This window comes from Dermacentor albipictus, chromosome 5, assembly GCF_038994185.2.
Source record: "Dermacentor albipictus isolate Rhodes 1998 colony chromosome 5, USDA_Dalb.pri_finalv2, whole genome shotgun sequence".
NCBI classification, from domain to species: domain Eukaryota; kingdom Metazoa; phylum Arthropoda; class Arachnida; order Ixodida; family Ixodidae; genus Dermacentor; species Dermacentor albipictus.
Genome location: NC_091825.1, coordinates 76,996,076 through 77,284,433, shown reverse-complemented (window position 1 = coordinate 77,284,433; position 288,358 = coordinate 76,996,076). Strand labels below are relative to the sequence as shown.

At 46.7% G+C, this 288,358-nt stretch overlaps 7 protein-coding genes and 1 long non-coding RNA gene across 13 annotated transcripts; 5 read left to right on the top strand and 3 right to left on the bottom strand.

Annotated features, from left to right (window-relative positions):
* The first annotated feature begins 57,840 nt into the window (after positions 1-57,840).
* LOC139059907 (uncharacterized) lies at positions 57,841-85,833 on the top strand. 2 transcript variants are annotated; one of them, XM_070538464.1, is made up of 7 exons: positions 57,841-58,022; positions 76,943-77,017; positions 78,087-78,509; positions 80,807-81,103; positions 81,638-81,948; positions 83,022-83,249; positions 85,579-85,833. In XM_070538464.1, exons 1-7 carry the CDS (start codon positions 58,008-58,010, stop codon positions 85,697-85,699), a joined length of 1,470 nt encoding a protein of 489 aa, XP_070394565.1. In that variant the 5' UTR covers positions 57,841-58,007; the 3' UTR covers positions 85,700-85,833. The 2 variants fall into 2 exon arrangements, with proteins under 2 accessions (XP_070394565.1, XP_070394564.1); XM_070538463.1 differs by having other exon boundaries at positions 57,842-58,022; positions 78,045-78,509.
* Positions 85,834-102,221: 16,388 nt separating this feature from the next.
* Positions 102,222-121,059, bottom strand: LOC139059906 (dnaJ homolog subfamily B member 9-like). Of its 3 annotated transcripts, none has more exons than XM_070538459.1 (4): positions 120,901-121,059; positions 114,648-114,876; positions 109,955-110,398; positions 102,222-105,680 (listed from the first exon to the last, which is right to left on the bottom strand). In XM_070538459.1, exons 1-4 carry the CDS (start codon positions 120,946-120,948, stop codon positions 105,610-105,612), a joined length of 792 nt encoding a protein of 263 aa, XP_070394560.1. In that variant the 5' UTR covers positions 120,949-121,059; the 3' UTR covers positions 102,222-105,609. The 3 variants fall into 3 exon arrangements, with proteins under 3 accessions (XP_070394560.1, XP_070394563.1, XP_070394562.1); XM_070538462.1 differs by lacking the exon at positions 120,901-121,059 and adding an exon at positions 120,561-120,894; XM_070538461.1 differs by lacking the exon at positions 120,901-121,059 and adding an exon at positions 120,426-120,559.
* A 12,802-nt stretch (positions 121,060-133,861) lies between these two features.
* Ufl1 (UFM1 specific ligase 1) lies at positions 133,862-183,440 on the bottom strand. 2 transcript variants are annotated; one of them, XM_070538457.1, is made up of 19 exons: positions 183,394-183,440; positions 177,074-177,193; positions 176,505-176,650; positions 175,044-175,170; positions 173,181-173,295; positions 171,600-171,730; positions 167,762-167,820; positions 166,064-166,210; positions 163,701-163,876; positions 161,229-161,414; positions 153,771-153,824; positions 152,472-152,610; positions 146,962-147,229; positions 143,755-143,921; positions 142,831-142,964; positions 141,862-141,942; positions 139,105-139,197; positions 134,801-135,008; positions 133,862-134,236 (listed from the first exon to the last, which is right to left on the bottom strand). In XM_070538457.1, exons 1-19 carry the CDS (start codon positions 183,423-183,425, stop codon positions 134,100-134,102), a joined length of 2,520 nt encoding a protein of 839 aa, XP_070394558.1. In that variant the 5' UTR covers positions 183,426-183,440; the 3' UTR covers positions 133,862-134,099. The 2 variants fall into 2 exon arrangements, with proteins under 2 accessions (XP_070394558.1, XP_070394559.1); XM_070538458.1 differs by lacking the exon at positions 153,771-153,824.
* Positions 183,441-208,381: 24,941 nt separating this feature from the next.
* Positions 208,382-210,338, top strand: LOC139060498 (uncharacterized). The gene is made up of 2 exons (XR_011514873.1): positions 208,382-209,199; positions 210,101-210,338. It is a non-coding gene; the product is annotated as an uncharacterized lncRNA (long non-coding RNA).
* A 989-nt stretch (positions 210,339-211,327) lies between these two features.
* Positions 211,328-233,200, top strand: LOC139060497 (protein hsr-9-like). The gene is made up of 8 exons (XM_070539655.1): positions 211,328-211,500; positions 215,699-215,843; positions 216,820-217,259; positions 219,529-219,987; positions 225,303-225,692; positions 230,173-230,484; positions 231,901-232,106; positions 232,680-233,200. Exons 2-8 carry the CDS (start codon positions 215,747-215,749, stop codon positions 232,840-232,842), a joined length of 2,067 nt encoding a protein of 688 aa, XP_070395756.1. The 5' UTR covers positions 211,328-211,500; positions 215,699-215,746; the 3' UTR covers positions 232,843-233,200.
* An 840-nt stretch (positions 233,201-234,040) lies between these two features.
* Positions 234,041-274,354, bottom strand: LOC139059903 (endothelin-converting enzyme-like 1). Its single transcript, XM_070538455.1, has 5 exons — positions 274,281-274,354; positions 247,353-247,642; positions 243,461-243,617; positions 239,277-239,559; positions 234,041-235,983 (listed from the first exon to the last, which is right to left on the bottom strand). The coding sequence occupies exons 2-5, from the start codon at positions 247,542-247,544 to the stop codon at positions 234,258-234,260; spliced, it is 2,358 nt and encodes a 785-aa protein (XP_070394556.1). The 5' UTR covers positions 247,545-247,642; positions 274,281-274,354; the 3' UTR covers positions 234,041-234,257.
* LOC139060496 (galactosylgalactosylxylosylprotein 3-beta-glucuronosyltransferase S-like) lies at positions 254,086-272,877 on the top strand. Of its 2 annotated transcripts, XM_070539653.1 has the most exons (6): positions 254,086-254,200; positions 254,527-254,616; positions 258,586-258,809; positions 264,817-265,020; positions 269,383-269,673; positions 272,725-272,877. In XM_070539653.1, the coding sequence occupies exons 1-6, from the start codon at positions 254,185-254,187 to the stop codon at positions 272,848-272,850; spliced, it is 951 nt and encodes a 316-aa protein (XP_070395754.1). In that variant the 5' UTR covers positions 254,086-254,184; the 3' UTR covers positions 272,851-272,877. The 2 variants fall into 2 exon arrangements, with proteins under 2 accessions (XP_070395754.1, XP_070395755.1); XM_070539654.1 differs by lacking the exon at positions 264,817-265,020.
* A 744-nt stretch (positions 274,355-275,098) lies between the features above and the next one.
* LOC139059904 (galactosylgalactosylxylosylprotein 3-beta-glucuronosyltransferase S-like) lies at positions 275,099-286,452 on the top strand. The gene is made up of 6 exons (XM_070538456.1): positions 275,099-275,185; positions 275,570-275,656; positions 276,846-277,066; positions 279,809-280,012; positions 284,967-285,257; positions 286,203-286,452. Exons 1-6 carry the CDS (start codon positions 275,170-275,172, stop codon positions 286,344-286,346), a joined length of 963 nt encoding a protein of 320 aa, XP_070394557.1. The 5' UTR covers positions 275,099-275,169; the 3' UTR covers positions 286,347-286,452.
* The last annotated feature ends 1,906 nt before the right edge of the window (positions 286,453-288,358 follow it).

The window sequence follows — 288,358 nt, the reverse complement described above, 5'->3', positions numbered from 1 at the left end:
GCCCTAGATTAAAGTGAGGAGGAGGCAGGTGGGGCCAAGGGCGAGGGAGCCCAGCAGCTGCCGCTGGCCCCGACGACCTTGAGACGAGCGTGACGTGTACACTACACGAGCACCAACGCAACGCATTGCGTCTTGGCGCAGTATATAGTGCGGGGGCGTCGCTCTCACGCCTGCGCACCGTGGAAAGTCACGGCTAAAGGCACGCGGCATACATTGGTCGTTACCGGAACCGTGACAGTGCGGTTGTGTAGTGGACAGCAGCAGTGAATGCTTTCGAGAAAGGTGGTGTTCGCGGTGAACAGAGAACTCCACCCCCAGCTGTGGGCCTGGCATGCCACCCTATTCGCAGTGGACTCCCGTTACTCTAACCCTTGCGCAACAGCAGGAGTTGTTTGAATTATCCGAAATGCCGAATTAACAAAAGATATCAAAATGAATGAATTCAAATATTTTTGTTTGATTGTTTGCAGTAGTGTGTAACATCTCTTCTTTCTTAATATTGAAGCGCAACTCAACGACCATCAGACGAAGAACGCCGCCATACTTAAACACCGCAGCTCAACGTGTCAAGACGCAATACAAGCGACAAACAATTGGTTCATGGGCAGAAAGATTGCCGGCCACTTGAAGATAAAAATAAATTTATGTAAAACAGCCGCACGACGAATTTCTTGTGTTTTCAAGCTTGCAGTAAGCGCTGCACGTCTGAAAGGGCGCCGATGCTGGTCTGTGGGGGTCAAATTAACGGAATCGGCATGCTTCCAAGTTGGTAACAAACGTACTTGCCTTTCATAATAATGTATAGCTTCTCGGAGGGAGTTTTCAATGCATTCGAATGAAATAAAAAGTCGAATAAACGGGAAGCAATTCTATTACGCCTCAAGACTTTCCTTCCTTAGGCCTTTCTCTCACTCTCTCTCATATATATATATACATATATATATATATATATATATATATATATATATATATATATATATATATATATATATATATATATATATATATATATATATATATATATATTATAACTTCGAACATTATTAAGATGAGGCGTGCGTTGGCTTAGGCCTCGTCATAAAGAAAAGAAAACTCAAGAGGATGCTGAGAACGAGCTTCTCACTCTAAGAACAGCAGCCCATCGTTCTAACAATTAGGACCATGTTTCTTGCTCTTATTTTGTTGCAAAAGCATCAAATGGCTTATCGAGCGCGACAGCCGGCGTCCGGCGTCCGTAGCATAGAAACGGCACCTAAATTCCCATTGGCTGCAGCGCCACTGGACGAGCGCGTCTCGACGGAGCAGAGTGGGGGAAAACAAACACCTGCAACTGCGCTAGCGCGCCAGGTGTTGTGTGACGGGAGAGGGCGTCACCCTCGCTCTCACTCTCGCTCTGGGAAGCCTGTGTTATCCGCGCATTCCTTATGCACGCAAGCTCTCGCCTGCATTCTAACCCCACCTTGATAGGCCAAATCAAAACGTGCCAAGAGGCTCAAAACGTTCGCTTTCCCACGAAGAGTTAGTAACTAGAATGAATGCTCAGTGGCGTTCTTTTGGACATTAAATATCAAACACATATAAAACGCAGAAACGCTTTTCTGAGATAACCCCGGGGCGGATTTCAATGAAATTTGGTGCGTTTCAGAGGGAAAGGTAAATGCTAGCGACTCCTTCAAGCGGAATTTCAATTTCCGGCCTGAATTTCTTGAATGAAACTTTCAGAAATCGGTAACATTGAAAAAAAGAAAGAATAGAAGCACGAAGCTTACAAACTTGTAGTTCTGCACCTAAAACAGATCTCAGTTCTGTAAACTGAATTCTTTAGAGCATATAAATTGGACAAATTTCATTTATAAAATTATATCTTACGTGAACTTGTTAGATTCTTTACAAAGGTTTTGCAAAAGTTCTACTCACAAATTAATGGTCCGGTTGAGGGCCATGTATAATATACGATTTTGTGCGCTTTAGATGTACTAATAGGTGCAAATTACAAAATTGTGATATTCTATTTAATTGCTGTGTGGCAGAGCTATAAGCTTGATAGTTTAGTTTTAGGAAAATTTGCAATCTTTATGAATTCTTATTTATCAAATTTACGCTCTAAATCAAGAATTCGCTACAACAGTCCGTACTTTTTAAACTTTTCTTTTAAGTCCAACAAACCTAATCAAATTTCGTGTAGTGGTTGCCGAGAAAAACGATTTCTCCTTTCCCGTGTACTCCTTTCCCATGTAGATACGAGGCCCCGAGCTAAAGCTTCCACTTAATGCTTTTGCGTTCACAACTCATAAGTGTTTAGGCACCCTCGGATTTTTCATTGCTTTCACAAGTACAAAAGCAAGAGGGAAATACTTAAGCCTCCAACCATTGGTTCTGCTCACACACTGGTACATGTTGAGCGCGACTTAATCGGCAATAATGCGCATGGTCAGGTAGCTGAGAAAGAGCTTGGCGAGCCTCTTGTGCGTATATTGACACGTGTACTTATATTTATCGGGCGACCACGTTTCGCCGCCTAACAAATCTTATCGCACAGCACGGGACGCGCTTGCATGTATCCGAAGTTTCTGGAAAGTTATCGATGCTTCTATCCGCAGTCTGTTGTCCCCGAACCTTGTGTTATCTGATTTATTCGCCTGACGCGCATGGTGTAGAACTTTGTGGAAGGCATGCGGGTCCCAACGATTAGTCTGGAAAATTCGATGACTACTGTATAAAAGCCGACTCGCTTGACCCGCTGATCAGATTTTCGACGATCGCCGACTGTGTTCGCCGCTATCGTTGTGCTTTAAGTGTAGCCTGTTTTGTGGGCACAGGTTCGCCCAATAAAAGCTAGTTTTGTCTTTCGCAGTACTGCTACTGTGTTCTTTCTTCACCGTCACTACCACGTGATATCTGGTGGAGGTGCTGGGTACGTTCATGTACCGAACGCCCCCGCAAAGCCGCGATCCAAGCCCGAAGCCCGAGGACAAAACCGACACCGGCCAAGACCAGCGTGCTAGCCGCAGACTGCAAGGACTGCCCCCAGAGCACGGACTTCTACCTGAAGCGACAAAGAAGATCGTGGTCAAGACAACCTCAATGGCTGCCCCAGCGTCCCCCGTTATCTTACAACAACCCCGGGAACCACCGACCTTCCATGGAGCAGCGACTGAAGACCCGGAATCCTGGCTGGAGACCTACGAGCGAATCGCGACATTCAACAACTGGGACTCCGACGACAAGCTGCGGCATGTCTACTTCGCCTTAGAAGACGCAGCCAGAACGTGGTTTGAGAACAGGGAGTCGACCTTGACTACGTGGGACCTGTTCCGTAGCGGCTTCCTGGGCACCTTTACGAGCGTCGTGCGCAAGGAAAGGGCCGAAGCCATGCTGGACGCCCGAGTGCAGCTACCGAACGAGAACGTTGCCATCTTCACGGAAGAAATGAACCGTCTCTTCCGCCACGCCGACCCGGATATGCCCGAGGAGAAGAAAGTCCGCCTTCTCATGCGTGGTGTGAAGGAGGAACTTTTCGGCGCAATGGTACGAAGCCCACCGAAGACTGTAGAAGAGTTCCTTCGCGAGGCAACCAGCATCGAGAAGACACTCGAAATGCGGAACCGGCAATTCAACCGCCGTACAAGCTCTACCCACTACGCAGGAATTCAATCACTGGCCACGGACGATCTGCGCGAGACCATCAGGGCCATTGTGCGCGAAGAACTGCGAAAGATCTTGCCTTCGTCGCAGCCTCAAGTGGCCTCGATCGCCGACATCGTGAAAGAAGAGGTGCACCGATCCCTTGGAGTTCCTGAGGTGGAACCAGAATCACCGCAGCCGGAAGCAATGACCTACGCCGCCGCCGTCGCCCGCCGTCAAGGCCCCCCTGCGCGACCGCGCCAGGGTCCTGCAACGCCGCAATTCCGTCGTCTGCCGCCGCCGCCAGCGCGCCAATACGTCGCCCAGCGCACCTACGCGAGGAAGACGGACATTTGGCGAGCCCCCGACCACCGCCCGCTCTGCTATCACTGCGGAGAAGCCGGCCATGTGTACCGCCGATGCCCATACCGCGACCTGGGACTGAGAGGGTTCGCCGTCAACGCGCCGCGTCCACAGCTTGGGGAGCGCCCACGTGAAATAGCCTATTACCTAACCGCCACTCAGTGGAACTCTCGACGACCGTCCCGTTCGCCGTCACCAGGCCGCTACCTGTCACCGCAGCGCCAACCGTACACTGGTCCAGCTCGGGGCCGCTCTGCGAGCCCATATCCGGAAAACTAAAAGCAGCAACCGATGGAGGTGCGGTTGCTGTTCGTCGAACTGACGAAGATCCTCCGCCGCCGACGAAGACGACGAAGAGACCATCTCGACGACATAATAACGGCACGCCGCCGTCCCGACGAAGTCAGGAAGCCAAGACTACACCGACGAAAGACGACTTGACGACGCGACGTTCCAGCTTCACTTCAACACGACGCAGCCGTGATCCGACGCCAATACCTAACTGCAACGCCAGACAAAGAACCACCGACCTCGATGTGCTTCTCGACGGCCACGCAGTTACCGCCTTAGTGGACACAGGGGCTGATTACTCCGTCATGAGTGGACACATCGCCGCCCAGTTGAAGAAGGTTAAGACTGAATGGGAAGTCCCTCAAATTCGCACCGCTGGAGGACACCTGATTACGCCGACTGGAATCTGCACGGCAAGAATAACCATTCATGACCGGACTTACCCTGCCACCTTCGTTATCCTCCAACAGTGTTCACGAGACGTCATTCTCGGTATGGACTTCCTGAACCAACACGGCGCAGTCATCGACCTGAAGTCGAAGTCAATAACGCTGTCGGAAGATAAAGCGATACCGCCGGAGAGCCCTCGTAGCCACCACGCCTTGAGTGTGCTCGAAGACCAAGTGAGCATCTCGCCCCGCTCCAGCATTGTTATTTCGGTCGGCACCGAAATACCCGCTGACGTAGAAGGTGTCATCGAAGGCGACCAACGTCTCCTGCTAGACCGTGAAATTTGCGTCGCAAGAGGGATCGCTCGACTGCATGGAGGGAAAACTGAAGTGTTGCTGACAAACTTCAGCCAGGAGTTCAAGCACATCAACAAGGGCACGACGATCGCGTACATCGAGGAAATTGTGGAAACCAGTAATGCGTTTGTCCTCTCGGATTCCGCCGCATCTACCCAGACGACCATGGTTCCCGAACCAGACTACGACATTAATCCAAGTCTCCCAGTGATTAAGCAACAGCAGCTCAGAAGCCTGCTCCAACGATACAAAGGCTGCTTTTCGACGACATCGAGGATTCGACAAACACCAGTCGCCAAGCATCGCATAATCACCGAGCAGTACGCTCGACCACTCCGCCAAAGCCCTTACCGAATTTCACCGCGAGAACGCGAAGCTATAAGAGAACAAGTCGACGAAATGCTGCGCGACGACATCATCCAGCCGTCGAAAAGCCCGTGGGCATCCCCTGTTGTCCTGGTGAAGAAAAAGGACGGAACCCTACGTTTCTGCGTCGATTGTCGTCGTCTGAACAAGATCACGAAGAAGGACGTATACCCCCTCCCACGGATAGACGACGCATTAGATCGGCTCTGCAACGCTAAATACTTCTCGTCGATGGACCTCAAGTCTGGCTATTGGCAAATAGAAGTCGACGAAAGAGACCGCGAAAAGACCGCCTTCATCACCCCAGACGGCCTCTACGAGTTCAAGGCTATGCCATTTAGACTGTGCTCGGCGCCTGCAACGTTCCAACGCGTGATGGACACGGTTTTAGCGGGATTGAAATGGCAGACCTGTCTCGTTTACTTGGATGACGTCGTTGTATTCGCCGGAAATTTCGACGATCACCTTAGGCGGCTTGCCACAGTACTAGAGGCCATCAAGTCATCAGGGCTCACTCTGAAGCCAGAAAAATGCCGCTTCGCTTACGACGAGCTTCTGTTCCTAGGCCACGCCCCAGAAAACAGCTGCCATCGCAAAGTTCCCGCAGCCCACCGACAAGAAGGCAGTGCGTAGATTCCTTGGCATGTGTGCCTACTACAGGCGCTTTGTCAAGGACTTTTCACGCATCGCCGAGCCGTTGACACGTCTAACTAAATGTGATGTTGAGTTCAAGTGGGAAACGCCGCAGGCCGACGTATTTGAAGAACTCAAACGACGCATGCAGTCGCCGCCGGTACTTGCGCACTTCGACGAGTACACCGATACAGAAATCCATACTGACGACAGTAGCCTAGGCCTCGGTGCCGTTCTAGTCCAGGGGAAAAACGGAGTCGAACAGGTGATATCTTGCGCTAGCCGGTCGCTGTCAAAAGCGGAAGGCAACTATTCTACGACCGAAAAGGAATGCCTCGCCATCGTTTGGGCTACAGCTAAATTTCGCCCTTATCTTTATGGCAGGCCATTCAAAGTCGTAAGTGACCATCACGCGTTGTGTTGGCTAGCGAGTATAAAGGATCCTTCAGGACGACTGGCGCGGTGGAGCCTCAGACTACCAGAATACGACATCACTGTAACCTACAAGTCCGGACGAAAACACTCCGATGCCAATTCCCTATCACGCGCCCCCATTGACCCGCCGCCGCAAGATGACGAAGATGCCGACGCCTTCCTTGGCATGATAAGCGCGGAAGACTTCGCTGAACAGCAACGGGCAGACCCGGAGCTAAAAGGCCTGGTGGAATATTTGGAAGGGCACACCGACGTTGTCCCCAGGGCATTTAAGCGCGGATTATCTTCCTTCACGCTTCATAACAATCTCCTCGTGAAGAACTTTTCACCAGTCCGCGCCAACTACCTTCTAGTTGTCCCGTCAAGACTTCGTCCAGAAGTATTGCACGCCCTAGATGACGATCCGACCGCTGGACACCTCGGATTTTCCCGGACACTATCGAGGATACAAGAAAAGTATTATTGGCCGCGCCTGACCGCCGATGTCGCCCGTTATGTCAGAACATGCCTAGACTGTCAGCGACGCAAGACACCGCCGACAAGGCCAGCCGGATTACTACAGCCAATCGAGCCTCCTTGCCGACCATTCCAGCAGATCGGGATGGACTTGCTGGGACCCTTTCCGACGTCAACAACCGGAAACAAGTGGATCGTCGTGGCGACAGACTACCTCACCCGCTTCGCTGAAACTAAAGCACTGCCGAAAGGTAGCGCAGCCGAAGTGGCGAAATTCTTTGTCGAAAACATCCTGCTTCGACATGGCGCCCCAGAAGTCCTCATCACAGGCAGAGGAACGGCCTTTACAGCGGAGCTCACCCAAGCCATTCTGAAATACAGTCAGACAAGGCACAGGAGGACCACGGCCTACCACCCGCAGACGAATGGTCTTACGGAGCGGCTGAATAAGACCCTCGCCGACATGCTAGCGATGTACGTCGACGTCGAACACAAGACCTGGGATGCCGTCCTGCCGTACGTAACATTCGCTTACAACACGGCGGTGCAAGAAACAACACAGATCACGCCGTTTAAGCTGGTTTACGGCAGGAATCCGACGACGACGCTCGACGCCATGCTGCCGCAGGTCACTGACGAGGAAAATGTTGACGTCGCTAGCTATCTCCAGCGCGCCGAAGAAGCTCGACAGCTCGCCCGCCTGCGGATCAAGAACCAGCAGAAGACCGACAGCCGATACTACAACCTCCGACGATGCTTTGTCGAGTACTAGCCCGGTGACCGTGTTTGGGTTTGGACCCCTATACGCCGACGAGGTCTGAGCGAGAAGCTTTTGCGTCGCTATTTCGGACCGTACAGGATCATCCGACGTATTGGCGCACTGGAGTATGAGGTCGTGCCAGACGGCATTTCGCTGTCACAGCAGCGCCGCTCACGACCTGAAATTGTCCACGTTGTGCGACTCAAGCCGTACCACCAGCGTTGACAAACTTTGGGACTTCGCGTAACTGACCTTCGGACTTTGTTTCTTTTCGTTGTTTTGTTACTTATGTTAATAAGTGTCCTTTCGTGTTTCGCTCTCTTTGTAGCATCGGGACGATGCTTTTTAAGAGGGGGATATTGACACGTGTACTTATATTTATCGGGCGACCACGTTTCGCCGCCTAACAAATCTTATCGCACAGCACGGGACGCGCTTGCATGTATCCGAAGTTTCTGGAAAGTTATCGATGCTTCTATCCGCAGTCTGTTGTCCCCGAACCTTGTGTTATCTGATTTATTCGCCTGACGCGCATGGTGTAGAACTTTGTGGAAGGCATGCGGGTCCCGACGATTAGTCTGGAAAATTCGATGACTACTGTATAAAAGCCGACGCGCTTGACCCGCTGATCAGATTTTCGACGATCGCCGACTGTGTTCGCCGCTATCGTTGTGCTTTAAGTGTAGCCTGTTTTGTGGGCACAGGTTCGCCCAATAAAAGCTAGTTTTGTCTTTCACAGTACTGCTACCGTGTTCTTTCTTCACCGTCACTACCACGTGACAATATGGTACTTCTGATAATGTTTCCTCAAGTTGAACGGGCTTTTACATCGGTGCTTCTTACGGCTGGTCTGGTCTTCCACGTGCTCAGGAGGCTTAGGAGCATTGTGAAATCATAAAGCACGTCTCCATAACATTCTTCTGGCTAGTACGTGATTCCAGTAGGCCACGATCGCGCGCATACCTCTGTCGCGCATGCCTGACCCAGCCTTTTGAGCGGGAGTACGAACGCATGGGGCAGTTTCTGTTCCGCGACAGGCTCGCGAATAGATCTTTTAGTCAATGTTACCGCTGTATATCGCGTGAGTCAGGTCATATACTGGCAACAAGCCGCTTATAAAAGCCGTAAGCATGCAATGTTTTTCATATTCCTAATTAGATGTCAGTTTTGGCGTTTTACTTGCCAAAATCACCATATTATAATGAGGCACGCCGTAATGTATTAATTGTGACCACCTGGAATATTTTGACAGGCACATCAGTCTATCTACGCGAGCTTTTCTGCACTTCTCGCCCACCGAAATGTGGTGGGTGGCAGCAATCCCGCGACGTCGAATCAAATCAAATGTTTACTCGAATTTGAATGTATAATGTCAAGAGCATGGACAACTAGCCAAAAAATACATGACTTGTCTGGGCCCGGGATCTATACAACAGATGCGCATTTTCGCATAAAAAGTCGCACCTAAAACAACTCAAACAATTTGGCAGCACTACTCACACACACGAAAGTAAAAACTTTCAATAGGTTCACAGAAAATGAATACAAGAGTAAAAATTCTTAACAGCTGTAGCATGGCAACACGAAGTATAATACACAGAATATGCTCCCTTGCTTCACATCAGATCGTAGTGGCACCGCAAACATACACAAGATAAAAGCAAGTTCAGCATAAGTTCAACCGTGCAAAGAATAGTTGAGCAATGTTCGTAGCACATAAGATTACCGCTGGTGTCCATAGATATTCGTGTAAGCGGCACATGCCATCTCTAAGAAAGTCTTGTATCATCTTTATGACAGTTCGTAAACAGAATAGGAAATAACACGAACGGCTTTCTTTTGTTGCAAATATGGCTTCTTGATATCGCTTTCTGTTGTACTTGCCTAGCTAGAGAGCAGTAGTTAAAATGTGACAGGAAAAGATAAGTGTAAATTAACAATGTAATTTTGTCGCTAAAAATAAACGTAGTGTATTAAGCACTTCCACAACGCGCTAAATTTTTAACAACCATATCTACAAGTTCTCTCCACCTCAAGTACTCTTTAAAAATGATCCCGAGGCTTTATACAAAGTTCACAATGTCAATGACAGAAGCACCAATTTTGAGATCCCCTTCTATGTTTAACACCTGACTTTCTGACGGGAAAAGTAGAGCCTTTGTTTTAGTGCTGCTTATACGATAAGAGAATTTACGGCACTCGTTTAGCACGGCTAGAAGATGATCGGCCTTATCTATCAGTTTTTTGGTATCATGAGATGTAAAGATCAAGGTCGTGCGTCATCTACACACATGGTAAAGTTAGTTGATTCATGTATGGTTACAATGTCATTAATGTAAATAGTAAATAACAGATGTTCAATAATGCTTCCTTGTGGCACGCCAACTGTTGCTGACTGGTTGTCGGACGTTTCGTTGCCTACGACAACTTTCTGGCATCGAGATTTGATGTAGGTGCCAATTAAGTTGAGTAAAACCAACACCACCTAATAGCGCAAGGTTTGTTCACTTCCATCAATGACGTCATGCTACCGGCCCGAAATTTTCATTGCTGAGGCTGGCGTGACGAAAGCGGTGACGTCAAAATCATCGCGGCTTACTCGGGAGCATACCCATTAGATTCTATGGCAGTTGGGCCAGTAGCATGACGTCATGAATGGGAGTGAACAGGCTTTGTGCCATCTAGGTGGTGTTGGTGAAACGCGCCTGAAACCGTAGTGATCTAGTTCGTTCAATATTGTAGCGGGTATGATGCGATCAAATGCCTCATAGAAGTCTACGAAGAGCCCGCGAGTGAGCAACCTGGCTTTTATCGCCTCTAGAATTATTTCCTGCTGTGTTGAAAACGCTGACTCAGTTGCTGAGCCCATCCTGAAAACAAATTGTTACTTGGATATTATGTTGCACTTTTCGCAAGATGATGTCACTCTCTCATTGATTAGTTTTTCTGCGCCCTTAGAAGATGCAGGAAGTAGGGATATTGACAGTTTTCATAAAAACGCGCTAAAGACGAAAGAAAACATACGACAGGACTGGCACTTCCTATGATACAGCTTCTCACAATATGCTTCCTGTCGTATGTGTTCCTTCGTCTTCGTCTTTAGCGCGTTTTTATGAAAACTGTCAAGATGAACCAACTCGCCCAAACCGAATTATTGTTGCAACAAATAGGGATATTGGCCTCAAATATACTTTTGAACTCAGCAGTGCAAGGACACAGCCAGTGCTCTGCCAAGGCTGGGTTCTCTTTCTTGTCTCGTAGCTGCTAGCGCTTGAACAGGCTGTAACCGCACCGCCTTTGGAAGACACCAAGTACAAAAAGTACGTCGTCATTTCATCGCAGTCATACTACTGGCATTGACGCCGTCTTCTTGCGGCTGTCGTCATGAACTCGCTAGCCTCACGTTGGCCCGTCTCGTAATATTTTGCAAAACCACCAACGATGATGCATACTATCTGCAAATTGTTTCGCATAACATCGATTCTCACAGCGCGTGGAATCTGAAAATTAGCTTCTTTTTTTTCTTTTCTTTTTGGGGAATTATGGAGCGCTTCGATGTTCAACATCTCTAACAACGATACACGGAATGGTTCTTCGGACAAAGGGTGGCATCGTCATTTGCGCGTGGTCAGACCGGTGTTGACGGTCACCGTTTCTTCATTATCGTTTCAGTGCATCGCCTCAGCACCGATGTAGAATTTTCCGCATTTTCAGCATTCCGAAAATCTCTGAATTTGCAGGCCGTGGTTGCGCGTATATAGTTTCGAGAGGACTGAAGTAAACTATTGCCGCGCGCGTGTTGTTTTACTGTTACAGCGAAGCTGTCTATGGCTAGGATCTCGAAAAAATGTGTCCGAGATGTTGACAAAAAAAAATGGCTGTGGCTTAGGTAAGGTTAAGCCCAGGATGCGAAGCATACTAGCCTTTATTTTAGTTGTTGAACCACTGTTTAGCCTGGTGAACTGCTGTTGCTTGGCTATATTTGGTTCGGCTAGACGAAGAAACAACTCATGCATTACTTCTTCGCCTTCAAGAGTGGAACGCGACAGCGTTCCCGTCGACCCGCCAAGGGGTGTAAGACAATGGGCTACAGGGCAGCGACTACGCGCCCCGCATTGGACGCGGTGAGCGTCGAGCAAAGCAGCGTTCGGCGCGGCAACGAAATGTGCGCCTGAGCAAGAGACGCACGCCTTAGAAACAGCGCGTTTCTAAGGCAACACCGCATTCACTAGAGGCGCTTTTGTACCGCTTTGAAGCGTTGTACTCGTGGCTCAGTCATTCTTCTTCCGGCTACCGTTCGGTGCGGACGCGGAATCATGTGCTCCAGCGGAGCGGCGATAGCGGCCTCTGCAAGCCGCGGAAACAGGATTGAAGACAATGATGGCCAGGACTACGAGATTATTTTGCCGACATTGCCCACCGGACGTGTTGTAGTTAATACTGTGTTTTTGCACGGCGACGTACGAGTTAGGCCCTACAGGGTTGAGGACTTCCGCGACGCCCTAGCCAACGCTGGTGCGCTTCCCGACGTGGTGGCGTTGGGGGCGTACCAAATCAACCATGTTTGGGCGGTGACTCTCAACAGCACTGAAGCAACTAAGAAGTTGGCCGCTCTCAAAGAACTGGAAGTAAAAGGACGCCGCTGCATTATCTTCGATCCAGATAACCAACAGGTGAAACTACGGCTGCACTGGATGTTGCACGGCGTGGCGGACGACGACATTCGGACGGCTCTCGCTGCTTACGGCAGCGTATCCGAAGTGACCCGGGAGCGATGGCGTGTCTCAGGCGTCAAGGAGAAAGGGTCCACAACGAGGACCGTGCTCCTGAAGCTGAAACCCGGTTTGAAGGTCGATGACCTGCCTCACCAGCTGCGCGTTGCAGGAGAGTTGGCCCTTGTGGTGGCGCCTGGGCGGCCTATGCAATGCCTACGCTGCCGAGGTACGGGCCACGTTCGACGTGAATGCAAGGTGCCACGGTGCTCAAAATGCAGACGCTATGGTCACGTCGACAGCGATTGCGTCCGCACGTATGCGGTTGCTACGGAGGCGGCATCGCAAGACAAGTCGACGGAGCTGCTGATGGACGTCGACGAGGCGGAGGAGGCAGCGAAAGGAGCCGAGGAAGTGGGCAAGCCAGCAGGAATGACCGACCCGTCGGGGCTTGCCAGTGGTGACACAAGCACGTCAAGCAATGGGGAGACGCGCCCCGATGAGAAGGAATTGCCTGCCAGCAGTGACACAACCAAGTCAAGCAACGGAGAGACGCACCCCGAGGAGCAGGAATTGCCTGCGTCTCGGGCGAAGGCGTCGGAAAATGGGAAGAGCGTTCCGGCACCCACAGTCATCGACCCAGCGAACAGCTCGCCGAACGCTGACCCGAGCGGCGGCCGCGCAGTCAGCGTCTCCGCGCCAGCCAAGCGCCCTTATGGCCACACCGGCAACGATGGGGATAAGGTGGCAGCCACCAGCGTCGAGGAGCCGCCTGCAAAAACAACTCAAGCCAGGCGGGCCAGTCTCCGGCAGCGACCTAACGTTTCGTCTGAGAGGCGAACCGGCGATACAGCACCTACGCTGCAAGGTTCGGAGCCTGCACAGGCTGGCTCCGGCTTCAACGATGGCGTCTAGCCACGCGCTAGACGCGGAGGGTAAGCACCATGCTCTCGGCCTTTTCACTTCCTTGCGAAAATGGCTCCTGCATCTCCGTTGAAGGTCGCTACACTTAATGTCAGGGGCTTGGCAGGAAAGAAAAAGCAAAGTCAGGTGTATCGGCTTTTAGCGGAGCATGACATTGATATATTGGCCGTGCAGGAAACAAAAGTTGACGGTGAGGAAGAGACCGGGAGCATGGTGCGACGTTTCACGTCTAGATTCTATGCTATTGTAAGCCATGCCATCGGCACATCTGCTGGTTGTGTCCTTTTTATTAAGAAGTTGCCGGCTCTGGTCGTGCATGCTGATTTCTCGTGCTTGTCAGGTCGGTGTGTTGCTGTCGATTTCACACTCAGCGATACAGAATGGCGTGTTTTATGTTTGTACGCACCAAATGTTGTGGATGAAAGGGTAGATTTCTTTAGAAGCGTTGAGCAGCGCCTCAGCTTCGATAAACAGCTGATTATCATGGGCGACTTCAACTGTGTCCTGAGTGCATGTGATAAGACTAGTGATCGGGGGTTCAGGGACGCAAGTACTGAGGTGCTGTCGCAAATCATAGACAAATGGAACCTTGAGGATGTGGCGGAGTGTATGCAAGGCGCGGGTGGTGTGAAGTACACACATTTCCAGCGTGCAAGTCATGCCCGTCTGGACCGCATTTATGTAACGTTGGACGCGATTCCAAAATGCAACAGTTATCAAGTAGTGCCGGTGTCTTTCTCAGACCACTGTTTAGTAGAGTGCGGGATTGGGGCAAAAAAACGTGGCAGTGCTTTTAGCTGGGAACTGTGGAAGATAAATAACAAGCTGATTAAAGACGATGCTTTCAACCATGCGGTAGTTGAAGAAATCGGCAAAATAGAGCCGAATAAAGAACTGAAAACATGGCAACAGTGGGAGCTTTGTAAGGAACAACTTAAAATAAAAGCAATAGAGCGGTCTTGTTCTATGGCGTACGAGGAGAAACTAAATGAACGTAATTTAAGGTCTATGCTTTCAAAACTTCTCGAGAAAGAATGCGAAGCGCCTGGTAAATGGATCGATGACATTAGGAAAACGAAACAAAAAGTCGAAGTGATAGAAGAGGAGCGTTATCGTGGTGCGCTGGTCCGGGCGAGAGCCGAACATGTAGCTGCTGGGGAGACACCGTCTAAACGAGCCCTCGGAATTGAAAAAGCCCACGCTCGTCGAAATCACATAGACAACATAGAATGGGGGGGCGTCTTATCGGATGATAACGAACATATTAAGCGTGCATTTTTTCAGTACTATCAGGCATTGTTCGCATTACAGGTTGCCGACATGAACACGTTTAAGGATAAGTTCCTTGGGGCACTGCCGCGACTCAACGATGAGCAGAAGGATAGGTTAGAGCTGCCAATAACCGAATCAGAGGTAGAAACGGCGATAGACAATTTAAATCCTGGTAAATCGCCAGGACCGGACGGGTTAAGCGCGGCGTTTTACAAAGCTTTTAAGCGTGGAATCGCGCCAATATTGACGGTAGTGTTTAATGAAGCTTACAAAATTAACGAATTGCCTCCGTCTTATGCAAGATCACACACTGTCTTAATCGCCAAAACTGACGAAGCGGTGAGGTTACGACACGTAACAGCGTACCGGCCAATCGCACTTACAAATGTGGATTACAAAATTTATATGAAAGTTTTAGCACGAAGATTACAGTCAGTAATCCAGGAAATCGTTGGGCCGCATCAAACGTGCGGGATTAAGGGACGATCTATTACGACTAATATTCACACAGCAAGATGCGTGCTGGAATGCTGCGATATTACAAATAGCCGCGTGGCCATCTTACAACTAGACCTTGAAAAAGCTTTCGACTGTGTCGCGCATGAAATTTTGCTTTGCATACTAGACCATGTTAACGTTGGTTCTGTTATTCGCGAGGGTGTCGCCCTGGCGTATCGGAACTGCACGACGAGATTGATCGTTAACCAGAGTCTGGGGGCCCCCATTAGCGTGCAGCGGTCGGTACGCCAGGGTTGTCCCCTTAGCCCTCTTTTGTTTTGCATCTACATAGAGGCGATGTGCTTAAACATCATGAAAAAACAGACAATTCCCGGTTTCCGGTTGCAGGCAGCGGAAGTCAAGCTGTTGGCATATGCGGATGATGTGGCGGTTTTTTCAACCAGTAGGGAAGGTGTAGCTGAGGCTATTAAATGTGTAGAGAACTTCTGCCAAGTCACAGGCAGCAGAGTGAATTTAGCAAAATCACTAGGGCTCTGGCACGGAGAATGGCAATCGACGCCCGACCGCTTCGCAAATGTGTCCTGGGTTACGACCCCAACGAGGTACTTGGGAGTACCTCTAGAATGCTACCGAGATAGCGCGACATATTGGACAGCGCAGACGCATGATACACGTGGAAAGGCGGAAAGGTGGAAAGAAACAAACTTATCGATTTTTGCTAGAGCCACCGTGTGCAATCTGTTCTTTATTAGTAGGCTGTGGTATGTAATGCAGGTGTTACATTGTGCAAGACTCAATGTACAGAAGCTGCATCGAATTTTTGCCATTTTCGTGTGGGATGCGCAATGGGAAAGGTGCAGCCGAACAAATTTGTTCAGAGGAGTCAAGAATGGTGGATTGGGCCTGGGACACCTTTTTTTGCGGCAGATTGTGAACAGGTTTCTTTTCCTTCGCGACGTCAGCGATCCCTTTTTGCGCACCGCATGCCAAGTAAGGCTCGGGCGCGCGTTGCCAGACTTTGTTGTTTCAACCGAAACACTCACGGGAGGCATTTTTGGATATTTTAGAGAAGTTGTCGCAAGTGTAAGATTCCTTGCGACGAGGTTTTCAAATGAATATTTATCAACTGTAAAAAAGAAAAAATTGTACAAGGATTTGTGTGACGTTGTTCTGCCGGAGCCAATGTTCAGAGCCCTGTACAGTGGAGGCCCTGGTAGGGACGTGTTAAAGAGAGTAAAAAAAATGCAAGTTGCGCCAGGGGTTAAAACCTTCTTTTTTAAGTTACACACTGGAACATTGCCAGTAAAAATGTTTTTACAGGAAAAGGGCTTATTTCTTCCATGGGGATCTCACTGCCTTATCTGCAAACAACCAGAAACGATAGATCACGTTTTTCTTCATTGTTGGGGAGGGGTATTTTTTTGGGACGTACTACAAAGAACGTTGAAGAAACAGTTTCCCCTCGACCCTCATGGAATACGGTATCTACCCATTGCTAACGAGGATGGTTTTCCGTTTGATTTAATAATGTTAATTGGCCTCCACAGTATTTGGCGCTCTCGAATGGCAGGATACTACTGCGATCCCGACGCACGACCAACGCGAATTTATTTCCGTGAAACTGTGCATCGGTTTGTTGAGATTTTGAAGGCCGGTGGGGATACTCCCGAGTGGCTGTCAAGGGTGGAGCCATTGATGGCTCTAAATGAATTTTAATGTGGCGAAGCCAGCCTCCCACCAGGCTGTTTATGTCAATACGACGTGTTCATTGTATCTTTTATGTTTTGTCTTATGTATTGCTATTGCTGCTCTTTCTTTGTCAAAGTCAGGCAATAAAGAAAAAAAAAAACTCGTGGCTCAGTGGTAGCGTCTCCGTCCCACACTCCGGAGACCCTGGTTCGATTCCCACCCAGCCCGTCTTGCAAGAGTTGAGCCAAAGCCACTTCTTCTCTGTCGTGACGTCACGGTGTCACGTGATTTCATGGTCACCGCCGCGCCTGAGGAGCTGGGTTGAGCCCTCGTAATATGCTTCGCATAAAACAAATCATGTGGGCCGACCCTGGTGATAGTGCAGAAAGGGTCCATGCAAGCTCATTGGCACAGGCACCTATAGGCTCGGGAACCAGTAACGTACCTTTGAACTACCCTTGTCACACGTGGGACCTGAAGAGGTCCCAGGCACACGGATAAGAACAGATGTTTTTTTAGAAAATGTTTTGTACAACTTTTTTTTAAAAAGGTCTGTCTACAAATTCTCAGCGCCGACCGCGCAAACGTGCTAGTCTACTGGCGCGTTCATCATCGTCGTCTTCTTCCACATCTGGCTCTCTTGTACAAAAAACTATCGTCAGCGGCAAGGGCTCGAGCGTCGTCTTCTTCCCACAGCTGGATCCATTGCCGCTCGTCACTCCAGCGTAGAATTTCACTTCTCATCTGCCGTCGTAGTGGGGAGGCCGCGTTTACAGGGGTATCAGCCGTTCATTGTCTTACGTGACAGACGCGTTCAATAACAGATGTTCGTATGTATATGTTCGAAATTCTGGATCACCTGTGTGTCGTGCGCTAAACAGCTTCGATGGTCATCCACTTTCAGAGTGAAATGGCACGGAATTTTTTACCTATGATTGTTTTTCACCACATTATAACTGTTTTCAAATTATCGTTCGGTGCAAGGCACACGTACTGTATCTGAATTTCTTGAATGCTGTCGCCTATTCTATAGCGAGAGGGTCTCGACTAATCAAACTGCGCGAGCGAAGCGAACGCTGTTTTGCATTCTGGAACGTAAGCGAGCACGAGCGATCGCTTTAAATTATACGGTGGTGCATGTTTAAATAGCAACCAGACATGACCCCTCAGCGGATAGCCTGCCGCTATCATTGTAATTTGAGAGTTGCGTGTTTTTCTGGGGACAAGCACGTTCAATAAAGGGTCTTTAAATGACACTTCTAAGGCGGTTTGGCTTTTATCCGTCAACACAGTGTGACCCTATTGAGAATCACCAAGTCCAGAAACAAAAGGTGACATACTAGTCTGCCCACAACCAGATAGATCTGTCCAACGAGGAGGGCTGTCGCATCACTCCCCATTGGACAATTGTGTGAGCCGAAGTCAGCATGTACCCAGGAATCAAACAGACAGCCAAAATAGCAGCCAACTTGGACATTATGAGTATAGTCCGATGTTACTTACAGCTAGGCATATGCATCTAAAGAAGTGCTTGCGCCTGCTTTTCATCGATATTGTTGCCCAGAAATCTCCGGAACTCATTCTGGGTGTCCTGGAAAATTATAGATTGCACCGGTTATGCAGGTCTTCCATAATGTTTCAAAAAAAGATGTGCCTGTGCCATTCAACTGCGGGTAATATTTTAGCCTCGTCAGAAAGCCCTAGCGGTTTCCTCTGCTCATGTGCCCATGGCATGAGGATCAGTTGTGCTGCAAACTGTCTCTAATACTTTAAAACTTTCAAGAACTGTGAAAGTACGGCATTTATTTCATGCGCATTACGAGTCATGCGCCGCTCACCACAGCAGTTCATGACAGGTGTGTGTCAGCTTTCAGAACGACAGTTAAAGAGAAAGGTCGACCTTATCGCAATTACACGGTGTTTCGTCCGACTGTTGCATCTATGCACGCAGTACTTTGTGTCTTGGGTGTACTGTAGAGTATGCCGCTCGGAATTACACTGTACTAGGTAGCGAAGTCGTTTAAGAGCTATTGATGGGATTGGCTGTGAAGTCCCGCAATGTTGCATACGCTTAGCCCGTGCAAGAAACAAAAGTAACACTTATTTGGGTCTCCTTCAGACTTCCTAGCTCCTTCACTCCCAGCATTATATAAGGATGACATGTGCAGACAAACTTATGCGACTTTGAGCACCATTGATGAGTACCAGATTACACCGGAGCGGAGCTCTTGCTCTCCAGGCAACTCTATTAATATCTCAAAGGAAAGAATGACAGGTTGATCAAGCATCCGCTTGATAATAAACAGCAATTTATTTCACCGGTAGAGAATAAAGCACTAGGTTCTCTTATGGACAGTATACGACAAACATTTTGAAGTCAATAAAAACAATCAACGTATTTGGGTGCGCCATGCACTGTGCCGGAACGTGCCCCAATTTCTTGGTCTTTCTTGTTCAGATTCTCTCTAGACCTTAATGTTCTTGTCCAGGTTTTCCCAACTTTAATCATTATCATGTAGAACATTCTTAAGGGAGGGGAGAGTGGGGGGAGAGTTCAACCTACAGGATCTTAAATCTGGTTCGATGACAAAATCAGTGCGAATCGGAATATAATTCGTTCTAGACGTACTTTCGTTATGAAGGCCACGTTCCTTAAAGCACAAGCGAAGCTATAATAACAATGCTATGCTATAACAGCGGCAGCCTGCAGGCCAACCGCCATTTTGCCTGCCACTTTGTCACTTTCGCAAACTGTCGACAGCAAAAAAGTATTCTTCAGCAGCAGTATCAGCCATGGCCACCCGCCTCGCTGACTGCCAGTGTGTAAAACGTTGTTTTCCTTTTGCAACGAGACTACAATGTCGTTTGGAGGCACCGCCAATCAGTTTTCTGTGCTCCAGAGCTTTCTAAGCTGATCCACTTCGGATTGTTCATATACCGTATAAAACAACGTAAGAGATGGTATACCATTGCCATTCTCGAGACCGTACACTTTTGGGCTGCCTATTTGTACGGAACCTTGAGCACTGAACTGAACAAACTGACAAGAGTACGAAACAGACAGCGTTGTGTGTGTGTCGTCTGCCCAAGTTTCAAAGTTGTATCTTTAATGTAAAGATTCATTCGACCGGAAAGGAAAGAGAGAAGTTATTTTGGAAAAGGCCGACAGGTCAGCCTGAGCTATTACGCTCTGGCCTGCTACTCTTCACAGTGGGGTAAGAAAAAGGGACAAAAAAAAAAGAGCGATGAGAGATGATGATGATGAGAGCAGGCGGAAAGAATGTGTACATGCAGTTATCAAATAATACATTGGTCTCGCTAAAGTCTATAGTCTAATGAAAAGACATAAGACGCACATAGGAAGACGCAATACGAGCGAAGCGACGGCCAAATTAGCCCCCGCGTCGCGCATTTCGATTTCTGCCAATGATTAGGAGCAGCTGCGCGTATAAAGAGGAGCATGATGCACCAATGCGCACCCACCCACTGGCGCACCTTTTACATGGAACACGCCAACGACAGCGCGGTCCGTGGTCCCACCTTCGCGCGCGCCGCTATCGGCCGCTTCCGCTGACCACATGGATGCGTCATGGGGCGTCTTTGCGAAGGCGCGCTGTCCTACACTCCCCCCACCTCCCTTCCTTCCTATTCTGTTTTTTGTCGTGTCTTTAAGACAGGACTCACGTGAGCCCTCCACCCCCCGATAAGCGCTTTCGCTGAAGCAAGGACGGTGAGAACAACACAACGCGACCGAAGCGCCACCCACGCAAGAATAACAAGGCGCGCGTCAGTTTTTCTCAGCGTGTCTAGCTGCGGCGACCTCGCAGGATAGGAATTCGTGTGTTACGCCGAACGCTTCGCGAGGTTGCTCGTCGCATTTGCAATTGGCGATGCCCGTGTCACCGGTGACAAAAACGACGATGTGTGCGAGGTGTAAAGACACGTACTACAGTGCCTGAGTTGTATGACCAGAGCGTAATAAAAAAAAATTAGACAGCTGAAAGTGGCGCATTGTGCCGTCTTTCCCGTGTTGAGAACGCCCTTCTTGTGTTCTACAAGCTGTCCTATCTCTGAAAAAACAAAGGACGCTCTGTTTTCATCTGATCACCGAAGGCATTGAAACTGAGCAAAATGTCCTTGTGAGCGTTTGACACGTGTCCGTGTGTGCGTGCGTGCGTGTGTGTGTGGGGGGGAGTGTTTGTGTGTGTATGCGTATGTGTTGTGTGTGTTTGTGTGCCTGTTTGTGCCTATGTGTTTGGCTGTGCGTATGTTTGTGCGTGTCTGTGCATGCGTGCGTGTGTGTTGTGTGTGCGCGTGCGTGCGCGTGTGCAAACACTCGATGGAAGCATTTGTGTGTTTTAGCGTGAGCGTGTGTTCGCAGCGTGTTGGCAACTATGTACCAGGATAGAACAAAAGCAAATTGACTTGTTAGATTTTTCTGTATGTAGACTCTGTAGTAACTCTCCATAGCCAAAATGACCTGTTTACAACTTAGAGGTTTGATAATATTCGACATTTCAAGTGCGAATTGAATAGTCTCAGTTCTCTTTATTCATATTCGATTCGAGAACTTACTGTTCGAACTTGTTGAATATTCGTTTCTGCTACAACACAAAGGAGAACAAAATTTGGAGGATGCTTAAGCTTCGCCTTTAAGAGTGGAATGCGACAGCATGCAAAGATCCCTGACTGCTTCTCACGCTTCCCGGCAATCGGAGCGTATGCAGGCGTAACGTTTACCGGGAAACGCTGGTGGCGAACGCTATGCAAGAAGGCGAGCGCCCTCTGGATGATGCTGCAAGGAACCGGGCGCGCCGCTGTATGAACGGTAGAAACGCTGGAAGGGGTTTGTGTTTGAGTTTCCACGTAACAGATTTATGTTTTCTCGTATATTCGAATTACAGTCGGACACTATCACGTCTGTAGGTTGTGTGTAAGTCGTACTTTGCAATTTTTATGATCCACTTTATTTTGAGAATTCACTTAGTTCAGTAAGGCCTTTGCGCTACACGGAGGGCCTGCGTGGTTGGGTAGGCGTGGTTTTGAATCGTGGTTTTGAATAATTTTGCGGTTAATTTTGGACGGCGCGGGACGTCGACGCCGGCTTTTCTGCCACACGGGGCCCTTAACGCTGTCGCGTTAACAGGTAGTTCCTGCAGTCTAGGGGACGAAAGCTGATGCAAGTCGAAAATCCCGAACGATTCTACTGCAGGCAAGTGGAGAGGCACCAGCTTCTGAGCGAACGCACGATGGTAAACCATTCCTGCTCAAGAGTTTCGACTCCTTCCTCCATTTAGGACAGCCTACAAATATCTTGCTCCAGTTTAGACACAGCCGTTGATTATTGGGGCAGTCTCACCCGAGACATATAAACCACTGGAGTGGCAGTCCCATCGGTCGCCTACGGCAGTGAGTGAAGCCGCTTGCAGCCGTATTACTAGAGGCAAGAGAGCGCGACTCCAGCACAGGCGGCCGCGGTATACGTGCGGCGCTCCCTGTGTTTATGCTTCCGCGATGCAAACTAAACAAGACAAACCCCTTTAGAAGTGTATCAGACCGCACTTGCGTGTCGCTGTTGTCAATGAAAAAATTATTCCTGCTTCTATTTATAGCCGCAGGCCTTCAGAAAAGCTATCGGTGGGACGCTTCGCCAATCGCACTTGCTTCCTTGGTTAAATTGCGAACGGTCTCTCCATACAAATGAGCTTGTGTGATGTGAGTGCCTAATGAGTATTCATCACTGTTTACCCACTAATTGACGTGAAAAGTAAGATAGGCGCTGTTGTGCCGCACGACAAGTGAATGGTCTTCGAAGTTCACCGCGCAATCTGAGCAAGGCTTTGCCGTGTTCCATTGTGTCGCGGGCATTGCTGAAGTGATATTTGTCCAACAGCCTTGTCGGATGTTATGAATTATGACGCCGTTGACGACGCCGTTCTCGCCGACTGGGATAAATACGTCAGCAATCGCCCTTTTACTTTATTTTGCGACGGCACTTTGAGGTAACGATCGCTGAATAAAGTCCTACGGGCATCCGCTTTTTCCGCATTGTTTCCTGTTTTTATAATAATAATTCATGTTGGTATACTAATTTCTATAGTAAGCATTTTTTTTCCGAGAGACCGAACGTTCTCATCGCGTTATATTCGTGGTCGCGTTATTTGCGTTCAAACGCGGTAATTACTCTCTATTTTAATAGACGACATTACCGAGTTGATTTGCACGATGCGCCTCAAGCTATAGTGCTTAGCACCCTGAACAACTTGACAGTCATAAGCTGAAGCCAGAGCTTGCATCATGAACTTCACTGTGGACGTTCTTCCATACTATTTCATATGTGCTCAGAAATATTGACTCCATTCCCCCATCCCGTCTACAACTTCTTATTGTAACACAGACAACAACTGACATATCAGTCACAAATGTTACGCAGACATAGGAAAAGCAAAAAAAAACGTTTCCTGTTTCCAATTGACACCTGAAATTTTGCAAAGCATAATGGTTAAGTTTGCAACTCAGGTTTGCTGGTCAATAATTTTTAAATATTACAGTCTTGAAAGCAGGTTTAGGCTTTGTCTTCTCAATTCACTCGCTTAGTATTCTTAGTGATGTGGTGTACGAATCCAAAACCCTAAATAGCACTCTGCAATATTCCGGTAAAAGGGCTCACGCTCTTGTGTTCAAGCCCAGCGTTTAAAACAGAATATCTTCCAGACCTACCTGGTGCAAATAATTGAACAGGAAACCTTCGAAACACAAGAACGCGTACGCAAGAGAACTGGTAGGAACGAGCCCTGAACTTACAACTATTCCCTTGTAAATCCAGCGCTCATCCTGGCCGCTTGTTTCTCCTGTGTGCGCGTTTGTCTCGCTGGTTTTCCCCATCAAAACACAGTCGCTGCGCGTAATGTACACGCGGTGCAAACCAAACCGAGTATGTCGTCGTACAAGTCCACCGCACACGTATTCGAGCACAATCCGAGACTGCTGCAAGCCAGCGGTGAAATCCCATCCTCTCCTTCTAACATGCAGTCCATGCATGGTATACATAAAGAAACCACACACAGCGACGTGCCAACGACTATTTATAGGACGTAAACGTAAATTTAATATTGTAATACGCGCACCTTACGAGCACCTCCCCAACCTTTTGCCAAGTGAAGCAAACTCACGAACGACATACGACAGTCCTGAGCAGACGACGCGAGCTTATGTTACAAGTGAAACGTTACACCTGGCGTCACGTTTGCGCGACTGGTGCAGCTGTGACCTATATACTGGGGTGTTGCACTGCACTCGGAAAGCGTGCCACAATCAGTTAAACACTGTTGCAGCAGCGCACAACCAATAAACACGACGAACACGATATGTGGCCTGGAATGGCCACTATAAGGTGGTTCGGGCTTTTTGTCTCTATAGCAAGATGGCGGCGACCGGCTTCATTTTTCGAGAGCCACCGCCACTCCAGAAGTTTAAGTGTATCACCTCCTTGGCAACACCATGTTTCCAGCCTATTAAGGCACCTCGACGAATACAGCACTCTGCGTGCAATTGGTGACATGATGTTCTCTTGCCTCGTTACTGTTGTTAACGCAGTGCAGCGGATATCTGAAGGCGGCTGTTTAACATTTGCAAGATGCTGAGTTGACCGAGTGCCCAGTTCTGAGTGGCTTTTACATGCATATGTAGTTTATTGCAAATGAAGCTTCTTTTTTTATGAAATGAAAAAAAAATTATACGGCTTTTATCACTTTGTGCAGCATTGAGACAATATACGGCATTCGATTCGATATTCGGAGTCAATTTCTCTCGGACATTCGTGTGCGAGTACGCTCGAGAACTTTACTATTGAGCTACAAACAAAAGAAAGTATCTAGACAATTTACCGTGTGTAAACGTTTTTGTAAAGCGTCGAAAGCACTTCAGCATTGTACAGTTCGTCCGCGACACTTTGGTGACAGTGAGATATTAATGCTACGTTGTAGAGTGTCGAGAACGCCCCGACACCTCATCAAAAGCTATCCCTCCCCTACTTTATGAGACAGAGTGTCATAAGACTAATAAAGATTCATTACATTAATTTTTGCTTAAATGTATTATCCAAATCGATTGGCTCATGCGATTTCTGCTACAAAGAAAGTTAAGGCACCCACCGTTTGCTCAGAGGCTATGGTGTTGGGCTGCTAAGAATTTCCGGAGTCCCCCATTAAAGGCTGTTTCACATGCTGCGACTGCAACGACGAAAATCGGTGCTGTCGCACGCGTCGCAATGCGATTTTTAGAGGGCTCATTTCACATGATTGCGATTTCAACAATGCGACTGGTGCGACGCCCAGGGTTGCTTAGTGCCAGGTTTCGTGGCACACGCTGCATAATTCTTTTATTGTAATGAATAAAACGTTTACAGTAGAATATTCTTGAATTTTCTTGATTAGAAGCAAGTAATATGTACGTTTACTAATTTAAAAACGTTAGTTAAGATTTGTCTTGGAGTGCGCGACGGCGGTTTCGGTAGTTCAGTGCGACATGGCGCACGTAAACAGCTGTTCGCAGGTGGTTCTGCGCCGTGTGTTGTCGCATCTGCCTTCTATGACCGTCTCGTTCTGCCTGCGCTACAACAATCTCCAAGATGACCTATCGACCAGTTCATATTGCTACCCTCACCGCATATGCAGTATTCGGAATTCGGCTGCTACGAAGTCGTCGTGTCAGCCCAACAAGATCCTCGCGCTACCCGTGCTCAGCGCCAGCTTCTGAAGAAATGATGCGTATATATTGCCCGTGATTGCGCATATGTGGTGCCTGCTATTAGCCATATTCTTACGCCAAACGCAACAAGAAGCACCAACCCGAAAGCACACGTGTGCCACTGAACGAAGCCTCAAATGATCTGTGTGATTACGACGTGGAATGAAAATTGTGTTGTGAAATTCAACCTTAGCGCTATCCTGGTTCGTCCATCGCCGTGCTTGCGCTGCGAATATATATATGGGAGCCCTCTCTAAATATTTCTAAAGGCGCAAAAGCCGACGCATCAAATGTTTCGAGCAGTTACCGTCACTTTTGTAGAAACCTGTACGTTGTAACATATCATTCTAAAGGACACGCTTCTCGTCCACTTTGTTGTTCTGTGTCTCGCGCTGGCAGTATACTCGGAACTTCTAACAAGAAGACCATATCAATACGCGCCATTCATAAAGCAGGATCGTAGGCCTGCGGCATTCGCACTTGCCGTAGAATTTTTCAGCTTTCTGCTCAGCCTCGCACTTCTCTCACGGTTAGCCTGTTTTGTGGAAATAAATATTATTCTTGTATTATTATTGTTATTAGATATTATAGTTTCTTCACTGTAATTTATAGCAATCATCCAGATTTCTTAAGCTAGGCATGCATTTAACCTGTATTAGATAAACATTGTTACGACATGCTTATGGGAGTAATTTCAAACTAGATTGCTCAGCCACAGAAAGTACAAATGCAAGTCTCAATGTTTATTCGAATTTGGTATTCCTAAACAGATTATATTGGCAGAATTTTATGCCTGCTTGCATTTCCTGCAATTCAATGTTCAGAGCTGTAAAAACTGATTCCTTTTCTTGCTGTCGAAAGGCTGCTTCAATGTCGATAGCAAGCTATAATTATTCATTTCGAAAGTTTTAAGCAATCACTATATGTCTAAGCTTATCAATGCGTTTTTGTTCCACGAACACAATTAAGTTTTCTCTCTCCCTCTTTTGACAGCCATGGAATGAAACCGTTCACTTTCATAAGTATCAGGATGCAAACATTCTGGAGCTTGTCCTGAGCATTTGCTTGAATCCTATAGTGTGCATGTTTGTATCAAGTTCTGGTGTTACAATCGCAGTGATCTACACATATTGTTATGTTGCAACAAACAAATTTATTTAACTTTCTTTTCAAATCTACAATGTGGCCATGCAGTAACAACTACATTAATAAGCAAAAGAAAAAAAAACTGCAGATTCAGTGTACGTGTTGGAATATATGCGAAGTGAAGTTTTTGTCAAGTGGTCAAATAAATGCGGTTAAAGTAACTGCGATATATACAATTTGTCTTACTTTCAACAATCCAACATGTCATCTTTTGCAACGTTTGCTTATGCACCGCATAAGTCACAACCTTAATGTCATGTAATCTTTATGCATTACACTGTTCACAAACCATACCGAAACGCAAATGACAGTTAATGTAGATGCATGCTGCGAGACATCAACACAGTGACATTTGTTGAGCAAGGAATGGTGCAAGGTGTATGCAGATGAATGAATGACGTGCTTATCTACTTGTTTATTTATATACCTCGCAGGCTGCAAGGTGGGAGTACTATGCAAGGAGGAATAAAAAAGTTCTTACAAAAGGAAGAAGGGCACAACATTAAGAAAAAAAGCAGTACCAATACGTTGCACCAACTAGCCCAACATGTTTTACTGGCACATATACAATACTTAACAAACAATAACAGAAAAAGTTACTGCCCATGCACCCTCTACAGACGGTAAACCTGCGAAGCTGAAATGTGCGGCCCTGGTGTTTACCACTGAGTTAATTCCAATGGTTTATTCAAGTCTTTCTATATTATTGGTTATGTCTCTGTTTCTTAATGAGGTTATGCACATGTTTGGCTTGGGTTTATCACATTGTTTGTTTGGAATGCCACAAATTGCACTTTGCAAGATCACCATCATGGAAAGTGCAATGAGTGGTTCATTGTGTTAATCCAGCGGGTCCATCAAAGTCTTTCTGGATTATGTTACGCACTTGTGTTTTGTAATGCGTTAATCATAATGTTTATGACTCAGTTATGCACTGTAGTTACGAAGTGACACACCGGGGCTGCACATTTCATTTAATTAAATACAGAGACACATTTTCGAACCTCTTGGAAAGTCGGAGAGACTGCTGCACGCGCACTCTGCTGCTAGAGAGAAACGACGTCACTATCGGTCTAGCCAATGGCCCACCACACCTTCGCTGCGAGATAATAATGACATCATGATCTTGTCTTAACCCCATCCCTCTCTGTGTCCCTTCCCTGCAATAATATGCAGATAAATGTTTGTTTGAAATGCATAAGCATTTCTATGTCTACCCAACACGAAATGTCTCCGTCCATCATGCAAGACGAATGCAATGGCTCACACCCCCTTAAACAATGGCTCATACCCCTACACTAGGGTTTTTGGGATCGGACCATGAGTGTTTCGCCTAGGCATACACAGCTTCACTGTAAAAAGAATGAACACCTTTCTGCTAGAGACCAAGACAATCATGAGGTGTATTAACAAATGAAAGTTTATTGAACGAGTAAATGCTGTTCGACAAGCAATAAATCAAATTTACACAAAAAGCAGAAGCAAGATCTGATGTGTGTCCAACAGAAAACGCATCCATCTCTGAAAGTGTAACAGCGACCATGCTGACACAAGATTCTCCCAGTGTATTTGCATCTCCAGCATCCATAATTTCTCTAGGCAGCCGATCTCCACAGAATGCTAGCTTCTTCCTCTACAATTGCATTCACTTGTTGCAATTGCAATTACTCGTTCGATCAAAATTAGAGTATGCCTCGGCCATATGGGATCCCCCTCAAATATCACTAACCCTCTCCCTCGAAGCCATTCAGAACCGCGCGTGCCGCTTTATTCTATCTAATTACTCTCGTCATGCTAGCGTAACACTCATGAAGCAAACCCTTAACATACTGGAACTTTCAGTACGTCGTGCATACAGTCGCCTCTGCCTTTTCCACAAGATTTACCACAACCCGGTATTAAAAGCAAAACTTCTTACTCGTCCTTCCTACTTTTCGTCCCGCAGCGATCACCTTCGTAAAGTTTTCGTGCCATCTTGTCGCACGAACGCGTACTATTACTCTTTTTTACCTCGCACCTGCAATGACTGGAACCACCTCCCCGCATCGGTCGGTACTATTATAGACTCATCGGGGTTCAAGACTGCTGTTCTCCATGCCATCTAACAAATGTTTTATTCATTCATCTGCATTTTTTTTCTATGTATATGTACCACTCCTTTCTGTAGCGCCTACGGGCCTTGAAAGTATTTAAAATAAATAAATAAATAAATAATGCACTCTCCACATCTGAGCGTGCATTGTAGAGGAAGAAGCTAGCATTCTGTGCAGATCGGCTGCCTAGAGAAATTACGGAAGCTGTAGATCTAAAAATGCTGCGTTAATCTTGTAATCACGGCCTCCGTTAGAATGGATGCATTTCCTGTCAGGAAACGCACATGAATTTTTGCTTCTCCTTTTTGTGTATGTTCAGTCTATTGCTTGTCAGCGAGCATTAACTCGGTGTGTACATTAAACTTTTGATTGTTAGATCATCTCGGTTTTCTTGTTTGTCCTATGTCTCGTGCCATTTGCAGCCAGGCTATTCGTTTTTTTTTAGACTGCAACAAGAGACCTTATAAAATCTTTTATTTGGCCAATGTAGCAAGAACGTACAGTGTGAAGCAGTAAGAACAGGTTATGCTAACTTCTAATTAAAAGGTTTATTGTGAAAATGCAATGATCTATAAAGGTTACCACAAAGTAGCACAACAATAAAACCTGATAAAGACTAGTCCTTGATGAAACCAAACATAAAAGCAGGAAAGGGAGAAAATACATATAGATATACAAGTCCAGGGAAAAAAAAAACATTGTGATCACCAAGTGTGCATGTGGCTACCTTCCAGGAAACTCATTTTTTTCCCAATGGCATGGAACTGAAAGAATGTGCTTGCATAAGCAAGCTGTCAGTCTGTCTATTGGAATAACAACAGTGTTTCTTGAAAGGTGCTGGCATGCAGGATTGGCAAATGTAATGATTTTTTCCTGCACTTGGAATTTTTCTCTGTTTTCTTTCTGTAGCATATTTATTTATGTTTGGCTGCATCAAGCACCAATTTTTATCTATCTTTCAAAGATGTCTTTCTTTTTCTGGGGAAAACTCGGGGAAGGATGGAAATTCAAGACGATGAGCAACATGAGAACAAGGTGAAAGTAGGAGCCAACGTTTCCAAATGTGGACATTGAAGAAGACAAGTCCACTAGTCGAGACGTTGGCTCCTGCTTTCACCTTGTTCTAGTTTTGCTCGTGGTCCTTTCTTTTTCTGGTAATTTGTATAACTCGCCACATTTTTACAAATGAACCTCAGTTGAAAGTTAGTCCTCATCCATATCTAGTGTCATCCTGTTGATACTGCTTCATGCTATGCACTCTTGCAACATTCGTGTGCGTGTGTGTGCACACATGTGGATTTGGATGTGAGATCGGGCCCTTGGGAAGAGGTATCGTTCTTCTACTGTGCAGCCTTATGAATTCATTAACTATAGTGCAACAGAAATGCAATGGACAGGAACGAAGTGAACACACAGAGTGCTTCGTTCTTGTCTGTTGTCTATCTGTTGCACTTTAGTTAATAATGAATACACACAAACTCTAGTTTTCAGTTATTATGTCAGGCTTATAAGCCCGCTTGTGTCCTGGAATATTTGCATGGCTATGTATCCTGTAATTTAATTTCTGGCCATGTGCTTGCAAGTCGCCTGTCAATCTCCTGATTTTCCTGACAATCTTGTGTGATGTGCAGGCCCAGACAGTTTCTGGTGAATCCATGCAGGGTGTTGTGCAGGGTGTAATCTGCACTACAAGTGCTGCTTTGATTGCTTTCAGTTCAGCTTTTCTAGGTGTAGGATGACCTGGAATGGTACTCACTTATATGGGGTTTAGTTTTATGTAGTGTCATACTACTGTTACACTGCTATTGCCAGATCAGTGTACTATATGTGCCTTATGTTTGCTTGCATCTTCACGATTAGCAACCTCCCCTGTGGTTTTGGCAGTTGCATATAGTCTCCTGGCCTAAATGTTTACCCCCACATTCCACGGTATGGGCCTGTTGTGTTTCAAGTTCAGGTACTCCCGAGGTTGTGTTTCTGAAGGGAGGGGTAGTCGTCTTTGCATCTCATATGCTAGCTGGAATAGTATCTTGGTACGAGGTTCTGAGCTCTTGAGACAAAGAACTTGTGCTGCAGGCAGCAATTCTACTCTGTCTAGGTGCTTGTTCGTTAGCTCTTTCTCATAGAGGTCTTCAAGCATGGTACAGTTGGAAAGACCTGTTATTACTACCCGATGCCTGTATTCGATGAGTTGTCTTATTTGTGTGCTGCAGGTAATTCATACCGTACCAGACCTTGGACACAAGCAAAGCATCTGCGATTTTCTATAGTATACACTCGTCCACCCCCATTATTTCGAGATTATTCCTTTCACCAGGTGTGGAAGTTGCGTCCAGGCATTGCATAATTGTTTCACCCATGTGCTGGCTCTGCCGTCATGGGCTTACACTTGCTGAGGATTTGTGGACGTTGACTTGCGGGCATACTTGTCCAGCTATGTGGATCACAATGTGCAATCTGGGGTAGTTCTTGATTCTAGTCTTTCTATTTTTCCGACATCGATATGAGCTCACTTATCAGAAAGCGAGAGGCCAGACTGGCCAAGAAAGTATGCAGTGTTGTCGAGGGCTTGTTGCATCATTCTTGATTTCTGTATAAGATAGCTTTCACATAGACTGTAATACGCCATAGGCTGTAGTGTTTCTTGTAGTATGCCCGTGTTGTTGGTGTGTGTGGGCCAAATGTACCTCCAACTCTGACCTGGAATTTTCCGTCTTGCAGAAAGTTACTGTTTAAGTGCTGTATGAGAAATGTTTTTGCTCATCGTTCCTCGCATAAGGTACTGCTGTTAAAGGCCTCTTCACTCTTTCATAAGCGGTATTACACAATGTCCTGCGATAAAGTTTCTGCTGCTTATGGCCCACTCATAACTGCCAGAAGGGACAACTCTTGAAAAAGGTTTTCTTTGTGCTATGTGTGCGACGTAGTATGTAGTATGAGCATTCATGCCTTGACATTTACACATCTGTAGAACCAGCTTCCTGACACAGTACTTGCTATACCTGATCATGCTTATTTGTGCAGTGCTGTTGAACAATACATATTGATGCAATGAATATTTACACACTCAAATTATCACGAAAGATGGTTGTTTTACAATTCTGCCCTCTGCTTTCTATTGTTTTTTTATTGGTGTTAGATTTTGCATAAGCATGCCCCCCTATGCAATAGTATTTTGAAGTCTAAGGGTTCAATAAAAGGTGATGAACTAAATCTAAGTGCAAGAGCTTTTTTTTTTCACCTATGACTCCCATAGAAATGAGACTTCCATGGCTGGCAAATCAACCCCTCACCTTGTGTTAGCAGCAGAATGCTATAGACACAGTGGCAGGTCAACAAATTGAAGAACAATATTTCTGTCTATAATTTTTTTTCTTGCCTGTATGCAAGTAAAGTTTGGAATAAATTTGTCATTGCAAAAAAGCCCAGTTTGTGGTCCTTTATTGAATAAACCACATATTGTGTATTGTTGAAATGCAGAAATTTGTTCTGAGATCCTCGGGTGATATATGTTCTTGCAAGTAGCATGGTATTTCATTACTTATAAAGATAGTAATCGCAGCGGATATCGTTATATGGGTTTACACACTAATATATGTGATCACAAACGTATTAGAAACTTACTAGAAACATGTAAGGCATGAACGTTTCTGCACACTTGATCAGCTGTGAACGTGCAAGAACTGCTTGTACTGGCTGACTTCACTGCAGAGTTTTGATTTACTTTTCTTCAGGGTGTCGTTTTATACTGTTTTATCCCCACAAGAACAGGCCATTTGCCTGCTTTTTGTATTGTTGCACAAGTTCTACATGATTGTGCAGGAGGGTACGTTGTCACTGTGCCACTATAGCAAGCAATTTACTTAATCTGCTAGCTGTACAGTTAATTACCTTGCAGAGCAAGTGTTCATACAGATGCAATAAGGATACAAAGTCCGCAACATAGTCGATGTTTATTGGTTTTTGTGCAAGAAAAAAAAATTCTCCAGAGAAGAGGTGCAACTTAACGTGCATGTAATATTTTATTCGAGCCACGGATTTAATGCTATCGTAGCAAATTCATTACGATAGCCTACACTTTTGCTCTGTCAAATTTAATAAGAGGCAAGATGAGCTTTCAAGATGCATCGGGAAATTCATGCTTGAAAACCGGCAAGAAAATGCAACTGAACGGTACCGCGTTCAGCGCAACGTTGAAACTTCGGGTACTTTGCTGTCTTGTCATTTGCCCTTGCCGAGGTTGAAATAATTCAAGCTGCTCCGTAAGCGCGATTTTTCCATGCTACTCGACAAAACATTGTAGCGACCTCGTCATCTGCTGGGGATCGAACATCTCTAGCTAGCACTGACAACTCGCAAAGGCGTACGAAGCAAACGTGAAAATGCACTTCATTTGCTGTGTAGCGTGCCAACAAACGCATAGAAATCGGAGAATGCAATCTGCGGTACAAATTTTTTATTCTCCCTTCGCGTACGTACCGAATTCGACGATCCACGTCTCCGCGCATTGCACTTGTCGGGCGAGACGCCACTTTCCAAAACAAACCGGCGAAATAGCTCCGTTGACAGCTCTCCGCGCAATTTCGACGGAAAATCGCAGCGATCGGTGCGACGGTGCGACTGTGCGACCAACCGGTTGGTCGCAGCCGAAAATCGGGGGGTCGGCACTGCGACTGCGATTTTCATCGCAAACGACGGAAATCGTACTTCCGGTGCGACGAAAATCGCATCATGTGAAACAGGCTTAAGGCGTGCCTCATAATCAGAAAGTGGTTTTGGCACGTAAAACCCCACAATTTCTTTTATGCGAAGCATATTACGAGGGCTCAACCCAGCTCCTCAGGCGCGGCGGTGACCATGAAATCACGTGACACCGTGACGTCACGACAGAGGAGAAGTGGCTTTGGCTCAACTCTTGCAAGACGGGCTGGGTGGGAATCGAACCAGGGTCTCCGGAGTGTGGGACGGAGACGCTACCACTGAGCCACGAGTACAACGCTTCAAAGCGGTACAAAAGCGCCTCTAGTGAATGCGGTGTTGCCTTAGAAACGCGCTGTTTCTAAGGCGTGCGTCTCTTGCTCAGGCGCACATTTCGTTGCCGCGCCGAACGCTGCTTTGCTCGACGCTCACCGCGTCCAATGCGGGGCGCGTAGTCGCTGCCCTGTAGCCCATTGTCTTACACCCCTTGGCGGGTCGACGGGAACGCTGTCGCGTTCCACTCTTGAAGGCGAAGAAGTAATGCATGAGTTGTTTCTTCGTCTAGCCGAACCAAATATAGCCAAGCAACAGCAGTTCACCAGGCTAAACAGTGGTTCAACAACTAAAATAAAGGCTAGTATGCTTCGCATCCTGGGCTTAACCTTACCTAAGCCACAGCCATTTTTTTTAGAAAGTTAAGGCGGGAAACTGGCAGCTGTCAAGCACAAAAATTCCGGAAAGATCTCTATCTATCTTGGGGTGGTTATACTCATAAAACGTACCATGATTGCGGGGTATTTTATAAGAGGAACGCGGTGGGCGGTTGACCCGAGAACGCTGATACAGACAAGAACGCCCCGCTGACGGGGAGAGAGATCGAACACTCGATCAGAATAAACAATGAAGGCGGAGCCCCCAGTCCAGGGTCTGAATGTGTTTTGACTCGGGAAACGTTAAGCCATCTGAGGAGAGTCGAAATACTGAGGATCGGCGCGCATACCGCGAGCGCGGGAGCGCTGTAGAATCAACTGATGCACGCGAAACATTCAATATATATCCAACTAAGGAAGAAAAAGAAAACAAGAAAGAACGACGGACTAATAGAATTTTGGAATACGCTCCTTTGGAACAACGATTTCGCATTCATTTAAAGAATCAAGCGTATTTAGTATGTTCTTTTACTCCGTTACGCTATATATAGATATATATATATATATATATATATATATATATATATATATATATATATACGGGGATCCCATTTGCAACAATCGCAGGATGCACGTATATACCTTATACCGTATATGATGCACGTATATACCAGGATGCATAAGGTATATACCTTATACCGTCTAAGTGGGTGAAGACATATGAGGTCTGCCTTGGCATCCTGCGATTGTTGCAAAATATAAAACCCAGGCAACGAGCCGCCGCAGCTCATTACGGAAGACCGCATCTACATAGGTGGTAAAACATCGTAACAACCCCGTATACGACAACATGCGCTATGCAAATCATAGACGGCCTTCGTGCCAGTTGCAAATGGGCTCCCTATTGCAAAACGCAGTGCATGCACTAGTATCCTCTTCCGAGCTGTTGAGAAAGAATGTTTCGCGACTTGGCTGTTCATCAACCAGTCACATTGCTATTTCTAGCTTTTTAGTAACGAGACTAACAGCGTTTGGATGCTAGCCAAGAAGGTGTCGAGGGCGCTTCTTTATTTTTCTTGTTCAACCTAGTACTAAGTGCAAGATGTCTGCTCAATTATTAGGCTTTATTGCTGTTCGGGTTCGATCCCACAATTGGAACATATGCCGTAAACTGAACGAATATACGGTTAACCATTGGAACTTTTTGCGATTAGCCACCATCGCGTTGCAATTTGTCCCGCAAGAAATGCCCCACCGAGTCCTCAAGTAATTCCCTATATAAGGTCACCCAGTATACGCGTATGTGCGTTACGGCAACGAATATTTCTTCCTTTCTTCCTTTTCTTTCTTTACTTCTTTCTTTCTGTCTTCCCTTGTTTCTCTCTTTTGCTGGTATAATATGCGTGAGAGTATAGCACGCAGTGCAATTCTTTCTGTTGCGCCATCGCGCTTGCATGCCTGAGGCCTGGGCGCTTTCCCGCGCAAGCTGCCATTTTCATTGGGAAAACATTATTACTCATGCGCCGCGTGCGATGACGGCTCGTGAGTAATCGGTAATCGGCCCGCACAGCAGGGGTGCCCGCCACAAGCGCGCCGCTCCTCCCAAGCGGATGACAACACAACGCCGCGGCTCATCCATATAACTCGCCCGCTTACGAAGGGCAGTCCCGCAATACCGCGCGCGCTGGGAGCAGCGGAATGCGTGTCCGTCGCCCACGACTTCGAGTAGCGGGCAGGCGACGCCGTCGAGGAGAAAGGTGACCCAGCTGTCAGCCCTCGTTTCGAGCGCGCCACGGACAAGCACGGCGCCCAAGGCGAGGTGCACGGGGAACGCGCCCGTGTAACGCGGAGACAAGAGCGAATAACAGGAACCGTCTCCGATTGAGAAGAGCGAAGCCGCTCCTTGGTTGTGTGGCAACCCTGCCGCTGACGACAAGGTCGCGGATGCGATTTCCGACCGCAGCAACACGGCGCTTTGTGCTTAATGAACAAACAAAAAACGCAGAGATGAAATTCGTTGGGACGAAGAATGACCCGAAAGAGAATGTTGAATACCGTCAAATCTATACTCAAAAGAAACCAGTCAGCAGACTGGTATGTTTCTCCTTTAGGTTCCTGGACAATACAGGGTGTTGCCTTAAACAAGTCCTCGTACGTACGCGTGCCACCAGCAGAAATGGAACGCGAACAAGAGGAAGTAAAGAAGAATGCCTCTTTCGCCTGAATATACTTGAAAGCGAGCCCTAAATGTGTGGTTTTGGCGTACGGTATAGGGCGCCGAAGGCGCTCTAGCCCCCAAAATTAGGCCTCGGTGAATGCGTCGCCCTCACAGCTGTGAAAGTATAAAAGGATATGCACCCCCTTGTTGCATGTAAAGGAAGCGCACCCACGCGTGGATGAAATCAAGGTCTTGTGAGTACTGAAACGCGTTGTGAAAGATCATAAAAAAAAAAGAAATCGGACTATAAGCACCGCGTTTGCAAGGAGTTGTACTAATCTATGGTTAGAGACATTCCCGCCACTCAAAACCATATTCAACGTCTTCTATCTCTTCAGGGCTGACTTCCTATTCACCGAGACAGGAGTTCGAAGCGGCTAAATAAACGGAAGCGCGGTGGCCTCAAGCAATTCTGCAGCGCTCTCCCGAAAAAAACGCTGTCAGTGCAGAAAGCTTCTCGCCCCTTCAAGGCTCGTATTGCACTGAAAATCATCTGCCATAGTAAACAGCACGGTATTGAGTGGGGACAAAACTGCGAAACATTTTTTCCCCACATTAAGTAAAAATTGCTGCGATCAGACTTTCTGAAAGAAATTCTTGGGTGTCCTTCTATGAAATACGCAAACTTCTTTTTTATATTTAGGTGGAACACCTCAGTGCGAATTATATCGCTGAAAGCTTTACGCACGTATAAACCTGAATAATTTTTCTCGCCCATTTTGTGGTAGCTGCGTGCTAGAATGAAGAAGAAGACGCCGAGTAGTACGGTCGTGCCCACACCGGCTTCTGCTTTCTTCGATATTTTCGTTGAGAAATTCATCTCAATCTCTATGATTTCTGCACCGACGGATGCATAAGGAAAAGAGGAACCCACAGATACCAACTTTTCTACGGTGGGTGGCCTTTTCGGTGGTTTTTCGAGCTGCTTCTCTTCCGTGACGCCGCGCTCCCCTCAGTCTGACGGCAAGGCCTAACCAGCGCTCGCCGGGCAGGGTTAGCCCCGCCTCGTCATGGCAGAGAGAATGGTTGTTGCAACGGATGGAGACGATCTTCCGCCGGAAGAATTTGGTGAAGAGCACGGCTGGCGCTCCGTCGCTGTCAAGAAAAACGCCCTGCGCGTCTCTCGTCGCGACAGCACCCGTGAAGCGGCAAGCAGCCAGGGGCACCGCGAGGGTCTCAATGGCAGCAGGAAGCCCATTAGCCTAAAGCACAAGATCATCAAGTCGTCGCGAATGCCTCAGCTCCCGAAGGAACACTGGAAGATTATCGCCCGCCCGAGGGGTGGTCTGGATGTTAAGAAAACGGGCTCCGCTCGGCTTGGTCGGGCCGTCGCCGCCGCGGCAGGACTCACGTCCGAGCAAGCTAGCCATGACATCGTCTGCCCCAACGCAACACAAAATATTATCGTCCTCAGCACCGCGTCTCGCGAAAACGCAGATGCTTATCTAAAAATGAATTGCATCACCCTGGGCATCAAGCAGTACGAACTCAGCACTTACGAAGCCACACCGCACGCCACGTGTAAGGGTGTCATACGTCAAATTGATGTGTCGGAGAGCCAGGCCGACCTGGACAGAAGCATTCTCAACGAGAGAAATCCGTTAGCCCTGGGAGCCAAGCGAATCAAGAATAGCGAAACGGTAGTCATCGTTTTCGACGGCTACAAGGTCCCCAACTTCGTATTCTACGGCTCGGCGCTAGTCAAGTGTTCCTTGTACCTCAGGCAGCACGACTGCTGCTATGCCTGTGGCAGACTAGGCCACAGAGCCGACGTCTGCCCAGCGCCGGAAGACAAGCTATGCAGGAAATGTGGGGCCAACAACCCCGACGACAATCACACCTGCTCGCCTACTTGCAGCCTCTGCGGGGGCCCGCACGCCACAGCGGACAAGATTTGCAAGCAAAGGTTCCAACTCCCGTACATCGTTCGGCGGAGGAGAAGGGAAAGAAATGCGGAATCCAGGAAGCGAGACCCGTCACCAGCGCAGACAAGCGCCGGCAGCGAACCAGCTAGAACATCGAGCAGGCGCTCCCGCTCGAGAAGCCGCTCGAGGTCCAGCTGTTCCCGGTCCAGGTCCAGGAGCCGTTCCAGGTCCAGGTCCCGCGGCCGCTCCAGATCGGGAAGCCACTCCCGGGGCCCACAGAACAGGGTCCGGTTCGAGGAGCCAGCCGGTGCTGGGAAACAAGGCGCCACTTGGGCAGACAGGGTGCGGAGTGGAGGAAGAACTGCCGTAAAGGTAACTGGGGGTGCGGCGCCAGAGCATGGTTCGTCGGAAATAGCTCAGCTTAGAAAAGAAAATGCCGAGATGCGCAGCATAATCGAGTTAATGCGAGCCGAAATAGCAGAGCTCAGAAAGGCTAATCAACCTCACCACGTCCCAGTCCCTAGTTCAACCCCCTCAGGAATCCCTTCGGCGACCCCCTCTCCCCAAACCCCTCGGGGACCTCACGCCGTTCCAGTCCCTAGTTCATCCCCTTCGGGGACCCCCTCTCCCCAAACCGCAGACGTTCCCATGGTTGTGGATGCGAGCCACTCGGGCAACCCAGCCAAAAGAAAGGCCGTTCCCAGCATGCCCGAAAATGTACCGGCTAAAGCCAAGTCCGAAGTCAGAGAAATGTTGAATTCAATCTGCTACGAGATCAAGAAGATTACCGAACGACTATCTGCAGTGGATCAGCGACTCTTGGTCGTGGATCAGAAGTTAGACGCACAAAATGTCAAAATTCAATGCTTAGAAAACAGAATGCCAGAGATAGAGTCCAAGGTGCAGCAAATGGACATCATGACGTCAACCCACGTACGTCCAGTTTACTTCGCGGATGGCGCGTTGGTACCTACGCCGCCACCACTGCACATTCCCGGACCGATTAATAGAACCACCTCCCTCGAGACCCTAGTAGCAACGCCGGAAGGCGCTCTATACAGCAAGGATGGCGCCACACACCCAATTTAGGATTTGGCAGTGGAACTGCAGGGGACTCCGCCATAAAAGATGCACCCTGCAGCAGTTTGTTCGCACTCACAAAGAAAAGCCACATGTTATATTATTGCAAGAAACGATGACTGATCAGGTTTCACTCCAGGGATACAAAGCTCTTACTCTCCGTGGGGATGGCAGAGGAATCTGCACATTAGTCAGCAACAAGTTCACTTTCGTCGCACACGATCTAGGGGTTCGGCCTAGCAAGACGGAGACCTCCCTAGTAGAAGTCATCCCAAGCCAATCCAATACCTCTAGCATTTTTATACTTAACGTATATAGCAGCCCGAGCGATCACAGACAACGTTTCAAAACCATCATCACTAGGGCAACGAAACTCGCCGGAAACTCTCCCCTGGTTGTGGCCGGCGGTTTCAACGCCCCCTTTCACGCGTGGAACTACACGCACGACACGGTCAAGGGCAGAAGCCTGTGGCAGGAAGCGGGAGATGCGGGACTCTCTCTATTGACGGACCCAGCCTTTCCCACCAGACGGGGCACCTCCTCGACCAGGGACTCGGTCCCGGATCTCGCCTTTGTTAAAAACGCTGGCTCAGCCATGTGGTCGAATCTACTCATAGACCTCGGTAGTGATCACTACATCACGGTCACCAGCTTACAAGTGGAGCAGAAAAGAAAGAAGGCGTTCTCGGTGCCTGACTGGGACAAATTCCGTGAGGTTCGCAAGGCCCGCGCCGCCCGTGGAGAAAAGCCGGAGAGTCTCGTCCAGTGGTGCGCACTAATTCTGCAAGATGTCTGCTCCACCACCAAAACCATAGAGACGGATCTACAGACAGACAAAATGGATAGCAGGCTAGCACACCTTCTCGAGGCTAAGCAATCACTTCTCGAGAGGTGGAAAAGCCAACGCTTGAATCGCAAGCTCAGAAAAAAGATAGCCGAGATCAACAAGCAGATCGACGAGCACTGCCAAGCCCTGTCTAGGCAGCAATGGGACGAAATTTGCAATTCAATCGACGGGCAGATGCGCACGGGAGGGAAGTGGAATCTTCTCAAACACTTGCTCGACGACTCCGGCACCAAGTCAAACCAGAGAAGTGTCCTCGCTAAAGCGCTCCACGAAGCCAAGAAGTCGTCTTCGGAAAAGGACATGCTGGAGATGTTGGCTAAGAAGTACCTGCCGCTCAAAACTGTGGCCGATGAGGCGGCATACCCGGTATACAAAGGGAAGCCGAACTCCGCGCTGGACGAGCCTTTCAAATTCAGTGAAATCCGACGCGCCCTACACGACCTCAATGGTAGGTCAGCACCCGGCCCTGATCACATTAACAACAAGGCTCTCAGAAACCTAGAGGACGCATCGATCGAGTTTCTTACAGATGAGATAAATCGGATTTGGGAGCAGGGAATTGTACCTGAAGAATGGAAGTTGGCGAAGGTCATACTAATCCCAAAGCCCGGTAAACCGCCGAGCCTGGACAACCTCCGCCCAATCTCACTGACGTCATGTGTAGGGAAGGTGGCCGAGCACGCCATCCACAACAGAATTGCCGAGTATATCGAGACCAACGACCTTTTCCCTCACAACATGATAGGTTTCAGGCCAGGCCTCTCCACTCAGGACGCCATGAAGCTTATCAAGATCCAAATCCTGGAACGCTGCACTCGGGACACGAGAGCCATCCTTGGTTTGGACCTGGAGAAGGCCTTTGATAACATCCGTCACGAGTTCATCCTTGACGCCATCTCCAAGCTCGACCTGGGCTCGTCCTTCCATGCCTTCGTCAGGTCTTTCTTGAGCAAACGATGCGCCATCCTCAAGGCTGGAGATTTGGAATCGGACACAATGGAGCTGAGTAGAAGAGGCACCCCCCAGGGATCAGTCATCTCACCACTCCTCTTCAACATCGCAATGGTTGACCTCTCAAGGTATCTAGGCAAGGTCCAGGGCATCGGTCACACGATCTACGCGGATGACATCACTGTCTGGTGCGCGGGTGGCAGTGACGGACAAGTCGAAGCCGCTCTCCAGGAAGCTGTCGACACTACAGAGCGCTTTTTAACCAACACGGGACTCCGGTGCTCCCCAAAGAAATCGGAGCTCCTTCTCTACAGCCCAAGTAGAAAGGGCCGCAAGCCACAGAACTGGAATCCCCCCCCTGAAATTGACATTAATCTCTACACCAGTTGCGGAGATCCCATTCCCAAAGTCGCGTCCATTCGAATCTTGGGAATGACACTCGAAGGGACAGGCACAAATAGCATCACCATTCACAAATTAGCAAAGAAGACGGATAGCGTCATCGGTCTAATCAGGCGGGTAGCTAACAGAAGGAGAGGCCTGAGCGAAGAGAATCTGTTAAGGCTAGTCCACGCTTTCTTGTTGTGCCATTTTACGTACGTAGCGGCCATGCACGTCTGGAAGAGGGCCGAGCGAGACAAACTAAATGCCATGATAAGGAGGGGGATCAAGAGCGCGCTCGGACTACCAAACTACACACGCACCGACCGACTCCTGCAGTTGGGTATTCATAATACCCTGGAAGAGATTGCAGAAGCACAAGAAAGGGCACAGATTCTCAGGCTCTCCGGCACCAGGGCGGGCAGACGACTCCTAACTGAGATGGGCGTCCCCCCGGCCACTGTCGAAGACGCTTACCAAGGCCTACCGAAAGAGCAGAAAGATAACATCATCATATCGCCCGCCCCGCGCAACATGCATCCCCAGCGCAACGTAGAAAGAAGGAAGGCCAGAGCGGTGGCGCTCCTACGCCGCGCAACAGAACTCCCTGGCGGCAGCTGCTTCGTTGACGCGGCCCAGTATGGCAACAGCGACAATTTCACCGTAGTGTCAATCAACCACAGGGGTTCGACCGTTAACGCGGCTTCGGTACGAAGCACGTCGTCGCGTGCGGCGGAGCAAGTGGCCATTGCCTTGGCCCTCCTGGATGACGGACATGCCAATATCTTCAGCGACTCCAGGGCAGCCATCCGCGCCTTCAGCGTTGGCGCCGTGTGTAAGGAAGCCTGTCGCATCCTCGACGGCAAAACCATCACCGCCCACACTCTCACGTGGTTCCCCGCTCACATGGGATCCATCACGGGAGGCCCCAGAAACCTGAACGAGCTGGCCCACTCCAAGGCGCGAGGTCTCACTTTCCGCGACCATGGAGAACTCCAACGCCAGCCCGCAGCGGTGGAGAATAGAGATCAACCGACTACATATAACGAAATTGCGCAGCACTTTTATCTCGGCAGGAGAGAGTTTCCCCTTCCACACAAGAAGTTAAATAGAGCGCAGGCATTGACCCTCAGATTACTGCAAACAGGCTCATATCCCAGCCCGGCTTTATTCCACAAAATTTATCCCGACACCTATGCCACTAGTTCTTGCAGGCATTGCAATGACATCGCTAGCCTAGATCATATGCTCTGGCGTTGCCCCTCGTTACGAGGCACAGAAGAAATCAATGAAGACAAGTGGCTCTCCGCTATCAAGAGCCCTGATGCCGGGGTGCAACTATGGGCTGTCCAGAGGGCCCACGATGCGGCGGTCGGGCAAGACCTGGCTGTCCCAACGTGGGAGCGGCCCGCAGCGCGCTGAGTCGCGTACCTCAGGACCTTATTAAAGTTTCGCATCCATCCATCCATGCGTGCTAGAATATCTCAGTCAATTATATATGGACAGAACGCCACGAAGAGCAGTTAAACAAAACAAGCGTGAATAAATGTAGAGTTTAAAGGAAATCTCAAAAGTGCCCCAAAGTAGTTTTTTTTTTGGCCAGCATTATAAATACATCAGAGATAAGGTTTGGTCCTACAACGGAAAGTGCCCAGTAAAGCAGAATTCTTCCAAGTTTATGAGAAGCGAAAATTGTTATTGAGACGAAATTCTTGCTTTCACTAATTAAGCTTTTTTTTCGATATTTTCTTCACAATGCATTGCTTTTTAAAGGTAGAATTCATGGCGCCCGGGCAGACAAAATATTTTTTTCGTTCTAAATATTTTGGAAATGTATTTTGCAGACTTACTAACTGCCCACAACTAGAAAGAAAAGGAATAGGATAATTTGGAGTTACGCTCTGGTGCATTTAATGTGGAATGACCCATAATAAAACCGAATTGCTGCGCAGAAGAATAGGCGTTAAATGCATATATACAATGCTACATCGTTACCTCCATGTGCTTTGTGGTAAGCGAATTATCAGTTTGTTGTTTTGTGAACGCTTTCAAATCTTTCTTGCAAAATCTTGAGCCCGAATCTCGTAAAAAATCAATAATCAATCACCTGTGGGACCCGTTAACTTCTTCACAATTGCATTATTATTTACATTCGAACATTATCTAATCGAAGTAATATAAAAAGCTACTTAGGCTCTAACAAATTAAGCGCCCGAACATTTCTGCGCAGCCTAGTTGCGCCAAAACAAATTGTGTATCTACCCTAGGCGAGCGACGCAACTACATACGTATTCTTGTGCACCTACGCATATACCAGGAATCGTCGTATGTATGTATATACCGCCCACTGCATTCGTGCCGTCTGCCGCCTTTGTAGTGCAGTGCCGCCTACAGCGCATGCGTGGAAGGTTAGAGAGCGGGTGCCACCAGAGACGCGGAGTGCCTGTTTGGCTGCCAAAAAACGAAGGAGCGAAATGAACGAACCGTCAACCCTGCGTTAAAAATCGCCTCGATTGGCGGAGCAGGGACACCGTTCTGCCTTCCGCTGCTGCCACGAGCGCTGTGCTTACGGACATATATCGGCACGCTATCGATCCAGTTGAGGTACTGTGTGTGGGCACCAATTTCAGCGGAACAGGCAGTAAGCGTCAAGCTTGCGCGGTCTAACATTTCACGAACTCACTAACTAACGGAGCTCACTAACGCAAACGGCTTCCCGTCGCTCTGATATCGTGCACAGTGGAGATGCAGGACGCCTGTAATGCTGGCGACGCACTTCCCGCCAGCATTACGCCCAGTAGCTGCCAGGGCAGGAGTTACCCTCCGTTGCTGCGTCGCGCCAACATGTATACTCCCGTGAACAGTTATAGAATATCATTGGAGGAACTCTAGCGCTACGCTAAACCTTGCTATCGCGGTCAATGATTCGCACCTGAGGTGAAACTGCCGAAACTTTACCGTGTTACCTGTTGCGAGGACCCTTTAAACTACAGGCCCTGGACGGCTTCCGGTTTTGTTTACTGACGTATTAGAAAAGGTTTATCGTTGCCATAGCAATTATATGGGCACTCCAGGCGCATTTCTGCCGTCGGCGTCATCGTGAGGTTCTCTACGAGTGAAAGCGCGTGAGGGTGACTCCGGCGAACGCGCTTTAATCTCGCGCGAGCGAACGGGGACTCCTCCCAGAGTCCCGCCAAGCTAGCCTTACTCGACAGAGTTCGGCTGTTAAAGGTTGACAAGGTCAGTTTCCGTTGGCATCCATCATTGGCATCCATTAGAATAGAGCCCATTTATAACGACCCGGTGCCCTGCTTAGTTCGTTTACAACGAACGGAATGAACCGCGGTGCGTCCGCGTCTCGGTGAACCGGGGAGGAAGTAGCATGCACGGCGCAAGCCGCACAACGCAGCCAGCCAGTACAGCGCATAATCTTTAACATTAGCATTTCTTTGTTTGTTTTTTTTCTGGTCAGCGTATTCGTTGCCACCATAGTTAGATCCCGCACGTAACCACGTCTGTGAAGGACGTAGCAAAGTCAAGGATCTCGACCTTTCAGGGACATAAAGGAAGGGCGCGACATTAAGCGAAAACCGCGACTGTTAATTTCGGAAGCGGTTAACGTTAGGCCGCGTAATGTTGAAGACGCCCTTTTCAAATGGCTTGCGAGCGCCAAGAATGTTCCCATCAATGGTAGCGTAATGCTTGCTAAAGCCAACGGCATCTGTCTCTCTTATGTAAGCAAGAAATAATATATAAGCGAATTTCGGATAGCTGGCGTTAGGCTTAATTCTGTTAGATGTCTACGAAGACCTAGCGCGGGATGTCAACTCAGCATTGTGGACAAAGGCGGTAGACGCAGGCCTTGCTGTCTGCTGCTGCCAATGACGTATGCGTCTCCCAGAAAACGTCCGATGAAGCAATTTTGTCGAGCTGCGACAACTTACGTATATGGAGTGCTTCAGTGACAGCGACCGGGTAAATACCGATTCCATAAATTTGCCGCCTAGTGGTCTCAATATCAACTGCTATTCTCGCAGAGGGATATTGCACAAGCCAGAGCCTGGATCCACGACGCCGTCAACGTTTCGACAAAATTGTAGCGTATGATTATCGGGTCGACACTATCTTAAACAGACGTAAATCACCAAGTTCCGCCTATAAGCGCGACATGCATCATTTTAAGGCTTAAAGCGTCCCTATTGCTCCTATAGTTGAGTTCTTTATCGTCAGTTCTTTTAGGGCAAGCCACATTATAACCAACTACTGATACAGCGAACACTGTTTACACAACGAATGCGTTCGCTGCATCAGTAGTTCGTTATAATTTGCGCAACAAAGGTGTTCGTTGTATCCGGGTTCCTTGAGAGGTCCGTGCTTTGGCACGACATAGCGTTGTGGCGTCTGGAGGTTTAGATGCTTTAGCGGAGTGCTCGGAATGAACAGTTCGCCTCTTCTTTCACTTCCCACTCCACCTGCGAAGGCTGCGGGAAAGAAAAATGGCAGTCGCCTTCCACGCTGAAGCTCGTACCACTGGAGACAACACACGCATTACGAATCAGCTTATAGGTGCATAACCGCCTATACTATATCGCTGCTGAACTGCTGGTTAACGGCTCTGTTCTCTACGGAATTACGCAACAATAGAACAAACGCCACCTAAATACATTCGTTGCATCAGATATACTCATTCAAGCGTGACATGCCTTTAATAAAGCGACTAGCATTCTAGAAGTGCTCGCCTAGCTATATTCGCTTGCATTTACAATCATCGTCGGTGGTTTCTGTATAATTTTTGGAAGTGAAAGGAAGTCACATTGGGCAACCAGATCCTTCGGTTTACACGAAGCTCAATGCCTGTAATGTTTTTTTTTTGTTGTTGTTGTTGTTGTTGTTGACACCACTGGACAGAACTGGCCAACACAACTCGCGTACCCAAATGTGAGCACTCTTACTGAAAGCCACATTTCCGTTGGTCTCTTGTTCTTGCGTGCCAGCTGCTGTTATCAAGAGGCAAAGATATATTTGCTTTTGTTTACAGTGCGGTGCGCTCTTAAAGGGAACAGAATTAGCGTAGAGCCCGTGCGAAACTTCGTATTTGTACAATGACCTGCAGTTCGGGCAGCTTTCTACGCACCTGTGCAGTGTATATATAGACAATGTTGGCCTGGCACTTGCAGCTGTAGAGTGCCAGCTCACTGAGAGCCCACATTGTAGCGGAGTCCTTCAAAGGGCTCCTAAACCACTCTTGACATTTTTTTAGAGATGTTATAAATAAACACGCGCATCGCTTTCATGGCGTGCACAGTTGTACACACAGCGCCTGAAGGGGCCGCCCCGCTTAGACCTACCTAGAATCTGGACTACGTTAAATAAAAAAAATATTATTAATAACTCGTCCCAAGGAGCAGGTTGAAAGAGCCATTATTCATCCATCCTCCCTTGTCAGCAACTCAGGGTCCAGCTACGACCAAGCGGAATTCCCAAAGGAAAACGTCCATTTCTGCAGCTGCTCGCATCTGTCGTTCGCTTACGTTCTTTTTTTTTCGTTCTTTCTTTTTTTTCGGGAGAGCGCGAGCGGCGAGAAACCCAGAGATGCAAATGAGCGGGGCGGGGTCATTCCACCACGTCACACCGCAAGGCCTCTCGCGCGCGGCGAACAAGTACGAACGAAAAAACGGTCGCGCCGTGGCGGCTCTGTCCCACGCGGAAAACGCGCGCGCACGGCTGCTGTCGTAAACGCCTCGACAAAAGGACGCGAGGCGGAAACGGAACGGCAAGAACACGAACGACGAGACAAAACAACAAGAAAGGGACGGCGAGACGTTAGTGCACACCGGAGGCGAAAGGCAGAGGCGAGGCGGTGGGCGTTACGATCGTGCGGTGACGTCACGCGCGCCATTCTTCTCCCCCTTCCCTGCAGTCCGCGCCGCAACGGCATTCCGGTGCGGCTGCGACGCCGGCGACGAGGAAACCGATTTCACGTTGAAGTAGTAGTTGTAAGTGGCTCTTTGCTTTTACGTAACGCGAAGAAAAGGAGAGTAAGGAAATCAGCGCTGACCGCACTGTAACGGTCTAGCTACATATCTGCTCACACCCGAACGGCGGTCAATCAGTACGTGCGAGGCTACGGAGAGGGAAGGAAACTATTTACGTATTGCGTAACGAGGTACACACTTGGGGGACTCCAAAGTTTTGATGCGGTCGTATTGAGTGGCAGGCATGCGGGAGCGTTTGAGCTGTGAAAGTCTTGGGTATCGACGAAAGCGTACTCCGAGCGAGTTTGAACAAAAAATAGAGGCGGAGGGAGAGAAACGGGGCTTTTACGTGCCAATTAAACCACGATCTGATTAGGAAACACGCCGTAGTGGGGGAAACCGGACTAATTTTGTCCACCTGTGCGCGTTTTTTTTTCTTTTTTAACGCGCACTTTTAACGAGCGTTTCTGCATTTCGCCCCAATCAATACGTGGCCTCCACGGCCGGGATCGAACTCGTGATTGAGTCATTCGCGCGTATTGGTGCTTTTATTTGTGCGTGCGATCTCTCCACATCAAACACCAACAAATGAATGAATGAATGAATGAATGAAACAACGCTTATCGCTATACTTCATTTCTGAAACAAACTGGGTCGCCGGAGACGCCAAGGCTGGAGTATACCAGAGGAACAGTGAAAGTATACACACAAAGTGGAAATATAGTGCCACTCTGCGCTACCAGTGCGGTTTCTCTAACCCCCACGTGACCATGACCTGTCGCCAAGGGTCTGTTCAGGATTTTAGAAATATTTACAGTAGCTTTCCGGCACGTTTATCAGTTTCTTGATGTCAGTGAGCACCTAAATGCTTTTAAGGTGCCAGCACCGGCGAGCAATCGAGAGCCAAAAGTGTCGGAATTCTTCATGCGTTCCGCGCCTGCATCTATAAACATTTTACAATAGTAGTGAGGATTTGGATAGTTTGTACATGTATAGCTACTATACCATATATGCAACGGTGCAACATAAATGAGTACATAAAAAATAAAATGGAAAATAAAATGTTGGGTTCTACGTGCTAAAACCACGACATGATTATGCGGAACGCCATAGTTGGAGATTCCGGATTAATTTTGACCCCCTGGGGTTCTTTACCGTGCACCAAATACACGGTACACGAGCGTTTTTGTATTTCGCCACCCACCGAAATGTGACCACCACGGCTGAGATTCGATGCCGCGACTTCGGGCTTAGCAACGCAACGGTAAATTAAGCCGCTATGCCACCACGGCGGGTAAACGAGTACCTAAAGACGTACAACGTAACATCACAAGCGCCTGTGGTGGGGGTAGTCTGCGCTTTCCTCCAATACGAAAGCACCAATTATTGCGAGCGTGCAAGTCAAAACGTCACCCACGTCTGTTCATTGTATACTTCCCTTTTGAAGAATTTCGTTCGTGGAACTTTTCCTCATTACAAGCACGCGAAAGGAAGATTACCGGCTTCGGACACGAATCTAGTGTTACCTATCATATGCCAGAGAGTGTATACACTCTACCCATGTTGAAGAGAACGCGTAGAACGACGGACATGTGTCTAAGTGTGCTGTCGTCTTTTTCGCACGATCGCATATATTCATATTAGGCGTCTGAAAGGACTCGTGCCTTTGCGCGCGTCAGTCAGCGCTTCGATTGCTTCAAGAGATACCAAGAACGCGGAAGAGCGTACGCTGAAGGCACGCCAATACAAGCCAGTGACATGACAATCAGCCTGTGTGTTACCACAGCCAAGGCCTTCGTCCCTGGATATCAAGATCCATTCTCAAGAATACCGCCGAGACAACACCTGAACTTTCCTGCTGTTGCGCGATTAAGGATAGCGAAAGCCTTAAACATCCTACACTTCCTGCGAATGGGGCAAACGGGTCAGAAATGTCTACCAGTTTGCACTGAACCCAACGTGCTGGTTCTAGTAACGTTGGACTGAACCGGGAAGAATGGGCGCCGCTTCAAGTTTCGTTCTGATACCAGAAGTATGTGTGAGACATAGCCATAATCACGTTGCCGTAAAAATATCGGTAGATGTCTTACGGTGCTTTAATACGATTAGCATCCTTGCCCACTTCATGTGTTTTCTATCTATCTATCTATCTATCTATCTATCTATCTATCTATCTATCTATCTATCTATCTATCTATCTATCTATCTATCTATCTATCTATCTATCTATCTATCTATCTATCTATCTATCTATCTATCTATCTATCCTGTTACGCCGACCTAGTGGCACAAGTTGCCCTCCAGCTTAGGCGTCACAGCCGTTCCATCGTCGTCATTCCAGCTATGTCGTCTGACCCTCGTGACGCCGTCGCCCTCACCCCATCATCGTCCGGTAATCATCGTCATACAGGCTTCGTGGTATATAGTCGTCGTTACATCATCGTCGTCATACACTCGTTCTCATCCCGTTGTCATTGTGTCGCCGCCAGACAGTCGTTGTCTTACAGTCGTGGTCACGCATTCGCCGTCATAGCGCGGTCGTGCTAGCGTTGCGGTCATTGTCATTCTAACTTCGTCATCCAACTCTCTTGAGGCCGTCGTCGCCATACCACTGTCGTCGTGCCATCGTCCTCATATTGTCGTTTCACCCCCGTAACCACTTCAGTAACGTCCTGCCACCGCCGTCATACTGTCTACGTCGCTCCATCGACGTCGATCCTTCTTTATCATTCTATCACGACTATGCTGTCTTCATCCCATCGCGATTATGCCACCGTTGTCATGGCATCGTCGACAGACAGTCGCCGTCATGCATTCGTTGTCATACCATCGTCACCATGCCGTCTTCGTCACGTCATCGCCGTTATTCAAGCTTCGTCATCCGGTTTTGGCGATGCCGTCGTCGTCACGCCTTAATCGTCACACACTCGTCATCGTCCGCTTTTCCTCTCGTCAGAATGACGTCACGCGGTCGTAGTTTTACCGACGTCATCATTTAAGAATGGTCATCTCATTGACATCGTGCCGTTGTCGTCATGCCGCCTGTGTCATTCCACCGACGTCATTCCTTCTTTGTCATTCCGTAGTCGTTAGTGCGTCGGCGTCGTGCAGTCGTCGTCATGACGCCACGCTCAAGCGTTACTACATGGGAAGCGAGTGTCATAGCAACATGGGAGGAGACCGGATCATGCCAGATATATAGCCAAGGGAGCGGAAGTCTCAGAATGACAACTACAGGTAGTCAGGCTTCTAGTCTACAGCTAGTCAGACTAAGCAGACTTGATTTCAGAAATACGGTGTGTCGCCACATTGATCGAATGTTAACCGCATTAACAACGATGGCCCTCGTGAAATGATATCGGTGTTTTTTTTCAGGTCCACGTCAGCCTGGACTATGGATGCTGACCGCCTCGGACGATTCCACCGTCGGCACCTTTTTACAAATAAAGCTTGTTCCTCCTCCTCACTTGCTAAAAAAAGATTCCTGTATGAGAAATCACTATGAATAGAACGAAACAAATAAAATAATTTTTTTCGTGAGTCACTGCGCACTGTGTGTGCGTGCAGTGGTCTGCACACTCATAATGACCACTATTTTGATTAGAATGGTACGATTATAATGGCGTGCGCGCTGCAAGGTTAGAGAAGTGCAGACACTAAATTCTCTTGCGTAATACACAGCACCTGGAGAGCCACAACACCGACGTACATATGCGCCATCGTGTCCTCGGTAATGAAACATCCAGCAACTTCTACTGCGCAGTTTCTCGTTTCAGCATCCCCGCCAGCCGACGCGAATCCGTTCCGTTCCAAAAACTTTTATTTCCATCAGAGAAGGAGACCCCCTACTCCCTGCCCCTGGCGCGCAGGCCTAGGGACAGGTGTGGGGGTCTCCGCGACTAGATGCAGGCAAAGAGTTGTTGACTCTTCGCGGCCTCTGCCGCCAGATGGATGGCTCTCCTCTGCATGGCGGGGTCCGCGCTTTGCAGAAGGGTGTCCCAGGCTTCTCTACTATTTATTCCTTCCTTGACACCTGGGGAGTCTACGCATTGCCAGATTATATGGTCGAGGGTCCCCCTCTCCCCGGATCTCTTACATTTATCGTCTATATCTTCGTCTTTCAGTACGTGTGACGCCCATACTGGATTTATGTAGTTGCCTGCTTGCAGTCTGCGCCAGGCTCTCGCCTCTCTATTTCCGAGCTCCTTGTCCGGAGGGGGGACAGTTCTACGCTGAAGCTTATAGTTTTCAATTATTTCTGTGTAGGTCTGTATTCTCTCGTCTAGTTCCTTGCAAGCGGGCGGCTCTGTTCCTGCCCGGAAGTAGAGATCTCGGGCTAGGAAGTGCGCCGCCTCGTTGCCTGGGACCGACGTGTGAGCTGGTGCCCATATGAGGCTGATTTTTCTGTCAATTTTCTTTCCTGTTAGTATTCGTATCGCTTCTGGTGCGATTCTGCCTTTTCCGTAATTGTGGATGGCTGTTTTGCTGTCGCTTATTATGTAGCTCGCCTTGGTCCCGACACAGGCAAGCGCGATTGCTACTTCTTCCGCTGCTTCCGGATTGCGGCTGCGTATTGTTGCTGCTGAGACTGCTTCGCCTTGGCCATCTACCACTGAGGCTACTGCCACACCCAGTTTGCCGCTGGCCGCATCCGTGTACGCCACTATCTCCCTATCTATTTCGCTGAAGCGTCTGACCAGTGCTTCGGCTCTCTTTTCTCTCCTTTCTTTGTTGAAGGTGGGGTGCATGTTTTTGGGAAGTGGGTCTATCCTTAGCTGTTCTCTGATTTCTCTTGGGATGTCACGTTTCTTTTGCATGCCTCTGTCTGTCTGCAGCCCCACCATGTTCAGGATAGCTCTGCCTGTATATGTTTGGCTGAGTCTTTCCTGTTGGGCGGTTTTAACTGCTTCGGCTGTTTCTTGCCAAGTATTGTGAATTCCCATTGTTAGGAGTCTCTCAGTAGAGGTGCTTATGGGTAGTCCGATTTCTCGTTTATAGCATCTTCTGATTATCGAGTCTAATTTGTCTCTTTCTGAAGCCCGGATGTTAAGGTATGGTGTGGCGTAGCTAAGTCTGCTGATGACGTACGCTTGTACTACCTTAACTAGGCTTCTTTCTCTTAGCCCTCTCCCCTTGAGAGCTATTCTTCTGAATATCCCGGTGACTTGTGCTGCATAACCTTCCAGTTTCCTTATGGTTTCGTCGTTGTATCCATTGCTTTGGATGAAAAGTCCTAATATTCTTATCTTATCTACTTTGGGTACTGGTTTGCCCCCAACCGTGATGTTGAGATCGCTGTCTCTTTTCAGCCTTAATAATTTGGGGTTGTACATTAAGAGTTCTGATTTTTCTGGTGAGCAAGTAAGTCCCCTAGTTGCTGTATACTCGATTACTTACGATTACGATTACTCGATTACGATTAGCCGACGCGAATAACCTTTGAATGACGTAAATGTTGAGTACATAACCTTACGAAGGTCACGTGAACCACCAAAGCGTTAACGAGAGCAAACTCATGCGTCGCCTGCGCAATTTCACATGTGCGCCCACGTTCGTCGACGCCGGATCCAGGTGGAAGAGGAGCACTTGAGTCTCCCGGCCGTGTATAACCGTGCAGCCGCTCTGAAAAGTGCGTCGCCACCAGCGTGTTTAACGTCACGCTAGTTTACTCTCAACAATGACGTTTTCGCAATGCCTGTCGCGAGGAGTCCGGAGAAGGGGGACATGTTTCATCTATAGACTTTAAAATTGAAAAAAAAAGAACATTACCTATTAGTCGTCTGCTGTCAGTCGTACTTCGTGGTAGCATTGTTAGCAAGCGTGCAAAGCTTATGCTGTGGTCAGCTTAGCCTCTAAATTTGGTGTCTACAGAAGACAGCGTCCCATCATAGAGATAGCTCGTCATATCCCGGAAGTATAAGCCCACGCTTGTTTGTCCTGCGTATATTTTACGTGGTACAGCGGGGTCATGGCGCATATGTTTGGCTTTTATCTGAGTAAAAACCTAGTAGTAATGTTTGAGCATGACTATCGCGGGGACATTGCTCGCAATGACAATGTCACTGCAGCTGCTCGGGCATGTAGTACAAAGAACGTTGCGAGTGCGTATGTTTCGTAAAAATAAATATCTCTCCAAAACCATGAAAAAATAATAATAATAAGCGTGCGGTAACGTATTATTGATAATTTCGGTACACCATACATCAGGAGAAACGTGCAGTCTAATTAAGATTTCAAGTAAATAGGACACTATGCACTCAACAAAATCGTCTTGAAGTTATATACGTTGACCTGTACGTTCGCATGGGCTTCGTTCAGCGAACTGTACATCTTGAAGTACGCATCAATGCGCGGATTTTTCTGTCAGAACAAAGCATTCGAAGGAGGACTTACATTGTGAGAGCCACGCGTATAGTCGGCCGTAGAAAGCTACAGAAGCGCAACCGAGGCTAAACGCGACCCCCAGATTCAATGTCTCCTGCAGGGCCCACAAGAGTGGCGTGAAGCGAATGTGTTGTAACTGAACTCAAGTGGGCGACGAAAACTTGTCTGTTGGGGGATACTCGTGATAGAGCACGCGCTTATATTCACCAATGTTAGCTAGGAATCGGAACATCCTGTCTTGGCAACTTTTTTTTTTTTAATTCCTTCAATTTGAACGATGCGTGCGTGCTTGCGTGCGTGTGATCATCTGCGCCACTGACGCTTTAACTGCAAGTTCGGGCCCGAAGAAGCTTTAAGCCGATAGCTGGTGCCGACACCATAGCCGCTCGCCAAAAGCTCATTGGCGCATATTTGCAAATGTATGTCCTAATGATCTAGCTCAACTCTCAGAAGCTGATGTGTTCTGCTGCGAAGCAAGAAGTCGCAGATTCGAGTTGTGGCTCCATGTCAATGTTTGTAACGAACGCTCTAATGTCCAGACTGTTTTATGCAGTGGGCCAAGTTCCTGCCTTAAACCACGCTAACATGTCACGATGATGAAGGCTTAACATCTGAATACGCGATAAGACTATAAGACTTTCCGCCTATATTTTTTTAGGGGGGGGGGGCGGAGTTCTCTCCTAACGCAATCGAAGGCGCTAACATTGTTTTGAAGTTGAAAATGTGATTTATAGTCCATTCTATAAACTACAGGACTAAAGAGGCGATTCCACGGCTGTATTTAGCATATGTAGGACGAATTAAGCTGTTTTCAAAGTGAACATGCAGTGTGTCACGTACGTACGAGACTACTATTGGGCAAAAGCGGCGACAATGCTATCTCTGACCCAGTGAACAGATCTGTCGAACTCGGAAAAGGACGTGGACCGCGTAAAGAGTTGCTCCATGCGCCGCGCCTTTGTTCCCGTAGAGTGTCGCCGACGGGCGTGAATGGCGAATGCGAGACCAACGCCACGAGTAGGCGGCGGCCTTCGCGATTCCGGCAAACCACATGGCGAAGCGCGCTCTCGCAAAACTATGAATAGAGTCACGTACGTATAGCGCGCTCTGCACGCTTGTAGGCGCGTTCTTCAGTTCGGATTTTGCGGCACGTAAGCGTGAATGGTGCCAGCGTACTCATCAAATAAAAAAAGGCGCCACATTAGATGAAACGGCACAGCGACGATCAGCTGATGAAGTAACAGAATGTATATACCAAGACACACCACTCGGACAGCTGTTGACGCTAAAGAGTTAAAAATTAAAAAGTAATAATAATAAAAGGCTGCAGGAGAGGGTGAGGGCGAGCATGCGCTGTTCTCAAGTTTTGGGGATTATACGCGCAGTTTACGCACCCGAGACGAGAACAAGAATGCATCCGCGCCATTTCATACAGATCGAGTGCGCGCCAAAAGATTCGCCGAAAATGTGTCGCTACTCGGCACCTGACGTTACCACCCTCACGAGGGAGCCCTGATCCTTATCTGCCCTCAGCCTCGCAGAGAGATGTCAGGGGGAGGACGGAGTTAGAAAGTCTGTGAGCGTTAGGGAGGGCCGTATTGAATGCCCTTTTCATCATCATCATCATCATCATCCTTTTTACGCCCACTGCAGGGCAAAGACCTCTGCCATACGTTTCCAACTACCCCGGTCATGCACTAATTGTGGCCATGTTGTCCCTGCAAACTTCTTAATCTCATCCGCCCACCTAACTTTCTGCCGCCCCCTGCTACGCTTCCCTTCCCTTGGAATCCAGTCCATAACCCTTAATGACCATCCGCTATCTTCCGTTTTGAGAATGCCCTTTTAAGAATGGCCAAAGGACTTTGTAGCCACAGTGTTGATCGCTACGGCAGCAACGACGATGCACTGCTGCAGTGATGCACTGCTTAGTAGTCCTGGGGCGTGCAACCTATACCACGTCATTAAGAGCCGCGGAACTCGCAGCCTACCGCGCTGTGATTGCACCATTTTTATCATGATTTTCCAAAAGCATGGAATCCCTCTTGTGACTCGAATCAGTGCTGCAGCGATATCGCGCTTTGCCTGTGTCGCAAGCCCGGCGATCAACTCGTTTATGATATCAGATACGTTCACGACCAGGAAGACTCAAATGCTCACAAGATATACTCTTCAAGAGGCTCTCAGGTAAGTGGAAACACTATAAATGTCCATGCCTAGAGGAAGCAGATACGGTAGGTGACAACCTAAGAATTACTAGGTCGTACTTACCCTGCACAACTCGAACACAATTTCCACAAATGCGCCAGCCAATTAGATTCGCCTGTTGACCTGATGTCAAGTGGTTTGGCGTGTTTAAAACAAATGTCAAGTGGTTTGGCGTGTTTAAAACAACTGTTCCCTTCTCCTTTCTTTTTTTTTTAATACAGATGGGTCTTTCTGTCACTGGTTTCAGGATGAAGCCTGAACGTCTAGGGCAAACATTATGGGTCATCTTGACATCACTGCTCAGCCATAGCTAGCACTTCAGCTTGGAACAATTAGCTCTTATTTTCCTAGTTAAATCTAGCATACAGATTAGCAGAAGCAAATTCATTAAGCTGTGAGCGAAATCCAGCAGGCACGGGTTTCTCTAAGAGGTAAAGGGCAGGTCCACTACGTTTTCCTGGGAGAAGTTGGTTTGCAATTCTTAGGTTGACACCGACTATATGTAGTTCTGCCTATGGGCGTTCCTCAGTCTCTATTTCAAGGACGGATGCTGCAGGTAGACATCACAAGCCCGCATCTCGACATACTACATATACTACTACACATACGACATACTACTACAGCCGACATACTCGACATGCATACGTTCAATGGAGCACTAGGAACTTGAATAGTACCCGGATGCATTCTTCTGGTCACCTAGTTACTACTTTTCCTCCCGTCAGGGTTGCCGTTGAGCGAATCAGCACTTTCACGCCGTCCACAGGATGCGTATACGTATACAAATTAATGCAAGCACATTTTGCATTGGCAGTGCTCACGGCTCCGCGTGCGATGTGTATGGCCTAGAGGAAACAATCGCGCAGCGGGCCATTGAGTGTCCTCGATTTGGCATGCAGATAGATGCGCACTGCTCTGCTCGTTATAACATCGGCAACCATGCACTGTATACGAATACGGAGGCTTTCGTTTGCAAACTACATCCTCACTGAAAAAGTTGGAAGCACTGCTCCTCTTCTTTAAAAAATGGTGTGTGTGAGTACGTGCGTGCGTGCACATGTATATGTGTGTGTGCGTGTGTATGTGTGTGTGCGTGTGTGCGTGTGTGTCTTGTGCGTGTGTCTGTGTGCGTGTATGTGTGCGTGTGCGTGTATGTGCGTGCGTGCATGCGCATGTGTGCGTGGGCGTGCGTATATAAATGTGTGTGAGTGCGTGTCTGTGTGCATGTGTGTGTGGGCGTATATGTGTGTGCGTGCATACGTGTATGTGCATGTGGGTGTATGTGTGTGTGCGTGTGTGTGTTGCGTTCTTTCCCAGTGGTGGGTAGCAAACCGGTAGTTTCGGTTAACCTCACAGCCTTGATCATCTAATTGCTGGCTCTTGGAATATAAAGTCCATATCAGTCAGCCAGTCGCTTAATATACCGCGTGCGGCTAGGTGAGGTAATCGCTCATCCTCTTGCTCTACCCGTGCTTGCGAGGCGGCAGAGCTGATAAGCCTTATTAAGTATAGTCAGGCGAAGGAAGGTTAACAAAAACGGCGAAGCTCATCATCGAGTCCAATTAACGAGCAGAGCTTCCGACTGCCATTAGCGCCGAGGAAACGCCCGAACTTGAGAAAGCGTATACGCGGGGGCGGGGGGAAGTTCGTCCCGACAGAAAAAATCGTCGTCACCGCGATGACACGACAGGAGTTGCGGCCGAGCGAGGGTGGTGGTGGTGCACTCGCACAGGCAGGCAGTATTCGGGTGGTTTCCGACCCCCCCCCCTTCCCCTCCTCTCTACCTTTCGCTACCGAAGGCCACTCTCGTATAAGGAGCGCGAGTGCGCGGCGGGGGGGACGCCCGCGCTCTCGACGCCGACTCAGGAGCGTGTTGGCGTGTCCAAAGGCGTCGGGGCGGCCGTGGGGACAAGAGACACTCCTCCGACGGCCTCACTCGAGTCCACGGCAGCGCGCACCACCGGCGCGCACAGGATTTCGGAAAGCGTGCGGGGCTCGATCGGCGAACGGCGACGAGCAGCGACGGCCACACCATGCGGGAGAACAGGGTGAGTCCCGATTCCACGACGCCGGCACCACCAACGTTGTCTAAAAACGCTGGGCACCACAGTGTGTGCGACGTTGGTCCTGTGTATACACTTCGAAGAATATTCTTGCGGGACGTCCCCTGCACGTTGCAATGCACATCGTCTTCAGTAATTTTCGATATGACCTCAGCAACGATTGCATAAAAAATTAATCCCGAGTATTGTGACGTTGTTGTGACGGTGAAGAATGAGGCGCTGCCAAGAAATAGGGGGTCAGGACTCTCTAGGAAACACAATTTTAATTTAGGACTTCGATATATTTTTTTCCTTGGCAAATATTCCCGAAAATCAGTAAGTTTCCAAAAGGACAGAAACACGAAAGTTTACAAATCCGTAACTCCGAACCAAAGAATAAATCGCAGTTCTGTAAACTGCATCTGTTAGACCATCCAAAGAGGTCAAATTTGACTGAATTTACAACTTACGCGACAGTGTTATAATGTTTAATGGCGTGTTGAAAAAGTCCTACTCACAAATTAGCGGTATATTTCAGAGCAGCATACATACATCAGTTTTGCCCACTTTGGGTGTAATAATAGGGGGCACCTATAAAATGCGGATACCAGCTTTTACTTCAAAGTTACGAAGCTTTAAACTTCATGCTTGAGCTTTTTCAAGTAGTGCAATTTCCAAGAGTTTCTTTCAAAAACTGATCGCACCAAATTGAATATTCAGTTAATACAGGTACTGGATTCTGATTTCTTTTTTTTTAACTGCAACAAATCTCATCAGAATAGTAGGTGCAGTGGTTTCTCCGATTCCTCCCTTCGCACGTGTTTCCACAGGAGCTCCCGAGCTAAAGTAGCTGATCTAGAACTCATTTTGTTCTTTCTTTCTTTCTTTCTTTCTTTCTTTCTTTCTTTCCTTCTTTCTTTCTTTCTTTCTTTCTTTCTTTCTTTCTTTCTTTCTTTTTCTCTTTTACTTTTCTTTTTCTTATTCTCCTTCTCTTACCTTTTCTTTCTTTCTTTTCTTTTTCTTTGCAATGGCAATCGCATGAACGCTCGAGCTGCGCACGCGCAATCAGCTTTGCTGTCGTCATGCTGTCGCGATATCGACGCGCGCGCGCGCGGTCATCACGCAGAGTGTTAGGAGCTCTCCAGAGACCCGAGAGTCGCACGGTACTTAATGTGTTAAAGCTGTAAAAACGAGGAAGTGCTCGTGCTCCGCCCAATCGACTCTGCCACACAGCCAAGACAGCGTTGTGCCGCCCACTGCTGTAATGACAGTTTGACGCCCAAACACCGATGACGTTACTCAACAGAACCCACAGAACACGCTCCAAGCTGCAAACGCTGACGATTTCTCTTCCTCATTCCTATACTGTCCTATCCTTCTCTTCCTTCTCATCTCGTGCACCGTCGAGGTGGGTTGATTGCAGCATTGTGAGACGCCTGATAGCTGCCAGGGCGCTGTCTCTGCTGCGCGGGAGAAGTTAACCCGCGCGTCGTGTCGCCATAAGCACGTCGCCCCCGCGTATTCTGAGGACACCGTCTGAGAAGCTACAGCACAACGCTAAATCTTGCTGTCGCTCTCAGGGATTCACCGTTCGGAAGAAACTGCATACTTTCTTTTTCCCGTTTAGCTGTGGTACAACGGTTCATCGCCTATGACTGTAGCAGATCACTGAGCTGGTAGGTGAAATTTGCAGTTGTGGCAAGAAGGACCCCCCATAGAGCACAAAAAAGGAGATTGCCTTTCATGCAATTACGTTTCTTTTCTTTTTTTAATCCTGATCTTCCGGTAGAACGCCAAATTTACATGGTTATTCGGGGACAAAAATAAGTTAGTGTATCCCTAGAGAGAATGGGTCGTACGATGTAAGAATACGTACCTAATCAAATGTGTCCCTTATGATTGTCTTCACCATAAAAGAAAAAACCTAAAGAAAAAGAAAAACGCCGTGAGTGTATGCGCGCGACCCTCATAGTGTGTCTTTTTTTTTTCAATAAACACTTACGCGGTAATGGTGCTGCTTCCATTCATCCGCACGGTCAGCCTCTTTTCACATCCACTGCAGGACGGCCTTTCCCATCGATCTGAGATAAAGCTTGCCTCGCCGCATCAGACTCCTATACCAGCCAACGCCTCACAATTTCCCAACTGCACCGGATTATCCTCTGCCATCCTCGAGTGCGTCCCTTGGCACCTCATGTGCTGTCACCAATAGACCGCAGATTATCTTTTCTACGAATCACATGACTTGACCGTTTCTACTATACGCATTCTTAAATCTCAACTAGAATATGCGCTCTGCCGGTGTTCTCTATAGTCCACACCATCGGCTTTTTGATCACTTAGTTTTACGCCTGTAATGTCATTTCGTGTTACTCTACCATTGCTTGGTACTCGGTTTCTTTTTGATGTTTTCTTTCTTCTTTTGGGGGGGGGGGGTGTGATCCTACAAATTTGTATCGACATCGACCAATTTATGGTGCTAGTTATCACTTCAGGGGTGCGACGCGGCCAATTGCTTTTAACTGTGCGGCGTAATAACTATAAATGCTGCACTTCCGCGCGCAGCGGAATCTGTTTCACGCATTCTAGCGGTACTCTTTATCCCTAACACGCGCTTCTTCAAAAACTTATCGATGCAATGCTCAGTCGCGCACAGTGAGCAACAGCTTCGATGCAGCGTAATCACTGGCAAGGATCACAGCACACATTACACAATCAACCGAGGGTATATACGGTGAAATACTATTAAATATAAATGCACAGTGCGTACAGTGACTGAAGCAATGAGAAAATACTTGTATTCAACACGAATCTCGACAAGTACAACGAAACACAATCGCGCACACAGTGTAAAAGCACAAAGGAAACGAAAACCAATAAAGCATAGAAACCTGGTTTTTAGGTCAGGTCGTCCTGCGAAAATATTTTCATCGCGTTGGAAGTACTTGTTCGCAGCTCTTGATTGATTGACTAATTGATTGTGTGACCCATAATGGTTGTCAATTTTATTGTGTTAACGACATAAAATATTATACAAATAATTATGGAAAAGTAGGTCCGAGAGCACAAGTCCGAGAGCATAAAGTACGCAGTAATTGCTATGAGTAACAGTTTGAATAGACAAATATTAAGGTTAATAATTGTATAAGAAGAAAAACAGTGGCTTTTTATATGTGTACGAAGTGCTTAGCTGTGTTTACTGGAAGTTGGTAGAGCATTTTAAGTAGATGTAATAAAGTGGAAGGTGTTTCAACCTCCAGTTGAACTCGACGAAACACAAAACTTTCCTAAGCGAGTTGGGGTTGAGATGGGGGCGGAGTCACTGCGCACCACACTTTATCGCGTCACTCCCCGCGATAATGGGTTAGGTATAGAGCGTTTGCCTCGAAAATTATTTGACTGCACTATCTTCAGGATCGGGCCACATTTTATCCACCGCCTTCGCTTATATATGTACATATGTCAGGAGAATGTAGGAGATCAATGGGTCCGTTGTTTGAGAAAATAAGGGCACAATTGAGGCGTTGATGCAAACGAAAACCTAAAGGCTTATCAAGAGTGGAACTCGCGTATCGGTTTGTCAGGGCAGTTTCAAACTATATATACTGTTTAGAATTTTTTTTATTTTAATTTTTTTTTTTTGCGAATCACTTAAGTGTGAGAGGCTTTTCTGAACATGGGCCCTGGTTTAGAGGGACCTTCACATCGGAAAGGAAAACTTGCTTCGTATGCCATCCAGCGAACCAATTTTTTATGTAGTTTGTTGCATGTACAGAAAAGATCTACCGACCGCTGCGAGCCGATTTTCAATTTCAGCATAAATATTTCTTAAAAAGTGAACAAGAAAAGGAGATATCGCAATTCTGTAAACTGCGTCTATCAGGGCAAATAAAGCGAACAAAAGTGGCTAATTATATTCCCCTTATAATTATACCAATATTTGTGAATACGACGTTTGCCAAACTAACACGAACTACTCACCACTTTCGGGAGAACTGTAAACTAATACCCCATAATTTCCCAAGGTACAGACCCAAAGGATAGAGTGTACAGAACTACTATTGTTGTGTTTGGTGCAGAGCTATGTACATTCTATGTACATGTACTATGGAAACATTCAATTTTTTTTAAAACTATGTATACCCACTTTCGGTAATTTATTCAAAGCAAACATTTAAAAACATAATTCTTCGACTAGTCGGTACGCTTAAGCCTTCTCTCTTAAACGGCAACAAATTTTACTAAAGTCGTTCAGCTGCTGTCTGATGAAGCACATGTGCGCTTCCCATATATTTGAGAGAGAGAGAGAGACATAAGGGAAAGACAGGGAGGGAGACCAGGCTGAGCCCGGTAGGCTACCTTGCACTGGGGAAAGGGAAAAGGAAACTGAAATGTGAGAAGGAAGATAGAAGTTCAGGCTTTTCAGTGTACACACGCTGTCAAACGTTCATCGCCAATCACAAGCAGTCGTGGAGACCGGTGCTTTTGAAGAACCGTAGCAGCGCTTTCGTGGCTTCATACATCGCAGACGCGCGCGGACATGGTCCCAATATCATCTCTTCTGTGAAAGGCCGGTCCTCTAAGTGCCCCAAAGCTGTCCGAAGGGCAATCCCCTCAATATTCGTGTGTTGGGTGGTCAGTCAGGAGACGCATTTTTTTATCGTTTCTTCTGTGCCACGTATGTTAGAGTCGGCACCGCCAGTCATTCCAAATTATGAATGTGTAAGCGTTCGTGAAAGAAACTCCTACCCTCAGGCGCCACAGTAACGTTTCTTCCCAACGGGTGAAACCAGGTAAACGTTGAAATTTCATATCTGGGGCCCTGGAATATGGGCGTCAGTTGTTGAAATCCGGTGTATTCCATTACCAATAAGGAGATTCGGGTTGGCCCTTAACGATCTAAAGCTTCCCCTTACCCTTATTGTATTTTTTGTCTATCTCTCTACCTCTATCTTATCTACAGGCTATTGCAATTCTGGGGCTATATGGCGTTCTGCTGCTAAGCACGAGGTCGCGGGTAAGATTTCCCAGACGCTGCAGCCGCAGTTGCGATATGGGCCGAATATTCTCACCAAGTGGTCGATATTACAACCGCCAATTCGTTCTTTTTTGTCTTATGGTGGCGGCTGCCAGTTCGACCCCGACGCTTGCACGCCATTTGCCGGTTTTCCCTTTTTCCTCTAAATTGACGCACGTATCGTGAGAGCGCTCAGTCGGGCGTTCATACGTAACAGTCAGCTGATATTGTCACAAGCAGGCTCGTAACCAGGGGTAGGGGGTTAGTGGGCCCCACTGACGGCGCTTCTTGCGTCATCTGGCACGGCCAGTTTGAGCCACGAACCAAATGCACGCGCACTGCCCGCTTTCCGCCCCCCCCCCCCCCCCCCTGAGTCCTTGGGCTACCAAAACGACGCCCAACAGTGGGCTGTTGGTATTACACGCTGGTCCTCTTTAAAAAAGAATGTCAATGGGTGCCGAATTTTGTAATGGCTTTCAATAAATTTCAGTCGCATATGCAAAGCTTGTACTCGAGGTATCGCCACGTTATTTCTGTTTTAATTTTGTGTTTTTGCGTGCAGTATACCTCTTCGCCAAACGGGCAACGTCCGTTGAAGCAGTGGCGTATACGTGTAAAAATCCCCCTTTGAGTTCTATGTATCAATTCTCGACTCATACCATGCTTCTGCGCTTCACACATTAGTGAATAGAATTTTTAATAGTCCTTTAACATCGTATGATGATAGCGACAATACAATTATTTAAATTAGATGGGCGCTTGTTGGATTGAGGGGAGAGCGAGGAGGTGTGGAAATTAAGCACGTAGCATTGCCTAGTGTGTCGCATGCGAAGAGAGAGAGAGAGAAAATAATGCAGAGAAAGGCAGGGTGGTTAACCAGAGGTAGTTCCGGTTGGCTACCCTGCGCAGGGGGAAGGGTTAAGAGGGATAAAAGAGAAACAGAGTAGAAGGGGGAGATAGAAAGAAAGGGAGACAAGCACGAACAAAGCGCGTACACTACAGAGCGGTAGGGGGCGGCATTCTTAGTCTGTCGTGAAGCCCCGTGGACCGCAAGAACCTTACTAGCGCGAGTAAGGCTTCAACGCGGATCTTCTTTCGGAGCATTGGCCTAAAGCTTTTAGTTCTGAAAGTGGACGATTGTCCAACTGGTCCAGCACTCTGCACATCACTTGTCTCTCAGCACTGTATCGCGGGCAGACACAGATAATGTGTGCGAGCGTCTCGTCGATGGTACATGTGTCGCACGTGGGGCTGTTGGCCATTCCTATGAGGAAAGCATAGGCGTTTGTAAAGGCAACGCCTAGCCACAGACGGTAGAGCATAGTCTGTTCACGTCGGGGGAATCCAGGCGGGAGGTGCATCCGTATGTCCGGAGACAACGATCGCAACCGACACATTGTGAAAACATTCGAGTCCCACAGGGGCAAAGTACACTCACGGGACATCAATCGCAGCTCAGCCGCAGCGTCTGTTCGCGAAAGCGGAATGACGACTCGTTGACCACTTTCATGTGCTGATCGGGCGGCTTCGTCGGCGTGGTCATTCCCGCTGATGTTACAATGTCCTGGAAGCCACTGAAAGATTATGTTGTGCCCCTTGTCATAGCTTTGGTGATATATGTGCCGAATTTCTGAGGCCAGTTGTTCATTGGGTCCGTGGCGCATTGGGCTTCGTATGCACTGAAGGGCTGCATTGGAGTCGCTAAAGACTGTCCATTGTTGCGGCGGCTTCTGCTTAATGAAATCAAGTGCAGCACGGAGCGCCGCGAGTTCTGCACCCGTCGATGTGGTCACACATGAAGTTCTTAATTTGATTTCCTCAGATTGTGCCGGGAATATGACTGCAGCAGCAGAGCTGTTGAGTTTTACCGAACCGTCTGTGTATACATGTTGGCGGAATCTGTGCACGTTGTGAATGTGCTCCAAAGTTGCTTGTTTCAAAGCTTGCAATGGCGCTCCAGCTTTCTTTCTGATTCCTGGAATTGTCAGTTCAACTTGCGGCCGGTGCAGACACCACAATGGATCTGAGAATCGTGTAGCGGGCGTAAATCCTGATGGCAAGTACGATTGATGTCTTGCAATAGTTTTAGCAAAGGTTGAAAGTGGCCTCTTTGCAGGCAAGCAAGCAAGATGGTGTGAGGGAATCCGAGTCAGGTGTCGGATGTGCGCTCTCAGGACATCTGTATCAATGTATACTGTCAAAGGAGCGTCTCTGGCTATGGCCACTGTCGCAATCGATGACGTAGTTTTGGGAAGACCGAGACAAGTCCTGAGTGCTTGGGCTTGCACGCTCTGTAGTTTGCGAATATTCGTGGTGCAAGTATTTCCTATTACAGGTAAGCTGTACCGCAGGAAGCCCAAAAACAGTGCTTTATAGAGTTGCAACATTGATGGTACTGTTGCGCCCCAGGACTTGCCGCCGAGAAACGCAAGAAGGTCCACAATGGTGGCCAAACGCTTTGCCCTGTACGAGATGTGAGGGCTCCAAGACAAGTCTCTATCATTGCTCCAGGCCTTGCCTTCGTAGGTATCTTGACACAACCGTTGAGGCTTTCTGAAGTCGTGCGCGAACTTGTACACGTGTCACGCCTGAAGCCCATATGCAAATGTCGTCTGCATATACGGAGAGTTGTACGATTCGCGGTAACGAATCAGCGAGACCAACGAGCACCAGGTTGAAAAGGCTAGGGCTGAGTACTCCGCCTTGCGGTACACCACGACTGGTATAGCTAGATGGCGTTGGTCTATCTTCAGTCAAAATAAAGAAAGATCTTCCATTCAAATAGTTGCATATCCAGCAAAAGGTGCGTCCACCAATCCCTACAGCTTCTAAAGCGTCCAGAATTGCATGATGATCTACATTGTCGTACGCACCTTTAACATCAAGGAATAGGGCCGCAGTGATGCGTTTCAGATGTTTCTGGTGTTGTACGTATGTTACCAGGTCGATAACGCTATCTATTGACGAGCGGCCACGTCGAAAACCAGCCATTACCTCTGGATAGACGTTCTAAAATTCCCGGTACCATTCTAACCGCGTAAGGATCATTCTCTCCATTACCTTGCCGACAGAGCTGGCCAGTGCTATTGGACGGTAAGATGACAATTCCAACGGGGATTTGCCAGCCTTGAGGAGAGGAACAAGCCGACTGGATTTCCACGTTGTAGGGACCAGGCCGTCACGCCATGATGCGTTGTATAGGCCAAGAAGGGCATCTCTGGCCTCCTGACCAAGGTTTGCAAGCGCAGAGTATGTGATGCCGTCGTGTCCTGGTGACGAAGATCACCTGCACCCAGCAAGTGCGGCCTCCAGTTCTTCGATGGAGAAAGCAGCGTCCATACGAGGATCTCGGGAGCAAGGGGGCACAATGGGAATAGGTGCGCAAGGTGAATGCGTGAGCGCCGGACCCGCGATCCTTGCGCAGTAATCTTCGGCTACCTCGACTTCTCGGCGTCATTGATGTAGGGCTAAATACTTAAATGGACGACGCTGTTGAGGAGGTGCTCGAAGTCCACGGATTGTTCTCCAGACAACCGACAGAGGTTTACGCGGGTCGAGAGACTCACAAAACGATTTCCAGCGTTGATTGTGAAGTGCAGCAAGGCGACGCTGAATTTTATTTTGAATGCGTCTGGCCTCTCTAAGGTCGTATAATGATTTAGTCCGTCTGTACCGTCGCTCCGCTCGCCGGCGGATTGCACGGAGGCTCTGTATTTCCGAATCAAAATATGTGTATTTCTCTAATGGCCGATATGAGCGCATAGCATCCTGCATAGCCTTGGCGATCTCAAATTCTAGTGTGGACGAAATGCCTTCGTGGCATGCGTCTTCCATAAGTGATTTAAACACGGGCCAATCTATTGTTTGTGTAAAATTTGATGGAACGGATTTGGTGAGGCCTTTTATCTTCAGGTAGGTAGGAATGTGGTCGCTTCCGTGGGTTTCTATATCTGCGAACCAATGGACGCAGCGAGTGAGGCACCGCGAAACAAATGCTAAGTCTAAACAACTACTGTATGTCCGTCCGCGCAGAAACGTGGGACTGCCATCATTTAGACAACAAAGTTCATGATCGCAAGCAAAGGACACGAGGTTTCTTCCTTTGGAATTGATCTTGTTGCTTCCCCAAAGTGAATGATGCGCGTTGAAGCCCCCAACAACAATCCATGGACCAGGTGTCGTACCTATAATGTCACTCAGTCTCTGCCTATCGAAACGACTTGATGGAGAAAGGTAAGTGCCCACTAAAGTAAACGCAAGTTTTTGTTTTTTCACGGTCAAACACACATACTGATTAGTGTCATGTGGCCGCACTGGATGGACAACATAAGTCAGTTCACACCGTATGTAGATGGTCACTTTGCTAATGGCAGTACAAGTCGATGACACATGAGGTTCGTAGCCTGAGATCCGGACGGGTTTCTGTAGCTTCGGTTCACAGATGACAACAATGGGGAATCGATTGGTGAAAACGTAATGGCGAAAATCACTGCGGGATTTCAGGCCGCGGGCATTCCATTGCATAATAGATGCTTCCTTAACCTGTCTGAAGAACGGCTGACGCGGTAGAGCCATTGTGTTTGCTACTCGAGGCTCGCTAGAACCGGATCCAGACCGTCCAGCACTTGTAGTGCACCTCGAGCAGATGGCGTCTGCATGTCGTTTATCAACACGCGAATGACTTTCATTAGAGATTTTATTAAGGCGATAACTTGTTTGTCTTGACCGCGCACGTGATCGGAGCCCTCATTGGTTCGTCGGTACTACACCGTCGACCTTTGTTGGGCTGGAGGACTTAATGTCGGAAGTGCAGGCCAGTCGTTTGCAGTAGAGGTATTCACTGCGTCATCAGACACCGTGTTGTTAGTGTGGGTGAGCGCCTTGGGAGCACCAGCCTCAGGAAGTATCGTCGGTCTTGCGACGGTATCAGTATTTCTAGAGGATCGTCTACGGTGACGGCGGACACTACGCCGTCGTACTTTGGCGGCGGCCTCTCTGTGAGTTGAGTTGTCTCTCACCATTTGTTTTAGGACTTTCCGCTCTGTCTTGTGTCTCGGGCAGTCTTTCGACGACGCTTCATGGGGACCGGAGCAATTGGCACATTCGAAGTGAGTCGCACGGCAAGCATCTGCGCTGTGCTGCTCAGAGCATCTTGCGCACACGGTCGCATTTTTGCATATGCCGCTGACATGCCCGATCTTCAAACAATTGCGACATTGAAGTGGTCTTGGAACGAACGGTCGCACTGGATGACGAAAAAATCCAACTTCCACGTGGGACGGCAAGCTACCTCCCTTGAAAGTTATCCTCACACAGCGTGAATCTCCTAGGCGACGGATTTCAATAATAGGTACATCTGCTGTGGCGGGCTTGACCAAAATAGGCAGATCGTTGTCGTCGATTGACTTATCGACATCATAAATCACACCTGATATAGTATTGCTGTCCTGTGGTATTATGGTGCGAACATTTATCTTGCCCAGCATTTTCACTGTACTCAAGATATCCAATGCTGCTCTGTTCTTTACGTCAACCGCGAGAATGTTCTTACGGGTGTTAATTCTCATATCCGTGATCTCATTTGGAACAAGAGCCTCTAGTGTTATAGATACGGCTTGCCTGTTTAGCCGATTCAGGTTGTCGGTCGGCGTCTCGGGTAAGAAGAGGATGGTATGAGCCGCGTCATGGGCCTTTGCTGCCGCCGTCGTCCTTGTTGAAGACGAGGAGGCAGTGACGATTCTCCTCTTTCCTTTTTTCCTCACAACGGTCAAGTAGTCGCCGTCATCCGACAGATCTTCTTCGGAAGCAGAGTAGTACATCAAGGTGTCCTTGCTGCCTGTGTCGCTCATCAGGTGATTGCGCTTCCTCGGAGCGATCGACGCTGTGACGTCGGTCTTCTCCGGACGTCTAGCTGACTCCGCTTCCATCGCCGAAGGTCTCGGAAGTGGCGCCTCCCGAAAACACGCAAAAATACTCGCAAAATGAGAGCAGTAGAAAACGGGGTTCCACACAAGAGCCACTTCTTCGTCTTCTTCGTCGCATGCGAAGTTGCACAGCGAAAATATGCTTTTTTTTAATGACCCCTTATGGAAAAACGTAACATCGATAGGCGAATGCTTCTAATTAATAGGGCTTCTTTGTCGCCTCTTCCAGTTCATTAGAATTGCTGAAGATTCTTCTGTAAGGTCGCAAGAGAGGAGGAGAGGCACTCGCCACGCGCCCTTTCGCCCTCGCCCGATGACAAACACACACACACACACATTTTTATATATATATATATATATATATATATATATATATATATATATATATATATATATATATATATATATATATATATAGCGACTTCCATGGTGCGGCTGTAATAGCCTTTACTTCCCGTTATCGGACGTGCAATAACCGAGAATCCCGAAATACACACGTCAATCAGGTTGGCGGTTCAAGCGGTGGTCTTTCCCTTTGCTAAAGCGGGGCCAAGTTCGCATTTTTTTTTTTTCGCTCGTAAATGATATCTGACACTGGCCGGCTGCATCGCTAATAGTATGCCCAGTGTCGGAACGAGCTGGAATTCGCTCTTACACGAACAGTTCCGGCGTAAGAGCGTTTTGTGAATGCGGGTGCAGCAAGGTGAGGCAGTTGGTGCTTCTAGTATACATGCATCGCCGACTCTGCCAAAATATTGACGCACGACTTAAAGCGCATCCCCTCCCCTTCTTCCCTTGCTCTGTTTGGTAAGCACCGCACCGGCCATTCGTCGATGCTCGAATTCACTCCAGCTATTCCGTTGCCTTGTCGAGCTCTCGCATTCGGCAGCACCAGCATCACGCTCATCGGGACAAGCATCACACAACCGTCGATTACGTGACGAGAACAGTGATGTAACACACATTGGGCAGTCACGAATAGCAGCATCTGAGTGTCCGGAGTTATTTAGAGGGAACCAATGCGGCGTGCGGAAGCGTCCATTTGGTCACCCACCACGGGCCCGCTGCCAAGGTCGTCCGGCGGTCGTGGCCCGATTAGATGGAAGGAAAGCGAGCGAAACGCGCCTTCCAGTGGGAGGCCGCCGCTATACGGACTTTTCGTTATTTCGTTCCCGCCTCTCGACTCTGAAGTCAGTCGCCTGGCCTCAGTGTGTGCTTTTACTTCAGTCCCGTTTCGCCAAGCTGCCTCAGAACGACGTCGGAAGCGTGACCTTGTTTGTGTTGCGGGAGATCATGTTTGCATGTGCAGAAGGAACGCGCGTTAACGAGTAATCGCCATCTTGGCAAGCGGGTGGGCATCGCCTCCCCTGTCGGGTAGGAAAAGAGAAAGGGAGAACTGATAGTGTCCATGAGTAGGTAGACGCGCAATAACGTTGTACGAAAAAAGAAACCTGCAAAGTAACCGCGCCTTCCTTTACAGGGCATGACACCCTCGGAGTTCCAAGTATTATTATTATGTGCGAAAGGAAACAAAAGATTGGAAGGTAGGCTGGCGAATTCCGCCCGGCGCCACACAACACCCCTCTCCCATAGGAAAGTTAAAAAAGGGGAATAGGAAGAGAAACACACTAGAGATGAAGTCGGACAGCGCGGACCATAACTGCAACTCAAAACGCACATGGAGATCACACTCGGATGTATCGTGAAATAAATATGGGGAGAGCAGCAGGACGAGGACATTATTGTTGCTATTATTATTATTATTATTATTATTATTATTATTATTATTATTATTATTATTATTATTATTATTATTATTATTATTATTATTATTATTATTATACACAGCCTAAATCCTTGCGTATAGACTTCCAGGCAAACTCAAAGATTATCCAAGGGAACCAATTGTCAGTTATCGGTCTTGCTTCAAGCAGAGATATCACGCGCTTTTATGCCTTTTGCGCGCTGTTGCTTACATCAATATCCAGACAGTTTCATGGTCTTGCTACACCTACGCAAGTATCCCCCAACTCTTTTGTCTCTTTTATTTTTTTGTGACGAAACATAACAAGTCCGAACAAAAATTGAAGTTCGCACCATGTTTGTTATCTGCTGTCCATCCTGTATTCCAAACAATGCCTTCCTATCATATCTGCCCTCGAAGAAAGGCTAGTGGAAAAGCGTCATTATCGCGTGATCTTACAGCGAGACTGTTCGGAGGAGCTTAGAAGCCGGGTTCATGCGGCGAATGCCGGAGTGGAGACAGCGTGCTCGGTATCGATCAGCAACGCCACCTGCGTCGAAGTACCAAATTTTCATTGCGATATCAATTGTACGAACACTCGAATCGCAAAAAACGCCGTCGGCGCCGACGTTGTCGTGCTGTTGACAAGGGAATGCTGTGCACCGCTCGACGGCGCATGCGCAGTTCACGCGTGGGATGTATACAGTGTAGAGGGCTTTCAGAGGTGCGGAGTGCGTTTATCTCCCAAAAATTAGAGACGAAGCGAAGTCGACGCACCGTCAACGCTATATGTACGCTCAGTCGCGTCGGTGTCGGAGCCAGTAGGGCAGCGTTGTGCCTACCGCTGGCGACACGAGCGTAGTGCGCATGCGTACTATAAACACTAGCGTTCCTCCTGAGATGCTGGGTGTACGCATTGCTAACTCATCATTGAACGCTTGTCTGTGTGAGTGTGCAAAGTGCGAACTTCTCTGTTCGCTCTCCTCTTTCGACGCCCTTTCCCCCTTCCCCAGTGCAGGGTAACCTCCCGGGCTGAGCCTGGTTAACCGCCCTGCCTTTCCCTTATGGCTTCTCTATATATATATCTCCAAGCGGAATATGCAATAAACGTCAAGCTAACCTTATCAAATATTTCACTGGTGGCTGGCGCTTACTGACACGGACGGTTTCCGGCATGGATAAAGGAAAAATTTGGCAGTGGCTTAGCTCGGCTATGCTCGGATGCCAGGAAGTTGTAGATATTCTGAAATTGCCGTCTGAAAGAATAAGAAAGCACTCCACAGTCATAAGATGTATTCGTTGTCTGTGTCTTTCAATAATAATAATAATAATAATAATAATAATAATAATAATAATAATAATAATAATAATAATAATAATAATAATAATAATATTAATAATAATAATAAAATATACATAGATGCGTCGATTGAGGTAAAACACACCACAGCTTTGCTGCTCGTCCTTCTTCAGAGTGAACGGGCTGATGATTGTTTTTTTTTTTTTGACCGAAATTGTGCGCAACTGTTCTTTCTTTTTTATGTAGGCTCAGTATTGAATGTAACAAGATTTAATCCTCATAAACAAACGCGCTGTGCTATACGGCTGCTAATGCGTTGTTGTGGATCAGTTTTATTTTTGCCGTTCGTTTCGGGTTCTTTTTATTTCCACCCCGTCGCGAGGAGCCTCACGTGCATGCTTGCGCGAGCGAACGCTGTTAGCGCCCAGCGAAGCGTGGACGGAACTCGTGGAGTGATGACTTTGCTTGACCGAACGTAGCTTCCACAGCGTTCACTACCATGTACGGAACGGAGTATAGTTCGAGACCAACGCTAAACTTTTCTTTTGCCGTCAATGCTTCACTGCTCTGGAGTAACTGCACGTTTGCTTCCTTCGAAATGCTATTATTGATGAATTTAAATTTAAAAGATATTTTCTAAACGCGTCACCCGAAGAGACAACTTCTTTGCGCGATTCATTAGCCATTAGTTTGCATTTCGTTTTGCTTCTCCCATCATGTATTACCGGATCCACATTGGAGGTAATTCAATATAACCTATTGTGGTAATTTATTCAGGGCGTTATCAGCCTTTCCTTTCCATTTTTTGCCCACGTAAAAAATATGGGGTCATCTTGAAGAACAGTTGTTCAAACTCGGTGAAGCCGAGTTTCTTCGCCGCTGGTCTACGCAGTACATAACCGTCTCCCGAGGCGAAGTCTTTCTACAGCCAAAATAATGCTCAATTCTATTACCTGAGTTCAGACTGTATCTGTATGTGCCCCGGGTACCTTTCATAAATTCGAGGCTGACAATAATGCTTTTGCGTGGATGCGGTAATGAGTTTTGTTGTTGTTGTTGCTGTTGTTGTTGTTGTGGGTGGCAGAGCCAGTGTCAGGCAGACACCATTTATTATTTCATTTGTTATTCTGTTTTGTTTACATCAGGTATGATATATTACATGTGATGTACTTTATATTGTACTTTTCGTTCATACCACAGCTGTAAGCGTGCCTACGGGTCAATAAATTTCCTTGTCAGTAAGAAAAAGTATGTTGCTATGTCGTGGCAATACTCCTTTGGGGATTGGTGAAAGAGAAATATTTGTTTAATCAGGGAAGACAATGAGAACTGGCAGTGTCGCCCGCAGGGCGAATTACTGAGAACGACAGCAAGGTTTAACAATGCACTGTAACTCTGCGGACGGTGTCCTCACTGCACGCGGGGGCGATTATACGCGGGTGCGCCGAAAGTTCTGGCACGCTTAAACCCCTTCTTTTAACACGTCGCGCAGGGCCTGTAATGATGTCGCACAAGTTCCACTGCACTGCCAATGAAGAATGGCGCCAGGGAAATTACAACACTTTGGGATAGTTCGCGAGCACTAACAGTTTCTTTTTTCCTTTTTGATAGTGTGAGACGGTTTACGGCAATAGGCATTGCGCTGTGAATGAAATGTCTCGTAAATTTTGCTTGCGCGATGCAATTCTCAAACGGTCTGAGGAATATTTCACCTTAGAAGACAACACCTTGTTTCAGAAATTTAAGTGGTTGAATAGTATGTATGTATATATATATATATATAAATGGCATGGATAAACGTATAGCATACATATACATAAATATATACGGGACATCACGGCAACAGAGGCAATTCAGCTGGAGTGTCCGTATAATTGCTATAAAACAAGAAGCAAATCCTGGCTTTATAATACATCGTAGTTGTCCGACATTAAGGTTGAGGCCCATGGTCAGTGACGTGTTGAGCGGGAAAATTGGACAAAGGGAGGGAAACGAAAAGCAGAGAGAGAGAGACATGTACCTGGCTTATGAATATCACTTCTGTAATATTTTTTAGCATTGGACTGATTACAAAGTTTCATCTTTAAAAAAAAATCGACCGCGTGCTTAGAAACATCTCACGCCATCGGTATCGGGAAGTTTTCTTCTAGGTTTCTTTCTTTGTTTTTTCGGACATTGAAGAAAGCCTCAGAAGACGGAAACAAAACGGGAAGAAAACAAAGAGAACCTAATTCTATGGAAGGCCGGCTTACCACGGGCGCTCAGCCATTTGTCAGAAATGTCTGATGGTTAATCATCCGCTTCTTAATCATTTGCAGGCCACATCTACCAGTCTTGCTGTACACGAGCTAGGACATGGGGATTCATAGCACGGTGATGCTTACAGACACAGCTGACTCATTACGAATTGTTTCAAAGATTATTATTATTATTATTATTATTATTATTATTATTATTATTATTATTATTATTATTATTATTATTATTATTAACGATATCAGTAGTAGTAGCAGTAGTAGAAGTAGTAGTATCGTTGTTGAAGTCATGCATGATCTCGTACACGAAAGAATACGGCCAGAAGTATCTCCGAACCAGGAGTATTGGAAGCGATTCGCGACAAGAGCCGCATTCGCGCGCGTCGCCGTTTGCGGCGTGTGCACCCCACGCTCTACAACCGTGGGCGAAAGGGTTGCACTCGAGAGAGAGAGGGAACAAGCGGCTGCCACCACCGCTGTCTCCAGTCGGAGATCCCGGCCGACTTCCAATCCGTCTCGTTTTTACCCGCGCGCGACTTTTTTCTCCGCCACTCTCGCCAACTCACGCGTCCCGCCGCCGCAGCGTCGCCAGCGACGACGTCACTCGCATCCGGCCCAGATTAACGATTCACGAAACCCCCGCACACGCACGCGCGTGTTTGCCCGCTAGCGCACGCACTGAGGACGCGAAGCGGCGCGGCACTACAGCACGAGTTCGCCCACGACGCCGAGCGTAGTCGGGGGTGGTCACACTTTGCCGCCGCGGCCGCCGTTCGCGTTGCCGCAAGCCGTGCCGCGTCGTTTTATCGCAGCCCCACGATCGCGACGCCTTTAGAGCCCGCTGGTGCGTCCTTGAAAAGCGTGACGAGGTTGTGCAGATAGAGGGTGCGGCCGAGGGAGAAAGGAGAGAGAGCTTTAAATAGCTCGCATCCTATAAAGAAGCACGAGGGCGGAATAGAGGGACCCCCGAAAAGGCCGTTGCGGGAGAGGACGCAACAGTGATGACGCTGAGACCCCACGCGACACGAGTACGCACACGATGTATCTGCTGCCCGTGGGCAACGGTGCTCAAGGTTTCGATTCATCCACGCCTTCTTTTATACGGCGTGAAGAGTGTTACTCGAGTTGGGTTCATAGAAAGAGACATGCATAGGCACGTGACCTACCTGTACATAGTAAGAAAGCTGCACCAGCGGCCGTTCTTTGTATGGTTGAGAATAAACGTAGGGACAGTGATTTGAAGATTACGCGACGGCGAACGAGAAATTAAAGTTCACGTTCACAGGCGGAAAGCATTGATCGTGGCGAGAAAGAATGAATGTCGTAGTTCATATCGGGTTGACACGTGAGTCGTTGAAGTGCGCGTAGGAGAGCATTTCAATACCCGTCAGCATGACGTAGTGCGCAGACACACTTCGTAGTGTCAATAGTAACCTCACGATAATGTAATATTCCAAGACCTAAAGGCCACCTAATTCTACTGCACTAGTGCACTTTACTGCACTACTGCATCGGAGTGTCAAAATGGAAAAAAAGTCGCAGTTTCGCACTCAAAGCCGACGCATCGATTGCGATAGCAAATTAGTAGACAGCCATAATAAGTAAGAACATTAGGTTTATCGGTCGTATGAACTTGCAAACACTCGCGTAATAACTAAATTAGCAGGCATGGTGTCAGCGAGCAAACATGAACACATCACACTCGATGACTGCGGACACTCGCTGTCAAAACGTTGGCGTGAGGAAATCTGTCAGCAGCAGCGAGCGAAACCTTCGTGCTGCCTATCGCTTGAACGCAAACTGACCAGCCAGAACAAAGCGCGCGCAAAGCCACGAGCCGTCGGCCCACCTAGACTCTGCCCCCCAAAGCAGAACGCTTTCAAGATCAATCCGCGTTGCGGCGCCACACGCAGTCGCTGCCGAAGTACAAAGCCCTCCCCACCTCCTTTGGCCCCGCCCTCCGGTTCCGTAAGCGCGACAGAAGACGACGGGCTTCCTCCTCACTTTCCTCCCTTGCCCGCGCGAGACTGAGCCGCGATCGTCGACTTATACCCCAGCACGCTTTCACTTTGCACAACATCATACGGCGCTCTGCGACGCTGTTATCGCCCTTGGGCTCGATACGGAACGTCACGGCAACGGCGACGGCAAAAATGCGCCCGGAGTGTCCGTATAGTTGCTATCGCAATAAACAGTGTACGTGTGTGAAGTGCAGGAAGCCGGTCGCCTCCTGCTAACGTAATGCTAACGTATTTGTCTCGCATTTACCGTTAAATCGTCACTGAATTTTTCTTTATTCATTCATCCTCATTTATTTCTCATCTCGTTGCTCTTCCAAACGGGATGGTCGAGACGAAACTCTACGACGACACGAGATGCAAAATAGGCGGCATACACACACTTACGACGCATGCGTCGCGCTCGTTCGGCTTACAGGGACAACCTTTTCCAGCAGCTATTGCCTACGAAAATAAAAGATATATGAGTATGATTATAACGCAATGTAGGCGCCTCCGCTTTCCACAACCAAATTATTACGTCCGAACTGACAAATTCGTCCGATAAATATAACTGCATACGTATACATCATGTGTATTCCAAAGCAAGCCAGCGCATTGCCAGCGAAGGACACCAAACATTGACGCGAGCATTTTGGGGCTGCAACGAACTTTCGTTTCTGTTGCAGCTGATCCTCGTGGCCGCTTTCCTGCTGCTGCAAAGCGGTCTGGAGCCGGCGACTGCCCAGAACCATGAGAGCACGGTGAGTGGATATAGAGTGACTCCAACGCTTCCAAGCCAATTCCTGCACGCCCATCACCCGCTGGCGCCCACTGCCGAACAGGCTGCACTTTGCGCGGACGTTCAATTGCCTTATCTTTCGTTAGGTCGTATTAGGCGAGAGACATTCGGAGTGTAACCGTGCACATTATAACGCAACTCTTTCTCGGTCACGAGTTTTTTTTTTTAATGTGAAATTTATATAGTATATACAGAGAGAGAGTGTGTGAAGAGAAAGAGTCGCTATTTTCTGCAACCCTTTATGGAGCATGGTTCAGAACCTCCTAATGCATTTGTGATTGGAAAACTACGCTTGCTGCGGCGCTGACCACAGTGTCGCAATCAACAGAGTATAGATACAAAGGGAGAGAGAGAGAGAGAAATGAGCACTATTAGCCGACAACTAAGCGCGTGAATTTTGTTCTCCCAGCTGTGGAATTCAACAGCGTTATCTAACCAAGCACAATGTGAAGGTTGCGATACCTAAGTAAATGGCAATACGAAGCTATCCGGTGATCAGCAAAAGGTCACACGCATTGGTCGCCACTGTACCCAGGTATCCTGTTCTAACCTTGCCACATAACGTAGGTGCGAGAAGGAACATTGTACCGGGCCGCTTTATCCCGTTCGATGTGAATGAGTTGTAAGCGGACGGGGGATGTGCTTCCGTAAAGAATTTGCCACTCACTTCTAGCGCAGGCCTTGTGACAACCTATACGCTGAAAGCTCACACGGCGGTGGGAATCGATTAGACGTATCGCTCAGACGTGCCGGGAAAATTCACCCCTGCACCAAGCAAGAAGTGCCACTAACTGCCCTCCTCCCTCTTGCCCCACGATACCCGCACTAGATCGCCCTGCCGCCTGTAACCAGCACCCAAACCCCTCCCCATTGTAATCCCTAACCGTCCACTACTGAAAGACGAATAGCAATGCGAAAGAGCAGACGACACCAGGCGCGTGGTCTCTTCCCTCTCTCTCCCCCCTGCGACGCTGCGTGCGCCGCACCAGCCCGGACAGTTCCTGACCGAGAAGGCGTCCATGCCCTACCAGTTCTCGTACTTCGCCGGCGGACACGACGGCAGCCACTCGCGCCACGAGACGCGCGACGCCAACGGCCGCGTCTCGGGACACTACACGCTGGCCACGGACGAAGGCTCGCAGCGGGTCGTCTGCTACGTGGCCGACGAGAACGGGTTCCGCGCCTGGGTCGACACCAACGAGCCGGGCACCGACAACCAGGACCCCGCCGACGTCAGCGTCCGCTCCACGGCGCCCGGCACGGCGGGAGAGCCGCGCGGACCAATCAGGGGCGTCTGCGGCAGCCCCCCGCCCCCGGCGGGACCTCCGGCCCAGACCCAGATCCTGGTGACGTCTCCGCCCGTCGTCATACCGCCTCCGGCGCGCAAGCCGGCCTACGTGCCACCGCCGGCCGTGCATCATGAGGAGGTCATCGTGCCTCCTCCGGTTGTCAAGGTGAGACATTCAGCCGACAGTCGATTTGTTCATCGATGCGTTAGCATTAGGAGGGTCAAAATGGGGAAGAAAGTGGGAGAAGCCACTCACGTGGTAGAGTTAGAGAGGGGATGGGAGAGCTTAGAAGAGCTTGTATGTGTGTATGAGTATGTCTGTATGCACACGTATGTCTGAACATATATATGCTTCGTGCCGCCGTCATTTGCACTTCGCCCCTCCATGCAAGAGGCAGGCCGTCTATCGTATGAGCTCCTGAATATCACTTTGCAATGTGGTGAACGCGGTTTAAATCATGGATCCGAGATCTCAAAGACGTACAACGTAATGATAACGCATTTCTCTCGCATTTACCGCCAAATTGTAAAATTTTATTTATTTATTTATTTATTTATTTATTTATTTATTTATTCATTTATATATTTATTTATTTATTTGAAGGATACTCTCATTGCATTTTCGGCGTTGCGGAGAGAAAAGTGATACATGAACGATACAGACAAGGAGAGGATGTTTCCATCTGGGTAGAAACCTTCGAGAAGAAGGAACGATAGTATGAGTTCGCGTGGTAGCGTGAAACTTGATTGAAAATGACTACTAATACTTAAAGAGATGTTCGAAGGTGCGACAAATACAGTGGATGTTGCTCGTGATTATTTCATATCCTGCGAAAGAGGCAATGGAGATAGGCGAGGGGTAGACATGTGGGATAGAGAACAGAAGAGATGGAAACGCTTCAGTGAGGAGATCCTAGCAGTGCAGGAGTAATTAGCAACGATGAAATGTACAAGTACGGCGGGAACGCAAAATGAACTCATTTTGCGTTCGGCCGTACGGTTACCATGATTTCAGTTTCAAAAACTTAAAGTTGTAGTTTTAGAGTTAAAGAGTGTTAAGTTCAGTTGAAATGTTCTGTATAAATGCTTAGGCAGGCCTTCTTGCGACGTTTTGCGTGGTTCTTCATCCGAATTTCAAATATCCACTGGTGATCGGGGTTCCTAGATCTCACCGCGCTCGTTGCACCAGTAATGTTTTCAATACAAATAACATCGTGCGGGCTGAGCCGAGCTACGTGGGGCGACCTGCGCGACACATTTTGCGCTTCCCTTGCGCCTAGACCTGCGGGGCCACCTTGTAACATCGAAGAGCCTTTGAGCAACCTTTAACAGCAGAAGCTGCCAGGGCGGCTAACTGCCGTGTGGTGGGGTGGGCGTCTCGCCAGAAATGTATTTTCATTTCAGCAAGTTCTCCGCGATTCTTATCAGCACGATGAAATTGGAGATCGGAATAAGCAACGGCATCGAGAGATGGCTCCGAATACTTTGCTTAGAGCTATTATTCTCTCTCCCAATAAGCAGCGAGAATAAGCAAGTAAGGACATTAAAAAATGAAAACTCCGGTAAAGCGAGCGTGTCAGCAAATCCTCCTTTTGCAGTAACTCAATGTTACTAGGAGATACAAGTGCGTGCATATAGCTTTGACATGTGGCAGATTTTCTGCGCGAGTTCCAATGCTTAGCATAACACGGCAACTGCACAAGCAATCCTGGCTGCTCCATAGCACTCAAATATATTGAAGGAGCGCTTTCCTTACGAGAGACATGCTTGTGCAAGACTTTGGCTCAATTCTGGCTGCCAACGCTTTCTTATTTTCCTTTACTGTGCGCCGAAACATACGAGTAGACACGCAAGAGATCTTGAAACCCATTCTAATCAAAATACGTCCGTTTCGACGGGAAATCTTACCCGCGACCTCGCACTAAACATCAGTGCACCAGAACCTCTGAACCTCCAATGCCGGGGAGTTCTTGACACAGAATACAACCGCAATCACTAGCAGCTTTCCCGGTAACTCATTGCAGTTTACAAAACGTCGCAATAAATGAGGCATGGACGGCGGCAGCAGCGTTTGTAAAGACATGTTGTATTGCTTTGTTCAACCACAAATCGCTAGAAACGTTTCTGCGTTTTATGCTGTTCTCATCTGCGGAAAGTGGAAGAATCACATTACAACCAGGAGTATGTCGCTGCAGACGCCTTTTCAGCATCAGCTCAGTTCGACGTATCCATTAAGAACAACAATAGCTTTATGCACTCTAGTTCCACTCAACGTCGCAAGATGGCGCCACTGGCAGCGCAGGTCACGCCTTCGTCTCGTCTCCAGTGTCACGGTGCTTCGTAAATTGGTAACACGTATACGGACAAGCTAAATATATCGATAGTCTGCATATACTAACGGACAGTGGAGAAGGAAGTTATTTCTAACGCCAGCCTCACAGAAACCTCTCCCCATCGTCGCAGGTGTACCCTCCTCCCGTGCAGCAGGTCGTGGTGACGCCGCCGCCGCGCAGGGTGGCCTACAATCCCCCCGAGCCCCCGACGTACGTCGAGCCGCCTCCCGCGCGACCCTACGTGCGCAAGGTGGTAGTCAAGAAGCCTCTCAACAGCTACCACGTGCCTCCACCCGAGCCGGTAAAGACCTACTACGTGCACCCTCCGCAGCCAGCCAAGACATACTACGTGCCTCCACCGCAACCTGCCAAGACCTACTACGTTCCACCGCCGTCTCCACCAAAGACCTACTACGTTCCGTCCCAGGTACGTGCTCTGTCTACTGTTTACTTAAAATATGCGACACAGAGTATAATTTATCTGCTTGGGGAACCGCGATATTCACCGTAAACCAAAAAATGCTGCTTACGTAGGTACATCGCACCCCCCTGAGGGGTAGGAGAAGAGACAAAAAAAAACCACTTCAAAATGGTGGTTACTAAGCGTGGGTGAGTGGAGGGAAACGCCTCCTGGAGTGGACATATATATAATGTGTTTGCCTCACTCAAATAGGACGCACGGACTGTTCCGCGTTAAAATGGTTCAACTGTCCGAAGTTCTTCGGCAAACAACGCAGAAGATAAGCCAAGGCGAAGCGAAAGCGCATTTTGTCGTCCACGTCGTCTTGTCTTGTCATGCGCGCTGCACGCGTAAAGCTCATTCGAATGTTCCTATGATGACCACGCTAAGTTCGCGATAATTTTGGTCTGTGTGCGATCCCAGTGGGGATCCTTGCGCATCGAATTCCCGCTTGCACGTACTCTCCCGCGTTTTCTCACGATGGCGCCGACGTGTTCGCAGCCCGTGGTGGTGGAGCCTCCGCGCCGGCGTCCCCCGCCGACTCGCCGCCTGTCGTACCAGCCGGCACGCGAGGAAGTGCTGCCCCCTTCGCGGCCGACGTACTACGACACGCCGCCGACGCCGCCCAGGCCTGCGTCCGTGCAGGAGGTCTACGTGCCTTCGAGACCCCCGTACCGTGGCTCCTCGTGCTCGGGCTACTGCGGACCCAAGGTGACGGCGCGCGTCGAGCAGCGGCCGGAGCCTCCTTCGTACGTCAACACACGGCAGGACGTCAGCTACTCGGTCAGGAGGGGACCCTACATCGCGCCAAGGTATCTGTCCAACCATCCTGCGACATACGCACCGTTGTCATGAAAGAGCCGACTTTTATCGGTTGCCGTTTTAGTCGTTTACCTAATTGCGATTGTAAGTTAGAGTTTGCACCGGATGTTGAAACATCTTGTCGGAATCCACTCGTGTGTGCCTTCGATATATGTAATTATGCAAAATTTTATTTACGATGGCTAATTATATACTTTCTGTTTGCATTTGTTTGTGTCATCTTATTTGATGCCTCTCATGTGTCATATGTATAATCAAGTGAGAAAACAAAAAAACAAAAGAAAGGCGGTAATAGACACAAATGTTTGCACTGAAGTCGCGGTGGCAAGAGTGGTCATTTTCAGAGTACATGCTAGATGGCGCCAGAATAGCACGCCGTAGGAAAACAAAGGATTCATGACGGTGGGTAGTATCTGCGTCTTGCTATATGGTGGGAGTTTTTCATAGTGCACATGAAGTGGCAGTGAATGAGTAAGCAGAAACGTCAGCAGCACGATGTACAAGGGGGAGCTGATTTTTCCATTGTAAGTACTTTCAATCGTGCTTTACGCGGAGAGCAGAACGTGTCTTTTGAACGGTTAAGTAGACAATATGAAACTGATTTCGCGCACATATACATTTTGAGGGCGATTACGCAACCAAATGGAAGCATTTATCGATCACACTGTTTTGCTCTGAAAAATAATTGCTTTAAATGTTCTCATTTTCCAAAAACAATCATTCAACAATTTTTCAGAAGAAACTCACACAGTATTCGTTGTCCTGTTCTGAATTCCAGTTTGCGTCGGGATGTCTTCCGACGAGTGTTTTTCTTTCCTTTTCTTTTTATCTCTATTTATACAACATAGATTACCGCCAACGGAGTTTGCTCAATGCTTGTTGTGTGGTGCTTGTACCCTCTGTGCAATCGGACAGTATAAAGCAAGATTATTTGGTTACACAAACCATGCCCTAGAATAACAGAGACGACGTCTTCAATGTTCTACGGCAGTGCTTCCTGAACCCTGTCACCTCAATATCCATGAAAAAAAAGAAATCAATTAAACGCGGTTGCCCTTCGCAGGTACGAGCCGTGGACTCAGTCGTCGTACAAGACGTACCGCACGTATAACGAGCCGCCGCAGCCGTGGCGTCCCAAGGGAGACGTCCCCATTGGCGTCTCGTACAAGATGAGCATCTCCCGGAGTCCCGGAGGCCCCTACCCGTGGCAGGACGAAGTGGTCAGCCGGCCCGGTCCTTATTACCGGCACGCGCAGCCATCGACGCCGCCCTCGGGACCGCACTATTACAGGTATACATGGGCGATTCGTCGCTCTCTGTAACAGCACTAATAGTTGATTTGGCCAAAACAACGGTCACGCCATGCCTCTGAACGCGTTTAGCAGCACTGGCTCTTGGGCCTTGCGAATTTATGAGTGGGTGAAAAGAAAGAGAGAAGGCGGGTACGTTAACCAGGAAATCTATTAGTTGGATATCCTACGCTGGGAGAAGGGGAACAGGGAAATATAGAGAAAAAGAAGGGGAAAAAGGCAGTTAATGTGTGCTGCAGACGCTTGCACATCAACCTGGCCACAAGCTCGCACAAACCACTCTTTTTTCATAAAGTACGAAAGTTTCGTCACTGCCTTCTGGGCCGATGACCGGCATGGCCGTTGTTCCGGTAGCGTCTGGAGCTACGTCGTAGCGTAGCGTCGGTAGCGTCAATTGGCGATCGTCCGGTCGCCACAATACAGTGGACGCTGATTTCCTTTGCATGTCAAACCGGGAATAGTGGCACAGCAGATTATCTGCGGTCTCTTCGTAGCCGCAGACATCACACGCAGCACTGTCAACCATTTCAGTTAGTGCTGAATAAGCCATCTCAAGAGATTTGTTTTCTGGAGAGAATTCCGTCCGCACTACTTCGAGAGCCACAGAGATTCTCAAAGCACAGCGCTGTTAATTGGGGGACCTCTGGTGAAGCTATCATTAGCTTTTATACCGCAAGTCTGCACATGCAGTGGCATCGGTGTTCTTGCATTCAAGTTGTGCGCAGAAAGACTGCCGCCCAGGCATGTTTTACAATCAAACAAGACAACAACAAAATTATAAAAGGTACTCGTGCATTGCCTCCGACGATTTTTTATTACCATAAGGGTGACGAGTCGGGCTATAATTGATTAAAGTTCATGTCAAACAGATCTTAAAGGGCTCCGGAGCACGGACAAAATTTTACAGAAAAGCAGACAGCACAGCGCTTCGCTCACAACTTAATTATTTTATTGAACACAAAGACTATATGGGTAGTCTATGTTCCGGTGCGCTTCAAGATCTGTTCACCATTAACCACTAGGGTCTTCTTAAAGCACAGTCGAATGCGAATATATCGAACCAAAGTAAAGCGAACTACCCTGTATATCGAATACGTGAAACGTACATATCAGCGGTGCTCATGAGAAATAATCCCGTCATTTAGCAAACTGCACATTGATTATATCGAACTCGAGGTCTCCGTTCGGGGCTTCGGGCTTCGCCAGACGCTTCAGGAGTCAGGACGTATCTTTCTGTGGAGGATGTGATGAGCCGCGGTTAAGCGATGCATAGTCACTTCGTAAAGTATGTTATGATTTTCTGTAGCGGGGTGATGTCACGATGCGTTTTGTTTAAATAGATATTGCGAGAACCAGCAAGATAACGAATGACGTCTGAAGGACGCGTGGTGAGTATCTATATCTTACGGGCTTGACGAGTACAAGTTAACAACGCAGAATTGAGGCCTCTGGCTGAAGTTTCGCCAGAAACACCAATGCGTGGTGCCTTGAGTCCACAAATAAAAGCGCTAAGATTAATATTTTTTGTTAATTAAACTAATAACTGAACATAATGCGCCCTCTTCTCTATTCTTTGTAAAGCACTGCAGAGGCTTAATGTAGGTCAAGACAGATGATTTGATTAGGCATAGAACACTAACTATATTTGCGTCTTACAAGGAGTGGCGGTTCTGAAAGCTAGAGAGAAAGCGAAAAAGCGGGAGGGGTAGCATCGCCACGATCACATTCCCGCTCTACTCTTCATAACGTCACAAGTGTTTGCAGCCTTGGTTCAGGGTTGGTCTACGAACAAAAATTATGATTACATTTATTTGAAATTCAACAACGACGAAACCTAGCAATTTTTGTGAACAGTGTACCTGCATAGAAACGGCCCAAATACGCGAAAATACCATAAAATTATATTTAAATAGCACTAAAAAGTTTTAGCTTTTCAGTAAATTTCTTACCGCTTACGCATTACCGGGTCGCGGTAGCGACATCTTAGAACGATTTGTTCAACTAGACTGGGTTCAAATAATTTTGTGTCACGTGAGCGTTTTCGTCGAAGGAAAATCAAGAAAGGACTGTCACGGCAACGCCTATATGTCGATCCGGTAACCTGGTATTCTAAAAACGCTACTACATTTGCGGGCTAGTCAAATATCCAATGGTGTGGGCGCACAAGCTCTCGGTTAAACTGGACCCTTATCTGCGCATCCAATGAATGCTCTACCATGCAGGCAACGTTCATTCGGCTCGTTTCTTTAACCCCGCTTCAAGTTAGCGCGACGTCGTATCCGCTAAACTGTAACTACCTGACACGTGCAGGCCCGCTGAGTCTGCGCCCGAGCCGGTCTACCCGTCACGATCCCAGGGAGGCTACGCCAAGAACGACCTGCAAGACGACGACGACGACACGTACGACTTCAAGAGGCCCAGCTACGGTTGAGCGCCCTCGAACTCCCGCAGTAGCCCCCGACTGGCGACTCGGCAAGGCAGGATCTCTCGCGAACCAGGCAGCTACACCTACTCTACCCTTCTTCCCTATTTCAACAGCTTTGTCAATAAAAGAAAACGCTTCTACGCCGCTGGGCCGTCGTCATGTACACTCACAACGCTACGCTAACAAGCTGTGTTCCATCGCACGTGTGTGTCGTCCGTGCTTGTGCTGTGCTTGGAACTTCTTGCACTTCCGCCCCCGGTGGTGCATTTTCACGCGAGTCGCGGCCTGTTACATGTGACCTTGTGTCGTCATATTGCCCTCGAGCGCTGTGCGCGTTGCTGCTTTCACGTAGCACACAAATCTTCGCAGTGGCACAGATTACTGTGGCCGACGTTGCTGTTAAAACGAGGTTATTTGTCAGCGATGTCAGTAAGCCTCACGACGGCTTTAGTTATGGCGAATTCGGCAAATCGCACCAGTGCGCGCTGACCGGGCAGCTCTGGGGCTACGATAATTGGCTAAAACTGCGCATCAGGGCGCCCTGGTATACGGCGGTGTAATTTGCCGAATTCGCAATTTTGTTTTAAAGTTCTTTTTTTTTTGTCAAATGCAACAAACTTCATCAAATTCGATGTGATGTCTGCCGAGAAAAACGATTCCTCCGTTCCCATGTATTTAGATAGGATCTCGCGAACGAAAGCTCCCTCTCAACGTCTTCACCGTAAAAGTTTTGATTATCAACTATTGCAGGATATTATTATCAGTCCATAAGAAGCAGTCCGATATTAGTAATGCTGTCGAGACACGCGAGGACAGTGTGAAAGGTGTTTGGGAAGGAGATAACAGATAATTAAACTATCGCACACACCGCAACATCCGTCGCGAAGGACTTTATGTACTAGTGGAAGCAGCATCACACACGGAGATGGATTACATGCATGATTTCATACAAATTCTGTGTTGTCAGCTACAAACGTTACCAGCGGTTAGCTTGATGGGCTTCGGCATCCACCTCTCGTTGAACTTTGCATTCATTCCATTCCAGGCGTTGCACCAGCGTTTCCTTTTATTTATGTTTTATTTCACTTTCGTATACTACTTTCGCTTACGCTAGAGCAAACGAGCGACTAGAGGAGTTAAGCAAATTAAGAGCGAACAAATTGGCTATTCCTTATGCGGAGGCTACAGTCCATGTAGATAAAAGAGAGAGAAACACAAGAGGTGAAAGGCAGGGAGGTTAACAAGACGGCACATCCTGTTTGCTTCCATGCACTTGGGAAAAGGGACATGTGTTGCAGAGAGAGAGCACAGTTTCGCGCACATTTGAAGGTCCGGATCTAGTCTACAAACAATCGCCAACACCTGTCGACTTGAGGTACTGCAATAATGGTTTCGCGGCTTTCTATGTCATCGAAGCGCACGGCCATGGTCCAAGGATCTTCCTGTCCGAAAATGGTCGATACTTCAGCCGGCTCAATGCTATTCGGAGAGCTTCACGCTCGACATCGTACCGGGTACAAATACATAAAATGTGTTCAATAGCTTCTGTTGTTCCACAAGAGCCTCACGTGGGCGCATAACCGACATGGAACGAGTACGCTTTTATGAGTACCACATCGAGCCAGAGGCGGTTCCAAAATGTCGCCTCAGAGCGGAAAACTATTTATGACACCTGTGGCTTTCGGGATAGATAAAGTGTTGGATGGATCAAGGGTATTGGAACTGGTCGGGCTCCCACATGGGCGGACCGGGCGGCCTCGTCGGCGAGGCCATCCCCGGCAATGCCAGTATTTCCAGTCGGCCACAGAAATATAACTTCATACCTTTTAGCGATAGCTCGATGGTGGTCCTCCCTTATCTCCTATGCCATCTGCCCATGAGGCATGTGATATAGGGCGAAATGTAGAATAGGGATGCTGCCTTAGAGCGGGAAATCTTGGGGGATGCACAGGCAAGCAACACATGTGGAACACAGTGAAGGAGAGTCACCTAGAGGTGATAATAGGTGGAGTGATTGACGTACTGCAAAGTCGAGGGACAGGGATCGAGAGGCCAAAGGGCGTCCTACGGAATATTTCAAAGGGAGTGGAAATCGCAGTGTGCACGATGCCAGAGGTTGAAAGGTAGGGGTATGCAATTGCAAGGGCAGTGCTTGTAGTAAACAGAGAAACCGGGACGCTAGCTATGGCAATGAATTTTACGATCTTTGACGTCAACCGAGAAGTACACCGAGCTGGCCGCGAACGCGTTTTTGTGCGTGACGGGATACATTTTAGCGATAGAGTAACAACACCGGTTGGGCGTCGATTCGCGGCACGGCCAGTAGATATTTTTTTAGGCGGCCCCCGGCAATACCGAAGGAAGATTAAGTATTGAATGAAGCGACATACCAGGAAGGAGCAGAATTAAACCAAGTTAGGACGCATAAAGGATACAGGGGTGGGACTGCCTAAAGTCTGCTCGGAGCAATTTTTGGAGCAAGTAAAGTTGCATTTTCGAGCAGTTTGTAGTAGACAATATTGCATTTTAGAGCTTGAAGCAGACTAACTTTCATTTTGGAGCAGCTTAGAGCAGGCCAGTCTGAATCATTGTGCATTAATGGAAAATTGCAGCGCACTTCGGAACCACGACAGAACACAGATTAAATCAACACGAGCGTGGTACTGATTGAAGGGACTGACAACTGGCCAGAATGTGTTGTGAGACGGTGACGGAAATTAAATTACCAATATTCATAGTGATCGAATCCAGCACGCTGTTCGCGATTTAAGTAGGATTTATCATTTGAAATAGGCAAATAAAATCTCAAAAACCAGTAAGTGACGAGACCTGGTGATGAAATCTTGGTACTTCGGATGTATTCTATGAGATTACTGTTCGTAGTCGACTGTTATTAAGTACAGCGTAATTATTGCTTAAAATTGAAGTTGGTATATTATTAGACACTGGCGCATTATTCTATACTTCGGAAGCCAAAACGCACGCGTGGCTACGGCAACACCTTGAAATCCGTATGACGTGTAAGGGCGTTGTTTTGTTTTCGATCCGATTGGTTCCGCTTTGACTGGTTAAATACCAAAGCAATTGGACAAGAAACCACGAAAACATGTCGCTATTATCGCTGAAATAATTTAACAATTCAGAAAACATAAATCGCAGGAACATCGACTTGATAAACAGAATCATACTTTGTTACAGCTAAGGCCACGCTTGTCATCTGCCTCCCACTAATGCGGGCGTATAATCGCTATGGCACTCACCTATCACTATTTTCAGCATGCTTCCAGTGAACGACTACATCCCCGCTGCAGAGTGAAAAATTCTGATAAAAAAATGTTCCACGGCGGTTTCCGCGTTAGCACTTCATAACGGAAAGCTTTCTATTGCACTAAAGAAAAAAAGTGGGTACCACGAAAATTGGTTGTCAGCCCCTCTTGAAGCAACGTCTTAAGCTGAATTTTGAAGCAACTTACACCCTGACACTGAAACCGTCTAGTGCATGCAAACATTGGAAATAGTGCCTGTAGATATTTAATTAGTGGTAGCAATCAGAAAAACATGTATTCTGAAATAGCGAGTTCATAATTTCCAAAAGCAACGTAAGACATTTCTTTACAAATACATTTTTCTTCAATGGCTCGACAGTGTTGGTGAAGTACCTGGGAATGCGCTTCACCAACAGACCGTGTGCAGAAGCCAGATTTATGAACTACTGTGGTTTACTGAAAGCCATTTCTATATAATAGAAACAGTTTCGCCTTGCCGCAAGCCAATCAGAAGGCGGGGCGGTGGAAGCGGGCTTTGTAGTTTTGGCGTACTATAGAATAGAGTGGGTCGAGCGGCTGCACGGCGCATGCTTTCCTGTAAAGCCGAATACATCGGTGGCACTACGATCGACTACATCGGGAAGAATATATAATTCCTACGCCGACGCTCATGACGATAGCTGAAAATGTTCTCGAATTATGCAGTCCACTCGACGCGGTAACATAATTTAATTCTGGGTCACCATATGTCACCGCACACCCAGAAAGCCGCAGTCGACCCTGGGCCGGCATAACGTAAAACTATTCCAATTTGTTTTCATTCCAAATGCACCGTTAGCCCTTCGTGATGGGTGAAAATGGCTCAGGCTTCTCCCATATGGGCCCAAAAACAGATTGCAATAGTTTTACGTTATGCCGGCCCTGAGGACAGACACGCCCGCCCCCTGAACCCGCTGCAGTGCGCACCTCCCTAATGCAGGCTTCTTTCCACGAAATCAAAGCACTGGCCAGCAATTCATTTCCATAATTTAACTACAGCTACACCTTTGTATGCAAGCGGACGTACCATCACGAACAAATGGCATGTGGATAAGAAACCACAAAGTAAAACACCTTTCTCAAGTAATAACTCACTAGCATGACCTCACGCCGCATATTATCTGGTTGACAAAGGTGGCATAGGGTCCCACGCTAAGCTTGAAGCCAAAGTTATGTGGACAATAGATATCGGCAAAAACAGATAGGAAAGAAAGCGTTCTAGTTAGCCCTAACTTGTTTAACTCAACTCCCATACAGCCACATACTTTATCCTTCTTTCTGTGTATGTGTTGATGAGGTGGTTTTCCTCTACACAGGAAGTAATCACATGAATGCAATATCAGCATAAACTCAATAACAAACCATTCAATACTACAATGCGTTATTTCATTTCCAGTTTAGGTGAAACTAGAACATTTACAACAGTGGCTTAATTCAGACATTGAAACATACACATGGCACTACTCCGTGCTTAGAAACTATATCCAGGTAGCACAAGTTGGCTACTAGCCAGCTTGATATAGCTTGAGCAGGCTAGAAGCAGCTATAAGAGCTATGTCAAGCTATAGTTTAGACATCTTCAATATGGCTAGCACTAATTGATATCTACAAGCCATACGCTTCTAGCCATTGTGAAGACAATTGCTTAGGAAAAGTGACAAAATTTCGAAGGCATTGCCAGGAAAGATCTAGGAAAGCTTCAACGAATTGTAGGGGGGGGGGGTCGCCAATGTTTAGAGTGAAGGGGGGGGGGCAGGCAACACGGTCAAAAGTCAAAATAAGCGAAATCACAAAAAATATCACATGACAGTCGCCTCAACACCGTTCGTTGACCTCCCAAATCAGGAAAGAAACTGCTGAAAGCCCCACATTTAGCTCATTGAAGTGTGTTCGCTCCACTATTAGGCATGAAGGCAATGCAAGCAACACCGACCGCAGGCCGCGAACAAGCGCCGTCGCCGAAGCTAACGGCCGCCTGCAGCTGAGGCATCTCTTGTACAGTGATGACAGTAAAGAACAAAAGCTTTTGATGATGTTTCATGGAAATTCAGCCACAAGGAAGTAAAAGAAAACCATCAGCAGCTCATAAGCATACATACGTAACTTTTCATGAAAACTTAACTTTTAAGGTGGATCAAAGAATTTGACCAGCGCTGCATGCTATTCTGAGTGCAAAGAAAAAAAAAAACACCTTTGCAGATTAGCTAGACGAAACTTCTAATATTTCAAGATTAAGAAATTTAGTACTGAGCGACTCTTTCAGTGTTCCTCTGTGAAATATAAAAGAGCCTGTCCGCAAATTGTGGTGAACTTTAAATTACTTTTGCGTTTATTGTTTTGGTTGAATGCATATAATTTATTCTTTGAAATTTTCTATATGTAAGGTACCTTAACTGTCAGTTGGCCTTTATTCGGTTCTTGCTAAAGGGTCTCTGCGCTGCACTATCCCATGTGACTGTCAAGACTGCTGTGTGGCAGTGTGCAGTCAATACAATCTGCATCTATTTTCATGTTTGTTGTTCCGAGCATATGAACCTTTTTTTTTCTCGGAGCGCCTGTCTTCACTTGATCTGAGGTTTCATTTAAATTTCTGTGTAAGCTATAACCGTTCATATAGCATTCTACATTGGCATTCTGCGCTGCAATATATGTGGACGAACACTTGACGCCATCAAACAAAAAACTGTTTGCTATGGCAGTGGAGCAAAAAACGCAGAAAGGATGGCTTTACCTGTGGACAGAAAACTGCGTAATTTAAGCTAGGAAAAATGCGGACGGCAGGGTCTTTCGAATTGTTTGCGAGGGTGACTTGCATATCTTTCATGACAATTGAACAATTGCTTCATGGATTATTTCTCTCCACAAGACTTAGCTCATCAAATAGATTCACGTGAACTCCGTTCTGCTAGTCATGTTAATGCCCGAAGCTTAAGAAAGCATTTTGATGATTTTAATCTATTACCATGTAGCACTGATCATTATTTTACACTCCCTTGCGTCACCGAAACTTGGCTTTCGGCTGGGGACAAAACAGCGTATTCTTTTCCACAATATGTGCCAGAATACTGTCACCGCGCTGATAGCCCACGTGGCGGTGTGGCTATGTTCATATCACCATCTTTACGTTACAAAAGACGTGCTGATCAAGGTATGAATGTTCCGAAATGTGAATCCGTATGGCTCAGAATAAACTTCTTTCTTCCCATTACAGGAGAAAAAACGGTGATTGGCACGGTTTACCGCTCACCGGCCATATTCATCAATTAAAGAATTTTGTGCTGGATTGTCAGCAACGTTAGAAAAATATTTCACGAGAAAACAAGAATGCGCTCATTTTAGGTGATTTTAACATTAGGTTATTAGACAATTATATTGGTTACGTTGATTTCACCGGCTGCTTGGTTGGTTTCGGCTTTGAAGCATTAATGCCCCGACTTATTATACGCCCACGTAGGGAAATTCGGCAAGTATATGTTACCGATCATTAACCAATATTTCTTTATTTTGATTTACCTAACAGTTCTCCAGAAAGAAGAAAAAAAAAGATTACACAGGACGAAATTCAATCTGTCCGATTACGTTGTGATAATAGAGCGCAGCGACTGTTGCAACATTCTGTCTTTTTCTGATCCGGAACTAGCGATACGCAAATTTTCCTTTACAATTACAAACGCGGTTTAAGCTTGCACGAAAGATGAATTTTCTATCAAGAAATATGATGCACCACGTTGCCCGTGGGTATCTACAAATCTCTTAGATTTGCTGCGCAAGAAAGATAATCAAAAAACGAAAAGGCAACCGTTTAACACACGACTTAAAGCGCGTTACGAGACCATTACCGCGCAGTTAGACAATGCTCTGAAGCAAGCAAAAACAAAAAAAAGATATTTTGAGCGTAAAATTGACGCATGCACAAACGTCATACAGAAATGGAATGTCACTAATAAGTTGCTAAATCGAGACAAGACAACTATCGTCAAGGCTATCATATCAAGAACATGGTCAGGGTCCGAAATGAGTAATGTGTTCTGCAAGCTTTTTTCCTCCTCGGAAATCAACTTGAGTCCTGCTCTGCCGAAGCTAGAAAGACAGCCACAATCTTGCTTTATAAGGCCTTGTACAGCTCAAGAAGTGTTAACTATCATTAGCCATTTAAAATAATATAGGCGCTGGTCTAGACAACATACACTCAATGTATATTAAGTTAGTCAAATATATCGCAGTTGAAGCTCTCTGCCATATAGCCAACCTCATTTTTACCACAGGAATATTTTCCAACAAATTCAAAATAGCTAATTCCTCGATTAAAAAAAAAGAAGAGACCTCACGTTGGTAGAGAATTATAGGCCGATTTTTGTACTTCCGTTTCTCAGCAAAATAGTTGAAAAATTATTTGCAATTCGCATTTCTGGCTATTACGCTAAATTTAATATACTGTCTTTGTCACAGTCCGGGTTTCGCGCGGGTCTTTCGACAAAAAATGCAGTTATTAGCTTCATTGACTGGATTATAACACAGTTAGACAAGGGATTAATAGCAGGTTCAATCTGCATTGCTTTTAAATATGCCTTTGACAATATTAACCATCAAATTTTGTTTTCTAAGTTAGAAAGTTATGTCATTACTTGGCCGCTTGTGGTACTTCTTAAGAATTATCTAATAGATATCAAAGCGTTTTCATTAATGGCGTCTTTTCCCCAACAAAGGCTCATCACCAAAGGAGTACCGCAGGGATCAATTCTCGGTCCGCTCTTATTCTTGAGATTTACTAATGATCTACCAAGCTATTTATATAATTCCAAGTGTTTTATTTACGCCGATGACGCGACAATTGTAACAGACCCCATTTAACTTTTAGATAACACAAACTACACTGTACGCCGCCTGGGAAAGTGGTGTTCTAAAAATTATATAAGCATAAACCCTGCGAAGTCTCAGTTCACAGTTTTCCATTCTCCTCAAAGATATGTGACAGCTAATTTACTCATACGGATAAGCAACTTTGAAATAACGCAAATAGGTTGTGCTAAGTTGAGTCACTGTAGATTCCAATTTAAAATTTGCCGCTCACGTTGGAAACGGAAATGAAGCAATAAAACGACAGACACCGACCAAAAGAAATGCTAAAATTGAATAATTCTTCAATACGTTTCGGCTTCGATACGGAAGCATTGCTCACAATGGGGTGAAGGAAACTTCGTGGAAGCTTTTGTATTCTTCAGCACGCGACGTAAGCAGTGCGTGTACGACGGGAGGAGGGTTCCCTCACTCCGATTGAGCGTGTGACGTGTTTTCTGTATCGCCAGCGATTCCAGATGCAGCCTCGATTTCAGGTTTATTTCTTGGACGATCATTCTTGAGCTTTCCGTTGCCGCCCGTTGGATCCGTGTGCTCGGCAAGGGCATTAGAAACTGCATGTTCGTTCCTTTTCGACATCGTTCTGATGCTACCTCAGTCTGTCTAAAGTTGCCCGATTCACCGATGTATGCGCAGTCGGAATCTGCGCAGTGTATCTTGTAGAGTACGCCAGGAAACGACTCGCTCGGAAGCCTGTCGTTACCGCCCACGAGTGCGTGCCTCAGCTTACACACAGGCACATGTGCCAACTTAACGTCATAACTGCGCAGAACGCGAGGCAAGGTTATTTTCGCTTACCCAGTGACGTAGGGTATGGCTGCACGCTTTCTTGGTCGGGGATTAGCCGGTCGGACAGAATTGGACAGGCGGCGCGTTCCACAACACTCAAAAACGAAGTGGCATAGCTGCTTGCCAAGACATCGCCTCCCACGCGGTCCAAGTCGGCGAAACGACCTTCTGCTGCGGTGCAAATGCGGCTCGCGTGGTAGAACACGGAGGCAGCACCCGACCTTTTTCCTGCGTAAGGGTGAACGGACTGAAAGTTTACGTAGCGGCCAGTGGGGGTGTCCTTTCGGCATGCGCTAAACGAAAGCGATCCGTCGCATCTGTTGACAAGCACGTCCAAAAGTGGGAGTCTGCTGTCGACCTCCGTCTCAACTGTGTAATGGATGGCCTTTTCTTGACTGTTCAGGTGCGCAGTGAACGAAGCCAGAGCAGTGCGCCGAATCACGCAAGAACAGTCGTCCTCATAGCGCCGAAAAAGTCTTGGCCTAGGACTGAAGGACGCGAGAGCACGACTTTCCGGCCATTCCATCGTAGGATTGGCAGCAGAAACAGAGACGGAGGCATCCTCTGCCGTGTCGTGAGCTTGCCTGTAGAAGACCTTGTGGAATCAGAAGTACGTGTTTCCAATTAAGGCAAAACCAGAGGAGCCTCTTGAGGTCGGGAACGTCAATGGGTGACCTGTCTGGCAATGTCCTGTCGAATTCTAGAGCAGAAGCACATGTTTCCACAGCCATGTCAGTCGCAATTGAGGTAAACAGCGACACCACATCGAAAGAAACCATCACGTCGTCGTCTAGAGTCACGCCACGAACGTTTTCAATAAAATCGCAGGAGTTGCTCACATGCGTAGAGCTCTTCCCGATGAGTGGAGATAGTGCCTGGTGCAAGTATCCGGACAATTTGTAGAGGGTGGAGCGGCTGTAGTCGACGATTGGAGGCAGTGGAAAATTCGGCTTGTGAACTTTCGGCAAGCCATAATGTGCAGGTGCAGCACCGTTATGACAGAGAAGCTTGTAATACAGAGACTTGTGCTCGGGAGCTACGAAGCGGAATACGTCTGCCAGGAGAGCCTGAAAGTCCCTCTGTACCTTCGCGGTCGGGTCCCCAGTGAGCCAGACGTAAGCGTCCCGGTTGTCAAGCAGGGCCAGTATCTTGCGTTTGTAGACAGCCGTGTCAATTAGTACCGTTACATTCCCTTTGTCAGTGGGAAGAATCACGATTCCAGTGTTCGCCTGAAGTCGGATGACAGCATTCTGTTCCACAGCAGAAAGAGGGGAAACCAACTTCCGCCGGTGCAGTCCAGTAAGGACATCATTAGCGTGGGTACGAGCCTCGTCACGGCGGGACGGGTGAACTTGGTTAACCGCGCACTCCACCACACACACAACCTTTATGACGTCGGGGCAGGTGCAACATAGACATTCAGACCTAGCTCCAGGACGGAGACCTCGGCAGGGTCGACAGTGTGCGATGAAAGATTGTACACCAGTTCTTCTGCTGCGCGGTCGGTATGGGCTGGCACCTTCTGAAAGTCTGTCAAGCTTGACACTATGCACCAATTCGGACTGGCAGGCGCATACATTGCCTTGGAAGTTCGCATGTAACTGGATGCTTGCAAACTGATCCGGGTAGAGGTCCTCCAGGCGGTGCCATGCAAAAAACGCCTCGTTTTTAAGTTTTCTAATAGCGTCACGGCAGTCCAGTAGTCTTGCCTCTAGCAACAGCCTCTCTGTCTTTGCGACGACGCTACAGCCGAACTCGGAAGGCACTGGCCTGTTAAGGTGCAATGAGAGCGGATCGAGGCCCCGTGATTATCGGGCAACGTTGAACTCCAGGTGTTCGTGAAACGCAGCAATGCGGGTTGTGAGGGAAACATAACGGCGAATTCCGGTGATTACAGATTGTCCATACGCCCAGTGAAGGTTGAAATCGACGGAAGCCCGTGTGGTTGGAATGAAACATGAAGCAATAAAACGACAGACACCGACCAAAAGAAATGGTAAATCTACAGTCTACGTAGTCTACAGGATACCCTGCGCAGATTGCGACTACGCATACATCGGTGAATGGGGTCACTTTAGACAGAGACGGAGGCAGCACCGGAACGATGTCGAAAAGAAACGAACAGTTTCGAACGCCCTGGCCGAGCACGCGGATGCAACGGGCCACAAGATTGACTGGGAAAACTCAAGAATTATCGGCCAAGAAAGAAACCTGAAATCGCGGCTGCATCTGGAATCGCTGGCGATACAGAAAACACTTCACACGCTCAATCGAATCGAGGGACCCTCCCGCCGTCGTACACGTGCTGTAGAATACATAAGCTTCCATGAACTTTCCTTCACCCCATTGTGAACAAGGCTTCCGTAGCGAAGAACGAAACTTCTTATAGAATGATTCATGTTTAGCATTTCTTGTCGTCAGTGTGTCGTTTTATTGTTTCGTGTTTCATCCCAACCAGACAGGCTTCCGTCGAATCATCGACTTCAAATGTAAATATAATGCATTTTATAACCTTAACTACACAGAATTCTGTGTTTTCTGGCATATATGAAAGTAAGCTATGCTTGCATTCATTGGTGGGGAACTGCTAGCTTTTAAATATAATTATAAATATAAGTGTGAACTTTAGCTTGCCACATTGCAATGTTTAAATGCTGTCAGCATCAGGAAAGGGAGATTTATGTTGTGCTATTTGTCAGTAAGGAAAATGATTTTTCCCTATTGAAGTTTACAATATCTAATGCGAACATTAGAACATTAGAACTACGATCATAAGTTTGTTTGTCATTGTTTGTGCTGACGAGAGAGGAATTCGTTTTTTTAGGAGTGTACCACAAAATTTTTCTCTCTTTTATACCAAGAATGGACAGCTGTCAACTCGGTAATTATGCTATTTCGGGAGAACTTCTTGCTGGGCAAGTTCGTGCACGGCTATGTTAGGAAGAGTTGGGCGTATAAAAGGATGAATACAGAAAAAAGACGAGGTAGACGGAAAGAGCGCAAACTATAAACTGGTTTTATTCGTTTCGAAGCGGAATACATAGGCAGTGTTCACACTTGACATAGAAGAAAGACATAGAACACAGCCAAGTTGAAAATTTTAATGTGGTCGTTGCCCTTCTTGTGCTTTTGTAGTGATATGTAAAATAAGAATTCAACCTTCCAGGATCGTAAGCACGGTAAGCAGAGCTAACTACAGCATCTGCGAAGCTAAAACAAGCCTGGGCATTGAATGTCTACACTGCAGCTACAGCAGTGTTTCCCAAGGTGGCTACTAGCCGTATGTGGAGGGAGCATTAGCTGAGCTACCAGCTGGCTCGTAGATGTCTAGGTCTAGAGCACAGCTTACAAAAGATGGCTACTAGCTGTGGCCTCAGCTAGATCAAGCTGAAAGGTAGACGTCTACTAGCTAGCTGCGTGCTTCCTCGTTAGCTGCCAGTCAACGTTCAATCTTTCGCTCTTTTAGTGGCCGCGAAAACATCTGAAAAAAATGAATGCACGCGCTTTACTGCCTCAAAAGATTAAATCATCACAGGCACGCGCAAAATAGCTCTGAACGCCTGTCAGTACACTTTTTAGGCGTATCGTAGCTCGTACTTCGACAGGAGATGGCGGGTGTGTGCGTCCCGTGACAGTTGCTCCTTTACACTTTTTGTATGCTTCACCGCAGCACGTTGCATATGCTCGACCGCGTAACACTTGTAATTACGGCGAAGCTGACTTTCGGGAATCGGCATTATGCATTATTGCATACTTTCTGCGCTTCCAAGCCACAAGCCGGGATTACAAAGGTGGGTTCAGTTACATTGCTGACAGCGGCGAATTCTTTCAATGAAAATAACGGCGCCGAACAGCGAGAAGCTTGGCACCGAATGTATGAAGACGCTTGGCCTAGTGTTCCCGCGGCGGTGCCTGCCAGCGTATCGTCGTGCGAGAGCGCCGGTTCGAGGCTATGATCGAAATGACAGTGGCTTCGATTGATGCTGTTTTGAACCTGCAGTCACGGCGAAAAAGTCAGGAAAATCAGACGGCAAGAAGTTTTGCGTACGAAATTCCGGACGTTCTTAAACATTGACTCTGTGGGGTACATAACGGTTCCGTGAAGGCGAATGAATTATCGGGCAGGTCCAAAAAAGCGGTCGTTGACTGTAACTACACATCAAAGGCGTTCGTTACGGCACGCGTTTATAAACATGCCAACGGTACTAGAGCAAGACCAGAAGCCACAGTGGCAAAAACATAATGAAGCCCTAGACGTGAGGGAAACACCGTTAAAGAAACTCAGTGCCCTTGCACTCTGTGAAGAAGGATGACCAGCGAAGTTGTGTATGTGGGCCCCTTAATGGCAAACTGCACCTCCGCCGGGGATCAGCCCGACATTGCACTATCTTTAGATCGGCCCACGTATGGGGAGTACTTAACGCCTGCTTCACCTCCGCCGCGGGTCGACCCGGGATTGCACTATCTTCGGCATTGGTCCACGCATGGGAAGTACTTAACGCGTACTTCCCCTGCGCCATGGGTCGGGCCGGCATTGCACTATCTTCGGGATCGGCCTATGTACGGGGAGTGCTTAACGCCTGCTTCACGTCCGCCGCGACCCGCCGCGGTTGCTCAGTGGCTATGGTGTTGGGCTGCTGAACACGAGGTCACGGGATCGAATCCCGGCCACGGCGACCGCATGTCGGTGGGGGCGAAATGCGAAAACAGCCGCGTACTTAGATTAAGGTGCACGTTAAAGAACCCCAGGTGGTCAAAATTTCCGCAGTCCAACACAGCGGCGTGCCTCATAATCAGAAAGTGGTTTTGGCACGTTAAACCCCATAATTTAATTTTCTTAAATTTAACCTCAGCCGCGGGTCGGCCCGGGATTGCAGTATCTTCGGCATTGGTTCACGTATGGGGAGTGCTTAACGCATGCTTCACCTCCGCCATGGATCGGGCCTGCATGGCACTATCTTCGGGATCGGCCTATGTATGGGGAGTTCTTAATGCCTGCTTCACCTTCACCGTGGGTCGGCCCGGCATTGCACTACCCTCGGGATGGACCCACGTATGGGGAGCGCTTAACGCCTGCTTCACCTCCACCGCGCGCGCGGGGCCCTTGTGTGGGAATTCGATCTCTTCTACTCCCTCCTCTCTACATCTACTTCCCCTCTGGACTCGCACGTTAGTAGAAATGAAAGCGCTGCAGTTTCTGCAATGCTTTTGAGGAGGACGAGAAGAAGGGGGGTTAACCGAGGGGCCCGATTTTTATTAATCATATAAGAAGCCAACAAACAGAGGCACCTTGTGTTGTCCTTGGTGTCTTTGTTTCTTGGCTTCTTAAGATATGTTTTTGAGGGGGGTCGCTGATAATTAAAGGTGTCAAGAGGCTAATGTGGCGACGCCCAGGGAGCTCCAGAGGGTGCTAATTCGACGCATTGGGGTCCAAACGAGTTTCTCGCGTCGCCTTTTATCTCTGACTCACTCCTGTCATGTATACACTCTGAACCGACCCCCGACGCGGTGTGCCAGACATCAGCAGCCACAGCAGCAGCAGCAGTTGAAAAGTAGAAAGAAGAGGCAAAGAAAGCTTTGCTTTAAAAGGTTCTAGTTCGCTCGCGGCACCATCAGTCTACTGTTCGTTGTTTGAGCTTCCGCTCGGCCCACTCAACTATATTCTGGTGCACTCTAAATCAGCTCTAAATACAGCCCTGGCCGTACCGACAGCAGCGACGACAGCCGGGAGTGGCAGCGCACGCCGGCCCCTTGCCAGAGGCACCGAAATGCCCACTGTCATAAGCGCGAAAATGACGAACTGTGCGGGGGCCGCCGTCGAGCCGTATGCGGAGTATCGACGGTTGCATCCTTTTTCGGAGAACAAGTCCACTCGCTGTTCGTGACCGCTGCCGGAGCACACGTACCGAAGCCCTTCTGGCGCAGTGTGGCGCAATTTCGCTCAATTTCACTTGTTTGGCGCAGAAATTGGCGTTTGAATCGTAATGGCGCATTTGGCGCAAGAATCGCACCTCTGACTGTATGCCGGGTGTTCGCAAGCAGAAAAAATGGCTCGATTCTAACACAGCTGAATGATTAAGCTATTAGTGTGTACGCCTTGGCCGAAACGTCATCTACGAGATTTGGACCAGCCGCCTGTTATTGACAATTTTGTATGGGAGGGGTGAAACAGAATGACTGGTTCAAGGAAAGGCATAGGCATGCTTATTAGGCGAGGTATAAAGTGCCAAAGGGTAAAAGAGACATGCAAGGAGCATTTTTTGATTAGCGGCACCATTCAGCAAGTCTTTAGCTATGTTAAAAGGCCAAATGCATCTGCGCAATATGTTGCATGTATAGTAATGTATACAGTGGCGTAGCAACAGGGGGGGGGGCCGGGGGGACGTGGGCCCCGGGTGCAAGGGCCCAGTGAAGGGGGGGGGGGGGGGTGTCATATACGTCTGAAGACACCCCTCTTTCCGCCGGCTACACCCGGGGAGTGGGGTGACAGAAGGCCTATGGGCCCCGGGTGCCAGACGACCTAGCTACGCCACTGAATGTATAACATTAAGAGACAGGAAGACAACGGTGTGGATCAGAGAGCAAACAGGAGTAGCCAATATTCCAGCTGACATTTTTTAAGAGAAAAAAAATGGAGCTGGACAGGTCATGTAAACATAGGGTAGGTAACCTGTGGTTTCTTAAGAGTCACAGAATGGGTGTGAAGGGAAGGAAGTGTCGAGGATGGCAGAGAATTAGTTGGTGTGCTTCAAATGAGAAAATTTCAAGCTTAACTTGGAATCAGCTAGCAGAAGAGAGGGGTAATTGGAGATCGCTGGGAGAGGCCTTCATCCTGCAGTGGATATAAAGATATGCCAGTGATGATGGATCGCCCACTTTTTTTTATTGCGATAAAGACTTGCCCTTAAGGCATAATTCTTGGTGCATATATGTGTATTATATGTGTGCTGTGAGGCCTGTGTTGTGTATGAATTGAAGCAGTGTGCGCATCTATCAGTGTGGTGTGCTAGGCTACAAAACAGCGCATCAAATCATGTTTCATCAACTAGACATTACTCATTACTAGTCACATTACTAGAACTTCCAACAGTGTGCGTTCCATGAAGAATACACAGCACATCTGCGTTTTTTTTTTAATTAGTAAGCAGACTGCATTTTCTCAAAGCTGCACCAGTACGTTAAAGCATGTGCAACAGGAATTCGCCACTGTGATATAGAGCACCACAAATTATGGACTGTTATAATGGCATGTTATAATGCTCCGGAGCATGTTGTAGGAGCATTATAGGAGCATGTTATAATGCTCCGATGCCGGAACATGTTATAATGCTCCGGCATTGTGTATTTCAAATGCAAATAAAGTTATTATTATTATTATTATTATTATTATTATTATTATTATTATTATTATTATTATTATTAATGCACACAGGTTTTAAGGAGCATGCTGTTTGAAACAGCAGAAAGGCGGTCAGAGTGCAGTAGAATCGAAGGAGACGAAATGCGAGGAGCGAGCCACACACCAGGTTCTCGCACTGTCGCACCGTTCATTGCACCAAGCCTCGACAGAAGCAGAATAACGAGCCATAAACATTTTATTGCTGCCATTTCGAGTTTAACAGCAGGTGCCAACAATTACAATACACTGCACAGTTGGTAGTATCACCTTTACAATCCAAGAAACTCGAGAAACATAGCAATGCACAAGCACAGTAAAGTACGGTATACATTACTGAAAGCACTGCTCTCAATGGCTCATTGCATTGGGTTGCGAATTCCGAATTAGTTATATTGTGTAAAACTATAATTCAAAGTTGCACACTGTGGCAGAATAAATGCACCGGTATTGAAAAATGCTACTGAAGTTGTCCTTTCGATTTTACGATCTTGCTTGGCGTACAGGAACCTCTCAGATGCAATAGACTAATCATGTTCACTAGCGCTTGCTGTACAAAGTACAAGATATTTGCTCTAAAATCTTTGCATACATTTAAAGGTGCTTGACTGAACACAGACCAATCTCACCACAATACTAGACCATGCAAGTGGCCTCAGTAAATATCATGGTGCCCCACCCATTTTGAATACCTTGCCACAATACTTAAAGTCATGACAGCCATCTTTAGTTCCAAGACTAGCTAAGCTGTTGACCTCCACATCAAATTTTATTGGCACTACCACCTACACTTTCATGAATGTAACTTGTCCCGTCTTGTTACTACAGGAGTGACAGGTCTTAGCATCCCAAAGAAACACTAATAATATGAGACATGCAACTGTGAAGGGCTCCAGATTATTTTGACTGCATGGAGTTCTTTGATGTGCACTGAAACCTCGGTCCACATTTAAAAAAAATTCTGCCACCATTTGGATGTGACAACTGATGAGGACATGTGCTCAGAGACTTGATAGTCTCTGAGCATTGCTTGTATTGAATGTGTTCAAAAGCCAATAAAGCTTGGCAAGATGTCACTGAAACACCAACGAGTGCACAGCAAATAATGAGTGGCCCTACGACTAACTGTGATCGTGTAGTGAAAAACCTTTCAACACGGAAATTCACTTACTAATGAACCTCTGAACTTTGTCAAGCAGATGATAACTGCAAAGGGCCTTCGTTCATTTGGCTAAACATTTTTTTTGGTCTAGTAGCAATGCAACCAGCATCAAAACATGGTTCAATATTTCAGGCCAACAGGGCTACTGTACAGTACAGCGAGTTTTACAGTGAAGCTGTTACCCTCTAGTTGGTCGGGATGTTTTGTATCCACGTGCGAGCTTTTACTAGCGCAAAAACAAGCGGCAGCTGGAAGCTTTGTGTTCAAGTTTCCGCATAACAGAACTATGTTCTTCGTACATTTGAATAATACAATCCGGTACTATCGTGTCTGCAGGTTGTGCGCAATCGTATTTAACTAATTTTCTGATGCAGTTTACTTTGAGAAATTCAATTAGTTCAATAATGCACTTTCACTAGGCAGAGGGCCTACAAGAATGAAGACGTAAGCTGTGCTAACGGCTCCACCATTTATTTGAACAACAATCCAAAGCTATCATGTCTGTAGCTTGTGTGTAAGTCCTACTTTTCCCGATGCATTTCACTTTGAAAAATTCATTTAGCTCAATAATGCACTTGCAGTTGGTGGAGCGCCTAGAAGAATGAGAATGCTCATTGCACTTCTGGACACATGCGTGCGGGCGTGCCGTACGTCGCTTGTGGTGGCAGCGTGCAACGCCGGCAACAGCTTCACTGTACCTACACTTTCACAGGGTGGAATGGAGGCCGATTTTTAAAAAAATCTAAGGCTATTTACAAATATCTACAATGAATGCTTACTATACAGAGCTGTTGTGAAGTGTACAACACTTTCTAAACACACACAAAAGAAAGCAGGGAAGTACCTCAACAAACATCCACTGCCACACCGAATCCCCAAGATGACCAAAAGCATTCAAGAGTCATCTAGTGTACATAAATAAATAATACTTAAGAATTTGCATTTGCAATGAAAGCAATAAATTTGGGCAAGATGGCAACAAACCAGTACTTTGATATATATCTCTTGGGTAAAATAGAAAGCAGTACTCCTACTATGTAACATTCCATTTCATTTTCCATTCTTCTCATCTTGTCGCATGTTGTGCCAAGTTGTCAACGGCAGCGACAACAGCAGTATCTGCGTCACATCCAAGCCCATGACAAAGAGTGAAAAGGAATGAGAAACGAAGTGGATCGTTAAAAAATACAGCCCTAGAGTAAAAAAATAAATATGACGACACAACTCATGCAACACCAAATGTGCGGGAGCTGGGAAAAAGAATAGAAGCTTCCACTGGCACGACTGTCTCTTGCATAGCGTGTGTTGTCACACCATGTGCCCTACCGGTCACCATCATGTCTCTGTCATGACAACATGAAGTGGCCTATATTTATGTTGAACATTGTGCAAATTAAATGCAGTGAACCACAACACTTGTCTTTAGGCTATGCACAGTTGCGAGTAACATGCAATGAAAAGCAATGGCCAATCCTTGCCAAACACACAGCCATATCCAACAATAAATTATGTTCTTGCGTGATTACCTAGCACCTCTCCACACACGATGCGAAGTCACAGAAATGAAACGGTAACAACCGCCGGAAACTATTTATCAGACTTGTGCTATCGCTATCAGTGCTCCCCACAATGGGTAAAGCATTTCACAAACCTTTCTCACAGGGGCACAACACTGTGAAAATATTTTCATCAGTGCTGCATCACCCCGCAGTTTGCCTGGAAAGTAGTACCTGCCTGTTCAAGTAATCCAGGTGATGTGACAGAACTGTTATATACTACAGGAAATCTTTAATATTAAAGTTTGCTTCTATTAAAATGGATGACGAGTATAAAATGTAAGTGACAGTTTTGCTGGCTCAATAAGCACATATATCCAGGCCCAGTGAAACACTATTACATTTGGCGGTAATTTTTCATTGGCTACTTCCAGCCCAGTGCTACATTATTTTTTATCCCTCCCAATGGCTGAAGTACTTCAGTATAGAAAGTCTGTGTAGTCTGCTCAGTACTACTGTCTGTTTATGTGGCACTGGTTGATTATTGCCTGTGCTTGCATTCACAAAACGTTTCAGTTCTTCCATTTCTCACACACCATACAAATTCCCTGATTACAAAGCTTCTGGGTCTACTTCGGCCAGTCACAACCTTCAATAGGCAGACAATTTACTAAAAGAAAAAAAAAAAAGTAAGGAGAGACTTGAGTATGTACACAACATAAAACAACAACAAATCCATAACCGGATTGCAGCATGCTGCAGAAAACTGTGGGCTCGCGCCCAAACATCACAGATCAGAGCACGGTGCTTCAGTTAGTCTGCTTTTTACAAGCACAACCTGTGCACCTTGAATTTACAGTTCCAGCTTTCGCTCAACGCAGGGAGACCCACACTCGAAGCTTCTTTGGTTCCTACGAGCACTGAGTATAAGTTGTCACCATGTTGCCGACTCTCTGTGTGACTGTCTTGCAGTGGCCTTGCCCTAAAAACAAGAAAAAGACAAGACAAAACATTTGAGTAAGGATAACGTCACTTTCGTGAAATAAATCCTCAAAATACATGGTGAAATGCCTTGATGTTCTTGTTAAGACTTATCAGCACTCCTAGGGATGGTCAATTAATTTAATAAACAGGCTCTTGGGCTACCCATAAGAACGGCCAATGCTAAATTGCTAGCCCTAGGTGTGCACAACACTCTCTATGAACTTGTAGAAGCGCACCTTATATCTCAATACGAAAGGCTAGCTCGGAGTGCCGCCGGGCGAAACATCCTCCAGAATCTCGGCATCAACTAAGAGTCGATACAAAGCATTAAAGTAGACATTTCTCACGATCAGAGGCGCCATCTCAAAATTAATCCACTCCCTCAAAACATGCACCCTGAATTCCACAAGGAAAGGAGGGCCGAGCGGTCCAAAGCCCTACATCAGAAATTCCACGCCTTCAAAGACGTAGTCTATGTCGACGCAGCAGAATACATTGAACGCAACTGTATGTCTCTTGCAGTGGTGGACTCCTCGGGTCAAATACGCGCTGGTGGTTCAATTCACACCAGAAGCTCCGAAACAGCGGAAGAGGCGGCTATCGCTCTGGCAATAGCCTCCACACATTGTCATTACATTATTAGCGATTCCAGAGCAGCAGTATGCAATTTTGCGAAAGGTCGGGTCTCGGCTCCCGTAAAACACATAATAGACACCAACCAACACCCACGACCAATCCAGATCATTTGGGCACCAGCACACTCCTCCCTACCCGGCAACGATGCCGCCCACACCGCCACTCGAGGACTCGCCAACCGAGCACCCGGATGGCTCACGCTAGGATCAGGGAGGGATCGCATGGTCAGTTACCAGGAAATAACTCAGCACTACAGGTTAGCCAGGGCAGTGTACCCGCCAGCACACAAATCGCTTAACAAGCGACAAGAAGTAGCTTGGAGACGACTTCAGACGAACACCTACCCCAACCCTGTAGCCTATCACTACTACTACCCGGACCAATACCCTAATACATGTAAGCATTGTAAGCAAAAAGCGGATCTATTCCATATTATGTGGTCGTGCCCAGCCAAAAACTACACAAATCACGAAATAAGTAGTACTGAGCAGTGGGAGGCTGTGTTGCTCAGCTCCGACCCTGACCTGCAGGCCAAGGTCATCGAGAGAGCTGAAGAAGCCGCCCGGGCCCAGGGGCTCGTGGCTGCCTAACAAGGTCATCCGTCAATACCTTGTTTCCAAATAAAGTCTTTACTCACTCACGCACTTTAATTCAATTAACAATTAATCATTCATCATTTAACCTTTAATCAATTAATTGCTTTCGATGCATGATTTATTATCAATTAATTAATTAACGGAAATTTTGGCCAGGCACTTCAAAAAGGTTGAAACACAGGTATCTACTTTTGTGGGACCTTATATTAATGTTTGAGACATGTAACCAAGTTAGAAATACGAGTGTATAATGTATGATAAAGAACAATCTTAAATTTGTTAAAAATAACTTAAAGTTTGCACTAGTGGCCTATGGAAAGATAAACACTATATGTTATAAAATGGCACTTAGAGCAGAATTAAACAAGATACATGGCACTAGTGAATCCCTGTAGGATGTACACTTAAACATGAAATAAGAAAAGTGGCAAAAATGAAGGGTGAAGTTCAACTAAAATATGCAAGAAATTGCAATGTGAAAATTACGAGAAACAAGAAAATTACTGGTTCAGGGTTTCAAGCGACATGCTCTTTTCTAGAGCGAAGGAATGTGAATTGGCTGGGCTGTGTGGGTGAAACCGACATCTTCGAATGGCCACACAATCAGCATGCAAGTATGGATGCTCGGAAGCTATAGATTCACTGGAATTGACAGGAACTCCATCGCAATATCAAACACATGCTCCAAACCGGTGCAAATGCTATGCTACGTCTTTCGTGGACTCTGAGTGACAAGACGATTAACGACTAGGCTGCCATAGTATGCCTTGAATTACGAGGGCATTTCAAGCTTCGGCGGTGTGGTGGTGAGCATAATGGGTGGCAGGGGAGAGGGAGGAGGGGAAGTGCTCGGCCTGCCATCAGTCGGGACTTGGAAGAACAAGTGACAGTCGCTCTAACACAGCTGCATTCTAGTGCAATTTCAAAATTTTCGCGCCCTCCTTGTCAAACTCCCCAAAACGGTTCATTAAACTTGTCTAATCGATTAAGTCGATTAAACGAAAGGTGGAGTTTGATAAAGATTAATAATTTTGTGGCATACCTTTAATCATTTAATCGATATTACCAAGCCTGAGCATTCCATAACTGCTTGGCTTCAATCTACAATCGGGCCATGTGCTTTACAGTGATTATTATGCATATAAATTAGTGAAATTCGATAAGTGTGCTTCTACTAAAACAGATAACCCGGAATACAATGTCAGCTTTACTTTTGCCAATTCAATGTGCACACTGTGGGGAAGTAACGGCACTAAAGACCGGGGCAGCCCACTAGACACTGAATTCCTACAACATATATGGCAGTATTAGAATTAAGTTAGTTTTATATTGTTGTTTTTGGGCATCAATAGAATGCTGGCTTGTTTCTCACATTGCACACAAGGACTTAAATTAGAGGGAAACTAAAGGCAAAGAAATTTCACTCTGTCTAAGATGGTTATGTATGAGTAGTATACACTAAAGAAGCAATCTAGACAACTCTGCAGGGTCGGTATTCATCCAATTTTCTTATCAACAGCCTTTCAATAGCAATTGAGCACACAATGTGTGCACCTGATGGTTAGCGGATGTATAACATAAATCAAAGGATGTCGCTTCCGAGATTGCCAGTGTACTGTGGGCCCTGCCTGATGTCACAGGCCATGCCGTCATGCAGAAGAGCTGTGCTGGTTCTCAATGTTCTGGGTAGTGCGTCGCTTCCGATAAGCAGTAATGGCTGCATTTCTTCAACTACAAGTATGAAGAACATCAGTTTTTACAAGCTTCTCACGACTTCTATTTCCAGCATTAAATTTTGCACGCAAGCCGCACTGTCATCTGCGCTATCTGAAACTAGGCTTTTTACATGGTCCAAAGGTAAGTTGTAGCTGGCCTTCTTTGGTCAAGCTAGAGATAAATTTATTGCTACAAAATTTATGAAGTGTCACTTCTGATGTGGACTGCTTTTCTGCGAGAAAGAAAGTGATGTCAACACACAAGAGTGTTAACGCCACCGTGAAAATACAAAGTCAGCCTCTAACATGCCTTACGCCTTATGCGAATCATATTTCTTTGTTGTTCACTGAAAGACTAGAAAGATTTCAAAGCTGGCCATTGCTGGCAATTGCGCAACCATCCCTGCAAGGCCCAAGAAACATTCTAGCCATGGTACTAAAGAAATAAGTACACATGCCATCAAATTAAAGTTCTCTGTCTGTCTGACATGCCACCCCCTGAGGCCATCACAACCAAAACTGCCGGACCATTCTTTTTAACAAAGCTTATTTTCTTATTCACATGCCAAGTGACCACAAGTATTGCTGTATTCCTATGTTATCTCTCAGCACCCAACATTTTTCATCGCTAGCTGTTGCGCAACAGTCCTTCAGTGGCATTCACAGTGGTGCCACAGAATATTGCTGTAGTGGCCCATGCTATGCCAAACTCGAAATAAACGGGTGACTTCCATTAAGCTGGCCTTGATGTGACCGATGGAATGGAATTGTCCAGTGGGTCGAATTAAAAGAATAAACTGAGTAAGCATTTAAACACACAAGCACTTTATTTTGCAATATTATTTACCCAATTATATTGTGCATAGAGTATTTTAAGGATTGGAATTGGAAAACAATGTCCATCTGATTTTCTAACAAGACAAATGCACCAATTAAGCATACTTCGCAATCTTGCAATCAGAAAAGATGAAACTTGCAGAATTTACCTTTACAGGGTAAATATTTATTTACAGTTAATGCCCATGTTTGACACCATTACTTAGCATATCATATTTCAAAGCTCCAATATTATATTCCGAAGCTCCAAGCAGCATTGTCTCACGAGAAAGTGCTCGTGGTGTGTACTACAGTGTACCAGTCAGTAATAAACTGGCACCAAACAGAAAGAAGTTAGCCATGCTAAAGTGACACGTTTGGTATTCTATAAGCACAGTCTGCCAATCTAATTTTCGTTGACAATTTCACAGTTCTCTAGTGCCTCTTTAGTGGATCACGACTATCATCCCACTAAGCTTTGACTGTATACCACTCGAGTGAGCACTTACCATCACTATGCTGGTGAAACATGTTGGCCCGGTGGTTCTGCGCATGACGTGAGAAGTGCGACCGTGCAAAGGATTCGCCCGAGCCGAAGACTTCTCCAAAGGGTCCACCACCGCCACCACCCATCCAGTCCTCACGCTCATCATCAAAGTCAGAAAACAGGTCCTCCATGTTGAATGCGTTGCCAAAGAATGAGCGTTGGCCTCCGTGGTGATGGTGTTGGTGTGGCTTTTGCTGACCAAAGTTGGGAGGGCCATTGTGGAAATGCGATCGGCCGTGCTGCTGCTGGTGGAAGTTGAAGGCATCGTCGAAGTGACGGAAGAAGTCGTGCATGTCGAAGTCATGGAACTGCGTCCTGCCGCCCTCGTCACCGCCTTGCTTGAAGGCGGAGCTGCCAAACTGGTCGTACTTCTGGCGCTTCTCGCTGTCCGACAGGACCTCGTAAGCTGTTCAGGTGAGGGAAATAAAAAAAAATAAAGAACGTTAACGCAGGCTTGAAAGGTACTTCCCATTTCAGGAAAACAATGAAGATGTTATATGGTCACAAAAACTACAGAAAAATTCTGATAATACGACATTCTCGAGGCCTCGTAATTTATTTGTATCGTCCAAAACTTGTACAGTCCATAACAAACATTAGTTGCAGCGTAAAATTGAAGGTGAGACGGGTTTCATGAATTGATGTTTATATCTTTAGTTGGAAAAGTCCCTGATGGCTTTCTGAATCTTTATTCCCTCAGTGTGGTCTGTGCACTGAACGCACTTGTAGATTGCAAAATTTTATGTTCATGCCTTTGTCTGTGTTGCCAGTACTTACTGCATGCCTGAGTCAGTGCGTTTCAAGTGAGCTGGTCTCTGCTAAGATCACAAAAGATAACGATTTCAAATGCCGGCTTCACAAACGTACTTCTCTGAATAAGAGAGACCCTGTGGTGGCTCGGAAATGTGTATAATCCACTGCAAACCGGGAGAGTGCTTAAGCTATCCCGAAACCGAATGTACTGCACCTAATGCATTCTTGCAAGGGCTTCTTTCAAAATCTTATCACTCTGAAATTTGCGCGAACAGTGAATTGTATCATCAAGATTTGGCTGCGATATAGACACCACATATAACGACTTACAAAAGGACCTCGTCAAGCAAAACCTCAAGAGACTAGAGAAATATTCTCCAATTAACACTTACTGAGAAATATGTAGAGATATGTACAGCAGTGCAAGCACTATATCTTGTACACCCGGTCAACATAGCTTTCAGAAATATCAAGGCTCAAGAAGTGAACCCGGCAGCTAGTTCTTTACAAAAAGGAAAGAAAATGACAAAGTGCCTTTAAAAGTGTAATCTGGAACCAATACAGTCACTGACCAATAATTGTGACTCAGTGGGAACTGCCTACAAGAATGAATAAATGGAAGTCTGAAGAAACGAATTCACCAGAACATAGGCAACTTTATTCTTGAAATGAGCCCCATCTCTAAAACAAAGAATAGTAGTAAAAGGAATTCCTGCATGCACATATGACTTGGTCAGTCTGTACTTTGACCATTGCCATGCTAGTGTTACAGATGGACGAAACTACGGTAAATGTATGCACCAGATCCCCATCTCCTGTCAACTTGAGGAGATGTCAGCCACATTCTAATTTTCTTTATTTCATTACCCACAGTAGCAATCGGCATGTACAGTACATGCTTGAATGAATAATGTATCAATTCTTGCTACCTCTTTTTAATGGTGGCTTTCTTCACAGACAACAGGTGTCACAAAAAAAAGAAAAATCAGGTCCTGGTTCTGTGAGAAAATCTTTTAGAGCTTGCATTTGGCTTTCCGGTTACAGAAAGTTAAAGATTTATGGTTCCGATTTACGATTTTTTTTTCTTTTTTTCTTGCATTGCCTCTTTACAAAACCAAGCAATTTAGAGGCTGCTGCTCTGTTTAAGCAGCAATTTCGCCTCATTTTTTTACCGAGGTTCCACAGTACTAGTTATGATAACCATATTTTAGCATTGCTGGAATTTCACAACCTTGCACACGGACATAATGTCCTGGTTAAATGACTGCTTATTCAATCTACGCACCTTAATCTTCCTTCTACACAGAATGCAGAAGGAAGGCATGCTGCCTTGCACTGGTACCAGATTGAGAAGTTCAGATCTTTCATCAATAGCACAATATCTTGGCATTAGTATTAATTTTTGCAATCAGGATGCACAGGAAAAGCCTGTTATGGCCTAATTTACAGTATAGGTATGCATAAGGCTATGTACCTGTGCCTACACACTATATTGCTGTTTTATTGAGATAGCAATTATACGGACATTCCAGGTGCATTTATGTCGTTGCTATGAGGTTCTGTATAAAGTCCAAAGGCGATAAAATTGTTGCCACGCACCGTGTGCTCTATATGCGAGTGAAAGTGTGCGAGCGTGTGCCGGCAATCATGGCTCAACCTCACAAACACAGGTGAGGAAAGCGGAGAGGAAGCGCGCCCTGTCTTCCGTCGCACGCAACGCTCCGGCGGTAAGGTAGGGAGCAGGCATACTACTCCAGGTGGCCCGGGCAGCCGCCTACACCCGCCCAGGCCGCTATATCTGGAAAGCCATCTGTGACAGGGACAGAGTTTGGTTCGCGCTGTGTTTTCGTAGCTTAGTTTGCGTTGATGCAACACGCAGCACAAAAGTCAACTTGCTCACTGCTGCTGTGACGTTTCCTCACTCCATCATTTTGATGTGTTTTCGCAGTCATAGAGTAAGATGTGTTCATGTTTGCTTGGGTGTGCATGACACCATGCTTGTTAATTTAGTTAGTATGTCTATGTTTACAAGTTTATACAGCCGATAGGACTACTATTCTTACTTTGTATAGCTACCTGTTCACTAATTTGCTATCGCAATCAATTATTCGCCTGTCGGACAAAACTGCTACTTTTCTTGTGTCACAAACGCACCAGACTGTCAATTTGCTTGAATATGGGCGGTCAGAAACAAAACAGCAGTTTGTACACATTCACCAAAGCAGGATGCCACTTCTTTGAGCACTTGCGCGATGCAAATAACGCAGTTAGGTACAGGGTGCGCCAATGTGAGAACACCTAATCTGTGCTCCAGCAAACGATGCAGAAGTAGGGCCCAACTTCATAGTAAAGATGTGCTTGATGCAATATGTTAACTAGACCTATGTAGGTAAAGTGTTACTGCAAAGGCTACGCCGTTTGCGGTAGGCAGGAGGGAAATCGTGAGACGGCGGGCAGAGAAGGATGGTGGCTTGATGGGTGCTGTCTTCCTGCTCACCTATCGTTGTGCACAAAAGGGAAAAGGAATGACTGTGAGTGCGCGCTAAGGGGGAGGGAGGGTGGCAGGTGAGCCCACTAGCCAGGCTGTCGCTGCGCATGGTGTGGCTGAGCACAACCATGCACGCCATATTTTGTAGGTAATCTGCGGCAGGTACAAAGGCAAGTTGGCTTGTGGCTTTGTGTGCCCGCCTAGTGTTGGAAGTTGTCTAATCTCAAGTTTCGAAGACATGTTGAGGCTAAAGGCAGAACGAAGCTGTCACCGCTTTTTCTCACGCTAGTGTTCTGACGGTGAACATCCATGGTCATTGAGTGTGATATGTTTATCTTTGCCTATGCATGCATGACACCATGGTCGTAAATTTAGTGAATAAATGAATGTTTACTACAATTTATACAGCCGATAAAACTACTAACCTTGCACGTCTCAAGTGAGCTGTAATTGGTCCCGAAATATTAATTTAGTGTTTGTTAAACAGTAGACCACACTGTAGACTGTGAAGTTAGTTGGGAACAGTTTTCAAACGTACCTACTGTATTATTCTTTTCTACCGCCCATTCCATCATGGCGGTTGAATTGACTGACTTAGGTTTAACACTGCAAATCAGCACCCGAGCTCTGAGAGACACCATGCTGGAAGGCTCCAGATTCTTTTTGACTAGCTGCATTCTTTAACTATGCACATAAATCTACTTCCATGAATGTTCTTGTATTTCGCCTCCAACAAAATGCAGCCGCAGCAGCTGTGAAATTAGCTTGTTCCCTCGTACACGGCAGAATATCATAAGCTACTACTTCGGAACAAAACTTACATCTACGGCTTCTATATGGAATTCATATTCTAGTAAACAGGTGCCATTTTTAGGTGCAAGTGATCTTGTTCAAAATATTGCCGACAGATTTGTTTCTAACATTTATGACCGCACAGCTGCTCTCACATGCATAAAAAGCACCCTCGAACTGACCCCTGTCACATCCTGCCACATACACTGCAGGCTTTCTTTATTTTCACAAAATCTATTATCAAATCTTACAGCTCTACCTAGATCTGATTTCCCCACCCTTTATTTCTTGCCGTATCAATTGCGGTATTAAACTCATTACTAACATGTCACACAAAAGTTTGCTTGTACTCAATCGTCTGACAAACTTTGGAGGATTTGAACCACATTCCGCGATGAATCACGTCTATGCAAGACGTTCGTTTTCATGTATTACTAGCTAATATTAGATAACCAGGAATTTTCTTTTACTACATTTCTAAATTCTACAACTCCCCTCTGTAACATCTTTGAGCCTTGATTACTGAGCCAACCATTACAAGTACTCCCATGCTTTATCTGCGCTATGAGAATCGTGAATGAAGTGAAACAAAACACCGAGATAAAGTGCGTAGTCTACTTGCCCTGTGCAATATTCTTGAACTTCTCCTCAGCGCCTGGCTCCTTGTTCTTGTCTGGGTGGTACTTGAGGGCCAGCTTGCGGAATGCCTTCTTGATCTCCCGTTCAGTGGCTGTGCGCTTGACACCTAACAGCTTGTAGTAGTCCTCCTCCTCAGCCGCGCTCACCGCTAAGACTGCCACCCACGCCAAAAGAAGCACTGGCCACCACTTCATGGTACGTGCAGAATGGATCTGCAAGAACGTCAGTGAAAAGGAAAGCGCCTTGTCACAAATGCATTTGTCAGTTTGCTGCCTACCTACTTAAAATTAAATTGAGCTGTTTAACATCCCGGAAACGCGCAATGGGCTATGAGAGACATTGTAGTGGAGGGCTCCAGATTAATTCTAACCAGCTGGCCCACTTCAGCAAGCACCCAAAGTATGGCACATGAGTGTTTTTGCATTTCAACCCCCTCGAAATGCAGCTGCCGTGGCTAGGATCAAACTCGCAGTCTCGTGCTTAGCAGCGCAACACTGAGCCACTGCCACAGCCATAGGCCATGCCAGAGCCATAGCCACTGAGCTACTGCGGCAGGTGTTTGTCTGCTTCGCTAAAGGTAAATACCGCCAGCCAGCATGGAGCAGAATACATTTGCACTGTGGCAGAGAATTAGTTCTATGCTGGTCGCGTCAGAGCAGATTCATATTTCTCACCGTTCCAGATTAAATTGCTCCAAGGTATATCACTCCCTCTTTGCTCCACTGTTGAGGTAGAAATTCAACTGAGAGAGAGAGAGAGAAAACATTTATTCGGACCATCGAGGTGGTTGCTCTTGAGGTCGAGTGGGTGGTGTCCTCATTCCAGGACTCCACTGGCCATGGCTGCTCGACGTACTGGCTGGACGAGAGCTTCTTGTCCCGCCAGGGTATCGCCGGTCAGCTGTACTTCGCACCGCTCAAATGACGTGCTAGGAGTCTTTAAGTGTTGAGGTTTGCCCTCGCACCCCCACGAGATGTGAAAGAGTGTAGGGCGTATGTCGCCGCACCAGGGACAGATGCCGCAATATGTATGTGGGAACATTTTACTGTATCTGTGTAGGTTTGGAAATGTGTTGGTCTGTATAAGTCGGAGAGCTACGGCATCTTCAGTGCTGAGCTTTTTGTGAGGCGGAGGATAAATCCTGCGGTTGAGTCGCTGGATCTCGAGTCGGTCGCAGTAATTGGATGGCAGGGGCATGAAGGTAAAGGGTGGGGATTGATGAGACGATTGGTCTTGCCCCGCTCGGTTGATTAGCGCTCGAGCTAGGGCGTTCGCCCTTTCGTTCCCCTCCAGACCCGCGTGACCCGGCGTCCACGCGATTTGATGGTATTCTTGCAGCCTCGGGCCTAGAATCTGAGCCGCCAGCAGCGGTGTTCGTCCGTTCGTAAAGTTACGGCAGGCCTGTTGCGAGTCGGTAACGACATGGACTTCCCTGCCTATCCTGTCTTCTTGTTTTATAACCAGCGCCGCGGCTATGGTCTCAGCCGCAGCTGGGGTCTCTGCCCTTACGGAGGCCGCGAGGGTCAAGGAGTTGTCTCTCCCGTTCACGGCGGCTACCACGAAGAGGCCCCCTACAGGGTACGCCGCCACGTCCATGTACGTTACAAACGGGTCACCCTTGAATTGTCGGCACTGTTTCTCGACGCGAGCTTTGCGTCGTCCTTCATGGAGTTCATGACTCATGTGCTTCGGTATCGGGTTCGCCTTGATCTTGCCTCTGACCTCAGGCGGGAGTGATCGTTGCCCATCGAGGGCACAGAGCTCCGTTGCCGTTCCGGTCCGGTGGAGGATGGCTCTGTCCGCCGACGTGTTCTGTAGTCTGGCCTTTTGCGAAGCCATAATCGCGTCCGACAGCTCAGCGAAGGTGTTGTGGATCCCGAGGGCCGCTAACTTCTCGTTTGAGGTGGTGACAGGGAGACCCGGGGCCGTTTTGTACGCGCCTCTGATGATGGCATCGACTTGTTCTTGGTCGCGTTTGTTTAGCGAGTGATAGTGATACGGCATGCTATATGTTATTCTGCTGATCACCAGAGCCTGGACGAGGCGAAGCGTGTCCTCTTCTCGCATGCCCTTGCGGCTTCTTGTAACTCGTTTTATAATCCGCGAGATCTGGTTGGTGGCAGACCTTAGGGTTTGGATGGTGTGGGAGGCTTTCAGGTTGCTCTGGATCCAAAAACCCAGAATCCTAGCCTTATTGCCTTCCGTTATCTTCTGGCCCTCAAGATAGAGGTCGATAGGGCCGGGGGACTTGTAGATTCCTCCTCCGTGCACCCGGATCACTTCGGACTTTTCAGGCGCACAACGCATCCCGCTCGCTGCCGCAAATCTCTCCACGGCCGTCGCGGCCTCTTGAAGGGTCGCCTCTTTTCGCGCTAGGGAGCCCTTGGTGGCCCAGAGCGTGATGTCGTCTGCGTACAGGGCGTAACCTAGCTCGGGGATCTTCCGCAGCTTTTTGGTTAGCGCTAGCATCGCGACATTGAATAGAATTGAGGAGATTATCACCCCTTGCGGTGTTCCTTTGTTCGGCACGTCGATCATATCCGATCGAGTCTTGCCTATTCCGATGGTTGCCGTCCGGCTCGTCAGGAACGATTTAACGTAATTCAACTGAAAGTTTCCACATGCATAAAGTCACCTGCACACTCACTCACTTGCCGTCTCAAGAGGCTCCTTTCGAATGACCAGTGGAAGTTCTCTTAAATCATTCTTCGTGACTCTCATGCACTAGAGCAGGCGGATGGTGCAACATGCTATGACAGATACCAATACTCAAGACACATTCAAGTCCAAGACAAAAACTTCGGCCGTGAACTTTTTACAATATGACACCAGTCAATTCAACCTACCCTTTTTATTTATTTCAACTGTGTTCAACATCACATCAAGCACCCATCCATTTTAAGCACTTCCTTCAATTCCAACACCAGATAACTTGCAACAATTATCTGCCTCCTGCCAAGGTCAGGTACTTCACCGTAGCATATGAAAGATGCAATTGAAACAGAAAAATATTTGCACAAGTGATTGGCGATCAAGAGGCAAACATTGCGATACTCAGCGCTGCAACTGACAAGCTGACAGTAAGAGTAAAAAATCATTGTGATTCCTCCCTCTCAAGGGTGGTTTTAGACACTTGAGAATTGGGAAGAATAAACTTTGGTCTTGCAGATAACCACCATATGAAAATTCGGTAGAAAGGTCATAAAAATACATGATGGCTCGTGTGCTGTTTTATATACTAACACTTCAAGTAAAGCATGCTGCAACTTGAATGTTGCACTGGATAATGACTTGCATGCATCAGTGATTATCCATCACGGTAAAGTATGAAATGGTAACTGATAGGGCAGGTGCAGCACACATTGGTCAGCGACAGAATCACATTCACAGATTAACAGTTATTAAAGTAAGAAAGTACAATTTTAGCTGTACAATGCAGACCAGCAGTTTACAATTGGGCTTTCGCTCTGAATCTTGAGTGCAGCATGCTTCAGGTCTGGGGATGAGAGTTCCTGATTGGAACAAAGTCACACAGGACTAACATTTAATTTTTCACATTATCCATTTCTTGTATTTAATGCGTTATGTCCTGCTTCCTTCTCTAGTCCCCTCTATGCACTGAAGATGTGCCAGTTAATAAGCATTACATATAAGCAACATATAACTATTGTGTAGTTTCAGATTCCTTATTCACACTCTGGTCACTGTTAACTAAGTTTGACATAAAGAATGTTTTATGTATGTTTACTAACACAAGCTGCAATTTCTTCAAGCCAGATTCACTGACAACTGAAATGAATAGTTATTGAAACAATTATGAGACGTAAGGAGGCATCTCTTTCTTGCGCAGAGTCAAAAAAAAAAAACTAAAATTAAAGGTGAATATAAAACTGACAATACAGACCGCACAATACACATCTCTAAATGATTGCAACATTAGTTACAAGTTATCAATTTTAACGTTACTTGTGGTGTGAGACAGCAGTTTAATTTAGAGCAAAATGAAAGTTTTTTTTTTCTTTTTGTGCACATAGCCAGCAAGCACCGAGTGTATAAATGATATAGAGCCGTCCACATGCGCCCAAAGCACTTTCCTGTCTCCGCATGCCCGGCCCACTTTTTACAAGACGACCTATTTATAGCCGCTTAAGAGGTTGCCCAGCTACAACCACCGCTGCTGATGCAAGATTTAATGGGTCAGTCCCGGAAGTGCATGAAAAGTGAAACTGTGTCCCAGCACAAATGAAGGATTGCCAAGCAGAATGTCGTCTAATTAGACTAACACATACCTGATCTGTCAGATTTCCGTGATCTGAAGTTACAGTTAAAAGAACAAGGTCTAGTGCTTTTCTTTATAATAAACTTCTTGTGCACCAAGGAATGAATGTTTGCCCAAAATTAATTAATTTGTATATTTATTATACCTCAAAGGCCCCAGCGATGAAAGATGTGATGAGGATTACATGAGGCGTCTTCATCAGAATATTCATCACATCACTGTAATATTTACTTATGAATGCCAATTCCCAATGCCCAATAGCTAAACTAACCTCACAGCCAAAATTCTGCTTAACTTATGGGCTACCATAATATTTAAATATAAAAAGGTGTTGAAAGCAAAATTACAGAAATGCGAAATGGACATTACAGAAGGCCACAAATGATGAGTGGCACAAACTGCATAACCTAACATAAAATTTATGCACACAAGTTATTACCTGTCATGCACAAAGAACGCAGTTTAAAATTTCCATTGCACCCAAAATGAAAATACAAATTGGAATGGCAAGCGAAAAACCCACAGTAATTAAAGTTCGATTCATGCTTAAATGTGCTACATAAACCCAAAGGATCTACCACTTTGCATCACTTCAGTACTTAAACCCTTAAACAATAGGTGTGAGATAATCGGTGAATGCCTCATTAAGGTAAGTGTGAATTTTTGCTGTTTTTTGCCGCAACCTGGCGAAGTCAAGATTATTTATAGCACACCTTTCTGATAAACTGCAAACAAAGGTCGCAGGCCTCCCACAGAAAGGCTTTTGTGGTATACAGAAATACTAACAGTCAAAACACATATTCGTCACACGAGCCGCTTTTCTTTTCTTTTTAATATTATTATTACTAGAATATTAATCGGTCAGTACCAGTCGTTTGCTGTAATATTATTACAGAGTAATACAAACCCAGCCTTCGATCGAGAAAGAAATGATGCACCGTTTTTTTTTTGTTTTTTAACGGCACTCCGCGTTACTTGCGCGGCTTACGCCACGTACGTACTACTTAATGGACTCGAGTCTGGTCACAGCTGACGGTACAGCTGGGATGTTGATTGCGCGTTCGCGACGACAGGCGCGCGTCCACCGAATGCGCAAATACGATCAGCGCGCCTCTTAAAACGACACCTTTGTCAGTCGCAGATGACAATGAATGTCTCTGGGATAAGAGAAGGGGCGCTTGATATATAGCACTGCGCCCCATCCTGTGCGGAAACACTGATCACCCAAAACTCTAGTGGCTCTCGTTACTACACGCACGGATATTGTTTTGCAGCAGTGACATTTAATACGTGTGCTCTACAGCAGAACAAAAAAAACACAACGCGAAGAGAATCTTACAAAGTTGACGTGTTACTCGTAGGATAAAGCAAGCACATGCGCATAAATAAAGCTTGGGAGAAATTACTAAACGGCGGCGCGCTCTCAAGAGATCTTGAAAATGTAGGGGATGCACACTCAAACGACGCGCGCATCGGTCTCACCTTGACAGTGCGATGACAACTACCGGGGTTACCACAGCGACAATCGCTGAATACCAAACAGTAAGTAGCAGGCACGCTCAGGTATTCCCGGAACGAGCGTCTTTGACCGGAATGCCAAGCGCCTCGCGGACTCACAGCAGTACAGGTGATATCCGCGCTGCCAAGAAGCCTTGGGACACGAAGTCTTTTCCCATTGGCCTACGCCTCGGTCGAGAGAAGCGGTGAGGAGAAGAGAGAAATATAGGCCGGCGCGGCGACTCGGGCGCACAAAACCAAAACAAACGCCCAAAATTGCGCTCGATTTTCGTTGTCCACGTCTCGGTCCAGTGCGGGCCGTCGTAGCGCGCTTTATTGGGGCGACTGGCGCGAAAACCCTGAGGCGCCTTGTGGGACGGGCACGAACGACACGGGAATTTAGTCACACAACAGTTGCAAGAAAGCTGTGCATCAGAAAACGCTTTTCGTTGTAACTCACCGAGTCAGTCAGAGCTCCTGTGTCGACAGTTTTAGAGGCCCACGACATGCGCGGAAGACAGAATAGGGAACCCGAAAGCGGCCGCGGCCACCAAATTTTGTTTCGATTTTGGGGCTGATATCTATGGCGATGACGTTATCGGGCTGGCTGCAGTTTTAGCGGCCAGCACTTGTAACGGTAAAATGAATGTTTATATAGATGAATTTCTTTCACACTTACTAGCAAACTGGTCCTCGTTGCTGAGGTTTGTGGGTCAGCTACTGCGATTGTAACTCAACAAATAAGCGGCATTTCTTTTTCTATGCTAGAGCCACAGTACAGATATCAGTTGTCAAAACATCTTCAGCAAGGTTACACTGTAGTGGGCATAGAATATGTCATTCCATGAATAATGCGCACGAACAGGTGCACGATATCATCCCCCGGCGTTTCTTCGTCGATCCTGTTTGCGCGTCCTGATATTATCTGCACGCACCATTTGGGGCTTATCTTGTCCCACAACGACACACACTATACACTCTTTCAAGGCAGATGACGATTATCATTGCACTCTTAGAAAAATTTACACCCTTTGGGGCTTATCTTGTCCCACAACAATAATCGTCATCTGTCTTGCCCACGTTTCCTTTCTTTAACGCTGCGAGCCCGGTTCTTCCCAGTCACGAACGGCACGCGCGTTATCAGTGTGACGCAGCATTCTCGACAGGAAAGTAGCGAGCGCCGAGTTTTCAAGAAAGGAAACGCAAGCTAGGCAGATGACGATTATCGTTGTGGGACAAATATACACCCCAAAGGGTGCAACCGTTTAAGAGTGTGCACTCTTAGAAAAATTTACACCCTTTGGGGCGTATCTTGTCCTACAACAATAATCGTCATCCATGCTGCCCGCGTTTCCTTTCTTAAACGCGGCGAGTCCGGTACTTCCCAGTCAAGAACGGCATGTGCGTTATCAGCGTGACGCAGCTTCTCGACAGGAAAGTAGCGAGAGCCGAGTTTTCAAGAAAGGAAACGCAAGCAAGGCGGATGACGATTATTGTTGTGGGACAAATATACACCCCAAAGGGTGCAACCGTTTTAAGAGTGTGTGTGGCAGATAACCACCCCAGAGGGTGTACCTTCGTCTGAGAGTATAATCGTCATCGGTGTGTGGCAGATAAACACCCCAAAGGGTGTACCTTTGTCTGAGAGTATAATCGTCATTTGTTCTTGCCCGCATTTTTGCGAGCCAGGTACTTCACTAATGGCATGCGCGAGCGTGACATAGCATCCTCAAAAGGGAAGTAGCAAGCGCGTTATTTTCCAGAAAGGAAACTCAAGCAAGGCAGGTGACGATTATCGCGGGGAAAGCTGCAAAGGGTGCAAACTTTTTTAACAGTGCACATACTCTCTGCATACACTCTGAAACAAATGTACACCTTTTGGGTCGTATCTTGCCACACAACAATAATAATCTAGCTGTCTTGCTTGCGTTTCCCTTCTTGAAAACGCTGCACTCGCTATAGTTTCCTGTCGAGAATGCTCTGTCATGCTGATAACACGCATGCCGTTCGTGACTTGTAAGGACCGCGGGCTCGGAGTGTTAAAGAAAGGAAATGCGGACAAGACAGATGACGATTATCGTTGTGTGGCAAGATATGACCCAAAGGGTGTAATTTTGCTTAAGAGTGTACACTCTTATGTACACAACACTCCAGACCATTAGGTGTGTTTTATAGAAGGCATTAAATTTTGCTTACTGTCCTCAGAGAGCTATAACAGCAGCCATCATCACATTTGGTGAATATGGGGGAGTATATTAATTGTGGCAGCTAAATGGGAATGAGGTGTGGTATGTGCTGAAAAATTCCCTAGCCAAGTGCTTGAAAGCATTATATGGAGCAACATCTTTAAACAAGGTGAGTTATACACGGGCAACATTTACGCTACTGGAAATTGGGCTGTAATTCTGCAAGGTTGCACACCTTTGCTGTTTTTTATCTTGGAAATGTGACAAATACTCAAGAATTTTGAACTGCGTTTTCTGCATATTGCAAGTGGCAGACAGTACAGCACTGCTAAACCTTCAAGAATTAAGCAGTCATTACAGTGCTCATGAGAACCTTTCTTTTAGTTATTTGGGTCAGATTTAATGCTAATCTTCAAAGAGTGGTTTATATGATGAGAATAACAGTGGCACGTGTGAGCATGAATTCTACGTGCATCTACAAAATCATTGTTGACATACTGGTGCTGATTTCAAATTAGTGGACATGACAGGACTTGCACGCATAACTGAAGTCGGTAATCGGGGCTTTCTCATGTTGTAGGACAACTGAAATTTGAATAAGTGAGATATGGATTAACGCTAAGGAAAGGCAGGCATAAGAAACACAGACACGAGTAGAATGTGGAGGTGTTGATGTTGTCCTTGTTCTACTTGTTTCTGTGTTCTGTGCCTGCCTCGTTATGATGATTTGCATTTCGGAGCAATCTAGAGATGAGCACCACTTTTGAACTACAGCCACAACATGCATGCAGAAATATATTGGTTTTCCACACATAATTTTCCAAAAAGCACTACAGATGAACTGCACTGAATGCCAGAGCCTTTTCATGCCACAGTTTTGAGCAAATAACCGAAGACTCGTGGATCTCTTATCTAGAAAGGCCATAGTGCAGATACCGTTTGAGCATTGTTTGTCCTTTCCCACCCTCCTCTTTCAGGAGCTTTTCTGCCACTTTCCCTATGCAGAATAGCTAGCAGAAAAACTTTCTTCTCTCATTGGTCTTATCCACTCTTGTCTTTATTTATTTGAGCATACTGCAGCCTAGGAAGGGCTGCTGCAGGAGTGGGTACAAGTCATAAAGTACAAAAAAAGGTAGACACATTAATAAAAATGCAATTTGAATTTGTACAAAAAAAAATAGAAGTAATTAGACTACATTTCCAGCTAATGTGACGAAAGTTTCCTTTGATGGGAGGGACATGCGGTGGACTCTGGATAAATGAAAGTCACTTAAATAAAAATTCAGGATATACTGAACAATATGATATTAACGTTGGTTGGCCACAGATGGGCACAATGTTAACAAGTTAGAAAAGTTAGCCGTTCAGACATAGACACAAGAAAGAGAGAAGCGGACATTGCAAATGAAGTTTGTATTGTCCGTTTTCCTCTGGTGTCCGTGTCTGCATGACTAACTTATTTCTAACATGAATTCCTACCAACTAGCTCAAGTTTCTATCATTCTAATCTTAACAAACTTGGATTAAACAGAACCCATCCTTTTGTGAACTCCGGTTAAACATAACTTCATCTGAAACTGCCGCCTACCTTGTCAGTGCATGGAACGAGAAATATCCGACGAACATGGCAGATGGTGATGCTATAACTATAGGAAAGAAAGTGCATGCCATCAGGCATTTGAGGCAAAGTTAACACAAATTAAATGTTAATATTGTAACTGCATTTTCATCCTAAGGGCTTCGTTAGACAAGTAGTTATCCCTCAGGAGCAAGAGAGATAGAGTATATAGGATCTTGCACTCAGGCGGTCACTACTGCTTTTTTCACAAGGGCAGGAATAGGGGATCTCTGATGATGCCCTTGTTACCTGCCCCGAGGTGACAGTTGAAAATATTATTAGTGAAGTTCGTGGCAAAGTATGATTCTATTGATGAAGACAGCTATTACTGTTCTTGTGTGCATTACTATTTCAGACAAGACAGCAAATGTTGCAGTTGTAGGACTGCAGTGGTATATTGAATGCGATGACTGTGCAGAATTATTGTGAATCCTTTTAGTCATGAACATGAGCTTGCGCAAAATAAGATACAATGTTAGAGGCAGAGTGCAGAAAAGTCTCTTTCTCGGGCACTTGTAGAATAAAAAGATAGTAGTAATTTTTGTGTACATCGCTTAACGGAAACTTAGAATATAAATAGAACACATCTTTCTGTCCATCTGAGTTTCGTTCAAGTGGAGTCTGTTGTAGTTGACAGGTGGTCAGAGGGGCAAGCGAGTTATGGGGCTGCATTCTCTATACTATATCACTTTGGGGATGCAATAAACTTGCGTGACATGCCATCCAGCAAGACACCTCGATGGAGCGACAGGCATTCTGTTCGCAGGCTCAGCTGATCAGTATGCATTCAAAGTGACATCCCACAGAGGAAGCCCTAATGATTGGCAGCTTCTCTGATAGGCACTGGAATATCTCTCAAGGGTACATCCACTGGTGCATGGGATTTGTCTCTACACTTGCTACATTAAATGTGTAGCAACTTCCTTACCTAGGATTATTTTCCTTTATACTAAACCGCTCAGAGGAGAGAGACAACCAGCAGATTTACATTTGGCTTGCTGAATGGACGGAGTCTGCAGTTGAACATTTATTTAGGAAAGCAGCTTACATCTACAAAAAGCACTAGTGCATGTTCAGATAAACCTGCACAGAATTGGGGGATGGGGAAGCAAACACGTGTGCCTTCTCACTGCTCTTGAAGGTCAAAAAGTACAGTCGAACTCACTTAATAAGAAACATCCACTAATCATTTTTGATTATGTGTACTGTGATTTATAAATAGTGTGCAAGATCAGCCCTCATACAACAATATATGCTAACAGCTGACTTGGCAGGTGCTTTATTTTCCTCCTTGTTTCCGCGTCCTGTTCTTTGCCAAAGAGCCTTCATTGTTTCATCCTTATTTAGTTTCTATGCAATGTTCAGCACTGCTCTTTCCTGCAGAAATACTTTTCCATAAAAAGAATTAATTTATTCCATCTAAATCTTTTTTTTTTTTGGAAATGGCAGTTGTCTTACCTGCGCCTGCTTACTGAACAAGCAGCGTTGTTGGCCTATATGCATTACAGAAAGCCACGTCTCGGACAATAGGTCACTTCCAGAAAAAAACAAGTGGCAGTATGATCTGGCAATATGAACTCAATGGTCACATGAAGTTCAGGTATTTGTTCACTGAGGTTGAGCGGAGCCCATGCTTTTCAGTATGCTGTCAATAATTAAGTGCACTGCAGCAAAAACAAAAATTAAGCTTAATAGCTGTTTTCATTAAGTTTAACCCTGTGGTATAGTAAAATGGGATAACCTAACCCAAAACCCCTCCATTATGGTTTAAACTCACACAGTTGGTCACCAGCTTGTCAAGAAATATCCTTTGAGATGATCACATATAAGAATTGGTTATGCCACTGTTGTGAAAATTTCTTGCATATTGCATGTCTCATCATGGCTAAAAATTCCAACTTGGCTCTCCATTTTTTTTTTTTTGTGCCACCCTAGCTGCACGTCAGTCGAGGTGTAGCTTCAACAGCTGTGTACTTTTCTACCTCGATGACTTTTCCACCATGAGGACTAGCTGCCATCACATACCTCGCTGAACTTCAGTTCTAATTATTCCCTATTGTATGGGGCACTTTTTAAGCCATGAATCAGAATGTAGAGGGATTCAACAGGGTGTTTGATGTTTCAGTGTGTAACAATACCATTCTTTCACCATTTACAGTAAGTGTTTATGAATAGCAAACTCACTTGTGTGCTATAAAGGGCAGCCAGCTGGGCACTTATGTCAGCTTCAATACTTATTACTGCTTGCTCTAATTAGTCCAGTTCATTCCTTACAGCACCATCAGTCTGTCCATGCAGTGCTCTGTATGAGTTGGGAGCACATGCATGTGCACCCAACTCATACATGATCACATGATCATACATGAGCACATGATCATGTGCTCATGTGCACATGATCCCTCAGACTTGCCCATCCCGGTAGACTAAAGCATACATGCACCGATGTAATGGCCTAGTGGCTATGCATTTTGCATTGTGCTGGTAAGCATGAATTGTGGGTTAGACTCCCAGCCATGGTTGCCACATTGCGATGGGGGCAAAGGGTAGAAACGTGCATGTTCCGTGAACTGGGTGTATGTTAGAGCACTCAAGGTGATCAAAATTCAGAGCCCCTACGGCTTGCCTCATGATCAGATTGTGGTTTTGGCAGGTCAAATCCATTAATTTTGATTAGGTTTCATATGCGCAAGCACAGTTGCGTGACGCATACATTTTGTTCGTCAGGGCAGTACGTCATGGTGCGATAGATAATGCATCAACAAATGTGAGTTATGGTCTAGTAGTGGATTGCACTAAAGCATACAGCCATTGGACCAATCGCGACTGTCGTTTCTGTTGTCCACTTTACAAACTTTGTTGAAATCTCGCTCCTTGCCGAAATGAAATGGAAGAAGAAGGCGGCGAGTCAAGAAGCGTTCTTCAGTTCCCGCATTTTCCCAGCTTTTCTTGTATTTAATCGTCGCGAGCCAATGTTTATTTGTGCACATCTTTTCCGTGAAGTTGTAAGGACCACGTGGATACCCTTTTTGCCACAGTGAGTGACTTTTCACCATTTTACGGACATTCCTGTGCATCCGTCGGCGGCGTCTGACGAGCACTTCGGAGACCACGCCTTGGCCTCCGGGGTGGCTCAGTGCCACTCGTCCGCTACCATCATGGAATACCAAGTACAGGGAGAAAGTATTCTTCCGGAGGAAGTCACTCAAGAGCAGGGATGGCAAACCGCAGGTGCTAGAAGAGCTGGCGCCAAATCGCGGGAAGCTAACCCGAACGCCATGGCGACGCCTTTGGCTCCCCATAGCTACAAGTCTAGCGGCACAGCGCTGAAGACCAAGATCATTAGGGCGAGCCGAATGCCTGTTCTTCCCAAAGAAGACACGAAGATCGTTATTAGACCAAGAGGTGGGCTGAATATTTCCAAAATTGGAGCGGCCACGGTGGCTGACGCAATACTTGCAGCCTCCGGCATCAGCCAGCACGAGCTCACACAAGACACTCTGTGCCCGAACTTACAGCAAAACATCATGGTGGCCAGCACTCCCAGACGGGAGAATGCCGATCGATATGCCCGCATCAAGCAAATCCGAATCACGGGCAAGATTCACGAAATCTGCGCGTACGAGACAGCCCCGCACTCCACGTGCAAGGGGGTCATACGTGGCATACCGTTGCAAGACGACCCAGCGACGGTGGATGGCAAGATTGTTAACCCGAACAACCCTCTTGCACTAGCAGCCAAGAGAATTGCTCAGACTGGGACCATCATCATCGCCTTTGACGGGCAGCGGGTACCGAATTTTGTCAGGTACGGAACGCTCCTGATGAAATGTTCCCTATATCGAAAGCAAGTGGACGTATGCCACGCCTGCGGAAGACTCGGGCATCGCGCCGATGTATGTCCAACACCGAGCGACGTCATCTGTCGGGGATGCGGCCTGCCAAATCCCAATGAGCAGCATCAATGCACCCCAAAATGCAAGATCTGCGGTGGTCCGCACCTTACAGCCGGTAAAGAGTGTGCGCGCAGATTCAAGACGCCATACATTGTTCGCCGACGACGCTTCGAGCGTGCCAGGCAGCAAGAGCAGCTCCCCACGCCAGCACCAACAGCACCAACTGCACCATCCAGCACCAACCGTAGGGGCGGAAGACGCTTGCGCTCGAGAAGCCGCTCTACAAGCCGACGGGGCTCCAGAAGTCGCTCTACCTCGAGATCGCGACTTACATCGCCTTCTCCAGCGCGCTCCAGCTCCAGAAGCTGCTCCAAGTCCCGTACTGGGAGCGACTCCTCCAACAGCTCACGTTCGAAGACTCCCAACGGCGGTAAAGGCAAGTCCTCTCTAACGTGGGCCGATAGGGCCCGTGGCAACCAAACGCAGGCGTCCAACTCTCAAGACTCGCACGACCTGCGTCTCACGAATGAGCTCGAAGAGCTTAGGCGTGCCAATGATAGTCTTAGAAAGGAAAACGCTCTGTTCAAGCAGGAAATCAGTCGGCTAGCCGCCGAGATGGCGGAAATACGAAGATTGGCGCTCACACAGCCAGCTTCTCAGCCTGCCGCACGCTCTTCGGCCATGGACACAGTGGAGGCCCCTCCCAAGACGGTTGCAGTGAAGCGGCGTGCCCAGGATGACTCAAGGGGAGACGAGATGGTAGAACTCCTGTCTGACCTCAAGAACGCCATCTCCAACATACAGACAGGTCTCTCACACGTACAAGAAATGATCGCGCACCCTCAGCTGGGCCTGGTCGCCCTCAGCACTAGAATACTTAGGCTGGAGGGAACCAGCCACAGATCTTTGCCAAGCACATCTACAGCTCAGGTCCCAATGTTGCCCAGCGTCATTGCCTCACCGACGGAGGGTGCCATTGTGAATGCGGCACTTTCGCAATTCATTCACAAGCCCAAACATGGATAACGTAACTAACGTCATAACAATGTGGCAGTGGAATTGCGCAGGGTTCGCCAGCAAACGGGCGACCATGCGACAATACCTAAAAAGCGTAAAGGACAAACCCCAAGTAATCGTCTTGCAAGAAACGATCACATCATCACCTATCAAGCTCCCCGGTTTCCTTACGGTGGCTTCCACTGAAGGAGGAAGGGGGGTCGCTATCCTGGTCAGTAAAAAATTCATGTGCCTTCAGCGAGACCTTGGTCCCGCGGACAATGGGATCGAGTACGTCATGGCCGAACTCCTTGTCGACCCCCCTACGCAGCGCTTAAGAACAAACAGTATCTTCATACTGAATGTTTACTGCAGACCCAGCGTTCACAGAGCCAGGCCTAGTGGTATTCTCAAGAAGGCCGTGCATTTGGCTGGCTGTCAGCCTCTAATTGTCATGGGGGATTTTAATGCCCAGCATCAGGCGTGGGGCTATTGTACCAATACGAAGAAGGGTAGAGACATATGGGATGCGGCAGCGGAGGAAGATCTTACGCTGATAACCGATAAAGACTTTCCAACCAGGAGAGGGAACTCGGTATGCCGAGATACGACTCCGGATCTTACCTTTGTCAAGAACCTGGAAAACGTCAAGTGGACGAACACAGCCATGGACCTCGGTAGCGATCATTGCATCATCGAAGCTGTGATCAAGACTGCCCGCAACAAAACGAGGACCTTTAGGTTCACTGACTGGGACTTGTTCCGAGCCAACCGCTCCGAGCGCGTCCTTAACGATGATATGGACCTATACTCTTGGTGCGACGAGATAAAGAAGGATGCGGCTAGAGCCACCAAGGAGGTGACAACCGATCTGGAGGTGGACAGGATGGACAATAGGCTGGCGCATCTTTTGGAAGCCAAGCAGGCACTGCTCGCGAGATGGAAGACTCAGCGCCATAACAGAAGACTACGCAAGAAAATCTCCGATATAAACAAGATGATAGAGGCTCATTGCAAGGTGCTATGCAAGCAGCAATGGGACGAGCTGTGCGACTCGGTGGAGGGCCAGCTCAAGAACGGTAAAAGCTGGGGTCTCCTTAAGCACCTACTGCACGATGGCAACACCAAGCCCAACCAGAAGAGAGCTTTGGCGAAAGCTGTCCATTTGGCCACCGACTCGACTCCCGATGAGGCAGTCATGGAGCACCTCATAGACAAGTACCTGGCGGCCACGGACGATCCGGTGCCCCCCCAGTTTCCCGAGTACGAAGGGCGTGGCGTACCATCTATGGACGAGGATTTCACTGTGGCTGAGGTCAAGCGAGTTCTCGCATCCCTCAACGGCAGATCTGCCCCTGGGCCCGACGGGATCACCAACAAAATGCTCAAGTATCTCGACGACGCCTCAATCGAGTTTCTTACGCGCAAGATGAATGATATCTGGTGCAGCGGCCTCATTCCCAAGAGCTGGAAAACAGCCTACACAGTACTCATACCGAAGCCAGGTAAAGCGCCGAGCATCGACAATCTAAGGCCCATCTCCCTGACGTCGTGTGTTGGAAAGATGGCCGAGCACGCCATGCTTAACCGCCTCACTGACCATCTCGAGTCTAACGAATGCTATACACACAACATGATTGGCTTTCGGTCGGGGCTTTCGACTCAGGACGCCATGAGACTGATCAAGCACCAAATCATTGACTCTACCTCCGCCGACACTAAGGCAATTCTCGGCTTGGATCTGGAAAAGGCTTTTGACAACATATCGCACGCCTTTATTCTCAAGAGCCTGACAGAGTGTAACGTCGGCAAACGGGCGTACAATTTCGTGCGATCTTTCCTTTCCTCAAGGTCCACTAGAGTGAAGATTGACGAGTTTTTGACCCACGAAATCCAGCTTGGTCCAAAGGGAACACCTCAGGGGGCGGTGATCTCCCCGACGCTGTTCAACATCTCCCTGATCAACCTGTCGAGGGCCTTGAACAAAATCCCCAACATTAACCACACGATCTACGCGGATGACATCACCATCTGGTGCTCCAGTGGATGTGAAGGGCAGGTCAAGGGTGCTTTGCAAGAGGCCATCGATGTGACGGAGCGGTATCTAATCCCCACCGGGCTAAGGTGCTCGCCCGCTAAATCCGAGCTCTTGCTCTACAAGAAGAGGCCCAGAGGCGGTTCACACCGATCCTGGAAGCCAGCAGCAGAGAGCCACATTACATTATTCACCAGTAAGGGCTCCCCAGTACCGCGGGTAGACACTATCAGGGTCCTAGGAATGTTTATCGAGTCTAACGGGGCCAATGGAGCCGCCCTCAAACGCATTTGTTCCAAGACCGAAAGCGCCCTCGGCCTGATCCGAATAATCGCCAATAGGTACTGCGGAATCAAGGAAGACAATCTGATCCGGATTATCCACGCCTTCGTGCTCTGCCACCTCGCTTATTCAGGGGCTATGCACAATTGGCTCGTATCGGAGCGCAACAAGATCAACGCCTTAATCAGAAGAGTCTTCAAGCTTGCCGTCGGCCTTCCCATGCGAACGCACACAAAAGACCTTCTCAATTTGGGAATTCACAACACGTTCGAAGAAATCGTTGAAGCCCAAGAATTTTCCCAGTTTGTCAGACTCTCCGGTACCCCAACGGGCCGAGCCATACTTGGCAAGCTGGGACGTAACCCCATGGTCGTCAGTCTCGACGCTGTGAAGCTGCCCAGCGACGTAAGGTCCAAAATTTACATACACAGGATGCCACGAAATATGCATCCCACCTAAAACGAAGGACGAAGGCGAGCCAGGGGTAAAGCTCTGCTCGCCAGTGCCCGCTTGAACAAGGACCGAACATGCTTCGTAGACGCTGCTTCCTACGTTCAAGAAGAGGCCTTCTCCTCAGTGGTCATCGACTGTGATGCTAAAATCCTTAGCTGCGCTACCGTCCGCACTTCTAATTCCAGCGTTGCAGAGGAAGTTGCTATTGCTCTTGCATTGACGGACAGTGTACATGACACGATTTATTCGGATTCTAAGGCCGCTGTCAGGGCCTTTCAGATGGGAATGGTGGCTCCCCAGGCCCTACGTATCATCCAAAGTGCCAAAGACATGAAACATCACTCTTTGGCCTGGTTCCCTGCGCACCTTGGGACCATTGAGGGTGCCTTGATCAACCCCAACGAGGAGGCGCACTCGGCTGCACGAGGTTTGACTGACCGTGCGCTGGGCAACGCGTCCTCTCCTGGGCGACCCGAGCCTCTCTGCTCGTACAACGAAATATGCAAATACAATTATCTGTCAAGAAGAGTCCTACCTTCGCCGCACTCCTCGCTGTGCAGGGCCCAGGCAGTCACTCTCAGACTACTGCAAACAAGCACTTACCTGAGCCCCGCAGCGCTACACACAATGTACCCCGACCGGTTCCCAAGCCCGGATTGCCCTCTGTGTGGTGACTATGCGGACTTCGAGCATGTCCTGTGGGGCTGCGCCTCTGCCGGTCCTCCTTTCACTCAAGAGGAAATGAAGAAGCTGATTAGGGCCCAGGATCAGACCTCTCAAACCCTGGCAGTCCAGAGGGCTCGCGACAGGGCCGTCAGGTTCCACCTGATGGTCCCCGAGTGGGCCTAGCCAGGTGGCGTGGCGTTTGCTTACGTCTCTAGTGGACAAAATAAAGTTATTTCACTCACTCACTCACTCACTCACTCCTTGCCGAAATGCGCCACTTTATACGTGTGCGCATCTGTACTCCCTCTGGAAATTGAGAGTGTGGCTTCCGCGCACAACTGACTTGTCTGTTAAATCGTGTAAGGTTGCTGCAATACGACTTACAAGACAGGAAAAAGAAGCTCAAGCATTGTTCCAAATATTCGAGGTCCAAATATTTGAGGACAAGAGCTCCCGCATTTCTTCCACTGCAGGCTGGTGCCCTTACTTTACTGTATAATGTGAACATGCCTACTATGCATTACATAGAAATGCAGGAAGATCTTGTTAATTCCGATTTCACGGGCCGAAAGAAATGTCTTAACTAAATGAATGTCGAATTATTGAGAGTATCCAGAGAACAATAAACACTTGGTACATCAACACGTTTTTATTTACTGAGTGAATCAGCAAATCCTGTTTCTATTTAGCACAAAAGCAGTGCAGAAGCTACAATCCTCATCATCTCGCGACTGATTAGCACCTGCAGCGGCGAAAGCCTCACAATGTCCTCCACAGTGCGGTTGTGGCGCAAGACCCACGTCTTCATTCAATACGTTCTTTTCACTACTGTGCGCACATCCCAATTATATTTTGGCCGTAGCGCTGGTTGGCAATGGTGTCATAACGTAGCCGGCAGGTTCGAAGCCAACATTTAGGCTGCGGCAGAGCAGCTCTTCATCCTTGACAGTTGCCACCATGTTTGACACTGCGCACGCATTGTACCGAGTCAAAACGAAACTAGTATTGTATGTGGCGCTGCTGCGCTCTGAGGGTTGCCTGAATATACTGGTGTGCAGACAAATACAAGTCCGAATTAAAGAGAGTTTGATGCCATTAAGTAATGCATACGTCTGCCAGGACCAAAGGACAAACCTGAGATATCCGATTTTCTTAATTAATGACGGTTGAAATAATAATGTTTGACTGTCATACAAATGCTCTAATAAAACTGGCCGATGCACACCTCATGTATTTTGGGCACTGTCCCTGCATATAATCAGGCACGCAGGAAAAAAATTAAAACAACCGGGTACGTTTCAGCAAGCTTCCTCCTTTATTTCAATCCGGTTTCATAATGTGAATTCTATTTATGGCAGGAAAAGGCCAAAACTGCACGAAATTTCAGACTCTGAAACTTCATGCACATTCTCTCAGACTCTTCTTTAATGTCGATGCAATATTTTTTCAAGCCGCTGACCAACTTGCATACAGCGAGCTCTTTCTGTCCACCCAAGGCACTGGAACAGTAGCACAAGGCATACAGAAGTTTCAATCCTCAGTTGGGCCCTGCTTCTTGAACGTGGTGCCAACCTCCTTAAGCTTTGGAACCAGCTCCTTGAGGGCTGAAGCGACCGATTCCTTCTCGTTGGACGAGTCGTCGAGTGTCAGGTGCTTCATGACGAGCTCTGAAAGAGTGCACAGATAGAAAGAGAGGGTTAACGTACACTTGTCTTCTGATCACTCATTAACCCATGTTGCATCAGTGAAGCTAGGTAGTATCATGCCTGGTCAGGCGTTAGATGGCAATGCCAGGTACCGATGGCTCCTCTCCTGCAGCAATATAGTTCAGGTGTTTGCCCTCCCCTGACCCCTTCTAGCCTCGGCTACAGAGAGGGATGTGTATGCACACATGCGTAAACGTATGCGTCCGTGAGAAATCAAGAGTGTGATGCCATTTCTGTGCGAGCCTTTGACTAAAAGCAGGCTGTGGCGCTTGCACGAGCGCAATCTTGGAGACTACCCGCACAGCCATCTAAGTGGTCCCATTTGCTGAAGGCAATTTGAATTGTGGAAAGAAATCAAGTAGCACCCCAGTGTGGTAATTATTTATGCAACCTAGTGACCTCCTGACAAAATAAATGTAGCAAGACTTCTAATATGGTAGTCTAACATTCCTAATTGATTCAATGTTCAGCTGCAGTGCTCCTGTAAAGCTGTCTCTGTAATGAGTGATGCATAACCGTACTCACCCTGCGCTTGGTGCAGTACGGCGAACGTGTCCGGCGGCAACTGTGTCCGCAGTGCGGACAGAATCTGGGGCACGAAGCGCCCCGAGGCGTGCAGTGCTTTCTGGGTTTGAGCCTGGGCCACGAGAAGCACGGACAGGTGCAGGCAAAGTGCAGCATCCTCAGCGTCCGACAGTTGCGACAGCAGGGCCTGACGGTGACTCAGCAGCCACTGCCTGCATGATGGACAGGCCAGCATGATACAGTGGAATCCCTATTTTACAACTTTTTTTTGGGACTATGCAAAAATGCTGCATAATCCAGGTATAATATATTCTTAACAACAAAAATGATGTCTATAATAAATGGTTTCGCGTGACAAAGTTGTACGGAACTTTATTTTAAACTATAGGCTAATACTCCGCAGGACTTGGAAATAAAAACCACTAAAAAGTAAACTGATTGATTTGCACAAGTTCTTTATGTGTTTGTTACGTTATCTTATATATCGAATTCTGGCTATACCGAACTATCTTGCGATCACCGCACTGTCGGATATATCGAGGTTCGACTGTAGTACTGCATTGCAAAGTGCCAATCATGCTTTATTGGAGGCTTAGTGTACCGCAATCCGCACCCACCAGCATGCTAAAATGTTTATATCTCAATTAGAGAGTTCAAAAGATCGGCCAATTTCTTATAGGCTTTCTGTGATCCACACAGCAAGAGCTTTTAAGTGCAACAAAATCTTCAAGTAGGTCACCCACGGCCTCGTCGCCTGCACTGACGAACCTCCGAATGTTGTCTATGCTATGCTGTACATTAGCTGCAAACACAGGCACAAGTGCACCAGCATCTGTAGTGTCGTCCTCCTCTGAGATGGCAGCTAGCAGTGTCGGCATGATACGACAACCCGCGCAAAAGTGGAAACACGAGGATGGATGTTTGAGAAGTCTTGTGTGCTTGTGTGCATACAAAGCTACAAACTGTGTGCATATGAACATGCCGCATCAGATATGATCTGCGTTCCTTCCGGCGGCTAATCGGTTTGATCTTCACACATAATTCCTCACTTTCCCTATGGGTAAGGCAGTATTCTCGGGCGATCACTTTCAGAGATAGCTTTACTTTCGTGAGACTTGGCAATGGACGCATCGAAATATGCAGCTTGTACGAAGAGAGCGAGCTTGTCATAGCGCCAAGCACCCTCTCGGCCACATGCGTAAACACCTTCGGTGACGGAAGCAGGCACTGCTGAGAAAAAACGCCGAGACAAAGCGCAATGAGACGGCAACAAAGAGACAAAGGCGGGCAACAGTCGAGTGACGTGAGGAGGGGGAAGAGAAATGAAAATGGCAAGGGCAGCAAATGTGAGGCAAGGAAAAAGGAGGCGAGGAGGGAGCCCGGAAAGGGGCGATACGTTTCCGAGTGGAGGGGACGGCGACGTGAGGGAGCTGCTAGAAGCTGGAAGTGCTTCACACATATAAGCTGCTGGGTTCGCAGTTTCATGCGGGTCATCAAGGAGACGTGAGCAATCTCACGTCATATAATTGAGATTTTTAGTGCACTGTTTCCATGGGGAATTCGCTAGGACTACACTAGTGATTCATCGTGAAACCCGGGACGTCGCAAAATTGGAAGACTTATGACAGGGGCACTGGACATGCCAATGATCCAGCTATCACTTCCCAGCTTTGTACGAGCACAGATAGAGGGTAGCCTAAAAGTGCATTCAAGTTAAGAGTTCTTCAGCCATAACAGGTACAAAAGCCATCAGAAGTGAGCTACGCTGCAGAATTGCAGCCCAACATCCAGCAAAGCTGGTAGTGTGACTGGTCGTGCACATGTACTGCTATTTAACTGTAGACTGTTAAGTGTTAATTATTAGTGCGCGATTCCAGCCAACACTGCAAATGCGATCCTCCCTTGGTGCACCATTGGTGTTTTGCCGGTGGCTGTGTCCTTGAAAGTGCACCCGCTTGTAATAACAACAACAACATCATCATCATTGTCATCATCATCAACATCATCATCATCATCATTATCAACAACAACAACAACAACAGTAATCAGCCTAAATTATGTCCAATGCATGACGAAGGCCTCTCCCTGTGATCTCCAATTACCCCTGTCCTGCGCCAACCGATTCCAACTAGCACCCACAAATTTCCTAATTTCGTCGCACCACCTAGTCTTCTGTCGTCCTCTACGGCACTTCCCTTCTCTTGGTACCCATTCTGCCACCCTAATGGTCCAACGGTTGTCTAATCTGCGCATTACATGACCTACCTAGCGCCATTTTTTTCTCTTAATGTCAATTAGAATATTGTCTATACCCATTTGTTCTCTGATCCAAACCGCTCTCTTTCCGTCTCTTAATGTTATGCGTACACAACTCTTGCAATAAATGCTTATAAATTAACATTTTCAAACTTCAAAAGAAAGCTTTTAATGCATGTTCCAATGTGCGGAAGGTCTGAGCCTATACGTGTGCAATGTTTCATCTTGAAATCTCTGTACAGTTGGCGTCACCCTTGTGAACTACTGTTACACATTGCTGGCTGGCAAAAGGGTGACACTGACTGTACATTCCCTTACACAGAAAATTTTGAAATTATTTCACTGTGCAAAAGGGCATTCCCACAACTTGTGCAACACTTTGTTGCTTTGTTGTGCCAAAACTAATTGCTCTGGAAACTTGAGATCTTGCCAGCATGTTTACCCAACCACGCACACTGTCCCTACAAATTGTCAACCTGTTACAGTGAATTGTTCCTTTATGGCAAGCGTTTTGGAATTCCGGCAAGCCTCAGCGCCATTAGTGAGGCTTTGACATTAAATTACAACTTTTTCTCATTCGCTCTACAACCTTAAAATTTGGACAGCATGTTCTTGACATGCCCTTCAGGCACTACAATTATGCATGCCAAAATAGTGCATCAAAAGAAAAAGCACCAAGAAATTTTGTATTTTTTATATAAGTCGCATACATCTTGAGCCACTTGAAGTGTTTTAGAAGAACGAGTTCGTACATTGTAAACGACTGGATGTTTGGGCTCGTCGTCAGTACATCGTCATGTACTGACGATGCCAGTTCACTTATTTCACTGTTTTGTTGTGATAGCAATTATATGCACACTCCAGGAGCATTTCCGCAGTCGCCATGATGTTCCATATAAAGTCTAAGGGCGATAATGTCATTGCTGCGCACTGTATGCGCGAGTGAAAGCGGGGAGCAAATGCGTTGTCTTCCATCGCGCACAAGGCACAGCGGGAGCGTTCCAGGCTACTGCACATGGTGCAGCTGCGTGGGCCCTCTTTTGAAAGTGATCTGTGATGGGGGCAGAGTACACCGAGTGCTAATAGCTTCGTGTGCACTGTGCTTTTGCCGTTCAGTTCGAATTGAAGTGTGAGGCAGCACGAAGATCAATTCTCTCGCTGCTGCTGTTGTGCTTCATCACTCCAACGTTTTGACAGTGAGTTTCTGCGGTCGTTGAGTGAGATGTGCTCATGCTTGCTTGTGTGCACCTGACACCATGCTTTATACGGCCGATAAGACTATTATCCTTACTTCGTATAGCTGTCTACTAATTTGCCATTGCAATGGATGCTTTGCCTTTCGGGCGAAACTGCAACTTATTTTGCAGTATTTGATATCAGACATATTTTACAAGTGACTGGATTGGGTTTAGGGCTTACGTTCTCATATCTAAAGTTACTGTACAGAGTTATTGCATGGAGTCCACATTCTGTGTACTTGACTATACTCGCTAAAGAAATAAAAATTCTTAAATTCTCTAGCTGTACGCTTGTAACGAGGCTGAAGATGCAAAAAATGTTGTGAAATTGAATTAAATGGATAGATTTAATTGGTGCCTGAAGAGGATAAAATTTACTTACACAAGGTTTCTACCTGACATAGCCAGCTGTTTACTCAGAGCTTTTCTGTAAGGCATCGAAATGTGCTAGGGCTAGCAATTGCTGAAACTATCACAACTTCCCAATAAGCATCTAACTATCTACAATGCTTGCAGTTTTGCCTATGCATTATCCTTACTGCCCCCACCATTACCTTCAATTTTCAGCATGCTGAGATGTTTGGTTCTCTGGGGTCGGTATTCTCAGGCATATATTTTGGATGATACTTTCATTTTCCCGAGATTAGTGCCAGACGCATCAGTGTCTACAGGTGACAGTGTTTCTGGCACAATACCAAGCATGCTGTTGTAACAAAGTGCCAAAAACGCTCTCGCTTGAAATGATCTTCTGCTGCTAGAAATTAGCTGGTTTAGCACACACACAGAAGAAGATGGATGGAGAAAAATAACTTGCCTCTCTTTCTTCTTGTCGGAGCGGATGATCATATCGCACACGCCCGATCCCAACACCGCATCCACATCGGTCAGGAAGTCTTCCAGCGTCTGGCGCGCAACAAAACGCTCCAGTCACCTCCTGATTCAAATTTTCAAACACTTTTGCGTACAAAACACGATTCATTATCCCATCACTCATTCATTTCCACTGAATGATGAAGGACTCCGCCAGAAATCTAGTAATCCCTATCTTGCATCACTTTACTCCATCCTATGCCTGCAAGTTCCTCGATCTCATCGCACCTTTGACTTACCATCACCATCACACCACCATCAATAGCATTTCCTATCACTTGGCAGTCTATTACTCTAATAAGCCACCCGTCATTATGACAGCATGTAAACCCTTATGCATACAAGCAAGGTATATGAGGGACAGTCAAAAAGTTCCCGAAATGGTGGTTCAGAGTGCTAAAATTACGACCTATGGGAATGCTTACCTAATCAACTTCGAAGTCGGACCTTTATGCACACACACACTTGCTCCATTGCTGCTGCCATTGTTGGAAACGGTCTACAAAGGCTTTTTTCGGAATCTGTCGGAGTTTAGCCGCTGTATTTGCTTTGATGTCCTCCACGGTTGCAAGACGTGTCCCCTTGAGGCCAATTTGCCGAGTAGGCAACAGCTAAAAGTCACTTGGAGCGAGATCCGGAGAGTACGGTAGTTGAGGGACGACCGGAATGTTATTGTCAGCGAGGAATTGCTCCACAACAAGCAATGCGTGGCTTGGCGTGTTATCGTGATGCAAACATCACTTGCCTTGCCACTTGTCCCGTCACGTCATTTGAACCGCATCGCGCACCCTCTGCAAAGCTTGTACATAGAAATGGCCAGTAACAGATTGTCCAGGGGTACGAACTCATGCTGCACCACACCACAGATGTCTTTAATTTTGGATCTATCTGTGATTTTTTTGTCTGGGAGACGCTGGTGTGTGTCACCCCGATGACTGTTGTTTCGTTGCCGAGTTGTAGGCGAACACCCAAGACTCATCACCAATAACGATCTGTTGGAGCAACGTTGGGTCCTGTGTACCTGTCTCAAACAGCTCGGCAGCGATTGTCATGCGAGATTCCATCTAATCCGTGTTCAGCTGTCTTGGAACAAACTTCGCACTGAAGCATCTCATTTTCAAATCATTGCATAATATAGGATGGATTGGTCCGTATGAGATATCCACTTCTTGCTTTAACTCCTTGATTGTCATTCTTTGATCACGGCAAATCAGTTGTTGCACTTTGGCAATCGTTTCATCGTTTCGAGATGTCGACGGTCTCCCCTTGAGCTCATCGTCCTCTAACGTCTCCTGGCCTTTCTTAAAGCTATGCAAACAGTCGTAAACTATGGTTTTCTCAAATGCATTAGCACCGTACACTTGCAGCAGGGCTGATAGCGTCTCTCAAGCTGATTTTCCCAATTTGCACATGAACTTAATGTTCGCACGCTGTTCGAACTGCGACGTTGCACCGACTGCCCACCACTCACGTGCACGTCACACAGCACAGTGACACCACTGCACACTGAAACCTGCCCACACCTGCTCTGCCCACGTGCAAACATACCTAGCCCCCTACCCAAGCATGTGCACGTTACCCTATCGCTCATTCAGCTTCGGCGAAGCAATTCCTGGAACTTTTTGACTGCCCCTCGTAAACTGCTCAGCTTTCTGCCTCAAATAATAAGACCAAACACTCTGTCAGCAAAGAATACATGGTGAATATGCAGCATCTGGTTGTTTCATGAGACGCCAAGGCAAAAATAAACAAAAGCAGCATGTCATAGCAAAATGCAGATACAAAACCTGTGTATTCAAACAAAAAATTATAGTGACACACCGAAAATAAGGCCCTGCAAAATTTCGTTGCTGTTGCCTTTTACCCACAACAAAGATACAGTCCAAGAACTGTCTCGTGACCTTTAAACGCCCCTGTCATGCAGCATGCTGCTCTGCTATGTACTTTAAGCAGTACTGATAGGCCATTACATAATTTTTTTGCATTAAATGAAAATCCAAGCCCTCTAAGCCCTAACACAAATACTGGAAAGCGGCGTGAGAGCACTTTAAATAATTCACTATAATACTTGATTCTGCGAAGCAGTTTCGGCATCCATGAGACAGATGTATCACATTGTTGTGACATACTAGCCCGCCCACTCCATTCATGTGATCTCTGCGGCCGCCGGATGAAAGCACAGAGAGAAAAAGAGCATGAAGCACTCTCGTTTATTTTCTATGAGTCATAACATCATACTTATTGCCACATGACATCGGCAAATTTTGCTCCATGCCATCATGATAATATTAATAATGCCATGTCTGGCACTTCGAAACAACTTTAGTACCAAATTAAAGCGTTTCCTGACCTTCACACATGCTAGGTGTCATCATTTTACGTGCAAGGAACATGCAGTAGAGTTTCTACAACTTCGAATATGTCTTAAAATAATTTTATTCAACTACAGGACTTTACATGCCAGAACCCAGATATTATGAGGTGCAATTGATTACGAGTGCGGGGACTGCGCCTTAATTACGGCCACCTGGGCTTCTTTAATGTGCCCCTACATCCAAGTAAACAAGCGCCTTTGCATTTAACCGCCATGAAAATGCAATCGTTATGGCCGGGATGACCTTGAGATAAGCAGCACAGCACCAGAGCCACTGGGTTACGGTGGCCGGGCTGATAGTCAAAAGGTTTAGTGTTGCCTACCTTGGCCGACAGCGACTGGTGCAGTTTGAGCACAGGACCCCTGACGTCGCCCGGTAGCTTCTGGATCAGCTTTTGCCGCACCTGTTTGGATGTGCATGAGCTCGTTACTTTGAGTTGCATGCAACAAGCATCGTCGTGTTTTTGCTCATACTGCAGTGCGACAGCTGTGATAAAATGCAACTTGCATGTCTGATGCAAACAACGGATGCATTTGACAACCCATTCTTCAGCAAGTAATGCCTTGTAATGACATATACAGCCTTGTGACTGTGTAGTGAAGCACAGTGTTTCAATTGCAAATGCAAGCTGGACTTGTGTTCCCTTCAGACACCTTTCGGATGAAACTTACTGCAAGCCTTCACAAACTGGTTGAACATAAATGCCAACTTAGTAATTTTAAACACTCTTAACCAAATTTTGTTAGACTTTAATGTTGGGAGTTCAGAAGAGTCTAATTATAGGAGTCTTATTCAAGACCTAGCAAGTCTCGCTCTAGGGTCAACAGAGCAAAACAGTCGGTCTTAGTAAATTTCTTGAGTCATGCAGAAGGTGTTGTTGATACCCTGCTTAGCAAAACCTGAGAAACCAATTTTTGCAAATGCTTCCCGCAAGTGAAGTAACACCCCAAAAGGGGTCCTTAAGGAAAATAAAGTGATGTGATGTGAAGTAAAGGATGCTTCCATAAACATAGGGCAAAATGAGAAAAAACAAAATTGTCCCATTATTCGAAACAAGCTAGTAAAATTACTTATACCTACAAGTTTTGCGCACCATAACTAGAAAAATAAAAAGAATGAAAAAAAAACGTTTTTTTGGTCTAACACTTAACACCTTTTAAAAGGTTTTAACCTATTCTTTGCTTCAATCATGCTTTTCAAAGTGTTATTAGTCTCCTTTGGTGAATTTATGCACTGTTGACATCGCTAAGCTCTGAGCGCTTAAATTGTCAGTTGCAATCGGGACTGGTACCTCAGGGGCCATGTTGGCTGGCGTTTCTGCTTCCTTGGCATGTTCCGCAGCCAGGTAACCGACAACCAAGTTGACCAAGTCCGAGCACAGTGTCCGCAGGAGGTGCTTGGCCAGCTGGGCCTGTAGTTCCTCCGCTGGAAGCAACAAACAGAAGAACTAAAACTTAAAACTTTAAATTTAGGCACCAGAAAAACACTTTTTCGAGTTTCAGCTTCAAAACCTCGCAACTCGTGTTCTAGGTGAGGCAAAGCAATAAGGTTGGTTCGACGGCGTTCCTTACATAACACAGAAGCCATTGATATCCTATGTAGTGAAATCCCAGAAGCAGATATTTTGCAGATCTCTGTAGAAAATAATTAAAGGATGCTTGCATAAAATTAGAACCAAAGGAGATAAACAAAAACGGACTTCATATATGAAACAAACACATAACATTACATACATGTACTAGTTTCGATCCACGTACCTTGAAGAATAAAGACTCAAAAAATTTTTGGTTAAAGACCCACATCTTCTCTTAATTAGTCCATTTTTTTTCTGCACACTTCGTTTGATGGAATGAGCAACTGTGGCCAGTGCCATGACAACGAGGTACCACGGTCGTGGGGTGGTCGTTGAAGTGTGGGATTTCACTGAACGACAACGTGCTGTGGGACCACAGCACCCATGATGACAACAGCATGAGTGAGGACAAGTAGCGCAGCGACTAATGGGTGGAATGCGCACCTGGTTATGTCCTTCTAGCTTTTCCCCGACATGTGATATGGGGCTGTCGACTTACATTTGTGTAAATACTGTATGAATGGTACATGGAGTGCCTGGAGAGGATCCTTCTTGACCTGCCCTGCTGAAATTTGCACTAGATTTCTCTGGGACATCCTTTGCAGGCAGATTTGTGAGTCCACATGAGGAGAGGTCACTGACCTGCTGGCAGAGCCTTGATTCCGCGGTCAAACTGCTGGATGCTCAGCAGGAGGGATGAGACCTTCTCCTGCAGCTCGGCAAATGTCTTGCGTCGCGCTGCGCCAGACGCACTGGACGATGCCAGGAACACTGACCGTGCCACTTCCTGGTACTTGCGCGTCAGTGGCCTGCATGTGCGAGGGAGGGCATGTGAAGCACGGAAAAGTGCACAATGCCATGTCGGCTGGGACCAGTCATTAATAACATCACAAAATGTTAGCTGAAGAGGTCTCTAAGAAACACATACCACATTTACCCAGTTCTAATGCATGTTGTCATTTCTGAGAAAATTGGATATGAAACCAAAGCCACATTTGCGGCATTCACTACAGCCTATCATTAGCATCATTGCTACGGTCATCATGAGATGGCAGCAGAACACACTGCTCGCAAGGGAAACTTGCTGCTTTTATTACGCATTGGAATGGTGGTGCCATCTGTCATTGCTATGAAGACACCTTTCACTGTAGCAATAACAGTCGGTGCTGATATTTCCAGGGAAATTTGTCGCTTCCACGGAACACCTTTCAGACATACTTGAGCCAAAGGTTTGATGTGTTGCTAGCGACCATAGTGTTGCACGCCTCATAAAAATTATGATTAGACAAGTTGGGAACAGACACCAAACCAGAGCAAGCAGAGCGGTCTGCATCCCCTTTCCCATCCAGCTTAAAAGGAGCAGGAAAGAAAAAAAAGTTGCAGTTGTGCGCAAAAGGCGAGACATTGATAGGGAAAGCAAAGCCTTAAACAACTTAACAAAGTAATGCTTGCAGTTTTATTGGCTGTATAAGTTGCAGTAACCATTCACTTACTAATCAAATTAACAAACATGGTGTCATGTGCACAGAGGTGAACATGAACAGATTCACTCGATGACTAGGAACACTCGCTGAGACAATGCTAGCATGAAGAACAGTGCAGGCCTTGCAGAGTGAATGCTTCAGGCTGGCTCTAGCTTCAAGTTAGGTCCGACACTTCAGATTACATGACCTGCAATACTACAGGCATGGGACGACAGCACATGTGAAGTAACCCGCCATCTCGGCTGGTCCAGCTTTGCACCCATCGCAGATTATGCCCAAGATATGATGCATGGCCATGCCTGACGCATGGCGGCTGAGCAGACAGCCATGCTCAGTGCACCCACCGCATAGACTCAGACTTTAAACATTTAACTACGGCTTATTCCGCACATGTCCAGGGTGTCTACCAAGTTGGCATTTCCAAATTCCCTGAGTTTTCCAGGTTTTCCCTGAGTGCCTTTGCGAAATTCCCTGAGTGATGCAGAACTATGTTTTATGTCAAGACTGGCTGAAACCATATCGCCCGATGCTGTCGCTCTCTAGTAAGCATACGTAAAATTTAAAGAAAAACGACTTAGTCCAATTTGCATACGAAGGAGTAATGTTTATGTTATTCAAAAAGAGAATAGAAGGGAAGGGTTATTAAAATGCACAGCAAATAAAATGTCTTCGAAAAAAATTGAAAATAGAGTCGGATATTCTCAAATACGAATAAAAAGAAGATGCATACGGAAGCAAATATTTTCGAATATGAGCTATTTATATCAACTGATAGCAAGCTCAGTGGTATGAGGCCCGAACATTGTCACAATTGAGATTCTCTCTCAACAGCTCGTAAGTCAATCTCAACTGCCCTGACCTACTCTCAGTCCGCGCACGATGCCTCAGTGTTGTGTTTCACTGCTTTAAATAGTTTATTTTGGTTTGGATGAGGGACACCTCCATCTCAGCCTCAGCCAATACTGTTTCTTGAGCTCAAGCTCCTTCAAAATGGTGGCAGCACGCTTCCTTTCCCGCTCATTCCTCAATGCGCTAGGTCCTTTCTGTTCTTATCCTTCTTCCACCACTCGTTCGCCCCACAGACCACTTGAAGCATCTTCTTGGTCAGTTGCATAGTCCACGTCCGATTTTTCGAACTACCTAGGGGCTGCGAAAACGTCAGAAAAATCGGCCAATTGGAAAAAATAAATGCATGACATTTAATGCCCTAAGGGCTCAAACCACCACAGCCACATTAGAAAACGCTCTGAAGGCCTGCTGGTACACGTATTAGGCATATTGGTGCTTGTACTGTGACAGGAAATACCGGGTGCAAGCGTGTATAATTAAGAAATACATACTGTGTCCCATGGCAATAGCCCCGTCCCATGCTTGTTAGGCTTCACTGCAATACTTTTGCATATGCTTCACCAAGTAACACTTGCGCACGGAGGCGAAGCTGACTTTCGAGAACTGGCATTAGGCAACGCATTGTGCTTTCCAAGCTTCTAAGCCAATCGCGAGGACCACAATGGCGGAGTCCGTGCCATTGCTGACAGCAGCAAATTCTTTCAATAAAAAACACGGCATCCAACGGCAAGAAGCTTCATAGCGAACGTCGAAGCACCTAGGCCTAGCGTTGCCGCCGTGCCAGCAGATCTGCGTGCGAGAGCGCCTGTTCGAGGCTGCAAGGTAATCAAAATGGCAGCGGTGGAGGCTTTGATTAATGTTGTTTCCGACCTGTGGTAACGGCAAAACCTCCAGAAAATCGGATGGCGAAGAGTTCTTATGTCTGAAATTTCAGACGTTCTGATACATTGACTCTACGGGATACATGGTGCCGCCACGAAGCCGTCCAAATTATCGGGAATCTGGAAAGTTGGTCGTTGATTGAACACTGGCAACTCCTTCAGCCGACGACAGGGTGTCAAAGACGATTCATTACGATTCCTGTCTGTTACTCGAGACAGCATTACCTCGACTTTCGACCCTTTCAATAAAATTACAGCTAATTTTCTCTGACAGAGGCACAAATTCCCTGAGTTTTCCCAGACTACTCAAAATCCCTGCGAATTCCCAGTTTTCCTGGTTTTCCCGGTTGGTAGACACCCTGATGTCGTAAGCTGATGGAGGGAGGATAAGACTTTTTCAATATATGCACTGTAGTGCACAATTGGTTGGGAGCTACATTCAGAGGGGCTCTCTTTAGTTTGAACTACGTTTTATTTGAGTAAATTTCCGGTCCTCTTGGAGCTTGAATTAGTTAGATTCAACTGTACGTTTCAGCATGTGGTCGATGATGGACAGAAGCATGCTACTGCTGTCACTGCTTCCCAAGTTAACTGAAACTTGCAAGTTTTATCAGGAAGCAAGCTGCCTGTCTCACCTGTGGATCTTCTCAGCAATGCTCTGACTCAGCTCCGGTGGGCAGTCACGGAGCAGCGGAAGCTGTTCCAGTTGCGCCCTCATCTCATCCACTGTCATGAACTCCAGCTCCTGCTGTTGTTGGGAGCGGTGGGAACGACCTGGTCCATCTCCAGCATCGTCTTCCGAGTCTGAGTCACCTCCCCCGCGGCCGCGGCGCTGCTGCTTCTTGGACTTGACAGCTTTCGTCTTGGTCTCACGACCCTGTGTCCCACCACCTGACTTGCCACCTGCAAGTGTGTAGGAACAGAGAAATGATAGTTAGCTTACAAAATAACAAAAATAAAGGAGTTTCCTGCCTGGTGTATGGGACCAGTAGCTCTAATTGGAAACAGCCCAGGGAAAGACACTGAATGTGCTAGAACATTTCTTTGAGGAAGCAGGCATAGTAAACATGTACTCCAACATCATTTCAGACAATGTACTATGCAACATGGGAAAGTGCTCTATGACACTGAATATTGCAGATTAGTTTTGTGGGAATATACAACATGGAGTTTCATGAAAGGATAAAATTGTCATCTACCCTAAGGTAGCAAGAAGCTACAAAAAAATCCAGTAGGGGTTTCTCATAAAGAAAGCTCTTCGAAGAGGAAGAAAAAGTTGTTCTGGCGTAGGGGTTGAACCCAAGGTCAAGACCTTTCCGGAGTGATTGCTCTCCCATCTGAGCGAAGCATTGGGATAGCAGATTGCAGAGAGAGGGCGAATTAAGCTCCAACTCGAAGCACAGGGATTGTGAATGTGGCAAAGCAGTTACGCGGAAATCTGCAAGGTGGAGGAAGTTTCATGAAAAGGAGAAAAAAGAAATAACAGCATGAATTTCCTTTGTAGATTCATGCTACAGTCAGGTGGTCGAGAATTGTTTCCTTTCATGCTTCCTGAAACTGTGTGAAGACACAATTAGAGTTTTGTAAGCGTGACCCATTCTCATCATATGTGTGGAAGCCATTGTAGCGCAAAGTATTGTATTGTATGAACTAGCCCACTGTATCAACCAACTCGCCCAAGAAGAAGATTTACTGCGTCACCATATGTGTTTGTATCAGTCTCGTATGATGCAGCCCACATTAGCCTACTTTGTCTGTGTTTTCCTCATCTGTGGACCTGCTCATTTTGACTGCATAGCACATCACATGCTTGCTCAGGACTGAGTATAGAACTCAGCGGCAACTTGTCTTTGCCTTTTGTGTCTATATGCTGCTGTGTATTTCGGACTACTATGTTGGGGCCGCATTTATTCTCTCCGCTGTTGATTTCCTGAGCTTGTGATGTTTTTCCATATATTATACCACACTTGACTTCTGCTAATTTGACCCTGATGGAACTGACAAAATTGGTCGAATTATCCAGCAGGTCGAATTAAACAGAAGGTGGAAAAAACACTGAAAGACACCGCTGCTTCATCGGCAGTATTAGCCCCAATTATAAAATGCCCCCGAATATAATGCGCACAAACTTTTTACCGGTTCAAAGCAGAAAACTAACAAATGAATGACATTAGAGCTCATAAACAAAGTATAAATCAAACATGCACTTGATATTTTGGAGAGAGAGAGAGAGAGAGAAAAGAAAGCAGCATGCCTCCAATACCAGCATCACAAAAAAGTTGCAACCAGCGGACTTATACTTTACAGAATGGAAATTTATTTATTTAATGACCATTGTCATCATTACTGGACAGCACTTTATCACTGCCTATTAAAAGCCACTACATGTTGTCCATCACACGGTCCATAGTGTGTTTGGTGGTCTGTATTATCAATGACTCTGCAACAATTGCAAGAGGAAGTGGAGCCCACTCCTAGACTAACCACTTTGCTAGTTCATCCTGCGATATATACAATTCTTCGTAATGCCAAGAGAAAGTGACACAACTTGTTGCCGTTAGCTTAACATGTAAAATAAGTTAAATAATGTATTGTTCGAATGTAATTTCATAATCAGACTGAAAGCAGCAGATTATTGTCTCTGTCATCATGCTATGTGAGAAAATTCATTTTGTTGCCATCCATGGTCGCCACATTGTGATAGCAATGGTGATGACGTTGGCTAGGCTGGCTTTGACGGTTGAACCCCCCAAGCAATTTACAGTCGAATTTTCTTGGAAAAGAAGGGTGGTGCTAGAAGGGTAAATAGTACTGTAATAATTCTTTGTGCGCTACCATTTTTACTTGAAAATCATCCTAGGGTATGCTAAAAATAGGCGTTTTTGAGGAGACATTGACATGTGTTTGATACATTCACTGCATCCTAAGCACCGCCTAGAGAGATGCTGCTACTAGGGGAGTCAGCAACTGTAGTCCCCATTGGGTCGAGCGCGTGCATGTTGATCAGCTAAGTTCGAATTATCCGGGGAAAGCTAATTTCAGGATAAAAATAACAAAAGTTTGTTCCATAGAAATGTATGGGTGGTGGCCGGTCCTTCAGGTCTGGATCGAATTAACTGAAAAATCAGATTAACAGGAGCTGAAAGAACGGAAGTCTACTGTACAGCTTTCTTGAATTACTATTATGTGAAAAGTAGTAGCTATCACCATGATAAGATGACTCAATCTCTTTCTCCTACTTTCATTTCAATAAAGATTGAAACAGAAGTGGAGGGACAATCTGTTATATTAAGTGAAGCCTCAGCACAGAGCCAACATTTTGATAAGACTTTTGAGTTTGACAAGACTTTCAACGAGTCTCCTTTATAAAACATAGGCAGTGGGCTGAGGCTTCCAATTCTGTCCACTCTAATTAGTAAAGTCTTCACTTTTCTGTGACCCCTTTGTATTGTCCAAGAACATCTTGCTAAACAGTGTCAAAGAGATAGCTCTATTCGATTACAAAATGTCGCAGTTTCGCCCGAAAGGCGAAGCACCATCTTTAGGCAGGTAAAGCGCAAAAAACACAGACAGTGAAAAGAATCAGGGCATAGACCACTTATGTCCTCATTCTTTTCACTGTCCATGTTTTTTATGCTTTACTTGCCTAAAAATGTCGCCATACCAAATAGCTTGGATTCAGACCCTAGCGAAGCAGCGATCGCATTAGCAAATTAGCAGACAGCCATACGAAGTAAGGATTGTTCTTTTATCGGCCAAATCAACTTATAAACATTCGCATGCTAACTAAATAAGGAATCATGGTGTCACACTCGATGACTACGGACACTCGCTGTCAAAACACTGGCGAGGGGAAGGGCAGCAGCAGCAGCGAGCTAAGTCTGCTGTCTTCATGCTGTATATCACATCAACACAAACCGAGAGCCGAGAACACACAGCACGCACAAAGCTATGAATCTGTCGACGCGCCTGAACTCTGCCCCCAACGCAGATTACTCTCAAGATATGGACACGAAACCGTGTGCAGCCACCCCATATGCAGTCGCAGCCGGAGTAGAATGCTGCCCCCCTTCCCTCCCCTCCACCTGGTGCCTTGCAACCTTGGGTGCCTCGCGGGCGACGGAAGAAAGCATGCTTCCTCCCCACTTTCCTCTCTTTCGTGTGGGTGAGATTGAGCCATGATTGTCGGCTCCCCTCGCATTCTTTCGCCTGCACATACACCGTAGGATGCACGGTGACGGTGTCATTGCCCTTGTACTTTATAGAGAACATCATGGTGACGGCAAAGGCAGAAATGTGCCTGTAGTATCCATATTAATGCTATCACATTATTGAAAAAGCAACTTCAAGAGCAAGAAAACTGAAATGGACCGACAAAAGGCCACTCTTCAGACCCCATCCACATTGTCATTGCTATTGAAGTTGACAGGGAACTGACACATGTTTTAGCTGTTTCAGCATAGTGACCCTGTGTTATCACAAGCGCACTACTAAGTACTGTTAATGATTGATTTTTCGGACGCCCGATACTTTTGACATACCAGACAATTCGGATGCCTTTGAGGCACTGTCGCATGTTCCAGAGAGCCAATCTATAAGAAAATGAAATTTCGGATGTTGAAATCCTTTGCCATCCAATTTTCCGGACCTTTTCCAAGACCGCAGGTCTGAAACAGCATTGAAGTCTACATCGCCGCCATTTTGATCATCGCACACGCCAATTCGCTGGCAGCTGTAGCCACCACCACGGCAACGCTAGGCCTAGCTGCTGTGACGTTCGCTGCCAAGGTTCCTGCTGTTCGGTGCCGTGTTTTTCATTGAAAGTATCTGCCTCTTTCTTTGATTGTGGTGTTCATATAGGAGGTTGTGGCCAAGTACTGCATCAGGGTGGCCAATCCTGCTCTGGTGAGGGAGTGCGTTGGGCATGGGCAGGACACGTAATGAGGAGGGAAGATAACCGATGGTCATTAAGAGTTACTGAATGGATTCCAAGGGAAGGGAAGCGTAGCAGAGGGCGGCAGAATGTTAGGTGGGCGGATGAGATTAAGAAGTTTGCAGGGACAGCATGGCCACAATTAGCACATGACCGGGGTAGTTGGAGAAGTATGACAGAGGCCTTTGCCCTGCAGTGGGCGTAACCAGGCTGATGATGATGATTATGATTTGCTTCTATCAGCAATGGTGCCAACTCCACTTTCGTCATCTTCGTGAATGGCTTTGAAGTGCGGAAAGCACAGGAAGGGTCAAGCGTTGAAAAATGCTAGTTTCTAAAAGTCAACTTCGCAGCAATACAGCAACGTTATGCGGTGAATCATATGCGATATATTTCATTGAAGCATACCAAGAATAGAAGGGGGTCACCGTCACGGGATGCTCTATTAACTATAGATGCGCACACCTGCTGTCTCCTGTCACACTATGAGTACTGATACAGCTAATAAGTGTACTGGCCGGCCTTCAAAGCTATCTGTGACGTTCCTGTGGCAATTTGAGCCCTTGGGGACAGTAAAAGACATGCATTCATCATTTTTTAGACTGCCTGATTTTTCCGTTTTCCTGGCCCCTAAAGAGTAAAAAAAATTCGGACATTGATTGTACCTTCGGCAGCTTATATGAGCATACCTTGAAGCAACTCAAATACTTTCACTGCCGCGGCACACGCTGGAATCGTAGAGCCGGAAAATGTTCAAGAATGACTTAGAAAAAGAAGATAAAAAATTGAATGAATCCTTATCCAAGTATGGCCTCTAGAGTGGATTTATATCATCAATAAAACCTGCATGGTCTCAAAAATGTGGTTACACATTTATGAGGACTACCAAGCATGTAACACAGCTAATCACTGTACTTAATTGTTTATCCATAGGCAATACCTCAAAGGCCTGAGTGAAGAGATTTTACATGAGTCGCAGGCTACCACAGTAGCATTAAATGTTGCACAATTGCTCAATCGCCACTATGAACTCACCGATACTTGGATGGAGCACAAAGTCAGCGGTAAGGCCATACCAATCTTGCAATGGCTTGACAAAAAATGGAGAAAGGTGGGCAGTTGTGCGAGCAGACCGTGCAGACCTGCCATTACTTGGATTTCTCAGCTCAAACTTGAGTGTTCACTGTATGCAAATTTGTGTAAGACCAGTACCTGTTGCTTTCTTGCGGCGCTCATCCTTCTTGTCCTGCCTGTCCTCGGCTGCAGTTGGGGTGGGAGTAGCTGGCTGGCGGTGGTGTGATGGCGGTGCCGTTGGTGTAGCTTCAAGGAACACCACACCCTTCTGAGAGTCCTGTCATGTGGCCGCAAGATGGGGAAAAGAACATGGAAATCAGTGACATCTGTTGCCAATACATACGGGGCCTTATTCGAGTTTCGCACGACATGAGAAATTTCTGAATGTCTGCCAACGTGAGAATATTAAAATAGGGAGAAAAACCGAGGGGTCGGGGAGAGGCAGCGTCGCTTCTACCCCCAAGAACTTCTATAAACTCTCACACCAGTCTTGGCGGTGCCACAGAACACAGTGAAGTGATTGCAAACTGCATGACATCTGTACTGTTCACCTTCTCTGTGGTGATACTATAGAGATAGGAATGTGTGACGTCAAGAAGGCGTGTGTCTGTTTTCTTTTTGGTTCGGAGAAAGTGAACATTTTTGCTGAACGCTAAACACCTTTCCGCAACAGAACTGCTTGATACTACAGCAGTTCATTGGCAATTTGGACTCACTAAGCCTAAAATTTCATTTGTTCTCTAACCTGCAGTGAAGCCAGAGCACAGGTCAAAGGTTAAATTAGTAAAATGAATAATAAGGATATACTGCATCTCTTGCAGTATATCAGAAGCCTGCAATATTTAAGACAGTGCATACATTTTACCTACTGCCAATGTTGCAGCAACCACGGATGAAAATACACTTTCGATTGTGGTGTAGCTATTTTGCAAAAGGCAAACACCTTGAAAAAAAAAAAAAATGTTGGATGCCAAGCTCATAGCATGCAATAGGCCAGTTTTTTGCAGGACATGGGCTATATTCACGAGGTACAAAAGCATAGCTAGAATTCAGAAACTTGTAAACAATTAGAAAGACTTAGCAAGTACCGCATTGTCGGTACGTAACAAACGAATGAAGTGAAATGTGTGCACAGCAAGTTCGTAATTAAACCAGAACAGCATAAGATGTGCCCAATGTGGCTTCCATTTTTACACATTTATTTAGGCATCATAATTTCTTTGATGATTAAAATGACCTTAACAGTGCTTGCATAACTTGAATATGTTCAGAACCAACGTACGACTTCACAGTTAGTGTCATGGGCGTCTTTTGTCAGAGGGGTCTATGAGCATGAAATATCCAGCCTGTCTGCCTCGTATTATGTGTATATACCAACCTTTTCTTCTTAAATATAAAACAGAATGAATAAAACAAACGAGGTGGACAGGTCATAACCTGGTACGTGAGGGAAATACTTGCTTGGCACTTTCTTCTTCTAAAGTACTCGCCCTGAAATTGCACCAAATTTGCACTGAGTGTGAAATTTCACTACAGTACTTTGATCCACGCATGTGGCTATGACAGAACATGCAGAAAAAAAGACAGTTGAAGGAAACGGGGTTCACTGGGAACCTTGACATTCACACTGACCTTAAGTTTTCGTAAGGTGAGCTGCATTGATCCTATCGCACACATTTGAAAGGATATGCCTAGGGGTGTGCGAATATTCGAAAATTTCGAATATTTCCAAATATTATACTTTTAATATTCAAATTTAATTTGAAAACTATGCATTGCAAATTTTTTTAATATTCGGATGAACACCAATATTCGAGACAAATCGAATATATTGGTGGCTGTTTAGATGCAAGCATGGTTGTTAGCGTTTGTTTCTACTTAATCTATACATGCGTGTCTGACGTGCTTAATTTTGCAATGAGTTAGTGCTGCTGGCAAAATTTCACCTGTAAAGCGCGCTCACCCACTGAATCTCTAAGCTATGCGGGAAAGCCAGTCTCTCAGTAGCAAGGGGCACGGATTTGCGGACAAGGGTGCGCTTGGAGTTCAACGAAAGGGGATGGAGGCGACTGCGCAAAATAATCCAACTGCAGTAAGAATGCACTTTTCGGGAGTATAGGTACAATGGGCCGATCCTCACCAGCGATGCCCGTGCATGCGTCTTCACCATGCAAATATACCAGCTGCCAACTGCATGCCCATGTCACGCCACCATGCAGCATATCGCATGCCTGTTACAACATTTCAGGATAGAGAAATGGCCGATCCGCTACTGCAATACGTGCCCGAGGGAAACCCGGGACTTGAACAGATCTCACAGGCGATGGACATTCCGCGATGGGTACTAAAATGGCTGCGCATTGCGGTATGCTAAAAGGTGCTATTATAAATGGCTGCGAACGTGTAACACATGTTTACTTGAGTTCCAATTAGAAATTTTTTTTTTCATGCCAATCGAAGGTGCCCTCTTTGTTCTTCCTATAGTATACCTCACATTATATTGGTGGTTGCGTTACATTCTTCAGCTACAAACAAATGCAGTACTTCGACAACTGCATTCTGCAAATACCGTACCTCGACAACAGTGAGTCGGTGAAGTGTTTCACATTGAAGGAAAACACCAGAGGGGACTTGCTGCACAAGCTGTGCTTTAGAAGTTCAGCTTGCATGTGGCATAAAATATAGAAAAACAAAACAAAACAGTGCTCTAGTGTTTCTTTTCTAAGCGATGATAACATCAAACAGCAGAGCCCCACTATGTTGTCCTTGTGTGTGAGCCCAGCTTTTGCCTTGCTCAGTTGTTACTTTTGCAGCACCACCCCATTCCTGAGCGTATTGCTTAAGAGCAAATGTGATGAGTGATGGCTGGCACAGAGTCAAATTCCTCTGAGTTTACGGGCATTAATTTTGGTGTTGCATAATAAGGCACAGGTTGGCGAGAACAAACAGCGAGTCGAAATTACTAAATTTTGCAAGATAGCATGAGCCAAATATACAATATTTTAGTATAATGGCTTACTAGCCAAATTTTTTACCATCGACAATGCATGATTGAGATGTTCCGGCCTGGTAAAATAACCAACCCGGCTAATAAATGCATGTCTGATATTTATGATTATGTGATATTTGATTCAACATTCGAAGCTAAGTATTCGTATTCAATTCATGTAGAAAATATTTATATTCGTACACTCCTAGGTATGTCTAATGCATAATCTCTGCATATTTCTAAAAGGCTGAGACAGGACTGTAACCTATCCACCAACAATTCTGTCTTCCCATACCCGGCACAAACAAAACATGCCATGAGTCTTTAAATTTGTTCTAACTTGCTTTTTAGCGACGTATGAGTAGGACTAAAAAAAATGAAAGCACATTCTAACACTGTCTTAACAGATGGTCTGTATGCTATAAGCTTTACATTTAGAAATGCATCCTCCCCATTTTTTTTCTTTCTAAACAATCACAACTTCTGAGAGGTAGTCACGATAGGTAGTCATCACCAGGAGTACAGTGAGGATCAAAAAATCATCCGAAAAATTGAACAGTCCAAAAAACTTGTTCAGGCAAAAATATAAAGTTTATTAGGCTTAGAGCAGCTTAAATCAGTATTATTAAACGCCCTGCCTCATACTAAGCTCGGAGGTGATAAAATTTGATTGGATTTGCACATGAGTGACGTCGTCTCCGTATACAGTCTGACGAGAGCGTCACCGTGTTGGCGATTCCTGACCTTCATTGCCGGAGATCGCCACAGAGATAGAAGAAATGAGCCAGGTTTGTTAGCACCACTTGGCTCTCGCGAAGGCACACAATGTCATGTTGATCACACAAATGCGAAGCTGCACAAGCACACACAAAGATGTGACACCATCGCCGAGACACACCTTCTCTGTGGACACACCACATGCAAATAGCAACCGAAACTTTAAAATTGAATAAATTAATAAAAATATATCTTGCTTTAAGTGGTTATGACGATAGCGCTGGCTGAAAAAAAGAAATAAACAAGAAAACGTGCATTCCCCTCAATCGTTTTGTCAGCCAAAGAAGAGTGGGCATGGCCTCCAAGACTGGAGAAAGTAGCGCACTCTCTAGTGAAAGTGTGCGCATCCCAATCTTGGAGGCTATAGAGCGAGCCACTGGAAGCCAAGCCTGCTCAAGTCAGCAGAAAATCTAACATGGTGGCTTCCAAGATTCGGTAGTGTGGCTCGGAACAAGTGATTTATAGTCTGGAAAATAGAACTTTGGGGCCTAAATTCATCCGAAAAATCGTTCACGAAAATGCATCAGTGCTATGGGAACCCTGATAGTGCATTTATGGTCTAGAATATCCATCAAGTCTGAATTTTTGGAGTTCAAAAAATCCGTCGGCGACTAAAATAGTTATTTATATAAGCATACTTGTTCTACATTAGCCCTATCAGGTGCAAACTTTGTCAAGTTTACAGAATCTGGACTTCAACTGAACTCACTGGAAGAACATCAGATATGAGAAAATCAACTATTTCATGTCTAGCAGGCTTAAAAAACAGCTACCCAGCAACTTTCCCTGGTGCAAACACATTGTGAAAAACAATTGAAGAAGTTAACCTGCTACCTACAACGGTATACAGACAAACCTCAATATATCGAACGTGGATATATCGAATTATTCCGTATATCGAACACCTTCTATATCACCTGGAAAATTGCATGCATTTTTAAATTTTTATTTCGAACGAGGTTGGAGGCAAAATGAATATATCCAACCCCACCACCCCAGACCACGTGTGCGCTGTTGACATGCGGTGAGCTTTCCCGCAACACTTTCGAAGATAGCGGCGGCGGGATGGGTGTTCCGGACTGCTGTGCAATATAGCTGCACAAATAGATTGCGATGAGGGCGCCATTTGAACGTAGCGGTGTACGTAAGCGACAGCTTGGCAAATTCGACAAGGTCAGTGATGTATTGCATTTACCACACTGGCTCCTCCTCAGTGCCGCGCTCTGCGCCTGCCGCGCCTCGCGAGGAATGGCGGTTTGCTTCCACAAAGATGCACGACAATGCGCCCTCACTGGGCTCACTCACAGAACCCGTGGCAGACGCCACTTCATATTTTATTACGGACAGTGTTTCAAAATGCTTCAATTGACAGATGTGGAGATCGCAGCGGAAGTAACGGCCAAACGAAGACACTGATGAGGTTGATCTGGCAAGCGCTGATGTTGTCCCGCTCCCGACTTAACTGATGCTGTAGCTGCTACTGCGGCGCAGTAGAAGACACCGGCCTATTGCTTGTGGATTGTTTAGACTACCGTATTTACACGATTGTAAGTCGACCCCTTTTTTAAAATTTGAAAGTCTGAAGTTGGGGGGTCGACTTACAATCGAAACCAAAACATGGCGCCGCCAAAAAAAACGATACCAACGGGAGCTACAATGTAGTTACAATTTTATGGTTCCTCTATGGCCCTACCCGTATCTTTTCGCTATCCCGCGTGTTTGTTCGCTTTTCGGAAGGGTTTTTCAACATTTTTGAGAGTTTTACAGTGCATGCAACAATGATGGGTGAGGGGGTGTCGATAGTTGATGGAAGCGCCGCTGTTCCTATTTGCGGCGGCACCCTCAGAACGGCGGCGCTTGCGGGGAGCATCGGTAGTTCATGGAAGAGCAGACAGCGCTTGCGGGTTTCTCTTTTCTGTTAAAAGGCTAGACGCGTTCCACTTGACTGCCGGCTACGTGCTACTTCTATGCTTCCCCAGTAGTCATGAGTGCTCCAGGCCCACTAATCGTTCGGGACTCGTTCACAGCAGCGTTCAAGAGGGCTGCCATCCTTTACGCCGAAGAAACAAATCGCTGCGCAGCGGGCCGCAATTTCGATGTTTCTAAACGGGTGGTGCGAGAGTGGCGACTGCAGCGAAGCGAAATTTTCACCTGTGACGGCAAGTGAGAAATTTCCCACGTGCCGAAGTCTGGACGCTTTCCGGAGCTGTATGCTAAGCTCGCGGCGTACGTCGCTGAAATGCGTGATCGGTCCCTGCCAGTGAAGTGCGACGTGGTCATGAAACAAGCCCGGACCTTCGCCTTAATTTTAAGGTTCTGCTCCGCCGTGAGTACAACGAGTGGCTGGCGGCAGAAGACTGCGAAATTACGCTAACCGGACCTGTCAAAAGAGCCTCCCTGACGGATGCGTGTGGTTAGGTGCATTTGGCGTGGGCTGCTGTTCTGCAAGATGTTTGCCAAATTTGAAATTTCGCTGGACCACGACGCGCTTTGGGACCGCAGCAACGATGACGATGGCAGCACTAGTGAAGACGAGTAGTCCAGTGACCATGTCAGCTACTAATAAATTTTCGTTATCGAATGCGCCCTCGGGTATGCACTCTTATTTTTTTTTTTTCGGTCACGCGATATGGGGGGGTCGACTTACATTCGAGTCGACTTACAATCGTGTAAATACGGTACGTTGAGGACTCCATGGTAAAGCACGTGGCTGCCGATAAGAAGCAGGCTACACTGCTGCAGTAGTTTCAGCCAAAGAAATAAATACTTTGTGTGAAGCTTCAAGTGAGTACCTACTTACTCCACCGTGAGTGGGGCACGATTGGGGATCATCGTTCGGAGCATACGTTCGTTTGCGCCATGCCCAATTGGCCTAGGCCGCGCTGACTTCGCGCGGCTGATGAAGTCAGCGTGGCCTAGGCCAATTGTACGCAGCGCAACTGAACGTGCGCTCCGAACAACGATCCCCAATCGCTTTATTGATTGATTTGTACAAGCTTCTGACACATTTTTTATGTGATCATATATATAGAATTCTGGCTATATAGGACTATTCCATGATCACCGCGCTGTTTGATATATCGAGGTTCGACTGTACTCACATGAGCAAAAATACCCAGCTGCTACCTTCCAAATGATTTTACTACAACATTTTGCACATTTTATTCAAGCTTGCTGCATAATTTTAGTCAGAAGTGTTTCAAAACTATGAGACAGATTTGAAATATCATTACTTTCACCAACGCTTTTGCTGATGATGCACAGTCTTGTACATAATTGTGTACATAGTGTCTTTAAGTTAATGTAACTCCTAAACAGTTAGAACAGGCAGGTATTCTCTAATGGGTGTCCACTAATGCTACATGGAAATAAAGGAGCGATCCTTCTTTCGGAGATGTGTGTGAGTGCAGAGTTTGAGTAACTGATTGCCATATTCTATTTTTTGACACTGATACTATTACAGTGAAACGTCGTTAAACCGTAGTTGGCCAGAGCTCGGTAAAAAGTACCTACTAAACGGTAGTACTGCTTAACCGAAATAGCATGAGATCACCCACTTACCTGTCAAAAGTGGAACTCACAGAGAGCGCGATAAAAGGGGAAAAAACATGCAGTATTTATTCACTTCGCTCGAAAAAAGTGTTATTTTCTTTTGATGCCGCGGTGGTCTAGTAGCGGCGACAGCGGCCTCAAACTGACTGAAGCTGCGGACCACCATTTCAGCCAGCCTCCTTCGTAAACACTCGCATGGCAGATTCCTCGTTGGCGTTGCATGTTCTTCATGCACAGGCGCGGTAGCGTTGCAAAAGTTGCAGGGCACCTTTTTAATTGCGGGGTGCTGTTCTCACCGCGACGATTGCATTCATGAGGCTGACGTAACGCGCAGCTTCTGCCACTGTCGGGCCTGAATCGCTTATGCTGCCGCTTCCCGTGTCATCGTCATCACTGTCACTAGGCGACACTTCGGCAACAACGATGGCGAAAAGTCAAACCTCGTAGCCAACATCTTTTTGCGGTCACAGCAGCGCTGCCGAGCAACTTCTTCGCATTCTGAATGCCACACGCCATAGACAACAGTAGATCCCTGTCGTGTGCCAGCGCCGACTTCTTCCTGTCACGTTCGACAGCACAAATGATGTCTAATTTTTCTCCTATGCTGAGCACCTGGCGTCTTTTTTATCCAAGCTTCGGCAATAACGTGAGTCCTTGCTTGCACGTTGCCACAATGCTCTCTGGCACGGGCCGAAATGATGTTGATGTGGCTTCACGCGCAAACGCACAGGGCGCTTGGAGGCCGTTGTTCTGGTCTCTGAGGCTTGTTCTGCCAGGTCACCCGATGGAGACGACACACCGCAGTGTTTGCGCGATGAAAAGGTGAAACACCACGCGTTAACCGATACGTATGCAGTAAGCTGGTACGGTTTATGCAGATACAAACCAAATTATGTTCAATGGCCGTTGAGTTGGGGATTTGCCTTTACTACTTTTAAAACGAAACTACTGTTTAAGTGGGCACGGTTTAACAAGGTTTTACTGTATTACAGTACATGTGCCTACATCATAAATGGAAAAGTAATGGACGGATAGAATAGGGCAGAAATCGAGAAAAATGATCATCACCCATTTTTGTGCTGACCTTCATGCCTACTGAATAAGCCCTGTTTCTTTTGAGCCATAACATTAAAATTCTATGAACATTTGTTGATGTTGAGCTTGTCGTTTGTGTTAACAGCCTGGAGCACATTTTAAGTGGTCGTCAGCAATGACCTTTAATTTCCTCGAAGGATCTAGCATGTTCGTTTTTCAGTGCTTTTTTTTGTCCCAGTTATACAAGTCCTTGCTCATGGGCCTTGTTTTATAGTTCATGCCACAGCATGTGCAGGTACATATGCCAGGTGTTTTTGTGAAATTCAAAGACTAAATAATCGCATGCAGCATATATGCAGCATAATTCGGAGAGTTCGGGCAACAAAAGCAAATCACAATGCACAGGTAGTTCACAGGACAATTACCTAATCAACTTTTGTCATACGAGTTTATTTCCAAGCAGTTCTCACTTAAAATTGTCTGCAGCTGATTTCACGGCAGCCGTGTGAAACGGGTAGTAGTTGCATGCAGCATGCCCTTACCAGTTCGGCCTTGGCGGTCAAGAGCGGGTCAAAGGAGTGGACGCAGCTGTCGACAAAGGCATCGCTGACGATGATGGTGTCCAGCAACTGCTGCACCGACTGGCTGACATTCCGTGGTCGTGACTTGAGCACCGACTGAACAATGCCCGACACGTCCTCGGCGCTGAACACTGAAGGCAGCAGGGGCTATGGAAGCAAGGTGAGCAGGCTTTGACAGTGTCTTCAAATGCACCACAACACAAATTGCTGCCGCCGCTTTGAAAAGGAGCTAGAGACATTGTACACTAATTCCCGGGGCTGACCGAGATGGGCGGGGAGGCACTGCTCAGCATCACAGGCTACGCAGCTGAATCACGAAAGCAGCATACTAGGTTCAAACCTGTTCCGAGCAATACACTTCAACACAGCTGTTGACAGTTTGGAGGCCTGTATGCAGGCTCACAACATACTTTAGATTTTGATTCCTCACTGGTGGCAATTAAAGGAGTATTGACACGGCATTGTTTACTTTTCATTTTTTGTGTTAAATGAAGGTCCTGGACATATGAACCGCTAGAAAAAACACCGGCGAGTCTCAGAGCACACTGAATAAATTACTATATCTTTTCTACAAACTAGTTTTGGTTTTGGTTCTCCAGAACGGTATTACCAGGTTAAAGCAGGACATATAGACATTTTGGCACTTGTCCTGACTTTCTTGTTCCTCTGTGATGCTGCTACTTCTTATGTGGCCCAATGAAGCAGCATGACAGATGAGTGAACGAACTGCAGCGAGTGCCAGAATGTCGCTATGTCCTGCTCCCACGTGACCTCCTTCTGTGTCGTGACATATACAGCTGCTGGGAACTGATACCGAAACTGGTTCGTAGAAAAACTTTGACAGCTAATGATTCAGGATGTGCTGAGGCCTGCTGCTATTTTTGGGGGGGGTTTAAAGTAAGCATACGTGAATACCTGAATATCCGATTTTGGATCGAATGGTGAGAGTTTGAATAATTTGATTCGCAAAAAGAATGAATCTAGAACTCGATTTCTCGATCATTTGTTTTTTTTTATAACAGTGAAATCACAATATAACGAACCTCGCTTAACAAAATTCGTGATGTAACAAACTATTTTTATTTCCCAATCTTAGCTCCATCGAAACCCGCGTATGTTTTTTGCGATTTAGCCAGGTACTTTCATGACATGATTTTGATTTAACGAAATTTTCGGCCATTTCAAGGAGGTAATTGGAGCCTGTATTTCTGGTAAATCTAGCAAAAGACTATTAAAATGTCGGCCGAGGAAAAAATGATCTGTACGTGTCCTTCTGCATAAAAAGTTAGAGCGGCAGAAGTGCCATTGAAGCGCGCGTGCCGGAAAAACAGCATGCAGGAAACGGCAGTGCCATTTGTCACATAATAACTTGCGGGCTGGCGTGTGGCAGCTCGGAGCCCTAGGTGAAACACCAGACCTAACGATTTCTTCAGCGCAAAAGAGGTGGGGAAGGGACAAGCATGTGGTAACGTGATCAAGTATGCGCTAGAGGTAGGAAGAAGATGCGGCCTATTCAACTTCTCCCCGAAGCGCGCGCGTATCCTCTCTTCTACCTTCCCTGTAGCTGCACATGGCTGTCCATATGCGGGCCATCCGCTGTATCTTGGAGGTAATCTTCAGCAAGTACAAAGACTGACGAGAGGTGGCTGGTGCCTTCATGCGCATTTTGTTCCCACGCATCTAGTGTTGGCTGTTGCGTTTGCTCGCATTGTCATAGCAAGCATTCTTGGTCATTGAGTGAATTTTGCTCGAGCGCACGTGACAGCGATAAAACTACGAACCTTACTTCGTGTAGTTGTCTTTCTGCTTTTTCTATCGCCATCAATGATCCGCTTTACTGGCAAAAGTGTGAAATTTCTTTTTTTTTTCTCAGAACGAATATCTTTTTGCACTTTTGTTTTTAATTCGAGGACGCTATTCGAAGTCAACTGCGGGAACTAAGTGCAGTCAGCCATAGTATCCAAGATTTACAGTACCGTGTGATGCAAAACACTAATCTCGGGTGCCGTGAGCCGCGCCGATGCATTGCTCTCAGTCCCATCTGCACCACGTGTGCTGGCGCTCATAACCCTTCAATAATTGGCTCAACCTTCTTGCAATTTGTTTATAAGTGGTTACACACAGGATACCATATACCAGGAATGTTCCGGGAATTTATGAAATAATTTTTGCTGCTGAAACTTTTAAACCTCAAATGAACGAAATTAACAATTTAACAAAGTTTTTCGCTGCAGGCACAACTTTGTTAAATCGAGGTTCGACTGTTCTCGGCATATTTGGTGAACGACCTGCTTGTACTCAGTACTATGACGCATGCAGTGATGCCCTTGCGTGAAACATTGAGTGATGGCTTTAGCCTGTGATAGGCTGCAAGGGTGATGCTGACAACAATGCACAAGGCTTTAAATTAAACAGGAGGATGCAAGCACTCACTGCGACATCCACCCAGGAGCCTGTGGCGGCAGCCTCGTCAATGGCGGCTTCCACCTGTGCCAGCAGCGTCTGGCCGATGCAGAATGTCTTGAGGAACACGAGTGGCTCATCCTTGAAATGCCGACGGATGTAAGCCTTGGGGTCTGGGATTCCCAGCCTTGTCATGGCATCATACTCTGCAAACAAGAGGACAGCCAACCGATTACAGCAATCATAATGAACTTCATCTGTTGGCATGCATGCTGTTTTTTCTTGACCTATAATATTTGAGAGAGAGAGAGAAAAAAGAATATATATATATATATATATATATATATATATATATATATATATATATATATATATATATATATATATATATATATATATAAATAGTATATAATGACACGTGTACTTATCTTTATCGGGCGACCACGTTTAGCCGCCTAACAAATGTTATCGCACAGCGCGGGACGCGCTTGCATGTATCCGAACTTTCTGGGAAGTTATCGATGCTTCTATCCGCTGTCTGTTGTCGCCGAACCTTGTGTTATCTGATTTCATCGCTTGACGCGAATGGTGTAGAACTTTGTAGAAGGCATGCGGGTCCCAACGATTAGTCTGGAACATTCGATGACTGCTGTATAAAAGCCGACGCGCTTGACCCGCTGATCAGATTTACGACGATTGCCGACTGTGTTCGCCGCTCTCGTTGTGCTTTAAGTGTAGTGTGTTTTGTGGGCACAGGTTCGCCCAATAAAAGCTAGTTTTTGCCTTTCACAGTATTGCTACTGTGTTCTTTGACGTCACGACCACGTGACAATATATATATATATAATCAGTGCATCCTGCCAGTACTATAACACATGGAGTCAGAACTTGGAAGATAACAAACCAACCTGAGAGGAAACTGAGGAACATGAAATGAACGATGGGAAGGAAGACGATGCCGTGAAATCCTTGCATAATGAATGCCAACTGAACAAACTTTCTGAAACAATGGAATTTTCTTTATTCCCCGTCAGTGTAGCACAGAACTTAATGCATCAAAATTACTGCTTTTTCACTTCAATGAAGTTTTTGCAGAGCATGCCTCAACACTGCCATTCCCAAAAGAAAGAGAGAGAAAAATACTTGAGAGAATCTCTTGCAAGTACTGATGGAAAGAAAATGTTGACAACCAAATAAACTAAAAACATCCACTATTTTCGAATGCCCCCCCAAAATAACATTGGCAACAACTTACTGTTTGGGCCAGTGTCATTGCTGCTGTCAATACAAGAACACACCGAACTTGCCACCTAGTTTGCAACAACTATACTACCGAGACATCTCGCCTTCATTACAAGTGGGTACAAAAAGTCACTCAGAAACGCATTATTTCACATGCTAAGCTAGTAGCAACAGAACCACATCATGTGAAATTCACTGTCGGCACGTGACTGCTATACCAGCATCCCCGTGATCTTCGAGGCCGACTCCCACGCTGTCGATGGCAAAGAAATAAGCAATGAGAATATCATCAGGAGTGCGCATGATAATTTTGCTTAATCAGGTGGTGGTCATGTTACCAAAGAACATGCACCCATACCATCTTGTATAATGGATGCCTTTGACACAATGCGTGTGCTGACGATGTCATCATGACATCATTGCCAAGTGCCAGCTCACCCGAAGGAATGCAAAAGCAATGTCACATCCCTGTCTGCTTACAGACTCCTGAAGTTAAAATTCTTTCTATGTCACAAACCCACATGTTTCATGGCTATTTATAAACTTCATGGCAACAAATTTCTGCCACAACATTTTCCAAGTGCCCTGACAATTTCGCTTGTGGTGCTTGTTAGTTCCAGAAACATGGACGTGAGTAGCCATGCTGGTCAGGCCACCTTGTGAAGTTGATAGTGCACAAAACTGTTGCTGCTCTGATGGCCTCTGTGCTAGTTGCTGTTCATAAAAAAGGCATTGGCAGCAGCATAATCGCGAATGTATACACGCTGCTTTCTTGTTAGCCAGGAAGAGAACGAAATGTAAAAATATTTCAGATTTGTTGCAGTTGGACAAACTGCCAGAGAATGTTGCTACCAGTACTGTTGCTGCAATCCATTTCATAGGTGTTCTGGTATTTTGTAAACTGTAATAGTGATAGAAAGAGGCTAAATCTCTCTGTTATATCTCCACTCTGATGATGGACAATGAGTGTGACATCCACACTCTTTGTAAACTCTTTTGGGAGGTGAGGTGACATAGGAGGCCGGAACTATGCTGAGTTGCTACGGTAACGAGACCTCTACAGCGCTAAAAAAGTGCACTGATGCAACGAGTTGAAAGTGCTGCTAGAAGCACACTCTGTACTTAAAATTGCACGGAGGCATCTTCCTCACCAAGAAACCCGTTCTGTCGGTAGCAGGCGTCCACCCAGTTGCCCTGCGAGCGGGAGTACAGGTCCGGGACGTATGAGGCACGCTCTGACCGGCCTCCCACCAGGGTGCCCGCCAGACGACCTTCCTTCAGCAGCTCCTCAATCATGCCTGCAGCGCAAGCAACGGGGACAAATCTCAGAAACGGCCCTTCAACCAACTGACTCACCTTGACAAAGTATTTCACGAGAATTAGGTGGGAGTCAGGTGACGATCAATCTGTTACTTTCTACCAATTTCAACTCTTTAATAATTGAAAATTCTACAATTAAAGCATAACGTCCTCCCACAGCGTCAAAAGCACTGATACCTTTATTTTACGGTAAAGCTGTATACCTCTACCCCCCAATGCATTTTTTGTGTCCACGGGCAGAAACTCAACCAATCAGTGGGAGGCATGCGCCGCATGCCTCCCACTTAAAGCACCACCAAATAGTGGTGCTTTAAAGCACCACTATTTTATATAGTGGTGCTTTAAATAGTGGTTCCTTAAAGCACCACCAGATAGTGCTCGCCTCTGTGCATTTGCAGCGCAGGTCGAGCAGGGGAAGAAAAAAAGGAACAAGTAAGCTTGCCTTCGAGCATAGTGTTCGCTGCAAGCATTTCACGGTAAAGATTATGGTTGCATAAGCTGCAGTAACCGGGAAGCAGCAAGTGTAGCGTACGAAGCAGGAACTAGAATTTCATACGAACATAATACTAGAACAACTCGCCTAGCAACTGATTTGTGGTGTGCCACTGCTATGGGAAGGCCACGTACAGTGAGGACTCTTGAAGAGCAGCGTGCATACGAGGTGCAGCGACAGCGTGGTAAAGTGCATTTCTCTTGAATGAATGTCACAATGAATGTCAAACATGCAAAGCAGCACCAGTGCCAATTAATGAAGTGGTCATCATGCAATTGCCAGACAAGGAGAGAGAGAGAAACAAGCTTGCAACCAACAGACGTGTCACTCCTGTCGCCTTCCTCGCATTTGTGTCATTTTTACCTATTTCTCTTGCTTTTATCCTATTTATGCAATTCAGGCACAGTCCACGCTGATATTCCAACTGCTTCAGCCAATCATGATCACCCCATTGTAATCCGTTTCACACATAGCCGGCTGCGTTATGAAGGCTGGAGAGACTTTTCTCACTGCTCAAATTAACGACTAGAAGGTAGTGTGTCACATACGAAAGGAACATATAGGTGAGCACCATGCGGCTGAACATAAGGCAGGTCTCACACTTTTATGTCAGAAAATAGGACATAACCATTACGAGACAGGTGTCGCAAACCTGAATCTAATTAACACCGAACAAGTGAAGCAACACATTTCTGCGAGCAGTGGCCACAATGCGCCGCTTGTGCTCGTGATCAAGATGTGGTACACTGCAAACTGAAAACACAAAGGTGCAGCAATAATGCGTGATTTGATGTAGCCTTGTGTTCCCAAGTTGTGGTTGTGATATCCAAATCAGTAGCTATCTCGTGGATAGTGTCGCAGAGCAAAAACAACTGTACAGGGAAACGAACAGAGTCAGGCTTTTATGACTGCACTAGTATCCTTGCACACCTTCCACAGTGTTGCCTGGTGTGTACGGAACGGAGTGGAGCATTTTGCCTGCCATTCCAGCTACAGCGTATAAAATAACATCAAGAAAATCAAAAGGTGCACTCACCGTACAGCAACTTGTCTGGAAAGTTGAATGCACTCACTAGGCTGCTCAGGGTTACAGGCCTGTATGGAGAATGAGCAGAAAGGAAAGAAGGGTAATCTCTTAAGATCAAGCTCAGACAATGAAACTCTGTCTGCTTCTTGAAATTGTGACAGTGAAACTGTTATTTCCTTTTGGAAGAAGACAGCATTCATATGAGACAGCAGGTACTTGTGTGGGTGGCTCTACAGAACCAGAAATCTATAAAGTGGGAGCTGTAATATGTGCACTATAGAATACAGTCAACTTCCATTTATACGGTACTGACGGGACCCCCAAAATTGATCAAATTATCCGGCAGGTCGAATGAAACAAGATGCAGAAAAAGAAGCCAAAACAGAACCCTGAATCATGTGGCAGTATTTGCCTGATTCTAACACACCCTCGAATCAAAGGTGCAACTGCTTTTTGTGTGCCTAAAGTACAAAACTACTATAGAAATGTCATTAGAGCTCCTAAAGAAAGTGGAAATATAATGCGGACTCGATTTTTGACAAGAAAAATGGGCAAGGGTTTAATATGGATTGCACAAAGGCAGCCATTTTTTTAAAAACTCAGCTTCGCCGCAATACAGCCGTGTTATGCGACAAAGCGTACAAATGTTCTGATTGCGGTTATGCATCCTATTGCACCACACAGGCAATTCTAGCCCGATTTTTTGGGGGAAAGAAAAGGAAAAAAAGAAGGTTAGAATCTGGTAAGTACCATAATCCAACAGTGTGAGTTACCGTTATTACTTGAAAATCTTCCTAGGGCAGGCCGAAAATAGGTTTTTCTACAGGAGCTGACATGCGTTCAATGCATTCACTGTTCCCAACGATCCAGCGGGACATGCTGCCACTAAAGGGCTCAATGTTGGAGTCACCATATGAGTCAAGCAAGTGCATGCCAACTGGTAAGTTTTAATCATTCAGCCAAGGTCAATTTTAGAATAGAAATAACGAAAGTATGAGCCCATAGAAATGCATGGGCCTTAGCCAGAACGTTCAGGTGGGATCGAATTAACAAAAATATCAAATTAACCTGAGTCAAATTATTGGAAGTCTACCGTAAAGTATAATAGCTTCATAGCAGACTGGCATAATAAACTTAGCTCACAGTGTGTATTGTGGCATCTACTGCAAGCAGGGCAAAACAATGGCCCTGAGCTGCTAAGAGCTGCACAATTCACTGTACAGTCGAATCTCGATAATTCGTACTCGAAGGGGCCCGAAAATCTGTTCGAAATAAAAGAAGTTCGAATTAAAGGAAGCTAACTGAATGGCGGACTTACCTGCGGTGGCCCCTGTACACTTAGCTAACACACGAGTGGGAAGTTCAAGAAAATTTATTCACACGCATTTACAAATTACAGTCAGTTATTAGGCGGATCGGTGCCTGTACTGCGATAGGAGACGGCGGGTGCACAGGCATGTAATTATACAAAAAACACACCTTGTCCCGTGACAACTGCCGCTTTAAACTTTTGGTATGCTTCACCACGTATGACTGCTACCTTGAGGGGGGGGGAGTTGACTTTCGGGAACCAACATCATGCAAGGCGCCATGCTTTCCGCGCTCCGAAGCCATTGGCGAGGATTATAAAGGCGGAGCCGGTGCCATTGCTAACAGCAGCGAATTGTTTCAATGAAAAACACGGCACCGAACAGCAAGGACCTTGGCGACGAACGTCGAAGTAGCTAGGCCTAGCGTTGCAGAGGTGCGGCTATGGCTGTCAGCGAATCTGCGAGCAAGAGCGCCGGCTCGAGGCGGTGCGATATTCAACATGGCGGTGGCTTCGATTAATGCCGTTTCGGACATGCGGTGACGGCAAAAAGTCTGGACAATTGCACCGCGGTTTTTTGCGTCCGAAATTTCAGACGTCCTCATACGTTGAATCTATGGAGTACATGGCGGTGCCGCAACACTAAGACAAGTCACTAACCCATCACAGACAGAAGTAATCGGTGATGCACATGCCCGCACACTAATTTCCACCACGGTTTTCTTTTTTCTTAGCGAGCGATGTTGAAGAGCCTCTCCTAAGCTCTTCCTTTATGGAGGGGTCAGAGGAATGCTGGCCGGAGGCGCTGCCCTGTGATTTGGCACGCTGCTGAGAGCATTGTCGGAGTGCAGTACGTTCCAATTACCGGGCGTTTTCGCCCGTTGCAATACACATAAATTTGACAGGTCGACGGCGTCAGTTCAAATAAACCTAATGTTTGAATTAACAAGATTCGACTGAACTACTCACATGCAATTTCTAAGTTCACTTCCAGCGTGGGTTGTGCTGCTTAGGAGTAGAGCATTTGCCAGATACCAAATTATGAACCAAATCACTATAGCATAAAATACTCACAACTTCATATATTTTGAATCATATGAAGAGGCAGTGGTCATTTACTTTTTCAGTGTTTGCCATGAATGGCACCACTCACTGATTCAACGGCAAATTGCTTAATGTCCTGTTATATTTAGCCTTTTAACATGCTTTAATACAGTAAAACTTTTTTCTATGTCAAGATCGCTGTAATTTCTAAAAAAACTCTGTTGTCTTTCAGTTCTGACTGCCTGAACACACATACACAAAAGAAAGCTAATGGAATTGCTCCAAATTACTGCAGAAAGAACTGCAGCAGGTAATTGCAATGTGGAAAACTATTATTAGCTGCAAGACATTTAACTGGGTACACAATTTCCTCAACAGGTGCTAGCCACAGGATTTCTAGCAAATACGAATGCTTTGCAAGCTGGCTGGCGTTAGTGGCATAATCACAGGTACTCCACTGTTATAATAATGAAGTTTATTAGATAATTATATTTAATGAATCTATCAAGTTAGTACTAGGTATTACAGTCGAACTCACTTGTAACAACACCGCTTTAACAACCTATTGGATACAACAAGGAGCAGCCAATGCACCATCAACTTCAGTATATGGTCTATGGTAAAATAAACAGCTTACTACATTAATCCCATACCGCATTATTGGTTGTAGCAATTACATCTAGCTACAGGATTTGTGCTCCAGAAGGAAAGAGAACACAAAATCCTTGCAATACCCACCCCCCAGCTTTTCTTTTTTTTTTACAGCTTTCACTGCATGGAACAGGCTTTACTTTCTTTTTTTCTTTTTTCCTGGATGTCGGGCTACTATTCTTTTCGGCGCAGACACCCAGCAGTCCGATTTATTTAATAAAACCAATAACACAACATGGGAGCATTGTAGTAAGCAGTTTATTTTACCATAGAATGCACACAATAGTTGGGGGTGGGTAGCTTCTCATTGTTACATTCGTGTATTGTTAAAAGCTAATGCTATGAGTGGGTTCGACTGTGGTTCTTTCTGTTCAAATAAAATGTGTGAATGCTTGTCCCTTCTGCTTTTTTGTGCAATCCAGTTAGTATAGCACTTATAAGTTATAACAATAGGATTTTCTAGGCACTTGAATACTGTTAAAAATGGGTTCAACTGTATGACACGAATCCGGATGCCTGTCAGCGAAAACGAGCAACTGACAAAAGTAAAGATATTGTCTCAGTCATCTCTGCTGTGTTTGACAATCTACTCATTGAAAATCTTCCCTGACACACCTACCACAGAGGGAAATCACTATTTTGAAGTTGCATTTCACATGAAAGTGCCTTCATTATACCTGATATTCGTTGGAAGCATATATTCATTACATTCTGAAGTAGACAAGAAACATTTTCGATTTACCTTTTCATACACGTTATTAATTAAATCCGCCTGTTATTATTGAGGGTCGAACTCATGATATCTTCGGTGATAACGTGGATCGGCAAACAAGAAGTGCTCACCTGATGGCCGCTGAGAGCGCGCCTCGGACTCGGTACTTGTGCCTGGTGAGGTAGGCATCGGTGAATATGTGCCGGCTGTCATGTGGATCAGCCTGGCCTCGAATCACCGTTCCCAGCCGTGAGTGGATCACCTGAACAGCATAAGAAACAGTCATCACCAGTGTCCGATATGGATATGAGGCAAAGTCTCAACTTCTTGAGCCCCACCCCAGAGTTCCTGCTGTCTTGTCTGTTGTAAAGGGCAATGAGAGGCACTTTTATTCTGCCCAGAGTGGTGCACTGTGCTTTATTCATGTTGCGTTAACAATAATCCCGAGGGAACGCAGGCATAAACTCGGCTACTGACCGAAGTGAAATGTGTTGTGCAATGTGATTTAATTGCTTTGCAAGCTTTCTACTCAGAGACACAGCGAAAAATAATCGATCTCTTCTGCTCTCTAACTACAGCTCTAAGGCATGACATGGCAGGAGGAAAAACAGTATGTTTTTATAAAACTAAGAGTGCATGATCGTCACTATTTTCAAAGAACCACGTCAGGTGTTGCTTACCTCAGTGACGACAACCTGCCTTGCATTCTCCGTTCCGGGCTATGAATTGCACAGTAGGCCGACAACAAAACATGGCCAAAACTGCCATCAATCAGCCGCAGTGCTTGCAATATCAGTGAGACAGGGAACACTGGCGCACCGGTAAAATGACAAAAGACCCATGGAGACAGAATGGGTAGGGTGTACTAGAAGTTATGGATAGATGTGTGCCCCAACTAAATCGTAACGATAGGTTGGACATATCAACGTGTGCAAAAACATATTCTTCTTGTTTAGCACTGTACTTTTATGCTTCCCCGTGTGCTCTGGTGGCAGAACGCAAGACTTAGTATTGGATTCTGCAATAACTGCAACAGCTGGCGGATGTCAGAGTGTAGGACACTAGCCTAGCAGCCCTTCTATCACTTTCTGTTATCATGCAAGAGGAGATGTCAATGCAAAACAACAAAGTTTAGTTTGTATAGTGTCACAGTACGAAAGTGAATCATGCTCCTTGTGTAGCTTTGTGGTTTTGAGGGGAGAAACGCGTGGCTATGAAAGTGGTCTATGGGTGTGTGAAGAATTCACAAAATTTAGTATTGTGTTCTACTAAAGTTCGGAAGATAAAGGCTTGATTGCATGTATGCCACACATTCTTGGTCTATATTTTGCAAATTACAGTTGCTTAAGGGTTAAAATTCCATACAGTGCAGATTTCCGTGGCTGCAGACTAAGTACCTAAGGCAAATTTTCTGAAAAGGCTTGAAGTGTTTATTGAAAATTCTCTCTAGTCTGGGCTCTGAGGAGAAAAATGATGTACAAATTACCCAATACTTTTTTTTTACCATGGCAAAACAATAAGCGAACACACCAAGCTCTTAAAAGGCCTTAATTCAGGGTAGGCAACAATTCAAGCAACGTTCAGCCCTGCAGACTATTTACCGAGCGTTGGCTAAAGACCAGAATATAGAGTACACAGGAAAGCACCACAACTTCTATGTGTGTACTCTATGCACAAGCCAAAATCAAGACACAAGGTGAAAAGTGACATACGTTTTCGAGAAAGTCTGGTGGTAAGTCGTACTGCTTGGTAATCTCCCCAAAGGTGATGTGGCCTGCTTGCTGAAGCTTCTCATTGATGTCTTCGGCGAGTGAGTCAAGGTAGGACCTGCGATATCACAGCAGTTGAAGACAATTGATAGTAAAGAAGAAAGCTGCAACACGCGAGGAAAGGAAATAGTAGGGCCACACCGAGCACATGTAGGATTCAAAGCCAATGCCTTGTGAGAAGCGGGAGTTTGCTATTTTGTAAATTTACCGTGCAATAACACGCAAAGAGGGCTTAGTGAGGAAAACACTCCGACACACTTTGAAGCCACAGGTGTTTGTTCAGTAATAATTTACAGCATTGACCGACTTGCACATTCCAAATAATAGTGGCACTGGCTTTTACTTCATGCCACCTCGCTTCGGCAAGGAAAAGTCGGCGCATATTCAATGCCATTATTTAAACGGCCCCCCCGATTTCTGAGGTCTCCAGGTCTAATGAAAAACATGTTTCAGCAGACCATCATGAAAAGATACCCCAACTAAATTTGGAGCTTTCTGCTGTTTTAATTTTGCCTTCTGGCTTTTTGAGAACCTCTTGGCACTCAAAGGTCACGACACTGCAATACTACTTGCATTTACAAGTCATGAGATTAGCAAAGCAGCAAGAAAAAGACAACAATGAGGCTGTTGCATATAACTCTACGGTAAGTTGGCTTGCTTTAGTGTTCTTTGCGAACATGCATAGCAAATGTGCATGTCAAAAAAATGAAGATGAGTGTAGTAATTTTTCACTTGCCAGTTATGCCACGGAGGAATCTAGGTGTTTACTATCACATGTTTAATCATTAAGCAAACATCAGACAACTTCAGGCTGTTCCAGAGATGACCTTCACAGAAGCTTCGTAATTAAATTTGCTCTACTTTCACACAGAACAAAGCAATGCTGGTGATCCAGCTCGATTCTGCGCAAAGCTCTGGAAGTTAGGACTCTAAATATTTGGTATTCAAAGCACTGCCCTTCTGCGCCGATGCACCAAGACACAGTTGTAGTTGCTTCTTTTTTTATTATTAAGTGTGTGGCAATGTAAAGATATGTAAAAGTTATTACTTTGGATCTCACAAGGCCAACAAGAGAGCGAGAGGGATTTAAGGATGGCAGGGATGTTAACCAGTCAAGAGTACGGTTGGCTACCCTACGTTGGGGGAAGGGAGAGAGAGGGAGTATAGAGAGGTGCGCAGATAGTACTTCAAAGTCAAAGGCGCTTGCACAAGCCAGACGCCCTCAAGAACCACAAAAGTGTCTTCACTGCCTTCTGAGCCGATGATTGCTGGGGACAGTATTCTATATCTAGGTTACTCTACTGTCAAATAAAAAAAAACACTTCCAGAAACAAGTGCTGCGAAAACGAAAATGCCTGGTATGTTCCAGGTTTACTTTGTGAAAGACTGAACGATTCTTGTTAGCCTTTTTAAAGAATAATTTACACAGAAATGAAATTTTCACAGTTCCACTGTATATCTAACAGTAGGCGCAGCGCTAGGTACAGTATAGTGAGAACTATTTAAGAATACTAAGGACACCCTTAAACTCTGTTACAGTTTCATTTAACGCCAGTACCCCATTAAAAAAATTGCAGAATGGAATAAGAACCCTGAACTAATCAGTAACAGTTCCTTTTGTTAAATGTGCTCCATTGCCACAATAAGTGACAGTACCACCTCTAGCATACTGCAATACTGAAGTGCTTAACATTTCAAAAGCAGCTGTGGAAACTTCTTTATGCAGATGTCCTCTAGGGAATTGTGCCCCACAAGACTTGACAGCTGGACTCTGTTGCTAGGGCTATTGTTAGTGCAGTGGCTCACCTGTCAATCAGCTGTCCCAGAACAATCTGAAGGTTGTGCTCAGTCCGAACCAGGTCGGCACACCTCGCCTCAACGTGACAGAGGTCAACATTGAGAATGTGGGCCAGGTCAACCATGTTGATACGGCCTGCGGAAGAAACAAGGGTGCATCAAATTTGGGCAGAAAAATTATGTCCAAAGTGCTAACTACATAAACCGTGCCTGTTGCTGCACTAATTCTCCATGTATGCCATTATGCACACAGCAATTTCTTTCGTTGCTTTGACTTTTATCTGTTTGACTGTGCCTGAAAGTAATAAAGGTCAACATGGGTTTCAAAAGGTCTTTCAGATTTGACCACATGCAGGCCAACAAACAATGAGGCCAAAGGAAGCACAGAGAAAATAAACTGTTCTTTTGAAATGAAATGTCGCCAGGGGCAAGTAAAAAAGAAATGAAAGCAGGCCAAAAAATGGCTGTGGCTTAGGTAAGGTTAAGCCCAGGATGCGAAGCATACTAGTCTTTATTTTAGTTGTTGAACCACTGTTTAGCCTGGTGAACTGCTGTTGCTTGGCTATATTTGGTTCGGCTAGACGAAGAAACAACTCATGCATTACTGCTTCGCCTTCAAGAGTGGAACGCGACAGCGTTCCCGTCGACCCGCCAAGGGGTGTAAGACAATGGGCTACAGGGCAGCGACTACGCGCCCCGCATTGGACACGGTGAGCGTCGAGCAAAGCAGCGTTCGGCGCGGCAACGAAATGTGCGCCTGAGCAAGAGACGCACGCCTTAGAAACAGCTCGTTTCTAAGGCAACACCGCATTCACTAGAGGCGCTTTTGTACCGCTTTGAAGCATCGTACTCGTGGCTCAGTGGTAGCGTCTCCGTCCCACACTCCAGAGACCCTGGTTCGATTCCCACCCAGCCCGTCTTGCAAGACTTGAGCCAAAGCCACTTCTCCTCTGTAGTGACGTCACGGTGTCACGTGGTTTCAAGGCGACACCGCCGCGCCTGAGAAGCTGGGTTGAGCTCTCGTAATATGCTTCGCATAATATAGTTTGCCACAAGTGGGAGCTGAACCCACATCTTCCACATTACACATGCAGGGCTCTACCGTTGAGGTAGCGCATGTGGCTATCCTCCCATACACTTTATTGGGCATTTGTGTATGTGTACAAGAGTAGCCCTGGGAGTGTTAGCAAGCACTGCTCCCGACCATGGCGATGGATGTTCCTCATCTGCTGCCATGGCTCTGGGCGGTGCTGGCTACTTCAATGAGCGTGCCAGCGGCATCCTGTCGATCACGTTAGAAAATTTCGATCATGAGTGACAAAGCGGGACTGCAGTTGAGCAGATTCGAAGTCGAGCGTGCCTGAACATGCCCGTGTACAGCAACTCGAATTGCATCCAATTCGATCACGATTGAAGCAAACACGCTCGATGACGATCACGTGGGAGGGATATCGTTCATGCATCGCTCACCTCCTGCCACTGTAAGCTCGTCGAGAATCTCCTTCTGAAGGTGCTTGGGGGTGATGTACTCCTTGCCATCGTTGGTGAAGACGACGTCAATCAGCTTCAGTTCAATCAGTTTCCTCACTATTTCGATGCAGTTCCTCTCTGACAGCCTGCGTGAATGAACAGACAAGTCAACGGCGCGAGCGCAGTGGGACGGTGCATACGTGTGCCTGCGTCAATATTGCGTTGACAGCGCCGATTAGGCTATCAGCTCAGTGAACCATATGTTGGCTGCTTCGTTCCCACGAAATGAAACTCCTCAGGAGTGCAAATCACGCCTGCATTTCCAGATATACACACCAGTCAGGAACAACAGACTACAGAGGCAGCGACCTAGAATTAGCGAAGACGTAGCAGTAAAGCTGCAGTTGCCACATCGCAAGGAAGGAGGATATGCAAACCGAGAACGAGCCGCGCGGCACTCACGCGTTGCCGAAACAGAGAACAAGAAGCTGTGTCACAAAGAAAACTCAATGAAACTGAGTTTTACTAAAATGTTCAAGATCTCAGAATTGCTGGATTGGAGTCGGCACCTTTGCACACTCGTGCTCAGCTGGGCTCGCTGAAAATCAGCTGCAAGTCGCTTTACTTCTTCCCAGTCGGTCGCCATGTTGGCCAATGTGGAAGCTGAGGCTGCCGCGATGTCGATCAGCCTGCGTACAATAACAGTTAACGAAACCGAAACTCAACTTAATTTACCGACTGGCTAAAACTCAACTTTTGGTGAATTCGACAAATTCATGACAAAAAGGGCCGGTGCGTAGTGGGGTTCCCTGGAATGACGATAATTAGACGAAATGGCGTGCGATTTTCTCCATCGTTTAGTATCGTTCGATAACAAAACTTTCGCTGTGGCTCCGACGAAAGGCAGCGATACAATAACGGTGTTCCGTGGTGTCCCCACCACGTGGTCCCGACGTTCTCGTAGCACTGGTTGAAAAAAATATTTTATGCGAAGCATATTACTGGAGCTCAACCCAGCTCCTCAGGCGCGGCGGTGTCGCCTTCATTACCACGTGACACCATGACGTCACGACAGAGGAGAAACGGGGCTCCAACTCGCGCCGTTGCTCGCGGCGTCGCCTTCAAGGCTGACCACGTGACACCATGACGTCACGACAGAGGAGAAACGGGGCTCTAACTCGCGCCCCATAGAAGCTATTCTTAATAGAAATGGATAAAAATTCGGTTAAGAAAAATGCCTCCACATTCTGGCAGTGGAATTGTAGGGGGTACCAGAGGAAAAGAGCTTTGCTGCAACAATACCTCGAGCTGCAACAGGAAGCACCCGTAGCCATAGTCGTGCAGGAAACGGGAAAGGCCCCTGTTAGATTATCGGGTTACCAAAGCTTTGACAGCGGCAAGGGGGATAAATGCCGAGTAGCCACCTTCGTAAAGCGAAACATTGCAACCATTGTCCATGATGTCTCCCCCAGCGAGGCAGAGGCTCGCTGTGAGGCAGAGGCTCGCTTTTTCTTCCCTGTGATAATCTCGTCGAGATTATCACAGGGAAGAAAAATAGAGATAGCATATTCCTGCTGAATGTGTACAGCACACCCAAGCAAAAGAAAATTAGATTCATTACTTTATTCCGCAAAGCACTCAGAGCCGCAGATGGGAGACCTCTCATCATTATGGGAGACTTCAACGCGGCTCACGAAGAATGGGGATATACATACAGGGACCCCAAAGGTAGACGAATATGGGAAGATATACAAACGCTAGGGCTTACTCTACATACTGACCCATGCGTCCCTACGCGCACAGGCAACAGTATAACCAGGGACACAGCACCCGACCTCACGATAAGCCATATGGCGGGAACAGTAACATGGAAAAGCACAGGACAAAATCTAGGCAGCGACCACTTTCTTGTTTCGCTCACGCTAGGAAAAGGCGTCAAAACACGCCTCATCAAACAACCGAAATTAACGGAGTGGGATAAATTCAGAGAGATAAGAAAGGAGGCCTCACTGCCGGACGATATCTACAATATCGACGAGTGGACACACCTCCTTAAAACGCATATAGAGGAGGCGACTACAACTATAGAGGATGACGACGCACCCCCAGCACTAGACAGCAAACTGCTGAACATGTGGAGCAGAAATAGTAATCTGGAGAAAAGACTCAAGGCACAAAGATGGAACAGGAATATCCGGCGCGAACTAGCCAGACTCAACAAAGAAATAGAAACATATGCGATTAAGCTCAACGAGCAAAATAGGTACAGCAAGTGCGATGAGATGGAAACCAATATGAGTCTCTCCAAAACATGGAGCCTTCTCAGACATCTAATCGACCCTAGTAAATCAAAAATACAAGCTAGTACAAACCAGGTGAGAGCGAGGCATGGCTTTGTTGGCACAGATGACGAGCTCATTAGCGAGCTCCAAGAGACATATCTTCGAAAAGCAGAGAGCGAGGTGTTTAGGGACTACGAGGGACCTCCCAATCCAGATCTCGATGCTCCCATCACCACGACAGAGGTTAGAGCAGAGATTAATAACCTCAGAAAGAGATCGGCCCCCGGCCCGGACGGGATAACAAACACAGCTCTTAGGAATATAGACGATGAGTCTATCATTGCATTAACCAAATTTATGAACCAGGTGTGGGAGAAAGGAGAACTCCCAAAAACATGGAAGCAGGCGGACGTAGTCTTTATTCCCAAGCCAGGCAAAATACCCGGCTTGAACAACATGCGACCAATCTCCCTCACCTCGTGTGTAGGGAAATTGATGGAGCATGTTGTTCAAACGAGACTGACCAGGTACATGAAGGAGAATGATCTCTGGCCACATGAAATGGTTGGATTCAGGCCAGGGCTCAGTACACAAGATGTCATGCTCAGACTTAAAGGGACACTAAAGTGAAAAGTGATTTCTTCTACATCAGTAAATCACCGTTCTACAACACCAAAAACACCACTCTTACAACGATAAGACGTTTGGTAAGCCAGAAAAAGTGCAAGAACGAAATACGGGTGGCGACGCCTACTTAAGTTTACGCACCTGGGGGCTGTGACGTCATGGATTTTGATGGCATCTTCTAGGGCCTACTAAATATATATAGCGGTACAGATTGGGTACGTTGTGTTCTAAAGGAACCAAATATTAAACATGCCAAGTTTCGGGAACCTTTATTCAGCCAACGCGGCCCAAATGCGAAAACAAACTTTGGAATCCCTGACGTCACGCTGGCGTACCGGCGCTGGCGTTTAGGCGCGAAATTCAAATACTGATACTTTGACCTTCATTTTCTCGTCTAATATTCAAACTATTTTCTTGAAATGACTGCCTGCAGGGTTCTCAAACAATACTTTGTCAGTCTAAACTGATTTATTGTTTCCCTTTAGTGTCCCTTTAAGCATGATATCCTAGACCGATACGACTCAACTGACACCAGGGCGATCCTAGGTCTCGACCTCACCAAGGCATTTGACAACGTTAGCCATAAGGCTATCTTGATAGGCCTCGAAGAGGTAGGTGTGGGACACAGGGTATATGCATACGTCAAAGACTTTCTGTCACAGAGGGAGGCGAATATAAAATTTCTGGATGTAAAATCCCCTCCCATCACACTTGGGAGCAAGGGAACCCCGCAAGGGTCAGTGCTCTCGCCCTTCCTGTTCAACATAGCGATGAGGGGTCTCCCAGCGGAACTCAATAAGATTAAATCGATTAAATTTAGCATATACGCGGGTGATATCAACATCTGGGTTAACAGTGGGAGTGACGCAGCCATCGAACTTAAACTACAGATAGCGGCGAATATGGTGGAAGAGTACGCGGCCAGCAGAAGCTTGGCGTGCTCGCCACAGAAATCGGAGCTGTTAATCATTGAGCCAAAACATCAAAGGAGACACGCTGGAAGCAGCAGACCCATCACTGTTTTCGTAAACGGAAATGAGGTTCCCAAGGTGGAGGAAATAAGAATTCTGGGCATGTATATCCAGAGAAATGGATGCAACCTCACGACAATCAAAAAGTTAGAAGGATACGCGCCTCAGGTAACGGGGATCTTTAGGAGAATTTCACTAAAAGGCAGGGGCCTCAAAGAGAACAGCCTCCTCAGACTCATGCAAGCCTTCATTACCAGCCGTATAGCGTATGCCACACCGTATCTTGTGTTTAGACGAGAAGAAAAGGATAAAATAGATGCGATCATTAGGAAGAGCGCTAAGAGAGCCCTAGGGCTCCCAGACTCGACCTCGACAGACCTCATCCTCATCCATGGTAGAGTGTATAAGCGCGACTGGACGCGGACGAAGAAAGAAACAGATACTGTGTATCCAGTGGCGTAGCTAGGTCGTCTGGCACCCGGGGCCCATAGGTCTTCTGTCACCCCACTCCCCGGGTGTAACCGGCGGAAAGAGGGGTGTCTTCAGACGTATATGACACCCCCCCCCCCCCCCCCTCACTGGCCCCTCGCACCCGGGGCCCATGGCCCCCCGGCCCCCCCTGTTGCTACGCCACTGTGTGTATCTGTTTCTTAAGTGTCTTAAGTGTCTTAAGTGTCTGTGTATCTGTTTCTTTCTTCGTCCGCGTCCAGTCGCGCTTATACACTCTACCATGGATTCTAACCAACTAGCCCGCCAGCGTGTTTTAACCTCATCCTCAAAATGGGGGTACACAACACGCTAGTTGAACTCACTGAGGCAGTACGAGTGTCTCAGTTGGAAAGATTAGGCCAGTCTAAAACAGGAAGAAAAATCATGGAATGGGTAGGAATTCAATGTGACAGGGGTGCCCCGACTGACAAAAAAGACATTCCGTTGGACGTGCGTAAGCGCTTCCGAATCGCGCCCCTACCTAAAAATATGCATCCTATCTACAACAAAGAGAGGAGAGCTCACAGGGCTAAGGCTCTAGTAAATAAACTTAAAGACACACCGGTGCATAACGTAGCGTACGTGGACGCCGCTTGCGGCAGAGACGGGGCTGCGGTATCGACGGTGGTTGATGGCGACGGGTGCGTTAAGATAGCGTGCTCCACGTGCACGAGGGACGCCTGTACAGCCGAGGAGGTTGCAGTAGCGCTCGCTTGTGCGGGAACAAAAGCGGGAGTAATATTATGCGATAACAAATTAGCTATCCGAAATTTTAACAAAGGGAGAATTTCGGAAGAAGCCCTCCACATTCTACTCAAAAACCCTCCCAGGAGGGACATAACATTTATTTGGGTACCAGCCCATGAAGAAGTCCCAGGCAACGAAGCCGCTCATGAGCTCGCCCGAGCACTCTACCACCGGGCAACTCTAGAGCAGCCAGTTCCAGGGATAAAAGATGGCATGATCACGTACAGGGAAATTGTCGATCACTACAAAGCCGAAAGAAGAATCTTTCCGCCTCCGCATCGGTCTCTCTCTCTGGAGGACGTTCGCATTTGGCGACGCCTCCAGGGAAACAATTATACATCACCACATTGGATCTACTTAACACAGACGAGGGACTATAACGACACCCTCTGCAAAATTTGTAAGCAAAAAGGTACGCTAGACCACATAATATGGGAGTGTGCTGGCTCCCCAGGGGCCAAGGAAAACATTGTCAGTAGAGAAGCCTGGGAGGCCTTGCTCCAGAGCGAGGCTGAAGACGACCAGCGTCGAGCAATCCGCCTGGCCGTTGAGGCCGTGAAGACTCACCGTCCTCAACGCGCGGGGACTGCTTCGTCCTTCTCCCCTACCTACGTGTAGGTTAAGAGGCGGGCACCCCAGCTCGGTGGAACAATAAAGTTTATAATCAATCAATCAATCCAACTCGCGCCGTCGCGGCGGTATATAAGCAGCTGCGCTTGCCTCTGCTAGACACTCACGAGGTGAGATGCCTCCTGGAGACAGAGCTGCTCGTTGGAAGGAGAAGCGAAGGTTGCGGCGTGCTACAGAGACTGTTTCTAGGTGGCTTTGCAACAGCGCAGCGACTACGCGCCCCGCATCGGACGCGGTGAGCGTCGAGCAACGCAGCGTTCGGCGCGACAACGAAATGTGCGCCTGAGCAAGCGCCGCACGCCTGAGCCGACGCCGACGACACCGGCTTTTCTGCGACTCGAGCTCCTTAACGCTGTCGCGTTAAAATAAAGGCTAGTATGCTTTACATCCTGGGCTTAACCTTAGCTAAGCCACAGCCAGTTTTTTAGATGCCGGAAGTTTATGCTGTGAGGCGCAGATTCAGCTTGATATTTTCTGTCGACATGAGGGCTTAACCCGTTTCGTTATTCAAGCGCAAAATTGACAAAAAGATAATTACACTAAAATGGCTCCGACTTGAGTTGTTGCTTCACGGAAGCACGGGCCACGAAACTACACCTCGAGGTGATATTCGCCACTTTTAGGGCGAAGCTCTCCGCCACCATGTAGCGTCGCCGAATTGGTGGGAACAACAGAGCGACTGGCCGAAGATATAGATGCGGGAGATTCGTGCATCTGCGAATGGATACTTTTTGCAATCGGGGGTTGCATGTAGCTACATTCCGTTAGGTATACACGCTTAATTTATTTTATTTCTATCTCCGGGATGTTGTGATTGGGGGTGAGGCTTAAATGCGGAAGAAAACGTATATTACGTTCGTTTCGAATAATTCAAATTCGGAAAATCGAGCCGAAGGGAATATTGAATAATGTAGTATTCGATCGAATATTCGAGAATGTTTGATCTGCTGTGATATTCGAAGGTACAGAATAATCGCACATGGCCAATGTAGCCGGTAGCCTACTCCACAATTACCGTGTTTTATGTCGACCAATACTGTGTTCCCGTGTGCAAAACCTTGATGCACACGCGGAACATCGTCATGTGACACGTCGCGACACCTGGAGTTCGCACCGCTCGTCGGATTTTCCTCCTCTACTTACCCTTTTCGCGGCGATCCCGTGAGCGCTGCCATGTTTGATCATGTGGTGACATGCCGATGCAAAAGCGCCTTCGGAGCTGGTTAAATGTCCAAACCGCGTGAGCATCATACATTGTGCTTGTTCTAAAAGCAGGGCTAAATACGTATTCCAAGCTATGCAAACTGTCCGCTCGTGAATTTAATCAGGATTAGTGTGTCTTGCTCTTCGTTCGTTGTTTGGCAAATATGTTGAAGCAGCTGCTTGTCACGTTTCCGGCTCAGCAAAGTTCATCGGTGCGGTTCATGTCTGATTATTTTCTGCCCAATCGCTTGCCGGTGTGTTCAGTTACGATGGATTTGTTCTTGCTGCGCACAAGGTTTTAAACGTAGCTGCTTTGTAGATTGTAATGCCTTGTATCAAAGATGTACGTATTATCGCTAGCAACTCGTTTACTCTTGTGGACCGTCGCGAAACGTTCAGCTTCGACCATTCGTGCGCTGTCGGTGTAGACCGTCATTTATTGTGCGTATATAGTGCGCATATATTCAAGTGTGCGCCCATTCACTTATTCTTGACACATTGGCGATAGAGTGAGCGTAATTTCCGTGCCAGTTGGGGCAGATGTGTGTAGATCCTTTTCGCGAAACTTACTATCACAGAAAGCGGTGCTACTCCCTATGTCATTGTTTAACGAGCGGTACTCACTCTTGCCTACGATCCGGGACTGAAACCCTTTCTTTGAAGATTAGCGATACAGAGCTGGCGGACGAGCAAATTTATGTAAGCTCGAGGAACGCCGTATATCTCGAAGTGCCGGTAACACGTACGGACAGTTGCAGCAGCAGTCCGCGAACTTGGCCACACAGATTTATTCAATTCCTTAATATGCCAGTCACAATTTTTGCAGCCAACTACTGCACACGTCTTCAATCCACATTATTCAATCCAGCATGATTACAGCACAGTGCGTTAGCGAAAACTCAGTTGCATTTCCGACAGCTGATCGCACAGAAGCAAGGCAGAGGCTGCAATGGTTTCGTATTCGTGCGCTGTCGCTGAGGACAGGTGCGGCACGCCGCCAAAAGCGCCATCTCGTTTCTATAGAACAAACTGCTCCGCGAAAAGGGTGAATATCTGGCTAAATTAAGGGGCTATTAGATTAGTTCACTGAAATACGGCACATAAGTGTGCTGTGCAGGGAAAGTACGGGGTGACAATGGACTTCTTTGATTGTATATCTGTGTTTTCTTTTTTCCTCTCTCTATACTTTCCTGTCACTATACCTACCGCTCCCCTCTCTCCCTAAGGTAGGGTAGCGAACCGTACTTTCCCCTCTGGTTAACTTCCCTGACTGCCCCCTTTCTTCTGCCTCTTTCTCTCTCTAAGGGGCCCTTTATTTGTAACGTGTAGGTAAAGTTCAAAGAATGTGAGCTAATTGTATTATTTGCAATAAATTATGTGTGAAAGCACTCCGGAGCGTTATTGCTGTGTTTTACGAGCGCCGAAAAATTTAGTCCGTTAATCTGGAAAAACTACAAACGCCACTGAGACCAATTTAGAAAAAAGGAGAGGGGCGAAAGAGAGAGAGAAAGAGTTATGCCAGATCCGTGTGCGATGTTGAAGCTATGTGAATTAAATGCTGTCTGCAAAAAACAAAAATTCCTTTAAGAAGTGCTCAAAAGCGTTATACAGCCAATTAACGCTATGTTTCCCAGTAATGCGACGGAACCGCAGGTTACACGAAGTCTATACTAAGCGAAAATGAAGTGCACGGTATGTGTTATGAGTAGGCAAAATTTTAAGGTGTTTCGGTTAATTGCGGGCTATGCAATAAATTACGTATTCAAGCGCTACAGAGCATACTTGACTGAGTTCCAAGTGCTGAAAAAAATTTCGCGCGCAGTTTCAAGCAAACTAGTCATATACGTGGAACGTTTTATCGTATGTGATATAGTATACACTACTAAAATTCCTACTGCTGCTCCAACAAAAACAGCATCACTGTAAATTGAGTTATGATTCTGCAAGGTCATACAAGTCTGCTGACTTTCTTTTTTTTCTGTCATTGTTCACTACAAACTAGGCGGAGAAGGAAGAAAAAAGAAGTGGGGAAGTTTAGCGATAGAACGACTAAATTGGCTTGTGCCAGGGGTGGTTCTGACATGTTTCTAACTTTATGGGCACAAAAGTTTCCCAACTACTTTTTGCCGGTCCGAAGCCAAATAAGGCTACGGCTAGTAGTAGGGAATTCGCTCTTTTGTTATCGTATTATCGCCCACAGACTGTAAACATGACACTGCAGCTTTACCTCATCGCTCCTTGACGAATGCACCAGATACAATAAAAGCAATGTTGCACACGAGAGAACATGCGACACATAGCGTTCCAGTAGCACGCATAAAGAGGAAGACTAAGTGACACGATCCACCCGCCGTACAGTGATTTGGCTTATTGTCTCAAAGCAACACGTGGGCCATCAAGGGTGCCGTGTTGCAAGTTTCGTCACCCTGATTCCTGCCCTTTCAGTCACATGGTCATTCGTACTCTATGTGCAACACCACTATCGAAAACGCAAATGTTGACGTGTATGCATACCGGTCCCTCCATTTATCAATCTCATCTTCGCCACCACCGTGCGAGAGCTAGGCCTTCGCCCAGGACGCCTTCCAGAGACCCATAACAATGGATTCATGGATCCCACATACCGCTCCCTATATAGTGGGCTTCCTACACGAAACAAGTTTGCTGGTGCACTTGTTTAGCATATCTGCGTATTATGCTTAAAGGCAGGCCTTCAAAGGAAAAAGAAAAAAGACAAAGATGGCGGTTCCGTCCTTTAGAGATGATTGGTGACTCTAATTCTATTTCTAATAATAATGTTGGCCGATGAGCGGTGCATGCAAATTGGCTACAAGCCTAGACACAAGCTATATCTATAGCGTAAAAGAGGGTCATTGAAGAGCGGCACATAAGCAGTGGCAGATACCAAAAATGGCAAATATCAAGTGGCCCGAGTCGGCGTCAAAGGGCGTTCACTGAAGAGCACAACACACCGAGCGTTGCATACCCAGCGACCCAATTAAGTTGGTCCGACGGTTCGTTCTTAATTCGGTTTACCTCAGCACAGCAGCCCTATGCTCGACCCACTTGAACCTAAGTTGGCAGGGAAGAGGATGGTGCACACACTGGGTAAGGTTTCCAAAGTCAACGACAATTATAAAAAAAATGAAGGTGGCTCTCCTAGACCACCTTCATCTCCAGGTTAGCCCAGAGTAAATCCCTATTGCAGAAGTGGGCCTGCGTTGTGGTGCACGCCACTACGACGCGTCTATACACCACTCCGCGCGGACTTTTTCTGAGCCCATGACAACGGACTGGCGTAAACACGACGCAGATTTCAGACAACAGCTTCATCGTCGGGCTGCCGGCGCCAGCAACCGCTTCCAAGATTACTGCGCAGATTCCGCCGATTCCACGCAATAGCCTCGTCGTCGGCCCCATGAAACAACCGGCATCGACAACGCCGCATGCTCGACTGAAAAGCGAACCCGTGCCCTGATTTGGCCAGGGTGCCATCGACAACCGAGCCAACTGGGGCCACTAATGCCCACCGGCAGCGAGATACGTAGTAAACGCCCACCGCCTCCCACGATAGCGCCCGGAACAGTTCCGTCACTAACGTGGTGACTGCTACGGGTGTCTGTAGGGCTAAATACAAAACAGCTACGTTTCAAGCCTTGTGCGCAGCAGCATCAAATATATTGGGACCGAGCACACGCGCGAAAGATTAGGCAGGAAGTAATCAGGTATAGTGACCGCACCGAGGAACTCTACTGAGTCAAAAACGTGACAAGCCGCGATTTCAAAATATTTGCCAAATAAAGAACGCAGAGCAAGACACAGTAATCCTGATTCGATTCATGAGCCCAAAGTTTGGAATAGATATTTAGCCCCTATTTTAGAACAGGCACCATATACGGTGGCCGCACTGTTTGGACATATCTTAATCAGCTTCTAAACCGCTTTTGCATGTTCAAGCTGTGGCCGAAGTTTTGTGTCGTCCACTCAGTGACCGTCCACGATATCTCCCGAAACAGAGGCTTGCGAAATCACACCGACGTTATAGGCACCCATTGTAAACACGGAGGCAATTGAGGCAAGAAATGGACAGATTCCCACGTGATCAAACATGGCAGCGCCCACGGGATCGCCACGAAAACGGTCGATAAGCAGGCTACCTGGTTTAGGTATGATTCATGAAAATAAGCAGAAAAATAAACTAGTGTTCGGTAATAATTTGCAACTCTTATATTTAAGCCAGGAATGCGAAAGGATTGTCACACATGACATCTAACATAACGCCTATTTTCACCGTATTAGAAGTTGTCTTGTACAGTCATTTTAGGACTATGAGAAACATTGCGGACAGCGGCAATGTCTGCCTCTCAGTGGAAGGCTTAAATCAGCAACTTTTTTTACAGGCTGTATTTAACATACACATACTAGACATGTATAGTTCGTCAATCACATCGTATACAGCTTCGACGAAATATGAACAATGTGCCTCGCAACAAGAAGACCGATAAATGAACTAAATTTCCGTTTCATTGTGTCTTTGAATAGCCCCCCGGATACCACGAAGTAACCAGTATGAAGTTTGAAAGAAGAATTTATCAGTCAAAACTGATTAAGCATTGCTCGTTCGTTACCCTTTAAGCATCCTGTTTCAAGTTAGGTCATAACCGGCACTTCACGACAAGCAGCTATATAAGAGTTCAAGGCTGCGGGGAAGAAGAAGTGTATCTGTTCGGTCGCTGTTTTTATGTGGTGCTCTGAGTTTTCTGGTTTTTTGGATAGTTACTGTTACCTTTGACGACGATTGATTAACAAGACATCGGGTGAAGATTCGACGAGCCAGGCGCCTTACAGGTACGACATTTCTTTTTTGAAGACCTGTCTATTACCCCGCCGCTACGGTGGTCGGAAGCCGAGAACATCGTCACGAGCTTTATGCTCGTCCAAACGTAACAAGCCATATGAATGACGCTACGGGCCGTAATGAAAAGCCTGGAGCCTTGCAAGCGTCACAAAACTTCATAAAGCCGGCACGTTTGGTTCTCCCCAACTCAGAATCAACTTCAGCGAATTCAGGAATGAGGGCTGATGGTGAAGCCGAGACCAAGAAACCTCGCCTAGAAGACGGCAAGTACGATGATAGAACATCAACTTATGAGCTAAGTGATGAAGAAGAGATGGGTGAAGATGCACCATTTACTGTGGTCACGTAGAAGAAAAAGCGAGCCGAAGGCATTCCGATTGTCTTTCGCCCAACGAACGAAGGTACTACTTTTTGGCAAGTAAACCCAAACCGAGTGTCTGCCGAAATAGTTTCTGCTGCCAAAGAGAAAGTACAGTCTTTCAGGACGACCAGAGATGGAAGTTTCAGTGTTAGCGTTGCTTCCTTAGCATCGGCGAAACGCCTTTTGATGCTCTCAAGTGTAGGTGGCCTGGAAGTCAAGCCATTCATCCCAGAGTCGTACACGCGAAACGTTGGGAAAATAAAACATGTGCCTCTGCAGTACACAGACGGTCAACTCCTAGACTTCTTGAAAGACGCAGGAGTTATATCTGCACGCAGACAGATAAGGTATTCCCGCCAAGAAGATGGAGCAGTGAAGTCATATCCACTTCACACGGTAATCCTGACTTTCAGAGACGACCGCCCTATTCCTGGAGGAATTTACTTGGGTTTCACCAGTCACCCTGTCGAGGAATACCTAGGACCCGCACTTCGCTGCTATAATTGCCAGAGATTCGGGCACATGGCGAAAACCTGCCGTAGCACACGTAGATGCAAAATCTGCTCAGAAGACCATGACCACAAGCAGTGCAAGTCACTTCTTCAGCCTAAATGTGCGAAGTGTGCGGGGAACCATGCCGCCTCCTTCTCAGGCTGCCCACAGAAAAAAGCAGCGGCGCAAATGCGTCGACATGAACTAATTCATGGAAGACAACCGCGACGCAATGAACCCGCACCAAACCTCGAGATTGTTCATCCAGTGCCAGATCACCCACCTCAGCGGGCACCGGAACCACCACAGCCAAGAGCACCAACAAGATATCCCTCCTCTAGAGAAGAACCAACAGTGCAGTCAAGAGACCAATCAAGAGGATCACAGTCAAGCGCCGAGTCTTATGCATCAGTACTACGGAAACCCAGAGGACAACAGGCAGAAAGTAATATACAAGAAAGCCCCTGTACTCCCACACATTTCTCTCAGCGACCTTACGCATCTACTGCAGAAGTAACACCAGCTAAAAGCGAACATACTACAGCATCGGTGACACAACTGATTTTGCCAATGCTTTTCGCAGCTCTTAAGGCAATCCTATCTGCTTTGCCGGAAGCAAACAACCTACCAGAAGTAAAAGCCTTGTTGCCTCTAGAAGCACTGTTGTGTAAACAATCCGGGCCGAAACTGCGGCAGGCACTACATGAATAACCGCTACAAAAATGTCTCCATATTTCAGTGGAATGCCAACAGTCTTCGAAGAAAGTGCGCTGACTTTCGTAAACTGCTTGTGCAATACAACTTCCCAATACTTTGCATTCAAGAGGCGGGAATCACTGATGACTTTCGCCTCTCGAATTATGTGATATATAAGACTTCTCGTCAAGGTGCTGTTAGCAGAGTGCTCCTGTGCGTCAGAAAGGACCTACCATCTTATCAAATTCAGTCCAGTGATTCAGACTTCCCGGAATTCATCGCATGTAAAGTATCCTTTGGCAAGCTCTGTATAACAGTGATTAATCTATATCTACAACCTTCAAACCGGATTTTTAGTAGAAGCGCTAGTGGATATATTCAAAATAGCTCATTCTAATGTATTTATATGTGGCGACTTCAACGCACACAACATCATCTGGGGCAGTGATCACTGTGATGCACGGGGTAATGTTATTGAATGCGCCATAGATAAATGCAACTTGACTGTTTTAAACGATGGGTCGCCAACATTCCTTCGTGGATATAATTACTCAAGCTGCATAGATGTTACCCTGTGTTCACATGATCTAGTGAATGGTGTTGGATGGACAACAAATATGGAAACGCGCGGAAGTGATCATTTTCCCATTCTTGTTAACCACCCTAGCATGCACTATGATATCAGGCGTTACAGCAGACTAACCAACTGGCAAGCTTTTCGGTACCGCCTAACGGATCAAATTAACCAACATGCAACAGTGGAAAAATTTACAGAATTTTTGCAGGATAATATGAACATATGCACGAAGAAGGTCCCAATACCAAAAGACTATGCTGCAGTTGACGGAGAATATGAACACCTAAGAGCCATCCGACGCCGATCCGAAAGAGCTTACCGACGGAGCGGAAGTTTAGGAGCATACAGAAACGCTCAGAAAATACACAATGTAATGCGCAGACGAATGGAAAGCTTAGACAAACGGCGCTGGCGCGATTTCTGCGGCACGCTGTCTCCTCACACGGCTGTCCCACGAATTTTTCTAGTAATTCGTTCTTTAAGCGGACCGGTAACACAAAGCTTCCCATTTCGTGCTCTCGCTGTAGCCCGGGACACGTGTGAAATAATAGTTGCAGATGAATTTTGTGAGCTAATTTCCAGATCTGCCTTTTCATCACAATGTGCAGAATTTGATATTTCAGTAGAGTTGGCTAAGCGAAAAATTACTGCTTGCTACTGGGCCCAACATCCTCAATTAGATCACACTTTCACATTAAACGAGCTCCAATGTGCAATTGCATCATGTCGCCAAAAGTCCGCTGCTGGGCCGGACGGCATTACGTACAATATGCTAAGAAACCTCGGACCGACAGGTACAAATGCGCTCTTAGACATCTATAATAACTTATGGATAGAGGAAACTGTACCTGACTCTTGGAAAGTCGCTCGAATCATACCAATTTTAAAACCTGGTAAGAGGCCCTTGTGCCTTGAATCCTTCCGCGCCGTTAGTTTGACAAGTTGTTTATGCAAAGTAATGGAGAAAATGATTGACGCGGGACTTCAATGGTGGTGTAATGAAACGAAGGTGTTGTCCAACTACTTAGTAGGTTTTAGAAAACATAGATGCACAATGGATGCAATATTAGATATAGTAACCTGTGTGGAGCACGAGCGTGCACGTGGAAACATGACGATAGCAGTATTCCTAGACATCAAGAGGGCATTTGACACCGTTAGTCACGTTCATGTTCTGCTAAGCATATTGGAACTTGGTCTGTCTGGCAGGTCCTTGCGATGGATTTCTGAATTTTTATCAGGTCGCAAAATATTTGTTCAGACGGGTGAAGGAAAGAGTGCTGAACATATTGTCAAACAGGGAGTACCACAGGGAAGCGTACTCAGCCCCTTCCTTTTTAACTGCGTCATGGCTGATTTAACGCGAAGACTGCCATCACAGTTAAAGTTTTCACTGTATGCAGATGATGTGTGTATTTGGACATCTGGGTCTAAAGCTCAACTACTCCAGATGGCATTGCAAGACGGCATAAATATCATCAACCAATTTTTGAGAGAGAGAGGAATGGTACTATCACATGCAAAGACTGCTGTATTGCCCTTCACTCGGAGGGTGTTAAAAAATTTCACTCTTAATCTGGAAGGACACCCTCTAATGATTGTCACACAGCATCGATTTCTTGGCATAATACTTGATAGGCAGCTATCCTGGGCACCCCACTTAAAAAAACTCGAAAACGAGGTCAATGCCATAGTGACTGTACTTCGCAGACTTGCAGGCACATCATGGGGCGGATCAGTATCGTCCATGCTGACTGTTTACAATGCATTAATACGACAAAAAATTGCATATTCCGCGCCCATCTTACACGGACTTTCCCACACGTCAGAAGAGAGACTTCAAAGACTTTTAGCTAGAGGACTACGCCTATGTCTAGGAGTTCCACGAGCGACTTCGAGTTCTCTTGTAATAGCTGAGGCTCGCCAATCACCATTTCCAGTTATGCGAACTACAGAAACATGCCGGCATTATTTCCGCCTTCAAACCCAGCATAAAAACCACCCATTGGCTCTAGACATAATGAAAAAAATTAAATTAAATTATGGGGTTTTACGTGCCAAAACCACTTTCTGATTTTGAGGTACGCCGTAGTGGAGGACTCCGGAAATTTCGACCACCTGGGGTTCTTTAACGTGCACCTAAATCTAAGTACACGGGTGTTTTCGCATTTCGCCCCCATCGAAATGCGGCCACCGCGGCCGGGATTTCTAGACATAATGAAACGAGATAGAAGTTATGTTCATATAGAAATTAAAAAAAAAATCTTCACATATTGCCAGAAAATGAATTTTGGAACTTAGACATCGAATATCCTCCATGGCTGCTTACAGTTCCAAAAATTGAATTGTCAGTAGAAGGGATATTCAGCAAAAGAGACATGTTCATTCAAGCTGCTCAACAACTAGCACTATACCAGATATATATGCGGTATTCAGGATACACACACGTCTATACAGATGGCTCCAGTACAGCAACCTCTTCAACTTCATCATTCATTATACCGCACCTCAACAAACAAGAATCATTTAAGTTATCTCGTGCGACTTCGTCCACAACGGCTGAACTGTTCGCAATCCAATGTGCGGTAAAATTTATATTGTCAGTAACAGAAGCGCAAAAATGGGTAATTTTCAGCGATTCACAGGCGGCTCTAACATCACTCTGCAGCACAAAGGGGAAAACATTCAGCGACAGTATAATATATGAAACACTTAAATACCTCACAAAGGCAAGCGAAGCGAAACATGCAATAGCATTCCAGTGGATACCAGGGCATTGCAACATTCCTGGCAACACAGCAGCCGATGAAGCAGCACGACAAGCGCACCTGAAAGATGATACGGCTCCGCTCCCAATATCAAAGAATGAATTACGCTGCATTATAAGGACAACGTCTTTCAACATGTCTAGAAACACTTGGTTTGACCAGAATTCTAAGAGCTCTGACTTATATCATATTGATCCATTTATTGAATTCAAATTTTCATTGTCATTAGATAGAACTATGGTAGTAGAAGCTTGATGTGGGTGAGTTGGTTATGCATACTTGATGAAATGAGCGCTACGAATACGCGGACGTACATGTGTACATGTGTTCCGTACATGTGTTCTTTCGTCCGCGTATTCGTAGCGCTCATTTCATCAAGTATAGAACTGTGGAAACGCTTATTCATCGATTAAGGCTAGGCACTGCCTACACAAAGCATTTCTTACACAGAATTGGCCGAGCGGAAACCCCCGAATGTGATTGCGGATTTGTAGATGAAGATATATATCACCTCCTTCTAGATTGTCCACATCACGACACACCAAGATGCCGACTTAAATCAGCGCTAAGTAAATTGGACCGCAGACCTTTCAGTTTAAGGAAACTTTTGGGCCCTTGGCCAACAACGGCCTTGCAGAAGAGCGCTTTAAAAGCACTAAAGACTTTCTTTGAAGACAGCGGCATCGCTGGACGTTATTAGTGCTTTCATTGTTCTGTTCATTTCAATGTGACTCTATATATCCATCTGTTTGGGAATTATGTTATGTTGACTGCTTTGTTGTGACTGTATGTGCTAATATATTTACACGATGTATGTACCACCCGCTGACTAGACAATGTGTTATTAGGCGACAGTATCGTTTGCACTTTTGAAACTTTCGACTACATAAGTGTGGAGACATTTGCCATGTATAGTGTATGTACCCGCTGACCCGCTGACTAGAAAATGTGTTATTAGGTGACAGTATCGTTTCTACTTTTGAGACTTTCGACTACATAGGTGTGGAGACATTTGCCATAGTCTTCCTGTGGAGACGTTGCTTTATAAGTCCTGGTGCTTGTGTGAAATGATTATTTGATATGTAACCGCGAACCCTGAATGATGTTTGACGGAACCACCCAAGAGATAAGGAGTAGCCGGCGCCTTAAATTGCGCGCCAACATCTCCTTATATCATATCAATAAAAAAAAAAGGCTGCGGGAATACACTCACAGCACCCCGTATATATATATATATATATATATATATATATATATATATATATGTTAGGGCTGCGCTCAACACGCGCCAGCACCGCTACTAGCGTTCGGCAGAATAAAACGGGTCTGAGACATCGCTGACGGATCCTGTGTTCTCTTTTCGGAGGCCTGTAGAGACCTACGCGTTCGCACTGTCACCCGTCGTCACAAGTGCATCGCAATTATATATATATATGCAGATTGCACTGTAATCGTTGCTTAAATCGCCGCCGTCTAGTTCGGAAACTGTAAAAGCTCCCTGTGTCGTCAGGCGACGTCATCAGCTTCGCTTCTTCGGCGTTAGCGCCAAGTGTAATGCGTGTTTAACACGCGTTCTGTTTGGTTACATTATGGTAGTGTAGGATCTGACGTCATCGACCCATCATGCCGCCACATGAATCAGCTACCCGTTTCGGTTTTGGTATCTCGTTTATTGGTTATATAAAATTATTGACGAATTTTTGAGCAACTTCAATCACCATACAGGTGACAGGACTGCCAATGCCATTTCAAAATGACACTATCCTAGTATGGTTAAAAAAACGCTGGAGTGGCGCTTTAAAGTCTATCATGAAGGCCATCAGGGGTTCGAAATTCCCCTCACTGTTCGAAGGTGAGCCTGGCTATGTAACCTGGCCTAAAGGCCAGTTTTTGTAGTGTCGCGACGAACTTGAATGGGATGCTTCTTTGAATATCATAACTTATGAAACGTCAAGTGAATTAAGCCGCCTGAAACGGTTTCTAAACACAGTAATTGTCGCGAAACATTCAGCTTCGACCATTCGCTCGGTATCGGTGTAGTACGCCATTTATTGTGGGTATATAGTGCGCCTATATTCAAGTGTGGGCCCATTCACTTATTCTTTACTCATTGGGGCTAGAGTGGGCGCAATTCCCGTGCAAGTTGGTGTAGATGGTTGCAGATACTTTGCGCGAAACTAGCTATGAGAGAAAGCGGTGCTATTCCCTATGTCATTGTTTAACGAGCGGTACTCACTCTTGCCGACGATCCTGGCTGCAACGCTTTCTTTGAAGATTAGCGATACAATCCCAGCGGACTAGCGAAATTATGTAACCTCGAGGAACCCCGTATATCTCGAAGTACCGGTAACACGTACGGACAGTTGCAGCAGCGGCCCCCGGATTTGGCCACACTGATATATTCAGTTCCTTAATATGCCAGTCACCATTTTTGCAGCCAACTACTGCACATGTCTCCAATCCACATGATTCTATCCAACATGATTGGAGCACAGTGCGTTAGCAAAAACTCAGTTGCATTTCCGACAGCTGATCGCACAGAAGCAAGGTAGAAGCGGTAATGGTTTCGTATTCGTGCGCTGTCGCTACGGCAAGGTGCGGCACGCCGCCAAAAGCGCCATCTTGTTTCTACGGAACAAACCATTCCGCTAGAACGGTCAATATCTGAATGAATGAAGGAATTATTAGAGTAGTTCGTTCAAGAGCGACACATAAGCGCACTGTGCAGTGCAAGTACGGGGTGACAATGACCTTCTGTGATTGTGTATCATGTGCTCTCTTAATTCCTCTCTCTATACTTTCTTTCCTGTCACTTACCTCCCCCTACTCCCTCCCCACCGTAGGTTAGCAAAGTGTACCTTCCCCTCTGGTTAACCTCCCTGCCTTTCCCCTTTCTTCTGCCTCTCTCTCTCTCTAAGGGGCCCGTTATGCGTAACGTGTACGTAAAGTTCAAAGAATGTGAGCTAATTGGAGTCTTTGCAACCAATTATGTGTGAAAGCGCTCCGTAGCGTTATTGCTGTGTTTTACGAGCACCGCAAAATTTAGTTAATTAATCTGGAATAACTGCAAACGCCACTGAGACCAATTATCAAAAAGGAGAGAGGCGAGAGAGAGAGAAAGAGTTGCGGCAAATCCGTGTGCGATGTTGAATGCATGTGAAATAAATGCTGTCAGAAAAAAGCAAAAATTCCTTTAATAAGTGCTCAAAAGCGTTATACAGCCAAGTAACGCTATGTTTCCCAGTAATGCGACGCAACCGCAGGTTACACAATGTTTATACTAAGCGAAAATGAAGTGCACGGTATGTGTTATGAGTAGGCAAAATTTTAAGGTGTTTTGGTTAATTGCGGGCTGTGCAATAAATTACGTATTCAAGCGCTCCAGAGCATACTTGACTGAGTTCCAAGTGCTGCAAAAAAATTTCGCGCGCAGTTTCAAGCAAACTAGTCATATACGTGCAACGTTTTATCGTATGTGGTATAGTATACACTACTAAAATTCCTACTGCTGCTCCAACAAAAACAGCATCACTGTAAATTGGGTTGTGATTCTGCAAGGTCATACAAGTCTGCTGACATTATTTTTTTGTGTGTGTCTTTGTTAACTACCAGCTAGAAAAAGGAAGTGAGGAAGTTTAGCCATAGACCGTCTAAGTTGGCTACCCTGTGCTATGTTCAGGTTTGTGCCAGGGGTGGTTCTTACATGTTACTAACTTTATGGCCACAAAGCTTTCCCAACTGCTTTTTGCCGGCCCGAAGCCAAATAAGGCTAAGGCTAGTGATAGAGAGAGAGAGAGAAAAAAACATTCGGACTATCGAGGTGGTTGCTCTTGATGTCGAGTGGGTGGGGTCCTCATTCCAGGACTCCACTGGCCATGACTGCTCGACGTACTTGCTGGACGAGAGCTTCTTGTCCCGCCAGGGTATCACCGGTCAGCAGTACCTCCCACCCCTCAAATGACGTGCTAGGCGTCTTTATAAGTGTTGAGGTTTTCCCGCACTCCCATGAGATGTGAAAGAGTGTAGAGCGTGTGTCGTCCCACCAGGCGCAGATGCCGTGATATGTATGTGGGGGCATTTTACTGTATCTGTGTAGGTTTGGAAATGTGCTTGACTGAATAAGTCGGAGAGCTACTGCATCTTCAATGCTGAGCTTTCTGTGAGGCGGAGGATAAATCCTGCGGTGGAGTCGCTGGATCTCGAGTCGGTCGCAGTAATTGGACGGCAGAGGCACGAAGGTAAAGGGTGGGGATTGATGAGACGATTGGTCTTGCCCCGCTCGGTTGATTAGCGCTCGTGCTAGGGCGTTCGCCCTTTCGTTCTCCTCCAGACCCGCGTGGCCCGGCGTCCACGTGATTTGATGGTATTCTTGCAACCTCGGGTCTAGAATCTGAGCCGCCAGCAGCGGTGTTCGTCCGTTGGTAAAGTTACGGCAGGCCTGTTGCGAGTCGGTAACGAAATGAACTGCCCTGCAGCTTACCCTGTCTTCTTGCTTTATTAACAGCGCCGCGGCTATGGTTTCAGCCGCAGCTGGGGTCTTTGCCCTTACGGAGGCTGCGGAGAGGCCCCCGCAAAGAGGCCCCCTACAAGGTACGCCGCCACGTCCACGTACGTAACGTACGGGTCACCCTTGAATTGTCGGCGCTGTCTGACGACGCGAGCCTTGCGCCGTCCTTTATGGAGTTCATGACTCATGTGCTTCGGTATCGGATTCGCATTGATCTTGACTCTGACCACGGGCGGGAGTGATCGTTGCCCAGCGAGGGCACGGAGCTCCGTTGCCGTTCTGGTCCGGTGGAGGATGGCTCTGCCCGCCGACGTGTTTTGTAGTTTGGCCTCTTGCGAAGCCATAACCGCGTACGACGGCACAGCGAAGGTGTTGTGGATCCCGAGGGCCGCTAACTTCTCGTTTGAGGTGGTGACAGGGAGACCCAGGGCCATTTTGTACGCGCCTCTGATGACGGCATCGACTTGTACTTGGTAGCGTTTGTTTAGCGAGCGGTAGTGATACGGCATGTCATACGTTATTCTGCTGATCAGATCGTTCTTTTGTTGACGTTACAGACAAATCCGGACAGGCCGCCATTGGAATCTGAACCTGGCAACGTTTAACGCTAGAACGTTATCTAGTGAGGCGAGTCTAGCAGTGCTGTTGGAGGAACTAGAAGGCAATAAATGGGATGTAATAGGGTTCAGTGAAGTTAGGAGGACAAATGAAGCATATAAAGTGCTAAAAAGCGGGCACGTCCTGTTCCTGATTAATAAGAATATAGTTGGTAACGTACAGGAAATCTATAGCATTAACGAGAGGGTGGCAGGTCTTGTTGTGAACCTTTATAAGAGGTACAAATTGAAGGTCGTACAGGTGTACGCCCCTACATCCAGTCATGATGACCAGGAAGTCGAAAGCTTCTATGAAGACGTGGAATCGGCGATGGGTAAGGTCAAAACAAAATACACTGTACTGATGGGTGACTTCAATGCCAAGGTAGGCAAGAAGCAGGCTCGAGACAAGGCAGTGGGGGATTATGGCATAGGCACTAGGAATAGCTGGGGAGAGTTATTAGTAGACTTTGCAGAACAGAATAATATGCGGATAATCAATGCATTCTTCCGCAAGCGGGATAGCCGAAAGTGGACGTGGAGGAGCCCGAACGGCGAGACCAGAAATGAAATAGACTTTATACTCTGCGCTAACCCTGGCATCATACAAGATGTGGATGTGCTAGGCAAGGTGCGCTGCAGTGACCATAGGATGGTAAGAACTCGAATTAGCCTAGACTTGAGGAGGGAACGGAAGAAACTGGTACATAAGAAGCCGATCAATGAGTTAGCGGTAAGAGGGAAAGAAGAGGAATTCCGGATCAAGCTACAGAACAGGTAATCGGCTTTAACACAGGAAGAGGACCTCAGTGTTGAAGCAATGAACGACAATCTTATGGGCATCATTAAGGAGTCTGCAATAGAAGTCGGTGGCAACTCCGTTAGACAGGATACCAGTAAGCTATCGCAGGAGACGAAAGATCTGATCAAGAAACGCCAATGTATGAAAGCCTCTAACCCTACAGCTAGAATAGAAATGGCAGAACTTTCGAAGTTAATCAACAAGCGTAAGACAGCTGACATAAGGAAGTATAATATGGACAGAATGGAACATGCTCTCAGGAACGGAGGAAGCCTAAAAGCAGTGAAGAAGAAACTAGGAATTGGCAAGAATCAGATGTATGCGTTAAGAGACAAATCCGGTAATATCATTACAAATATGGAGGAGATAGTTCAAGTAGCTGAGGAGTTCTATAGAGATTTTTACAGTACCAGTGGCACCCACGATGATAATGGAAGAGAAAATAGTCTAGACGAATACGAAATCCCACAGGTAACGCCGGAAGAAGTAAAGAAAGCATTGGGAGATATGCAAAGGAGGAAGGCAGCTGGGGAGGATCAGGTAACAGCAGATTTGTTGACGGATGGTGGGCAGATCGTTCTAGTAAAACTGGCCACCCTGTATACGCAATGCCTCATGACTTCGAGCGTATTGGAATCTTGGAAAAACGCTGACATAATCCTAATCTATAAAAAGGGGGACACCAAAGACTTGAAAAATTATAGACGGATCAGTTTACTGTCCGTTGTCTACAAAGTACTTACTAAGGTAATTGCAAATAGAATCAGGAACACCTTAGACTTCCGCCAACCAAAGGAAAAGGCAGGATTCCGTAAAGGCTACTCAACAATAGACCATATTCACACTATCAATCAGGTGATAGAGAAATGTGCGGAATATAACCAACCCTTATATATAGCTTTCATTGATTACGAGAAAGCGTTTGATTCAGTCGAAACCTCTGCAGTCATAGAGGCATTGAGGAAGCAGGGTGTAGACGAGCCGTATGTAAAAATACTGAAAGATATCTATAGCGGCTCCACAGCCACCGTAATCCTCCATAAAGAAAGCAACAAAATCCCAATAAAGAAAGGCGTCAGGCAGGGAGATACGATCTCTCCAATGCTATCCACAGCGTGTTTACAGGAGGTATTCAGAGACCTGGATTGGGAAGAATTGGGGATAAGAGTTAATGGAGAATACCCTAATAACTTGCGATTCGCTGATGATATTGCCTCGCTTAGTAACTCAGGGCACAAACTTCAATGCATGCTCACTGACCTGGAGAGGCAAAGCCAAAGGGCAGGTCTAAAAATTAATCTGCAGAAAACTAAAGTAATGTTTAACAGTCTCGGAAGAGAACGGCAGTTTACGATAGGTAGCGAGACACTGGAAGTGGTAAGGGAATACATCTACTTAGGACAGGTAGTGACTGCGGATCCGGATCATGCCACTGAAATAATCAGAAGAATAAGAATGGGCTGGGGTGCGTTTGGCAGGCATTCTCAGATCATGAACAGCAGGTTGCCATTTTCCCTCAAGAGAAAAGTATATAACAGCTGTGTTTTACCAGTACTCACGTACGGGGCAGAAACCTGGAGGCTTACGGAAAGGGTTCTACCTAAATTGAGGACGACGCAAGGAGCTATGGAAAGAAGAATGATAGGTGTATCATTATGGGATAAGAAAATAGCAGATTGGGTGAGGGAACAAACGCGAGTTAATGATATCTTTGTTGAAATCAAGAAAAAGAAATCGGCATGGGCAGGACATGTAATGAGCAGGGAAGATAACCGATGGTCATTAAGGGTTACGGACTGGATTCCAAGGAAAGGGAAGCGTAGCAGAGGGTGGCAGAAAGTTAGGTGGGCGGATGAGGTTAAGAAGTTTGGAGGGACAACATGGCCATAATTAGTACATGACCGGAGCAGTTGGAGAAGCATGGGAGAGGCCTTTGCCCTGCAGTGGGCGTAACCAGGTTGATGATGATGATGATGATGACAGACAAATAGTAGGAGCGTCCACAGCCTGCAAACATGACACTGCAGCTTTACCTCATCGATCCTTGACGAATGCACCAAATACAATAAAATCAATGTTGCACATGAGGGAACATGTGACACATGGCGTTCCAGTAGCACGCATAAAGAGGAAGACTAAGCGACACGATCCACCCACCCTACAGTGATTTGGCTTATTGTATCAATGCAACACGTGGGCCATCAAGGGTGCCGTGTTGCAAGTTTCGTTACCCTAATTCCTGCCCTTTCGGACGCATGGTCATTCGTACTCTACGTGCAAGACCACTATTGAAAACGCAAATGTTGACGTGTGTGCATACAGGTCCCTCCATTTATCAATCTCATCTTCGCCACCACCGTGCGAGAGCTAGGCCTTCGCCCAGGACGCCTTCCAGAGACCCATAACAATGGATTCATGGATCCCACATACCGCTCCCTATATAGTGGGCTTCCTACACGAAACAAGTTTGCTGGTGCACTTGTTTAGCATATCTGCGTATTATGCTTAAAGGCAGGCCTTCAAAGGAAAAAGAAAAAGACAAAGATGGCGGTTCCGTCCTTTAGAGATGATTGGTGACTCTAATTCTATTTCTAATAATAATGTTGGCCGATGAGCGGTGCATGCAAATTGGCTACAAGCCTAGACACAAGCTATATCTATAGCGTAAAAGAGGGTCATTGAAGAGCGGCACATAAGCAGTGGCAGATACCCAAAATGGCAAATATCAATTGGCCCGAGTTGGCGTCAAAGGGGTTCAATGAAGAGCACAACACACCGAGCGTTGCATACCCAGCGACCCAATTAAGTTGGTCCGACGGTTCGTTCTTAATTCGGTTTACCTCAGCACAGCAGCCCTATGCTCGACCCACTTGAACCTAAGTTGGCAGGGAAGAGGATGGCGCACACACTGGGTAAGGTTTTCAAAGTCAACGACAATTATAAAAAAATGAAGGTGGCTCCCCTAGACCACCTTCATCTCCAGGTTAGCCCAGAGTAAATCCCTATTGCAGAAGTGGGCCTGCGTTGTGGTGCACGCCACTACGACGCGTCTATACACCACTCCGCGCGGACTTTTTCTGAGCCCATGACAACGGACTGGCGTAAACACGACGCAGATTTCAGACAACAGCTTCATCGTCGGGCTGCCGGAGCCAGCAACCGCTTCCAAGATTACTGCGCAGATTCCGCCGATTCCACGCAATAGCCTCGTCGTCGGCCCCATGAAACAACCGGCATCGACAACGCCGCATGCTCGACTGAAAAGCGAACCCGTGCCCTGATTTGGCCAGGGTGCCATCGACAACCGAGCCAACTGGGGCCACTAATGCCCACCGGCAGCGAGATACGTAGTAAACGCCCACCGCCTCCCACGATAGCGCCCGGAACAGTTCCGTCACTAACGTGGTGACTGCTACGGGTGTCTGTAGGGCTAAATACAAAACAGCTACGTTTCAAGCCTTGTGCGCAGCAGCATCAAATATATTGGGACCGAGCACACGCGCGAAAGATTAGGCAGGAAGTAATCAGGTATAGTGACCGCACCGAGGAACTCTACTGAGTCAAAAACGTGACAAGCCGCGATTTCAAAATATTTGCCAAATAAAGAACGCAGAGCAAGACACAGTAATCCTGATTCGATTCATGAGCCCAAAGTTTGGAATAGATATTTAGCCCCTATTTTAGAACAGGCACCATATACGGTGGCCGCACTGTTTGGACATATCTTAATCAGCTTCTAAACCGCTTTTGCATGTTCAAGCTGTGGCCGAAGTTTTGTGTCGTCCACCCAGTGACCGTCCACGATATCTCCCGAAACAGAGGCTTGCGAAATCACACCGACGTTATAGGCACCCATTGTAAACACGGAGGCAATTGAGGCAAGAAATGGACAGATTCCCACGTGATCAAACATGGCAGCGCCCACGGGATCGCCACGAAAACGGTCGATAAGCAGGCTACCTGGTTTAGGTATGATTCATGAAAATAAGCAGAAAAATAAACTAGTGTTCGGTAATTATTTCCAATACTTCCGCTTAAGCCAGGAACGCGAAAGGATTGTCACGCATGACATCTAACATAACGTCTATTTTCACCGTATTAGAAGTTGTTATCTTGTACAGTCATTTTAGGACTGTGAGAAACCTTGAGGACAACAGCAACGTGTGCATCACAGTGAAACGCTTAAATAAGTAAAATTTTTTAAAGGCTGCATTTTAACATACACCTGAGATTTTAACATGATCCTGAGATGATTCCCCAATCACATCGTATACAGCTTCGACGAAATATAAAGAACGTGCCTCGCATCAAGAAGACGAAAAAGAAACTAAGTTTCCATATCATTTCGTCTTTGAATAACCAACCGGACACCGCGAAGTAACGAGTGCAAAGTTTGAAAGAATAATTTATCAGTCAAAACTGATTAAGCATTTCTCTTTCGTTGCCCTTTAAGCATACAGTTTCAAATTAGGTCATAACCGGCACGTCGATCGCGACAAGCAGCCATAAGAGTTCAAAGAAGCAGGCATACAGCGTATCGTATATATAGCAGGGCTGCGCTCAGCATGCGCCAGCACCGCTTCTAGCGTTCCGCAGAATAAAAGCAAGTCTGAGACTACGCTGACGGGTCGTGTATGCTCTCTTCGGAGGCCTGTCGAGACCCTACGAGTTCGAGACCCTACGCGACTTTGAGGGTGGCTATATATATATATATATATATATATATATATATATATATATATATATATATATATATATATATATATATATATATATATATATATATACATATGTATATGTAGCCACCGTCAATGTGACAAGTCACCCTCAAACTTCAAAGGTCCTGAAAAAAGAAAAAAATACTTTTTGCCGCGCAAGCGACATGGCCATTATTGAGTACTCGGCAGATCAACGTGATGATAGCGTTCAGGAGGACGTACATGGCTCACGAAAAAATTTCACAAACGCTATTCAGCATTGCACCAAATATTTCGTACTTACATGACAAGTGAGAAGACCCGACCAAATTCATGGACTAACTGGCATGCGATGTCAGTCGTAAACTAAAACGCATGAGAAAAAATACAAAAGGCAAACGCAAACCTTACATGATATAAAACGCAACTTAGATGAGCAAATTAAGAATTCACGTAATCAGTGCTTCAATGCAATCCTCAGTTTTTTGAAGAGGCATCTATTAAAATTTTGGGTGTTATCTCGCTCAAGGTAGAGATGATGTTAAGAAACTTAAATGGGAGATCAATTACGGAAAGCAAGTATATCGCGCAGTTTTTGAATGAGTCGTTTCAAATTGTTTTCTCATCTTCTAGCGAACATAATCTGTTAAATCCACACATTTTGTGACGATGTACCTGTTCTATCGGTTGGAGAGGTCCTAAACCTTTTGCGTAAGTTTAATGCAAAGTCCAGCTCCAGGTATATATATATATATATATATATATATATATATATATGTGTGTGTGTGTGTGTGTGTGTGTGTGTGTGTGTGTGTGTGTGAGCGCGCAAAGGTATTAGATGGAAATTAGATGCAAAAAAGGTATCACACGTTTATGTCGCAAAATGTGGCAGTTATATTATTACTCCAAAGGGTGTAAACTTTTCTTAGAATGCGCGCATGCCGTTCGTGATATGGAAGTACCGGGCTCGTAGCGTTAACGAAAGCAAAGCAAATTATTATTGTCGTTGTGGGACAAAGTATCCGCTCAGAAGTGCGCGAACTTCTTTAGGAGTGCGTGAAAGCTATACACTCTAAGAACAGTTTACACCCTTTGGAGTGCCCCTTCTGCTACACAACGATAATCGTCATCTGCCTTGATGCGTTTCCCTTCTTTAACGCTGCGAGCCCGGTACTTTCCAGTAGCGAACGGCATGCGCGTTATCAGCATGATAGCATTGCCGACAGGAAAGTAGCGGGCGCGGCGTTTTCAAGAAAGGAAGCGCATCAAGGCAGATGACGATTATCGTTGTGTAGCAGAAGGGGCAATCCAAAGGGTGTAACTCTGCCTAAGAGTGTAGAGTGTAGGCAAGTACGATCGAAAAACATTTTACACCCCTTGGGGCGTTTTTTGGTCCCACCACAAATTAGTCATTTGCTTCGCTCGCATTCACTTTCTCGAACACGTTGGGCTCGCCGTTTTCCCGTCAAAAATGCTATACCGCACGCTGATAAAGCGCAAGCCGTATCGCGACCTGGTACGTGCCGGGCGCGCAGATTTAAGGAGAGGCAGGCAAGATAGATGACGACTATCGTTGTTGACGGACAAAGGTACGCCCCAAAAGCCTGCAAACTGCGTTTTGGGGTGTAGCGCATTGGTAGAATTCTCAGTCCATGCGTTGCCCAGTGCGGCGGTTTTTATCTTCGACGCTTTTATCTACGGAATAACACTTCGTATACGACCACTGCAATTTTTGGCGATGCAAAGTTACGTCACATCACGTATACATGATATGCGCACCTTCGTGCTTACACTATATGCGAGGTACTCCCTTTTCTTTTGTTTTTGTTTTTGTTTTGTCGCTAGCACGAGCGGTGCATGCACTGTAAACCGATTTACACCCGTAAGGGTGCTTTTATGCGGGCTTAATTCACGCCCTTAAAGCCCTCGAAATGGCTATTTTGCATGTAGATGCGTCGTTTTCGAGGGTGAAATTTGCAACAGCACACCGTTAGCAAGGTCAGGTATTGACGGGTGCAAATTTCTATATTACGCCCTTCAAACAGGTAACAAAATGTATTTCAGGAAGAAGGTCATAAATAAACTGTCTGCCCTCGATAGGCAATCTACTCTCTCTGACTGAATATTTACTAAACAAACGAAATTAAGAACACTCCGCAACCACATTTGCTCTATAGGATGCGAACACGAACTCAACAGCATGATTGCTAGTAACAGTTTACTCATTTTCAATTAGGTAACCACTTTAATAGCACATAGGAACATTGCGCACATGCATGTGGCAGCAAGCAGATGACAACTATTCCATGAAGTTGGTTCTCCCTTTATTTTTTACAAGTTGCCGACTACTTGGCGAGGCGTAATAAGAGGTATAATCGCAATTTATGGCCGTAAATACGAGGGCAACGCTGGGAACCTTGAGCGCCTGCGTGTTTTGCATAAGTACGCGGTCACCTGCGGAGAGACAGTCACATTTAGTGAAGATGACGGTGCTTCTCTTGCTTTCATTTTGATGCTTTCACTGCGTAGTTCCATGTAAGTGCTCCTTCTGCGAATAAAATCAATTGCAAGTCGGCGCTATCCATGTTGCCTCCTTTTTTGTTGTCTCAGTTATGTTTAGCATTGCGTCATAAGCTTGCACGAAGGTTTCACTTTCATCAACTGGCTACACATGCAGGCGTTATCACCCTGGGGTAACGAAGAGCTAAACGAGCTGCAATCAGACTCTTTACTATAACCATTTCGGAATGCGATGAGCCCTAATGAGTGCGAATGTGATATGACTTGTGAATATATATGACATGCTCTTTATGAATTGCAATCATCGCGAATATTTTTTAAGTGTTTCGACGTTCGCTATTGCCGCTTTGCCATTCGACATCAGGAACACGATCGCTAACGTTTGGCTCCTAACTGCGCCTGGTTTCTGCATTATGTGACGTAGTGCTCAGGTTTTATCTCACGGAATAATATTTGGTCATTCGCGTGCAGATGCGCGCATTTAGTTAGACTCATTGTCTCAAGTCGTGCCTTCGTTGTGCTCGCTATTACCGCACGCTTCAGAGTGTGGACGATGTTCTCACGTTTTTGCGCGAAGTACGGAATCCCTTTTCCCCAGTGCATTTGCACGACCGCGTGGACCCTCATTCTCCACTTTTGTTTACATTTTGTTTCTTTTTACTTCGTCATATCTTTTCCCCTCTGTTTTTCTTTTTCTTTTTGGTGTGGCGTTATGCAGTTTTTTTTACCATACCCGCTGAAATCACTCGCTGGTGTATAGCGTTCTGCTGCAAATCACGAGGTCGTGGGTGTGACTCACTGGCGTGCCGGCCGCATTCCAAGCGCTAGCGTATACCCTGCTTCCCGTGCATGTAAATGTACCCTTACAAAAATCGGTTTGACCTTTCAGTCACTCATGAGTCACCTATCAGTCACCCCTGTCACCTATCTGTAGACTCGACCTTTCTGTAGACTAAGTCCGCAGAATGTCTGCAGACACCGTGCGGACTGCAAGTAGACTTGTCTGTAATATGCGTGCCCAGTGAGTGTGTGTGTAATTATGTATATGTATCTATATATACATACATATTCTGAACCATGCCATAATTTATAATTACGGTTGAATAGTTTTGACCTTTCAGTCACCCATGAGTCACCCACCAGTCACCTCCACGTAGACCTAGTCTGCAGAATGTCTGCAGACACCGTGCGGACTGCAAGTAGACTTGTCTGTAATATGCGTGCCCAGTGAGTGTGTGTGTAAATATGTATATGTATCTATATATACATACATATTCTGAACCATGACATATTTTATAATTACGGTTGAATAGTTTTGACCTTTCAGTCACCCATGAGTCACCCACCAGTCACCTCCACGTAGACCTAGTCTGCAGAATGTCTGCAGACACCGTGCGGACTGCAGGTAGACTTGTCTGTAATATGCATGCCCACCGAGTGTGTGTGTGTGTGTAGATGTATATCTATATATAAACGCATGTATATACATATTCTGAACCATGACACATTTTATAATTACGGTTCAATAGGTCTGACCTTTCAGTCACCCTTGAGTCACCCACCAGTCACCTCAACGTAGACCTAGTCTGCAGAATGTCTGCAGACACCGTGCGGACTGCAAGTAGACTTGTCTGTAATATGCATGCCCAGCGAGTGTGTGTGTGTGTGTAGATGTATATCTATATATAAACGCATATATATACATATTCTAAACCATGACACATTTTATAATTACGGTTCAATAGGTCTGACCTTTCAGTCACCCATGAGTCACCCACCAGTCACCTACATGTACAGCTAGTCTACAGATTGTCTGCATATTGTCTGCAGACACCGTGTGGACGGCAAGTAAGTAGACTTGTACGTGATATGCATGCCAAATATATATATATATATATATATATATATATATATATATTCTACATGACACATTTTATAAATAACAGTTAAATCGGCTTCACCTTTCAGCCACCCACGAATCACACACACACACACGTGTGCGCATCCTGAACCATGACACATTTTATCATTGCGCTCTGTTTTGCCATTTTAACATTTTGAAAACTTTGTCACTGATTGCTACAAGAACAGTCTGATAATGGCAGTTATATAAATCAATTATTTAATACTAATTGAAATAAGGTAATTAATAATTATAAAATAATAAAAATAAAATAAGACATTAAAATAGATAATTAATAATTAATAAGGTAATAAGGTAATACTGGCGTGTTACATAACGTACATTAAATGCAGCAGTTATACTATGGCTCGAACCGCAGCCTGAATTTAAGGACATATCTACCGCGCGACGCCGACACCATCCATCCGACCACCGACTGCGTGGTTGCTTTCGGCGCCGGCCCCCAGGAGGCGCTGGCCGCGAGCACCGGTAAAATTACGGTGAGTATATTTTCCCGTCTGCACCTGGCCACCGACAAGTCACGCCGTGCACGCGTGCACGCCATGTGCACGCCGCAGTGACGGCGACCGATGAGGTAGTGAACATGCCGTGCCGAGAGGAATTGTGGCGATTTTTGTGTGTATTAATGATCCAAAACCCCTGTGACTGCATAACCTAGCTCTCAGTGTTTTCCGTGTGGTGTGCCGATGCCAATTATCGTAGTTATGACCCGGTCGCGCTTTCTTTGTTACCGGCTCATGAAAAGCCGATGGTACTCTCGCTGCGCTCGCATTCCATCACAGTGCGCGGAAGAATTTTTTGAAAGTTGTGCTATCACGTGCTGTAGTTCATCTGCAATTCTACGCTGTTGAGGCTGGAGGCACCGTGCACCGACTGTCTTTCCTGCGGTACCTGTGCGATGCGGCAGCAGCTGTCACGGAGACTCGTTTACCGAGCACGCCTAGAAAGGTAAGTCCGGCGCGTGCGCGCATTTTTGTAGTCCGTGAAGTGGACATTTCTGTACGAGTAACAAGGTGATTAGTAACGTGACAAAAATGATCGTGCTTTTCGAATGTTCGTTCTTGTCGCAGGGCGCATTTAGCGAAGTTTGATGAAAATTGCCCTAAAACGTGATGTTGCCAAAATCTATCGACTATTTGCTTTCTGCTGTGAAGTTTCCTTGCGCCGGGGACTGCTTGATTTGAATAGGCGCGAAAATTCAAGCAGGGAAAGTTACTATTTCTGTACGTAATTTTTCAGCGAGAAATCGTATAGCCATTTCTAGAGGTACGTCGATTTGTCGTCTTCACAGCTAACGGCTGCGCGAGATGGCACCCGATTGCTGTGTACGACGCATGGCCAGATTTTAGCTTGTATGCAAGTTCTTTTATTTATATAGTGTCTTCAGACAGCCTGTATTTCTTGCGTTGGGTGTCATGTGTTTTCGTGTATTTGTAAATGGTTCCGAGATTTCAACAACAGTATCTATCTTTAATGGAAAAAATTGTTTTCTCACCTGAAAAAGAGGGAGTCTGTTCTTTTTCAATGCATCGTCCTTTGGGGCAGGGCTTTGTTGCACCGCATAAATAAATTAGGTTTTCGAACGCTTATATCATGTGTTAACGAGTTTTCTGGTTGTGCAATTCGCATTTGACTTGGTACAGACGTGCGTTTGTGTGAAGTTTTTTATAGTTGATTCATGTTTGCTCCAGTTCCATTTACATGTTGACTGCCTGTGATGTAATAATCGGGTATTTGTGCAACCATGCAGCTTCATGTAGCTGTTTGTACGAGACTTTTCACAATGTCACAAGTTTACAGTTTCAGCAGGGTTAACTTTACAGTAAACTAAACATTTCTTCTTGTTTAGGGATGTCACGATTTTGTGAGCCAGAGGAATCTACATCACTTGGGAGCCTGCGGCACTTCTGTAGGCTGAACAGCGCGTCAAAGCATCTGATTTGCATGCTGCGACAAGGTGTGTGCAAGGCGGTCACTGCCACTCACATGAGATGTCGGTACTCACTACTTCATTCCTTGGAAGCGATATTCTTGGTCCCAACCAAGCAGCCCGGAAGAAATCGGAGACAAATAAAATGTGCAAAGAATACTATTGCGTCTGTTATTTTATTGCATGCATGCATGCCAGTTCCCCATAGTGGGGCTACAGAAATTCTATCTAATGTCTGCCTAAATGCTGTAATCCTGTGACCACAATCTCGACAGACTTTCTGCAGAAATGCTGTATCCTGCAGCTACACAGATTGAGCAGACTTTCTGCAGAAAGGGTGTACCAATTGGGCGCTGGGAGGTGACAGGGGGTGACAGAAAGTCTGTCACCTGTCTTCAGATATTCTGCATCCCGGGTGACTCGGGGTATGCAGAATTTCTGCAGAAAGGGTGTACCAACTGGGTGCTGGGAGGTGACAGGGGGTGACAGAAAGTCTGTCACCTGTCTTCAGATATTCTGCATCCCGGGTGACTCGGGGTATGCAGAATTTCTGCAGAAAGGGTGTACCAATTGGGCGCTGGGAGGTGACAGGGGGTGACAGAAAGTCTGTCACCTGTCTTCAGATATTCTGCATCCCGGCTGACTCGGGGTATGCAGAATTTCTGCAGCAAGTCTGCAATGATTTTTGTAAGGGATATCCCAAGTCGTCAAGATTATTCTAGCGCTTCTACACCTCTTATAGCCTCTCGTGCGGCTATGTTAAAACAAAGGAAACGTCAATAAACCCACATAATTTTAAAGGCTACTAAGCAATGAACATCTAAGTACTTCCGTGTTTGTTGTACCGACTCAGCTTGTCAGTGGGCCGAAGCCACCGAAGCTTCTGCGAGCAGCAAAAAATTCAATAAATACAATAATACCAACAAACAGACTTTAAAAATAAGGGAAGAAAAGGAGGGCAGGTTGCGCGTTTTTTGTTGGGGACGACGGGTGGCTTTGGGGACGAGCGGCAGAAAGAGGGAAAGGAGGATCGAACACTGAGAGGGAGAGGCCTGGCCCCGGGCGAAAATGCACGGCCCCGTTGCTCGGGGAACCGATTCGAATAGTCGCACAGAGCGTGTGGTGTCGCGCCGGCGGTCAGCTGCAACGCTTCGATCGCGAACCGCTGTGCCGTACACGGGATACATACGCGGGACAAACGCGGGAAGCGGTGGTTTGCGTACACAGACGCAGCCTCCGCGAGGACAACTAACCCGGAGGCCCGGCCGAACGTCCGACCGGCGCGCTGTAGGTGGGCTTCACGTCACAGCGAAAGCAAGGTGAGCGGGGTCGTATACTGCGCGAGCGACATATTTAGGAACGGTAACATTGTTATCGTAACGGAGCACCTCGAGCTGTTTTAGAAATTGATCAAGTTAAAGCTCGAGCCATACACGGTTACGTAGGCCTCTGCTTGCCTGTTCCGATGCTTGTGGAAGGGGCGTGAGGTAGGCCGGAAGTTGACCTATTCGAAGCCTTGCGCCCGATGACACAGTTAACCCTGTACTGACGCGGTATACGAACTGTGGTACACTCCGAAGGAAACCACAGCAATAAACAGAGCCACTCATTGCGAGTACACCATAAAGAGGTCATTCGTTTCAGTAAAATGTCTATATCTTCAATATGTCTTGAAAGCCAGCTGAACAACTGAAACGACGCGAAAGTAATCGATCACTTCGACGTTGCGTCCTCTTCGCCACTTTCGACGGAATTCCCCCAGCATGACGAAACTGCCCGTACTTTTACCTGGGTTTCAGATTTTTTATACCCACGTAAGTTATCCCCAGTTGGTGCTTCTGGGGGATTTCGTCGAGTGTCAGCCGAAGGGTATGCCTGCGTTCTTCCGGAAGTACGCGCTAGCCCCGCGATTCGAATTGTCGTGCTTGTTGTTGTTGTCTCGAAACATGGAATGTTTTCACGACACCGGCGGCGCAGCAGTGTCGTCGACTGATTGCGTACTTTGTCCACGTTACTACGCCTGCGGCTAAAGTCTTCCGAAGAGTTAAGCCCGCTCTGTCTTCCAGAATTTCACACGCGAAGTTTTCTTTGTATAGCTTCACCTTCAATTATTCAGCTAGGTGCATAGGAAATACCCATTGAGATCATCGTTCGCAACCGTGTGTTCTGCTCAGGTTATAGCTCGGTATGAAAAAAAAAAAACGTTTGCAGATATATTACCCATGCTGAAATGGAACAGCTTTTCATATAAACTTACAAAATATATGAAATGACCACCCATATATATATGCAGCGGCTGCTTGACGCACGGAAGCCGATTTGTCGCTGATTTATACCAGGTATTACTGCTCAACAACGGATCTCGAACGTAATATGCAGCCAGGATAAGCACAGTGAACGAACTTATGTCCCTGGAAGGCAAAACGCTAATAGTGCGCTGCTGGCAAGCCTGCAGGGAGACTTGCGTACACTCCATGGATTACCAACTTCTGGATGTAGTCTTGATTTCACCTTCCAGTGATGTAACGTACATTAGGCGCTGTGTTTAAAAGTATGGTCGACGTGAGTCTTGCCTATGCACTATAAGATACGCGATCAAAAACTATTAGTGATGGGAAGTTTATGCGTGCGTTAATTTTTCTAAACACTGTCGCCACGTAACCTTCCAAAACACTCAATTTTTGGCGATCGCTAAGTGATGAGACAGGAAGGGAGCGGTGTGGTTCAGATAGCAAACGGGGTAGCCGATATTCCAGTTGACATTAGAAGAAAAAAATGGAACTGGACCGGCCATGTAATATGTACGGCAGATAACCGGTGGACCATTAGAGATACAGAATGGGTGCCTAGCTGCCAACGGAAACGAAGTGCAGCCGAGGACGGCAAAAAATTAGGTGGGGTGACGAAATTAGGAACTTTGCAGGCATAAAGTGGGGTCAACTGACGCAACAAAGGAGCAATGGGAGATCGCTGGGGGAAGCCTTCGTCCGACATTGGATATAAATAGATTGGTGATGATGATGATGAAAAGATGAGTGTTTCTCGGGATTGTTTTTTCATTTAATTGTTTCTATACGTCTTCCATACTACTTTATTATAACTAAGTCATTATATTACCACCTGCGGTGGCGAGTGCATAGTCGGAATGTGTATAGGAAAAACAACCCCTTGTTTTCTAAAACAGTCAAATCTGAAGATGTATCTTTTTGTTTCTCTCTAATCTACAGCCTACTTGCATGCATATACAAGGACTAGGTGGCTGCTCTGCCAGAGTTACGTCGGAGCGGGAAGCTTAAGTAACATGAAACACCGAAGAAAGCGTCCTTCTTGGGAGGTACGGTCCCCGGCCACTCCCCGTCAGTGTGGCTCGTATATGTCGTGGGTGCTTAACTTTTGCAGCTGTAGAGACATGACATCAATGGCGGGTGGTGGCGGCGGTGACTGCAGCGTTTTCGCAACCAATAGAGATCGCACACAGCGGATGGTGCGATGGAGCTTGCCAGCCCACTTATGTTTTGTTGAAATTCAAGGTTGAAGGAGCACTTATAGGACACTTATGACTGCATTTTTTGTGTAGAATCAAGGTTCTCGACCTCGAAATTCTAGAATAAACACGGGCAAGTCCTAGATTGCCCTAAGTTATTTACTAGAGTAACTTCTGAACGAGCCGGTTTCTGTTTTGGTTTTCCGAGTATAGCGTGTGACGTGTGACGCAGAAGGTGGTCACGGGGGAGCGCAGAGCGTTGTGAAATTTTGACACCCGCTCCGGCTCGCTTGATTTCATTGCTGTGCGTCTACATCGGAGCGCTCAACGACGAGCTCCTGTTGTATAGTGATGTACTACGTTGCATGTTGACCTTTTATAGCGGTCGTTGTTTTTAAGCGTTGCATATTGCAATCACTCAGTTCAGCCTTTGGGCGCGGCCGGGCAGCCACCATTGAGGGTATGAGTCATTGTTCATTGCTGCGCGTCTCATATGTGGGTCCATTCTCTTTTAAGTTTGCTATGTTTGTTAATATGTTGCTTCTATTTTTATGCGTTGCATATTGCAATCACTCAGTTCAGCCCTTGGGCGCGGCCGGGCAGTCACCATTGACCTTTAGCGCAACCACGTGACGTGACGTCACGACAGCCGAAGGAAAAGCTGGGCCCCAACTCGCGCAATATGCAACGCATTCTTGGCTTAACCAAGCTAAGCCTGGCCATTTTTTTGCATTATTTTTTTATCCGAAGTACAATTGGAGTTCTCTATCACCCTAAATAGTGGAGAGTACAGATGTTTTCATCGCTTCCGGGTGCACAAGCTATGTAGTGTTTCCCCGAAATACTTGGCCATGTGCATGACTAAAGGGTATATGTTAACTTTCCAGTTAAATTAATATGTTACATCGTCAATGGAAGACTGTTATTATTGCAGTGTTTGTTTTTAGTACTCTGAAGCAGTTGCACTTGCATAATTCAAATGGCCATTTGACTAGCTTGTGTTGTCCCTTCGTATTGCCTAGCTCCACCGGACCTCCAGTAGGAAGAAAGACTAACTAACTAACTAACTAACTAACTAACTAACTAACTAACTAACTAACTAACTAACTAACTAACTAACTAACTAACTAACTAACTAACTAACTAACTAACTAACTAACTAACTAACTAACTAACTAACTAACTAGCTAACTAACTAACTAACCAACCAACTAACTAACTAACTAACTAACTAACTACATACTACATACTAACTAACTACATACTACATACTAACTAACTACATACTAACTACATACTAACTACATACTAACTAAATACTAACTACATACTAACTACATACTAACTAAATACTAACTACATACTAACTACATACTAACTAAATACTAACTACATACTAACTACATACTAACTAAATACTAACTATATACTAACTAAATACTAACTACATACTAACTACATACTAACTAAATACTAACTACATACTAACTACATACTAACTAAATACTAACTACATACTAACTACATACTAACTAAATACTAACTACATACTAACTACATACTAACTAAATACTAACTACATACCTAACTAATAAACGAACCTGCTTATATCTGCATTTCAGCCAGACTGCAATGTAACGTAATAACATGGCAGTATGTGTTAGTAACTGGACATCTTTATTAATGAAATATTTTTTGTAGGCTTTAGAAGCGTCTGAGCGTTCTTCCAAAGTTTCTAACGATTTGCAGATGTATACAACACTTCAGTTTTGGCCGAATAAACATTGGAAGCTAGGGTAGCGCTTTAGGCTTGTTGGTGCAACATCACACCAAACATGCAAGAAAATGGGAGAGAGAAATGCAGCAAAGAAATTTAGACAGGGACATAAGGCAGGAAGGAAGGTATAGTGCTTGTGTGTGCTGTCCTTCCTGCCTTCAGCCCCTGTCTCAACTTTCGTCTTGCATAATACCACCTAAATTCGCCGGTGCTGCCCAATACGCGAAACAGCGCCCTCACATTCTTTCGCGCGCAGTGATGCTCGTCGGCCGGTGTGGTGCCACGCCGGCGCCGCGCCGTGGTCATGCTGTCGGACCCCTGGCGGCTGCGACCGGCAGTGCCCGACGTGATCGGAGATGACGTCAGCTCGGACGATGACGACGACTACTACGATGACAGTGGTAGGCAGTTCCTCTCTTGATAATAAGGGGAGTGGGGACAAATTGACAGTGTTTTACGAGCTCACATTTACGTCGTGAAAGCGCGGTGTGCAGTTTCCTGGTTTAACTGCAACAGCGCGAAGAAACGACGGAAGTCCATTTTTATATCTTCATGCGCGGCACCGATTAATTTAATTTTCATTTGTTTCGTAACTGGGCTCGGTCTTTAGTGCTGCGGTCTTTGGATTCTCTGTAATTGCCAGTGGATTCGCCTCTCTATCTCCCAGTGGCTACCATTTGAGTTGGCTCACACTCAGCGACAGTCACAGACTTTGATGGTCGCGTCCACTCACTTTAGGTCACACATAAGGGGCATAATGTGCGTGAAACGCCTCGCGGCGTCTTTCGCTGGTTGGTTGCTCAGCGCTGAGTAATTGAATCGGCATCGGAGTTAAACAAATGTTCTGTCTCCAAAAAACTATTTGATTGATATATGAGAAGAACGGCCTATTCGAGAACATTTTCTGTAAACTTAAGTAATGTGGTAATAAAGCGGCAGCTTCCTGCGTGGCTTATTACTTCAGTGGGTCACCCTTTCAAATGAGCTGTACAGGAACATAGTTTTTTTTACCACATAGCTGAAATTCCCCAAAGATGTTCCCAAATAGGTCATTTTCCCATATCAATTAAATACGAATTGACAACGATGTTTTTCGATGAGTTTCGATCTTTCGGACACCGATGGTCATTCACTTAAGCAGCTCCAAGATAGACAGGGCGCTTAGACGAGTGGACGACCACCACGAGAGGACGCTAGGAGTCTCACACACGCCTCACGTCTCGCATACCTGGGGATGCACCGGCACTCCCGTTTCTATATATACTCATGTACACTCACAATATTCGTCACCTATGCTTATACAGCTATGAAATCAGGGTGAGTACCAGTAAGTGTTTTCTTGAGCGATCGCACCAAACCTATGGCGCTGAATCGCAGGTTTGGTCGACGCGTACGAGATCGCGCGCAAGGTCCGCGAGGCCAACGCCCGTCTGCGGGCCGACATCACGCCCCTGGAATCGAGTCGCCAACGACGGGTTCAGTTCCGGGATCCCATCCGGGCCGTGCTCTTCTTCACGCCCGACGGAGGGGAGGAGAACGACGAGGAGGATGAGGACGACAACGCGGACGACGACGGGGAGGAAGACGAAGACGAGGCGGCTCCGAAGGCCGAGGACGCGCTGGCGCGCTCCGGTGCCGTTCGGAGGCTCGTGACGGCCGCCGTGGAACGAAGGAGCAGTCTGACGAGCGAGGAACCGGACGAGCCTTCTTCTACGGTAATGATGACGGCTGGTGGACCAGAGGGCGCTGACGACGACGATGTCGACGACGACTTCGAGCAGAGAATGACACAGGCGAACGACTCCGGTGACGACGTTGTAAGCTTTTTTTCAACATTACTGCTTCAATCAATCAATCAATCAATCAATCAATCAATCAATCAATCAATCAATCAATCAATCAATCAATCAATCAATCAATCAATCAATCAATCAATCAATCAATCAATCAATCAATCAATCAATCAATTTTTTTTTAGGTTCAGGGACACAGGGTCGGTACAAAGAAAGGTTAATCTATCAGGCCTCACAGCTTATGCACGTGCCCACCTGGAACAATGGCAAACAGCGCGCGCAGAAAGTACAGGACATCAGCAAAGCACAACTGAACCAGGAGCTAGGGACGACAGGTGTTGTAACTAAAGCTATATTTAAATTGGCTAGTAGTATCCTAAATGGGCGAAACAAAAGGGAACCCTTTATCAGCTCATTGTGCAGCAAACGTTTGCACATAGAAAGGGAAATTCACACGAGTATACGCAAACCACAAATAATTGCACATTGCTTTGTGATGCAGAAAACGAAACCAACAACAATAGATAGCTGGGTAACAGGGAAGTTCACTCGAACCCATTCACATCGAATGCAGTTTCCGATGTGTGGATAGCGCAGCGTCAGATCGGCGAGTTGACGCTGTGCGATGACCGATTAAACATGGCCGAAGTATGTCCCTTGTAGTTATTGATGAAAGCCCATGTTACTCATTTAGCGCGCGTTATAGCAGCGTATACTTACTTGTTACGGAAGAACCAAGTGGGTTGAAGCACATAAAATACAGCAGGTCATCCCATGACTTCGTCCTGCAGCGGACATAAGTTTGACTGATTATGATAAAGACGATAATAATAACAGTGTAGTTGCTACGCTGCGTGGAATGAAGTAGTTGACGCTTCGCTCGAAGGTCGGTGGATGGAGTGTTCCGTTGGGGCGGTATAGGAACAACGGACAAGATTTGCCTCGAGCGTGGCAGATTAAGATATGCTCGCTGTAAAAGATGTCTGCCAAGCGGCGTGGATTTAGCACCGGATACCGGTTGACGTGCTACATATAGGCCTGCTGCGAAGGATTTCATTTCGCTAACCATTTCTTGTTGCCTTTTCTTGCTCATTGTTTTGCTCACGTTTTCTTGAGCGACAGAAAGCTGATACACGCAGTGAAGATTGAAAGTTGCACTGAGTACTTGTGCGATGACCCGCAGAGATGACTTTGTGGCAATGACATTCCGCGAGTAAGAACGAGTTGTTGTTCGACTGCCGGCCCTAATTCCGAAGGAGGAGATGGCTTATCGACCTCTTGAATGAACGGTAAATAACCTAAGCTGCTCAAACTTATTCCACAGTGGCATCCCTGACAGCATTTGTGTTGCTTGAGGGCGTTAAGCTCATCGATAAACTTTATCACTACTGGTACTTGGCGAGCGAGAAAAAGTACAAGTATCTGTTTCACCTTCTTAATAAGGCCTTAATGAGGAAGATGGAAAACGCGGTTGTTAATCGAAGCATCTTGATCAGGTTCCCTCTGTCATTCTTACACGAGCATGAAAAGACAAATAACATGAATGCTCACAAATCATGCTGTTCACACTGTTCACATGTATATTTGAAGCAGGCTTGAGACATCATTTGGAAACGTCATTGCAGCGCCTGACGGGTTCGGCCGGACGAGTTCGGGAGCTCGGCGTATTTGTGACATTTACAGGTCCCGAATGTAGCTTCCGGCTTAGTGTTACTGTGTAGATTGAAACTAGCTTTATCATAATTTTTTCGATCACATTAGAATGCCGAAAAAATCCAGAAACACTGCGTCTCAACAAGTTTGGGTAGAAATCATCAATGATGGTTGTCACAAACACTATTATTTTGCTTGAGGTCAGCTGGAATTGCGTTGAGAGTTTCTGCCCTTTAGAGAGACACATCCGGGAAGAGTGTTGCATAGTGGCTCGATCACGCTCTGAAGCAAGGGGAATAAAGCTGGCACCGCAGATCCTTACCAAGCGCGCGCCTCCTTGCATAATACTCCACGTGCTCCTGAACACGTCACTCATATTCCCGCTAGCGCCCTTTCAAATCCCCCTCACCGCATACTCTCTCCCCCCATTCATTCATGAAATTAGTGCAATCGGGATGCATTAGTAAAGACTGCACTGCAAGTTTTGGACACAAGGTAAGAAAGGGAACAAACAGAAATCACTGCACAGTATGCAGCTATAGAGAGTGCCATGTAAGCGTGACCACGATATTGCGTTGACACGTTAAAGGATCGAATCGTCACAAATAAGCGGACGCTCAGAACTGCATTCTTTGCGCAGGACAGTTTCGAGTCGGACGACAACCCGTCGGTCAGCGAGGACATCACCGAGCAGTGGTCGGAACGCAAGGACGAAAACCAGGAGGCGTCCGTGCAGGAAGTGAGCGGCGGTGCGGACGTCGAAGACGACAGGCGCTCGCCAGATGCCGGCAGCACTGCGTCGGCGTCAAGCGATTCACCGGACGACCGGCCAGCGCAGAAGCCAGCAAACTCGCGGGACAGCAGCTTGGAAGAGGCAGCCAGCAGCACCGGGCAGGAAGAAGGGTGGGTGAACTTCGACCTCGGTGCAAATGGCGACGATTCTGTTGACCAAGAAGCCGCGGCTAGCGGCGCTCCGACGAGCGTCACAGAGCCGGAGGTGACCTCGCACTCTCCAGTGAGGAGCGTCACAGAGCCGGAGGTGACGTCACAGTCTTCAGCGAGGAACGGTGATGCCTCCAGTCCACACGGCGGCGAGAAGGTGAGCTGGCAATGCTTCTGGACTCGGGAATATGCAAAAAGATAGGGCACAAACCATCGGAGGATGTCTGTCAGAGTACGAAAAATTGCTGTTCAGTAGACCTGCTGAGATGTGCTGCTGGAGATCGGGCAAATAATTGCTGTAGCTTGTTTTCAGTACGGGTTCTGTGTCCTCTTTGCTCGTCGCTGTTGTAAGAGGTACTCTTGCGGTATAGTTTACTCAGTTGGCTAATGCTATGAGGCGTGTGGTTGTGGTGACGTTGCATAACTTCCAGGATTAACAACACGCAAATCCTTGCGAGGACCGAAAAATACCATTGGGAAGGATACCCATCGTGCACCGATAGTAATATCAGGACAGGGCCACCAAGTCACCACGTTAAATTGGACTGCCTCCGGTATTGATCCAGTTTACATCCCCAGACAACGTCCCTGCCGTGTTAGGGGCAGATAAACTTTTTTGTATGTCAGGGATTGTGAGATAAATGGGGAATACGTGTTTGGTGATATCTTTCGTAGGCGGATGCGTAACTGAAGCAGCATTGTCAGAAATGCCAGCAATGTTTATACAGAATGCCGCCATTTTTCCCATGCGAGAAAACTGGCGGTGAATCCATCGATCAAGGAGCGATTGACTATTTGATGGCAATCTAGACGCTCAACCTGATATAAAACTATCTGGTCTGCTTGCAGCCTCAAGCGTAACTGATGTGCTTCAGTGAGTAATGCAACAAATTGCGCCTCACGAGGTAACCCAAGCATTGGTCGAAGGGTAACGTGATGATCTCGTTCCAGTTGAACCATTAAACTAGGTGGCTTATTCCAGTCTGGTAACGCATATATCGTATTTGACAGTACAGATGACTGATACACCTGCAGAGTCATTGTTTGGTCGCAGCCGGCTCCTCTAGCAATAAAGGTGGCCACATAATTGAGGAGAAATTGCGATTTGCGTCGTACAAATTTAATGGCTGGACACCAAGAGATGCGGTCATCCGCAGTTAAACCCAAATAACAGTGTTGTTGCATTTAGCTTACCGACGTCTCGTCAAGGTACAGTCGGCTCATTGTTCGACCAGCGCGTTGTTTAGGATGATATGCTATTGCAGCCGGCTTAGCAGGTGATATATGCAGGCAAACTTCACCTAAGTATTCGGAAGTCGCGTTTAGAGCTTTTTGCCAGCTTGCACATAGCCGCGGACCAAGGCGCGAAGGGCTGCTTATCCACAGAGCAATGTCATTTGCATAGATAGCTGTGCCCACAGGGTAGTCACTGTCCCGAGGCAAGTGACTTGGAAGCGCGGCGAGTAGGTGTTAAACAGAGGCGGCCATAAAACGCTGCCCTGTGGGACACCGCATCTAATAGCGCGGGATTCACTTGTCATTCCTCCGACACGCACTTTCATCCGGCGCTCCGATAGAAAATTGTGCACAAAGCGGAGCAGACGACCCGAAATTCCGGCTGTTGCAAGAGCGAAAATAAGCGCCTTATGTGGAACCAAGTCGAAAGTTTGCTGCATGTCCAGGAAGGTCATGTAGGCGGAGTGCTTGTTTTCTCTAACAAATTCAAGTGCGGAACTAAGTCTGAAATGCTGTTCAGAGCTGAATGGCGGAAACGAAGACCACTCATGACATCAGGGAAGAAATTTAGTTTCTCTAGCTTGACATCTAAGCGAAACATGACAATTCGCTCCAGTAACTTGATGACATTTGACGTTAGGGATATTTGGCTGTAGGACTTTAGGTGTCTTGCAAGGCATCCGGGCTTTAAAATTGGTATTACCGCGGACGACTTCCATTTAGCAGGGATTACACATGTCCTCCATACTTCATTATACTCGTATATACGGTCATGAGAAATCTTATCAGCGTTCCGCAATGCTTGATACGTCACACCGTCTTCGCTGGGTACAGTTCAGCGTTTGGAGAGGCTGAGCACGTGTCGCAGCTCCCTAAAAGTGAAATCTGCCTCGTCCATCTGGCAGGCTGGACCATAGGAACCAGTTATAGTACTCTGACTTGTCAAAGAAGGAAATGCGCCATTTGTGGTGTTACTAGACATAGGAGAGACGAAAAGGTCTGCAAATGCCTCCGCTTGAGTCTTTGGGGACGGGCCAGCCGCTATGCACAAAGCAGCCATAGGATTCTTGCAGATTTCGGGAGTGCGGAGAGCTCTGAGTACGCGCCGTACATTTCCAAAATCACTTCCAGTATGCAGCGAATTACGTAAGGCTGCCCAGCTCTTGCGACGAAGCTGTTTTGTGTGCTGCCGTATGGCTGCGTCAATGCGGTTGTACAGGGTCCAGTCGGTAAGCCGTATATGGAGCACTGTGTCCGCCTATAAGCGTGGTGTAGACATGCGCGAAGCCGCAAATGTATAAGATCGGGAATTGGTTTGCTGATACTCTGTCGACGTCGTACTGTAGCTTGTCGCAAGCACTCACTAATCAGTTTGAACAGACCAACTTGAGACGGTGCCTCTGAGATCAGCTGGCGGAACTTGTCGCAGTTTGTTCCTCTATACACGGCAGTCTGGCGGTTCGCAGTATGTGTTGTTGTTGCACAAATGGGTAGGTGATCTAAGCCCCAAGGGTCAGCTTGGTTGAACGCATGGTTAAGCACCCAAGGTTAGCACCCAAGGTTACGCACACATCTAACGTTGATATCGCAAGGTATATATAGTGGAATTCTCCTTTCCTCTACCTAATGTAGGTGAACCGTCATTCAGTATTTGCAGATCACTCTTGAAGGTTAGTTAATTAACCTCTATGCAAAAAGAGATCAGGCGTGCAGTCAGAACACAAGAGTACAGAAGCGGACAACACGAACGCCTCTCTACTCTTGTGTCCTGTCTGCACGCCTCACCTCTTTTTGCATAATGAATCCTTACGAACTAGCTCAGCTTTCTGTTGTTCTAAGATTAATCTCTGCCCCATGATTGTCTTGAGGACGGGAAGACCATCGCGGAAGGTGGGCATTAAAATATCCGCACAACACAAACGATGCACTACACCGATACACTAAGCACTCAAGTAGTGAGGTATCCCAAGTACGTGTAGGCCGCTTGTATATACGCTTGCCACCGTCGTAGTGACACACCTGAGATTCACCGTACCACCTGTATACTCAAACTCATCATCACCGATGTCATCTGTGCCAAGAACCGTGAAATCCAAGTCAGCGCGTATGTATATTGAGGCTTTGGAAGCATTGCACGAATGCGTTGCTTCCACACACTGAAAAGAGCCACAGGCTGGTCCCACGCATCGAGTGTTACTGTACACACCGACGAAGCCTGGCAGTCGATATTCGTCTTTCCTCACAGTAGTTTCCCGAAGCGCTATCGCATCTGGTGGACTCTTCATAGCGATGAGTCGTACGACAAGATCAGCGTACCGCGGTCGCACCGACCTCACATTCCATTGCAGCAGAAAAGGGCGAGGATGCTGACAACTGTTAAAACAATTTCCGGTGTAAATTCTGGTGAAAACCATCGAGGACTGGAACGAGGGAGTCTAAGTGTAGCTCTGTTGCTGTTGCTGCTGGTGTCTGACGAACGGCGATGAGAGATCTGATGATGTTGACAAGCATATTCAGATGGTTGACTAGTTGCACATCATTGTTGGCTGGCTTATGTGCTGTGTTTGCAATGTTCTGGACGCACTCTGGTCACTCTGGTGCACTCTGGTCGCAGTCTTTTTAGAGGCTTGTTCTGACGATTTCGATGGCAGCGCTGGCCCCGATGTCTTTGAGAGGTAGAATGCCCACACCCTTCTTTTCGATGAGTTGTGTCTTTGCGTTCTTGGAGCGCACTGTTTCTTGCTTAGTCGAGGTATTTCGAGTCGCTGGACAAGCACTACGCGATGCGTGTTTTCATCTCCTGCTGCCTTCTTTCTGGCTTTCTCTTTTAGCGCCTTTAGTTGATCGTTCAATGAGGGTCATCCTTTGTCCGTTGCCAAATGTTCACCATACAGTTAGGGCACCGATATGCCTGACTTTCACAGGAATCTCCATGGTGATTCCCACCGCATTTGGCACTGACAAGATCTCTGGTGCAAAAGCCCTAAATATGACCAATTCTAAGACATTTACGACATTGTAAGGGCCTTGGAACGAAAGGCCGAACAGAATAGCGCACTAGCCTAGCCTTTATATGACTGGGTAGCTTTGTACGGGTAGTTTTCTACAGGCAAACAATATCTTCATACACTTTGACGAGCCCAGCCTTCGAACACTAATTATTTTGCATGGTGGCGTGCAAATAGCCGTGATCTTAAAAACGTCGTCTTTGAGATCCATGTCGACACCAGATACGACACCAGCTGTTATATGCGCACCCTGTAATATGTAACGCTGCGCGTGGACACCGCAAATTTCAGAAAAACCAATGCACGAAAACGCAGCGTCGTTATACTCAACAGTAACTATTAAGCATCGTATACGATTGCAATAAATGAAGAACCTCTTATTGCGGCGGATGTCCTGCTTTTCAGTAACACCATTTTATGATGAGAATTACTTGAAGGAAATAAATGAGTGCTACAAAAAAAATCCTTCAACAATCCTACAAATCCTACAAACATCCTTAAATGCTTCTAATAAGAGAAGAAGATGTAAGACGGACAGGCGCTAACTTCCAACTAAGGTTTAATTGAAGAAACAGGATTTGTATAGATAGAAACTTTGAAAAGCACAACAGTGACTTCACGACCTCTCTATCGCATCAAAGAAGCAATCTCTTTTTCAGTAAGTGCCACTGACGGGCAGCTAATGTCTCAACAAGTCGCACACGCTCTTCTCTTACTACGCGTCCTTGTAGCGCTCATTTGTTTTCTTCAACCAACTCGCCCACATCAAGCTTGTGATGTAAATTAGTTTTTTACGTTTCCCATCTTATGAAGTTTCAGCCAACGTAGAACGAATGCAGCCGGTTGACACAGTCGCCCCGGCCGGCGCCGCGTGACGTCATAGTACTTTAGGCATGATGGACGTCTTTCACAAATGCGAGCACTAATCCATGATCGCTCCGCGAAGGAATCAAGCCAATAGGGACAGTGCTGTGACCGGCATATTTATACGGAACACAGCGATTGACGCGCTGAAAGCCGTGTAGTAGATGAGGGGAGGAATTATCAGGAGCGCGTTTGTAGCGCGCCGCGCGTTTTCAGCCTCTTAGTAATTAGGTAAATTAAGTAACTACATACGTCACTACGTTTTTATTACCCCTTTTTTAAGAGTGTGAGATGAGCATCTTCTCAACCTTTCACCGTTTTCTACTAACGAGCCTGTCCTTCATCTCACATTCCCGTCGGACAGCAAGCTGCCGCCGTTGGACCGCTACAGAAAGAGTCGCCTGTCGCGAAGCCTCGTGTCGCTGCGGACAGGCCATCCACCAGCCCAGCCACGCTGACCGCCATCTACGGTGCTTCGCCGCGACCGAGGTCGGTGGTAACCGCTGGTCGCATCGGCAGAGGAGCAGTTCGCGGAACTCTGACGCCAATCACGGCGAGTCAGGGTGGCCCGGGCTCTGTTCCGAACGGACCTCACCAGCGTGCGAGGAGTTCCTGGAGCAGGGCCACGCGCCAGACGTCGCTGCAGTTTTCAGCACGGAGTGCTCGGAGCGTGCCGTCGGGAAAGCCGACGGCAAAGTTTGCCGAGCATGGGCCTCCGCAACCATTTCCGACTCGCGGCAGCACTCCGAAGCAGGTAAGCGCGTGCAGTCGGCCAGAAAAGTTTAAAAGAAGAGGGATTTGCAAAGGCCTGAAATACCGTGAAGCTAGAAAGCATGGTCTCCTCCCTCCCCACCCCGCCCCCCTCCAAGACGACGTCGACGACGAGAACAACCTGCAGCAGTATTTGCAAACTACACGGTGATCTCTTAAATTGGAATCGCTATTTTCTAGCAGAACACAAGTTTATTTACCGTGGCACCCATGCCCAAGAAAATCGCGGTGGATTGTACCTAAAGGAACGCGCTTACTCAATGACGTAACTGCTTCCTGCACGTAACCTCTTGTCATATGGCTTTTCTATAAGAAAAAAAGGTGTTTGAGAAAAGAAACAGAAGACAATCGAAAAGGGCAGTCCCATGTGTTTACTGCCTGCTGAAAAAAAATTCTACTGGTCTGCTCCGTAACTGGAGTTCGCTGAAAGCTCTGAAGCGGGCGGTCGTGGTATACCTCCGGTGCGTGAGAGCATTCGTGGATGATCCCAAGACTGTTCCTAATTGTCAACCGCTTTCAACTGCTGTGAGCGCTTGTTCAATAGTACGTGCACTACCGAGCATCGGCGGTGCCTTGGGAGCTATTGGAATAGATTCGCGCCTAACTTAATAATACTATTAAGAAAGGGTTTGCTCTGACATGGCGCACAGACTTCACTGCAAATAAACGAAGTACAGTAGAACAGGACAATTATTTCAATTGCTCACAGCCCATACAGCCGACAATGGGTGACTGTGGCGGGCACCTGTAGCATTCCACAGGTTTCGCAACTTTTGGATCAAGGAACACTAAGGCTCCCACAGTCCGTAAGCCTGATTGTTCACCCAACAACTTTTGCGTCATCCTTAAATGCCTCGAATAGCACAACACTGTACACCCCTCACTTTTCTGTGCCATCTGTACAATCACAACCTAAAAGGAAGAGCATGATGTGCAGTGGCGTAGCAACAGGGGGGGCCGGGGGGCCGTGGGCCCCGGGTGCACGGGGCCAGTAGGGGGGGGGGGGGGTGTCATATACATCTGAAGACACCCGAAAATTGTCGATATCCTCGCCTTCCTCGACTACACCCGGGGAGGGGGGGGGGTGACAGAAGAGCTAAGGGCCCCGGGTGCCAGACGACCTAGCTACGCCACTGATGATGTGGCACTAATATGTAATCGCTCTGCTATGCGCGGCTGTAATTCACGTCGAAACTTGAACAACACCAGTTGCTCACTTGGATGGTCTCAATATTACAATAAAAAATGCAGCATATCCAACGTGCCCTGTCAAATCTATATACAGCGAACCTTTCTGTAAGTGTCTAAGAAGTGCACTTCCCGTTAATCTTCCTCGAGCGCCAATGTTGTGAGCTTGGCTTCATGCCTACGCTTAAATTAGAGCAGGTGTTCACGTTTTGCAGCACGTTTCGCAGCATATCCAAGTCATGCTTGCTGGGCGCGACGCTTCTCTTGTTTCACTTTCTGTTACTATGTCAGGTTTTGTCTAGGTGGCATGTTGGTGAAGAATGCGATGCGCCTTTGAACGCAACCAGTGTTATAAGGCTTGAAAAGAGGCAAGCTGGCTTCCTACTCCATTTGTTTCGGGTACCCGACCTCCCACGGAGGCGCAAATGCGACCGTCCACACGGTTGCCAGGAGGCACGATATATGCACAACGTGAGGCTATCGCTCCCCGGTTCCCTCTCTCCTATCTCATCGCGGCTCTCCCAACGCCTTCTATGGCTCTCCGCGTTGCAGTACCCTCACCTTGTGCACCAGCGGCCAGCGATCCGCGTGCGCAGGCTGGCTTTCCTCCTCTACCTCCCACCGCTACGGGCATCGCTACTAGATACTTTTCAGTTGTAAAACTCCGCCTGGGAGCGGCGCGAGAAGGTGACCCTCTGCCGTCTCCTCTCGCGAAATGGCGCTGCCACCATGGTTGGCCCGGTTGGCTGCGGAAGGTTTCCCAAAGCAGCAGCGCGCCGCCGACTCAATGCCACAATTTTTTTTAGAGCGCAGCTCTTTGGCGTCCGTTCCTGGGTTTCGCGTCGTCGTCGGCGTTGTCGTCGGCCTCGTAACCAGCTCCGCTCCCCTTTCATCCCCCCAGCGCTAGCAGCGACCGACTGATACCGCTGGATGCCGCTGACGCCGCTAGAGAGTCAAGATAACGTGACTGCATAGAACACCGTCGCCGCCATGCAGAAAGAGGAGGAAAGGGTCCCCCCCCCCCCCCTGTTCTTGTGTGGCGGATAGGGTGCTCTTCAGTTGCCGACGCGCCGGTTATTTCACGTAGGCCCCGGCACGTCGACGAATACGTGACCACTTTCCCACGGCTAGACCTGGTTCTTAGCGCTGCGGAAGCGAGGGTATCATATTGTTTGTGTCGGCATCGGCGGCGTTGTCCCTGAAACCAACTCCGCAGCTGGGGTTGACTCACTATCGGCGTCAGCGGCATCAGTCAGTCGCTGCTATCTCTTCCCTCCTCCCTTTATCGTGTTGTCCGCTTGCTGCGCGCGCTTCTGCCCCCATCGTTTGCCGCTGGGTGTACACACCGCCCCCCTCCCCCCTCTTCCTGCGAGTCTCCGGTTGTCAAAGCGCCGGCTCGAACTTAATTCCTTTCTTCGCTCCTGCTCCAATGCAACCCCTGTGCGGTGGCAATCAGAGAGCCAGATCGGTGGCGGCGGATCTGTATATGTGCACCGCCCGAGCCGAAATGGCCGCTGCCGTTCGCCCTGTGCGGTGGCAATCAGAGAGCCAGATCGGTGGCGGCGGATCTAACGTTGGCTACGGGCGCAGTCGTGTGAGATATCGCTTCTAGATGGCGCCGCCGTTTATCAGCCGATCGAAGTCGGGGGTACAATCAGGACTCGGCGGCAACCAAAGTTCAGTGGGATGCCTCGCATTGGGCACTCACGGGAAGGCTACAAATGAAGCTGTGCAGGTTGATATGGGCTGAAGAAGTTTTGAAGTGAGGGAAGTTCAGAGTAAAATTGATTATAAAGAACGACTGAGGAATATGGAAGGAAGTGGTTGGTAGATTATTCAGATATTTGTACAGGGAAAAAATATTGATTTACAGTGGAGGAAAGCTTACCAGCAAGTATGCGATCTGTATGGCGAGTAACATGGCAACAAAGAACGTCAAGCATAAAGTCAGAGAGGCTGAGATAATCTCATGGGTGGCGGCAATGAAAAAAGAAACCTGCTATGAGTAACTGCTTAGGAGGAAAAAACAAAATCAGTAAAGAAACAATTTACGATAACTCAACTAACTTGATAAGTCATAAGTCGATAAGTCGATAACTCGATAAGTCATTACTTCTCAAAACGAGATCGATGCCTTAGAACACGCACTTATAAATTGAGATACAACAAGGAAGAATAAGCATGTGCTTGCTGCGGTAAAGCTAGGGAAACGTTGGAGCATATTTTACTAGAATGTGAACACATCTGCCCAGCGGTCGATTTAGGCACCACTGGCCTCCTTGAAGCCCTTGGGTTCAGCGAGAGCAGGGGAAAAGTAAACATGTCGGCTATAGAGATTAGTAAGAGGCGATTGGAAGAGTGGCGGAAGAAGAGTAGGCAAGCGGAAAAACAACGGCGACGTACAAAAACAAAGTTCCCACTAGGGGTTCAGAAAGTTTGGTGATGGGGATTTTTCGTGGGGATGTCTTTTTTGTTTTCTGATTTTTAACATAGGTAGGACCGTAGGCATTATAATAACAAGAGCTTGGTGGGGCAACCCACCACTCCGTTCTACAGGGGATGCTCATAGCATCCCTCCATCCATCCATCCGAATGTGTACTATTCGGCGAGAACGTATGGGCAGTAGCTGCAGCAGGCGGCAGCTGCCGTCAGCAAGAGAGGCACAGTGGGCGTTCGCAAAGAAACTTCGCGTTAAAAAGGAAGCGGTGCTTCCTAGATCTTTGTAGCTGCATGTCACATGTCATTCTCATGTGACAAAGAATACATATCCAGAATTTATCCAACTGTTATTAGCCAAAATTATATTTTTGACATTACTTGTGGATGGCGACCCTATCGACAAGTAGTAAATTCGCTTGGTGGCACGTCACCCGTTAGGAAGCTTGCATAACTTACCCGGTTACGTTTCGAACGACCATTTAAATAAACAACTCCTGGGGTGGTATTCTGGGGTGATCACTTTTAGAGACAGTTACACTTCCTAGAGATTTCAGCTTATTCGACACAGGGACGCGTCCGCGAATACGGCAGACAGCGTTTCTTGCGCGGTGCCAAGTTCGCCATCTTCTGACAATGCTAAGAGCGCTGTCGGCCGTATACTTCGACGCATCCAGTGCCGAATATCAAAGTGAATTGTCAGGAAATACCGCCCGTGACATGTGCCGGTGCAGTGGCACAGCACTTCAGCTCCGGGAGGGGAAGGTATGTCAGAACGCCTGCTTAGCTTTTCTCTAAAGTTTGAGTTAAAAGGGGGCATTCTCCCAATTATGCGCAGGTTCAGCGGCAGTCACCGTTGGCGAGACACGATCGAGCGTCGTCTGCAGACGAGACTAAGATGGCGAGCAACATGGCGTCCACTGCCGTCGTGAGCGGCTCGACGTCGACGTACGCGCTCCCTCGGGAGCTCAAAGAGGAGCTTATGCGCAAGAAGCGACGCGAGAGAGAGCTGCAACTGCAGCGTCAAGCACGCGAGGAGAGCGAACGACGGGAGCGCGCCCTGGAGGCGGAGCGGGCTTTTCGGGCATGGCTGGCTAAAAAACGTCGAGGAGAAAACTTGACGCGCATCGACAGCTCGTCCAGTAGATGTGTGAGTAGTCTGCAACACGTTACGACAGTGGTTATTTACTATAATCACACAATTACTTCGAGAGAGAGAGAGAGAAAGCATTGACGCACTTTTGCTTGAGTTGGTCATAGTTCATTTCTAATTTACCACTGCGGTGGATTTCCTTTTTTACCAATTTACAGTATGACTGTTTCCGTAGGTGATAGCTCTAGCCTCTATAACTCTATAGCTCATGCTGCGATATCACTTAGTCTGTGAAACAGAGAGATATACTGTGGGTTTTCTGCATGTGGTACCCGTGAACGACGTTGGCTATGGGTTTTGCGATAAGTGAGGATTTTTTTGTTATTACGCACTGGTGAAGTCAGCTTTGTAGTTAGTGATTAACAGTCTTTCATGATTTATGAATACGGTGCTGCCATGAGGCCTTGAAGTGGACCTCACTTTGGTTCCATCAGGAGCAGTTATTAATAAACAGGTTCCGTGAATAAACTGAGTGTCTACGTGGCTTGCCGATGGCAGTATGACTAAAGTGTGCTGCCTGTTGAAAACCATACCTTCGGCATTCTAAATGCATAAATTGGAGTGTCACTCAAATGTAAGACAACTAATTCTCAATATATATCAGCTTATTTCAATGAAATGTCTAAGGCCAACTTTTTCTGGCAGTGCTCAATACCTCTGTCAGCATTGCTTTTATAAACATTCAGTGTAGCTTTAATGCTGCATATCGATGCAGTCCGTATGGTAATGTAACGATTTATGATCTCAATATAGCTCAAATAATTTTAAGTGGTATGTATAGGACAAATTGTGATAGTGCCTAATAAAATATCTAACAATGCTTCAAAGGATTATCCCCATGACTTCGATTCGCCTTACTTATATTGACTAATGTCATATAAAGGATTTTTCGATATTTGTAGCATGTGCGGTCCTTAATGCATTCATCACTGGCGCTGGTCTTAAGTCGGATTCACAACTGTTCGGAAGGAACTCATGTATAAAAACACGTCAGCAACAGAGATCGTTAACCGGATACACATGCGTGAACCAGCGACCACATAGAGCGTGTTCCGCCAGTGTCTTCGACAACTCGGTGCCAAAGATGCGCACGCAGTTTGGTTGCACTGAAGGTTTCGCTGGAGGTGTCCCACTATGTGCGGCAGGGCTCATGCGACTGCTCACGTCGTCCGACGCATTGTTTTGAACTTGCTCAGGGACTTGTGTCCTTTTGGCTTCTCTTCAGTGGCGTAGCCATGGGGGTGGCGCACCGAGCACGTGGCTCGATATCTCCAAAATTGCTGTGCTAGTTTCTGTGCTGCCCCCCCCCCCTCCCGCTTCCCCTTCCCCCTCACCGGTCAAGTGCGTGCCGCTCTACCGAAAAAAAAAAACCCCTTCTGGTTACACCACTGCTTCTTTCCCACCGAACCGCAGGATGATTCGTCGCAGAGCGAATCGTCGCGTGCCACGGACACACATGGGCGTCGCGCCGCGTCCTCGGGCGCTTTCGAGGCGTGGCTGCGCCGCAAGCAGCGGCAGCAGCGCGAGGAAGAGCTGCGGCGCACACTACGGGAGCTCGACCTAGCGGCGACGGAGAAGCCCCGCCGGTCGCGACAAGAGGCGCAGCAGGTGTACCTCGCGTGAGTGATCAGACCGCCTCCACTGTGGACGAAGAGGCTTTAGAGTGGCGGCGTCTCTTTGTACGTTCCTCCACGGCACCTGTTGCCGAGTGAATGCGCTAAGAAGAAGAACGAAACGCCTAGGGAGAGTTACCGTTTCTACGAGCCTAACATGTGACGCAAAAATGTTTGAGCTGTGCTTATCTAGTACTCGTTGTATTAGTGACGCAGAGGAGTAAAGAACGGACATCGTAGAAGTGAATTGCTTCAACTCGCGTGCGTGTGTCTGTGTACGGGTCTGTCTGTCCGTTGCAGTGGTGTGACTGAATTTTTCTTTAGTCAGTCAGTCAGTCAGTCAGTCAGTCAGTCAGTCAGTCAGTCAGTCAGTCAGTCAGTCAGTCAGTCCGGTGACCGATAATGAAGTCTGTCTACCAGTCACTTAGTCTGGTTACCGATAGCTAAGGTCAGTCATTCAGTCAGTCTGGTGATCGATTACTAAAATCTATATGTCACTCTGTCGGACCATGAGCTACGCGTTTAACCATGGCGCGAGCGAAATGGCATGTCAAAACTAAGTGTGCCTCTTGAACGCAGATGGCTGGAGCGCAAGTACGAAGAAGAGCGCCAGCGTCGCCTGGCGGCTTGGGCAGAACGTCGGGGAGCCCGCGAGGCAGCGCTGTCGGCGCGTTCCCTGCGGATCCTCGAGCGATACCTTCGCAGCGACGAGTTCAACCGATACCCGGAGCTGGTGGTCTAGAGAGGCTCTCCAGTGATCGACAGCTGCTCACCCCTCCAGCGTGGAACCAGAAAAAGCAACGCGTGAACTTCTTGTGGCATTGCGACGCTGTGAAACCAGCAAATCTAGGAGGTCACGTAGTTTATGCACGATGTCCCAGAGATATGCAGGTTGGATGGTGTGTTTTCCGCACGAGTGTCTGGCTGTGTGTGCGTGCATTACTAAAGCTGCCTTTTGTCGCAGTTCTAGTTGGGCTAACCAATAATCAAAAAGTGGCAGCCTGACAAATGGTTAAGCAAGGAGTGGTGCTTGAATTAAACTCAAGGATGTTTCTCCTAATCCTCAGTGGTTAATTATGGTGCAATAAATATTGTTTATACAAAGTTACGACATCTCTTACTTCCAGTCATGCGGAAAATGAGACCGTAGTAGACCGACTATTCATGACCAAGTGTGAACGTTTTCAGATACACTTGGCGATGTGCATCTTTTAGTATTCGCTATTATATTACCGCATTAGGGCTACAGCGAAACATTCAGTGCAAAAACAAAGTGACAATGTAAAAACAAAACAAAAACAACAAAAAACAACCACGGCATTCTGGTAAGTAATTTTGCACATTTTAGGCATTGTGATGTAATCGTTCTCGTAAGTGCAAGGTTTATTCGCTGTGCGCTTGGGTCTCCAAAATCGGGCTTTGAGCTCTCGAAATAGCCAGAGAAAAAGTGTTTCCTGCTTTTGTCTATGAGCTCACAACGTAATCAAGCCGACATATGAAAACACTGCAGGATAAGTTTCGTAATTTTTGAATTGTAGAATAACGAACTGAAGTGCAAGGCTACACCAACCATCTGCACTATTTTTTTCTTCGCATACATTTAATAGCTGCAAGTAGGGATCGGGAAATCTGTGTATCGAAGTTCAGATGTTAATAAAAAGGCTTCCTTCTGAAAGAAGGAAAAGTAGATAGGCATTTCTGATGACACAAAACAATGATAGGTGCATCATTTAGCAAACAAATACACTGTGGTGCAGATTTACTTGCTAGAAACCAAGCGGCGTTTTGCCTAGCATTACAGTCTGCTAAAGACAACTTTGATCACGCCAAAATTACAGCAAGCCTTGAAGTGCTTCCCTGATGCATGCATGACAGAATGGAAAGGGAAAGTATTAGCATGTTTTTCCTATCCGAATTCCACGATTGGATATTTTTTTACTTAACGCGGCTCTCACTAGTGCAGGCAGGTGAATCGACTGTGACGTGGCTGCTCCGTACTTGTTCTATTTATTAGCAACATACTAGCGGTTAAGTACATTTTGTATTTATTAGCATTATAGTAAGGTCCAAAGCCGATCCAGATTGCATTCTTGCCTAGAAAGATCTTGCAAAGCACGCGCAATAAACGAAGCTGGTGCATACATGCCCGCGCCGACATTACTCGGCATTCACCGTTGTTTTGTTGCCCCCAAAAGAATGAAAATTTGGCGAGTTAGTGTGATTCACGTTGCTCTCGACAGAACAGGCGAAAACTCGCGAAAATACTGCGGTCCTCATTACTGAGCGATTGCACATGTCGGTGCCCTGCAAGCTGCCACATCGCATGTAGCACAACTGCACAAAGAGTCGCTCGTAATCTTCCTTTGCAGAGGCGTTCCCACTAAGTGAGCTGTCTAGTGCACTAGTGAGTACACCGATAGTGAATAAATGGGTCGCTGAATTGGTGCGCTGGGTCTTCTCGTTCGAGGTCAGCTTGCTGTCTCCCCGTGGCATCGAGGTGCTCAATTCTCGATCACTGCCATCGAAAGAGACAAGTGCAGAAACAAGCTCACCGCCGAGGCCACCGTAGTGTAAACCAGATGGTGAACCTGGCGTGAACACCGGTGGAAGGATGAACCATGGTCGTAAGGACACTGTCTTGCCGTGAAACCTCGAACTTGCTAGGGCTGGCATGTTGAAGTTGATTTGAACACTCAGAGTAGTGTCTTCTTTAGTATTGCTCTGTCTAGCTCCGTTGGCAAGGATCCAGTTTGAAAGGAAAGTTTCCGACAAATCTTCAGTGTTCTCGAGCGCACCGCCTGAACTATGGAATACGAGAGGCCCCGTAGCATTGTCGCCAAACAGCTCGTCAGTATGGCTCAAAACAACTGCGGCCTCTGCCCCTCGGGACCGCATTGCTCTATTCGTATTTAAGTGCTCGTCTGTTACCAGGGCCAGAATCTGTGCCATCGACGCTATTGTTTGAGCAGCGGCTTTAGGAAGAGACTTTTGTAGGTGAGGCACGGCAAACGGCACCCCGACTAGCGTCTCCGTCAAACGTGCGCAATGAATGGTGTGCCGACGCCTCGCCACTTCTTCGCTACCGTGGTAATTGATTGCTAGTTCCAGGTTTGCGTACTTGGCGATGTCCTGCACAGCGTACCAGCTGACGTAGCGATGCATCACGCGCTCTCCGAAACTGCGCGTCAGGTTCCAGAAGGCGTCGACGAATGATCTTCCGAAAATCATCACCGTGACGCGTTTGCTACTACTTGCGTCGGTTAAGTGTCTCTCGAGTACTACGCGCCAAGGCCGCCCCGTAATGCCTCTAGTCACGGATTCGAGCTCTTCCAGTGGCACGGACACGGTCTCTGCGTCGTCCGAACTCCTGCGCAGCGTCGGCGTAATCGTTTGCTCCCAGTGGGCGACATTTTCGACGCTCGCCAGCGACACGCTCTGACTCGCGAAGTTGCTGCGCAGTGTCGCGAAGTATCTCTGAAACTGACCGAGCTTCACAAGCTGGGCTTGCTTCTCGGCCAGCGCGTCGAAACCGTCGGCCCGCCGCAGGTGAAGTTTCGTTGGACCCGCGCCTTCGCCGACGAGCTCCACGTGCAGGACGGCCGATAGGAACAGCTTGGTGCTCGCGCACAACAGGGCGTCCAGCAGGTCTGGGTCGCTGCCATCCTGGGGCCACGCTATGCCGCATTTGTTCAAGGCCACCCTCGCCTCGCCCAACTGGTCTCGATACAGAACGTCGTCGCACGACTGGAAGAACTGCGCGGCCTTGTGCGCTGGCGTCTGGCCCACGCGAGGAACCATCGTGGCACGCGCGGCTCTAACCACGGCCCGGTAGAAGCGGTCCCGGGCGTAGTCCATAAAGCTTCCCACCCGGTTGGCATCCCATCTGCGAGTCGACAGCAGTGATAAATTTAGCGTGTACGTTGAAAAAAAAAGAATCAAAGAAGCACAATGGCAAAACAGACAAATCAGGTCTTCTTTTTATCAACTTACTGAGATCGCGCTTGTTTTAGCTATGCCTCACACCCATGCTTATGGGAAAACATGGATGGCTGAATATACATGTATACATAAAGCGATTTGTGGGCTCTTCGTTCCTCCTGTATGATTGATGATTGACTTATGTACTGGAATATTTTGCGGGTTTTAATGCCTGCACTATTTGTGTACTTGTGTCTTGTGTATCTGTAGTGCGCGTTTAGTTTTCATTGATTGATTTCTTTATATCCTTATTCTTGCCTTGTTTGGGAATGCGGTATAGATCACCCTAAAGAGGCATACCTTCTTCTTTTTCCACATTAAAAAATAACCCTGCCAATGAAGTCTGTCATCACTGTATGGAGGACAGCCGTTCTGATGCACAAGACCACAGTCCGTACATGTATACTTCAGCGTTCTGACATGGTCATTGACTGGGTAAGCGCTCATGCACATTTCCGTGCACGCTTAGACGTAGTTATAAGTTCTCGGCTCATCGGTAAAGCACGTCTTATACGTACCTATTTGCAAAAAAAAAAAAGGAACTGTTTCTTTTGCAGTCTAGACAGCTGCCTTTAAATTCAGACTTTTCGTCTTTACGTCAATGCACTAATTTACCTGCACCAACTGCTTGGTGACTGTTGTGACGGCAGCTGGTGAATGTGGGAGCGCGCTTACCTGGCCACTTCTGTCGCGCTCACTAAGTGAACAAGCTCGGTTTTCCTCGCTTCCTCTTTAGTACGATTGCAGGTCATCTCCATACTTAATCTCCATACCTAATTAGGGCAACAAACCAGCACATTGCTCACGCGTAACTCACCGAAGCTATAGTTATCGCTCTAACAACACTGAAAACCTTGGCAAACTCATACAACGGAACTAGGAGTGGCCACACATGCCACTTACATATAAAAACTCACTGAGCACGAAGCACTACTTCCAATTATTTTACGGTAGAGAATAGAGTATACTAACTGTGGAAGTAGTTGAAGCATGCGCCCGGAGAACGCCACTTGAGCGAAATTTTGACTTTGCCTAAAAACGTAGTTGGGACCTCGAGTATAGGAACCCAATGCCCAGAACACCAGGCCGCCACTTTGATCCTCTTTGGGAAGCGTGCTCGGTCTTCCTCTGTGGAATGCCGAAGGGCCCTCGATGGTAAAATAAATGAAGCAGATTCGACGTACTTTGTTGGAATCTATATGAAGCGAAGCTTGCGAGGCAGTCTTCCCGTGTACATTCTCATCTGGCTTAGGGATGCCCCAAATTAGGAGCTCTGCATTGCAATGCGCCTTTGAACGCAACCAGCATTACGGAGGTTGGAAGAGGCAAGCTGGCTTTCCGCGCCATTTGTCTGGGGTACCCGAGCTCCCCTTGGGCGGCTGCGATGCGGAGCAACGCATGCGAAACTTCAGGCCATCTACACTAAATTCACTGGAAAAAATTTCGAATTTTTTCCCGGTGACTCTAATCTACACCGGTTCCTTTTCTCTCGTCTCATTGCAGCTCTCCGCGTCGCGGACACCTCCCCCTTTCCACCAGCGGCCAGCGACCCGCATGCGCAGGCCGACTTCCCCTCTCTACGCTCTAGTGAAACGGTGAAAAGCGGCAGGAAAAGATGCACTACCAATCGATTTAATCAAACGTGGAGGAGACATAATGCTTGAGAAACTAGCGGCCCTTTATACGAACTGTCTATCGACCTCAAGAGTCCCAGAGAACTGGAAGGATGCCAACCCTGTACTAATCCACAACAAGTGAGACGTTGAAGAATTGAAAAATTTTAGGCCCATTAGCTTACTGCCAGTGTTATATCAAATATTCACCAAGATAATCTCCAATAGAATAAGGGCAACACTGGACTTTAGTCAGTCAACGGAACAGGCAGGTTTCAGAAAGGGATACTGTACAATGGATCATATCCATCTCACCAATCAGGTAATTGAGAAGACCGCAGAGTACAATCAGCTTCTCTAAATGACTTTCAAAGATTACGGAAAGGCATTTGATTTAGTACAGACACCAGCAGTTATGGAGGCATTGCGTAATCAAGGAGTACAGGACGTGTACGTATCTTGGACAGTATCTACAGAGATTCCACAGCTACATTAATTCTCCACAAGGAAAGTAGGAAGATACAGGAGAATGGGGTCGGACAAGGAGACACAATCTCTCCAATGTTATTGACTGCGTGCTTGGAAGAAGTATTCAAGCTATTAAACTGGGAAGGCTTAGGAGCAAGGATCAACGGCGAATATCTCAGCCACCTTCAATTTGCAGATAACATTGTCCTGTTCAGCAACACTAGGCACGAGTTACAAGAAATTATTGAGGACCTTAACAGAGAAAGTATTAGAGTGGGGTTGAAGATTGATATGCAGAAGATAAAGATAATGCTCACATTCCACCGGGCAAGTGAACAAGAGTTCAGGATGGCCAGTCAGCCTCTGGAGTCTGCGAAGGAGTATGTTTACCTAGGTCAATTACTCACGGGGGACCCTGATCATTTACAGAAGAATAAAAATGGGTTGGAGCGCATTTTACAGACATTATCACATCCTTACTAGAGGCTTACCATTATCATTAAAAGGAAATATGTACAATCAACGCATTCTACTGGTGCTGAAATATGGGGCAGAAACATGGAGACTGACAAAGAAGGTAGAAAACAAGGACCGCGCAAAGTGCGATGGAACGAAGGATGTTAGGCGCAACGTTGAGATACAGGAAGAGAGCGGTGTGGATCAGAGAGCAAACAGGGATAGCCGTTATTAGCCGTTAGAGAAAGAAACGGAGCTGGGCAGGTCACGTAATGCGTAGGTTAGATAACCGTAAGACCATTAGGGTTACAGAACGGGTGCCCAGAGATGGGAAGCGCAGTCGAGGACGGCAGAAAACTAGGTGGGGTGATGACATTAAGACATTCGCAGGCGCTAGCTGGAATCGGTTGGCGCAGTGTAGGGGTAATTGGAGATCGCAGGGAGAGAGGCCTTCGTCCTGCAGTGGACATAAGAGATGATGATGATGATGATGATGATGCGGACGATGTAGTGCGAGCCATGGCTCCTAAATGGCACCGCCGTCCCGTAGCCAAGTGTGGGCTATTCGGTGATAACGCACGAGCAGCATTCGGCCGCCGCCGCAGTAAGGAAAGTCCGAGATGATTGGCAAAGAAGGCGTCGCTCTAAAATGAGCACTCACTTTCCGCAGACATGTTTGTAGAAGTCGTCGCACGGGCGGACGTCGTCGCGGACGCCTTCCAGCAGGAAGCGGCCGTAGGCGAGGCATGAGCCCGACGAGCAGTTGTACGGTTCTGGAGTGTTCGAGCGCGTGGCCGCTCTGAAAAGGTTGGCTAGCCCCACGAGTAGGACGCCGACCACCAAGAGCACCACGATGAGGAGGAAGACCAGGAATGACGTCGGAATGCCCCTGAAGCCCGGGAGTTCGATGTCCTCTTCAACATCCTTTGTCTTGACCTTCCTGCCTGTAGTTGGTCAAAAAATGTTGTATTAGCAAAAGAAGATAAACACATATGCACGGATGACGACCATATTCGAAATTTTTACGCTTCAAACTTAGTGAAAAACTCTGGTTCTAAAACCAAATTACTAAATTACTCTCCCCTTAAAGGTCTGACTCTGCCTGACCAAAAACATTTAAAATACTCACTAATATTTACCGTGCATTTCCGATGAAGCTTTATAAAAGTTGTCAGCAGGATTTCAAAAAAAAAACGAAAACAAAACGCCTGTGGCATGTAGAGCAAACCTACTCATTGATCTGACTTACTCGAGGATGCGGACATTTATTTGCACAAGAACTCGAAACAGATAATTCACAGAAATGAGCAGAATATTACTGATCATCATCTCAACTAACGCCTTTAGGACACACATTAAAATTTACGAAACGAGACCAGTGAGTTCCGAAGGCACATCCACTTAGAGAGAGCGAGAGAGAGAGAAACAGAGGGAAATGTAGCGAAGTTACCCAAGGACGTTCCCAGTTGTCTACTCTACACACGGGGAAGGGAAATGGGAATAATAGATAAGCAGGCAATAGAATAAAATGAATAATGGATCAGTCATCGTGAACACAGTCGCAGAGGACCCACCGCTGTTACAAGAGTTCGCACAGTCCAGTCACCTTCAAGAAGTGCACAACGGCTTTTGTGACCTTATGAATGCAAGAACACATCATACTTCCAGGATCTCTGCCTCCGAGGGCGCTCTATTATCCGATCGGCTGAGTCCAGCGTGCAGGGCACATCGTCGAGCCTCAGAGGCGGGCAGCTAGCGGCACAGAAGGTGCTCTGTTGTCCCGTCGCACGAGCGCAATTTTGACCCTGCACTCTTTGGCCATTCTTATCATGAATGAGCAGGCATTAGTAAATGCAACGCCCAACCACACGCGGCACAATTAAGTTTTTTAGCGACAGGAGAGTTAAGGTGGCAGGCGAAGCGGAAAGTTAACGTCAAGAGAACACAAGCGTGAGTTGGTGAAATGCGGTGAATTCAATCGTAGAAGTGCATCCACTTAGAAAGACCTTCGAAACAAGCACCCGTCTTGAGATCCGTGATCAAACTTGAGTTCAAAACGCAGAAAAAACAACTGAAACGCCAATGTAACACAGACCCTTAAGACTTGCGAATTTCCTTATAAAGCTTCGCTACCCTCGTCGACATTTTGGGAACGTACTATCTCGAAACTGGTGTCCTCCTCGGAACTCGTTCCAAGTGGGCATGCCTTCCGTCCTCGCCGGAGAACATTCATAAATTGCAACATGTGCCGTAAGCAATTAATTGAAATATAATTAGCAAGAGATTGGTAATTATACAATTTTGTTTTTCGATTTCCGGTGCGAGTAACGTTTACTCTTATGACCCAGCTCAAGGAGCGGAATTCTGCTACATGCTCCAAGCGATTAAAAAAAATCTGGCAACCATCCCAGAAAAAGAAAACATCCGACATGTGTTGTTTTCTTAGCAGGATTTTAGTTTCTCACAGCTCAGTTTCTCAACCTTTCCTGAAATATACATATTACCAACATATGCGTTTCCGAGTTTCGCAAGTGTTTTTTTCAAATATGAACATCATATGTAAAGCACATTCAAATGTAAAAATACTAAGCTATTTTACAATTATTAGGCCAAAATTAATATATGTCTGCGTGGTCGAGAACCTTTACATTCCATCCAACATTTATAGCATTGAACAACTTCAAGGAAAAGCTGTCCGCTCTGTCTACAATAGTTTCTGTACATTTGACTTTCTAACCGAACTGATGAACTATAACAACATTTCCCTACTTGAAATGTAAGAATTGCGCCTTGAATTTCTTCGCTAGATATTTAACAGAAAGCTAGCCCTCAGCACCTCATTATAACAAACCTATAACTCCGTTCTAATGCTCTGTTTTTTTTTCACGCATAATTCATGATTTGAATTGTCTGAACTGCGCATGTCCCCTTGGTTGTATTACTAACAGGGCACTAATTACTTTTAGGTACCGTGTTTTCGTATTCTCATGCCGTTCCTGCTTGTGAGTTGAATCTGCAGCATGTTATAAATAAAAGTTTTAAATAAGAGGGATAGCGAATCTGAATTTACAAAATTATGTTAGTAAAGATTACAGCATACTATATGTTTCAGAAGCACCATCTGACTATGAGGGAGTGTATATACAACAGGGGCGAGAGAGCAGGAAGAGATGGGGCTCCGGATTATTCAAATCACCTGACACTCTTGCACGTGCGCGCAAAGCACGGTGCGCGTGAATTTTAGCCTTCTGCCCCCATCAGAATGTGCCTTATTTGTGCACGGGAAACGCAGTTTTTATTGTTGCAGTCGATCATTCTTCTGCACATTTGTGTTAATTTTTTTTGTCATGTTGTTAATTCTGTGCAGCCTGTCATAGAGTGAGGGGAGAGGCCGGGCAATCCTTCGCATTTTTGGGGGAACTAACAACTATCACTTATGCAGCGTATTCAAATATTAGACATAAAATAATAAGTTAAGACCAATTAACAGATGTAGTAGCTACAATGCAGATAGATCTCAGTATGTACATCATCGTAGAAATTTTGATTAAGTTAGGTCCGAATGTTCTTCAGTACTACATCAGGCTACATGAGTCCGGCAGATTTAGAAGGCCGAGCTATAGTAGAAAATTTAGGGAATGCTGCTGTTGGGAGCTCGGTTTGGCGGAGGCTGAATACACGTTTTGACAGCTTGAGAACGGAGAGTCGACTGCCTTTACTTAAAAGTAAAAGCGGATTTGCTGAGCGGTTGTGGTGGGTGCCCCAGTCGGGCAGCAACCTCGGTTCCAAGAGAGAGCAGGGGGCATTGAGCCCCACGGCGAGACACGGCGAAGTGATGGTCGGTGGTGTGAAACTGCTGAAGGCGCATGGACATCTGGAAAGACGGTTTGTTGCAGATGTTGCAAGGGTGTGGTGTGTGCGTGCGTGTGTGTAAGGAGTCTAAGGAATCCTTGGCTAATTGGCTAAGGAGTCCTGCAGATTGTGAGATGGAATATAGAGCTACTTTGAAGTTATTAAAATCACCTAAGCCGACCAGCATGATCAATTAGGAAACATTTGAACTCTTAGTTTTCAGGTGAATTTTGTAATTGGAAACGTTGTAAGTCTATAGCTAGAAACTCCTGAAACAGGTCGCTTTCGCGACGTTAATTATTCATAAAACCGCCCTAACTGTATGAACTTTACTGAGTTATGATACTCGGTTCTTCTTTGCGGATTTATGGAGTTGTAAGACACCTCGATTTTATGAAATATTTCTGAATATGAAATTTTGTGTCAAAGTCACGACTCACTTATTTATTTATTTGTTCGCGATACCATCAGGACTTTTCCATGAAGAATTATGGAGGCGAGGGGCTACAATGTGGTGCTAGAGGTACGAAACAGTAGTAAAGAAGGCATGGACGTAAAGATGACTTAGCAATACTTTTAGAAAAAACACATGCCAGCTACAACAATAACGAGGGTAAATTGAATGACAGTGACACAAAAATGTATAAGAACAGATAGGTCCAGCAAGCATCATGATGTAATAATAAGTAACTCCGCTGAAAACTGCCTCTAGGTTCTAAGTTCTTCTAAGTTCAGAAAATTTCGTACAAATCAGTTCTTTCGTTGAGTAACAAACGCATTTGCGCGTTTCACATGTATTTTGAGATAATGCAATAGCTACATTAGTCACGTCGCACAGAATTTCACTAACGGCCGCTGCGAAAGCCTGTTAAACTCGGGCACGTGGAATGCAGGAGCGCAAAGCCGTTCGCAACGCTACACGAGATGGCGTCACCCGTGGAACGTAACGCGAAATTGTCAAAACACGCCCCGAAATTTCACCGCCGTCCTCACCTCCTATTCCTCCCAGGCCGGCGAATCCCTTTCGTATGAACGCAGTCGCCTTGTTTTTCGCCTTGTGGGGCTTCTCCTCGTTTTTCTTCGCCGGCGATGGCGACAGTGGTGATGGCGCCGCTCTGCTGTCGGACTGACTTCGCAGGTCGTGAGCCAGCTGGAGCAAAAAACAGACAGTCGCACATGTGATACAGAAAACAGCCGGCGTAACTCCATGCAACTTGTACTCGTATCGGTTGCACACTATACTGGTTATTTTATAGCGATAGCAATTATACGGACACCGCAGGCAAATTTTCGCCGTCGCCGTGATGTACCGCATGAAAAGTTCAAGTGCGACAACATCTTATCGCACCCTGCGGGCCTTACGCTGTGAGTGCAACGGAAAGCGCGCGAGCGTGAACTGACAAGGACGCTGTGGCTTGATGCGTGCCGTCTTCTCGCACGCGCAAGGTAGGAGTTGGGGGGGGGTGCTTCAGGTGACGTGTGTCTTCCTGGAGCCCAGCCATGGCCGTGACGGATGTCCGCGCGGCTGAGCGCCTACGCGGCCTGCGCGCCTTGTCTTTATGGTCATCTGTGGCCGGTGCAATGTTCGGGCGATGCCAGATGGCTAGTGGCTTCGTGTGCGATATCTTCCTGCGCACCTAGCGGTGTGGGTCGGGTACTCCCAAATTTCGAGGGCGCGTTGAAGCGAGATGCAGTCCGAAGCGCTGGCTCCCCCTCGTCATCCCTCCAGCGTGGAAAGTGATGGCGTGTTCGCTATCATCGAGTGAGATATTTTCATGTTGGCCTGTGCACGCGTGACACCATGCTTAGTAATAGTAAGCGAATGCTTACAACAGCTTATACGGCTGATAAAACGACGAACGTTGCTTCGTGTAGTTCACGAATGTTTTGCTCTCGCTATCGAGGCTTCGCCTTTCGGGCAGAACCGCAACTTCTACTGCGATAGCAATTATATGGACACACCAGGCGCATTTATGCCGTCGTTAGCGGCGTCGCCGTTGCCGCTCGTCGTATGCTGTACGTGCGAGTACAAATACGCGAGCGAAGCAGGCGATCGCGGCTCAATCTGGCGCTCGTGAAGGAGAAGCGCAATGAAAACTCGTGGCTGAGTGGTAGCGTCTCCGTCTCACACTCCGGAGACCCTGGTTCGATTCCCACCGGGCCAATCTTGGAAGTCGCTTTTTATTTATGAAGCGCCTGCCGTGATTTATCGCTCACGGTCAACGCCGCAAACGCCGACACCGACGCCGACGACACCGGCTTTTCTGCGACACGAGCTCCTTAACGCTATCGCGTTAAAACGCGCCGTCTTCCGTCGCGCGAAAGGCTGTGGGGGGATGGGAGTCGGGAGGGGGCGGCGGCGTTGTGCTTCGGCAGCAACTGCGCGTTTCAGGACTTGGCGCAAGGGGAACTGACGATCGCGGCTCAATCTCACGCGCCACGTATGGAGGAACGGGGGGAAGCAGCGCGGGAGGGAGGGGGGCGTCTTCGACTCCGCGAAGTAGTATGCAAACTTTGCAGGACCGTGAGCGGTCGCGCGCGCCTTATATAGAACGGGATCTGCGGACTGTTCATACCTTTTTGTGCGCTGTGTTCTCGTCGCTCTAGTGTTGAAGCGACAGACAGGACGAATGTCACTTCGCTCGCTGCTGCTGCCGCGCTTGCTCACACCAGCGTCCAGTGTTTTGCAGCGAGTGTCCGTGCTCATCGAGCGTTATGTCGTCATGTTTGCTTGTGCGCGCTGACATCGTGCTTGATAATTCAGAATGCTTCCAAAATTTATACGGCCGATAAAACTACTAATATTACTTTTTATAGCTGTGTACTAATTTGATATCCCAATCGATGCGTCACCTTTCGGGCGAAACTGCGAGTTTTTTTTACGGTTCATAAAATAAAAAAAATATTCACCGACGATTACAATACCCCGTAATGGGAAAATTAAGCGCAGCTGTACGCGTGTTTTCGTTTCGCGATATATTGGCTAGTGCCGACAATCCACCTCGTGCGGCATGTTGCAAATGGAGCGAAGCGTGGCGCGACTGCCTCGCTAAACGTGACGTGTGGGTTCTATTCACAGCAGCCGCCGCAGAGAGACGTCCGCGCATGCAGCGCTTTGTTTCCATATAGACGACGCGCGCTACTCTGGCGCCATCTCGTAGCCATCGTGGCTGCAACGCCCGTCGCGCGCGGCACCACGCGTTCCTTCTCACACTGTCGCCATCCTCCTCCGCATTCGGCCTCGTGGTTCCGCTGCGTAATCTAAAGCCCCTTAAACTGCGTAAAGTACTGCCACGCTTTGAAGAACGCCGCCGCCTCCTCGCGCGCTTTGACCCGAGGCCGACGCCGCGTCGCTATTGGCCTAATAGCATCACGTGGGCCCTCGCGCCGTGCATCAGCGCCATGTTTGCTCGAGAAGCGTCTACGGAGTGGCGAGGAGCGCATGTTGGCTCCGTTGCTATGCTCGAGCAGTGTAGGCGGCGCCACGGTCGAGGAGGGAGCGTGAAAGAGAGGAGAAACGAGGAGTGAAAAGCGGAGGAGGAGAGTGTCGCTACTTTACGAAGTTTTAAGGGGCTTTAGCGTAATCCTCCTGCGCTTTTCCCCCTCGCGCTCACTTCGTTATCGCCGTCTTTCATCCTCCGCTACGCTTTCGCTCTTTCATCTTTCTGCAGTGCTCATTCGCTCGGTTACGAGGACGCCGACGGACGACGCCGACGCTCGCCGCAAGAACGGGTGCCCAAGAACTGCGCTCTAAATGAACATTTCCCGTGGCACGTGATACAGTTCTCCTTCTTCAGCTGGAACACTCAAATGGAACGATATCATTTGCAGGAAAAATCAGAATGCAGAAGTGACTAATCATCCAGATTTCGATAATTACCCTTTAATGTAAGTACATTACGGCACGTATTGCGACTTATGAATCGTAGCCAATGAGTCCGCAAGTCGTATCCACTAGGAAGTTTATTCTGAGGATTTCAAGTTTCAAGCGACCGAAAATTAAAATCTGCCGACTATAGCAAGTGCATTTCCATTTAAGTCATCAAAGTCTTTATTATTGTAAATGAATATCGCTAATGAAACAGGAAACACACGCAAGTATACTAAGCATAGAACTCTAACTCAGCTATAAAAATTGATGATACACCTGTGTAAACTGCGCCTGTAAGATGCGTAAAGTAGACAAAACTGATGAATCCATCACCACTGTGTAATATACTACTGATTTGGGAGTAGGACCATTAGAAAACCCTCGCAAACATTATAACACTTTGACGTGGCAGGTAAACTTATATGTCACATTTGTCAACTTGGGACGATCTAACAGATGGAAGTCACTGAACTACATATGTCTGCTTTTGGTACGCAGTTACGGATTTGTAAACTTGGTGCTAAGTTTATTTTTTTAATTTGCCAATTTTTGACGTTTTTTACAAACCTCGAGGCACTAAATCAAGTTTCTTCTTTCATGGAGTTAGCACTCCTATAATTAAAAAAAAACATAAAATCTTATTCAAATTAGTTGAGCAGCTGTTTAATGAGAGCACTTATGTGGGTCACGTCTATTTGAATAATGAATTCAGAGCTGACTTCGAGATAAAGCATCCTCTAATATCACTATGGCTTGCACTGACATCAATGCTAGGCGCCTTGTTAGTGAACCAGCAAGGTGGGCAGCTGCGCCGTTAGGCGTCTCGCGTGGCTCCAGCGCTCCCCAACGCAGCCGATGAGGCAGAGGCTTCTCCTAAACGTTCGTTCCTCCAATTACGCAGGCCACCCATGGCAGCGAATAAGCTTCACTGACGTCATCCTAGGCGCGATATTGGAGAACCATTGCGGTGAGAAGCTGCGTCCGCGACGTCACGCGCAAGCTAGCTATACGTACTGGTGAAGTTGGAAGCGAAGGCCCTGTCCCGGTGGGTGACTTGGTCAGATGTAGCTTCTTCGCAGCCTGTGGTTCATTCGCGGCCGCTTCCTCGCCGCCATGATCACCGGAGTGATTGCGAGACTCGTGCCTGTGGTGCTTCCTGTGACGCGCCGGTCGGGATGGTGGTCGGGGCGACTTCTGCGGAGGCATTCTCACCTCCCGTTCATTCCAATGACGATGTTGATTCCGATGATCCTCTACAATGGCGCATACCCAACAGCGGTATATTGGTGAAGAAGCGAGATGTGCTACAAAAATTAGGGAAGAGAAGAAAGGAGTAGTAGTAATACCGTCGACGTCTTTCGTGTCGATGTTATGTACAGAAAGTAGACGTGTCTCGCTCTAACACCAGTCACGCACATACAATTGGAGCCGGCAATGAAAAGAAAAAAAATCAGCAGCAAGTTGCATTCCTGCAACACGTGTAGGCGAAATCCTGCTGCACAAGTGGTAATGCATTAAGCTATCTGATCGGAGGGGTCTGACTTCTTGCAAGATATAACAAGCTGCACGGTGAAGTAAACGTTTTGCGCTTCAGGTCTAACTTCTGAATGACACATGCGAGCCCGTTATGCACCATCTAAAGGTTCTTTCGTTCTTTCTCCCTTTCTTTCTTTGTTATTTCGATCGTTCTTTCTTTGTTTCGTTCTTCATTCCGTTCCTTCTTTCGTTCTTTCTTTTCTTTTTCTATTCTTGTTTCATGTTCAGCCATTGCATCTTTGCTTGCTTGCGGTGTATGAGCCCTTACAGATTATGTTATTTCTTTTTGCGGGTGTGAGCCATTGCTGATGATGATCTTTCTTGTACCACTGCACTTGTCAGCATTTTTCTGAACCAGTCGACTTGATATTTTTTTAACCACTGACTAGACTCCGCTTTTTTCGGGTATGGGCCATTGCAACGAGCCACTTATAAGACTTTCGCCTTAAAAGTCGAAGATAAATAGAAACGCAGAAAATGATTAGCCATAATTACAAATACGAATTAAAACAGACAAACAAACAAAGCTTCTAATAATAAATTGAGTATCTATTGTGGCACACCTACAGGACCGCTTGAGACAAAAGCAAAGAAGAACCGAACACGCAGGTATGCTTGTGCTAGTTACTTTACACAGTGTGTGTGTGCGTGCAGTGTATGTGCGGGTAATTCCATGCATCACTATTGCAGTCAGGAGTAGCATGGCTGGCGCATGGGCATGCAAACACCTTCAACAACCAATAATGAATATTTCTCTCTCCCTCTGTCTGTTAAGGAATACTGCTCGCAATAGATCATTACCTACTATCTAAATTTGTCACTCTACTAATACCATCGAAGGAAGAGACACATGTGGTTGTAGGCATACTTTTCAAAGAAATAGAAAATTTCAGACGGTAGGATTGCGGGAAAGAATTAAGCTGAATTAACATGGCAAGCTGGGCGAGTTGGTGATTCAACATGTTCCTAGGGGTTTGAAAAAATAAACCAGTTGTTAGTCTGCGCTCGTATTGTGTACTTCCTCTCGTCTTTCGTCCGAGTTGCGCTGCCCACCCACAGAAAGAATTCAGCACGCACTGTCTGAATTAACAATGTAAAAAAAAAAGCGTGGACAAAATGGACGTTTTGGCGAATTCAACGTGACACTTGTTTTCTGTCTCGGACAAAGTTATCTATAGCAATAATCTGACGCATCCATTGAACGACATAAAAAGACAAGGTAATGCACGTGTGACAATCAAATCATTCCCATGACTAAAGTCCGACGATAAGGTTCAAAAAGGAAAGGCTAACCGGACAACATAGTGCAATGACAATCTGAAGTGGCGAAAGTGGCGAAACTCCCAACTTTCTTTTTCTCCCACTGAGAAGCAAAAAAATTCACCGGCGATTACGGTACTCCTTAATGCGAAATTAGAGCGCAGCTCTACACTCTTAGGCAAAGTTACACCCTTTGGATTGCCCCTTTTGCCACACAACGATAATCGTTACCCGCCGTGGTTGCTCAGTAGCTATGGTGTTGGGCTGCTGAGCACGAGGTCGCGGGATCGAATCCCGGCCACGGCGGCCGCATTTCGATGGGGGCGAAATGCGAAAACACCCGTGTGCTTAGATTTAGGTGCACGTTAAAGAACCCCAAGTGGTCAAAATTTCCGGAGTCCTCCACTACGGCGTGCCTCATAATCAGAAAGTGGTTTTGGCACGTAAAACCCCAAATATTATTATATTATTAGTGCCCCTTCTGATAACGCCATATATATGATAAGACCATATGTCAAGGCCTTTGATATAGTTTAATAATCTTCCTATTGTAATTAATATGTTACAATTAACTAATACGTTGATTATCTTCTACTGTTCTGTGAGGGACGCGCAACTAAAGAGTTCGTTCTTGAACCCACTGGCAGACCACGCCCAGACCTTGATGTCATGCATGACCTTCATAGGAAAAGGAGACCGCAATTCCAGGATATCACAATAATTCACAATTCAAACATGTCCTGGAAATGCAACACCGGAAATTTAAAGGGATTTTAACCCTGTGACTTCAGATTCTGAGCTTCTCAACAGAAAAACCGTGACGGTGTGCTTAACACGGGCTATCAAAAAGTCTTGTCCCCACCACGTTGCAGCCAGTCAACCACTTCTCAGGATGTCCAGGCATCAGTAGCAATTAAAATAAGTATTTATGACAGTCGTAAGGAACAAAACAAACGACCGCTGGACAGAAAGGCAACAAGTCTGCAGGCGTGCTGTGTTTCCGTACATCCACGACTACTTCAACGACTTGAGGTGGCATAAGAGCCCAGGAATTTCGTGTGTTTTGTGCTCCTGATACCCTAAAGTATTAGTAGTGAGAAAAATTTCCATAAGTAGCCTTGCTTTGTTTTTTCTTGTCATCAATATTTCTTGTGCTGCAGAAAACGACCTTGGAAGGACGTCATGTCAGCTTCGTATTCAATATCTCTTTGCTGTTCTCTGCTCTCTCCGTGCCTGGCAAAACTTTTGGGCATATAATAAAATTATATTTGCTCAAGAAGTCAGCATTTTGGTTAACTTTTGATGCAGTTCCTTTGCTCACTTAAGCGTTCTTGCTCTGCAAGTTCAGCTGACGCTGTGGCGATACCAGCAAGATCCATCAAAATACAGCTAAAATTGTCACATGTATTATCAACGACAGCCGCTGAACGGGTAGCCCTGCGTGCGGCTCTTTATTTCATTCATGGGCAACCACCCCATGCATGGTCAATCTTCTGTGATTCAAAGGCAGCCCTAAAGAGTGTACTCTCAGCACTGCGCCATGGATCACATGAGCAGCTCGTCGCAGAGATCAGACAAGTCCACTATCGCACAGTTGACGACGGACACGATATAATATATGAGTGGTTGCCTAGTCACTGTGGCATACATGGCGCACCTTTATGTGAGTGCCCTTGTTTCAAACCGCAAGGAGCAACCCTTTCAGTCACCCTAGACCAACTGGACATGCGTCCAATTGTGGAAAACATACTTGGAAAGTGGCCTACGCGAGCATCGGCGCGAGCCGCTATGAAGGCGCTGCTCCTTTATTTAAAAGACACGGATCTTTGTGACAAATTGTGACTGTACATTGTGCGACGTAGGATGGGACGGTGACACTGTGTAGCACTAGGAACGCCTTCGCCGAATGCGCGACAGTGCTCACAGAAAGGTTCTGCATCGTGTATATGTGTGTGTGGGGTGGTTTTAAACAGCGGATCTGCTTAAGCTTTTAGTTCCGCCGTGCAGCGTTACCAGAAAACTCAGCCCAGCTGTGCGCCGCCTCGCGTTGCCTAGCAACTACCTGCATGTGCACCGAGCCAAGTAATCCCCTCGCACTCCACGGGCGTAGGGCTACGGTTAGTCCGTGATATACTATAAGTAAAAATAATAATAATAATAATAATAATAATAATAATAATAATAATAATAATAATAATAATAATAATAATAATAATAATAATAATAATAATAATAATAATAATAATAATGTTGAAGGCGCTGGAAAAGTGGTGACCTAGGGCTAAAACATGACTGACAACATCAACAATTCTCCGGACTCAAGCGCGTCAGTCTCTCGTCTCCCCGATATCGCTGAGCTACGATTTCAGCGGCACCAAGTATGGTTTCTACAAACCGAAGGCCAATTCCACATGCAGCGGATTACCCCAGAGATGACCCGGTACTGCAAAGTAATCTCGTCATTGTCACCACAGGTGGCCCGCGAGCTCACCGACGTCCTTTTCCAGCCTTTAGCTAAAAACCCCTATAGCACCTCAAGGAAAAGATATTAACGCATACCCTGCCTTCGTAACGCAGCCGCCTACAACAGCTTCTGACCAATGAAGAGTTGAGAGACAGACGCCCTTTCCAGATGCTCCACCGGATGCGGTGGTGTTCCTGGGCGAACACAACGTCTGCACTCACGGTGCTCTGCTCTGGGGACGCTTCCTGCTGCGCCTACCCAACCGGTTTCTCTAGTCCTTGACGTCTCTGACGAAGCGACCTTGGGTGCTTCGTCAGATATTCGTACGAGGCTAACTGGAATGAGGGAAGCAAAGTGCGACAGAACAACGCCACTGTTCACCAGGTTGTGCCCCTCCACGTGCGACAGGTAGCTTCGTAAAGCCTTAGGCCTAATAAGTCGCTACCCTGACAACAACCGGCATCTAAAAAACAACAAAGAGGATAGGCACAAAACAGGCAGCTACAAGAAGACGCGAGATCGATGAGGTGGTCCTAGCCCGCTCGACGGCACTCACCGTCCCAGACGGTGTCGGAGCCCCCGGTGCCAGACCGTAATACCAAACAGCCCGTAGTAGCACCCGTGGTAGACGGCCACCCGGCTCCCAGAGCCGCGACTTCCAGAGAGAGAGTAGAAGAAGCTATTAACATGAGAAACTCGCATCACCCACGAGGCTTCCATACTCACTCGCTTCATGCTTGCCAATTCTCCGCGTGCGCTAGGCCTCACTCATCCAGGATGCAGACCACGTGGCTGTCATACCGACGAATGTCTTTGAAAAAAAAAAAAAAAACTTCCGAAAAGGCTTAGCATGTTGAAAAGCTCAAACGCGCTGCAGCAGCCGTCGCCTCGGTCAAGAAAGCACGCCGCCGGCGCTAGCGATCAAAGTCCACACTAGCCCTACGTGTCAGTTAAAACAAAGGTTTCGAACGAAGCAAAACTGTTAAAGCTATCGTCGGATGCCCCAAGGGCCCCGCGCTGGCTACCAGATGTGGGGTCTCACCTGTGCTCTTGGCACAAAGGAAAGGGAACACAGTAGTGCAAGCATTCACAAGGATATTTATTGTGCCTTTCATACACCGATATAGTCAGCCGATAGAACATGCCGAAGGGCGCGCGACAAATCGAGGAAGTCCGCCTCACCGCGACCGGAGAGCAAGTGAATATCTTCGCTCACATGCTGGACACCAACACCTAATCGTTCGCGTGTACGGCCACGCGAATGGGGACACGTTCGAAAGATCGTGCTCGTCCATTTCGGTGTCCTGCTGTTGAGCCTTTCGCAGGACGGTCCTGTGAACGGTGGGTGATCGCGAGAAAGATCTGACCCAAATCAAATAGGAACAACCCACATACTGCCTTTTGCGTCAGTACCGCCACCGTTAGGAGGCGTTAGCAGCGCAACAGTCAAGCCATCTCTCGTGCTAGTGTGCAATCACACAGACTGCCACTGGCACGAAGCGACGCGGCAAAGCCGGATTACAGGGGAGGGGAGCCATGCGGGAAATACAATATCAGGGGACGTGTGAAAGTCAAGCGTTCCATCTATTTGGGCGCAGCGGCGGAAAATTTTGGGCTGTCATCTAGAATTTTCTTCTACGGACGAGATTTCAACTCTGCATAAAGTAAAATGTTCCTTGATTGCCAGCATATTGAGTTTTATTTGTTTTATCTTATGTTAGTGAATTACCAATTTTCATAAAATAATTGTTTCCAATCTATTTCTTTAGATTGTGACTTACCTATTCTAATATTTCGATTTCTGATTTCCTACGTTTCTTATTTCTTACAGTGTCTATTTCTGAGTTGGTGTATTCAACAACTCGGTTTTTGGTGAATCTCCCAGAGTGGGTATGTGGCATTAATTAGGCACTACATCGATTCGGATCAATGAGAGCGTGAAATGGCGCATTATGTATACCGCAGGTAACATTGGAGCCACAGATTATTTGTTTCGCAATACGGATGGAAATTCAACGTTTTGCAAAGAACACGAGGCAATTCAACATTCTTCTGTATGTCGTCACCGTTTCAATGTCGCAAAATAACAATGAAAAATAAATTTCGGAGCTTCCCTCCCACAGACTCTCTGTAGACTCGACAGATTACTCTCCTTTCTTGCGGAGCCTAGCCGATTCAGCCACAGTGGGTCCACGGGGTGGCGGGGCAGAAGCAGTCGGCACCCTCCCCCAACTTGCGATAATTGTATGCTACGGAGAACGTGTACTCCGGCAGTCACAATGCTAACGTTTGGGCTGCTATAAAAGTAGAAAATACCAATATTTATTGATAGTCTAATTTTTGGCGCTTACATGTAATCTAGCTTTTTCACATCACTCTTTATTAGTCCTAAAAGATTATTTCGAATTACGCTTTGAAATGATATGCTATTCTTGGCCAAGCCACTACAGCGGGAATGAGCTATACATTCAATGGGTAAGAAGAAGCTGAAGAAGTGCACAAACTCGTACAGGAAAACGAACCAACCAATCTTCTGTTTAAGTGACTTTGTCAGTGTTTTTCTAAGTGACCGCGATTGACTTTACGATGAGAGTGCGTTTCGGTGAGTAAAGCAGGCAACAACTGACAAGTGAGTTGCCTCAGTGGCTTTTCTTGGGTCCCTAATGAAAACTGGCGAACGAAAGCGCCACTTCAACGTAGGCACGGTAACGGTCACTTCTGGAAGATAACAGGTCATTGCCACAGTCTCACTTATATAGGTATAAAACCTACGTAGAGGGTGCGGACAACGTTTCACGTTCAGCGCATGCAGTGTTATTCGCGTTGCGTTCGCTTTCTCGACGCCCGCGAAACTATTTTAGCGCACCCTAACGAGAGTAAACCTCTCTCCACCTCGCCACCCTGCGCAACCCACTGTGCAATTCGCAGGCCACGTGTGCTCTCGCCTGCGGCGTAGAGTTTGGCGAAGGGTCGCCTTGTGCGCCGCAACTGGCATCATGCTGCTACTGGTGTTAAACGGTAAGTTGTACCCTTTTCTTCCGTGCAATTCGGTCAGAAAAATGCTGTCCATCGCTCTCCCCCCATAGTTGACTGTGCACGTTTTCTTAAAGGACTCTGACAACACTAGCAAGCTGCAACAAACGCAGCTGACGGAGTACCTAACCTGGGTTTCATAAATCGTCGCGCATCAAGATAGAAATTCCTGCCGCTCCTTTCTCTTACCAGAAAAAAAAAAGAAAAAACGCCTGCGTCCATCTTGCCTATGGTGGGCCTATAAATTAAATTTCTCGCTTTCAGTGGAATCAGATTACGTCATAAAAGTGATTGTGTCCCTCGATTCTCGCTATGGTGATGTAACCACCCGTCGGCAACAATCAAGATCTGTAGCAGAAGATTGCATTACTACGCGCATGGGTAGAAATTCAAACAAGACAGAAGTTGGAGGTTGGAAGCTGGTATTGGAAGTTGGAAAAGTGAGACAGAAGATGGAGGTTTGAAGTGATTAGGAACTTAGGGGCATGAGATTTTCTTTCTTTCTTTTTTTCTTTCTTTTTTTGTGCCTGACGAAGACATGTCTTCTCCGTGCCTAAACGCCGGCTCTAGCGTGAATTCTTGTTTGACTGTACAGTTGATAACTTCAAGGCTCCACCTTCATATGAACTTATCTCTTGTTTAGAATACTACGTGTCATTTTTGTCGACACAAACATTTAAGCGTCCACGCCACGCCCCACTTCGTGAGCGCTCTGTGTAACAAAAGTACCCACGTTGTCCAAGAGCCTCTCAGCACAGAGAGAAATCAAAGTGTCTGATACCAGTACTATTTGTCAGGTATACTCGGTGGCACAGCTAATGACTTGCCCATTGTTTACGTTGGGCCGCAGGGGCCGAATTCAGAAAACTTCTCATTCGCGAGTGTTGTTTGCCGCTAGCCGGCCACTTTCACCAATATGTACAACACTCCGGTTGGCTGACATTGCAAACAGCTATAGCTTAATGACTGTTTTCTGAAAACGAGCCCAACTCGCTGAAATGCGCGCGTCTTCTACATGTGGGAGTGGCTTGTAACAATATTGTTTTTGTTTCTGTTATTTTCCATGAAACGTATCTCCAAACCATGCGTTTGTATACCGTCGTAGGCCTTCACTACTAGCGATACTTCACCAATAGCCGGGCTATCAAAGCAATGCTCTGAGCTTAAGTTGACCACATGCAAACACGAAAAAATGTATGGTTGACACCTCTTTCACAGGAATCAGTATAGAACACGAAAGTGAAACGTGTTTTTACAGAAGCCGTTGCATGTTTATTGTGCGCCTAGAATTAATTTGCACGTAGCCATCAACGGCACCCTACCGCTGCACAGGAATCCTCCACAATTGACACACAAGCGGAAGTGGTCGAACAACTCGCAAAACCGAGAAGGAGGTACTGCATTGCACGCGCTGCGCAAGTACGCCGCAAACTACGGGCGTTCACAAACCGAATGCAAGAGAAACCGAACGGGTTGTGAGCAAATCACTTCGGGAACTCACGGTACGCTGCAGTGAAAGGCGCACGATTCGCGGGTCCGCGACCATGTTGCAGGTGTGCTTGGCGCGCGCGCGGCGTCGTGCTGCCAAGTTGATTCGGCGAAGGAACGAGCATTTTGGTTCGGCTCCGTAGTATTGTCTTGGGCAGCCAGCTGAGTTGCGACGCCCTCAGCTTCAGGAATGCGAGTGCCAGAGTTCGGAGCGTGCGCCGCGAACACGCGAAGCTGCGTCACGCTGGCGTGTCTCTCACCGGACCTAAGCGAGATTCGCCCGTCGACGCCGTTGCCTTTGTGCGCCGTTTAGCGCAACAGTTTTCCTAGTTGGTTTCACCGCAACTGAAGCAGTAGGCGGAGTGGAACCACTGCTGAGGCATGCTGAAGGTCCACTCCGTAGGCGACGAGGCTTCATAGGCTAATCCGACTCGAAAGACAAACCATGTGCGAAAACTGCGTCGTCACTCTGCGGAAGGCCTACATCGCCTACACCAGGCTACACTGCCTTGGAGCCTCCACTGCGCTGAAACTGCCGAAGCACTCCCTGTCGGCGCTCGATAGTTTCATGATGCAGTACTTTGCTTCACCGCGCCAAGGCGGTGGCGCCATTCCTGTCAAGGATTCATGTTTTCCGCGTTCACCACCCCCGTCACATCCAGTGCTGCCAACCCCGGGTTAATTCCCCTATAGATCTAGGAAATTTGCCTCGTCTTTAAGGAAAGAGGGAAATTTGTCAAAATCAAGGAAAATTTTCCGCTTACACATGTAGGAAAAAAACAATTGTCGCGATGGAACTACAGAGGTGACGGCATGTTTTCATTTACGTCCCCGCAAATTAGCTGCGCATTGGCATGCTAAGTATAACTGACAATCGTACAGCAGCTCACTGAACGCATATATTGTAATGTCAACGACAAGGCGTGGATGCTCCACGGCAGTTAACAGATTACTCTCAATGATATACATATTGCTGTTCGTACCTGGCTGTCCTGTCACTTTCTGCATACCTTTAATGAAATATTTATCTGGAACCTGCGATACCTGTGGGACACGCCACTCGATGGATTTCGCTACAAAGACCCAAGCAACTTCGTCCCACTCGAGGAGGTCTGCCTACGTGGCATGGTAATGTTAGAGTTATCTAAACCACTTGAATCAGGCCCCACAACTTCAGCCTGAAATGTCGGGAATTTTATATTGAAGGTTATGGGAAGATTTAATTCCTATAGACAATTCACAGATGAAGCCGTGGGAGGCAATCGATCCCCGCTCTGTAGTAGAGAGACGTGTTGCTTCATTTGGTCGCTGCTCTTGCTTCTTCGCTTCCTTTATTGGTTACGGCAGAGAACATTACCAAGCTCGACAACGGATGGAGGCATCTTCGTAACACGTATCTATATAGCTTTGCCTGCAGAAGTGAGTGTGGTACATTTTCAGAAGTGCATGCGACACATCACACAAGGTTACGGTGCCCCTACGTTTCCGGCATTAAGTGACTTCGCGAGCAAACTACTGTGCCTTCCTCATTCCAGCGCTGCCGTGGCGAGAGCTTTCTCTCAAATTAACCTCGTCGATACAAAAGACCTGGAACTGACTGGAAGCTGGGACCCTGCAGGCAACGCTTCACGCCAAGCAGCATTAGTTAGGAACGCACTGCTACGATTTTCCTGTGCAACAACGGCACATCAACCTCTCGCGAAAAGAGATGTACCATTTTGGGATGAACGATGTATCGACCCTCGAAAAAAATTTTTTTGCAACCTGTTACGCGACACAGGGGTGGGAGGGGTCGTGTGCCTCCAGTCGGGCAATGTGGCGTTTATTAATTTTAGCATTCGTTGCGTTTTCTTTTCTTTTATGTACGTATGTGTTTCAACTGCTCGATGAAGGGGCGCGGCTATATCCCTCGCATGAATGTGTATTTTACTAAAATTTTGCTCCAACGTTTGACTTTGTTCAGGCTGTGTGCGAATCAATGCTGTTGCATGCATTGCAACTTGCTCGGCGACATCATTTCAACTTAAGCGCAATGGCTTCAATAAATCCTTTCAAACGAATACATAAATAAGTCTTAAGAGCAAAATTTGCAGTGTATTTGCATAGCGCAAACGCCGTTCATCTTAAGGACAACATACTAAATAGCCGCATTCTGCGGACATCTAGAGAAATATAGGCGTTTTTTCTATCCGAGTTAGGAGAAAATTTGCTTCGGAGGTTGGCAACTCTGGTCACATCCGTTACAGGAGGTTGATCGTGAACCCCGACATAAAACACTTCCGCGTTAGAAAAAAGAAATGCTGACAAAAATAGTGCCTGTTTTTATCAGCATTCCTTTTTATTGGTGCCGGCGACAATAATATGCAGGCGACAATAAATATGCAGGCGACAATAAAATCGTGCTGAATTTCATTGCAGGACATCTTATTCTTTCTGTCGCGACTTCAACGGTGCTGTCCTTTGCAGTGGCTACGGTAACCTTGCCATCGTCGCTGCCTTCCGAGACGGGAGTCTTCAAAGCCGTCGGTGCGCGCTCCTGCGTCGGGGGACCCACGGTGTACGTGGTGACACCGACATATCGGCGGGCCACCCAGGCCCCCGACCTGGTCAGGCTTTCACAGGCGCTCATGCTGGCAGAGGCTCGCATCTTCTGGGTCGTCGTCGAGGATGCCGAACGCCCGTCCACGTTGGTGAGCATCTTTGCAAGAGTTGGATTCAGATGCGCGAAAACCCGCCGTGGTTGCTCAGTGGCTATGGTGTTAGGCCGCTGAGCACGAGGTCGCGAGATCGAATCCCGGCCACGGCGGCCGCATTTCGATGTGGGTGAAATGCGAAAACACCCGTGTACTTAGATTTAGGTGCACGTTAAAGAACCCCAGGTGGTCCAAATTTCCGGAGTCCTCCACTACGGCGTGCCTCATAATCAGAAAGTGGTTTTGGCACGTAAAACCCCATAATTCTTCTTCAGATGCGCGAAAGTTTGCTGAGTGCGGATGTTCCTCTCCCCCGCTTGTGCAGTAGCAGACCGCTGGCGCAGTGGAAAGGGTACACTGGGTAAAAGTGATATAGGAAACAAACTATGGAGCTATTCTCTACGGCAAAAAATAGCATTATCAAATGAATGAATTCAAAGAACGATGCCTTGTTGCTAGAAGTGCAGTTTAGATGTTTGAAAGGCGTGGTTACAGCGAGAAAATTCGCTGGTGAAGACAATTGAGCATAGTGCTTGAAAATAGAACGGAGACCATTGAGGGTAATTTGTAAGCATGCCACGGTATCCGTCTACAGGTAAACGAGGACGTAGTTATCCTGTCCGAAGCGTTCAACTTTAATATTAGACATCAGGAGGAAGGTGAATGAATCCGATGGAGACTTCAGTAAAATACAGATGGCGGACTGATAAAGTGAAGGTATAGGGGAGACAAAGAATTAAAATAACATTTAATATTGGGTATAGAAAGCATTCCTTTTCGACTATTCGTGTGCGGGAATCACGCATCAAAAATGTAATGCAACGTACTTGGGGGCATCAATCACGTTTTAAAGGGTGCGGTAGAAAATCAATCCAGTCGTGAATCCATCCGTCCAGACCCGCACAAGTTTCTGATGCATGTGACAAACTGTAGGTTTCGAAAACGCTTCTGGCATTTCTACGTATATAGTAATATGGAGTTGAATAAGCAGGCGATAGCCGCTAGCAGAGCTGTCATGTGTTTTAAGTTCACTTCATGTTTCTGGACGACCAAGCACACATACACGAAAGGTGAAAATCTCCACCAAATCAGATTTAGCGACCTCGTCTGTGAAGTCGAATGAAGACGTATTCGCGGATAACGAGTATTTGGTCACTCAGCCTATTCTGCCAAACGCTTAGGTGGTTTTCATTGCCGTATACATGGGCGGCGATCGTGTCTGCCACTGCTCTCCGATTTTGTCGCTTTCGGATTGACTTTCGGACCGGATCGGCTATGTGCATCCTGCGACTTCCGAGAGCCGAGAAGCCGTGCAAGAAGGGTGTGAGCGCTAGGGTAGCGGCAGGCAAGGGCCCCTGCGGCGTAATTTCAAGCGCTATTTCGCCAATACGCCGGTTTCTCGGTAGAACAGCTTCTTCGCAACGTCACGGCCGTAGTCATGCGTGCTAATATTCTACCGTGCGGAGACGTTGCTGGTGTTCATTGAAGGGGAGGGTCCTACCTGGATGGTGGTGTGAATTAATCATGTACAAGCTTGGTCAGTGCACTGATCAATCCGGCGATAAGGCTGCTGGGACAGCCTCAAAAGACGAGCGTTGTCAACCGGTTGGCTTTAGCAGTCGTACCGTGCACTCTTAAGCAAAAGTACACCCTTTGCAAAGGGTGTATGTTTGCCGCACAACGAGAATCGTCATCTGCCTTGCATACGTTTCTTTTCTTGAAAACGCTGCGCCCGCTACTTTCCTGTCGACAATGCTCTGTCATGCTCATAACGCGCATGTCGTTCGTGACTTGGAAGTGCCGGGCTCGCAGCGTTAAAGAAGGGAAATGCGGACAAGGCTGATGACAATTATTGTTGTGCGGCGAGATACGACCAAAGGGTGTAATTTTGCTTAAGAGTGTATGAAACGCCCGCATGACTGCCCTGCTGCCCATCAGGCCACGCAGTAGGGGTAGTATTGGGTGGTAAAGAAAGAGAAAAAGAAAGCACGGTAAATGTCTCCCAAACTGCAGACACGTCAACCTCTTCTATGTGGCACTATGGAAGAGGAGAAGCGGCGAAAGCAAGAAACTAAGAAACTAGACGTGAGAAAAGAGCCCTAAGTTTGAGGAAAATTGTAGAAGAGCGTGGACCGCGGATTTGTGCAGTGCTTGTGGACCTTCCGGGAAGCAAAGACGTCGCGAAGTGTTGGATGGGAGCCCAAGGCGAAGATAGACACCCAGGAGTTGGAGTGTCTCGGTGGTATGTGGATGACATTGGTGGAGAATGTGTTCAGGAGTCTCTTCTTGCAGTCCAGACAGGCTGGGGAGTCTACCCGACCGAAGCGGAAGCCTTAATGGGCCGTGTACACAAAGCTGATGCATCAGTTAACCGGGCAATATATTTCTGTGCTACAGAGTCCTTCCGAAGGCACGGGCTATAGCGGGTAACCTGCTGGCATTATCGGGCCAAGGTGATGGTTTATGATATGTGATGATGGATGGTTCATTTAGCTTCGTCAAAAGGTGCGGTGACTGAGGATGTGTGTGTGGACTTGGGATCTGTGAGGAGCTTTGGGTAAGATAGCTGCTTTCTTACTGGTGGAAATACTGACGTGAGATTGGGTTCACTTGAGGCGGATATTCTGCCAGTAAGAGTGTGCAGCTTCACCTCTGCAAAGAGCAGAGTCTGCAGCTTCACCAGTGCCCGGATGATGGATAGCTGGTGATGCACCGAGAGCTGGGTTATCTGGAAGGCCACTCTAGCTTCTGATAAGATAGTTGCGGAGGTCTTTTACAAATAGTCCAGGAGGAATTCGACCGCTAGATGAATGGAAACAAGCTCTGCCATTGTGGAGGCAGCAGCAAATGTTTCGCCACAGCAGCGGTGATGAAATGCGCATTGACTTTCGTGCTGCCTCTCGCCAAGTGGTGAGAATACAGCGTACACGAAGCTATCAGCCCTCTGGACGCTGTGTCGTTATCGCCGATCGCTTTTAAGGTAGGGTCCATGCATCTCGCTTGGACGCAAACTAAGTGGCGAGAACAGAGTGCACAAAAAGCTATCGGCACTCGGCGCGCTCTGTCCACATCGCAGGTCGCTTTCAAGAGAGCGCCCGCGCGGCCGCGCCATACGCGGCCACCGCCGGAGTACGGCTGATAATGATTCGACGCGGATGGATAAGGCGCTAAGCGACGATAACGGCTGATAATGATGGGAGTGAGTGAGCGAAAACTTTGCTGAGCTCTAGTAATTGTGTTTTACTGCGGCTGAGGCGGATTCTTCAGGCAAGTCTTCCTCCTTGTGTCTTCACCGGAGGTCTTCACCCGCAGCTTCGTCCGTCCTCTATCGCAATGGTCGGCTGCCCTCAGTCGAGGGCTCCGCTGGCCTCTGCTATCCGTCGTGCACGCCGCACTAGACCTAGCTGGTCTGCACTGTAGTCGCTGGACAGCAGTTCCTCCCATAGCTCCGCGCTTGGGTGTGATATGATTGGGACTAAGCCAGCTGGTTGACATGCCCATGTTATGTGGTATAATGTGTGTTTCTCATTGCACCATGAAGATTTGTCCTTATATAATCTGGGGTATATAACAGATGTGTCTTACCAGTACTCACGTACGGTGCAGAAACTTGGAGGCTTACGAAAAGGGTTCTACTTAAATTGAGGACGACGCAACGAGCTATGGAAAAAAGAATGATTGGTGTAACGTTATGGGATAAGAAAAGAGTAGGTTGGGTGAGGGAACAAACGCGAGTTAGTGACATCTTGGTTGAAATCTAGAAAAAGAAATGGGCATGGGCAGGACATGTAATCAGGAGGGAAGATAACCGATGGTCATTAAGGGTTACGGACTGGATTCCAAGGGAAGGGAAGCGTAGCAGGGGGCGGCATAAAGTTAGCTGGGCGGATGAGATTAAGAAGTTCGCAGGGACAACATGGCCACAATGAGTACATTAACGGGGTAGTTGGAGAAGTATGGGAGAGATCTTTGCCCGGCAGTGGGCGTAACCAGGCTGATGATGATGAGGATGAATGTGGGATGCATTTGGCTTCACACGTTAAGTTTAGGGTACGACCCCGTTTGTAGTTGTCTCCATGCAACAGCTTCTTCCCTGCTAAAAGATTTGTGCGGCGGGGGCACCGCTTCCTGCTGCCTTTGTAATTGTAGAAAATGGCGGAGTACTCTCGGGGGTGCAGGCGTGGGTTCCTTGAGGCTGCCGACGTTGAACGCTCGGTAATTAGTGCACTCTCGAGCTATCCTGTCCGCCTCTTGGTTCCCTGCCAACCCCGTGGGTCCCGGTACCCATACGATCTTGTGTGCGATCGCTTCATGTGGTTCTGTGCCTATCCCGTCCGCCTCTTGGTTCCCTGCCACCCCCGCGTGTCCCGGTACCCATACGATCTTGTGTGTGATCGCTTCATGTGGTTCTGCGCCTGTTTGTTGTTGTGTTTAACAGTCTACTGAGCGGATTATGCGGAGTGATCGGTGACTGATTCTGTCACGCTAGTAGTTGCGGCAGGCTGTTTGCGAGTCCGAGAGTATTGTTAGCGGCGGTCCGATCTGGTAGCCCTCCGCTGTCGCTAGAGCAACGGCCACTTCTTCAGCCTCGGCTACCGTGCGTTCTTGTAGCGATAATGATGGGGAAGTCATCAGAGCACCTGGCACCACCACCTGCAGTAGTTTGCTCGTGTTATCAGTTCACATTGCACCGCCGTCCGTAGTAGTTGGTGTCGACGCAGCGCTGTCGTTTGTACTGGTCGAATCAAGTCATAACAATGTTTACAGAAACAAATGAACCAACATTCCAACTATTACGAAAAAACATTTCTACACCATAACGCTGGAAAAATTACGCATGACGTCACCTGCGTGGCCTATCGCATAGCTCTCCCAACTGAGGTCCTAACTACCACGTAAATTGTAATGAAGTGGCTGAAAGCTCAGTGTGGGGCTGGGCCTATGCGATCAATAGGAATGCGCCATTTTAAAGCCCTACAAGAAATTACACGCGTTACGGGGGGCGTTTAAAGGCGTCACTAAATCATCAGAAGGACCTGCCCCAACGACTTGGCACGTTTGTAGAATATCGTCAAAATTTTAGAGTAACCTTAAGACTGGCTTGGAGGGCTTCTGGCCCTTCCCAAATAAAACCAGATTCAATCTGCGCATTGGTCGACAAGGCTTGATAGTTTTTAAATGACCGCAGCAGTAAGAGCGCAGAAGGCTTTGCTGGGCTATCTGACATTCCCCTCCGACATCTGCACCGCTTTAATAATGCTTCACACTTCGGCATATGTTTATGAGGCAGTCTTGTTTTGATTAACCTGTCCCAATAATATTTAGTGCGACGTTATATTTTTCCCTGCACTGGATTGCTTTGATTTGTTAGCGTTTGAACAACATATGCACAGTGTATTATAAAAAATACTTTTCGTCATGTGGAGTCCTTCATTCATGCAAGAACACTTAGTCAATCTCAAACTGACCTCTTACAGAGGCACGGCTAGTAGTCCGATTTGTGTAAGGATTGAAAACAAAACGCTCTTCTGCGCAATAGGCGCGTATACCTGATCAGATATTTTCGAAGCCATAACTATTCGGCATAGGATGGGCATCGTTATGGCTAATAGTAGTGACATCAAGCCAACATGAACTCTTCTGGCGTAGTCTGTCGTGGAGCAGTTGAAAACCGGCAACATCTCTTTTGGAAATTTCATTTTTTTTACTTCCTGTACTTTTAAGGGGAAACGCCATTTATTCTTTTCAATAACACCTTCTCGAGGGGCTCAGAAACTTAACGTAAGAATTCTCAGAAAATTCATGATCAATTTATTCTGCTCAAGATTTTATCAAAATCCGAATAATTGGCCCGCAGTTCCGTGTGTCACGTTGTACGCTGTAACTAGTACATTGCGAAGTAAACCTGGAAGCCCTAAAGCACGAAAGAAATTATTGAATTTCTTTCGACACATAAACGGTTAATCAGGGTGAAGACTATGAACAAATAATTGCATATCTGCAGGTTCAAAAAATAATGCGCCGGTCAGGGCTTGCCGGCGTTCAGCTGGCCAGTCGGACTCCCCCGGAATTTCGTGCATCGAAATATGGCAGGGGCGTCGCCCCTCGCTTGAAGGCGATAGCGTGGCTGCGAGCCAACGCCGTGCTGCCCTCTGTCCTGTACTTCGCCGATGACGACAACTCGTACGACCGCCGCGTCTTCGCCCAGGTAAAGACGCTGCTCGCTGTGGTGGCACTTTAGACGCTTTACTGTAGCACGTGTTAGAATTAGTACACTGCACGCCACAACTAAGTGCTATTGCAGGGGCGCTTCCATTTATAGCGATAGCTATGCATCGACACTCCAAGCGGGCAAATTTCTACAGCGAAGCTGTATATGACTCGGATCTCGGGATTTCTTCGTCTACGTCGACAGAACAATCGACGATTCCCCGAAATGAAGTGAAAATGTGCCCATCTCCATTGCAATTACGCATGCAAGACACACCCCAGTATTTATTTCAATAAAAAAAAAGCACAAGATAATCGCCAAACCACATGAGAGATGATAAGGCGCGTGCGAACAATGCGAAGCACGTAGCGTTCACCCGCATGCGTTTTCCGATAAATATGATGGTTACATGGGCTGCAGTTGCCGGGAAGCGAAAGCGGCAACTGTAGCATACGAAGCAAGGAGTGACGTCACTACACCTTCATATGTAAAAGCAGAACTGGCCTAGCAAATGATTTCATTTGGTATTACGATAGCGCTATGGGAAGGCCACGCATAGTTAGGACTCCCGAAAAGAAGCGTGAACGTGATGACTGGTGACGGGAACATTCACGTCAGTATGCCTACCGACGTCACGATCAGGCTAGGCAGTACGCAGCGGTTGTTGGCCAAAGCAAGTCACGCACAGTCAGGCGGTCTTTTACACCTTACCTTTTAGTTGGGTACAGTGCATTTTATTGTCTTGATGTCAATCACTTCATGTAGTCCATTGCTCAATCCTAGGCTATGTCACATTGGTCCATGAAATCAGGTGATGCAACAGCTTCGCTGGCTAACCACCTTCACAGGGTCGATTCAAGCGCAATTTTTTTCCGCCACCGTTGCCGTGATGTATCTCATCATCATCATCATCACACCACCACCACCACCACCGCCACCACCACCACCACCATCATCATCATCATCGTCATCATCATCGTCATCATCATCATCATCATCATCATCGTCGTCGTCGTCGTCATCATCATCATCAGCCTGGTTACGCCCACTGCAGGGCAAAGACCTCTCCCATACTTCTCCAACTACCCCAGTCATGTACTAATTGTGGCCATCTCATCCACCCACCTAAATTTCTGCCGCCCCCTGCTACGTTTCCCTTCCCCTGGAATCCAGTCCGTAACCCTTAATGACCATCGGTTATCTTCTCTCCTGATTACATGTCCTGCCCATGCCCATTTATTTTTCTTGATTTCAACTAAGATGTCATTAACCCGCGTTTGTTTCCTCACCCAATCTGCTCTACGTGAGTACTGGTAAGACACAGCTGTTATACACTTTTCTATTGAGGGATAGTGGCAACCTGCTGATCATGATTTGAGAATGCCTGCCAAACGCCCCCCAGCCCATTTTTATTCTTCTGATTATTTGAGTCTCATGATCCGGATCCGTGGTCACTACCTGCCCTAAGTAGTTGTATTCCCTTACTACTTCTAGTGCCTCGCTACCTACCGTAAACTGCTGTTCTCTTTCGAGACTGTTAAACATTACTTTTTCTGCAGATTAATTTTTAGACCGACCCTTCTGCTTTGCCTCTCCAGATCAGTGAGCATGCGTTGAAATCGGTCCTCTGAGTTGCTAAGCAAGGCAATATCTTCAACTTTTATCCCCAATACCTCCCACTTCAGGTCTCTGAATATCTCCTGTAAACACGCTGTAAATAGCATTGGAGAGATCGTATCTCCCTGTCTGACGCCTTTCTTTATTGGGATTTTGTTGCTTTCTTTATGGAGGACTACGGTGGCTGTGGAGCAGCTATAGATATCTTTCAGTATTTTACATATAGTTCGTCCACACCCTGATTCCGTAATGCTTCCATGACTGCTGGGGTTTCGACTGAATCAAACGTTTTTCGTAATCAATGAAAGCTGTATATAAAGATTGGTTATATTCCGCACATTTCTCTATCACCTGATCAATAGTGTGAATATGGGGCTGGGGAATGGGGCTGTGGCCTAGTCAAGCTGTTCTGAAAAACATTTTTTTGTCACAGTCCTTCTTTCTGTGTCATTGACAGAACGAAAATAAAAGACTGATTGATTGATTGAATGTGGTCTATTGTTGAGTAGCCTTTACGGAATCCTGCCTGGTCCTTTGGTTGACAGAAGTCTAAGTTGTACTGATTCTATTTGCGATTACCTTAGTAAATACTTTGTAGGCAACGGACAGTAAGCTGATCGGTCTATAATTTTTCAAGACTTTGGCGTCCCCTTTTTTATGGATTATGATTATGTTAGCGTTCTTCCAAGATTCGGGTACGCTCGAGGTCATGAGGCACTTTGTACATAGGGTGGCCAGTCTTTCTAGAACAATGTTCCCACCATCCTTCAACAAATCTGCTGTTACCTGATCCTCCCCAGCTGCCTTCCCCCTTTGCATAGCTCCCAAGACTTTCCCTACTTCTTCCGGCGTTACTTGCGGAATTTCAAGTTCCTCTAGACTATTCTCTCTTCCATTATCGTCGCGGGTGCCACTGGTACTGTATAAACCTCTATAGAACTTCTCAGCCACTTGAACGATCTCATCCATATTAGTGATGATATTGCCGGCTTTGTCTCTTAAGGCATACATCTGATTCTTGCCTATTCATAGTTTCTTCTTCACTGCTTTTAGGCTTCCTCCGTTTCTGACAGCATGTTGAATTCTATCCATATTATACTTCTTTATGTCAGCTGTTTTACGTTTGTTTATTAACTTTGAAAGTTCTGCCAGTTCTATTCTAGCTGTAGGGTTAGAGGCTTTCATACATTGGCGTTTCTTGATCAGATCTTTCGTATCCTGCGATAGCTTACTGGCATCCTGTCTAATGGAGTTACCACCGACTTCTATTGCACATTCCTTAATGATGACCGTAAGATTGTCGTTCCTATCTTCAATACTAAGGTCCTCTTCCTGAGTTAAAGCCGAATACCTGTTCTGTAGCTTGATCCGGAATTCCTCTATTTTCCCTCCTGCCGCTAACTCATTGATCGGCGTCTTATGTACCAGTTTCTTTCGTTCCCTCCTCGAGTCTAGGCTAATTCCAGTTGTTACCATCCCGTGGTCACTGCAGCGCACCTTGCCGAGCATGTCCACATCTTGTGTGATGCCAGGGTTAGCGCAGAGTATAAAGTCTGTTTCATTTCTAGTCTCGCCATTCGCGCTCTCCTCCCCGTCCACTTTCGGCTATACCGCTTGCTGAAGAAGGTATTCATTATCCGCATATTATTCTGTTCTGCAAACTCTACTAATAACTCTCCCCTGCTATTCCTAGAGCCTATGGCATATTCCCCTACTGCCTTGTCTCCAGCCTGCTTCTTGCCTGCCCTGGCATTGAAGTCGCCCATCAGTATGGTGTACTTTGTTTTGACTTTACCCTTCACCGATTCCACGTCTTCATAGAAGCTTTCGAATTCCTGGTCATCATGACTGGTTTTAGGGGCGTAGACCTGTACGACCTTCAATTTGTACCTCCTATTAAGTTTCACAACAAGACCTGGCACCCTCTCGTTAATGCTATAGAATTCCTGTATGTTACCAGCTATATCCTTATTAATCAGGAATCCGACTCCTAGTTCTCGTCTCTGCGCTAAGCCCTGGTAGCACAGGACATGCCCGCTTTTCAGCACTGTATTAGGATGTCACATGATCGAGCGCGCCGGCCTAGAGGGGAGACACCAGGTGCCACTAGGCAGGTGCCACTGTGCAATGAGCCTCTTTCACGCCAAATTGAATGGATACTGCTTTGCCCCGTAAGGAGCTCGATCAGCTCGAAGAATGCAAGCTGGCTGTACAGAACTACGACTAGATGTGGCGTTCACTCGGCGCTGTCTGCACCTTATCGGCCGTACAAACAAGTTGCGACTGTGAGGAGTGTGATGTTCCTGACACTAAAGAACTAACTTTGCGCATGTGCCTGCGATATGCGCTGCAATGACTCTTACAGGCACAACATTTGTCTAAGTTACACAATCAACTTTTGCCTGAAGAGGTTTGCCTGGGGCTTTGACCTCACCCTTGTCGTCGTCATATTCTTAAGGATCTCGTCAAAGCTTTGCAAGAGAGTGGTGTTCATTTGCGACTTCGAGAGTTTTCGCTGCTCAACTTCAATCACCGCCGTATACGCTCCCATCATCCACGGTTCTTTTTTTCTCTGGTATTTTTTACGCCAATTTTCCTTCTCCAATGCTGAATAGCAGGTCGGAACTTTGATTCATGCCGACCTGCCAGATTTTCTGTCATAATAACTGTATCTCTGTCACTCATAGTGCTTCGCTGCAACACGGCTGTGCTGATTCTGCCTTTGCCGCTTTTCACGCGCAGATCACCCAGGTTCAGCGGGTTGGCGTGTTTCCCGTGGGAATGATAGACCAGCAAAACTTCAGCTCTCCCGTGGTGTCGCCCGACGGCCGGGTGGTAGGCTTTCACGACCCGTACGGGGCTGCGAGGGCCTTCCGCGTGGACATGGCCGGCTTCGCCGTCAACATGTCGCTCGTCCTGTCCAGCGCCAACCCAACCATGCCCTACAAGCGAGGCCATCTCGAGACCGCGTTCCTCGAGAGCCTTGGCGTCACAATCAACGACTTGGAGCCACTGGCAAACAACTGCACCGAGGTATATTTTTAGGTTGCTGAATTTTTTTTCGTTTTTCGCTCGAAAAAAAAAAAGCTGATGTTGTAACCGCGCGCACAGTCACGTTGGAAAGCAGCTATAGTGCGCATGCCAGCACATCCTAATATGAGCGGCTATGTCCGATGGTAAAGGGCTCTTCTTTCCTTGAAACATGTCCGCGCACTGCGCGTGTACGTGACACTGGAAGGGGGTTTCTGCACCCACGTCAGCTCTGGCGATACGTAAGCTACACTGGTTCTGCGAGAAGTGCATTCTGGGGGAAACCGTTGTGAGGAATTACTTATTCAAATACTGATAAAATTCAGGAATGCCTTTCAGAGACAACCACTGGACTGATTCGAATAAAATTTATTGCAGCTGAGAGAAACAAAAATTGAAATATCAAAACTGTAGCATGCAGAATTTTGATTTAGCGGAAGTTGGTAAGTTAAAAATTCAGAAAAGAAATTCTAAGGCGGGTGGGTGCGTAATTACTGAAAATTTCAAACACGTGTCGAATAGCAGTGCTTATTCGATTCGTATTCTATTTGAGAATTTGCTAATTGGAGCCCTTGAATATTTGTTTCTTTTCGTATATAAGGAATAACAACAACAAGATCATATTATTAGCTCGTGCACGTTTCCTATGTGATAGCATTTAACCTTAGACAAATCGTGATTGAACCTACACGCATACAAGGCACAGTAAAAAAAAAACCATTCTGGACCGTATTGCTTTAGGCTAACACTTCCCGCGAAGTGCTATAAAATCAGATATTATTCAAGGGATCTCAGACCACGATATATCGATACGCACTTTACCACTTAGCAGCAGAATGACGAAGCGCAGCGAAGTTTCTTTGATAATCAACTTTCACAGAGCAGATGACAGCAATGTGCAAACGCACTTAGACCATGAGTTTCACAGCTTTTCATAGCTGGCGGCTGATGCATCCTATGATATAAAGACTCTTTAGATTACGTTAAAATTGATTGCATTTCTTTATACTGATAAGTATATTCCGAAAAAAAAATAATGAAACAGTAAAGCTCAAACCCATGGATCACGTGAGAGGTTATTCAGTCGAAGCGCCGACTTTATCGGCTTCGTAAAACGGCAAAGAATAATCCAAGCCAGTCGACAACTTAAAAACTTCTGTACGCCACAGCAGACCTCAGGAGTAGAACCAAGGCAGTCAAAGATTATAATTTTAACTTAACTCTTCCCAAATTCCTTACAAATAATCCCCATTGGTTCTAGAAGCGCTTCAGTAGAAACGTAGTAGAGCCACAATTAGCTGCAGAATAAAACCGAATAAAGGATGCTTGATTTAATGATTTTTCCAGTCAGTATTAACAGTAAAAAATGAGACTATACCCTCGGTTGATTCATGCATTACTATGAGCATCGATGACCTAAAGATCCCAGATGCTCGTATCTTGAACCTGCGGTGGAACATTGATTCTAAGAAATCTAGTGGCTTTGATGACATTCCAAACGACTTTCTTAAAAGGTGCGCAGAATGGTGCCGAATATATGTCGGCTTAATTTTCAGGAAATCTTTCCAATGAACTAAGTTGCCGTCAGACTGGAAAATAGACAATATCATGCCAATACGTATGTCCGGAGATAAAGGTATGGTATAAATTATAGGCCGGCGTATCCCTCACTAGTACATTGGGTAAACTCCTAGAACATATTATATTTAAACACATTTCAGTTTTCCTTGAATGAGTAAACTTCCTTCTTCTAAGGAGCACGGACTCCGAAATGGCTTATCAAATATTACTCCATTGACAGAAGTTGTACATGGCCTTGCGCTCAGCCTGAATAACCATAGCCAAACAGATATGGTTCTACTAGATCTAGTATTAGATAACTAGATCTAGTACTAGTGTACTAGATCAAAGCGTTTGATAGTGTATGCCATAACAAGTTCAGTGTGAAAGTAGAAGCTGTTTTATGTAACGGGGCCCATCACCGGCCAGATTAAAGATTTTTTGTTGAACGGGAAAGAATTTGCATTCTTCGAACGTGCGACATCAAAGACTATTTCATATCATCAGGAGCACCACAAGGATCAGTCCGTGGGCCGTTGTTATTCCTAATCTTTATTAATGACATTGCAACGTACATCGATTTTAGCATTAAGCATTTCGCCGATGACTGTGCTATTTACCGAGAAATTAGCAATCATGCACACCGTCTGTTTCTGAGTGCGTCTCTTAACACAATATCTCAATGTTGTGAGCAGTGGCAGATATCATTTAACGTAAAAAAAAAAAAAAAATAAGAATCCACCGTATTCACTGTGATAAGAAAAAAAAGAACACTCACACTTTATTTACGCAATCAATGGCAGAGAGCTAGCTAAATTAAATGAGCATAAATATGTACATAAATATCACGCTTTTCTGCTGCCCTCAAATGCAGCTCGCACATTGACAACATTACCGCACCAGCAACACGTCAATTACTCTTTCTTAAAAGGTGCCTAAAGCTAGCGCCTATTCCCCTTAAATTGCTCATATACATTCATAAGACCGATCTTGGAATATGCAAATGTGGTTTGGTTCCCTCACACAAAGTCTAACTTAGCAAAAGCGCAAGGGTTGCAAAGGAAGCCAAAAGATTTATACATAATAAGTACAGGCGCACTGGTTCATCTACTCATCTTCCAGCTGTGAAAGACGCTGTCAGAGGGAGCGAAAGAAGCGCGCCTAAAGTTTTCGTTTCAATACCGTCCAGGTAAGCGAATCGAATATTCCTACAAAACGAAACATTTAAGCCTTATTTTTCAGTAATTAGGCGGACCAAATTAAGTGAGATCAGTGTAGTTTGGTGTATACGAAAGTATGTTTTTTTTGTGCGGCTGTTTTGTAACGGACGCGAACTGCATTTCTCACTCGCCTGCCACTTATTTGTAATAATTCCGCGATGTCCGTTCAGCGACTTGCTAAAAAAAAAGTGGGCCACGTTGGCCACAACTGATTATTTTATGTGCTCGATGGCGCCTCCTGAAACCATGCTGCTTTCCGGCCCTTTTCATGCAGGTACTGGCGTGGCACACGCACATTGGGCGAAGAGACTTTCCTTCGGGTGATGCAGTTCTTGGTCTGAACTTTACGTCCCCGAACAATTTACCGCTACTATACCAGAACATTTTGGAAGGAGTTTAATATATGCGTGTATCTACGGTCTTGTCCCTCGTGTGAAGTTTTTCACTGACTTGTGTCGAGGGAAAGCGTGGGCAAGAAATGTCGACCGACGCTGTCAAGCACCGACAAGAAAAAGAAAGCGCCACGTATACCTTTGGCTTTCTATTCTGCCTAGTCGCACCTCAGAGAATTTTTAAACCTAACAGCCTTTGTTGCGCTTGCGTGGCTCAAATAATGTGGCGAACTCCGTTACGCCGCAAGTTCTACAATGCAAATTGGCGCACACCAGACCTAGATTCGCTGAGTGTGAAGTAGCATTCAGATATTGCGGGTGAATCCAAGCAAGCATTCCGGCGATTTCATTTCCACGGTCCGATTTCGGCACGCAAATATGTTTGCGGAGGATGGCACCTTACTTTGAATAAGGTGAGTTGTTTGCTTTGAATAAATTTAATTTTCACCTGTGACACTCGTTCCTGTCTTAAGAAGCGAACAAACACTGACACCAAGGACAACGTAGGGCAAATTACTTGTGCTTAATACATGAAAATGAAGAAACGATAAAGTAATGGAAATTAAAGTGGATGAAAAAACAACTTGCCGCAGGTGGGAACCGAACCCAAAGCCTTCGCATATCGCGTGCGATGCTCTACCAATTGAGCTACTTGAGTATCTTCTTGTAGAGAAAATACTTCGAAATTCCATCTCGAAAATTAGGCACTGCTATAAGCACTGAAAAGATTCTTTCCTTTGCGGCAATAAAATTGGTTTTTCGTCACAGGAACGTACGCAGAATCGTATGTGAGTTCCTTGGTGACACAAGGAGAATACCTAGTTTATTTACTGATTTGTTCTTCATTATCTTACGAAGTTCATATTCCTGTTAATTTGTTGATTTATTATTCGACAATATTCCAATTACAACGATTAAAACTTACTACTTTCTAGCTTGCTCTCCTTTCGAAAACACACGTTTTCCTATAACCGTTTTTCGTTTAACGCCGGCTTCTTGGCCAATGCCCCGTAGTGGGTACGCGCCATGGTATGCGAAACAAGCAAACAAACAAGACACGCCTTTTCGGCTCGGTCCTTCCTGTTATACCAGTGACATCACATTATCACGGTTGCTAGATTTCGAATACGATCAATTGTGCAAACCTTATCAATTGTGAAACCCAGTTCTGACTACTTCTCCAGATTATGAGCACCTGACATTTTCTTAGCGTAGTGAATCCTGTAACGCAAAGATGCTTGAGGTCTGTCTCACAAAATTACATTGCCGCATTCCCTGCCTGAATTTCTACTTGCATGGGTCGGGTTTGGTTCCCTACCCTCTCTGCTCGTTTGGTAATGAGGAAGAGACAATCCACCGCTTCCTTTTGTGTTGCCGCCTTAGAAACTCTATGGTTGTCGCCGTTTTTCTGCAGCAAGAGAAAGAATATTGCAAATACCTTTTCCATGACTTCGCCTGGACTTAACAGAACCTGTTTTTCTTTCGCTCGAGCCTCCACTTCGGGATTCAGCCACAGGAACGCTTGCTCCGCTGTTGAAAACATTCTTACAGAATCCAACCGAATGCCCTGCTGAATTCTAGCTTCTTACTTTTTGTGTACTTTTAAATTAACTATAATTAAATCTATCTGACTTTATTGATTGTATTTTAACAGATATTTCTACGTTCGGAACTTTATTAATTATAGATTGGAATAGTCCATTCATACCTTGGCCAATCGCCCATAGTGGACAGGAGCCACACACGTGATAGGAAGAAGAAAAAGAAGAAGAAGAGTACCAACCAACCCTCATTCATTGTGGTTTCCTCCTATTTTGCCGAAAATGTAATTTCGGAGGAAAGACCTACATAGAGAAGCCCCTATCGCGTATGGGCCTTCCTCTCTCGGTGGTTAACATTTTACCTTTTGGAGCAAAATACCATTGGGCGAGCCCGAAAGGAAGTGTGTCAGATGGTACATGAGTACGTCATTGCGACTGGGACACTCTCATGTTAAGCACATTTATCTCTTTATTAACGCTCAGTCGCGTTACTTTCATCATATGGCATCTTCGTCACATTTGGAATGACCACTAGTCAAGAAACCGAAACAGAAAATAATTTATATTTACTAATCAATAAATATGAATAGTACAGATCAATAAATTAACCGGAAGCAGGAAGTTCATATTATGTTTCCACTGAGGACCATGGCCAATCCCCCCTCGTGGGTACGTGTAAAAATTTGAAGGAAGAAGAAGAAGAAGAAGTAGAAGAAGAAGAAGAAGGAGAAGAATTGGCGTCCACAAGTGTTCGTTTTTTTATGCGTGACCGCGATTGACTTCACGATGCGGGTGCGTTGCGGTGAGTAAAGCAGGCAACAACTGAGAGTGAGTTGCGTCAATGACTTTTCTTGCGTCTCTAGTGAAAACCCGAGAACGAAAGTGCAGCTGCAGCAGGGTAACGGTAACGGTAACATCTGCATGACACAAGGGTATTGCTATAGTCTCGCTTCCATATGCACAAAAACTGCGAAAGAATAATGTTTCGACAACGTTTCGCGTCCACCGTTCTCGACATTGTGTTCGCTCTGTCGACGTTCGTGAAACTTCTGTGGTATACTCCCGGCAAACTAAACTTCTCTTCGCGTCGCCATCATCGATTAGTTGTATGCAGTGAATAAGTATGCGTCATTTCCAACTCGCCCGTCTTTCTACCCTACTGCGCAACATAATCTGCACTCCGCAGGCTACGTGTGCTCGCGCCTGTGGCGTAGAACGTCGCTCAGGATCGCTGTGGGCACAGGAACTGGCCTTTTGCTGCTGCTGTTCTACGGTAAGCAGACCCATTTCCTTGCATGTAGTTTTATCTGAAAAATGCCATCCATATGAGGAGTAGAGAATTGTTAGGCAGATAGGTCATTGAAGCAATATTCATTTTATCGAAAAAAAATCGCAGTTTCGCCCAAAGGCGAAGCATTCATAGTGACAGCAAATTATTAGGTAACTCCAGGAAAAAAAGGTTCGTTGTTTCGTGGGCCGTATAAACTGCATTGAACATTAACTTACTAATTCAGTTGGAAAGCATGGTGTCACTTCCGCACAGGCAATTATGAGCAGATCTCATTCGATGACTCCGGCTGCTCGCGCTCACGACGCTCACGTCACGAGGAGCGGCAGGAGCGTCGAGCGAATTTCTCTTCTCGCGGCCTCTCGTTTTGACGTGAAGTAAGCTCGCGAGAATACAGCGCACACGAACTCTCTCCCCTAGCCTTTGTAGCGACCGCAGATTACTTCCAAAACCAGGCGTTGGCGGTCGCGGTCAGTCGCACCATGCGCAGCCGCGGCCGGATTTGAAGGGGAGACGTACGCTAACCTGCTATCTACCCACCTCCCTATCCCCCACTCGCACGCGAAAGAAGACGCTGCGCATCAAGGCGCCGTCCTTGTCAGCCCATCCTCGCACACTTTCTCTCACCCACAGCATGCGGCTTGCGGCTACGATTTTATCGCACTTGGACTTTATACGGGACCGCACGGGGACGCCGACGGCTGAATTTCATCTGGAGTGTCGATATAGCTGCTATCGTAATAACATGCTGATTCTCTATAAAATACAACGGATTCTTCCTTTGCAAGTCATTGTCGCCAGTGTTATTGCGTGGTGCCCCTCCACAGCACGTCCGTAACGGGAGTCATCGTCATCAGCGCATGTGTAAAACAGTTGGAGCTTTAGACATCAGCGAACACCAGGGCACGTGCATCCGCCGTGCGTTGGTGTTGCTATCAAGATAAGAAATAGCTTTTATTGATGGCTCATGATTTTGTTCACTTGACCTTACGAAATTTTATTGATTTCCATCGCGGCTGTCGTATCTTACCGTGATTTCCGAATAAACGTTGACCTAATAGACAGCGCTCCTACCGTAATTTTTTGGTAGTCACCCTATATATGCGCACTGATCACTATGAGGCGTTGTGCTGCTCTGTTTCCGTCGTCACCCGAACGATGCTGTGGCGTGCAGTGCCCTCGGTACGCTTGCCGTCGCTGTGGTGCACCATGGGAACCCTCGAAGCCGTCGGTGCGCGCATTCTAGCCAGAGGACCGACGGTCTACGTGGTGACGCCCACGTACCGGCGCGCCAACCAGGCCCCCGTGTTGGTAAGGCTGTCACAGACGCTCATGCTGGCAGAGGTTCGCATCTTCTGGGTCGTCGTCGAGGAGGGCGAACGGCCGTCCACGTTGGTGAGCATCCTTGCAGGAGTTGCAGTCATTAACCGAAAGGTCGTCATGTGCTGTTAGTTCCTCTCCGCTGGGTTATATCCATATAGATATCTATGAAGGTATTCTTGCCGCCCGTACCATGGGCAGCAAGCCTGGCGCCGGAGCGTGAGGAGCGACGTTCAGGCAGCAGTCCAGTTGGTCTGGGGCGTCGGCAGTAAAGGTTGTCTCTTGAATTGCTGTTTCACACTGTGTCGTCTCTGCGAGCCTCACCTGGCCACTGCCTCTAAAGCCACGGACCTGATACCACAATATATATATATATATATATATATATATATATATATATATATATATATATATATATATATATATATATGTATATATATATATATGTATATATATATATATGTATATATATATATATATGTATATATATATATATGTATATATATATATATATGTATATATATATATATATATATATATATATATATATATATATATATGTATATGTATATATATATATATATATATATATATATATATATGTGGAAATATTCCGTACAGCAAAAAAATGAAATTAGGAGTAAACTGTTGGCTGAGAAGGCGGAGTTAGTGAGAGATAATTCACGGATCAGGACAATATGTGCGTACAGCATGCGACAGCGCCCCGACAAATGAAGATGATTTGTGGGAATTTCACGGTAGCCATCCAGCGGTAAACGAAGGCTTAGTTAGCCAGTCAGACGCCTTCTTCCTTCATGACAGTAGGGGGCGCGATGAACGAATCTGGGGAAAGGGTGGGGTCGGGTTGGTTAAAAGACTGAGTAAAGGACGCCTGAGGCTGCTGGGTTTAAACGTATGGGAAACAGAGGATGAGGAGAACATTGTCTTTTGGGCCAACACAATACATAAAATTTCTGTGGTTCATCAGCACGAACACAAATTTTAAGAGCCGAAAATAGACGCAGGCGGAAATGCATAAAAAACGAGCTTGGTGGGATCTCTGGTCATCGTCTCGATTGAAAGGGGACGGCTAAAAATTGACCCATTCATCGATCCGCCCCTTAGTCCCCAGAAAACTTACTGATGTATGTCACTTGCACTGGCAGTTTTGAGAAAGTCTTCTGTTTGCTCGCAGTAATACACGACTGCATGGAGCAGACGATAGCCAATAGCTGAGGCCTTGCGAGTTTAAAATTGGACCGGTGCTGCTGGGCGCTGAAGCATACACGTGCACAGGATACCAAAATAGTTACAGCGGCCTTGTAAATCAACTCGCTTACTGACGTAGCCATGGATAACAATTGTAGGGCCATTCAGTTTATTCTGCCAAAGGGTGACGAAGTTTTCTATACCGTATCCATGCGCAATGATTGCGTCTGCCACTACTCTCCAGTGTTGCCACTTTTTGGGCAACTTTCAAGAGCGCAAAATCTGCCTATACAAGGAAGGCGTTGATTGGCAGTATGCTGTGGTGTTAAAGGCTTGTTTCATAATTACGCAGGCGTCTTGGTAGAAGAGCTCCTTTACGCCGTCACGAACGTATGTGTGCGTGCTACTTTTCTGCCGTACGGAGGCGTCACTGGCATTCAGTAAAAAGATGGGCCATGTCTTGGGCTTGACCAGCGAATAAATTATAGGCTTGGTCGCGGTCAAGATAAATCCGGCAATCAAAATGCAGGACCTGGAACCCGTCGGTTAGTTTGTTTGCAAAATGACTTGCACTGCTGCACGATGAGGAATGCCCCTGTCGTCGCTGTGCGCGTAAGGTTGACCAGCGAATGCGCACACGAGTCAGTTCTGTGGGTATCTTAAGCCACGAGAATTCATTTCAGTTCCTAAACGGCTGGCACCTTTGCTACAACGCCGCCGAAACGACATGTTGGCATTGCCCAGAATAAACTGTGTAACTCTGGGAGATTCCCATCTACCGAAGCTGGTAAAACCTTTCTTGCGGGAAAATAGGTAGTCGATAAACTTGATCATAATCTTTTCGACATGTTGTTGAACATTGCAGCCGGAACTCTTCTTTGAGCAACGTTGTACAGCGTATGAAGCGAAGCCTGAACTTTTACTGTTGGGCAAATTTGGCCATATTCACCACATTCTCCGCATTGGCGGGTCTCGAAAATACCACAGTCCAATAGGAGGCGTCGTTGACAATGGTCGCCAGGGTTTCACGCACTTCCCAGATCAAGAAAAGCAAAATTTGCGTGACATATGGTTGTCTATAAAGTAAACATTTTTGCATGCTCGAAAGTGTTGGCTGGTCCCGCTGCTAACATCCTGACCAGATAATGGGTAAGTCTCAATCGTTGATAACGACAAATTAACGTTTCTTTCTTTTTTTCTCGTTGCCTTTTCGTGGAAAGTAAACATGGCACCGAATCAGACGACATGAGAACAGCACGAATCAGCAAACAGAATACAACGAAAGGACATAAACTGTAATAGCTATTGATGTCATACTCTGATGTCAAATATTTCGGTGCGCACTGCCCGAATGAGTACGCACTTTTTTCGGCTCTGGTTTCTCTCATCGCATGCGAGAAGTCGAGGCTTTCCCCCATAGGAACAATGCATATGCGCATATTGCATTTGTCTGATCTTGTCTGCTTCCCGTACTATCAGTAAAAATCTCAAATTAATGCAACTCGAACTAAATCGATAAAACATGAAGGAAGAACAAAAACAAGCATTTCTGGCAGTAAATAAAATCAACTGGGCTGATGATTATGACTAAATATTCGCGCACCGCAGGTGAGGGACGTATTGCGCCGTTCGGGGCTGGCCGGCGTTCACCTGGCCAGTCGGACTCCTTCGAAATTTCGGCGCATCAAGCACGGCATGTTCGTCGCCCGTCGCATGAGGGCGATCGAGTGGCTGCGAGATAACGCCGTGCTGCCCTCTGTGCTGTACTTCGCCAAAGAGGACAACTCCTACGACCACCGCCTGTTCGCTCAGGTACATACAGGTGGCGCTCTTTGGGGTGCACTGGTGCGATGGTGCTATAAGTGTTCTTAGCGAGCAAGCCAGACATCATTTGATCGTGCATATCACTCACGTCATACTTTGCGTTTTAATCGAAAATGAACGAGGAAATACATCGGTTGCTTCGCCGAGAAGACCAGGCAACCACACTCTGCAGCTTCCATATGGTATAAAAACGGAAAAATGCGCATCCGGCAATTCTTTTGGGAACTGACATCGTTGCCTACAGAGCTCAAACTTTCACGCTTCACGTGAACCCCCGTTACTTCGAAGTAAAAAAATGCAGTCACGTTTGATTGAGGACAGAGGGATAACGTTGAACGTTGTAAGCGTTTTGTATAATGCCTCTAAACAGGCAGGTAACGAGTGGTTTGAAAACTTTATTTAGCCTATATCAAATACGGACTCAGCAGCCCTATAACGTGCCCTCAGTTCCTTTCAAGCGTAAATTCGGTGAACGGTATAGTTCTTCCGGGACACTGTGCAAAAATTGCGCATGCCTAATATTTTGAGTGCTTCTACTCACTGTAAAAATACCTCCCCAGTGAGGGAATCGACTACTAGGCTCGTCGGTACCAAATGAATTTGACCAGCAGATATTGCATTATACCCTGCAGCATTTCTAATTATGTATTTCTTTCACAAGCGCCCCATGCGCGGCTGATTTAAGTGCAAATTTTAAACAACCATACGTGAAATACTAGTTAACGACAGTTGACTCAGATTTCATTGCTTTCAACTTTTTTCCCTTTTTTTTTCTTGATTGGTTATTCATAATAGGGGACGCCTTGAGAGAGCAATTTAACCTGCCGATCTTATTTCCATTATTAGTGTAACGAGCAGAGCGGAGCGTATCCATTCATATTTCGTTTCTTGCCTGACTCTTAAACCACGAGCCTGCTCCTCACCGGGCCCTCACCTTGTAAAAGTTACAATATTAGCCACCCTATGTGCATAATATTCCCCGTACCATTCCTCACCCTCAGTTACTAATAATGTGTTGTCTGCCCTCGCATTCAACTTCTTGGATTTAAATAATAATTTCGCTTCGCCACGAGTGAAAACTGACCCCATACGTTTACAGTGGTTAACAGTACACATTAAAAAACCTCGTTTTTAATACAGCTATCCGTTATCAACAGGCGGCGTTCATCTCTTAGCCGGAGCTGTTAAGGAGGAAGCACAGCCGATCAGTAGCTTGGCCATGTTGTAGAGTGTAAAAGAGTTGCTCATTTTTGTGCATTAGCCGTGAAGTTCTGTTTTGCCGCTGTTAGTGGGTGAACGGAGCAAGGAAACGTGAAACGGCTAGCAATCACAGGGTTCATGCTATACAGCCAGATATTTTACGGTGTGCACGATTGATACAATTCTGCTTACGTGTATTGCTTGAAACCCCAATAAGGCTGTCCTGGATAGGTAGAGGAGCTAGCCGTCAGTTTGACGCTTAACAAACGTCCACCATGCTTAAGACACCGAGATAAATCTGCGGCTTCCCGTAGAAGTTGAGACATGTGCTCGCTTCAGGAAATTCTCGCTTTCGTCTGTTTAATCGCGAGTGCCAAGTGCGGATATTTCTCGACGTGAGCCTTTAAAGGGAAGCTGAAGAGTCTGTCGAATTAAATAAGACGCTCATATATGGATGCGGGAACCTTATAAACCATGCACGTAAAATGTTTGGCGGGATTTTTCACTTAGAAACGACGTAATCGCCGGTTAAAATTGCGCTGTCGCTCCGTCCCCCGTCGAGCGCCACGTGCTGCTGCTGACGCTGACGATGCGAGCGGAGACCGGAAACCGCGCCGTAGTGACGTCAGCACCGGCGTTCCGTTCCTTCGCAGTCTCCACGACCGTGCCTCACGGCGCTTGTTTCTGCGCGCGTGCCGTCATAATCTGCTTCCCTCGACCCTGCAGTCCTTTGTTTGTGTGTATGTAAAGTGGTAGTCGGCGTGCGCAGGGTGAATTGAAGTGGTGGGCCGATCATGCCGGCGTTCTGTGCAGCCTACTGCTGCACTAATACCAGCTGCCGCGACGATGTTACATTGCTCGCCGCCAGACAAGAAGCTTGCAGCTAAGTGGGAGGCTGCTGTGGATGGAAAGAATTTCGAGCGCTTAAGAACAACAGTGCTGTGCTCTAACCACTTCCGTGACGGCGATTACTACCAGAGTTTATCAATAAGGCGTGAATGAGTGAAAGTACGACTTTCTGCTAGCAGGCTTTCTAAACGCAGCGCGAAAAGGTCGGGGCAACGAACGCACAAAGGCGGGGTGGGTGCGGGCGGATGGATGGTAACTGGTCTTGGAAGACCTTATGAATACACGAACTCGTCCAAACCTGAATTTTGATTTATTGCTAGCTCCTTCGTGTTAGCACGCTGAACGGAAGGTACATGTTCATCTCCCACCCTTGACGCAGGTTTGGTCAATTTTCTATTCGCATGTGTGTTGTGAAACAGCCAACATGCAGCTATCATAATGCAGTGAAATTGCAAATTTTCATGTGTTTGAAAGCCGGCGCATGCCAGGACGCTGCGCTCCCCCTCGCTCACAGAGAGAAAGCGGCTGTCTCACGTAGCCGACAGAATTCGCCGCCTTTACGGCTCCGGTTACGATTAGCGTGTGGATGGCGCGCTGATGAAGGCCACTACACGTGCTACAAAAGCCGGAAAACATTTCCCGCATGCACACCGTCTGTGTGGATTGCCGACAGCTTTGGGGCAGCGCACAAATGCCGACGATCACATCCGTTCTTACGTTCCACGAGGAGGCATGCAGGAGCATAACAGTACAGTTGTTTGCCCGGAAACGAACTCACTGGATCGCTGAATACAGCTTTGCAAAAACCATACTCACGAAGAACATTTCTAACACGAGGAGATGCTAACACTTCGCTTTTGTACGCGTCGAAAGTACTGCTTCCTACCAGCATCTTTTGCTTCTTGGAGAGGCCGGATACGTATACATGTAGGGAGCAACGCCGAACTCCTCAGAGAAACGCAAGCGCTCGAAATTTACCATTTCCGTCTCACCAAACCACAGCGCCAAACCACCTTGCACCGTGCTTCGTGTGTGGCGGCAGCGGCCGGTCCGGAGGAACACCAATGATGACGTCACGAGGCGCCCGACCAATCACTGGCGGAAACATTGCACGCGAGCTGCCCGAGTCTGCTGCTGCACTTTTCGCCGAAATAAAATCTGTTTGCGCTTTCTTGCGCTCAATTTCGATGCGATATTCGGATTCGGAGGGTTGAAAACCGTTAGGTACAGCTCTTCACTCATTTTTTCCGGAAAACGCTTCAACTTCCCTTTAATGTGACATAGATGCTTCGAAGGTAACGAGCATTGTTTAGCGCGTTTTCATTCACACCACATTGCATGCTGGTATTATTTGTTTACGTTTTAACAATACACCATTGTCGTTTCATTATCGTATACGTGGGGTCCTTTGTATACCCGGAAACGAAGGATCCTACGTGTACGTCCTGTACATTTGCCTCGTTGTGCATGCGCGCACTCGTGAGAAGACGTAGAAGACCCGCTAATAAGAAGTCCTTGGTACGAGTCACGCAGACAGGTTTTGAGAACATCACTGAACCGATTTAATGAGTTCCACCCCATTCTCCCACCCACTCGCCTTTTATGATAAAAGGTATTCTCGAAAAATGAAGAAGCTTTAACGCATCGGAGCGAACAACTGCTCTGAAGGCTTTAGTAGCCCTCGAAAGAGGTAGTGACGCAGTAGAATGATTTATGTATACAAACAGCAAACCATGGCCTACTTTATATTTGGCGTAGATCGATGCTAGCAATTATATCACATATCGATCAATCAACACATTCAGTCCATACCGCCAATAATCGATTTACCAGTATTTACGTGTCGCCAGCATGGATGCATTATAGTGTTCCTAACGAGCAGCTGTCTGAATGCAAAGACTTGAGCGGAACCGGCCGCAAACGTCTACTAATACCCTAACTAATCTTATCCCCGGGCGCTCACAAAAAGCCGTTGGATTTCCGTCGGCGTCACCTCGTGGACAATTGAAGTGCAACCATGCCGCCACCATTGTGAAATGGTCGCAGTTGTTGCACAGGGCCCTGATTCTTCCTTTTAATAGCAGTCACGTCACATGTTGCATCGCGCCAAAGCATCGCTCTTCGCGTATTATTAGAGTGCCTCGCGTGTAACGCTAGTGCAACGCAATCCCTTTCTGTCGCTTATAGCGATGTACTTACGAGGACGCCAACTAGAGGAAAAAAAAAGAAAGAAAACAATGACACAAGAGAGCATCAATATATTGCCCTTCGAAAGAAAATGCCTATTCTCTTAGCCTGTAGTGTGCACCTTTCTTTGCATACATACAGTACTCGTATAAAGCAGCTCTTGTAGGAGAAGCCTGTAAATCAATCTGCTTCCAGCGCAATGAGTTCGGGAAGGCTTGTCACGTGTGCGGCAGGGTTCTTCCTCAGCAGCGCGTGCGTGACATTTCATAGGAGGCGTCGAAGGTACTGAGCGTAACGCATTTCACAAAGAGCGCTGCAAACCTTTCAATGTATGTTAAATTTTGCGACCGTTGGAACGGTGTGCTCACGGTAAACGGCCACAATACCTTTACCTGCACTTTTCTGGGCAAAATATATGCGAAAAAAATTTTGCGTGCGCAGTTGAAAGCCTCGCTATAACCGAGCTCAATTCTCCTGTATTATCCGCTACATCAGACGCACATTCCTGTGCTCTACGCCGGCTCCACTTGCGCTGGCTTCACTTTGTGCAATGCCATTGTAATGCCCTTGCGGCTCTTCGATATCGACCGTGCGCGACGTCGCACTGTGCCACTGTCACCGCACAAAAGCCGTCGTGCACTGCCCCACAGTGCTTGGCTGTGACATGTCATCGCTGTGCCCGTCCGGGCCGCTTTTTCGTTCGCAGATCGCTCAGGTTCAGCGGGTCGGCGTGTTCCCCGTGGCACTGACCGGGGCGTACAACGTCAGTTCTCCCTTGGTGTCGCGCCACGGCCGCGTTGTGGGCTTCCACGAACCGAGCGAGCCGGGACGTCGCTTCGCCATGGACTTGGCCGGGTTCGCCGTCAACATGCGGCTCGTCCTGTCCAGCGCCAGCCCCAACATCAGCTCCGACTTGGACCAAGTGGCGACTGTGTTTCTCGAGAGCCTCGGCGTCACCGTCGACGACTTGGAGCCGCTGGCCAGCAACTGCACCGAGGTATTTGTACGAGCGAAACGGGGAGGGCTCTTCGCGCTCACAGCGGCTCCGTAAAAGGAGAACACGCGCACCATGCTATTGGAATTAGTTTCTGGCAGCGAACCTACACCGGCTCTCTGGGAAGTTGCGTCTGGCGGGAACCTTAGCGCAGGTCGCGCGCTAACCTAGAAAAAAAGAGAAAGAAGAAAAAAGGAGCTGAGATTTGCACAGACGTTCTTGTGGCTGCGTGTACTTCACGCAGACACGCTACCCATAGCGTGATCACCCAACTTTTATGCTCGGCAATCTGTGCGAGGTTTTGCGCTCCACAGACACTCTGAGACTGGTGGTTTGCGTGCACATGTTTCGAAGGCAACAGCAAGGATTAATGTAGAGGACGAGGGCGAGGCTGTGTGCATAAAAAAGAAGCCAAGAAGCTGCTGTGTTGAGCAGTGAGAGCCAGTTGCGGTCTCGGTATATAATTTCAGCGTCGGAAGAATACGTCGTTATCTTTTTTTTTTTACATGCGGGATTCCATGCAAACTTCTTTCTCATAAATGTGCAAATATACGTTAGTATCAATGTGGTGAGTTGAAAGAGCCGGAAGTACGCTGGCCTGGGTGTTCTGGCATGACTTAAAATGTGATTAACTAGGCGGAAATTTTTGGCTAATATTCGGTACTACATGGACTACTAGAGCTGATAAAGGCTCACAACGACTGGGCCAAACAAGAATATGAGAAATTACAGGGGTATCGTTAAGAGACAGTTATAAGAAAATTGATCAATTTGTGATGACGTAGACTTCAATATGTGAAGACGTAGAGGCGAACGGTACGACAATGCATTCAGAAACGTTAAACGCCGTGCAGTCCGTTAACACGTTCAAAGCTAAGTCGCAATAAAATACGTTTATGTGTTCGATGGTGTCTCTTGCAATCTGCTCATATTTATCACTTTATGCAGGTGCTTGTGTGGCGCACGAAGATGATTCAAGCGAAATTTCCCCAGGAAAAGTTATTACGTTCCCCTAACATTACGCCACCGAACAATCTACCGCTATTATACAAGAACATCCGAGCGGAAGAAACATATAATGCGGAAAAATAACAATGAGCCGTCTCGTTCCTTGGTTAAGTGTGAGTTGCTGACGTGTGTTAACAAAAAACGGGGCCAAGGAATGTTGAGCACGTCGCCAACATGCCTGCAAAATAAAAAAAGCCAGCCATGCTTGCCTCTCTGGTCTGTTCGGTCTCCCCTCAGCGAGGGGAGACCTTTATTATTTGAACACAATCATGCATATCCAATGAAAATGTGGGAATATATCCGAAGCGAAGGTTTGAGGAGTGGTGATGCCTATTTGCTGCTACATAAAAATTGGTTTTCGGCGACTTTTATGTATACAGGAATATGTAGGAGAATATGCTAATTCTGAAAGATTGGCCAAAGACTGACAGGCCGAATCAAAGGAAATACGATAAATAAAAGAGTCCAGTAAATATAATTTACCATTCCACTAACAGATCCGCGTTCTTTAGACATGACTGGAAGCCGGAACTTCTTCAGGTTTTAAGTAGGAAGTTATTTTTTGCATTAGTAAGATCTTGATGAGGGCTAGTTGGTTCATACTTAGAACTGAGGTGAAACAGCGCGAAAAAGACGAGGACACAAGCCTGCCAACAAAAATGGGCATACTTGGTCCGCATACTAAGGTTATATAGCCCACTTCGTGGGTGCTTTCATACGACCTTTGTATATATACGCAAAAAAAAAGTATCCGGAGAGATGGCGACGCGGCGAGGGGGAGAGCACAAACATGAGGAGGACCGCGAAGGCGAGAGAGTAACCGCTCACTGTCCTACAAACTCAGAATTGTTCAGGGGCCTCTCCAATGTAACGCCCTATGTTATGAGCGCATTGTTCTCTAAATAAAAAAAAAGTTACGAAGGCCGTTGCACCATACGTTGTAAAATAAATGGTACGCAGAGAAATATCGATTCGCAGAGCAACAAGTGGTATTCGAATATAGCTGCGTAGTCAAAGAACATGATACAGAATCTGTAGGAGTCTAGCAGTACTGCTAAATAACGAAACAAAATACCGAGAGACATAAAACGACCCTGTGTTCAATTTTTGAGTCAGCCTTTGTACGATAAGCATATATACTTCATAAAACTCGCTGTCCGCAAATTAAAGTTTTGTGTAACAGCCCTGTGATCAAGACGAATGTTTATTTCGAGGCCAACTCTAATTTTCATATTCAAACACATGTGTAACGCAGAAACACTATCATCAGACAATGCTCAACCAATTCAAATGAAATTTGTTGCATTGAAGAGAAAGAAAGCAGACTCTCTACAAACGTTTACGACTTTTTTCGGAAATCGAAGGCATAAAAAACTAAAGAAAAATATTTACGGATCCACAACTAAGTTTCAAAAACAGGTACAGCAGTTCTCTAAATTCCCTCTATTACAGCATGTGAAGCGGACAAATGTTATATAGAAATATACAGCTTTCGTGAGGTAACGGTAACGATTAAGGTAACGGTTACGAGGGTTATGCAATCGTACTGTCCACAAATAGGTGCTATATGTTACGCACTGGTGTTCGACTGATCAAGTTTGCTCCCTTTAAATGTTTTGAGAAGTGCAGTTTAGAGAACTACGCAATCGCCTTTTTAGGTTTCAGTTAGAGCTGTAAACATTATACTTGATATTTATGCTCAAACTTACAATGACGGGGTTGATTCGGAAAGTTACACACGGAAAAGGACCCATTGTAAAATAAATTTATCCAATCAGGAATGCGAAAATGACTGCGCCAACAAACGCACACTACACGAGACAATCGTTCAATTACAACTGAATTTCACCGCAACAAACCACGCCATTATGTGTATAGTGCTCAGTGGTCGAAACGGGATATTTGGAACGCATGTCGGCTGACGCTTCCTGCGCCGTCAGAGACCGCTGGGCAGTCTTTAGAGTGTTTTAGCGGGTCCGGTATTACGGTATACAGAATGACCTTCTGCGTAATGCTGGGTTACCAGACGCTGGTATCGACATCTTTGACTCTTCGTCTAGCCACGATGCCTTAAGGGTTATTCTTAGTCCGACGTA

Bases quoted from the DNA above. Each gene is read 5' to 3' on its own strand.
- LOC139059907 (XM_070538463.1), top strand. The intron at 78,510-80,806 runs GTGAGACATTCA...CCATCGTCGCAG, and splicing joins TGCCTCCTCCGGTTGTCAAG to GTGTACCCTCCTCCCGTGCA. The intron at 81,949-83,021 runs GTATCTGTCCAA...TGCCCTTCGCAG, and splicing joins GGACCCTACATCGCGCCAAG to GTACGAGCCGTGGACTCAGT.
- LOC139059906 (XM_070538459.1), bottom strand. From the start codon at position 120,948: ATGTCGTGGGCCTCTAAAACTGTCGACACAGGAGCTCTGACTGACTCG. The intron at 114,877-120,900 runs GTGAGTTACAAC...ACGTTCTTGCAG, and splicing joins CAGGAGCTCTGACTGACTCG to ATCCATTCTGCACGTACCAT. The intron at 105,681-109,954 runs GTAAGTGCTCAC...TCTTGTTTTTAG, and splicing joins GTTTCACCAGCATAGTGATG to GGCAAGGCCACTGCAAGACA.
- Ufl1 (XM_070538457.1), bottom strand. From the start codon at position 183,425: ATGGCAGCGCTCACGGGATCGCCGCGAAAAGG. The intron at 141,943-142,830 runs GTACCAGTCCCG...ACATCCAAACAG, and splicing joins CAGCCAACATGGCCCCTGAG to GTGCGGCAAAAGCTGATCCA. The intron at 135,009-139,104 runs GTTATTTTTCTC...TCATGCAGGCAG, and splicing joins ACAAGAAGAAAGAGAGGCAA to TGGCTGCTGAGTCACCGTCA.
- LOC139060497 (XM_070539655.1), top strand. From the start codon at position 215,747: ATGCTGTCGGACCCCTGGCGGCTGCGACCGGCAGTGCCCGACGTGATC. The intron at 217,260-219,528 runs GTAAGCTTTTTT...TTCTTTGCGCAG, and splicing joins ACGACTCCGGTGACGACGTT to GACAGTTTCGAGTCGGACGA. The intron at 219,988-225,302 runs GTGAGCTGGCAA...CCCGTCGGACAG, and splicing joins GTCCACACGGCGGCGAGAAG to CAAGCTGCCGCCGTTGGACC.
- LOC139059903 (XM_070538455.1), bottom strand. From the start codon at position 247,544: ATGCCTCCGCAGAAGTCGCCCCGACCACCATCCCGACCGGCGCGTCAC. The intron at 239,560-243,460 runs GTGAGGACGGCG...GACCAACTACAG, and splicing joins CGGCCTGGGAGGAATAGGAG to GCAGGAAGGTCAAGACAAAG. The intron at 235,984-239,276 runs GTGAGTGCTCAT...GTCGACTCGCAG, and splicing joins TACAAACATGTCTGCGGAAA to ATGGGATGCCAACCGGGTGG.
- LOC139060496 (XM_070539653.1), top strand. The intron at 258,810-264,816 runs GTGAGCATCTTT...GCATATCTGCAG, and splicing joins CCGAACGCCCGTCCACGTTG to GTTCAAAAAATAATGCGCCG. The intron at 265,021-269,382 runs GTAAAGACGCTG...TTTCACGCGCAG, and splicing joins ACCGCCGCGTCTTCGCCCAG to ATCACCCAGGTTCAGCGGGT.
- LOC139059904 (XM_070538456.1), top strand. The intron at 277,067-279,808 runs GTGAGCATCCTT...CGCGCACCGCAG, and splicing joins GCGAACGGCCGTCCACGTTG to GTGAGGGACGTATTGCGCCG. The intron at 285,258-286,202 runs GTATTTGTACGA...CACTTTATGCAG, and splicing joins TGGCCAGCAACTGCACCGAG to GTGCTTGTGTGGCGCACGAA.